The sequence below is a fragment of the Gouania willdenowi genome, chromosome 9, assembly GCF_900634775.1.
Source record: "Gouania willdenowi chromosome 9, fGouWil2.1, whole genome shotgun sequence".
In the NCBI taxonomy this organism is placed as follows: Eukaryota; Metazoa; Chordata; class Actinopteri; order Blenniiformes; family Gobiesocidae; genus Gouania; species Gouania willdenowi.
This window is the reverse complement of record NC_041052.1, coordinates 15,669,160-15,924,023: the sequence shown is the minus strand read 5'-3', so window position 1 is coordinate 15,924,023 and position 254,864 is coordinate 15,669,160. Positions and strand designations below refer to the sequence as shown.

Here is a 254,864-nt window from a genome sequence, read left to right as displayed (position 1 = left end):
GAGAAACACCTAAAAATCCTGAAGAATGAAGTTATGTATTGTTTCCTGAAATGATTTTTACACAGATGTGAATATAATGAGAATCCCATTGCTTCAGGGTAGGTAATGCACACTGATTTCTTAATATATATTTAATTTATATGCAGGAGACTAAATCTTGTTGTAATTCAGTGGCCATATTTGATCCAATATGATCTCAATTGGGTCACACAGGGAAATATTGGTTATTGGGGGAATAGATCTATTTCAACATTTCAGTCAGGATTGCTTTAGTGAAATGCTTTATTAGCATGCCAGTTTAGATTTGGTGGTAAGCTTCTGTTCAGGAACCTCTCTTGTTGTTGTTGCGTCTCCGGCGCATGCCGATGATGACATCATCATTTGTTACCGTGTGATTGGCTAAAACTAATCACGCTTCACCCAATCAGTTTCAAGCATTCTGTTCATGTCCCTCCCTGGTTCCAAAAGGATTCACCAGACAGACCCAGATTGATGTGGAGAACCTGAGTTCAAGGGAGGGCTACGCATCAATCTAGCTCTTGCCAGGTTAGTGACTAACTCGAACCAATGGGAAGCATGAAACATGATCAACTGGATGATTAACTGAATTATGGGATGAATGCAGTCAGTTGTTAAAGGGATCCTCCACTGTTTTTACAAATGTGGCCTAAAACCTTTGAAATGTCCTTATTAGAAGATCTATGGGGGCGACAGTTCCATCACTGCTGTTTCATAGACGGCATGAAGAAGAGAAGAAGAGTTCCAGTTGCGTGTAAATACAGGCAACCAGTTTCAGACTGATGCTCTGAGCTCTTGACGTGACACCATCACTTATACTGCTGCTCTGAGCTGCAGTTTGATCCTCATTGCCTGTATTTACACGCTCTTCTTCTCTTCTTCATGCCTTCTTCATCTATGAAACAACAAAAGTAACAATTTAATGTCCATCCATATTCTATACCCACTTCTCCCTACACTGCAGTGGTCTGTTGGTGCCTACACCTCTAGCTCACATCAGGTGTAAGGCAGTTACACTCTGTACTAGACAAGTTCGCAACTCATGGGTCAGGACCTAAAAGTCTGTTGCAAACTTGTTTGTTAGTCTACTTTTTTCTTTTTTGAGTCGCATGTATTGTTTTTATTTTTTTTAGTTTTTAGTTTAAAGCTTCAGAGGATTTTTTTGTCGCCTGGCTGCAAATTTTTTTAATATGAAATGTATCTTATCTTAATATATGTTCTTATCTTTCGAACAATAGTTTCTTCTGCTTTTGCATTCACAGCTCCTTCAATTGACATTATTGGGACTTTATGTAGAAATGAGGCGCACGGACGCCATCGGGGAGCGTATTTACTGCACAGGAAGGCGTGAGTTCCATGTTAGCACACGGTCACTGTGTGGAAACTTGGTACAGTATGATAATGGTCCGTGGCACATATAGGGCCTGTACTACAAAGCTGGATTTCCTCTTATCTCACTAACTTCCAGGATTTATTCGGTGTGTGCTGTACTACGACGCTGGCTAACTTTTTACCGGGCTAAATCACCATGGTAACTTAGGCTGAACACCTGACCTGGTAGGGGGTAGGTTTTGTTCTGATGTAGAAATTATAATAATAATAATAATAATAATAATAATAATAATAATAATAATAATAATAATAATAATAATAATAATAATAGACCAAATGAAAAAAAATCTGTCCGCAAAGTCCTGATGAAATATTTGACACCATACGAACAAAACGATCACACGATAATAACAATAATTAAATCAAATTTAACAACGTGAACAAAAAGGTTGTTTAGAAATAACAATAAATACTCTAAAAATGAATAAATAAATAATCAAATAAATGCATAACTAAACAGATGGATCAAACCAATAAACAAACCTAAAAACAGATAATAGCAGCAGACAGACAGACAGACACCAAAATATAAAGAGAACTCATATGTGACTGGTGTATTTTGGTCAGATATGAATAAGCCTTCCTCCCTCTGTTATAATTATAAATGAGGTAATATATAGTGTGTGTGTGTGTGTGTGTGTGTGTGTGTGTGTCCTTGTTCAGATGTCTGCGGTGTTGTTTATGGTTTACAAGTTCATTCCTGCATGGAACACAGAGAGCTGGAAGAGGAAGCTGCTGCACATGTGATGTTTTCTGTGAATTCTTATCAGATCTGAGCCTGAGGAGACACAGTTGACAGCGCGCACACACACACACACACACACACACACACACACACACACACACACACACACACACACACACACACACACACACACACACACACACACACACACGTCACACCACATAAGGTTGATAACACGTGCTGTTGAGCAGACTGCAGCCTTGGGGATTGATGCCCCTCACCCCCACCCTGCTGTCAGAAGCACAGATACTCTTCTTCATCCTGATGTTACTCTCTGACTGTTGACCTAATTCAGTGTTTTCCTCTGTTCATGGGCCTGCCTCCATGCTCCTCCCCTTTTTGTTTCTCTCACTTATTTCACGATGCACGTGAGGTCAGAAGAGCAGATTTCACGTAGTTTTTCCTCTGTTCCTCTTCCTCTCTCTCTCTGTCTGTCATCCCTCTCTGCAGTCACACGAGTCGAGCTGCAGACTTATTTCTCTCATGTGCAAACCGGTTCGAACCAGCCCCAGCGGCAGTTCCACATTCTCATCATCACGCTAAGCACTTTAAAACCTTGCTGAGCTCAAAGAGCTTCAAAGCAGCTGATCGAGTTCCTCTTTATCCATCATATTCCTTACAACCCCCATCTTTTATTATCCACACACACACACTGATCTGCAATCTGCTGCAGATTTAGTTCTACACCACAGGCTCTTACACTATGGTTCTAATGATCTCCTAATGACAGGGGCTTTATTTCACATTTGGGGTGTTGTCCTGTCTGACTATGTGGCTCAAAGTGTCTGGTTTCAGCAGGGGTTGAATAATTTCTGTGGTTTCGAGCTGCTCTCGAATATGCTTGCTTAATCCGTCCCTAGACTTTGTTTGCGTGTCCACACCGTCCAAACGAGACAGACTATTGGAGAAAACGTATCCTGGAGTATTTGAACCATTCTACGTCTCTTTGATGTAAACTTAGTCCAGTCCTGAAGAGCTTTAAATGTCTCCCTGAATCTGATGGTAATGTCATCATGCAGCTCTACAGAAAACCTCATTCAGAACAACATCATTAAGGGGGGATGAGGTACATCTGTAGCCACAGCTGCTACCGCTTATCTGACTTTGGTTTGAAGGAAAGTAAAGAGAGATAATGCACATACAGTAGCCCTTCACATATTTCTGACTCCTCCCACAGACGACTTCATTGTTGCCTCACAGTAGATATCTGGGATGAGACTTTTATCTTTTCCCACGTTGAACAATAGGCTGTAAATTAGTGCTTTGCTTTTTGTTAAAGGTCAAATCAGTCTGTGAGTGTGTGGAGGCGGCTGCTCTTCTCAGTGTGTCTCCTTATGCACTGGAACACTCCCAGTTAAAGGTGAGTCAACTGGAGTCCACCGGATGTGTCACTGTGATCACAGTCACAGCGTATATATACAAACTACTGTGTGTGTGTGTGTGTCCCATTGTGTTGCTATGGTGATGTTCACAAACTGTGGAGATATCCTCCTGGTGTTGTCTTCTGATGTGTTTCCATGGAAACGGGAGGAGGCGTCTCAGCTCAGCTGTGACGTGCAGTAAGTGACTGATGGGTGGGGATGGCTTCACTGCAGATGATCAACAGACAGTTACAGTAATGTAAACACAAACAGCCATATCATTATGACCACCTGGGTAATACTTTGTTTCTGCATACCTGCATGGACTGAAGAAGAAAACAAACCTGCATGATGCATGTCATTTTATATTTAAATCAGTAAGGGAAAAATATTTAATACACCTGAGGTCCAGGGTGATATTTGGCTGTTTTTGATTCTATTTTTTTCAACCCAAGGCACCTAAAAACTGCAAATATGTTCAAAATGGAGATACAGAGTTTTAATTTCAATGTATTACACACCAATAAAGTTAAATACAATAATTTACTTAGAATGCAGCCAATGCCCAGGTTTCTCACTTATATTCCTATCTAAACAATCTTGTGTTTTCCTCTTTTTTGCCACTTTTTAATTCCAAAGGTTATCGTACACTGTATTAACACAATAGACCTGAAATCAAGCAAAAAAAAAAAAACAAATAGAGAAAATCTTCTCTTATTTTGTTTTACTATGGAAATCATTTTTTTTTTTTTTTTTTTATAACTTTAGGGACATTTTCTTGGATCCTATTATTAAAAATAGTGTTTGTCAAACTCTGGGTCCCGACCCTCAATAGGCCATGTCTTCATTTGCTTTGGGTCTCTTGAGTAAATCAAGTTGAAAACAATTCTGTAAATCAATTTCACAAATTAAATTATACATTTTAATGCTGTCAGTGGGGCTGGTTTTGATTATTAACTTAAATCTATCAGTAATTTGTTTATTTAGTAATGTATTATGCCTCCAATGTTATGCATACCTTGTTTGGGAACCAATGACGTAGAAAACGAGAGACTTTTTGACTGACTGGTGCAGACTTATTTACCTTATTCACCTTTTGTGAGTACTGTAAGTACATATTTAAGCAATTTAGTGTGATAACGAACATGGGATGATACTTGCTCATTTTATAAAGCTATTGGCTGAAGAAGGTGCCAATCAGAAGCCTTAGCCAATCAGAGCAGCCTGGGATGGGCTCTGATAAGCTAATGTAATATAATTATGACAGAGGCCCAAACAGGGATAGAGTCAGTGCATTTATTTATTTTATTTACTTTAATACTCCACAATGTGCCCTCTTTAGTGCAATTCTCATCCAAATGTTAAAAGAGACGACTGCAGCTCATCAAACCTTGTTGCAATTGTTAGCATGTGTTTATTTTCTGCAGCTGCATCATTAAGATAACCCACACGTTAAAGGGGAAACCAACCCCACTCACAGCGGCAATCCCATTAAATGAGGCAATCCATTAACCTTTCAGTTGGATGCTAATTTATGGCTGCATCAAAACAAAGAGGAAGCCAATGCTAAACGTCTGCAGCAGGTTAGAAGCTGGGGGAAGCTTAAAACCCATCCAGCAATGGTCACAGAATCACCAGCATCTTCTGTACCAGCATATAACTTTGCAAATGTACATTTTTCTTGATTCTTTCCTTTTGTCCTGAAGCCAAACCAGTTGAGAACAGGTACCAGTTCATCACATGGCAATATCTCAGCAGCAGAAAGTGTCTACAATGTGACTTTTTTTTTGTATATTAACCATTATTTTCATGTCTGAGCAGCAGTGGTGTAAAAAGGTGTAAACTTGATTCAAAATGTACTCAAGTACAAGTACGTCATACATAAAATACTACTAAAGTGGGTCTAATATCCTAAAAAAAACTGGTGTCCTCAGTGAGCAACGTTTGTAACTAATGTGAGTAATAATAATAATTTAAAAAAATTGTGTGTGTGTAATTCAGAATAAATTTGCATTAGGAATTGAGTGTTTACAAGATTTTTGAATTAAAGAGGAATTAAAGCTCCTATGTAAACCATCCATGTAAAAAGCTACTTAACCTCCCACTTTTCGATAGTAAGACATACTTCCTAGTGCTGTAAATGTGGTGTAATGTAGTATAAAAGTGCTCCTTCATCATGTAGGGTTTTTGTTACTTCTACCTTCCCTGTTCTTTGATGGTCAGCTTCAAGGAAAGATGACATGGGTATTTCTAATTATCTTTTATTCTAAGTTAATCATAAGTAAAGTCTTGAAACCAGTCCCTACACCAGTTCGCAGGCTCTAGGAAGACCCAATACCAACTTCAAGTAATACAGATAACTTCTTGGGTTTTTCACCCCCGAACCCCAGCATGTTGCTGGCGATTGGTTGGCTGATGCTTTGGGTGTTGATACAGCAACCCCCAGAGCAACACAAAGGAATAATGGAATATCACACTTCTCATGTGATACTTATGAGGCAGAACTGGGACCTAATGTCCCTAACAATCCTTCAATCACCCAGTCATGTGGCTGTACTGACCGTACACAGTGCCTCATCATTCACCTGCCACCCCGTGGACCAGTGACCTTAATATGATCCACCTGATCCAAAGGGGCCCACAGAAGCCAGCACTAGTTCAGGACTGTCATTGCTGAGGATCACATGGACAGATGAACAGCAGGCTGGGCCTCAGGGCCCTCTTGGTGCAACCGGTCGCGAATCCAGCGGCAGCCGGATTGAGCCGGTTCAGCACAACGCTGCCTCGCATTGCTCGAGCTCGTCGGGGTTGAGAGTCATTTAATCTACGCTCTCTGCTCAGTCCGTGTGTGAACATGTGAGAGTGGGAGGGGCACGGGTTACTGTAGCAGCTCACTCGTCAAACAAAAGACCGGTGATTCCAGTGATTCCGACAAACCCTTTGTGATGATTACAGTGAAATTATACTCATTTACACTGCCTAAAACTATTATTTCACCTAAACCAAGGATTCTTTTAATTTGATGTTTAACAACCTCAGTAAAGGAACACCTTTTTGAACATTTTAACTTTTTTTTGTAGATTGAACATATTAATATTGGGTGACCACATTTTTAAAACTCAAAACTGGGACAGTAAGTGACCAAAGAAGATGACAGATTGTCAAAAGAAGCTATTTACATGTTCTTTTATTTGTCTTGGAAAAAAAAAAACCATAAACACATAAATTACATTTATTATTTCTTCCTTTTGGATGAAATGTATTATTGCAATGGCTGAATCAAATATAAAGTGACCATCAGTATAAAAAAAGCAACATTTTAAGTTAACATAAAATTGTTTTGAATAATAATAATACAAACTAGTTTTGGCGTGTTGAAAGAGAAAGCATGAGAGGAAGCGAACGAGTAATACTGTCAATGCCATCGACCAATCAGCATTGAGTTGCAAACGCGTGGAAGACCTTTGAGCTTTGTAATTGGTTTATATTGCCATTGCTACTATGGCAACCATTGTGATTGACAACTCATAGTCCACAGAGATCATGTTTTTAAGCAAAATGCACTGCTTTCAGGGTTTTTTCTGTCAGCAGCACCACAACAGACGTCCATTTCTTATTAAATGGGAAAAACGGTACTCAACTTGTGAAAAACCGGGACAAATCAATGGTTTAAGGGAAATCAACTGGGACACAGGACCTAACTCTGAAAACAGGGACTGTCCTGGGTAAATCAGGACGTCTAGTCTCCCTATATTAATATATAGAGGGTTTTCACGGCGTGTCATCAACCCGGAAGTCGCCATATTGGAGATACTCAGCAGGTAAACAAAGGGAACACACACAAACAAATTCCGAATTTCGAGAAGAAATGGTGAAATATTGCCATGTTTTTGGGTGCATCAATCGGTCAGACCCTGAAAAACATTTGGAGTTTTCTCGACTTCGAGAACGTATAGCAAATCAGGGAGAACAATTCAGTCAGTAGTTCTACATCAGGAGAGAAGTGACATGAAACTAGCTCACTGCTTCTGTTCGACTGAAACAGTGTTAGCACCTCAATGCTAACCGCCTCATCTGGAACGGATGATTTCAGCTACGTTTCCGTGAGAAATATAGCGCTGCAGTCCCTTATCTGCCGTCTTGCATTTAAATCCAGCTTTAGGTTGTCCAGTTTGATCTTCAGGGAGTGGACATTAAAATGCAGGATGGAAGGAAGCTGCGTTCTGTGAGGATTAGCTTTTAGCTAACGTCTCCTCCGCTGGCGGACACCGCTGGTACGAGGCTCCGCTGCTTCACAGACAACTGGATGTAGCCGGCGTAGCATTCCGAGGCTCCGTAGTAGGTCCAGAATAGTCGCATCTAACAGACTATAACTGTTTGATTTGCCTAAATCTAAGATTGCCTGGTGGTCGTATACTACTTTAGAGAAACTACGCTGCAGGTTCACTGTGAAAAACTGACCGAGTTATCTGCCGATATATATCTTTAAAATCTAAATGATCAAAATAACAATGGCAACATATAATATTGTTTTGTTTGTTTGTCTTTTTTAAAAAAAGTGCTGTTGATTGTATCTGGTCAGTGTATGTTTTGGTCATTCAATTTTCCGTTCAGAAAAGAAAAAAATTGTAATAGTTTTCCTGTTTCTGGTTTTAAATGAACTAGTACAGTGCCTGTCGGAAGTATGTATTCATATAGTGGGGGCTTAAGTAGAGTTAGCAATTATGGTCAAATGAGTATGTGTTTGAAGGATGGATGTACAAAGAGGTGTACATATTCTGTACTCTGTAGTGTTATAAAGGGGTTTATTTGTGGGTGCAAAGTGAAATAGCGTGTGCAATTTCTCTGGTTTAATTTTATGGGACCTGCGCCTGATAAATTGGTAAATAAAGTTTGCACCAATGTTCGCTAGACTTAAGCAAATAGATAATAAATGTCATCCCCTGTCCTAAGACCCTCCTTTGGCAAGGAAAAACTAAAAAAAGAAGCCCAGTGGGAAAATTAATTACACACAAACATGTCATGTACATCCAACAAACTAGAGACACAGAAAACTGGTGGGTTTTACATCAAAAGTGCCCCTCAGCAGTATCTTCTAATATTCTGCCTGTGGCACCAATGGAGCACAGAATGTAACAGCCTCATGCGCCTCCCCACATGCTTTTGTTTTGCTTTTCCTGATTTACGTAGGGTGCGCATTAGGTTATAAACACGTGTTGAAAAATATCATAGTTATAATCTTTCCCTGTAAGTTATAGTTGTAGTAGTAGTAGTAGTAGTAATAGTAGTACAGGGCTCTCAAGTTTTGAACTCAGTTCAGAGTGAGACTTTGGCTGCAGTGGCGGTTTAGGTAGAATCTGATAAAAGACACATACATAAATAAATAAAACATAAAACTATTTAGTTAGCATTTAATAAGTGTGTGTGTCTCTCCTCAGGCTCGGATCTGATAATAATTCACAGAAAACGTCACATGATGCAGCACCTTCTTCTACCAGCTCTCTGTGTTCCATGCAGGAATGAACTTGTAAACTATACACTGCAGACATCTGAACAAGGACACACACACACACACACACACACACACACACACACACACACACACACACACACACACACACACACACACACACACACACACATACACGCACACACACACACACACACACGCAGCAATTTTCTAAGGAAGATCTACACAAATGCCGCGGCCTAACATAGACTGCACTCTATTGGCTGATGACAACTCGGCCATCAGAACGGACAGGTAGGAGGGCTGCTGTACTCAAGTTAGGTTGCACAGAAATGTCTGTGTTTCAACTGATAAGTTTCCTTTACTACATGCAGGCAGCTCCTCACTGCCCCACATCTAGATATCAGTCCACTTACAGCTTTTTATGGTCACTTTTTACTGGAACCAGACTGATACACCGCTTTGTCAATTCTTCTTAACTATACTTACTTACTATAAAGTCTGACCAGAAAGACAATTCTGGGTTAAATTTGCTGATGCTAAATGCTACACATGGACATTTATTAACAAACAGCTGATCAATATGTGACACTCATTAATCATCTGAGCTTTACATGTTGTTCTGAGAAGTAAAAGCAGCGACTCCTAAAACTAGTATTTTGTTTCATATGATATATGAAATATCATAGTTTTCTGTATCACCAAAATAGAAAACTCGATACATCTTCAATCTCGATTTATCGCCCAGCCCTATAACAACATCTTAAAATGTATTTTAAAAACATTAAAATCAGTTTTTTTTATGATTTACAGCATTGAATGTGATGAACAGATATGAATTATATATGAAAAATATTGATATATGATGATGTAAATGTGTATTATCAAAATGAATAATAAATACTAACACTGCCCCCTGTTAGGCGGTATAGGTGTGTGAGGGAGCTGTAGTGACCCCTCCCTCACTGTACAGGATTATGCACTCCATCTCACCTACATTTATATCATTTGGTATATTAATAATTTGATCTTACTGATTCATTCTTTCAGTTTTATTTGTGACCTTGACTTCTCTTTCTTTGAGGCCAGTGGCACTTACATGAAGCCAGGTGCAAACAACCAGCGCAATCAGACAGAACCATGTGTGGCCCAGAGGGAGGGGAGTGTTAGGAGGAGAAAGCTTAAATTAAAAGGGTAAAGTATCAATAATACGTATTTGGTAAAACTTATGATAAAAAAAGAAAGATGTATTTTGTTAAATGTTTTTGTTGAATTTGTAAATATCTATTGTGGGTGTTTTAAATGGGCTAAATGTGGAACTCACCCACTCATGGACTAATGGGTTAGTCCATTATTTATTTAGAGGCTGTAAATGTGAGTTTGTGTTGATTTTTTGCTGTTGCTTGTGAAGGGAACACTGTTTGTTCTGTGTGGTGTGAAAAATAATGTCCAGTGTTTGACATTAGCTGTGTTAACCAGTAAGAGAACCATTTAAATATTACAAGGGGGAAGACTAACCATAAAATACCTCATTGTTTCTGCAAAATATATAATAGCTATATATATATACACACACACATGGTATATGGTAAAACTTTATATTAATATTGTTTATTTCAGTAAAAATCAAGATCAAAATAACCTAAATATTTGTAATAATGTGATTAAATAATTCGTGAATAAAGGAAATGAACATGAAATGTTGGAATAATCCTGATTTTAAACCTCACTGTAAAGTGTCATTGAGTTCTTTAACACAATTTCTGACACATGGTGTTTTATTGAAATAATTGTAAGCAACTATTTGAGATTACTTTGAAGCTGTGCTGAATGAGCACCAGGATAAGATAAGCCTGTTAGAAGCGGGGTGGTGGCACAGAATAAATCTCCATGGCAATTTAGGTGTTTTTCCAGAATATCAGTGGCTGTGTTTCCATAACCCATGGAAATGTGCAAAATCTAAATAGTGCATTGAAAACTGGAATGCACTGCAATGGAAACCCTTGAATTTTGGGATAAAACCCTCAAATATCGCTAAAAAGTTTTTACACTTTCACAAGGAGGAATTTCAGACACAATATTAAAATGTGTCGCAAAAGCGCAGTGGAAACACATTTTTTGCAATTGCACGTCACATTTCTTACCATTATGCTTCAAAATGATATATTAGGTGTGAAACAACAAAGGAATATGGAGTGTCTCCCGCAAAGTCTTGCGAGAGGAGGAGGTGCCATGGGAGTTGCGAGGCTCCTGCTGAAAACAAGTTTCAATGAAAACACGTTCAAAGCTTTGTCGGCATTTAGAAATATCGCTTTTATTTTTGCAAAAATCTGTAATGGAAACACAGCTAGTGTTAGCTTGTCTTAAACCCTTATCTAGGTTTGGTGGAATACCCCTTGGCTCTGTTGGTTTATGGTCCAACCAGGCTGTGATATCTATGATGGTACAGTATCTCCTTACCTTTTTCTGTTTTCACTTTCTTTTCACTAAATCTAACTGTTCCTGACAGATCATCTCCAGCCCTAACGTTGGATCTGCTGGTAGTTTCCAACAGTTTTTTCATTGTTCCCTTGAGATGTCTGTGTTGTAGCAGTCTTGATATAATTAAGATGAAATCGATTTTGAAAGGATAGCCATATTTCATTGTCCAGATGTGAATGGTTCTTAAAACGCAGAGAATGAACAGTGAACTTCCCAACCTGACCACAGCTTTGTATTTAAGCTGTTTTTACATTGAACACGAGGAGTCTTTCTTGGCAATGCAGTCAAATTAGATCGTCCATGATTAAAGGGTGAGACATCTGAAACGATGTGTTCCTTTTATAGGCACCGTAAACATAAGTAAAAGGTTAAAAACCAGAGTGTTTTACCATTTTGCCCTTTTCTGAAAACCCTGACACGAATCAGGCTTTTGGCTTTCCCAAACGCAGCCCTTATTAACTATAATAGCCCTTTTTTTTTTTTTTTTTACAGCTCTGACTGAACCCTTCGCCCACGCGATTGGCCAACATTCTCAGAAGTGAATATTAATGTGAGTGAAACGGAGTTCATCAGCACCTCTGCAGTGATGGTCCTGAGTCAGACCCTTGACCTTTTCCAGCAGATGTGTCCACTGTCCCCCACAAATTACAATGCAACACAAACACACTTCATGCCCTGAAAGCAGAGCTGGCAAAAGTACACACATCTTTTACTTTAGTAAAAGATCACATATTGGCGTTAAAAACTACTCTGGTTCAAGTTAAAGTACTGATTCACCTTCTTAACTTAAAAAAAAAAAATTTCATGTATAAAAATGTTCACTTGAACTTTTATACATAAAGGCTGACAATACGCAGTCATTATTATGACATTACACATGTCATTAGCATGAATAAGGTGTTATGAAGGCTGTCATTAAGTGTTGTTCGTTACCCTAACCTTAACCCTATCCCTATCTAACGCCACTAGATCCCTCCACCTAACCCAAAGAAATGCCAACATAGCTCCAAAGGTGTCATAAATTTGCGAACGACTCTCAATAACAGCTTAATGACAGCCTTCATGACACCTATATTCATGCTAATGAATGCATGTATAAAACTTTAAAAAAAAAAAAACATTTTTTTTAAAAATTTTTTATCTTAAACGCGTGTTGCCCTTTTGATGAGTCAGCATTAAAAAACCAAGAAAAACAAAAACAAAAAACAAACCCCATCATATTAAAGATTGTTTTTTAAATAACATAATAAATGTGCAGACAAATAAAAAAAACTGAATTATCTTGGCAGAACATATATTACATATATCACAAAAATGTGTCATATAATATATGTTAAGCGACTATTTAGAAGTTGTCGGTCAACGTACCCTCCGGAACAAATTTTAAAAAGACAGAAATGAGTGTGTTGTGTGTTCTGTGCGTCTGATATACCACATACCATTTTATCTAGAACCAATTTATTGAAATACCAGTTTCAGGTATTGCCACTCACTCCTTCCCTCCATTATACAGTACTTAAGCTCCACACTGGTCAGCAGACTGGCTGAACAGATTACACAACACAATAAGCACAATATGCACAACAATAACATCACATCTCACTCTCGCTTTAAAACAGTCAACACTTTCCCACCCTTTCTATTTCCTACCTTGTCTCCCTCCTCCCTGTTCCCTTCCCCCACCGAGATGTAACACTGCCCATTTTCCTACCCTGACTCCGTCTTCCCTGTTCCCCTCCCCCTCACCTAAGTGTGACACTGCCCTCTCTTCTTATATTCTCCCTTTGATAAAGTGTTTCTTAAACTTCCTAAAGGAGGGCTGCTGATGGTCACAATTATGCAATAAAATAATTTCATTTATTTAATTGCAATAACAAAACATGCATAGCTGTCTTTAAAAGATTACACTTCTTGTAGTGTTGACCTTTGACAACATGTGCAGACAAAGTTAAAAAAAAAAGTACGAGTAATAATACACGCCACAGTATCGGACCCGCTAACAATACCAATATCGAACGACCCTTATACAAAGTACATATTTTTAAAGTTAGTTATTTGGGGACACATTTCAAACTTGGATGTGTAGAAAAGAAATAGTTTACATGAAGTATGAACTATTTACACAAAAACAAATTGTAACAAAAGACAAAAAGAAAGATTTGACCTATTACAGTTGAATTACCGTACAATAGCCAAATATTTTATACACATTTGCAGGTTTTTGATCAGGAGATTGAAAACTTAAAGAATTTAATTACATATGTGCTTTTAGTCTTTATAGTCAATTTGAGATTTTCTTTGATAATTAAGACCATTCTGATTAAATTTGTAACTTTAATTTGTTTTTACACTTTCTTAATAGGTAGCAGTTCTGCTTCCAGATACAGTTTTTTTATAAATAATTGAAATAGTAGCTACAGTCTGAACTCAGTCAAGTCCAAAAACAAAACAAAGCAGTTTACCATGTGTAATAACTAGAAAGTACAGATATTTGTCAAAAAATGCACAAAAGTAAAAAGTAAAGTACAGATAATTGAAAACCCTATACTTGAGTACCATAATAAAGTATTTGTACTGCGTTACCTCGACCCAAATGTCCTCTCCTCCCTGTGTTACGTTATATAAGTGGCCATTTGCTGAACAGGCTTGTTTGGGTGTTTGCTGTCAGCTACAGATTCCAGTAAGGTCCCTGCAGCCGGATATAAACACAGACCTGAATAAAGGCTCACATTCTCACACCCTGACCACAAACCCCTAGGGCTTCATTATGAACCTGGGTCTGTTAGTATTTTACTGCCACGCAGATGCAGTGAGTCATTTAGTTCAGTTTACATCAATGCAACAGCTGCTTTCATTAATACACTTCACCAGAATTCATTCTCCCTTTACAGTACACACACACACACACACGCGCTACATATCAATGGACAAACTCAAAAACATCCACATCATCTCCTGTTCTCCACTTGGTAAACACTGTCTTTTACACTAATGTGGTTGCTTTTAATATTAACAAACAAATGTTGCCTGTATAACAATTACGAGACAAAACTGAAGAAATTAATTAGTTTTTCAACAACACATTTCATTTTTACTTGTTTTTGTTACAGTTTGGCTTCTATGCAGATTTCTGTTCAAATCAAAAGTAATTCTTTAAAATCGACTTGATAATATAATTAATTCCCATTGTGGCACACAAAGAATGATCTTGACCTAATAATAGCACTGCCCATTTTACTCTGTGTGCTGCTACGTGCTAAGCTAACCATTACACAGGAGACTGTTTGTTGGTTGGGAACTGCTGATTTTTCTTTGTTTTTTTTTATCATATTTTATGTGAACATTTGTTGACATTTTTGAAGCTAAGATATCGTAGAAATAAGAAGACTACACAAAAATATAAACTTTACGAATGAATGGCAAAGGGAAACTCTTGTTGTCTGATTGGAGTGGCCTTTAAACATTCATTGTTTTGTTATCGTACCTAATAATGGTACGATAACACTATTAAGATATTGTTTGTCAATGTGAAAGCTTTTTAACTGCACTGAATGGGGATTTGTTTATTGGCAAAGTTAACCATTGTTATCAGATGGTTTCAGATGACAAACATACACATACCTACTTGAGGAGTCTCTGTTTTCTGGAATAGAACTACTGTATCTGTCCCTACCTGTTTCTTTCTGCCAAGATCTTTTGAGATGGAACATCAAAATGAACTTAAAAGGCAACCACGCTCTTCAAGAAAAGTCCTTCATGAAAGGTTGATTTAACCACATCTACCAAACAGTTGATTGTAGATCTGTGCAATTGCAGGGGCTGCTAACCGTCCCTGTCAGTTCATCAGTGGTTGATGAGGAGCTTCAGTATTGGCAGGTGATCTTGATCAAATGACACGTTCTACAAAATAAATGGCATCACATTCGACAATCGTCCAGCCCAATCACTGACAATAAAATAAAATCCCAGCACAGATTATTTTATGGACAATAAGGATGTTTTGCTTGAGGTACAGGTGACCACTGTCTGGGAATTACATTTATACTGTACATTATGAAACTTTCCTGTTCGGAGAATTTCTAAGTTCCTAAGCTTTAAATACTTGTACAATCTGTACCTTATGTGAACATACATCCTCCCGTCGTTTGTCCCGCAGCTCCATTTCTGGCTTGTCGACACGTCCAGACACGAGGCTTGACAAATCTACTATCGGCATAGATAACCCTGAACACTGACCCTGTTAGCTAACCCTAACCCATAACTGAAACTAGTCTAATGTAATATAATAAAGGTATAACTGTGACCATGTGAGAGTTTCGATCAACCAATATTTATTTTTGTTGACTAAATTCATAATAAAAAGCGTAGTTTAGTAAGGATTACTAGTAAGGAATACGTCCACTGACATCTGTATGAATGCACACAAGGAGAGTTCATTACTTAGTTTTACTGGTATTTATTACTGATAAATTAGACTTGTTCTATGTAGATTAATTCTTTTTTTAATTTACACATTAAAGTAATTGCTTTCATTTGAGTCACTTGAGTCATTTTCGCCTGCATGCTTGATCTGTTGAGTCGTCCTTCACCTAAATCTTTCTGACTGTTTCCAGGGTGGCAGCTAACCGGATCATAGAACCGAATCATTTGAGTCACGACTCTTCCAGGGAGTTTACAATCCGGATCCCACAACCGGATAGTTTAAGCCCTGACTTTTACCCGTAAGTTTGATGCCAAGATCAATCAACTCCTGAGTCCTGTAACTTGATCGAGTCCTCATTAGGGTTCCTTATTTCTACTGAGTGCACTACCCAAGTTATACATACTGTATACAGTATATGGTATATTTGTAGTCCTTAGTGTTTCTGGTGGTTAATGGTGTTTCTGAGATTCTGCCGTTTTCAGGGCGATTTTTCTGACTTTCGTCCTTTGTGTTCTAGGGGTGTGTCATATAAGAAACCTCACGATTCGATCGGATTACAATTCATGGTCCTACGATTCGATTAATCAACAATTATTACAATATTAATGATTACCACGATTTTCAATACATCTTCCCCTATTCAGGGTTTCTTTTTCCCTAACTTTGTGGCTATTTCGTACTTTTAAACAAGGTATATGTGTCAGTATCCATTAATTAAAGTAACCAAACAGATGTATCACCATTATCTTTATTTATGTAAAATCACCAAATCCAACAGTAATTATATTACAAAATAAATAAATATAACAATATAGAAATATTAGTGTATTCAGCTAATTCAACCTGAACCCACACAAAAAGTTATCTTATTCAATAAAAATAAATACTTCTTCAAGAGTTCCATAAATCTCACAAGAAAATAAACCTCACTTTAACTTTCATTCCGTGAGCAGTGGTCGTGTTCCTGTCATTTAGGTATTATGAAAAACTATCAATTTTTAACATTTAGGAATCGTTATCGAATCGTGAATAATCTAATAATCGATGTATTGGCACACTTTTTTTGTATACTTAGAAGTAGCCTCTCAGAGGACTCAGGTAATAGACACACAGGATCCAACAGTCAGTAGAAAGATTGAACTCTTTAACCCAGATTGTTTAACAGGCCAGCTCTCTTTTACCCATATTCATTGAAATATGTCTAAATATTGTAAAGGTCGACACATATGACTTTCTTCTTGCTACTTGAGCCAAGCCTGTCAGAGATAGATACACAAGGGAGTAAAGCCATTGTCTGCTGAGCATAGCGCTCTGTAGGGAGCAGGCTGACAGGACCTCTGAGCTCTTGTTAAATGTATTGTCTTTGTGTTGTAGTAACACTTCAATCTCTGGTTAAGACAGGAGAGCCGGGTCAGGAGCTCAAGGTTCCAGTTTCCGTCCACCCGCTCCAAACTCATTGTGTACCTTAGAGACGACTTTGAGGCTCATAAATATGCCGTCTCGACTCCTTTCTTTGAGGAAGTGCAGCCACACTGTCTGACTGCAGTCATAACTGTCATAGAAGCTCGAGACGAGGCAGGAATCCTGCGGCGGCGCATTGTTAGGACGGAGTGGGAAAAACAACGCTGTCAGCAAAGATCTGGGCATTGTTTCTGTAAAAAAAATTTCTCGCTTATTGTTCGATTCAGCAAACAATGTCAGCACCACATGCCGCACATAGCAGGCCAAGGCTTCACTGTGGAGGAAGTAAGGACAAACGCCTCCACTTCCTGTGCCACCAATGCTGCTGTTGTTCTTTGGCCAAATAAGGCATTAGTTGGTGTTTTGCAGCTGAATAAGTGACATTTTTCTGCTTTCTACTCTTGCACAAGGCAGATACTTTGTTATTTATCAAGAGTCCGGAACTTGGCGTGTGTGCGTGTGTGTGGCCCCACTACCTTATCAGCCCGGGTCAGCCTCAGCTGCATGGGTCACCCCGAGCTGTAAACACAGCTCAATAGGCCTCCTGTTTGAAGTCCAAAATGTAAGCCAAGTATATATTTAGCTCACTGCTGTCTGGATGGAGAAGATGTAAGCAGCTGGACTCATTTTGGGAACTGTAAAAAACACTGTTGGATGATTAGACAGCAAATAAAATAAGCTGCCTAAAAATAACTCTACAGAATGTGTGTGTGAAGGGTTATCATGAGGTTTGCAAAACAAAGATTACATCGTAAACATCGGGCTATTTTAGAGCATTTTAAGGTCTTATTTTCAAGTGCATATTTCAAGGGTTGCTTGGGGTAAATTGTCAATGGTGCCCTCTGCCCTGTGCCCTCAGATAACTGGGAAAGGCTACAGGCCTCCATGACCCTGGTGGATAAATAAAAAGGCTGATGGATCAACTTCTGCAACATTGTAAAATGTTTTTTATGCCTAAAGCACGATGTAAACTCAACCTGAATCTAAATAATACTCTTTAGTTATCATTAGTTGTGCAATAGTAAGGATCGTTTTTGGGGTTAGGCTCATGGTGGCACTGGCCAAGTGTTTATGGCGTCACCCGCTCTGTGTCCAGTGCCCACAGATAACTGGGAAAGACTCCAGCACTCCATGACCCAGATGGATACCTAAGTAAACAAGCTGATGGTTTATAAATGAAGAGTGTAAGAAAAAAACCACCAGGCCACAGGATAGTTTCATTGGCAGGGTAACATGTGTACGTAACCTAAAACCCAGTAATGCGCATTGATGAACTTGAATCATGCAATAAAAGAGTACAATGTGGTTTCATTTTTATCTCATTTAATAATATGTATTGTTCCTTCATGTGAAAATTGTTAAAAAATGCATTCCAATGCATTAAGAAACCTGGGAAATGAGACAGAAATATATTGACAGTAAACAGGAATTTAAAAAGAAACTTAAATACAATTTTTAGAATGGTTGTCTGTTGAGTGGTTCTGTTTTGTTTTCACAACCTGGCACTTTACTGACACACAAAAGCCTTTTTTTGTTGTCCAGTCGTGTAGTGAATAATTTTTTTTTCTCTTAAGTTATAAGTTTCAGCTTTTTCAATTTATAGTTTCTGAAGATTTTTAGGGAAAAGTTTTTGTTGTGCTTTAAATGCCATTTTACTTGTTTGAAAAGCTACAAATTCTGCTAATGTGAGTCATTTTGATTTATTGAATAGTGGCTCAGTATGGTCCAAGTATCCTGTATCAACATAACGTATTGTTTGTTTTTGAAGTGAAACTAGTGGTTGTAATCTTGTTTCGTGGTTATTTCCCCAAATTTCTGCACAGTATATGAGAGATGGTAATACTATTGAACAATAAAGTGTGTTGATCATTCCTATTGTTACATAAGACTCCTGATAAAGTGATGATACTGATGTGTGTGTGGTGATGCTTCTGCTGAGGATCTATCGATTGGACAGGTGTTGTTTCAGCCTCCCTCCAGGCCTAACTCCATGTTTGTCCTGAATTAACTAACCTCATATCATTGTGGACTTGGACACTGTATTCATGCAGAAAAGGATCGATGCAGCACAGAAAGAATTGAAATATTCATTCACAAATAAATACTATTGACTATTCAAGCTGAGCTTAACTTGCTGACTGCTATCAAATGTGCAAAGGTTGCACTTATAAAGTATTCACATTGTCAGCATTGAAAAGGTGCAATAGAGTTCAAACTGAACAACACATTTACAGGTAATTCTAATGTTGCAACCGTAAACACGAGTTTAAATCACCTATGGGTGTATGATGCGTAGCCCCTATCCAGGGCTGTTGTTGTGGTGAAACACTCAGTCCTGTGTGTAACTACATACGGGCAGAACAACAAGTCGCACCCAAACTCAGGAATGCTTCAAGCAGACACAAGTAAATAAATACAAACACTTTGTTAATATGTCTCAAGTCTCTTTTTGCTAAACACATGCAAGTAAATTGTTGTAAACACAGGAAAGCAGTTTCAACTTTTAGGCTTTTCACAACACAAGCTATGGAATTACTTGATAAAGGACAACTTCAACTGCTGGTTAATATTAGAACATGTTTTTTTTTAATTTTTTTTAAATGGACCACTAAATAAATGATTTTAGAAAAAAAAAAATAAAAATTAATAAATAAAAATAATAAAAAAATTGTATTAAAGGATAATACTGATATATATATATTCAGGAAATGAAAAGAAAACAAGTATTCCCGCATAAGGACTATTGTATTACATGTGTATGACTTTTCTCTGAATTTTCTTTTGTATCTTTTAATTATGACTCATTACATAACCAGGACTGTTTAAGCACATACTTATAGCTTTTCGTCTCATAATTGACATTTTATTATGTGACTTGTATATTATGATTTTTTACCTTCACATTCTGATTTTTTTATTCATTCATTTCCAGACCCACTTATTCCTGTTCATGGTCGTTATAAGTGTAATGCATAGACTTTGAAATCCCATAGTCGTGTCTTTTGTTTAATCTTGTTTCCTTTTATCAAACTTTTATTTTTCAATTATGTACTTTCTTGTTATGACTTATTACTTGAGTAGTATTTTCAGGTATCTGTACTTTACTAATTATTTTTGTACTCAGTACTTTTTCTCTCCTGTCCACGTTCTAGGTTTTTGAAAAAGCAGTGATTTAATGCTGATAATGTAAAGTCATGGTTAGTGGAACAAAAGTTACACTAAACATTTCATTTTGTTACTTCTTTAGTGTGTATTAAATATACCTTAATGCTAAAATGTTACTATAAGTCAAATGAATAAATAAGTGTTGTGTTGGTGAATGCAGCTTAGACTTCTTACCTGTATTTGTTTAATTTGTTTGTGAATAATGGTGATTTTGTTGGTTTGATGTGGTTTTAGTTAACACAAATCTAAATGTTATGTTGTTCATAAACATTTGCGCGTATGATGATTAAAATTACGTTGGATATTTCCAATTACTTTTGACACTCAAGTAATTTTTATGCAAATAATTCAATATTTTCAATTAAGTAGTATTATGACTAAGCTACTTTTACTTGTATTGAAGTGGTTTTTGACAATAAGTATCTGTTAAGGGTGTAATGATTCATCCATTTGATCGATGAATCGATTTATATTCCTACAATCCAACTACATGGATCTGTGTTTGGCAAGTTGCCCCTCTGGATGATGTTAATCGATCTAAAATCGTTTTAAAAGGTAATCAATCAATTGTATAGATACAGGGAAATAATTCATTGGATTTAAGCACGGCAGACTTTATATGGATATGTTTTAAAAGTGCTTTTAATATTAAATTCATTACTGCTGACGCTGTCTGTGATGTCTGTGGTTGCACTTTTTTTATCTTAATATTGTATTATTTCGATGTTGAAAAACAAGCAGAAGAGCGAGGTAATGAAACCTGATATGTATTTTTTCTATTATTATTGAAAACGTTGAGCATTGAAAATTAGAGTAGAAAAAGATAACATTCTGTTCATTTAAACTGAAGGTTTGGTTGGACTTTATTCTAATAAAATGTGAATACATTTGACATTAAATTATGTTTAATTGTTTGTTTATGTCCATAATAAATGTATAGATGATTCCCTTACAAGAAACATCAGGAATCTATAGGAAGGCTTACCTGCAATATCCAGTATCCAGGTATTTATTTCTGTCACGTTGGTTGAATTAACGTTTCAGATCGAATCGTTCTAAATGAACCATTATCGTCCTTGAATCGAATCAGCAAAAACAAATTGTGATTCAAATCTAATTATTCCTAAAACAAATCGTCACACTCCTAGTATCTGTACTTTTACTTAAGTTATTGTATTTTGTCAACCTCTGCTTAATAGCATAATTATGACTTTTTCACATCTAATCATTGTGTGATTATGTGTAATTTTATGACTTGCTTTTGGCATTTATTAATATTAATCATCATTACATGGCGGATGGGCTGTGTGTGATTCCTGACAGAGATGAGGTGATGTTTTGCAGACTGGTTTCGTCAGTCTGAGCCACAACAACAGGGGGCGGGCCTTGGAGTGACGTCACCATGCAGAGGGACGTCTCACCGCGGCTCTATAAATACCCTCAGCCCAGGAGCTCAGAGTGCAGACTAACGCTACTCTGTCATCATCGATACCACTACCATCCACACACACACACACCGAGGGCTGCAGAGCGGAGACATGTCGTCCTATGTGTCCTCTGAGTCCCGCAGGGTCAGCCCCGCCGCGCACGGCAACAAGTTCGCCACGGCGCACCGCAAAAAGGCCGCGGCAAACATCTTCGAGAACGTCAACCAGGACGCTCTGATGAGGCTGTTCCAGAAAACTGGCGACATGAAGGCGGAGGAGAGGGTGAGGAGCATCTTCTCCTACAGCCAGGACCCGGACGAGACGTCCCGGGCTCTGATGGCTCTGAAGCAGCGCAAAAAGGACAAGTTCCTGCAGATCGCTGGGATGTTGCGGCAGCTGCTGAAACTGCGCTGATTGGTGGTTCAAGCTCTGTTTGTGAGCCGAGCTGAACTTTAACACTGTCTGTGTGACCGGAGCATCGGTCACCGAGAGATGCCTTCACCTGCCCGGAGAGGCAGCGGGAAGCCCAGCCTGGTGGAGGGCTGTGGCCCCGCGGTCTGGAGGGGATGACAACCGGAGGAGAACCCCCCCCCCCCCTTCCCCCCTAGAGGAGGAGGCTGGATCCAGACCTGGAATATGACGGGAACGATGTTCCCACTTTGTGACTTGAATTGTGCGTCCGTGTGGATGCGTGACTGAGCAGCAGCATCAGCATCAGTGTGTTAAAATGCTGCACCAGGAGCCGATGCTGAATGATGGACTCCCACTGTGCCCAACATCAATGCCTGTCCTCAACACATGCCTTTTCTCCCAAAGCTTGTCTTCTGTTGTATGAACACTCATTGGTGGCCACTACAATGTTTTTTTTTTTTTTGTCACCAACATGTTGTAGCACAATGCATTTAGCATTCAATGCTGTTTCTTTTTGTTTGTCTTTTTTAAAATAAATTATTGCGTTTTATACAAAAGTGAAAAAGCCTTGTCTGTCCTAATTACACACCTTGTTCACATGCATTACATTAAACTCGTAACATAAATTAATTATGGAAGATTATGTTGTGTATTTGAGTTTCAACAAAGGCCTGTTAATTGTATTAAAGAACACTGATATCTATTAGGGATTATTGAGGGCCTCATTCATGATACATTATTGGGTCAGGTAACCTAAAACAAGACAATAGTTGAAAAAAAAACAAAATCATATTTGGGGTAAAAATAAAATTGATGATACACTGTCTTTAATTTGGGACATATAATTATTTTAGGGAATAATTAAGCAACTACAGCAACTATTGAACTCATCACGAAAGTTTAAACATAAAATAATAATTATAGAATAATAGGCTATAAAATAATAACACCCCACAACCCTGAAAACAAACAAGCAGCTCAGAAAATGAATAATAATAACAATCCACACCTCAGAGTCAAATTTAACAATTACAGTAAACGATGCACAATCACACAGAGATGAAAAGATAGATCCCATGTAGATGTCAGAATCTAAACCATTTTTTTTTTTGTTTAATATTAATAATAATAAATCCTATTTTTTAGCTTTTCACAATAAAAGTCTTGGATATAGACCTGTAATCTACCATAGGTTTATTTAACATTTATTCAGGTATAGATTTAAATGCAGGTAGATCAACATCTACATCATTTGCTAATAGCTCCTTCAGTGTGTGTGAATGTGTACGTGCGTGTGCGTGTGTGTGAGCAGGGGGATTCCAAAATAGGTATGACTGAAGTTTCTGGCTCACACTTGTACACAGGTGTGTGTATTGTTGTTAGCAATTCAGCCTCGGAGCAAGACGGCCTTCATTCCTTGGACCTTAATGTGTGGAGTTTCCATGTTCTCCAATTGCCGCTCCCCAACGGCTCTGGGTTCCTCAATTCCTCTCACAAACAAACAAAAAAAAAAAAAACATTCGATTAAATGGCATCTCTAAATTGCCCATAGACTGCTACTGGCTTTAAATGCAAATAGGGGGCATTTAATATATGTTTTTAAATGTAAATTATTGAGATTATGTGGAAGGAATTATATAAGGCAGTGTTTACCATCATCAGCAGGCTTAATCAACTTCCTCATCATATGAATGTAGTTTGTTTACCCCTAAAGAGGTAAAACAAGCCACCATCCATCCATCCACACTCTACGCACTCCTGAACCCAGCCCAGGCCTCCATGGACAGGTCACTGTAACCCAAACACAACAGATACAGTAAACACACTCACATTCCACTCCTACACTCAGTTTATCCACTCCAGGAAACTCTAATTATTACCAGAATAAAGCCCACACACACTTGAGAGGGAATCTTAGTTTGAAACACAACCTCTTTGATGCGTCACTTTTAATTATAGGGTTATTCATAATCAACCATCAGCAGCATGATCTAAGGCACTGGTTCTCATGGGGTTTTTCTTTAGTACCCCCTTTCTCTAACTTTTGAGTCTAAGTATACCCCTTTGTCAGACTACCACATTTTGCTCAGAATTGGGTGAAAAAACAACTACAGAGCACAATGATGGAATGAATCAGTGATAAAACAGTATTTAGTGCCTACTAAACATGTTTATATCGATCATCTTTGTATTTTTAGTTCATGTTCTAATCAAGATCATTTTTATCATCATTTTGTGTGGGTTTTTTGTGTATTTTGTTGTTGTTGTTGGTCCATTCTTTTTATTAGTCATTATATTTTCCTCTTATTTTGTGTTTTTGTTGTCGTTTTGTGAGTTGCTGGTTATATTTAGTATGATTCTAATTTTTTATTGAACAATAAACATTATAAAACTCCATATTTTTAATGCTTTTATTTGTTATTCCCCCCCCCCCCCCCCCCCTTTCTGTACCCCCTTTAGTGCCATTGTGTACCCCCATTTGAGAACAACTGATCTAAAGGACACCCAACAGGATGTCAGGATGGACACTTCACACTTGTGCTGAGTCATCTAATCTGGGATTGAGTGTGTTTTATGAGTGAAAGGAAACAAAGATGGAGCATCTCTCCTCATGGTGTTCCTTTGTTCTGACACAGCAGAGGACGTTTAAAGTTACTCACGTTGAGGGAGGAGGAGTGGTTCACCTTCATCGGGTTTCCCTCTCCCAGCAGCACTGTATGCATCACATCAGACCGGCGTGAACCAGTTTGGCTCTGGTTGGGTTGGGAGGATGATGAGAGAGGCGCTCTCTCTGTGTGCGTGTGTGTGTGTCTTTCTCAACAAAACGTGTTTGCATTGGATTCTTTTTAATCGTCCTCGCCCGTCTAAGTGGCATTACAAGGTTTAGACGTGTGCAGGCTTTGCCTCTTCATCCCCTGCTCCACCATAATGACCCCCTCATTACTGTAAGCAGGCCTAGCATTAACATTTACACCCACCACCCCTACAGCAGCCTTTATCATTACACACACACACACACACACACACACACTGCAGGGGATGCTAATCTATGATACTCTCTCTGCCGGCTCAAACCAGTTCCCTGGGTTTGTTGTGCATGACGACATCAGACATGCAGCCACTCCTTACAGGCTCTGACAAACGGCTGTTACTGTTGTTCCTACAGACGCCCTCAGGTGAAAAGTCACCTGGTTCATCTTGAATCTGCTGACACTGCAACACTGTTGCTCATGTGTCCATCTCTGGTGCGACTGTTATTACAAAACACATGAGATTTACCAAATCAAAGGCATTGTTTTTGATGTCTAAAGTATGAATGCTGCCTTCAAACTTGCAACCCTAGGCAGAATACTAATGTATTGCTTAGGTTGTGGTCATGTTTTTTTCACTAACGCTGTTGGTAAAACCAACAATGATCTGTTTACTGACTGTGTGACCTTCAGGGATTAACTGCCTTGTCTGCAGAAGCAGATCCAATGAATAAATACACATCACGTGCTAACAAATGTTTCACCATCATTCAAAACAGCAGAGGTTGACAGTTGTGAACAACTAAATTCGTGACAATGTCATGAAATTTAGCGAGATACGATTGTTTATTTAATTTTATAGTGAAGTTAATATTTTTCAGAAAAACAGCTCAGACTTTGCTCAACCGTCTGAAGGTGTGCTGAATGGGGCGCCGCCTGTAAAGTTGCGCATGCTGAACTAACAGCAACTTTTCTCAACATTGAGCAACAAACCACATTTAAAAAACGTATGTGAATTTTTTCATGTTACTTTTGAGCAGATTTACTGCATTTTTTTCTTCTCGTAGAAATATAATGTAAATATTAAATCTAAATGTTAATCTTAAATGTTAGATGTTAAATCTACCGGTATATCTATTTTGTCTATTGTTCCGTCAATGAGCTTTCATTTTGGTACTTCAGGCGAATTTGCATATTAGCTAAATATTTAGTTTTACCTGTGACCTTTAGATTTAACATTTACATTATATTTTTATGATAAAAGTAAATTTCACAAATATTGCTGTAAATATGGTCAAAAGTAACATAAAAAAAAATTACATACTTTTTTTTTTTAAAGGTGGTTTGTTGCTAAATGTTTGCGAAAAGCTGCTGTTTATTCTAGCATGCGCAACTTTCCAATCAGCGCCCCATAGTGCTGCACTGTCACTGTTATTATTTTCTGTTTTTGCCTTAGACACAATCCTGCAACTGACTGAAAACACGTCGACGACCACCTTTGAGTCCCAACCTTAATAATAGAAACTTTTGATCTGATCGGATAGGTGAACTTAGCTTCTCACACAATGCATAATTCTTTTTTTGGTGCTTTCTCCCCCTTGATCTATCTGTGCAGGCAGGGAGAAGAGAAGAGGAGACAGATAATGCTGGCAGTAGGCCCACCTACTTTTGTCTGCTGTGCTGGCAGCAGAGAGCGCAACTCTGGATCTCATTCTGTCCTCTCACACCCTCTTCCTGCCTTTCATTAGGTTTAGGGAGATCTTTGATGTGAGCAGACACCGCGGCAGACAGCCAACAAGCCAAGGGGACGGAAACCAACGAAAGGAAGATGAGGGCGAAGGGCAAGGCTTCCATTTAATCATGTAAATGTGAGATTATTCAACAAAAGGTCTGTCAAGGACAGTTATATAATTGCTAAGGAAACAGAGTCAAACACAGAAACAACTTGTCACACCTTTAATTATGTGTATTTAAAGCGGTTTGAGCATAAATTTGACATCGTGACATCAACTATAGTTATAGGGACTTAGGGCAGGATTTTTGAAAAAATAAACATTAATTTTAAGTCTTTTAATGCTAACGGGTGACAAAGCGTTGAAAACAAAAAAGAATGAGCCCACACACGCACACATCTCCATTGCCTTGAAAAAAACTGCCTTGTACAATGTTCTGCAATTATTGGTCTAAATTTGTGACCTGATCTTAAAGGACACTGAATGCGCGTCCTCAACGGCTTGTACACTGACAAACTGGGTGGAATGGGACAAAAATTCAGCCTTGGCATTTTGTGTCCAGACCAGCCCACTACGTTATCAGATGATGCCAATATATATATATATATATATATATATATATATATATATATATATGTTATTAAGTCAGTGATGCTCAACATTCTGGTTCTTTATGTTCTTATTTTAATTATTATTCAACCAGAAAACCTTAAAAGGGGGAACATTTTTAACCCCTTTTCACCCATTTTGCAACTTTCTTTGTGCGATTTTTGCCCCTTTTCAATGTTTTTTTTTTTTTTTTTTTTTTTTCTACCTTTTGCCAATAACTAACCCTTTCTATTTTGCCTTTTTTTGTTCCACATTTTTGCCCTTTTTCACTGCTGTTTGCCAAATTTTACCCATTTAAGCTACCCTTTGTCATTACATAACACCTGGTTCCTCTTTATATGCCCATTTTTTGGCTCCTCTTGACTGCTTTTGGCTCATTTTAGTCACTTTTCACTCTTTTCCTGCCACGTATTTCCCACTTTTGTCCACCTGTTTCCATGTCTGCCTCCATTCGACAAAAAAAACAAAAACGAATGGACCAGTCAACTTTGCTTTGACGGCCCACCAGGATGATGCCCGGTATGCCAGTCCACCCCTGTCCCCTACAGAAATCGAGGAGTTTTATTAGGTTTTGTGATTTTGGAGGGCCAAAAATATATTAAAATAAACTTGATGCTGCTTCACATTATTTTTCATATTTTCATTATTATTTTCTCTTTGAAGAAATCCTTCCACAGGCTGAACTGGATGATCTGGTCGTACAGATAAGCCCCACATGTTTCAGTTTGACATGCTATTCTAGATTATGGAAAGTCCGGGCGTGTAATAAACATGTTTTAGAAAACACTGTGTTGGCAAAATACAGAGAGTCAGCAATTTTTGTTTCATTATGGCAAGTTAGTTGAGTTTGATAGATTGTTTAGTCACTAAGCTAACAATATTTTTTTTCAAAACACAACCAATCAGATGGTCAATAAGCTAAGCCTACTTTATTTATTTTTAAAGAGTTAGTGCTTCACCAACCGGATGTCGCTGTTAAAATAATTGTTATGATCTTGGCTATTCATTCATTATTATTTTTTATGGATTTATCGGAAGTGGTAAATGCCGTTAAACGTGGGCATCAAAAGGACAAAAGGATCCTGAGCTGTACATCACATTATGTGAAAAGAACAAAGAGAAGCAGACACCAGACTGTCTCATAAAAACAGGATCGATCCTGCTCGTTCTGGTTCAACGGGAGTTTTTTTGGCAAACACAGCCAGTGGGGGCGAGAGAAAGGAAGAGAGAAAGAGAGAGAAGGTGGTGAAATGGGAGAGGCCTTAGATTAGTGATTACAGAGCGGGGAGTGGCAGTGAGCGCCGTTCCAGTGCAGACCGGCTCAAACCGAGGTCTGCGATGAGGAACTGAGCGTGAGCTGTACAAAGGCTTAGGATTAGTCAGCGTTTGGCTGTTGCCGTCAAATCAGCAGCTTTCGATGGAAGTCTGTGACCTTTTTGATGAGAACATGTGACACTCGGCAAGCTTCATATTAACCAAAATACACAAAAGCCAGAGTTTAAACACATTGGATTCATCTGAAAAGCTGTGTCCCCTCGGATAATACCGAGTCAGTGACACAAAAGTTTTTTTTTTCTTCTTTGTTTCTCACAAACACACGCTCAGCGTCTGAGGACGAAGCCAGTTAAAACAAATACAGAAGACACACATGTGAACAACTGTACTTACCCTCCTTAAAAAGTTTACTGCATGTACTAAACGCTAGTACCAATGAGGTCAATCTTTGGTTAAAACCTACATTATATTCCTGCTAACAGACAGACAAACAAATAAACGCAGAGGAAAATATTACCTTCTTGTTGCGGGTAATTAGTAAACATATGAATTGGAACGCTGCTCTGTGCGAGTGTAACTCGTTATCTTTGCCAAAGAGGTAATGTTTTCACTGTTTGTCTGTCCGTCTGTTGGTTCATTTGTTAATATAGATGTTTGTTAGCAGGATATTTCAAACATTTTCAAATGGATTTAAATGCCAAAAAGGGGAACAAGCTTCATTCTGGAGTTGATCTGCAAGGTACTGTAGATACAGTAACTTAACTTGGTGGAGGTTGACGGACTTAGGCTGCTTTTGTTCAAAAAGTTATCAATGGATTTAAATAAAATGTGGTGAGCTGATAGACAACGTGAAAAGGAAAAAAAAGCTCGATTTTGGAAATGATCGGGCAGGTATTGTGGATATAGTGTGACTTTGCGTTTCTAAACTCTTCTTTGGGTTTGAGTTTATTTGAATTCCTGGAGTAAAAAAAGCTGCTTGTCTTTGAAAGGTCCCTTGAGTTTCTAATCTCTGTGAATATTGAACACAATAAAGTGGGCCATCTCGCAACCTGAACATCTCTTCTCTTTGGAAGACCTTGTACATACGTCGCAAGGTTTTTGTAAAACTGAATAATCTCTTCCTTCTGTTTCGAAAAAAACTTGACACCTAACCATTTAAGTACATTGTTAAACACATTTCTAGCCATACCAAACCTTGAGGCAGCAGTAGTTTACCAAATCCTATCCAATCAGAATACTATTCCAAAGTGAGGATCTTGACATTTCCTCCGGCATGAAGATTTCCAGCTTGAAGTTCTCCCACCAGCAAAAGTGCGTCCAGGTCTGATCCAAAACCGGCGTCTGCGTCTTTGACAAAGGGACATGCCTTGGACGTGGAATTGTTACTTAGTAGAAAATCACCAACCCTAAAGTGCTCCTTCGCCTGTACTCTTTGATTTGAAGAAGTAGTTGGTCTTGTGAAAACAAGCGCACAAAAAGCGCCTGCAAAATTGTTCCCACCAACACAGTGTTTTGGACATCCATGCTGTAAACATGGATCTCATGTATGTGAAGCCAGAACAGTTTTAGTCAGAAAAGTTATTTATATTTAGTATTTTTTCGTAAATATCCTGTATTTTGATGTAGTAATAATTAAAAGATGCCTTACTAAACTGAACGCCGTCACTAGCCTCACGAGAACTGCCACCTGAAATGGTCTGGGTGGCAATTCCCCCGAGATTAGTGCTGACAGTGGCAACAAACCCGGAAACGACTCAGAAAAGAGACGATGAATGAAGACGTTCTGGTGAAAAAACAAAGATCTCGTGTAAATATGTTGTAAAATGTGACAGAGTTTATCTTCCTAAAGAGCAGCAGGACGGGACACAGTTACACGTTCTGTTAGATTAATAACTGAGATTTTAACGTCTCCCACAGCGGAAGGAATGACGTAAGTCACCGTGAAAAATCAGCCAATCACAAGCGTCACAAATATACACTGCTTTATAAAAGTGTTAAAGAATGTAAAGTCTGTAACAAATGTGTCTAATAAGTCATCAGTGAATACCAGAGAACCACAATTAAAAGAAAATATATAATGAAAATAAAATGTTAATGTCTGACTTAAAGACAAGCAATGTGAAATTAATAATAAATATGCAACGTGTTGACTTGTATATAAACTGTAAGTATATTAAATAATCACATGTGCTTCATATACACATTTATGTTTTCATTTTGGCTGTTTTATAATTTAGGAATTAGGGCTGGGCGATATATCGAGATTCAAGATGTATCAAGTTTTCTATTTTGGTGATAAAGAAAACTATAATATATATATATATATATATATATATATATATATATATATATATATATATATATATACATATATATAATAGCTTATTATGTATCAAAATACTAGTTTTAGGAGTCGCTGCTTTTACTTCTCAGAACAACATGTAAAGCTCAGTTAGATGATTAATGAGTGTCACATATTGATCAGCTGTTTGTTAAGAAATGTGCCTGTGTGGCATTTTGCATCAGCAAATTTAACAAAGAATTGTCTTTCTGGTTTCTGGTTTATCACCATTTTGAGAAAATATATTGAGATATGAGTTTTGGTTCATATTATCCAGCCCTAGTATGAATGTTCACAGCATTTCAATGTTAATCAAGGTTGACCTACCATATTCTAATCACATAATTGTATTCAGTAAGTGGTTGACAAGTGGGTATTTTAGATTTATCGTACATCTATCTTAAAATATAAGGGATACTGGAGCTTGGTTGGGCAGGTGGAATGGATCGTAGTGGGCGTCAGAAAATTTCCCTTATTTTCAAATCCAAAACTGGACAGGTATGCACATGGGACAAAACGTCGCAGGTCTTGAGGAGGATAACTACAATGATCCAACAAACTTTCTATGTCCAAACATTCTAAACGCTAAAGAGTGAGGGAGGCTTGATCAGAAACGACCCACACATGAGCGCCAAACGTGAGGCAGCTAACAGCACCTGCACAGTCACGAGACTGGGAGGTGGAGACACGAACAGGATTCCTGGAGGCACAAAGAGACAAGTGCAAACAAAATATGAAACAAGAATTAGAAACTTAACTACGACTTACAGAAAAACGAAAAGAAGACCATAAGGGCTAAACACAAACAGACCCTGACACATACTGTATGCTACAGAAGTCTGTATACATTGGAAATATATTTGGAGCACTTTGTTTATTTTCTTTTTTTCTGTTTGTGCGTTAGACATTTATTGCTGGTTTTCTACTGGTGATTGGTTTGTATGGAGAATCAAATACTTAATTTAATTTGTTTCATATTTGCACTTTTGTCTTGAAGTGTAATGTTGTATATTTTTTTACTAAATGAAGAAATAAAACTACATTTTGAACAGAGACATTTTTTGTCTCTATTATTTGATTTTGCTAAATTGAGGAACTGATTAGTCGACTTATCAGTTGACTATCGAAATAGTCGTTGCAGCCCTTGTTTGAACCAGTTTATGCTTTTCACACGACCCAGAAAACAGAAAAAAACATGTGTTTGTGTCACAATCCGATCCTCCTCAAGTCTGACAAAGCTCCTTTCCTTGGCGCGGAGCGTTTTCGATAGTTGGATCAGAAGAGCTGCCCTATTTTCTTTGCCACGTGTCAAAAGCAACTGTCTGTCTGACCTGTGAGGTCGTAGCAAAGGTCAGGGAGGAGGTGATATGTAAGGCTCATCCAGGAAGAGGTTGAAATGTGTGTGAAGAGGAAAGAATGCAGGAAGAGTCTGGGCACCGATGGTCTGAGGGTTACTCTTAGAGCGCCATCCAGTCTGACTTACTGCTTTTTCTACAAGGGGCCCCGCGTGCGTTTGTGTGTGTGTGTTTGTGTGCGCAGTGGTATCATCGGGATCAGTTTGGCAGGACAAACGCAACAGTCGGGAAAATGAAACATGTACCTCATCACTGAGGAGAGCTTTGTGGAATTCGACACATTGTCTCGATGGCTTGGGGCCCCAGCTGCAGTTTCATTGTTGTTGTTGGATGAGTCAGGATCTATCGGCTCATTCTGGCCTTGTATTGACTTTGTCGTGTGCCCTGCGTCAGTGTCCTGCGTCGATGGTGACCTACTGTCACCTGAATGGTGCCCACAGAGGGATCGTAGCATGCTTGGAGGCTTCGCTCACATCCAAATCAAAACATGGAACCACTGCGGTGGCGGGGACACCAAGCTGTTTGCGACAGCAATCTTTCCTGTTGTTACATGTGAAAAGCACGGGACGGATGTCATAGATGAGGCAGTGAGGCAATGCTTTTACTGTAAGCGTTGGAATAGTTTCCATCTTTTCCTGCAGTCTTTTAACATTCTTTCACACAACTGTTGTTGCCAGGGCCGTCCAGGATGTTGTTTACACATGTTCACAAAACTCCCTCATTAGTTTTCAACAGTCTCAGTTCTTCTAAAGCACGTGTCAAACTCAAGGCCACGGGGGCCAAATCCAGCTCTTTAGAATAGTCAAATTCTTTTTTATTTTTTTTTAATTTTTTTTTAATTTTTTTTTTAACTTGTCTGCACATGCTGTCAAAGGTCAACACCACAGGAAGTGCAATCATTATGAGACAGCAATGCATATTTTGTTATTGCAATAAAATACATTGATTTATTTTATTGCTTAATTGTGACCATCACCAGCCCTCCCTAAGGAAGGGTAAGAAATCTTTTATTATAGGGAGGATATAAAAAGGGAGAGCAGTGTTACACCTAAGTGGAGGGGGAGGGGGAAGGGGAGGGGAAAGGGAGCAGGGAGGAGAGACTCAAGACAGGAAATAGAAAAGGTGGGGAAGAATAGAAGAATAGCATATGTGCAAAAAAAAAAAAAAAAAAAAATAGAACAGTCAAATTCATGAATAAATTAAAACTCAAGAACACCTGCAGAGGCTTGCTATTTTCCTGTGCGTATATCACATGACTGTAGTCACAAGTGATCAAAAGAACTAACAATTTTTTTCAAGTCCTGCAATTTCACACAAACAATCCCACAAAATTTCTCAAAAAAAAAAAAAAACCAGAAAAATTTTCACAAAATTAGAACATTTTGAAGTAGAGATCCTGTAGTGACTGATATCTGTCATTTATAGCTTGGATATTGTCAGTGATATATCCTACTCAAGTAGAAGTACAAGTATGTCATACATAAAATACTCAAGTACAAGTAAAAAGTAGCTCAATTAAATAGTACTAAAAGTAAAAGTTACGGTACTTTCACCCCTCATGTTTATTTTTGGTAATAAATCTTGCCACGGTTCCCTTGCATACAGTAAACATCTCATGTCATAAACTTAAAAAGGCAGAGACCAAATGTTGCACAACTGGATCTAAATGTATTTTCTATAAAGGCATCTGTATAAAATAAAAGGTACAATTATTATTTAGAAAAAACACCAATGAATTCAATTCAAAATAAAAACTGAATATCATTATAGCTACCTTTATGAGCTCTAAAACTGAGAAAATCGGTCATTTACGTTTAATCTGATTGGTCGGCTATGATGTGATGTGTTTGATTGTTGTCTGGTCATTTCATTTTTTGTAGTTTCACAATGTCTGATCATTTTAACAAAAAATAAAAAATTACTCAGTAACGGTTGGGTGTTTAGAAATGTTGCAAATAACTTGACTTCTTTTAAAACTTAAGTAGAAGTAAAATGACTGATTTAGAGTATCCATAAAAGCAACTCATTTACAACAACATGAGTACTTGTCTTGTTTCATGTTTTTGTTTCCAGTTATTCCTGCTCATGTCTCCACCTCCCAGTGACGTCAGTGTGTTTGGGTTGTGAGTGATTAGCTCCCTCCTGTTTTGCACCCAGGTGTAGCCCGTTCCCAACCAAGCCTCCCACACTATTTAGCCGAGTGTTTGGACAGTGAATGAGGGGGTTTTGTCTCCTGCTACCTGTTTTCCTTGTGCCTCTTTGGGATGTGGGTTCTTTTGGTTTGATCATGAAACATGGACTGGTTTAATGAACACTACTGCCTGCTGACAGAGCTTCATAAATGATGCGTGGGTCGTCCAAAAGTTCTCCTTCCACTCAGAATCCTGTAGAGTGGAGGTTGTTTCTGAGCCGTTTGGACCTGTTTCCAACAGAAAAGAAAGCCTGAGGAGCCTCAAACCCCTTTGACATTTAAAATGAAGATAAAACTGCATATAACACTATGATTTACCTTTATGCTGTGTATAAACAAACTATAGTGTTGAATTTATGAAATCAGTTCATTGCTACAGAGAAAACAAAGTTACATATCTGTATGTTTGAACTCTGGAAGGTTATCTTTAAATAAAATACTAAATGTCCATTTCAGTCCTTCTTGTATTCTTGTACTTCACTTTTGTGGTTACTTGGCAAAACATGTTTTCCATAATTCGGAATTACTATTTCCATTTAAACACGAAGCAGAATACTTTAATTCCAAATTATTAATTCCAGATAAAAAAAACAAAACATCATGTAACCACTGTGACCTGAATACTCTGCCCTCAGGAGACACTGGTTGGTGTCTGAAGACAAGGCCATACTGGGCAAAACTGGGCCATCTTATCTGCAATGACCCAAGCCTTCAGCCAAGAGTAAAAAAAAAAAAAAAAAAAAAAACTCCTGCTTATCTCATTGGCTTCTCTTCAGCATCTCCAGAATACACATAAAGGCCTTTTCCCATGCTTGTTCCCCTAATGAAATTCAACAACAAACTCAAAGGCCATTTAAGTGAAGCGTGCAACAGCTATTCCTGAACTGGATTTGAACACTTTTGATGATGTTTTATATGCATTTATGTTTTATTCTGTCTGAACTTTTGTGCTAGGGTGCTTCCCTTCTTAATAGAACTTTATCTCAAATAACCTATGACAATAAAGGTTGAAAAAAATACACATTGTATATTGTTTTTTGTATACAACTTTGTGCAAACACTGTGTCCAAACAGGAAATGAGAATTTATGTCTTCAGCTGCCATTAGGTCATCATTGTTTTCTTTAAATGTACTTTTAGCAGTTAAATTACAGTAAAAGGTATTGTAGATGTGTATTAATATTCATGTTTCTTTTATAACACACTGTAATTGAATAGCTCATATCTACCCATGATAAAATTTATCCAGGTCAACTTTCTTTAAAACATCTGATTTCAACTTAATCTAAATCTAACAATAACACAAGCAAGTACGTAATCAAAAAGACAAATCAGATATTAATAACTAGGACACTCCGATTAACACTAAAAAAGACAGTTTGAACAAAATGCACAAAATCTAAATCATTAACAATTAAGAATAATTCTATTTTAAATATTAAACTTAAAGGTCCCATGTCATGCTGTTTTTCACCCATCTCCATTTGTTCTACGAACACTAAAAACACCTGTTTTCCAGAGTTTTAGCCTCTGAAACGTCACTTTCTGAGCAACTCTACACAAACAGGCTGATTTGTGGTCTACTTATCCACATTCATGAGTGGGCGTGTCTATAGACGGGACACTGACTTCCTCCTCCCCTCATGGTGACGTAGGACCAGAGGACGGCCCACCCTCCTCCCACCCACCCTATAGCCGAGCTCATGCTGCTTTATAAACACGAGACAGAGCGTGGGGGCGGGGCGTTCACCGGTACATGCATAGACTGTAGAAAATACATGCATAGCACTGTGCGAAGAACGCTGAAATGCTCACCTTTGTGGGCGTGTCTGTTTACATGTCAATCACGGCAGAGAGCTTCCTGGAGGCGCGGCTTCTCCAGCTCAGTGCTGCATCAAATTTGTCATCAAAGTGGGAACGCGTCATCAAATTGGAGCGAGGTGTTTGGGCTCACCCTGCTTGATATTGTTGTTGATTCATTTCTGTAATACATTGATCGATTCACCAACACAAAACTTCTGACTATGTCTCTCTGTATGCGATCTCAGGTACTGAATACAAAAGTATCTCAAAACTGTAGCAGTATATGAAATGTTCCTGCTTATCATTTGACTTTCCTTTTCAGCGTGCGTCAGTGGTTTTCACTTTGAAAATGAAGTAGTCCGGCCAAATATCAAAGGTTATTATTTGTTCCTGGATGGAATCTGTTTTCAGGCAGTGCTCGTAACACAAGAGACAACATTGGCTTTAGTCTGACTGAGATGTAAATGTTATAGTATAATGGGTGTTTGACTTTTTCATGCAAATATTGCTTTAACTTGAATTTCAGACACATGATTCCTCAGAGAGAGACAGAGTGCTGTGTAAGCAGACAAAGAACACAAGTCAGGGCTGATTCTTCCCTGAATTGCTCTGACTTTTAGTAACCTCCACCCCAGCATGATAGGACGGTTTGTTCTTTCAGTTTGTATAGATGACTCCCATGAGTTACAGCAAAGTCATGTTGAGGGCTTGGTCAGGATGGAGGGGCCTCTATTGTTAGTATTTGCCTGTGTCAGTGTGTGTCTTTGTGTAGTGTGTGTGTGTGTTTTAGGTCACTCTGGAAAAGCCCTTTCCTGTGTGGCGCTGCAGGTTCCTTCTGAGGCTGGACCGCAGACAAGCTGTCTCGCTGCAGTTCCACCGCGAGGCCTTCTCCATTGTTCTACCCCTCACTCCCTTTGTCCTGTCCAGTCTGTGACCCCCCCCCCCGTCACTCCCCTCCACACACACCCTCAGCTCCCCTTGTCTCTTACCCTGCAGGTGCAGCTGATCTGAGGTCCACAGAAGAAGGAAATAGAGCCTGTGAAACAATAGCAGACCTCAGATACTATTAATACAGCAGTTACAGTATCTATGCATTAAACAGATTAGTTTTCAGCTTTTTTGGGAGATTTTGTAACCACGCTGGAGTGTAACAGTGGGTTACATCAGCAGGAAAATACAGTATGTTCTAAGTAAGGATGATGGCCATCAGGGATGTGGGAATCCTACAAGTGTTATAATTATTCAGCATGTCTATCATGAACAGCTGATAGGAAACATGTGTTACAGTTGGCTTTGAAGCAACACTCAACCCTTAACATGCAGAAGTGCTCGCATTACTGTAATTGAGTTGCTTTTGTGGGTACTTGTACATTTGTGAGTGTATTTCTAAATCAGTAATTTTATTTGTACCAATTTCTTACATTCCTACACCCAATCGTTACTGAGTAAATGATTATTATTATGATTTTTTTTAAAAAAAAAAAAAGATCAACGGACATTGTGAGACTACAAAAAAATGAAATGACCAGACAACTATCAAATGCATCACATCATAGCCGACCAACCAGATTAAATGTAATGCTCCGCGCCAAAACAGAAGTCATTTTCTCAATTTTAGAGTTCACAAATCTAGCTATACTTTTATATATACAGTATATATTTATTTTTAATTTAATTAATTGGTGTTATTTTTTTTTTTGATTTATTTACATTTTGAGAAAGATTTTATTTCAGCCTTTGTGGAAAATAAATTAAGTTCCAATTGTGCAAGATTTGGTCTCTTCCTTTTTAAGTTTATACATGAGATTATTTATTTCCAAAAATAAACACGGGGGGTGAAAGTCACTAGTAACTTTTACTCTGAGTACTATTTAATTTAGCTATTTTCTACTTGTACTTGAGTATTTTATGTATGACTTACTTGTCCTTGTATGTGAGTACAAATTCAATCAAGTGACAGCACTTCTACTTGAGTAGAATATACTGTATCAGTACACCTCTGCTAACAAGAATGCACTACTTTAGATATTAGGTTTAAAGCTAAATGATAAAACTATGTTAAATACAAAAATATTACACTACTTATAGTGTTAACCTTAGACAACATGTGCAGATATGGGGGAACAAGACAATGGATGTGCAAGATTCCGCTGAGCAGCAAACATTTAAATACATTTGTAAGATATTACAGGATATTGAAGCTGGTTCTCCTCTGCTTGCACACTCCACTGCTGATGTGGTAAAATGTAAAGGAGGAGCACTGACCTTTGTACAAAAGGCTGTTATAGAACATCTCCAGAAAAACACCTCTTATCTTATCTTTACATAAAATATTTTATTTTACATGTAGCTATACCTGGTATTTATATATATATTTTTTTATTTTGTGTAAGCTTTAATGCTGTTGCTTGAAGCATCTGAATTGATCCCCAAAAAAAACGCATTTCAGCCACAATAGCTCCTTATAAACACAGATCTTGCTCAAGCAAGCACGTTTCAGAAACGACTATTACACGTTCCTATTTTCAGTGAGAGTTTAGTACAGTATGTGCAACTGGGGGGCCCATATGTGGCCTTTGATCTATTTTTCTGTCTAAAACGTTTATCCTTAACCTTTATAAACGTACATAATGAAAAGAAATATACAAAACAACAGCAAAAATGCACAAAATTACTCCGAAAACACACAAAAAACCAGAATAATAGATAAAACGATTACTGAATTCACATTGACTCCAACAATGTCTATACAAAATGACATACGATTGCACAAAATGACTCCAAATATTTACAAAATGACATAAAAGTACACAAAATGAGTTGAAAATATATACAAAACACAACAAAACCTCGAAAAACGAGAGAAAATTATACAAAATGATGACAAAAAGACAATAAAAATTCAGATAAAAACCTTTGTTTTGGTCATTATTCTAAATGCTGAGATGAATGTTGATAATGTGGCCCATCACATTTTTGTGGTGCCCATGCTGTGATAGAAGGTCTAATAGATAGAGTGGTAAGTAGTGAGCTACATACACAGAAACCAGAGCTGCAGCTCTAACTTTGTTTTGATTTGATCATTAAAAATAGTGGAAAAAAACCTCTTTTACCTTAAAACAAAAATAATATTTTCAATCGTAAACATTTATTATGTCATAATAAATAGTCTTAATTGTAGTAATTACATTATTTAGTAACTTTTCAAGATAAACCAGACAGATTTCTTTACAAAAAAAGTGTAAGTTACTGTTTATGTCATTGGAAAAAGTAAGCAAGAATAATCAAAGTGCCGTTTACAGAAGGTCCAATAAACAGAGTGATGTAACAGATAGAAGAGGAGACACTTTGAGTGTGTGTGTGTGTGTGTGTGTGCGTTATCTCTCCCGGTCAAGTGCAATAGGGCAAAGATAAGCTACTGGAGAGTTTCCTCACAGAGCCTTCACAGCAGCACAGATCAAAGTGTTCAGCTGGTAAGATGTGAGAGGTTTACTGTGGACATTGCCATGGTTACATGATGTTTTTTTTAATTCGGAATTAGTTATTCCAAATTAAATCATTCGGAATTAAAGTGTTCCGCTTCGTGTTTACATGGAAATAGTAATTCCCGAACTGAGGTTCACGTGGAAAAATGGGTTTATTCGGCTTTAGATCATTCCACTTTAGGTCTGGGGTCGAACGTGACGCACCACGTCTATCGGGAGAAACACACAACAAACCTTTCATTGTCGGCTGTAACACAGAAGACCACATGACAACTGTTTTCACTTTCATTTTGATTGTAGTTTTGAAGCAGCAGCTCGACAATAACATGAGGTTTCAGTTTGGACGACGGGGCGTTAGAGAGATAGGAACTAATCACCTGTAAATGAAGTCCAGTGAAACTCCGTAAAACAATCACCAGGAATAAACAGTTAGGTAAAGATAGTAGCTCTAACAACTGGTAAAATGATAAACTGGTGATATTACAGTCTATGCATGCAGTACGCGGACGCGTTTACTCCGCCTCCGAGTCCTAGTGCCAGCCGTCTTTTCATTATTTATTTATTCAGTTATTCAGTTTATTTCCGACATGGTTACATTCACTTTTTTTTTACATTTTTTTTTTTTGTTTTTTGTTTTTTGTACATGCCGAAAAAGGAGACGAGAGAAGCAGTTTGCTCATCTAGGTCCCGTCCCCCTATTACATTATATCCATGTCTTTTAAGGCTCTTATTAAATAGTCTAGGCTGGAGTCCGGGCTGCCACCATCTTGGATTATGTCGCCACCAGCGTGTCATCGCCGCAAGCGCAAAACGATCCGAATTAACTTAAAGCGGCTTTAACCAAGTTAAGTGTTTACAAGAAAGAGGAATGATCTAATTCGGCATTAAAATCGGAATAAACCAGCCTCTTAATTCAGATTTAAGTTTAATTAGGAATTAAATTAGCATTAGGAATTAAGTGTTAACAAGGTCAGGTTAAAGAAGAATTAACTTTTATTCCTCTTTATAGAGGAAATAAATGTAAATGTGGCCATGACACTTTAAACACCAACAGTGCCTCGAGGAGCCAATAGAAACCTTTCTTTTTTGTTTTTAATTCGTTTCCTCCAGTCCTACCATTAGGCAATCGCTGATTTGTGTATTTTTAGCTCACAACCATCACTGTTTATCCAGATGTAAATGGTCTGTGCAATATTTCAACTCTTTGCAACAGAACAGAAAAACACACAGTAAAACCCTCACCTTACATAAACAAAGCTTAAATAACTGAAACAAAGGGTCAGAAGTGTGCAGTTTGTGTACAGTGAGATCTCATCAGGAACTGCTGATAATTATATGATACATACAGTTATATAAGCAGGTGGTAAAACTTTGGAACCTGGTTAAACATAAATGCTAAGAAACTTTGACCTGAAAGTATGTGAAACACAAATTAAAATCTGCACTAAAGTGAGAATTGTGTAAAGGTGACTTTTTTATTCCCAGCTGATTATAAACGTAAAACCTATGTGCATTTAGGCTGAAGAGCATTTGAGTTCAGACTGCAAATGAATCGCTCTAAGTTCAGATGTATGTTCACACCTGAACAAACGAGCCGAACTCTCCAGGTAAATAAACTCTGGCATATTTAAAGCAAAATATGCCTGGTGTTAAAGTACAGTAAAAGTATGGAAAAGAGATATTGCACTGATTTCTTGCTTTAGGTCCTGGAGAGCCACTATTCTGCATGTTTCAGATGCTCCCCTGATCCACCACGGCTTATTGTAAAGCAGTGGTTCTCAAATGCGTGCACAACAGGGGGTACTTGAGAAAGAGAGAAAGTGGGAAATGAACAAATATAGTGTCAGACTTGGTCCCACCCCAGGCATGAGACGACCAGAAATAATAAAAACTATAGAAATAAATCTATTGAGCAGCCACTAAATCAGTGTTTTTCAACTTTGGGGTCGGGACCCCATGTAGGGTCACCTGAAAATTCTGAAAAATGTAAGTACATTTTTTTTTTTTTATTCTTCTTCTTTATTACTTAAAAATAAATATATTAATTAATTAATATACACACACACACACACACATATATATATATATATATATATTGAACATGATCAAAAACTAATTCTTAAAAAAAAAGGATGGGAACAACTGCACTAAATACTGTTTCTTTTACAAAATGAGATTCTTTATAATGTATGTTGTCACTCATGCCATCATTATGCTCTATAGTTGTTTTTAAATAGTTTTCTGAGCAAAACGTCGTTGGACAGAAGAGGGTACTTGAGCCAAAAAAGTTGGAGCACCACAGTTGTAAAGGAGAGCTTGTTATCAGGATTTCCTTAGAGCTGCATGATGTCATCATCATTAGATTCAGACCCTGTACTGTACCCCACAGATACCATCAAAATCTTTCGAGGCAGTTTGGATGTTCTTCTCGTGTGTGTGTGTGGGATATATTACATTTCTCCTTACAGTCCACAAACCTAAACATCAGCTTCATAGGACTTTAGTATTCCCACAAAAGGAAACGTGAGTGATGATCCCAACAAAGAGAAGCCTGTGTTTGTTTACAGTCTGTGAATATATTGCTCAGTGTCCACATTTCTACAGAACCCAATTAAAACACTGGCAACAATGGCTGCTTCCACGCACGGGGAGTTTCTCAACATCCATCAACGGAGGCAGGAACTTGATAAATAGAAAGGAAACAGATAAGGCTCGATTGCCCTGTCACTGATCCATATCTGAGCGTGCAAACGTCAGGCGTTATGCCACACAGGGGTGGATTCACCGCTCTGCGGCTTTGGGATTACGTCCCGTAACAACATTAACAGCTAACGTGTTAGACAGATGTGGAGGTCAGTTAATTAGGGCGTGAGATTTACTCGACATCCAGGTGATTGTGAGGGGGACAATGCACTTTGTTAACAACTTGCGCACATTAACATTTCCTATGCAGTATAATCAGTCTGCAACACTTTTTAAAGCAAGAATTAATCCAAAAGCTTTCAATCGCTTATTTCAACTTCCTGTCATCTTCATAGTACAATATTAGGTCAAATTACAAATAACAGTCAAATTGCTAATAAAGACTATTTTCTCCATTTTTTTTAAAATATCTATATCACAGGAAGTTGCACCAATAATCAGGAAGTAGCAGCTTAAGGAATAAGGTGTAGCAAATCCAAATAAATATTTATACTATACGTATGAATATATATATATATATATATATATATATATATATATATATATATATATATATATATTTTTTAAATGCATAGAATCCCACATTAAATGAGATAATTTGAATTTTGATCACTGACTCTGCAATGCCACCAGGGCATGGGTTAAAATGTAATTGTAAGATTTCTTTTACAAGTTAAAGTTCTAAAATTTCAAAATTCTAAAAATTCTTAAATATACAGTTCCAAAGTTTAAAAGTTCTAAAGTTAAACGGTAAAAGGAAAAGTTTTGAAATTCTGAAGTAAAAGTTCCTAGCTAATGTAATGTAATGTAAGCTAATGTATTACCGTCCTTTAGAACATGTTCAAGGATAGCAGTTGATCTCGTCATTTTGTAGTTCTGTGTGCAAAAACAAATCTAATGATTCTCATTTGTTTCTAAAAAAAGACATCTACCATTATTCCCATTCCAAAGAAATCCTGTCCTACAGAAAACAATGATAAAAGATTGGTGACTTTAACTTCTGTTGTCAACAAATGTTCTATAAAGTACATTTTATCTATATTGAAATCAGAAGTGAATTCTGAACGAGTCACTCTACTTTGCTTCCAGGCCAGGGAGGAGCATGGATGGTTCAGATTACACCATAACCCACTTTACTCTCAAACACCTGATCCCAAGGTGTATCCACATCTTTTGTTTTCACTTCTGCTTTAATACATTGTAGCATGATCAACTCTTTTGGGAAGACACCCAAATGACTTGTATAAGTACTTTATTTTTAAAGTCAACCCAAACTGTCTGGATTAACAACTGACTTTCTGAATCCAAAGGTATCAGCACAGATTCCCCTCATGACTGTTAAAGCTCACCAATCCTGTTCACCCACAAACGACTGCACCAAGTCTCCTGGGCAACCAGTTTTTCAAATTTTCCAATCTCTCTTTCAAGAGAGACAATGTCTTTAAAGCTGAGGATGTTTATTAAAGTGCAAGCCTTCAAGACCTGACCCTACCTACAAAAGCCCTGTTCATATCACCATGACAACAGAACTTATCAGTGCAGAACTGAAGAAGTCTGAAGAAGAGGGAACGCTCTGAGCCACGTCAAGTCCAAAGTGCTACATAAATAAACCAGTATCTACTACAGCGGGGCTTTGAGGGTTGGTCACGCAACTTCCTACTGGGCAAAGTACATCATGTCCAACGTCTCTTTTTCATTGTCTGGATGGTGTTCACATAACTGTTCACTTCCCATTCCTTCTGCTTTAAAAAAGACCCTACGTATATGGAGCCATTAGCTTCAAATATAGGGCCCCTGATTTTCCCTTTGCAAATTTCCCTATGTTCTGTTTGAGGGTTTACCCATTTCAGCAGTAGAACATTTCTTTGTTTCATCATCTTTCCCTGTTTAGATGACTTACTGGCTATTAAACTTCCTAAAAACTGTACCAAACATGTTAAATAGGGTTAATAGAGTGAACCACTGTTATTAATTTGGCCTTTTATACGCTTCAGATGATTTACAATATCAGGATGGTTAGGCTGAAACCATGTAAGATTATGTCGCTACGTTAGCCACACTGCTAGACCCTAGAAAAACACCATAGAAAGGTGTGATATGGTCCCATAACATCATGCATGATTACTATTGAATCTGAGTGATTTTTAACTGGATTATGGGTGGAATTGGACATATCTGTCTGTTTCTCACACTTTTTAGCCATTCATGCATCTGTTTTCTGGCGAAAAAATAGCGTGTAAATGCGTAATATTGTCTCAAAACATTATGTGAGATATTTCCATGTCATGTTGGGGCCAGAAATCAAATAAAGAGAAGGAGAAACAAAAGACAAAAAAACAGGTCAGATAGATTTTTCTCTTTCAAAATGTGAATTCCAGTTTTTCCGTCCATTTTCAGCGATGACGGAAAACAAGATGCTATAAAACTTCTACAGTCTGAGTGCAACCAAACCACTAGTGTTGAATGAAAATAGATCAGTTAGACTTTATAAAATCATAAAACATTTGTTGAATAATAAAGGCCAGAGTAAATGGAAAGCTATAATGACTAAAGTATTTTTGCAAAACGCTGCTTCTAGCTGACTGAGGTCACCCCTGTTCACGGTACGGTGCCTTTTTTCATTTGAGCACTGAAAGTTTGTGTCCTTTGTCTCACCTCCTGTACTTTTTCCTGCTAAGAAGTGAAGGGAAGTATTTATCTGGGCCTGTAATCTGCATTACTTTGGTCATCAGAGTGGGGGGGCTGTGGGCGAGGAAGCCCCTTAATCTCCTGCCGGCACTGTGAAGTAGTGAAATCTTTGAACACGTGATGAAAGTATGGCTGGTACTGAGAGGAGATCACTGTGAAATGTTCTGTTATTCAGCCTTTGTGGTTATTGGAGAACAATGACACCAATATCAATAGATTGTGTTATTATTACATCTTTACACAAACCATGCATCTGAGCCAGAGTATTTTCCACTGGGTTTTGTAAATTGAGATGGTTAAAAAAAAAAATAAAAAAAATAAAAAAAAAAGCATTGTGTTTGGATTCGGAAAAAGCCAACATAAACAGACCTGGATTGCTTGATACTTTAGCAAAACCATCTGATATTAACACTGTCATAAATAAATAAGCAGAGCAGCAAACAGACGAGAGCGTGGCTCTAAACATAAAATGTTTCCCTTTCCTGATTTCCCTGGAATTACCAGTAACAATAAAGCCTAAATATGGCTTTAAACACTGAGCAGTAAACATCAAAGAGTTTCCTGGCAACAACCAAACCGTAGTTCCTTAGAATAGGTAGAACTATTAAAAACAGTTCCATTGCATCACAGTATTTCTTACACTTATTCTTGTAATATTTTTTTTCCAATTGTTTAGATAGATGATGAAACTACCGTGGAATAAAACACCATCTGTTTCCATGGTGACGTGATGAAAACTGCAACAGCAGCAAAAGCCATGCACACACGAACACAACACAAACACACACACAGGCACATGCAGCTTTATCCAGCCTTGCACCCTCAGTAAAGCCGATGAGCAGATCAGCTGTCAGTCGACCTCACAGGTTGTACACACACACACACACACGCACACGCACACGTACACGCACACACACACACACACGCACACGCACACGCACACGCACACGCACACGCACACGCACACGCACACGCACACACACACACACACACACACACACACACACACACAGAGCCATTACACCAGGGATTGACACACAATTGCCACTACAGAGGAAAATGACTGCAATTGCTCGACTATACCAATATGTTTCAACCTGTGCACAAGATAAAGTTAGGATTCTTTAATATATTTCAGAGACCAAAATTAGTAAAAGTGCTGAAATAAATTAGTTTTATAAATACGCAATATTTGTGCACACATTTGCAATAATGCACCAAAATAAACCCAATGTTTTACCTAATTCTTTAGGTAACCATCATGTTTAGCCTTATATTACCACACCACTCTATCTTTCTCTGTCCCAGTGACCTTTGCATGGATGCCTGTATAATCTGCTGTTTTTGGGTTTACATTGGAAGAAAAGGTGACAGCTGAGGCGTTGGATGGCATGGTGACGGCTGGGCTGAGTGTGCAGGCGAACGCTGAGACGAGGTGGATGAGATTACCGCCAACATCCTCGTAAACTGGTTCCAGCCAGCTCTCACTGCTCCTTTGTCAGGAGCCTCTTCAGATGTTTGTGAGTGCATTTAAAGGCAGGATGGAGCAGACAGCCTCCTGACTCCTGACACTCACAGCCTCAGGCCTGTTACTGTGAGACTGCAACGTGCACGTTGATTACACGTCTAAACAGAAGTCAGGGACATATACTGTGTGCATGTTTTTTCTTCTTTCTTTGTCTTGCATTTGCATCCTGGTGACACAGTGAGTTGACGTTAAAGGCAGGAAAGAGGGTTGGACTTACTGGGATTTGGTTCCAGGTAGCACATGTGTCAAACTGAAGGCCAGGGGGCCAAATCCGGCCCTTTTAAGGCAATGGTTCTCAAACTTGTTTGGCTCAAGTACCCCTGTTCACCTATTTCTGAATCAAAGTACCCCTTTGTCTAGCTACATTTTGCCCAGAATACTATATAAAAAAACAACAACTAAAGAGCATATAGATGGAGTGAATGAGTGATAACACACATTTTAAAGAATCTAACTTAATAATAAATAAATAAATAAATAATTGTATTTCAGGAGACACTAACTACTGTTTCATTCCACTTATTTGCAATTTATTTTTATCGTTTCCGGTCATCTCCTGTCAGTTCATGCACATTTTAAAATCCCCATATTTTTAAGGATTTTATTTGTTAGTTTTCCACTCTCTCGCTCCCTCTCTCAAGTACCCCCCGTAGAGACGTCGCTTACCCCCAGTGGTACACGTACCCCCATTTGAGAAACACTGCTTTGGAGCACGCAATTCAGCCCACAGGAGAAAGAAGAAATGACCGAGACATCGTAAATCATTGTCAACTAATTTAGGCATCTCATCTCCTCCAGATACCCAAATTCAGTGAAACTCCACAATATTTGCATGAACTCACAGTTTTTCCCCATGATGACGGCAGTCATTTTTAATCTCAAATTGTTGAAAAAAGCTATGTTTCCAAAATCTTGCAATTTTCCTAAAATGATTCCACAAATTTTACCTGAATAAAAATAAAGTTAGTTTTAAAAAAATGAAGGAATTCCTACTTAATTAAATCATTGAAAATATTTGTATGTGGAAGTGATAACTAGGGACCTTTATTTTATGTTTTCTCCATAATCTACAGCCAACTTTTGTATTTGATCCCTGAACTAAAATGACAGCAAGAGGCTCTGTAAGGTAGACAGAGCGCTCCCTCTGCTGTTTGAAATGTGTATTACAGAAGGAGTGTCATAAAACCGAACTGTTTATAGTAAATATTGAAGTATGTTATCGTAGTTAGTTTTAATATTATTAGGAAAAAAATAATACATTAGAGAAAGAGGAGATTGCAGGAATATAGTCTTTCTAAAATAAGATGATTTAAATATTTGATAACATATATAAAAGATGTAAATGGCAATATAAACTAAAAATGTATAGAAAAACAACCTGTGAGACTACAAAGCAAAGTGTGACAAGTGAAGATAATATTCAGTAAAACTCAATTCCTGTTTGGCTCTGATTTCATGTTTTAATGCTACATTACTAAATGATGATAATAATGGAAACATTGCAATATTGTAATATTTCAAAGTGGCAGAAAATGGATGGATGGATGGATGTAAGAATTACAATAATAATAATAATAATAATAATAATAATAATAATAATAATAAACTTTGGAGTTTTTTTGCCACAAATCTTTTGAAATTGTAGTTTTTCTTTAATTTTTTCTTTTATGATATAATAATATATTTAACTATTTCAATCTAAGATGAGGATTTAACTTAACATTTAAAACTGTTTTTTAATCATGCACATCCATTAATCTAAAGGGGCAAAAACTTTGCACTCAATTCATTAAGATTTAAGCTTTTGCTTGCCTTGTTGTTGTTGTTGTTGCTGTTGTTGTTGTTGTTGTTGTTGTTGTTGTTAGGGTTTAAGAACAAATCAGGAATCTGGAAGGTACCATTCCACCAGGATCCTATCTAATCTGTGCTTGTGCTGCCATCTAGTGGTTTAAAACAGAATCGTCAACATTTCTGCCTGAGTTTGGCTGAAGAAATCTGAAATAACACAGAGAAGAGATTCAGGCAGTGAACCCCTCTGAGTCAATTTATCCCACGTTAATGCTTTACATCAGTTATAAGTGTGCAAAATAGCTTTTATAACACCTGTCATCACTCATATTATGTACAATATCTGTAAATGTGCATAATTATTTACTAATGCCAAATAAAATGTGACAAAGACAACTATATTACTCATGAAATATTTATTTATGAAATATTTAAAAAGAAAAAAGGTATACAGTTTGTATTATGAAATGAGTGCATACAAATAAGTAAATTATAAAATAATTATTTTTGTGTAGTTGTATATTGCAAATTCCCACGGCACACACGGACTTGCCTCATGGCACACCAGTGTGCCACGGCACACCGTTTGAGAACCAGTGCTTTACATGGTGCTATTCAGACCCCGACAGGGAATGAGGAAGAACAAGAAGGATGACACAAAAATGAAGCTTTAGGAGTCACAATGTTTGATGCTCTCAGTGGGAAAAGGATACAAACGAAGCTCTGATCCAGTGGAAAATCATGTTTTCTATAAAGATCAAGTCATAAGCTAAGATCGAGCATATATATGTACATATATTTCCACCAGATACTTTAAAAAATCAAATAAAACCTAATTTTGTTCTGGTTTAGTGATTTAACGTGCACAGGAACAGACATATACGTCATCCACTCCTGTTTGAGGTAGACAGTGTTACATTCACAGAGCCGTGATGTCTAACTGAGCTGAGCTTCATGCTCAGTGATGAGGTTACAGAGGTTCGTCTGAACCCTGAGGCCTGTTGCTACCATAACACCCAGCTGTTCCCAGTAATGGCTGCCTGCATCACCTCACCTCACACAGCGCAGCATAGGACACTATGGTGCCCAACTCATTGAGGTGCTTTACAATTAAACTAAAATGATTTTTTTATCCTCAGAAAGTCAATTACAATTACATTCTCAATTACAGAGCCTGAAAATAAATAATAATGAAATAAATTACTATCTCTTATGATAACGGGTCCTAAATCAGCTGTAAAATACACTAAAACAATTATCTATCATTTAATTTCTTTCTTATCTCTTGGTTACCTTGTTTGGCTTCCTAATCAATGAAAATATGGCTTTTAATATTTTAGGTGTTGGCGTCTGAGCCTTTTTTGTGTCAGTATACCCCTCGATTTACATATTTTTTAATGGTAAAATGTGGGAAAGCTTGATATCAAACATATTTTAATAATTGTTAACTACATATAAGTAGAACTGTACATAGAACTGTAACATGGTTCCCCAGTTTAGTGTTAAATTACAATTGTAATTGTCATGAAAATTCTGTAGAAAATGTCAGTCAATCATCTAAACCTAATGACAGATGATTTAAATCACAATTATAATTACGCCATAATTGTAATTAATGATGAATTACGCCATTACAATTATAACTGACCCCAACCCTGATGAAAAGGTGACTGTGTGCTAACCACTAATAGACGCACATGGGTACGTGAGGGCCAGCGACGCTGGGGACCAACAGAGATTAGAGTTGCTGCTGTTGGCGTTATTCCAGCACACCACTGGTTTCCCCCTTGTCATATCTGCATCCTCTGTCCACAGCCACCAGGATAATTACAATTATCTGTGCGACATCAAATGTGCTTATTGATTGTGACATGCTCATTTAGTCCGTCATTGCTGTTTTGTTCCCAGCCGTCACGCTGTGCTGTCTGTCATGCACTGCAGTGCGGATGGAATTATTTTCCATTGGAATCCAGTCGCCTCGGGATGATGGAGACCAATCAGGAGACTGACAGCTTCTCTATGATGTGGAACATAAAGGTTTGGATTTACCATTTATATTTATAACCTATCGTTCATTTATTCATATATTTTGATTCATAAATAAGTATGACTGATATATATGTTAAATATTTCCCACACTCTGAACTAAAGAATGTTGTGTCTCTATCAACTGTAGATCACATTTAATTTCAGAAATACAATGAAAACCATTTCATTTATTCTCCTGGACTGCGTGCTTTAGCGACTATACAGTGGGTGTTTCATAATGGTGTCTCTATTATCAAAACACAGAACTTTTTCCAGGTGCCGTAAGTATCGATCACAAAGTCTGCGATTTCTTAAAGTCTCTAAACAGTTACCTTGTGCCACTCACATCTGTTGTCTCGTCCACCATGACAGCTATGAGGGAAGCCAAGGGCAGATATTTGTTACCCGAGCAACGGACAAACGCTGGTAGCAGTTGAGGGTTAGTGAAAAGATTCATGTCCAGGTATTGGCTCAGGGGGATTGATAGGGCGTAATTTGTAGGGGGCGTGGTTTGTACAGTTCCGTGGCTGCAGCTAGACCCTTCTCACCGAGGCCGCGCCTCCAAAGTGAACATACACTGTAGTGTGTGCACTATTTGTTCATGCAGAGGTGTACTGCGCTCTTGTGGTCTCCAGCGCATCTTGTGGTTCGGTTCATTGATATGTGTTCAGGCACTTCTGGGTAACCTGCCATTTTAGTAAAAAGTAGTATGTATTATACTTTATTGTCATATATGTAAAGCTACATACACAAAATGTGTTCTCTGCATTTAACCCCTCCCTGAGGAGCAGTGGGCAGCCACGCTGTAACGCCCAGGGAGCAGACACATTTAGTACCTGTTCTATCGCCTCGAATCACCTTTGACTTGGCGACGCAGCGGTTGGACAAGAAAAATGAGTATCACCTTAAATGCACTATTCCTGTAGTTAGAAGAAGAGAGGACGAGAAGAAAGTGACTTAGCAGCTTAACACTGGATGACTGTTGCTGTTGCTGTTGCTGTTGCTGTTGCTGTCGCCTCAGCCTCTGCTCCCACTGAACTCTCTCCTGACTAAACCTCTCCAGCAGCTCCAGCTTCTCTCGGCTCCCGTTCGTCTCAGTGAGACCCTGAAGCGCTGCGACGGACTCACAATCACAATAGCCACTTAAATAGCCATGTGTTTTACTGTACTGTGCAGTTTTCTTTGATGAAAATAATAACAACAGTGTGTGGATAGCAAAAAGAAAATCGCTTTGGCGATCACTGGTGACTGATCGCCCTCAGTGAGGCATGAAATCAGCGTCTATGGACACGCTTACTCATGAATATGTATAAGCAGGCACCAAACAGCCCATTGCTCAGAAACTCTGGAAAACAGGCGAGTTTGGGAAAATAAACTAGTTCTTAGAACAAACGGAGATGGGTAAAAAATTCATAATATGGGACCTGCTTGTTGTTGTTCAGACACATTTTGATATAAACTTTTGAGGAGACAGTTTGGAGGTTCTCCTCAAGTTCCACAGCTCCTAAAAATTTAAACAAGTACTGTACATTGGATTTTAGAAGCTCATAGCAGAGTCAGTGTGTTTGTGCTTTTCTGTCTCCGTCCACTCTGACAGTTCATGAACCATTTAAACTAACGCAGCCCTAAATTGTACAGATTCACTAGAATTGCCACTTATTGGTCAGCGCAAGCCCTTAGCGTTTAGCACTAATGCAGCTCTGTATCACAGCCACTAACACTGTGTTCAATACTGTTGCTACAAATGACGCTAAATGTGCCTTTAGCCGTAACTCTTTTCTTCTTCTTCTTCTTCTTCTGTTTTTATAAACCTCGTCAGATTTTATCAGACATCCAAACAAAAGTGACCTTTTCTTTATATTTATTATAACATGGCTATTCATGGTTTCTTGGTTTCAGAGCTTGTCCGGTATCGTGTATGAATATGGATAAATGTCTTTCACTGATGATTTATTCATTCCCAGTAAAGGTCTGCATGGATCACACTGAAGCCATCTTCCCATCATGCATTTGAAATGTGAGAGCTGACGGACTGACATTTTCTAATGTCAGGGATCGCTGAGAAAAGCTTCTGAAATATTGAGCGGGTATCTCCTGACATACAGCCGGTCATCGCCTGCTCAGTCTCCCCCATTGTTGCTCCATTAGCCACCAGTGTTTGTGGAAGTACATATAACACACTTGTGTATTAATTATCCAGCTTTAGAACAAAACAGTGAATGAGGAGCTAGCGTCATGCAAGAATTTAAATACAATGATTAACTCTCTGGGATCTAATTACAGAGAAGCAATAGTGCTTCATAACACACCTGCCACTCAGGTTTAACAAGACAATAGAGAATTTCCCCAAAGTGACAACCAAAGCTTTCCAGGATATCGCAAGGGATTAGTCCTAATCCAGATATTTTCCACCCCATTGTGTAAGGAAATAAGGAGGTGATCCATTGTTCAGCCTGAATAAAAGCAGCAACCAGAGCAGGGTCGCAGCGCTTCTGGGACTGAAGCCTTTCTTAAGCATCTATTTTCTGTGAAATCACTGGAAAGCTTGAGGGCTGAAAAGTAATTCAGAAAAAGCAGTTTTAGGAAAACAAAAGCAATCCTGGTGCTTTAAGTGTGCAGTAAAAAAGTATAACAGAAGACCAAATACAGTCGTTAAAGCTGAGCACTCACTAATACCAGGTACCAAGATGATTACATAATAATGCCAATAGAAGGGCCGCCTGAAATAAAAACAGTTATCATCAATAACATGCATTTCATTTGACAACCCTTATTAGTATTAAATAAAGGCAGGCATACACTGTACGATTTTTGCACTAGCTCAAATTCTGCGACTCATTTGCAAATTCTGAATGTTTGCAGCTCAAAATTCTTGTTCTAACACTGTACGGACCGACACTCTGACACGACCTGACTGCTCACACGGTACATCCGTACACGGCGCGTCGGGGTCTGGTTTCTGAAAATGCAACGTACAAATGAGATAATAAGACAATAAGAAGAACTCCGAAACGTCACCATTAAAACAGAAGAAAAACCCGGAAATGGAGAGACACTCGCAAATCTCAGCAAAAAGAGCTTTAAAAAAGAAAAGAGGGTGATGTGATGGAGCAGGAACTGACTGGACAGACGTGGGTAATACAGTCTGTTAGTTATACAGCAGTTCTACGATGTTCACGCAGCAAAAGAATTTGACACTTTTTTTTAGCTTCCTTTTGCCAATAAACATCCCTTTTTCCTAATTTTTGTCCATTTTTACAAGTTCTTTTTGATACTTTTATCCATTTTTTGTCAATTCTTTAACAATTTTATGCCACTTTTAATTGAAATAAGCTACCGTTTGCCCAATAAATAACACTTGTTTCATTTTTACCTTACATTTTTCCACTTTTTGATCCACATTTTATTCCACTCTCGACTGCATTTTAGTCACTTCACTCTTTTCTTGCCATGTTTTTGCCACTTTTGAACCAATTTTTTTGGCAACTGTTAAATTTTTTTTTTTTGTCATCTTACTTTAATTTTACTCATCGCTGTTGAATCTATGTTTGCCTTTTCGGCACATCTGCTTCATCAATGAGCTGGCTGTGATTGGCTTGATCACCTTTCAATAAATCTAACTGAACCAATACTGTTTCAACAATGAATTCCTCTGTAAAAAAGTGATGGGGATGAATTTTTGTTTTTATTAAAGTGCAGGTGTTGCATCCTCCACGGGTGAGACACACCTGGGGAGGAGTAACCTCTTAGGTTAGTGCTTTTTTAACTATTTTTCCTACATTTATCTTTCTAAAATGATAAAGCAAAGCTAAGATTAATAAATATTTCACAGCAAGTGCTTCACTTTATCCTGTTTTAGAAGAACTGTCACCATATCATGCTAACATCTCTCTCCTGTTTCTCCTTCGCTCTGACTAATATGTCTTGGATTGAACCTTAAACCAGACAGATTGACTGCTTTTTAGCTGAGAGCATTCCTCTTATTATTGCTCCCGCCATCCTTTAAAACAGAGTTCACATTGCTTGCTGTGGAAGATGAAGCACCTGAGACGGATTCATAAATCCACTTTTTTTTTTTTTTTTAAACCGTGTCGCTTCCATTAATCAGAAGCACTTCGAACCTTGCACGAGTTGTATCTTTTTGAGTACAATTCTCCAAGCTGCCAAAGTCAATTCTCTCCACAGCCTGTTAGTCAGAGTCAACAAAGAGATATTTGTCCAAAGAAGCCTGCCTTAGATATCTCAACAGGAAACAACTCCTGGAACAGATATTAGTCTGTCCACGTTCCTAGCAACAGATCACAGACCAAAGCTCTGATTGAGGAACCAGTTCTGACTGTTTTTGAATCATGTTTGGAGGGTAAATCCTCTATGTATGCAAATGATTTGTGTATTGACTTGATAAGCCATTTGTTGACTGTTATTACACGACTAGTCCATTACAGATACAGATACAGATAGATTCAAAAAAAAAAAAAAAAAAAAAAAAAAAACAGCGGAAAGGGTGTAAAAATACACAAAAGCTGGCACATTATTTTAGACATAACCAATCAATCACTCAATCAATCACGTCAGCTCAGGGTTTAGATACAAAGACGTGCTGCCACACACTTGCAGAGAAAAAAAAAAGCAATTTCTCCTCCATCTGGGCTGACGTTGCAGTCCTAACCTTTACTCTGACAACGGAATCAGTAGAATAAACAAGGCGTAATAGAGAGCAAAATGTCAAAACTTTCTCATCTCATTTCCTCTACCTATGCTGGGAATGGATTGCCAAACGTGACCAACCCCTTTCACACTCTGGCTTTACTTTTTTTGACCTCCACTGTACCACCAATCTTGCACTGATTTTAAATAATTAAATTCAATGTTTTCTTTTCAGCAAGCCTCCACAGAGCAAATCTGAAGAAGTGATAAAGCCTTCTAGCCTTTACACACTTCAGTGCCATTCAGTGTAAATTCTGCATGAGAGGTAGACGAGATGCCTCGTTCAAGGACAAACTAAAAATACCTTTTTAATACCAAATCTAGCAAAAGCAGCGCTAACAAACTTCAGTTTCTGTGTTGCTTCAACTTCTCTACAACGAAACTGTCATGGCTTTCATTCTTCATCAACCCATCGCTGTGTTTTACTTGTTTCAACTTTCCCACGTGTCTCGCGTCAGCGCTTTGATCTTTTCCTATTTTTAGTTTTTTTTTTTTTCCTTTGATGCTAGAAAACTGCTAATTATAGTTGAACAACACAAGGGTAAAAAAAAAAGCTGGGTCAGTTTGATTACAGCATCGTCCATGGAGGGAGACAGTGTCTTTTTGTCTCGCTCTTTCAATCCTTTAATCTTATAAAGCACCAGCATGTGCAGCACAGGCCTCTGAAAGCCTGTGAAGGCGCTCTCCTGAAATAAAGACTTTCTTTTCTTCTTTTAGTTGTCAAGTTGAAACATTGAATCTTCTTGTAATTTCATCCCTCCAGAGAAGAAGATAGCAGGGACTGAACACAACAACCCATTTACTGATTGAACTTTAATGGGATTTGTATCATCCACCATCACTACAGGGGCTGGATCAAAGATGTATCTGATATGATTAGGAGAAGGTGCTGCATACAACAAGGCTACACATGTAGGTAGGGAGACCCACAAGGGTTGGAAAAATCAACATAACAGAAAGAAGGTTTGGTGTTTGTAGCTACGGTCAGCAGCTGAAGATATACAGTACTGTAGGAGCAAACCTGTGAATGTCTACCTCACATTCTATTACAAGAGTATCAAACTCATTTTAGTTCAGGGGCCAAATACGGAGCAGTTTGATCTCAAGTGGGCCACAGACTTTGTGCAGGAAAACAAGTAATTTCTACAATATTGTGCCCTGGTTTGCACTTGTATGCATACATGAAAATACAAAATATGTAAGAAAGCGACAACATCTATGCAATATGGGACAGATATCAGTCCCAACAGGGACTTTACTTTAAATTTCCTAGATTTTGCGACAAATTTCAATGTAATAAAATGAAATATTATATCATAACAATTTTTTTAGTTTTCATATGATAAAAGCACCAGAAAAACTGTGAGCAAATATTTCTTTGTCATTTTAATTTTCTCCTGTTGGCTAAATTGGATGCTCCAAAGGGCCGAATTTGGGCCCGGGGCCATGAGTTTGGCACATGTTCTATTAGATTCTTGAAGATCTGCAGGGTTTAGATGCCTTGAACCTTTCATAAGTTAAGTGGACTTTAAGTGTTTTTTTTTTTTTGCAACTTTTAATCCAAAGCAATACAACTATGAACACTTTCTTTTAGATCTACAACCAACAGCTATACCATTATGGCACTCTAATATTGTGCAGGGCAGCGTATTTTAAGCATGTTTATTTTTAGTTTGTAATGGTTATTATTTCATTAGGTCAGAGCGAGACCACGAAGCAAATAGCTGGAAGAAAACGACTAAATGGTTAAATGTTACATATTAAACAATATATGTTGCTAGTCAAAAAAAAGGACAGTATTAATAATAGTAGATATAGTGCAAGTGGATCAATTCCAAATTAGGCCATTCTTTCTTTTATTGAGTCTGAATTAAGTTGATTGTTTTTGCTTTTAGTTTTTTCCTGGATCCCATTTGTTTGTACATATGCACTTGCATATGTGATATATCTGTTGTCCAACACTGATGTATGATGTTTGAATTATTATTATTATTATTATTATTATTATTATTATTATTATTATTATTATTATGGTGGACTTGGGTCCTTTCTGTGTGGAGTTTGCATGTTCTCCCCGTGCTGCGTGGGTTTCCTCCGGGTACTCCGGCTTCCTCCCACCATCCAAAAACATGACTGTAAGGTTGATTGGAGTCTCTAAATTGCCCATATGAGTGAATGAGGGAGTGAATGGTTGTCTGTGTCCGTGTTGCCCTGTGATGGACTGGCGCCCTGTCCAGGGTGTACCCCCGCCCAGCGCCCTATGAGAGCCGGAGATTGGCACCGGCAGACCCCCGCGACCCTGTTAAACGGGAATAAGTGGGTATGAAAATGGATGGATGGATTATTATTATTATTATTATTATTATTATTATTATTATTATTATTATTATTATTATTATTATTGTCTAACACATGGCAATCAAAAACAGACAACAACTCATAGGGGGAACATGCAAACTCCACACAGAAGGAACCTAAGTATCCACCCAGAGGCTTGAATCCAGGACCTTCCTGTTTTGAGATATAAGAACAACTACACTAACACACCAAAAATGAAAAAAAAAAAAAATCAATGAACACTTCTTTGCAGACAAACTCATGGAATCTCAGGCAATTATTGTCAAATCAACACATTTTTTTTTTTTTCTTTCAAAAAAAGATATAACTTAAGTTGGTTAAATTTGACTGGAGCTCAACACTGGCAGAAAAAAAACATCACCAAGTCCATGTGTAATGATTAATCTGTGAAATAATGTGTGGAAAGAATGAACCATCGGAGGAGGAAATGGCGTTAGTATATTTTTTCAAATATGTTTCATGAGTTTACATCCCAGTCAATCTATTCTTATGCACTTACAGATTTCCATCTTCTAGCGACTGCTCCTTGAACATCAAATGATCATCATATTCAAAGAAACAACTGAAGTCGCAGAAGCTTCTGAGTTTGAAAAAAAGCGACAGCAGGAACAATGGTGGCTCCAATCCTTTTAGTGGATCGTTATATGGTTTTGCAGAGACCTTGTTGCTCTCCCAGGGTCATCTCTGACTGGAAAAAAAAACATCTCTGAAATGGAATACTGATGAAATATCTGTTCCAATCTCAGGCGTATAATGAGTTAGTTTTCTCATGAATTATTTTCATTGAAGCCAGAGAAACATTTTCCACTATAACTCCAAATGTTCTTTGATGTATCAAAAGTTTATATCGTATAAACTTGTCCAAGAATGCAACCATTCTAACAGAAAAAAAGGTGCTTTACAAATGGAAAAACCAAATAACCTAGCAAAAAAAATATTTAGAGAAAACAAAAGTACAGTTTTTCACAAGTGCCTGCTCAGAGAAGCAGATATTTGTCATTATGTCACAAAGGAACAGAGAAAACCCTGCAAAGTTATAAATTATACACAGAAGGTGTTAGGGTGAGTTTAAAGGACATTTACACTGAGCTGTCTTCTGATGATTCATCTGTCATGGGAATGATGGGAGGAGCAGTTTTACCTCTGAGAGTGATGGAGGGCTGTCAAGTTACTGTCCTTGACCGTCTGGATAGAAAGACAGACTCATCCTTCATAATCGTATTTTTCCCACAGCAGCACCCTACAATAATCTTTGTTAGGAAAGTAGCAAATACGGTCAATTGTTTCAGCAATAAACCTAAAAATGATTTCCCCCAGCTGCTCGCACTCTGCATGGAGAAAGGTGGAGCTGTACATGTAGGACGTATTGGATCTCTCCACGCCTCCAGTAAGGAGAGAGATTAACTATTGATAGGATGATGGATTGCTGAGGTTGTAGCCTGTAGTTAAAAAAAATGATGAATCATTACCTCCAATCTCTGGACCATCCATGTGTCCTTTGTAGATCACTGGCCTCAGGATGCTAATATCTTAACATTTGCTACAGAGCTTTAAAGAGCTTTTCTCAGTTAAGCAAAGGCTTTACTCAATGTGTAACTTTAAATCTCATATCGAGCTGCCTCGTAGGAGGCCATGCAATAAGGTTACAGCCTCCGAACATTAGGAGGAAGGGCTCAGAAACAAAGGCTAACTTCTTTAATTTAACAAAGTATAAGGACTTAAAGTTTAGGGAACATCTCTTTTTCTTTTATATTTCATTGTCAAATGATCTCCTTAGTGTCTTGTAGCCAGGCCCTTTATCTCCAGTCCCACTTGGAAAAGACCAGCCACTGATGGAGGTCTGTACAGATGACAGGTGTTGATGATGTTTTCAGCGGACTGCTCGCCACACTTGCATGCTCCACGGTCTGCCAGGCCCCCCTTCTTCATGGTTGACTTGAAGCAGCCAACACCAGTTTGTAGCTTGTTCAGACGGGTCTATTGGCAACGTGGTAGGTCTTCTTCTTCTTCAGCACCATCGACTGGGTTCTTCGATGTAGGGGCCGATATGGATCCAGGATCCCATCCACCATGTGCTTGTGGACATGTTGTGGCAGGAATTGAGCCTGAGGTGCTGGTGTCTGTGCTTTATTGTGTAGGATAAGACAGTTATATGTTTGGGCCTTCTTTACTAGATTGATGGTAGCAGCATCATAAACGATACTTTTTTCCGAGTCAATTCCTGCAAGGACTGGCAGGTAGGGCAGGGGAGTGGACTTCAGGCAGTCAGTTATGGTGCGGGAAGAGTTGTTGATCAGTGTCGATCTTTTTGACATGTTTTGTCATTTAGTAAACCTCCCGCTCCTGGATCATTCACCATGATATCAGTGGGGGCTGATAGGGGCTTCCAATCTGACTCTGAGTCAGATAGAGAAGTTGATATTGTGGGCCTGGAGCTCTCAGACAGTTATGTCTTCCCCTTGGAAGGTGAGACAGTCATAGAAGAACGTGAGGAGCTCTCCTTCAGGAGATTGTGAGCAGGGCAGCGGCTGCATTGAATATAGAGCTGCCATCCAATCAAGGGCCTGCCTGCTCCCGTTTTGATCATGAGGCAGGGGTCCAGTCCGCCTCACCTCTCGGACTTTGAGGATATGCTCCATAAACAGTTCCAGTCATCATCAGGTTGCTGGTCTGGGCTCTGTAGACGCCTAGCAGCAGTTTACAACTGAGAGAAGTTAGGCTGTGGGCCTTAACCTCCGGTGGACCAGGCTTTAGCGGCTTTGGCTGCCCCAGTAAAAACTGCAGAATGATGGCAATGATGGCAGATCGTCTCTGAGGAGACAGAGCAATGCACCCCCTCATGTTCACCCCGGGATCCCTGACCCTGGTAATCGAATGAGACGTCGCCGCCACCAGAGTGCTCTAAACAGTGCATGTGAATACGCAACACCAAAAACATGCTATATACACAATACACAGGCCCTGGACACCCTGCCCCCTCGTTGAACCCAATGTGTTGTCATCAAGCTCTGCAGAAGTATGATAATGAGCCATTCAGTTGATTCAGGTGTGTTAAAGCAGAGAGACATCTAAAAATCTCAGGAATCCGGTCCTCGAGGACTGAAGTCCGACACCCCTGCCTTACACCATAGAACATTTCATTACATTTTGGAGGGGATCTGTTTCTGTATCTATTATACTGATTCTGAATCAGTTTTTAAAAAATCCCTATCTCTCATCATTAATGACATTTCAGAAATTCATATTATGGTTAATACTTGACCAATCTTTATGAATTTTGATGTTACAGTATATGTCAGGTTGATTCTACAATCACTGCACTGAGTCTCATCTGGATCAGAACCGGATTAAAGTGTGAATGATTATGTTCTATGATTAGGATCATTGATCTAGATAACTGTGAATATCTGGCAAGGAGGATACATAGCGTTTGGCAGAGGTTTCCACTCTCTTATAAAATCCTCTGCTTTTCATCAATAAATACCTCTTTTCTGGAACAACCCATATGCTTGGATGTGGATGTTTGGTGCTTTAGTAGTGCTGAGTGATGTAATCTAAATAATCTGATAACTTATCCAGGATAATCAACTGTTCCATTATTGACAAACACTACTCCTACTGTTTCAACAATGGAAGGAAATCCACCAAACAAACACAATCTGTGTTCAGATTAGGAACAATAAATAACTGTATAGGGCATAAGAAAAACAAGATGTAACGTTATAGTTGATCCGAGCGTTGACACAAGAACTCATTCAAACAAATAAAGACTCATAAATAAATAATTTTTTTATTATGTTGCTTGGATGTAAATCGAAAGTGTGAAAAAGGAGATGTTTATCAATGAATGAGCCTGGCTGTGTGTGAACTCACAAATCATCAACATTATTACAGTCAGCTTTAACGACACATATTTGACCTAAGTGTAATAAAATGACAAACTATGTCAGAAAACTGGGAGTCAGACGTAGGGTTTGTGGTGCCTTTCTGTTATCCCATCACTTCTCCTATTCTGTCACATAAAGACGGCCTTTTCTTTCAGATCCTAATTAGATGAACTCACTTCATCCTCCTACCTCCATCTTCTCAGCTCCAGGTTTTTGAAGAACGATTGTGATCGTGATCGTGACTGGCCTTGATTAAAAGCGCCGCTGGTCATGATTGAGGGCTACTGTACTCAGAGGCATGAACACGGTGCGTGACTGTATGCTGGCTAATCTGAAACTGCTGGATCAATTTGATTAGGGAGGGTATTTTGCTGCAGTCCCCAAAAATAATTTGTTTTATCGGCCACAAGATCAGCGTTGGAATAGCTTTGCATATAAAATGTGTTTACTCTGTGCTTTCATGTGAACCAACAGACACTGCAGATCTTTTCCAATGTTGAACTGAAAACAACTTCCACAGAGTTTAAATGAGAATTACTAAAGTTATTCCTCTACACTCAGAAGGAGCAATGAGTGTATTCATCATTATCGGCCTGCTCATCATGGACGTTAAAGTAAATGATATAACTGTGCCAGGTCAAGTACTCAAACCTTAATGGAAAGGAGATTTACAGTAAAAGTTTATGTGTGCCATGTGTTTTAACTGTTCAATGGGGAAAATGGGGTAAAAAGTGTGATATTCTACCAAAACATGCAGGTGAAGGTATTCATCCATTTCAGGAAGTTAATTTCAAGACTTCTGTAAGTTTTCCTTAATCATAGAAAAAAGGAGACCCTGCATATTTATGAAGAACTTACTTTTAAATATACATGTTAAATCTAAATATAAATGTTAAATATAACATTTAAATTTAACATTTAGATTTAATATTTAACATTTAGATTTAATATTTAACATTTAGATTTAATATTTAACATTTAGATTTAACATTTAGATTAAATATTTAACATTTAGATTTAGCATTTAGATTTGATATTTAGACTTAATATTTAACATTTAGATTTAATATTTAATATTTAACATTTAGATTTAATATTTAATATTTAACATTTAGATTTAATATTTAATATTTAACATTTAGATTTAATATTTAATATTTAACATTTAGATTTAATATTTAATATTTAACATTTAGATTTAATATTTAACATTTAGATTATATTTTTATTTTTTGCTGTAAATCTGGTCAAAAGTAACATAGTTAAACATGGTTTGTTGCTAAATATTGCAAAAAGTTGGTGTTTATTTTAGCATGCACAATTTTACATTCAGCGCCCCTAAAAATGTAACTTTTAGATTTAATATTTAACATTTAGATTTAACATTTAGATTATATTTTTATTTTTTGCTGTAAATCTGGTCAAAAGTAACATAGTTAAACATGGTTTGTTGCTAAATGTTGCAAAAAGTTGGTGTTTATTTTAGCGCGCACAACCATACATTCGGCTCCCCATATTGAGAAGCCTCAGTTTGTCCTCATCCACAGAATCACTCTGTTAACTTTAGTCTTTAAGAGGAAAGCAAAGCCCGAGGCCTCACATCACCTCTGTGACACTGTAGAGAAATCCGCTCCCAAATATCCTCCAGACTCTGCTCCTTATAAATGAATGATGTGATCAACCTTGGACCAAGAGGCACAATGAATGGATTCAAGTGTAAATGCCAACTGAGATTGTTAAAAAGTGATGCATGCGGCTAAAGTTTCAGCACAAGGACGGAGCTGAGAGAGTAAACGCTGAGTCATAGACAGAGAAACATTTAAATGATCCCTTGTTAACCTTTTGGATAAAAATGCACAAATTAATTAAACAGTGCACACTTTGTAACCACGTCAACCAGACAATGATATATTTGAATGGCTTTTATTTTGATTTTAATGTGTGTTTTTTTCAGTAGATAAAATAAAATCTGTATAACTCGGTATGTTGTGTCATTTCACTTGGAATATGTTGCACAGAGAAATTCAACTCAATTTCATGTATTGTATGCACTTTTTATATTTCACTGTCAGCTTTTACATGTTATAAACAATGATTGTGTCTTTTTTTTTTTTAACAATTGTGTGTTTGTCATTTTGTATTTGTTGTATTGTGACTAACTAACAATAAGGAAGGGTTTTTTTTTTGTCCGATAACTAACAGGGTGGATTCACTAAGATCTGAAATAAAGGGGGGTAAACCAGGCGTGTCCCTAAATCCTTAGGTGGTACTGTTTCTTCACCTGTTGTGGGGAATTCACTTATAGGTGCATGTATAGACATGGTTGAGACCGCCCTATTTAAATGAACATTTTGCTTGTTAAATGTGGAGAAGTGAGGGGACAGAAGCACAAACTGACATTTGAAGAAGTTAAATTGGAGGCTGGTGGACTTCTCTGTGTGCTGTACAAACATTTAATAATGTAGAAAACAAAATAAACAAATAAAAATGTTTAAAAAAACACAACAACTTTAAAATCTAAACTAAAACCTCTATTTCTTTCCCCTAATTTAATGTGGGTGTTCCACTAGGTCCTGTAACGTTGCTCTTAAAACAGGCGGATTTGGACAGAAACCGTCTTATTGATCTGTTGAGGACATTGATCTGAGTGAATCCAGCAACAGAGTCTGTCAATCAGTCGATCAGCACCATTTGAAGATGATCTACTGAGCATCATCCAGCAGGTCTGAGCTCCAGAGTAGTCACATTGTGCCATCGCTGCGTAAATTACGCATGCTGCTCCGCTGATTCTGGCTTGACTCTCCTGCCATCGAGAGTTTTACGGTCAAAACATGGAGAGAAAGACACAGAAGCTTATTGGAGCACACACACACACACACACACGCACACACACACACACACGCACACGCACACGCACACGCACACGCACACACACACACACTTTACTTGGCGTCTTCTTATTCCGTGGCTGTTAATATTGACAATTGTTTTATTAAAAACATTTTCTTATACTAGAAAGGTTAACCGGAGTCTTTTTTTTCCATCTCCGCTGTGTTTTGCGCCAACATTTACTGCAGCGGATCTCTGCGTGTGTGTTTGCACCTGCTTGTCACTCATACTATTTTCCGGTGCTAAAACAATCACCAGATTTGATAAATTGCATTGCGCCCACTGCATTCATTTATTTGCATTTCTTCCTCCCATTCTTTTGCTTCCCTTGTGAGATCCGCCAACGTTAGATATTCATTAGAGGGAAACGCGCTGAATGGATTGAGGGTGTATTTTGATGTGCCATTCCTGATTCCCTGGGGTTTTTACCCTTTATTAGCGTGTGAAGTGACGTTTGCACACATTTTAATACTCCTAAATATTTAGTGAATCCGCCCCCCAGTCTGATTTTACTGACGAGGGTATCCCAACAGAATACTAAGGACACCTGCTATCTATACAACCTGTATATGTATATATAGTTTACTGCAATTGTTAAAGAGTAAGAATTTCTAGGGACGGGTGTTGCAAACCAGCATTCGCTACACAAACTATGACACTTGCATGGGATGCCTGTTTTAAACTGTCTGTTTACTGTATCTGTCCCTAACAAATAAACCTTAAATACATTTTTTCACCATTTTAACATTTTCATTTTGTTACCATCCTATTCTGTGAATAGAGTAATGCAAATACTCTGTTAGAAAAGAGCCAACCAACGCATGGTTTGCCAGTAATTGTTAAAAATTCATATTTTCACTTCCAGCAAAATTACATTTTTGGATAGGCCTAATGAGACCAGACATTTATGAGGTGCTAAAATGACACTATAAGACACATGATTTTGTTGTGCACCATCGAAAAAGTTATTTCACAGAAAAGAAAAACTAAAGTATTACGTAATAGCTGAGAGCTATAAATGTTTGGAACTTTGGAAAGATTAAGAAGGTCCTTCAACAAAGGCTTTTAATAAAAGGGTTTCTTTAAATATTAATAAAGGGGATTTGAGTAAAAAGTCTGCAAGACATTAATCCAAATATTAAGGATAAAAAATGCTCAGTTTAGATATGATTTTCTTCTCATTATCAGAAGAAAACAGCTTCACAGATATGAATTTCTAATCTCACTCTGGCTGATGTCTTTGCAGATAAGCAGCTGTGTGTAATTTCTTTGATCAAATATTATTTCCATTCCGATAGTGTACGATCCACAAACAGGGCCTTGCCCTGAACACACACGTAAAATCACAAACACAGCTCAGCCTGTTTTACAACTCTATGTGTGTGTGTGTGTGTTTGCATGTGTGTTTCCATATGTGTGTTTTGGTAGAAGTTTATATAAACAAGCTGAGCTAATGATTAAAGGCCAGTGTGGTCGTGTTTTATTCATTCAGAGCAAAACAAAGCTGTTGCCATTTCATTCATCCTGATGTGTGTTAGATAGATAGATAGATAGATAGATAGATAGATAGATAGATAGATAGATAGATAGATAGATAGATAGATATAGAGACCACAGAGCTTTTACAGCTTGTGGAATCACTGTTTTTATTGGTCTGACAGACTCATAATATGATTACTGGTTTAAACTGGTCCAGTGAGAACACTAAAGGCTTTACTGTACCATCATTGGTAGACAATGTGATGTAAAACACTACAAGGAACATCTAGATAACATCTGAGGAGAATGAACCTTACCTGACTTTATCACAGTCATACTTGAAAATGAATATAAGAGTAAAACACATTTTACATGAACATTTTAACAAAATAACTGTTTTTTTTTAATTGACATACTGTATATAGAGAGTTTTTGTTGTGTCTCATTTCTATTCTCATCTTTTGTAATCCCTTTTTTTGCTAGAGTAGCTCAACTTAAGATGTATGATTTTGAGGAGAGGTTTCATGACAGTAGCCTGTTTATCTGGTAACGTGTAATGTATTGCAGCAGTTTGTGGACCGTTTAATCTGTCCATGTAGTTTGGAAAAACTGGGTCCCTCCCAAACAGCTTTTTGCAACAGCTCTGAGAGCAGCCATTAGACCACATCCTCCCCTCCATTACTATAATTAGAAACCTGAGATGGTACCACATGATCACCAGATTAAACAGACAATAGAAAAGCATGGAGAACAACATGAAGGAATAGACACCACTGGCCAGGACCTTGAGTAAGGTGGAGGACAGAGGCACATGGAGGAAGGTTGGAAAGAAGTCACTAGATGTGTTTCCATTATCCTTGGAAATGTGCGATAAAAACTGGTAATGGAAACACCAGAATTTCCAAAAAACACTCAAATATCACTGAAAAGTTTTTACGTTTTCATGAGGAGAAATTTCAGACGTTTTGATATTGAAATGTGTCGCAAAAGCGCTATGGAAGCACTTTTTCTTCAAGCACATGTCACAGAATATGACGTACCTGGTCACATGACGGGACATACCTGGTCACATGACCACTTCTGTACCTGGTCACATGACGGGACATACCTGGTCACATGACCACTTCTCTCTGAGAAAACGTGGCGTGGTACGTGGAGACAGAAGAAGAGACATTTCTTAGCATTATACTTTAAAATGTAAAACAACAAAGGAATACAGAGTGTTATAAGAAGGTTTGGAGCGTGTGTCTTCCTGCAGCAAAGTCTTGCTGGATGAGACGACCTTCAATAGGAACACGTTCAAAGCGCAATTACACTTTATCAACATTCAGAAATATCGCACGGGCATCAATAAAAGGTGATCTGGGGCGCTCTAAGGGGCTCGGTTGGTGCTGCTGGGGGCCGGCAGGGCAACTTCCAGCATCCCCTTGGTGCCCTAGGCGGCTGGGGATGTGGTTGTCGTCCCTGGGCGGGCTACTCCCGGTGCTGCCTCTATTCCGGGTTTTTCTGGCTCTGGTCCGGTTCCTGCTGGCTCCGGGCCCGCCGGCTGCTCGTTCAGTGCGGCTCTGGTCGTCTGCTGGGCTTGGACCCTGGCTCCTCTGCTGGGTTCTCGGTCGGGGGGCTCTCTGGGCCCTCCCCTGGGGGGGTTGGGTAATGACAAGTTCAGACACATCCAAAGTAGCTCCAACACACATCCTTGGTCTTGTCCTTTGAAATAGATAAAACTACACTAAAGAAAAGGTAGAGAAAAGCACAACACACACATAAAGACAAAAAATTAAAATCAGAGAAATCCAGTATGAGCCCATGTAAACACTGCACTGGAATCAACAACGAGACGTAGCATTCCAAAGTGCACAGGTATTTTGTTTACTGGTAATACATTATACATTATATACTCTTTAATATAGCCCTGTCATGACTGGTGATACTCTGCAAATGCTTTGAAAATAATGTTTACCACAATCCAATTCTTTACTATGATTACAATAATTGTGCAGCAGGCTCCTGCAGGGAAAACATCTGATGGCTCAAATGTGACAGAATTTCAATAATCTAAGGCGGACTGAGCAAAATTCCTGCTGCATTATTGAAGAGGACAATTGCTAAAGCCTGCTGTCTCTGCAGCGTGTTCACAGGGGCAGATTGATGGGCAGGTATTGCTGGAGGAAAAATATTGTCATAGATTTTTCCATTTTTGCTTTGAAGGCAATTTGTCAGCTGCTATAGGTGACATTTTAGGTGACACGGCATCAAACACAGCCCGGCTAAAATGGGTTTTTGCTGCTAACTGTGATCCCCACTGTAAGGGGGGGTACTTCTAATGAAACACGTCTAAACTGTACCGGAGATTGCAGATGAAATTTAATCCAAACGCACACACAAATATGTTTCCTCAGGCTCCTAACTTTTGACAACAAACTTTTCCATTACCGAAATCGACCTCCACAGGGGCCCGGCATCATTCGAGTGAGCTGAGGAAAGGCTTCAGTATAAGTATGAGGCAGCTGCCTCTGTGTGGATGCACCATCCGACAAACTGTAAGACAGTGTTTTCACGCTGACACAAAACTGCTGATTTCCCAGAAGCCACAAGTTACAGTCCTCTAGTATTAGTTCTAAAACTAGTGAGGAAGAACAAAGATGAATTTTCACAGCAGTAACAAACTGCTGGTTGGTCAGAATGAATAGGTTTTAACAAACACGGAAATTATTTGTGTTGTGTAAAAAAAAAAAAAAACATACAATTGAGTGACCCCAAACCCATTCTTCATCGTATTTATTACTCGCACCAAGCCAGGCTGATTTTTTGCAGGAACCAAACACATGAGGCAGTGTTGGAAAGGATGCAATGTAACCTAAAGTCTTAACTCACTCACTGCTATTGACATAAAATTATGTCATATGTCAATTGTGTTTTTCAACGCTGGTTGCTAGGAAACACTCTTGCGGAGGTCCCTCATGAATATCGGAGCTGTAGTGGGATGTAGTAACCAACTGGAGGCATGTAAGTGGCAACAGCGCACCTTTGGGTGAGAGATCAGCTATGATTAACACCATCGACGGTGAAGCTCCCAGCAGTCCACTGCAGCGCACAATTGACCAAAGCATGTGTCGACCAAGACTAGACTATTGAGAGTGTTGGGATCATAAGAGAAAACGATCAACACTCCGGGCAAAGCGGTGACACTGCATGTCCGGAAGTAGGAGGAAGTTGCGTCTGTGAAGACTGGCCTTCATCCAAGTCTCTCCCCCATCAAAACACAGTAAGAAAACCATACAACTCTGACCTAGAGAGCAAAATAATAATACTTTTGCCATCAAAAGCCTGGTCTCAGTGTTGTTTTTGTTGTTTTATAGAAAGAAACCAATGTTAAGGTGTCACTAAAACAAAAAAAATTACTTTCAAAGTCACTTTGTCACAGTTTTCTCAGCTTTTTGTCACAAACTGGCGATTTGTGTGATCCTTGCCTCTATTTAAATGCTGATTACGGAAGAACAAAACAAGCTAAAAACATTTTTTTTTCTGATGAAAGTAGAGACTCTAATCTTTCAGAATCTGGTTTCAGATTTCAGATTGTCATAGTACAACATATGCTGTGGGTCTTTAAATATCAGTCAAAATGCTCTAAAATGGCTGGCAGTGAGGGGGTAGCATTTGACAAACACAACTTAACAGAGGAAGAAACTGTGGAAGGCAGACCAGAGGTGCCAGGGTTGACGGTCCAAGATAAACACACCAGCAAACACTTGATGCACAAAAACCTCTTAAGAAGTGACGGTAATCTCCCTCTCTCTTCCTCTGTCCTCTCACCTGTGAGAGGACAGAGGAAGAGAAAGGACAGCAAATGCAGGAGGCGCAATACATAAGAACAGTCTTTGATCCACACACAGAGACAGTGGAACAACCAAATAGACCCAGATCACATTTACATACTTACAAGACAAAATCAAATTAAATGAAAAGGGTGCTGTTTAGGGCTGTTTAGGGCTTAGTGGTTAGCACGTCCGCCTCACAGCAAGAAGGTCCTGGGTTCAAGCCCTGGGGTGGACTTGGGTCCTTTCTGTGTGGAGTTTGCATGTTCTCCCCGTGCTGCGTGGGTTTCCTCTGGGTACTCCGGCTTCCTCCCACAATCCAAAAACATGACCGTAAGGTTGATTGGAGTCTCTAAATTGCCCATAGGAGTGAATGAGAGAGTGAATGGTTGTCTGTGTCTGTGTTACCCTGTGATGGACTGGCGCCCTGTCCAGGGTGTACCCCCGCCCAGCGCCCTATGAGAGCCGGAGATTGGCACCGGCAGACCTCCGCGACCCTGTTAAACGGGAATAAGTGGGTATGAAAATGGATGGATGGATGGAGGGTGCTGTTTAGATTCAGTATCTAAATACCAAAGTGTGCATACGGTAAGTTGGGACAAAGAGTAAGATGAGCCACCCCTCAACTTGCTCAGAATTGGTAAAAAAACATTGATCATTCTGATCCCGTATTTATAAGAAGCATTATTTCATGTTTGTGAAGGTAAGAACCACATGGGTAAAGTGGTTAGACATTTTGGATTAAAATAGATCATTTAAAATTTGTTTTATACATCAGTTGTGGTATATGAGCTACAACATGAGGTAATAAACCTAGCATAAATGTGCACCTCATACACACTGCTGTAAACTCAGCTTCAGAAAAATCAAGCATTTCCTTTTGAAAGAGCAACAGCGAGATGTGCTTTGTGCATTTTTGGACAGTAAAGACATATGTTTTCACCAGCGGAGCCTTGTTGTTGTTGTAGCCATATCAGCGTCTCTGCCATGTGATTGTCTGAAACTGTTACTGTCCCTTCTGTTACAGGACTTTTACATATCGATTCGACACAAGAGAGGCTAAGAAAATGTGCTGGCAGATACGTTGTCCTGATCCTCTTTGAATTAAAACCCTGTCCCATGGCTTTAATTCTTGGGAAAGGGGGTCTTACGACAGAGGTCGTATATGTGAGTGTGTCTGTCTATGCTGTGTGTGTGTGCTTTGGTGGGTGTGTCTTGTCAGCCTATCATCCGGGATTCATTCCACCTGCGGAGGAGGGGATGGAGTGACGGGTCCCTTCCTGATTGGTCAAACCTCCACAGGCCGACCAGTCAAAGGGGAGGAGACAACGCTGCCTGACGGCGCTGCAGGGCAGAGAGAGGCGCATCGTGTCACTCTTCACTGGTCTCAACCATTGGAGCAGACAACAGTCAGGAGTGTGGGACGAGTGTGAGAGACTTTTGAGCGGCCGTATTTTGTTTGTGTTTATTTTGGCCCACAGCTCCCTCCTTTAGTTAATTCTCTTTTGTATTATAGAAAATTGTGAATAAATAATTGTAAACTTAGTTTTGTCGATGTGTCTGCTTGAGACCAGGGAAAGGTGGCACACCTTCATCTTACGGTCCAGTTCTCCTAGGCTGGGCCGTAACAAAAACAAATCATGGTGGACAGGCGCTTCACCCAATCAGCTTCAAGCATCCTGTTCATGTCCCTCCATGGTTCCGAAAGGATTCGCCTGACATGGAGGGCAAGTTAGAGGACGTTAGAGGGAGGGCAACACATCAATCTGGCTCTTGCCAGGTTAATATTTACCAAACAGTTGTTTATGCTCATTCTGTTTGTTTAAAGGGATGCACAACATTCTGAAATATACACAGATATATTCGTTGGTGACAAAACTATGATTGCCTTGATGTAGTGATCCTAAATATGAAAAATGGCTCATCTTACCCCACTGTCCTGTGTTAGACAGGCGACAACTCTTGCAAATATAATTGACTAAATGTGGACATTTGACTGATGTTTGGCCTTAAAGTGAAAATAATAATAATAATAATAATAATAATCAATATGGCCTTAGAGTACAGAATGAAATATAAATCAGACAACAAGGTCGAACATCTTGACCTCATTAATGCTTAAGAACCACACTGTAGTCAATAATTAGTCGTGAAAATCATTAGAGGGCATTAAATGAGAGGGGGATGATCTAAAGCTAACGTCCTAAGATGAATAGCAAGACTCTAAATATGATCGTGCAAATCATTCTGAAGCACTTAAACATCATTACAAGTACTGGACTGGCTAAAATGATGGTACAGAATAGAGATGACGCAAAACTCTAGTGTATTTCGTGCACAGGGTGACTCAATGTACTTTACATGATTGAACCAGAAACATTCAGAAAGAGATGATAAAATAATAAAATCACACCAAGCAAAATTAAAAACATGAAGAGAGTTTGTGAAATTCGTCAGTATACTCCACCAGTAACAGAGTTTAAAAATGTTGCATTAAACAACAGTGTTTTTAGGTCTGTTTTCAATGAGCTGACAGTTTGTGCAGAGATCAGGAAGTTTGGAGCACAATAACTAAACACTACTTCTGGGAACACACAGTCAACCTGCCCCTGATGACCCAAGGGTTGTGGATGCAATAGGGATTTAACATGTCAAAGATGTATTTGACACATTGTTACCAAAGTCTTTATGCACTTACTAAGAGACAGTAAGGTACTGTAGTCCTGTGATGACACTGAAGTTTAAAGTTGTGTGTCATCTGCATACGTATAGTAAGAGATGTTGTGATATTCTACAGTCTGAGCTAGGGGCATCATGTATATGTCCAACAGAAATGGTCCCGGAATGGACCCTTGAGGAAAGCCATAGATAATTTTTAGTTCTCTCAGACTCCTTATTACCAACAATGTAGTCTTTGTCCCATAAGCAAGATCTGAACCAGCCAAGCACAGTTGCTGAAGGTCCAAACTATTTTGTTCAATCTATCAAGGACTTTAATAGGTGCTGTTTCAGTGCTTTGGTGTGCTTGGAAATCAGGATGGAATTAATTAAAAAGATTGTTTTGCCTCATAATACTGTTAGTTTGTTGAAAAAAAACCCGTCTAACTTACGTATCTCTGGTACCAAATGTCCAAGACACTGTGGCTGTACTTGCAAAATGGCTTAATGAGCTCTGGCTGAGGATGTTTTTGCCTCTGCTATCAGAGGCTGTATTTACTGTATATTATTGAACAATGGGCCTGAATGATTAAGGATTTTGATACAGCTGAATGAAGTGGGCGACTGGGTGCAATCCTGGGGACAAATGTACCCCACCGCTCACACCCTGGGTACTGAGCGGCTCAAAAACGGGTCTGATTCTCCAATCGAGTTGAACCACTTGGTTTGTTGTGTTTTCTTTAATCTTGACTTGGATCCAACTAACATATGATCTTGGTTATGGACTTCCTGTCTAATGCAATGTGGCAGCTAAACCAACAGGCTTGTAATAATTTAATTGACCTCTGCAGTGTTTTATCTAATAAGCCAGGCTTAATATGTCATTTCTCTCTAATATTTACATGCAATCGTGTATGCAACATAACACTGACAGAATCCCATTATCCCTATGGCATTCTCCCATTTCCAGCCTGCTCTGTGTCTATTTGACTGACGGACCAATCAAAACTTGTAGGATTGATCCTGACGTCTCATTCGCCTGATGAAATCCAAACTCAAATGAACGATAGATTGATCATCCATCACTGTGGTGCTAATGCAATCTTCTCCTGAGCTCTTGAAACTAAAATATTTGCATACGTCAAGTCAAATTGAGAGCATGCAATGTGTGTTGTGCATACATGTGGGAAGCCTGCCAGAGCCTCTTTACGTTCCCGTCAGAGACACGCACATGGTTGAATATTCCTTGTGTATAATGTCACTTTCATCTCACTCACCTTTGCTTGTCCTGAAACTTAAATAAAGCCTCATTATGCAGGATGTGTGGAGATTGATATGTCTTTCTTGATTAGAGCAGCAGGTGGTGAGACTCTCTTTGCATGTGTATTCAATCGGTTTCAATGTCTGATTTCGCTGTAAAACTGATGTCCACGTCACCTCTTGTTTTACCGTGGCATCTCCAGGTGTTAGGAAGTTGGGGTAGAGGAACCAGCAGGTAGGAGTGATGCTTCCAAAGTAAATCAATTTTAATGAAACTCAAAATCCACAAAGAAACAAAGTGTTTGAATTAGAAACATGAGAAGAAACTAAGACAAAGAGGAAGGATGATAAGAAAATCTGTCGGCAAACAGCAAACTCATTAAAAAGTGAGGAAAGGCATTCAGGGAGATGAGCTTTACCAGTGTGGAGACAAAAGGGAAATCTACATAATTTCTCTCCACTGATACACAGACGGGACGGGGGTTCCCACACAATAAAAGGACTGTAACCGATGATCAAATGCAGAGAATGGAAGAAAAAGAAAACAGGTTAAATAAGAACTTTTTAAAATTTTGAGACATTTTCATCAACGCTTCAGTGGTTCCTTGTCTTATAAGACTGACATCATTCACTCTTTTATATTTAGTTAATTAGATGATGAGAGTGCAACAAAATAATTTGACTGTAATAAACACAAAGACTGAGCGTGTACTTTTTTTTTCCTTTTTGTTCTCTAATTTATGCAGAGAAAAGTATGATTAAGGATCAAAACCAAGGAGAAACTGTTTTAACAGATACATGTATTGCATAACTGTTGCAAACACAAGGACTTGTGCTAAAGTAATATAGGTTTTACGAATGTGTCTTGGAACAAATGACTTTAGACAGTTACCCTATTTTTATCCTCCAATGATCCTTCAAACATAAACAGCACAACTGTTCTCATGCAACAACTCTATTTACCCCATGGAGAGCGTCACAAGCTGGAATCAGGCCATCTTTAACCACTTCCATCTGTTAGGATGAGTCGAAGGCAGCAACGTGCGTCTATTTACTCCAACGTAATCATTTTAGAAGATACTTAATTAAATTAGCTCAAACACATCATGTTTGATGCCAAATGAACTGCCAGAGAGAAAGTAGAAGATATTTATTTAGTCCTGCATCACGCTGAGGCAGCGATTGCACATCATCAGTATTTTGCAGTAAATTACAGGAGATGCTTTTGACTGCTTGAATATGCTCTTTGACTTCTTACCTTATTTATTTCTAATTTGCAATCACCATGTTTTGGCTTTGTATTGAAACGTTAATGATATAGTACACAGTCAGAGGACCTTTCATTTCAGCATGTTATTACAGTGAATTATTGATGCGGCGACAGCTTGTCAGATATTGGCCAAACCTCAACAGAGCAGCAGTAGATTCAAGTCGAGTGTCGAGTGAGGAGCTCAAAGGAGAGCTGCGGCTTCTCCGCGAGATCAGGATCCAGTTGAGGGAAATCAGACATTTGAACCACCAATGAATTTATTTATTTCAAGCACAAAATGTTATATTATCACAACAAAAGGTTGGGTTTTCTGCTTATATTTCTTTCATGGTTTCAGTTTTTAAAGTCTTGTATTCAGGTTGGTTTTGGTATTTTTTTTAATGAAGATTGTGGTTTGAAACCACAATGGGATCCTTTATCTGTTGGATTTAAGTTGTGTCTTTTTGGGTTGCTGATGTATTCTGACCAGTTCATTCTGGTATCATAGTTGAAGCAAGTGGCTGAAGGACATTTTACTTATAATCCAACAGGTTTCTTCAGTTCTGAGACTGACTATTGTATTGTGTGGATTGCATACATGCAGGGGATCGTTTCTCCTTTGTAAAGCTGATTGCACTGTTTCCTATTGTTAAAGTAGATGAAGATACTTTTGATTTTGTGAAATCAATCAATCAATTTATTAACAGATGAACATAAATGAATCAACAAGTCATATCAAATCAATAGGAAAACAGGCACTCAACTTAGTTTACAGATGTGTGCCTTAGGGTCCCTGACTCCAGCCACTCCGAACATAGTTTTCCTTACATTTTTATTCAGTGTTGTTTTCTGGTTCCTCTTCCCTTTGGTCTGACACATGGTTTGGCCATGCGCCTTCTTTTGTTATGATACGTAAGACATTTGTGATTGTCAGGGTCAAAGACATGAGCTCATCAAGAGATAAAGACATACACACAGGACGAAATTTCAAAATGTGTTCCACAACTACCGATTGTCCGTCTTCACTATTAAAGGATTGCTTGAACACCAGCATGCACCAACAAACATGCATAGTGCAAGCTTTTCTATCCAGAATGTCTAGCCAAGTTTTTTGGCTCCCAGTCATTTAGGTTTCTTAATGGCCCGTGTTAAGCTAAATAGACCTTTCTGTGCTTTAAACATCATAAAAGTGCTATGTGGGCTTCATACACATGCCCAAAGTCTTTTTTCATTGATTCCCCTAATCTTTAGTTAGGGGGTGATTTGCTCCTTTCTTACTGGAGGGTGAGCCCAAACACCTTGTTCCAATTTGAGTTCCCACATTAATAACAAATTTGACGCGGTACTGACCTGGAGAAGCCACGCCTCCAGGAAGCTCTTTGCCGTGACTGACATGTAAACAGACACGCCCACGAAGGTGAGCATGTCAGCAGCCTTTGCTCAGTTCTTCCACAGTCTATCACCACTGCACATTGAATGTTATTGTTGTTTTTGCTTATTGTCAGAGTATCGCTATGTACCGGCAAACGCCCAACCTCCACGCTCTCTCGTGTTTATAAAGCAGCTTAAATAGGCATGTGTTTTACTGTAATGTGCAGTTTTTTGGCAGAAAACAATCACAACTGTGTGTGGATAGCAAAAATAATTTTGCTTTGGTGAATACTGATCCCCCTTGTAACAGAGCGAGACATGCAGGGAGGTCAGTGCCTCGTCTATAGACACGCTCACTCATGAATATGCTTATTGTAGAGTTGCTCAGAAAGTTACTTTTCAGAGGCTAAAACTCTGGAAAACAGGCGAGTTTGGGAAAATAAACCTCAAATACTATGTTTTTGGTGTTCTTAGAACAAATGGAGATGGGTGAAAAATAGCATGATATGAGACCTTTAAATTCCCTGTTGTAGGCTAATTTGTAGTAGCCTTTGCTATGGTTATGGAGTTGAGTACTTTATTTAGATTTATTTTAATGTTATTGCAATGGACCCAGCGACCCTGAAAAGCAGGAGCGAGCAGGTCAGAAAATTGATCGATGATATTACGATAGATTTAGTGGGAGAGCGCTGCTCTGCTGGCTGCCTCCCTCTCTGCATTTGGATCCCTTCTCAACTCTTACAGAAACATGCTCCAAAAGAACAATTGGGACAATGTACATAGTCAATTAATCAATGACATCTGAAATGTAAAATATACAATATTATGAGCAGTGACGTGCCTTTGAGCACTAGGGTTGGCTAAGCAGTGCGTTGCAAATCGAGACCACCAATGTCAACACCAATGACCATTCCATATGTTTCTGCTGGCAAGTGTTAATTCAACGTTATTTGTATAGCGCAGTTTACAACAAAGTCATCTCAATGCGCTTATCAAAATAATGAGAAAGAAAAAACCCAACAAGATCCACATGAACAAGCATTTAGCCATCTAACAAAATCAACATCGTAAAACACAATTAAAGGAACGATTATTTAATATAGCCTCCATACTCTCCCAACAAGATATACTGTATCTCATGGTAAGACAGCGAATCCGTTGTTTGTGTTGGAAACACAGACACACGGAGAAAATGACAACAACAAAAAGAGAGCGTAGAGAGCTGCCTTTGGACTTAAATGGTTTTCATCTTGGGGAACTGACTGCACATGTGCAAACACATAAAAACACGCTATGGGAACAGAGGCAGAGCAGCAATGTGCTTTTGGGAGTGGGTGTGGCCTCCTCCTGCCTTACTGCAGAGTGAGACTGTGCAGCGTCTCTGCCGTACCAGGAAATAGAGATGTTTAGTTATTTGGGCTATGAAAAGCACAAAATGCTGACACTTTCAAACTTATAGGTACTGTCGGAAATGGAAAAATAAATAATTTATAATTTTATTATAATTAAAACAAATAATCAAAATATCAATTCACCCTTGGGTAGGCACTGCCTACCTTGCCTACCCTGACTGCACATCACTAATTATTTCTGTTGTAGAGGTATTTTATGTACTTGTATCAAGGTTAAACTCAATAAACGTGACCTCTGACTACGTTCTGACAGATGCAGGAGTAAAAGTCTTAAACATCCTTGGAAAAATAGTGGGATAGCTTGTTATGGATACACACACACACACACACACACACACACACACACACACACACACACACACACACACACACACACACACACACACACACACACACACACACACACACACACACACACACACACACACACACACACACACACACACACACACACTGTCACTGAAGTTGTCCATATCGCTGACCATCCGGCCTACCTCCAGATCAATACCCTGGCAGCCTTTGACCCTGAAGCACTTAATATTGTCATCACCATCATCCTCATCACAGGCTGCTATCAATGCTGAATGAAGGAGGGTGATTATAGGAGCTCAGTGTGACAGTTACACTGGAACACTCCCGCGGTTTGCTCCAAAGTCTGTCACTTGCGTTTGTTTCAATAAAACTGTCAATGTGAGGGACATTATACTTTGTTAATAAGACACTCAGTAGGTTTGGACCCAGTTTCAGAGATGGAGAAGAAGCAGGCAGGTGAAGATTAAAAAAAAAAAAAAAAAATGATATCCATTTTATGAAAACTTGAAATCACACTAAAAATAAACCACGAAAAGTACAAAATAAGGAACCAATTAACTCAAAACACTCTTTTAAATAGTGAAGGGAGGCAAATCAGGAGATTGGTTCCACCTTCGTGGAGACAAGAGAGATGAAGGAATACTACTATTTCACTTTGCACTTCCACATTAATGAAAACTGAGCACATTACTAATTAAAATACAACTGATTAAAATACAATTAGCAGAGGTGTAAATAGTGCTGATATATCTTACTCAAGTAGAAGTACTGTTACTTGACTGAAACTGTACTAAAGTATCATGCACAAAAGACTGAAGTGCAAGTAAAAAGTAGCTCTATTAAATAGTACCAGTAGGCAAAGTAAAAGTTACTAGTTACTTATTCCCCCATGTTTATTGTTGGTCATAAATCACGCTACAGTTCCCTTGCATACAGTAAACATTTAATGTATAAACTTAAAAAGGAAGAGACCAAATATTGCACAATTGTAACTTAACTTGTTTTCCACAAAGGCATCTGTATAAAATAAAAGGTTTGTCAAAATGTACAATTTTTGCAAAAAAATAACACCAATTAATTCAATCTAAAAAATAATCAATTCTCAGGCTCTAAGTGTAAATACATTTATGAACTCTAAAACTGAGAAAATAACCTCCATTCAATGCTGTTTTGGCACAGCGCATTGCATTTAATCTGCTTGTTCGGCTATGATGTGATGCATTTAATTGCTGTCTGGTTATTATAGTTTCACAATGTTCATTGATCATTTAAAAAAAACAATTTACTCAGTAATGGTTGGGTGTAGAAATGTAAAGAATTTCTGAACTTCTTTTAAAACATACTTAAGTACAAGTAAAATTACTGATTTAGAAATATACTCAAAAAAGTACAAGTACCCATGAAAGAAACTCAATTAAAGTAACATAAGTACTTGTAATCAGTTACTTTCACCACTGATCATTAGTATATTACTAAAAGAAATAAAGACCCCATTCAGATCTCACAAGCTTACTAATTGTCAGAATAGTTTGTTTCTGTTTAGCCTTTGTGGTCCTTGTTTTCTTTGGGTTAATTCTTGGGTCTTTGCGTTTCCATGGCTCCTCCTCCCAGTGACATCAGGTGTTTGGGTTGTGAGTGATTAGCGCCCCTCATGTTTGGCACACGGGTGTGACCCGTTCCTAATCACTCACTCACTATTTAGCTGAGTGTTTGGACACAGAATGGCTGCTGGTTCATTGTCATACAGTGCCTTAGTTTTCTGCTTCCCTTCCCATGGTGTTTCTCCCTTTCCAGTGTTCCCAGTGCCTGCCTACTTTTCATGTTTATGGGTCTTGCTCAACACTTCTCATGCCTTCTGACTCCTTTCCCTGCACCACCATTACATCTACACTAATATTCTCTAACTGCACAGGTTTAGCATTGACTTTAATGGTAATGCAGATACACTTGTATGATTGTCCCTCAGTGGAGGCTACAAGCTGTATGAGTTCATCAGACATATGGTTAGTGGCAAAAATGCTTCCCCTGCAGCTAAAGTCAGATTCGCACATGGCTCTGAAAGATGCTTTTAGTCTTTGCTTTCTCAGTATTATCTTGCTGTCTGGGTTTACCTTTGAATGTGTCTCTGAGGGACTCCATCCTGCTGCCCTTTAGGCTCATCAATTATGAATGGGTAACCTTTGTTGCTGTGTTAATGAGAGTCTGTTAGTAACTGGTGACCAGTGTGAGTTATACTCGCTTCTGAGGAGCCGTTCTGAAATATCACTTAGAATGGACAACACAACTCTGCTCCAATCAAACATTTGTTTTTGTGAAAACAAACTCAAATCAAATACCCACTTCACTACTGACTTCCTGATTATACTAGCAACTTGTTGTGAGATAACTTGATAAAATACAAGTAAAATAGGCCACTATAGTTGTAACGCGTTACTGCCCCAATGTTACTTTTGACAGTAATTGGTACTCAACGCATTATTTTTTAAATAAATAAACTCAGTTACCATTACAATATGGTGCAATTTGTCCGTTACTTTGCTAGCTGCAGTATACTTCCTGTTTATATGCGTGTCTCTGTTTACTATAGCGTGCGCTAAGCAATGCAAGAGCAAGACGAGTTTCTCAGACAGGAAATACCCGCATTATTTTACCAATCTGCCCACAAAAGATACATGCATCAGCGAAAGCTCTAAGCTAACCCTGCGTTGGTGGACGCACTGGACGTGAAGGGAAGCTTCTGCATCGAAACTACAGCGGCTTGATTTTAATCGGACTGTTAGCCAGGGACAGACCAACAAAGCTATTGCACGATATGTTGTTGAAAACATGCAGCCTGTTGCTGCTGTGGAGTGACTGGTTTCCCACAGCTCGTTAGCCTGATACCCTGTCTGATGTATTGTATTGTGTAGCTCGGGAAAATGATGATTTTTTTTTTCTCCCATATTTATTTTTACAAGCATATACAGCAGCATAATCTGCACTTAGAATATGTGCAGCTTACTTCACATATGATAAGGTGCTACTCTGAAGTTGTGCTAAAAACCCAGTCTGGACATTTCAGACTTGGCAAACTCAGGCCGATCTCAAAGCTAACATTTCTCTCAAAATTTTTTTTTAAAAGATTGTTTGTAAACAGTTGTTTGCCTTCCTTATAAATAATAATTTCATTGAAACTCTCAAATCTGGTTTTAAACCCCCGCACAGCACTGAAGCTGCACTTTTTAAAGTAAAAAAAAATCTACAATCTGTATAATGTGACGAAGCAATAAAACTGTGGAGGCAAATTTCAGCATCCAGTCTTTACAGTGAAGAAAAATGACTTTGTTCGGTCAGATCACTGGCTGCTGCGCTAAAAAGACACAGCGCTCTGTCTCCAAATCCCTGCTTCTGATTGGTCAATCCTACACATGGGGAGTGGGGAGGGGAGGGGCCATTTCTACGAGCATGAATCAGTTGTGCCACAGACATCTCGCAAAATGTGTTGCAAAACTCAAGCAGTGCAGAATCACATGAGAAAAGTAGTTTGTGCATCTGTAGCGGCAGATTGGAGACGTTGTAACCGGAGAGTTGTGGTTGTAAACGATCATTTACACAAGTAATTAAAAAACATGTGAATAAATGTTGGATTACAAGTTTGCAGCTGTAATTTTGTGTAAAAATCAGTCTTTAAATTTTTTCCATCATTTGTGACATTGCATTTATTTCATGTGTGGATTTTTTTATGCACAAGCTCACATCACATTTTACAAGCACTCACATTTTGCAACATATCTACCTTCATACAATGTTATCTTCTTTAATCAGACCATTGGACATCAATGAGCCTCTGCTGGCCAGTTCCCCTTTGGGAAGAGGTGAAGTAGTAATAAGCTCAGATGAACCTTATGCGTCAGCTTAATCTAATACTGTCTGTTAAATCTGTGAAAAGCCACTATAATAAAGAGGTTATCCCCTAGTTTCTCGGGCCATCGTCATTAAAGAAAGGAAGTGATTTATTGCTGCTAAGTTGTTTTTTCTGTCTCTGTGTATTTATGTATTGAATCTTCATACATGTGCTGGTTTGTCCTGTAGCTGCAGCATGTTGTTTTCCCCTCCCCTCAGATATCAAATGTAAGAGAGCAGATCTAACAGACGCTGAGAGCAAATTTTAAGAAACACTCTTTGGCCTCTGGAAATGATGAGGCACAAAATATTTTATTAATGCACTATTAAAAATGGATTCACATTCATCTTCCTCTGATAACTTTCATCCACTTAGTATGCAGTGAGAGAGGCTTTAATTTCCTCAAAGAAGAGTTTTTTGTGCTTTAATGCAATGAGCGCTTATTATTCTTTATCCGGAGATAGTTGAAATAAGGCTGGTGTGAAGGTTCAGCCAAGGACTCAGATACATTGAGGACTAACTATTGTCAGGGAGGTGTGGAAGAATGGAGGCATGACCCAGTAGCAGGAAGTAAGGTAGCAAGTAACATTGTAAAAGTCCATTACAAAGAAAACTCATAGTCCAAAAACATTTCAAACAAGGAACGAACCAGAGGTCACTCAGTGGGAAAACCCAAACCCGTCTTAAGCCTGGTATATGGTTCTACGTCAGGACCTATGTGTGAAGCAGAGGTTGGCCAACTGTACTTCTGCATCGAGGGAACGCCCTGCTATGCGACTGGCCACCCTGCCCCAAGGGGTTGTAGATGTGTTTCCAGAGAGCTATAAATACATCATCGTTTATATAATGAGCGAATACAGCATCAGCTGTATCAATTTACCTTATGAATTATCTGTACTCGGAGTGGGAGGGACCTAACCCGGAAGTGGGTGGGATTCAACCCGGAAGTGGGCAGGATTTCACTCGGAAGTGGGGTGGGTTGTCTTGAAATGGGCGGGGCTTTAGCCGGTATGTTATTTTCTGCATGCAATTGATATGGGTTGATCAGAAATTGTTACATTTATTGCTGATTACAAAAGTATTTACAGGACAGCTTCAGCTTTTTGCACGATAGCAAACAATTTACAGAACAAGTTTTGCAACAATGAATACAACACATGCGGTTTGCAATTATGAAGTAAAATGCAATGAACAAGAGTTTTCATACTCATAACTTTTTTTTAAACTTAATTTTTTCATGATCAGTGTGATTTTTTTTAATTTTATTTTATGGTTCTTTTTAATTTCTTTTAATTTCCACAACAGATGTGTGTGTGTGTTTAAAAAAAAAACAAACAAACAAACTTAGACAACCGCCAGAAAGAGGGAGAGGAAGGGACAGTGTGTGTGTGTGTGTCTCTTAAATAATTTGTAATATTTATACCACTACTACCTTTATTATTTTTTTATGAAGTGCAGCAAAAAAGTGTCAGACACTCAGTGAAGTGAAAAAAACTGGTTAGAGTCATCTGATGGTTAAAAAAAGTCACATTCTACCAAGCCCCACGTCTCAACGAACCCACAATTACCAGAACTCTACAGGTTAATAAGCAAGTACAATAAGTAATAACAAACCTTAAGCTGAAGGAACACTAAACGTTTGCGGAAAAGACCCACAAACCTGAGTGACTGAGAGAGAGAGCGAGCCGTCAGTGAGTGAGATGAGCAGAGCGGAGCTGCTGCGGGACACAATCAGAAAAAAACACATCTGTATGTGAAGGGGAGGGGTGCACAATTACTGGTATAATACTCACACTCGGCAAAAGTGCTATATCCGTACCGGATACTCGTTTCAGCCGAGTATCTGGCTCAACTCTAATCGTTTATCTTACGGTCACATTTTTGACAACTGTAGATCATGTAGACATAGTAGATCTTTTCCTGTAAATCTAGCCGGCGCTCCTCCAGGTCCGCGGTCTTTAAATCCACTTCTGTGTTCTGCCTCTTTCTCTTTTCCCCTGAGCTACGGGCGTGTCATTTGGCTCTGGAGACGCTGAAACGCACTAAAGAGGTTGGGATGTTGCCGGTAGAACATCGGGAGGGCTCGGAGGATGTCGATGTGGAGGCACTAGATAAACTACAAGTTTACTACAAGATACAACGGCGGCACTTTCTGGCCGTCTGCATCGCCACTTTTTGTGGAAAGCTTCTTTTTGAGGCGGACAAATTTGTCGCGGAGGTTCTTCCACCTTTTCATACACTCCGTGACATTTTGCCCTGTGTTCAGAGAGATTTCTTACCAGGAGTTGTGGGCCATCTTTGTATCTTTGTAATGGGTCGAGGAAGATGCTCATACTTTCTAACCTCCTCCATCAAACGCTTGTCTGAATCAGTCTGCTCCACTGCTACACGTCCTACCTCGGTACAAACACTTTAAAAATGGTGGTGTCCTGCATGAAAGACCAGAACAACAAATAGCAAAGAGATTAGGAAATTAGGTAATTAGGCTTTGAGCTGACCAATTACGGCCCTTACGCTTGGTGTCGCCTCGACGTGTAGTCAAGATTTTTTGGAGGTGCACGTCAGGTTACGGGGAGGGGGTCTACGTCAATGTAGAGTACTACGTGCGTATATGGCTTCGACTTGACGCAAAACTATATATAGTATCAGGCTTTAGAAACAAGACACACAAGGAGTCACTGGGAATACAAGGGAGAAGATCCAGGATCCAACACTCCTCGAATAGTGCAGGGATGTTAGTGAGTGTATGAGTAAGACCTGTGTGAAGACGAGAGAAAGCTACATAATCTCTGCACTTTTACACAGAAACCACATGGGATGCCACACCAAAAGGACTGTAACCCATAAACAGACAGAGACAAAACGATCACGTACAGAAAGTGAGGAACAAAGGCAAAAAATGAACTGAATCAAAACAAAGTCCACACCGGGACTTAAACCTACAACCGTTATATTACCATGTTCCTGGCTGCTTTAGTTGTTGCACCTTCCGGGGATGGTCTTCTAAATGTTTTGTTATTCCTCTTGTTTTATTGTATCTTTTTATATTACAACCCACCGCATACGCTGGATAATAAATATGTTTGAGAGGGACGGTGGTTTTAGGTTTGGGGTTCTGAGGATGTGGTTGTTGAAGAATGAATACTTTTTATTTCTCTCTCCTTAAATTAATGCCAACAAATAAACCAAGTAAAAACCTGAAAACAGCTTTACCTCTTATTGTATTAATCCTACTGAAACCTCAGGCCACCCCTCTGTGAGTAAGACGTGAAAGATGTTGGCAGATTACATAAGCAGCCATGATCTGATGTGACGTCTTAAAATGCTCATTGTCTTTAATGCAGTTCTTTATTATTCTTCCAGAGTTACAAAGCTTTTATTATGTTCCATAAGAAGCTTCTCTTTTACTGAACTTTATACCATAATATTCTAAACCTATGTTACAAAATAACTTAACTGACGACAGTAGCTCATGAGTGAACAAGTTTATGACAAAACCCTGATCATAACAGGGGAAAAATCGAACATCTTCCAGCAAGGCTTTTTCTGAATTGATTGCTGACTTATTGTAAAAATTCAGGCATTGATTAGCCATCAGTCAATTAAATGTTATTTTTGTCACCAATTATACCAAAAGCATCACATGGTACTTATGTAAAGAATCAACACATTTTAATGAAAACCCCAACATTTCCAAATGAGCAAACATGGCAAAAGACTTGGACTGGGAGAAGATACTCCAATGCTTCAGTTCAAGACATTTTGGACAATGTGATACTTCCAACTTTACGGGAACAGTTTGAAAAAAGGCTCTTCGTTCACACGTAACTAAGCACTAAAACATCAGATTGAGATGCTCTCTCACAACTTTCTATGAGAGCAAAAATACAAAGAGAAATCCAGACGTGACAACGACATGATATGTAACCGCTGATTGGCTAAAATCTCCAGAATGCCGACACCCACATGATTGAGGCCAATAACTTGATGTAAATGACATTTATCTTGTGAATTAACAACATTTTTATTATTCTGCTTTAGACCTATCATCTAAAATGCATTCATGTGATTGGTTGCAAATCGGTTGGGTACTTTTATCGGTATAGATGGATAAAGACAGACTGGTTAATTGTCATTCAAGACAAATGTTAAAAGAAATATGCCTTTAAAATGTATGACATCACAAATTTGCTAACTCCATGTGCACATTTAAAATTATTTCTCTATCCTTCCATACTGAGGCATATTCTGCCGCATCTGTGGAAAAAACATGTTTAAATACGTGTCTTTTTGCTTTAATGCTATGTGACTTTCACCCAGTTATCTAAACCTAATATTTACATGTAATTTCTATGCTCTCGAGGCAAAAGTGCTTGATGGAGTGCTTGTCATGCTTGGTTTTTTCATGTTCTTGCTTTGTAAGTACTGTATCTCCAATGTATTGGGACCGAATGTGTGCCTGTGATTGTCTTTCCTTTCTCAGCCAACACAGAAGGTGGACAAATGATACCACCAACCCTACGATACCTCCGAGAATTTGCAGGCGTGAATACTGGAGCAGATATACGTGGCTGGAATCCAAAGAGCCGGATTGTAAACTTGCTTTGCCACAGGTGTACAGTGCTTAAGTAAAGATCCTTAAATAACTCACAAATTCCCTCAGTTGTGGCACATATTTCATATGCAGAGAGAGAATACAATAGGGAGACGCACTGTATTGATCTCTACATCCTTGGGCTTTCCTTTCTCAAGCTCCTTCTTATGTTTTCCTACACGTATTGTATGTGTGAGAGAAGAGGGAATAAGGATCTCGTAATCACCTTGGCACTGTGCAGGCCGCCTTCTTCTTTTTAAGGCACCAACCCCTCACAAACATCTCCAGCTCATGTGGTGCCTAGCCTGCAGAACTCGGCTTTTTTCTCAGGTTCAAGTGGAACATCAGAAAGAATCAAGTACAAACACTGGAAACCACATTCTAGTCTAGAGATTTTGAACTGAAGTTTCAAACAATGACAAAAAATCATTGCTTGAGTCAAAAGTACTGCACTATTTTTAAACTGTTGTCCTTTTTCAATGTACATGCATTTAATCAGTCAGTGGTGTGTCCAAGTCCTTTTGACCAAGATGGGCCATAGTGCAAGTGTGGACTGGATTAACTAATGTTTGAATTGAATATTATTGCTTACTTGAAGCCGATATTTTGGCATTTTTGTACTTTAGCAATGGTGATCTGCTAGTTTTGTTAACTAATGTTAGGGTGAAATTGAAAACTTTCTGGTGCTCGACTATCATTTATTTATATTTTAAACCTCATACTAACACTAGAAACCTCACATATTTTTGTTTTACATAAATCAAATGTACGCATCTTGTAGTTTTGACTCATGCATTTTTTATTGAACCCCTTAAAATAGAAAACATCCATAGATATCATTCTTATCACTGTAATTATCATTTTTGACCTTAAATAAATCCCACTGACATCAGTAGCTGCGTTTCCATTACTCTTGGAAATGCGCAAAATCTAAATAGCGCAATAAAAACTGGTAATGGAAACACCTGAATTTCGAATAAGCACTCAAATATTATATTATTATTATTATATTAAAAGTTTTTATGCTTTAATGAGGAGGAATTTCAGATGTTTCGATGTTAAAATGTGTCGCAAAAGCGACATGGAAACACTTTTTCCACAAATGCACGTCACAGAACGTGATGTACCTGGTCACATGACAAACATGGTGCGGTATGTGTAAACAGAAGAGAAGACTGGGACATTTCTTAGCATTATACTTTAAAATTATTACTGCCAAACAAAGGAATAGAGTGTTATAAGGAGGTTCTGAGCATCCATACTGTATTTCTGCAGCAAAGATTTCACGGAAGTTATGAGACGCATTCAATGCAGAATTATATTATTATAATTATTTTGTCGGCATTTAGAAATATCGCTTTTATTTTGTGGTAATCTGTAATGGAAACCCAGCTAGTAGGACCATCTGCCACTGTGAGAGGTTAGGGAAAAGGAACAACCCTTTGTGATGTCTAAGGCTTCATAATAGGGGTATTATTTGAAATCATTCTGGGTGAAATCTTGGAATATTTTTTGATACTCTACTATACTTGATATTATTGAGTTATTGTAGATGAGGGATGAGAAAAGCTGATCCTGTCAACCATTTCAGTTGGATTTAGGCCTTCACAGCATCTCTGTCACACTTTTGTCCTTCAAAAATGCCTGAAGGTGTGAGAGTTTCATCTTATTGCTCTTCTGACAAATATCTGTTGCTCCATCCCAAGGTCACACGACATCTCTCTGCAGGGTGTCGTAGTTTAGTGTTGGCATTTAAACCTTACTCAGTAGAGCTCGTCCTCCGACATGTATTCTTCAAGGATAGAATGGTAAAGGATTGCTGTCTCTCAGCCAGAGAAATCAGCATTGTCAAATGATGTTTAGCAGCTTGCTTGTGGTAAACGTGAAAAAGAAAAGTTTTCCTTGTTTTTCATCTTTCCATCCACCCATTAAGACATACTGCGCTGATGAGCACAGATGCTGTAATGATTGTAAACATGATGCAAACAGCTCCACACCTCTGTAGTTGCAAGTGTCTTTTATTCTTTACCGAGACACAATGGAGCACATAACCCAAAGCACAGAAGGACTGTAAGGGTGTATGAGAGGTGGACCACCTGTGATGATGAAGTACTCAAATTTCGCTTGCGGTAATAAATTATACGTGCATCATTTTTTTTTTGCAATATCAAAAACACATTTCTAGAAATCTTCAGCGACCTCGTTTTGAGTCCCTCCTGTTGATGGTTTTCTTTCAGGTTTTATGTCCAACGTGTGTGACTGATTACGTTTTCCTGCTTTGTCTGGAATATAGATGTCCAACTCCACGTTTTCCTTTTCAGCAAACTACCAAAATAAAAGCCCTCCAACGGCGCGAGACCAAGCACCGTTTGGAGTAAAAAGTGGGAGTGTGTCTGACACGGCACTGAAAATGACAGGATTCAACAAACAGCAAAATACAACTTCATTTGACCCACGACAGGCATATATACAGTAAATGAATGAAATGTCATCTCCTAACTTTTATTTATATATTACTGGCTTTACAGTCAACATCTTTAATCTGCTAACATGGTAAGAAAGGAGGATGCTACATAGGCTCTGAATATAAACCGATCAGCTGTAACATTATCACAGCCCTGTAATCTCTGTATCAGCCTCCTGATAGTGAGAGGGAGATTTTACACAGCAAGTGCAAAAGAAATGTCAAAAATAATGTGATTAGCGCTGACATCGATAAACTCCTTCCATCTCACAGACGTTAATGCTGGTTCTGATTAAAAAAAAAAAAATCCATTAGCATTACCCATACTGGTTGGCAGAACAGCTTCTATAGTAGGTCGGCGGTCATAATGTTTTGGCTGATCGAAGTATATTTACAGTACATCTTAAGCTTACCCATTAAAAACTCAACGATATCAAAAATGTCTAATTCAACCATTGCATTAACGGTTTAGTCCTTTGCACTGTGCCTACAAACACATTCTACAAAGCTTAATATTGGAATGGATTCAGTACATGTGAAACTTAAATGCTTTTAACAGCCGTGTTTACAGCCTGTAACACCAACAAAAAACAGTGAATGTGCTGCTTTGCACAGCAGATAGTCCCCAACTCACACACATACCTTCAGTTTTTAGTAATCCTGACAGTTGGAAGGCAGGGACTTATTATTATTATTATTAGGCATTATTTGGGGGGAATTTGGACCGCACTGATCAAATATAACAGCTGATAAGCTGTTCCCCGATTGCTCATATTATGCATTGATTATTCACTTATTTTTAATATCGTGATCTGGAATGAATCAACTTTAGGTGGTAATTTTGACTAGTACAGTGGAGGTTGTTCATTGATTGTGAACACATCTGTTTTTTTGGGAAAGAAAGATGGTGACATTCAATGTTCACTCTGGATAAAGCACCACATTCTGTTTTTGTTTTATTTTGTTTTTTAATTCCACCAGTGGTTCTTAGCTGATCTGTCATGGGGACCCACCATCGACCCCTAAAACAAGTCTCAAAATGTGAAATCTCATTGCAATTTAAGCTTAAGATTATCGTTAGAACATCAGTGAAGTCCAAAACATTTTGATTACCAAAAAGTCAGGTAATTGATTTTTTTGCACAAAATGACCTTCCTTTTATTAAAAAATAAAAAAGTGCATTGAAAACTTTTTTACTACTTGTTAACTGAAAGCTTTACTTGATTAAACAAATTATCGCGGCACATTGTTGGATCAATTAATAAATATCTTTCAGAATAAAAGTGCAAGGTTATCGCATGACGTACTGTGAATGTGTCCAATACCCACATTTGGATCACAACAGAAGTTGAGAACCATTGCTTGACTAGCAAAAATACAGTGCAATTGCTTTTTTTTTTTTTACCGGTTGAGCCGATGAAAACCAGGATTACCCCAAGAAAAGTAGATTACCAACAACATGAGCAGGAAGTAGTAGCCTCAAAAGTTCAAGTCTAAATAAACAAGTCAGGTCTGATTAATGTAAAAAAACCATTTGGATGAAAACAAGCACTAGGCACTGATTATGGAGAAGTTGAATATTTGTGAGTAGGGGGCTATCTGTTTTATCTGACACAGATAATTATAACAATGTGCATCAGTTTGAATGACGTTGGGTAAACCACCACTTGGACAATCAGACATTTTAGAGGCTTTTCACACAATGTTTCTCCTGCTTTTCAGTTCAAATCTATCACAGACTTTTGTTTTGAAAATCTTGAAAAGAAGTAGAAACCTTTTTAATCCTCATAAGCCAAGTAGAACCAACACGATCTGGATCCTGCAACTATATTAGATCCCTAATTAGCATTTACAGTGGCAAGCTGTCAAGTTCAGTTGAGCCTTTTATGTTTTTATGCTGCGTTAACACCGAATGCGTCCCCATTCGCTTCATATGCACGTCTGAAGAAAAGCACAGACCACCAGGGACACATCTAACTCGGTGAGTTTCACTGCCTGCTGAAGCGAGGAGCTGCGCTTCTTTTTCTCCTCTCATAAACATAAACCACCAGTGAAAAAAGCTGGTGTGATTAGTGGCTAATGCTATACTAGCTCAGTGCCGACTTTCAAAGTTGAAAACTACAGAGAGATCTTTTACCTGCTACTACCACCTCCTCGCTAATTCTCCTCCACGCCAAATCCTTCCTAGTCCGGTCCTGGTTATTAAGGCCGTGTCATACAACTCCAGGTGGTCACACACAGCTTCTACCCTATGGTTGAATAGGTGAACAGACCGGTGTTCGTGTTGACGGTCTGATGTCATCGTCAACACGAACACCGATGATTGCCTTTCGTCATGCGAAACAGTCGCAGGAGTTCAATATTTTGAACTCTTACGATTGTGCGGATATGCGTAAAATCGGGAGCGTGCTTGCACGGCAAACGCTTTTGACATGCGGATCGGACCGTACCGCTGCACAGGAAACATTTCACATCTTGGACGCATCTATCCATTGACTTCTTATGTAATCTGGATGTACGGACATTTTGTGACGCATCCGGTGTGAACACAGCATCAGGACTGTTGAAGTCAACATTGAATTCAACTTGATACGGCATTGAATTTGTCAATAACTTCAGTGACAGTTTTTAACCAATCAGAATTTGACATTAAAGACAGAATTACCCTCAACGCCAACAGAGACCTGTAGCCAAGTTGCAGCTTATTGTTTCAAAAACTATAAATACGAGCGTTTTGAGTGGCTAGCTTGACCTTGCGCTCGTCTACTTAGTGATGCAAACCAATCAATTGTCATAATACCTTTTCATAAAGTAATCTTTCTTTTGTCCATAATAAATAAACTGCACATTCAAAAACACTGGTAGCGGGAAATCACCAGCTGAAGCTGATCACTAGCATATACGTAGGCCTACAACCACTCCTTTTGAGCTGAGTTTAAAAGTTAGATTTATCAACAGATCCAAAAGAATCTTATTTCAGGATTTCAACTTAATTGTTGTTTGGGCATACGTGCTTGAGTGACAACATTTAGTAGCTATCCACACTGTGTGACAACCTCTACAGAGGTAAATGATAACTTCTTGTCACCAAAATAGTTGGAAAAGCAGCCAAACTTTCCCAAAAACTCATCTTAGGCATCAACAATGCACTAGATGCAGTTAACCTTGCAAAAGATTACTCCTAAAACTGTCACAAATTATTTATTATAAAGTATAGATTCTGTTTTTGTGTGAATTATTTGACTATTTCAGCTCTAACAAGTTGAAGTTGTCACAGCCCCGACTAAAACCTGACAGTAGGCCACTAGTATCAGTAGTAGTTACATATGACTTGGCTGGTCCCGTGATAATGTTTTGCGTAATTTATTTTACTGTGAATACTTATAGCTGTCACGTTCACATGAGATAGAAATATACAACATGAGTCAAGTGAACAAAACTGCTTCTCATATCGATGTGAAGGAGGTCTCGCAGCACAACCAGAGCTCTATTTAATGTATTTACTCATTATTTGAGCCATCAGTGTCCAACCGGTGTTGTTATTGCCATCCACCCCTTTTCTTTCCTCCAGTAAGGGGATTTATGTCAACAGCAAGCACATATGGAACAGGACCGTACAACAGATCCAACGATTGAAACGCACAAACCAAATCATTAGAAGTAATAAATAATGCATGTTTCTCCAGTCTCAAATAAATATGCACTGTTTCATCCAAGTTTAATCTAAACAAATCCAGTTTAAAAATCTACTAACAGTACTAAAAAATAACAATCAAGTCCATGCTTTTTTTCAAATTCTTATAGAAAGGCTGCCATGTATAGCGCTCTCACACTATCAAAAGGAAAAACACCAAATCAGGCTGTAGTGGAATGTTAAAGGTCAGCTTTTTAAACTGTGTTTCGTACTGACAGCTGAAAGAGTAAATGCGGTGCTAAAGTTTTAACCACACCCCCAAAGAAAGAAGATTTCCTCCCTGGAATGGGGAGTGAGCAGCCAGAGGAGGGAGTGAAAGAAACCAAGCTGAGAGAGCGAGAGCAGGACGGAGGCAGAAGAAAGCAGGGCAAGCTGACCACAGCTTGTCTGACATCAATCCAGAAGTAGGTTTTTCATCAGCGCCGCAGGTTCACTGGACACAGATCTGGTTCTTTAGACTGTTGGAAAAACAAAAAAAGGGGGAATAAGATCATAAGTGAGATGTCACGAGAGGAAAAGGAACACTTTTTTAATCAAATTAAAGCCAGGTTTGATGTGGCTAATACACTACGTCTATTAAAATGCTTTAACTTTATCTATCTATTTATGAATTTATTATTAGTTGCCAACCTAGCAAGGAAGCACCAAGGTGAGGCAGAATAAACAGAACAATACCAGTAAACACATAAAAAAAACTATTCATATCTATACAGTCAGAGCAGTTTCAAGCTATTCGTGGACAGTACAATTGCAAGGTCCCTTAAGTCCTAGGCCTCATCAGAAGTAGTGGCAGCTATGTTTAAGTATTGTTCTTGTGCTAGAAATAAAAAACAAAGGATTGGCAAATACAGGATTGTTGTATTTGTTTAATTCCCATTTTTTATTTATTTATTTTTTTTTTTTATTACTTTTCTGATAAAGCGGCTCAACTTGAGAGGTTTATTTTTAGAGAAAGAGAGAAATTCTTTGTTAACCCAGCAGTGGGGATTTTACTGGGGTCTGTTTAGCTGGAATAGTGTAATAGATTGTAGCAGCCAGTTGACTATTTAATGGATTTGGAATTTCTCCATGGAGTTTGACAAAATGGGGACCCCCCCCCCCCCCCATAAGTATTCATTGAGCCCACACAGATCGAGAAACAAGCTAGAAGATGGTGTAATTATCAGTTTTTAAAATCAGATGCTAAGCCTTTAAGTAATTTGAGGCACCAAACGTTAATGAGGAATGGCAAAAATCGATGCAGATTTTGGGAATAACTGTGATTAAATTATTAAACCTTGTTTTATGATCAGCGCTACAGAGTGACAGTTGATGTCCAATGCATAGATTTGTATATTATGTCCACATCATGTGAGATGGGACGGAGATACGTGCAAAGGATGAAAATGACATGAATGTGTTGTTTAACTGTCTTCTCTTGTTCAATGTTTACATGGATAAACAATCACAACACTTGACTGAATGTTAAAGGGTCACATAGTTTTCTTTCTTTGAGTGACATTCTCATGTATGCAGATGACATGCTTATATCTCAGTACAGCACAACAGCTTCTGAATATTAGCCAGAATTATTCAACCAAATACAACAAGAGGAACTTTATGAATGAATGAAGGAAAAATAAGGCTCTTACACTGTGTGACGACGTGAAAATAAGTAAATGCTTTACTTTGGTTGTTACAGCAGCATACAGGGATACAAACACAATAAAACAGTTCAAAACAAATGGACACATCTAGACACATTTATTTATCTATCTATCTATCTATCTATCTATCTATCTATCTATCTATCTATCTATCTATCTATCTATCTATCTATCTATCTATCTATCTATAAAAGACAGAAAGGTCTGTGTGCGTGCGTGTGTGTGGAGCGAATATCTCCTCGACGCGGTGTGAGTTCGACCTGAAACTTAGTCAACGGCTTCCAAATACCCCAAGTGTGTGTATCTGTGTGTAGCAAAACGGTCAAAACGTGAATTTTATGATTACGGCTCCCTCGGTAAGAGCGCGATATTGAGCGCGCTACTTCCGGTTCCGGGTTCATGACGTCACCGTGTCGCAGTTTGTTTGGGTTAAAAAAAAAAGAAAAAGGTCAATATTAAAAACGTTTTTGTACCGCTAAATGTCATTCAAGTTAATATTTCATGGTTATTTAATATCAATCCCGTGATTCCAAACTTCCTTTAAATCTTGGGTCACGGACTTCATTTCCTCCTTCGTCTCCATGACTGTGGGCGGTGGCTGTGCTGACGGTCGTTAGCCGACGATATCACAAACGTTCTGATTCTTCAGACAGAGGAATGTAACATTTTTTTGAGCGGATAGGTCCACAACACGGCTCTACGATGATTATTGTTTGTTCTGCGCAACGGTGAGCGTTTCATTTTATATTATTCTATATGTGCTAAGAAAGATGCTAGCAGCTACAATGTAAACACACACACAGCTGATGCGCGTGCACGGAGTAGATCGATGTAGACACACACACACACACACACACACACACACACACACACACACACACACACACACACACACACACACACACACACACAGTATTTATAATAAAAATATACTAAATGAGTAAAATAAAACAAAAAACTATACAATATTTATACAAAAAATACACAAAATGACTCAAGAATCACACTAAAATGGCAACAAAAAACAATCATTACACAAAAAATGCACAAAAAGACAACTGAAAGATAAAAAATACACATAATGACTTCAAAAAACATACATTACAGAAAAATACACAACAAAAATATGGAAATGGCTCAAAATACATAAAACTAAATATTTTTACAAAAAATACACCAAACTAAATATTTACACAAAAAATACACAAAATGACTGCCGAATCACACTACAATGGCAACAAAAACAATAATTATACAAAAAATGTACAAAAACACAACAGAAAGATACAAAAATACACATGACTCCAAAAAACATACATTACAGAAAAATACACCAAACAAAAAAATATAAAACTGAGTAAAAAAAACAAAACAACAAACACATTTATCATGCACATGTCCCATAGAATTAAACCAGGAAAATTGCACCCACATTTTGCACCCGCAAATATACCCCTTATGCTCCCACATAAATGCATACTTCCAACGGGCACTGTACTAGTATACTTAACAGACAAATACAATAACCATTTTGAAAGACACGTTTTTAAAAACTAGAAATTGTTGAAGATGTTAAGTTAAAATGTTAAGTGTTTTAATGTGAATGGGTGATGAAGAATTCAAAACCAAAGAGAATGAGCCCACTCACATACGTCCCTTTTGCTTTGACCAGGCTGTGCGATGCATGATGTACTGCAATTTCTGGCCTGAATTTGAACTAGATTATAATACTTTGTTATCAAACAATTCAGACTCAGATGACTGAAAACACTACTGAGCACAGCATCAGTGCACACTACAAGCAGCCATGTGACAGTAATACAGAGAATATCATTTGTGAGAAAGCAAGGACCTGATCAGAAAGGATGCACTCAGAATAAACTCAGGTTCATGTTGGTAAAGGTTTTATACATCAGCAAGAGTTTGTGAGAAAAGAAAAACCTGATTGTATTCCAGGAGAAAAAAAGGCTTTGACTTCTGTGTTGGTCAGGATGAATGAAATGGCAACAGCTTTGTTTTGCTTTGGATGAATAAACCACAACCGCACTGGCCTTTTATCATTAGCTCAGTTTTGTTTGTATAAACTCCTGCCAAAACACACACACACACACACACACACACACACACACACACACACACACACACACACACACTACTGTGCTCTGCTCACTCTTGGTTTAAAGCTGCAGTATGTAGAATCTGTGGGACTGGAATGGAAACAACCACGCTCCCCCGTCCCCTCCCTGTTTAAAATCCACGGGCATCCTCATGAACGCGCATGACTGTGGAGCTATTTGCAGTGACTTTGACGCTAAATCTGGTGACTTTCCAACTTCTCTTACTGACTTTTTTCTCAAACGCGACTAGCGAAAAATCTAGCAATTTTTCCTTGTGTTATTGGAGAGTTTTCTGTTATTTTAGAGACTCTGAAATGAAAGTACGTATCATAGTAGTTACTGTCCCCAATGAGCAGTGGGTGCTGCTCCAAGACCATCCCTCGTCCTAAAGCTCCCAGGTGGTCAGGTTGACCCTCCGTAGCCCCCCGGCTACAGCACTCCTAGCAGGTCAGAGCAGTGGAGACCCACTCCACTCCGCATCCAGACTGACAATGAATTGCGCATTTTCTCTCCATCTTAGATATGCTTGTCCAAGGTTTACTTTGAGTCCGTGGAGTACGTTCCGCTTAGGTTTCGTCCTAGTATGTTTGAGCCTTTTTTAAGCTTGCATTGCTGTGTAAGCTGACTTTTTCTGCCAAAAAGGCCTACCATTGTACCTTCAATACTGATAGTACAGGAACACCAAAGACTTTTGTTGAGCTGCCAATAATAATGCTCAAAACAGCTCATGGTGCACTTTGTTTGTAAAAAGATCTCTGATTGGCTGAAAAAAAACTGTCCCGCTTGAGGGATTATATCTGTATTTGTCTGGTGGGCCCTGACACTCTGTTGCTTTGTTTGAACACTCACATATGACTTCAAGGTCACTGACAGAGCTGAGGAGAGCTAGACTGCCCTGTGATATATAGCTAGATCACGTTCGTACCAGACTCCGCTTGGTGCAAGGAGGAGATACAGAGATACACCGACAACAGAGACACACATACATAGACAGACATAGGTTTCTTCCTGGGCGTTGCTTTAGTTTACTAAACTCGAGAATAAACCACATTAAAATGGTACTACTCTTGTCGTCTCTCCTCGGAGCTGTTCATTTAAAAGATCCGAGAAAAACCTTACATGCTGCTTGATTTCTAAACCTTGAATGTAGAACCAAGAGAAAAAGCAGAGTTCCAGTGTCCTCTCCGAACACTATGAATTACAATACGGTTGTTTAATGATTTTGGACGCCCCCAAAAAAAACACTTACACATGGCAGCTTTAAGCTGCAAAACTTTTCTTCAGACAGGCATCTTAAAATAAAAGCCATGCAAATTGCAATAGAGCAGCAAGGATTCCTGCCTTTCATATTTGGTAGAATTTGGTTGACAAGGTTTCTTGCGCTGCCTCTAATGCTCCCTGTGCTACTCATATAGTAATGTTGATAGACAGATACTGAACATGGATTAAAACACTCCTTAAACTTCCAAGTTTGTGTAGCACAACTCAAAATGCTGTTAGTGCTGGAAGAGGGATTCTTTTGTTATTCTCTTACATTGGTCCATGTTGGTATACTTAAAGCTTTAATGTTCTTTTATTTTAAGTGTCAAATTATGAGAACAAATGCAGACAGAAAAGGTAAACTCTAAAGCTTTATTCCCCTCTGTGAGGTGAAGTAGCTTCTGCCACAAAGACTGGCATCTACCGGGCTTCAGCACAGTCAGAGCGGACAGAGACACTAGAGCCTGCGGGAAGCGCAAAGGAGGAGGACTCGCACTGTATGTAAACAAACGGTGGTGTAATCCTGGGCATGTGAGCGTTAAAATCTCCCACTGTTGCAGGGACATTGAACTTTTGGCTGTAAGTTTACGTCCCTACTACGTGCCGCGGGAGTTCAGCCACGCCATTGTTGTCACTGTTTACATTCCTCCGCGTGCCGACGCGGAGGCGGCGTGTGACGTCATCCATAGCGCTGTAGCTAAACTACAAACACAGCATCCTGAGGCTTTAATGCTTATCTCTGGGGACTTCAACCATGCTACACTGGACAAAACACTGACTGCTTTCCACCAGTATGTGGACTGTAACACCAGGGGAAATAGGACTCTAGATCTAATGTATGCAAACGTTAAGGATGCATACAGTGCCATCCCCCTGCCTGCACTGGGGAAAGCAGACCACAATCTCGTCCTGATCAAACCTCACTACACACCAAAAGTGAGGAGGTCACAAATAACCACACGCTCATTCAGGAAGTGGTCTCCTGAAGCTGAGCAGGCTCTGAAAGACTGCTTTGAGACCACTGACTGGGATGTATTGCAGGAGTCTCACAATGACAACATGGAGGAGATGGTTGACTGCACTACGGACTATATAAACTTCTGTATGGATGTTGTTGTTCCAGTAAGATCTGTGCGCTGCTTCGCTAACAACAAGCCCTGGATAACCAGTGACATCAAAGGCCTCCTGAACCAGAAGAAGGAGGCCTTCAGAGATGGTGACACACAGGAGCTCAAGCGGATACAGAAGGAACTAAGAGTCCAGCTCAGAGAGGGGAAGGAGCAATACAGAAGGAAAATAGAACAGAGGATGCAGAACAACAGCATGAGGGAGGTATGGGAGGGGATGAAGACCATCACTGGCTGCAGCTCAAAGAAAGGAGCCCCCATTGAGGCTGATGTGGAAAGGGCAAACCAGTTAAACCAGTTTTTTAATAGGTTTGATCTCCCTGCACCTACGAGCACAGCAACCCCCACCCACCTAACCCCACAAGCCATCTCCAGCACAGAAGAGGACACCTCCCCCCCCCCGCTCACATCACCCACCATCACAGCAGCTCAGGTATGTGGAGAGCTGAGGAGGCTACGCCCTGGCAAAGCTACAGGTCCAGATGGAGTCTCCCCCAGACTACTGAAGACCTGTGCGCAGGAACTGGGACACCCCCTGCAGCGTATCTTCAACCTGAGCCTGGGACAGGGGAGGGTGCCCCAGCTGTGGAAGACATCCTGCATCATTCCAGTCCCCAAGAAACCACATCCTGGGGAGCCGAACGACTTCAGGCCGGTCGCCCTGACGTCCCACGTGATGAAGACCATGGAACGGCTGCTGCTCCATCACCTGAGGCCACAGACCCACCACGCTCTCGACCCTCTGCAGTTTGCTTACAGGGAGAAGGTTGGAGTAGAGGATGCCATCATCTTCTTGCTTCACCGTTCTCTTTCTCACCTGGACAGAGGCAGTGGTGCTGTGAGGATTACATTTTTGGACTTCTCCAGCGCCTTTAACACCATCCAGCCTCTGCTCCTCAGGCACAAACTGTCAGAGATGGGAGTAGGATCAGACCTGGTGGCATGGATTACAGACTATCTGACTGGCAGACCTCAGTACGTCCGACTGGGGGACTGCAGGTCCGACACTGTTACCAGCAACACTGGAGCACCGCAGGGAACTGTGCTCTCTCCGGTCCTGTTCACCCTGTACACGTCCGACTTCCAGTACAACTCGGAGCTCTGCCACGTGCAGAAGTTCGCGGACGACACAGCCATCGTTGGCTGTATCAAGAGTGGACAGGAGGAGGAATACAGGGAACTGATCCAGGATTTCGTCACGTGGTGCGACTCTAACCACCTGCTCCTCAACGCCACCAAGACCAAGGAGATGGTGGTGGACTTTAGGAGAACCAGGCCGCACCTTGAGCCTGTCAACATCAAAGGCGACTGTGTGGAGGTGGTTCACACTTACAAATACCTGGGAGTGCAGCTGGATGACAAACTGGACTGGACTGCCAACACAGAGGCCCTGTGCAGGAAAGGACAGAGCCGTCTGTACTTCCTCAGAAGGCTGGCGTCCTTCAACATCTGCAAGAAGCTGCTACAGATCTTCTACCAGTCTGTAGTAGCGAGCGCCCTCATGTATGCAGTGGTGTGTTGGGGGGGCAGCCTCAAGAAGAAGGACGCTGGACGCCTGGACAAACTGGTGAGGAAGGCAAGTTCTGTTGTTGGCACAGAGCTGGACAGCCTTACATCTGTGGCAGAGAAACGGACTCTGAACAGGCTACTGTCCATCATAGACAATCCACACCATCCACTGCACAGCGCCATCTCCAGGCAGAGGAGCAGCTTCAGTGACAGACTGCTGTCATTGTCCTGCTCCACTGACAGACTGAGGAAATCGTTCCTCCCCCACGCCATGCGGCTCTTTAACAACTCTGGGGGGGGGCGATAAAATCAACCATAGAACACTGGACTTAATGCTAATCACACCATGCACACTCTGTCACACACGCACTTTATCACACACACACATCTACTGTATCTTGCACACTGTCATCTGCACAACTGCACTTCAACTGGACTGGCACACACTATACTGTATTTCGATATTATACCATTATATTTTACCTTAGTACTTTCTTTGCACTGTTTTAAATTTTTTTCTTAATTTTTAAATTTTTAAATTTCTACATTGTACTTTCCCTGCATGCCCCTGTGTTCCCATACCTGTAAGCTGCTGGAACTGTGAATTTCTCTTGGAGATGAATAAAGTATCTATCTATCTATCTATCTATCTATCTAATCGGTAACGTCAAGGCTTTTCATGTAATGGTTCGGCTGCCTGAACAAACACAACTTCTCAACTCAACATTTCATCACAGCGGCTTCCTTATCTCTCCCAAAAAAGAAAAAAACATGCAATACTGCTGCTTGTCGCTCAGGCCATAAACAGCCTCCCTGTCAGTGGAACGCTGGTTTAATTACACATATGGAAATACATCCAGAACCATCTGCAGTTTGTCCCAGAAGGTTAACAACATGACTGGAACGACTGACAGTTTGTTTTGCTCTGCTTGCGTTGCACACAATCAATGTGGTTTTCTCTGTCACTGAGATGGAATCGCACGGTGTCTTCTGGTTAAACACGCAGAATGTTGTCAGGCTGTTCCGTAAAGGCAGACTTCCCGCATTGTCAGTCCTGTGAGAATAAACAGCCAGGTGTCAGTCTGTCATGCCAATGTGGCACAACGCACTGGCGCATTCACATTTCTGAGGCGGAACGTAAAAGACTTCGGATATGTGTGAAATTCCTGAGCCGCAGCAGCATGTTGACACAGACCTCAAAAGGCCAAGAAGATAAGCATCAGACAAGTCACTGTTTTTTTTGTCTCTGATCAGCTTTTGTAACTTTTGTGACTTGTCTTTTGGTGCTGTAGTGGTTAGCACGGTTGCCTCCCAGCAAGAAAGTTAGTGGTTCAAGCCCCAAGGTGGAAACCTGGGTCCTTTCTGTGTAGAGATTTCCCCCCAATGTCCAAAAACATGTAAGTGGGGTACACACATATGGACTTTCTAAATCTGAAGAGTTGTTTTTTTCTGTTACACACCCCACACATGAAGATACAAAATAGGGCAAAGACAGTTTTCATGGTACTGTGTGATTTGCCCCAATAATCTCAGCACAGCACACCACACGCATAACGATTGTCCTATACCACCATTTACCCTCCAAGCCAGAAATATATTGTGATAAAACTGAGATTAGACAGATTAATACATTTGTAACTCACAACAAATGTGTAAATGATTCAGGTCAACAATAGCTCACAACCCATCACAGATAAGGTAATGTGTGAATGTATTGTATTTTTGTAGTAGGCCTAATAAATCCATTAATAGAAAGGACTTGAGGTGCAGCACCGCACATTTCCACTCTCAGTTTTGATACATCCAGATTTTGCAGTTAATTTTACTGTACGTACTTACCTTTTTAACCTGAGGTCTTTTCTATTTTCCGTCCTTGATTGGGAAAAAGGAAAATCGGAACAAAACAGCTCGATTAACTTTAAGTGCACCCAGCTTTATTTGGAGTTACTACATCAGAGGTCTCAAACTCAAATTACCTGGGGGCCACAGTAGGCAGAGTCTGGGTGATCAGGTATTCCACAAAAAAACTTTGGTAAAAAAAAATTCATTACTAACAGTTCTTTAAAGGTAGGGTAGGCAATTTTTGAAAGCTAGCATGATTTTGAATGTAGCCTCCCCGACGGCTCCACCTTTACCCCCTCCCCTCTGTGCTCCGTCTCACTCACATGCATGCGTACAGCTGCTGCAGAAGAGGAGCTCAGCTCATCGCTTGTATTGTGTAGAAACGTCGTTGTCTCATTCAGCAGTAAGTAACCACTAAACTTTACCATCATATATGTTAAAAACGTGCACTTTCAGTGTGAGCTTGTGTATGCGAGGGGTCGAGAACGAGCAGGGAGACGTGATTGGTTAAAAAACGAAACGATTTGTTTTTTCCATTGGTTGAAGTTATTACAGGTTTACAGCTGCTACAGTTGACAGATTTTCTTCGTTCCTTTTTCAGTGCACATAAGATTTTAATTTCTGTCAGGACATTTCAACTCAAAAGTTGAAAAGTGGATCTGGAGAAAATCGCCAACCCTCGCTTTTATTTTTTTTTTAGGTATTCCACAAACAACTTTGGTTAAAAAAAAAATGAAATCTTCATAAATGTCATTACTAACAATTCTTTAATTTCAATGGGTTTTTCTGAACATGAACTGCCCTGAACATGAAAGCAACATTGACAAACATAAACATTTCTTCTGAACATGGCTTCTCTTGCCTACTTCCTGCTGCCAGAGACCTGGCAGCGCTTCCTCTCACATAGCTAAGCTACGTTTGGCTTGAGGGAAGAAATAGTCTGTGCTCATCATAACCATCTTCACTGCAGGCTTTGACAGCAATTAGCCAACATCATGTCATGTTCACTCTCCTAATAAAGTTTTTTTTTTTTTTTTTTCAAGCAATAAAGTTCAAGTCACGTGTTTAGACAACCAGACGCACGGAGAACGTAATTTACGCTTTTTCTTCCGGCAACAACAAGGCGGATAATGAACCACTCGGCAGCAATCGCCTTTCTTTTTGTGCTCAATGTTCATGGATTTTGTGATGACATGAACATCGTGACATTTGTAGATGGTAGAAAGTAGTGAGATAGAGAGCAGAAAAAAGGCGATCACCAGTGGGGCGTATACTATCCGTCGGGACAGTGGGACATTAGCCGATTATAGCCAATATAAACCATGGGACGCAGCCACAAACGCGTTATTTGCTGGCTTTTATTTTCTATAATAACTCCATGGAATCAGCTGTACGTTCCAGCCAACACCGATGTTTCGTTAACTATAACCGAGGCGGGTAGGTCCCCCATGAGCCCCCAGCCTCGGAAGCGGGACGGCAGGTGCGAGCAGGCTGGGTGGGTGGCTCCATCGGAGGTGTGCTTCCCTTGGTGACATCGTCAACGCACAATGTTGTAAAGTGCCATTCATACTGTAACAGACTGGGTCCTATTTAACTGAGTTAAGTTCCACGTCTAGTTTAATGTTTAACAGGTGTTGTGGTTTCCCACGGCATTTGAAGCATTGTTACGTACAGCTTTCTCTGCCAATGTTTGTCTTTGTTTACATGTGTTCTGCGTGTTGATTGGCTGGGAGGCTGGGGAAGGGCGGGCATAAGCGGAGAATGAGGGGTAAATGACGTTTTAAAGACTTCCATTAAAGGCTGATAAACCTTTGATAATGGCTCGAGTCATATCATTACTATACAGTATAAAACACCCGGGCCGCACTGACATTACATTTTCACATTGTTCTGCGGGCCACAAATTATCGCCCAGCCCTCAGGCCGCGAGAATGAGACCTCTGCCCTACATTGACTATAGTAGTGAAGGGAAATGATGTCTGTTTCCTTGTGTTTGCTCTGCGATGTACTGGAGCCCGGCCCAGGGTGTGCGCTACACCTAGTATCCAATGAGAACTCAAGATAGACATCAGCAGACCCAGCTCTGGTGACCCTGAACTAGAACAATCGAGTTAGAAGATGAATGAATTTCAAAATCCTTTCATTATAAAGTCAACTGTAGAATATTTCCCTCGAAGTCCTTGCAAGTCTGTTTTCCATTTTCACTGTCAGTAGCCAGTAAATAAAAAGGATATTTAAAAGAACCATCTTGAATAAATTCAACATAAATGGATGAGAAAGAGATGAGAAGAACAGAGGGACCAGCCCATCTCTGTGAAAGAGCTTTAAAAGAGGAGAAATAGAAATATTCATTGTGAGAAGATGTGTAATGAGGCGCCTTTATTATGTGCTCGAGTGCTTTTCATTTCTGCGCTCATTCATATGTATGAATGTCCTCTGCTACACACTGTGGAACAAACCTGCTGTAATTATGGTGCGTTCAGGATTAGGTTGAATCCCTGCTTCCAACAAATCCCCCGATGAAACAAACAGCAAAACGATCTCAGCCAAAGAAGTCTGTTTTAGCCTTCGGGGCATGAGATGCCACCACTTTATTTGATATGAAGCTACTTGCTAAACCTTGTTACGTCCATGTCCTCCAGTGTGAAGGTCCCCAGAGCAGAAATCTATTTATTTAATCTGACATCTCATCACAGCGGTGAGCAATTCGATGACACACAATTCCCTCAGAGAGCCAAGCTTTTATTATTCTTGTTTGTCAGGAGTTGGTGCATGAATCCATGTTCACCTCCAGGGGGCAATAATCCTGAATACATTTCACTGTCTCTTCCACTAAATAGGACGCAGGTTTCGCCCAATCTCTTCGGGTTCTTAATATCACTGCTTTGCCGATCTTGGGGTTTTAGGATGACATAAAATTATTACATTTTGGGGACCCATTGTGGCAAGAGACCTTACACCAAGAAGTGACAAATAGTAACACATAAATTGTGGATTCTTATCCTAAATAGCTCATTTTTCAGTTAATCTACGTTCAAATAGACGAGCACTAGGCTTTTCTCTTTTTTTCCTTTCTTCCATGTATGTATTTGTCATTGGAGGTTAACACCACATGTAGTGCAATCTTTTTGTGACAACTATGTTTTATTTTTGCAAACAACAAAAAAAAAAAATACATCTTCCAGTGCCACAAGGGTTAGAAGCATGTGTGTGGTACGTAGAATAACATAGGCAAGACACGAGCGAGGCGTGAAGGTGATGTGTCCAGCTAGCCGTAGATGCCGCAGATACGCATGCAAGCTCGCAGGCCTCAGGGCAGCATTGGGTAGCACAACCAAAAACCCATAAAACCACACCACGCCGGTTCCCACAAGCACGACCAAGCACCAAACTCATTCTCCAATTATCCAGAGAACAACCATTGCAGGAAAATCGGCTCAGAACGACTCAATCCACCACCACAAGGAGTACAGCGAAACAACATCATTACCAACACCAGAACCAATACAGGTTCCCACATGTGGGTGGCAACCATCACCTCAGTGAGAGAAAACGTCACCAACTGCTCAAGCCAAGCCAGCCCACCAACTACAGACAGACCAACAAATGCATCCAACACCCACAGTCAGAAACCACCGCCCACACTGCCAACAGCTTGTCCTCTTTTCTAAAGATGGCCTGATAGAAAACAATGAAAACACATATGAAGTTGAAATTTATGAAGCTTTCCGCATGAGAAAACGAAACAATGACACATTTTACGCAAAGCTGCCAAGGTAGGTAGCTTCAAACCAAGTCACCAAGGCAACAGATCAGATTGTTGTATTGTCCCTGGTGAAAGTGCTTAATGAGATAAAATGAGATAGTTAATAATTATTATTATTGATCCCAAACAAAATGTTACCAATCAGTGGTCCACATTAACACCAGTGTCAATCAACAATAAAAAAATAACAGTACATTCTACCCTACATAATAATTAGTACAATTGGTCTGATTAGGTGACGATGCTAGTAGTTATTAGTTGTTTTAAATGTAGAAGTCAGCGATGATATTAGAGAGCTATTCAGTTGCATTTGCCATGTTTTGTCTGCAGTTCCATTTCCACCAAGGAAAGAAAAACATACCAGAAACAAACCATGATTTTCATGTATTTGGATTAATTTTTCCCAAAAATATGAATATATATAATATTAATACATTCCTTTGTGAATATTAATTTACCAGTACACCATTACTTGCTTGGAATTTGCTCACATATTTCCTAAGTATGGGTAAAACATATAACACACACACACACACACACACACACACACACACACACACACACGAGTTTACATACATTAGCTGTATGTCAGGTGGAAATGGCTCTCATAAGAAATTCAATGAGCAGTTGGTGTTGGTTACACGGCTGTGCATCCTCCAAATGCCCGAAGCAACCACACAATCTGACCACATCCAAAGTGGCTGCGCTGCAACTTGTGCATTCCCGTGGCGTGTGACAAATTGTGTCAGCACATTACTCGAACAAAGCAATTTTCATGCATAATTCATCCCATTGCCCACATTCCACATGGACATTTTCAAATCCCTTTGAAGTTAATTCCCTCTGCGTGATAAACATGCCACGCTCGCAGCTCCTGTGTTGTATCCGACGATAGTGCGTGTCTGTAGAAGTCACCTGTCCGAAACGATTTGAGTGTGCAACTGTGGAAAGTGGGTGAGATTTACCTCTTGTAATCCAACGTGAAAGAAAAAAGGCTTCTTTAGTGAAATGCCAGCAGAAGAGCATTACATTATGGCCCATAGTAAATGACTGGGGAGGTTCTCCAGGAAGCTTCAGCCTTTGCTTTCACTGAGGTGTTCATTACCTCCTCACTACATTCCATCACTATTTAAAGAGTGTTTGGACACAGTGTAGCTGCTGGATCAATATCTCTATGATGTCTTCCCTCTCCCAGTCCGTCACCATGTTTGTTTTGGGTTTCAATCTTTGATCATCATTATTTTGTATCTGTTGATTTTGATATTTTGCAAATTCAACAAACTTTATTCCACTCCTGCCTACTCTTCTCTCTGTATCTGCATCCTAGCCAAATCAGGGAAAATTGTTTTTATAAAGAGTCCAAACTTCCTGTTAATAAAGTTTTTTGGAGTATTAGTCACACCATTTTTGCAGTGAAAACTTCTATTCAACATTTTTTTTTATTGTTAATTGCACATTGTGTACTGTTAAAAGTAATTTTTAATCAGTCCTACTTCGGAAAAAATTGAGCCATATGTGACCCTATGAGGGTTTTTTAATCATGTTGTTGATGATGTAATGTGTTAGTTGATGATTTTAAATGTTTTTATAGATGATTTTAAATGTTCTTATTGATTTTAAGCTGTTGAATGTTTTCTGTTGCACTTTTTGATCTTGTAAAGCACATTGAGTTGCCTTGCGTATGAAATACGCTATACAAATACATTTGCCTTGCCTATGACTACAATAAATCTGCCAACCCTGGCCTATTGCATTGATTGTAAGGGGGTCGACCAGGGATGGGCAACTCTATCACAGCGGGGGCCACAAAAATGTGATTTTATCTGATCCAAGGGCCACATTATCAACATTTATGTCAGCATTTAGAAAAATGACTGATCTGAGCATTAATACAGGGGGTGGTGTCTTTTTTGTCATTGTGATTTTGTTGTTTTGTTAGTTTGTAGTAATTTTGTGTGTTTTTGGAATTATTTTTGTGTGTTTTTGGAGTCATGCGTGTTTTTGTAATTTGTTGTGTTCTCGTTGTAATTTTGTGTCATTTTCTGCATTTATGTTGTCCATTTGTACATTTTTGGGGTTACTTTCTGTATTTTTGTTGTTATTTTCCTGTCATTTTGTGTAATTTTGTTGATAGTTTGTGTGTCTTTGGAGCTATTCTGTAGTGTGTTATTGTTTCTAGTGTTTTCCTAGTCATTTTGTTTGTTTAAGTGGTTGTTGTGTCTATCTTTTTTTGTCATTTTGTGTTGTATGGGTCATTTGGTATTTTTTGGAAATTTTTTTGTGTACGTTGTGCATTTTGCTGTTGATTTGTGTGTTTTGGCAATTATTTTGTGTATTATGTTGGGCTTTATATTCCTTCCAACTTCTTGAAATACAATTTTTGGGGATTTATTTTGGGGGCCGCACAAATTTAGACAAATGGCCATATGTGGCCACTGGGCCGCCAGTTGCTTATGTCTGGTGTAGACTGTAATAAACTTTTTTTGTACAAATAATGAAGGAATCTCTGCTGACTTGACTCTAGCTTATCTTGCGTGGCATGCAGAGCATCCAGCCTATACTTAACTATTGTCACAATCTTTGGAAACCAATTGAGTAGTGCAGCGATTGACAGCAAATAAATAAATCGTAGCTTGGATCTCATCTTACTTCCCCATCTTCAGGTCTAGAGGAGACTGTCAACACATAAAAACGAATCAAAGTGAGAAAGGAAGCAGTAGAACAGCCACTTGCCCCACTTGGATGTTGACGATGGCCTTTTCATTCACAAACCGTGACTCTGAGTTATCTACGTGAGCACAAGGGAATTAATTATGCGCCAGATGAACAGGGGAAATGAGGCTGAAGAATAAACCCCATGACAATCTCTCCCTCCCTCCTTCTCTCTTTAGTGTTCCCTTTATTGTCCGTCCCAGCTTCTTCTGACGGTTGCTCTCGTCATCGATACCCACATAAAGGAAAAACTCCCTCCGCTGAGCAGCTAATGGGCGCAAGGTATAAAAATGGCTCGGTGCTTTGCCAAGCACTAGCTGTGCACCGTTGTAAATTGTGGAGCCATTACACAGGAGCTGTACACTGGGAAAAAATATGAGCGCTGAAAATCCCTCTTTGCTAAGCCGGAGCATTTTTCTGCTTCATCGCACGATGTCCTGGCGATGTAGAACCAGAAGTCTGTTGAACTCGATCAATCTAATAAACAAGTCTAGAATATTAGTATCGTATAGTGCTGACGCTAAAAATAAAAAAATCAGTTCCAAAAAGGAAAAAAAAAAATATAAAATTAAAGGTATTGTCTCAACATTAAATCCACATTCAAGGATTAGGTGGAGAATGGAGCGGAGGACAATTATAAAGGAATACACCATTGAAACATTCCTTTTACTGCACAATAACATGGATTATCTTTATCTTTGATACATGGATTAGGTAAATAAATCTGATGGGTCTCTTGCATGTCTCTTGTTTGTGTTTCACTTTCGCTTGTTACCCGTGCGCTGATTTGATGTTGTTTGTTAATAAAATTGGTGCTTACCACTAAAACAAAGGTACATACAGTATTACATTTCTTTGAGAACAAGAATTAGGTTTTCACTGTTGGGTCGGACTCGGACGAGAAAATGCGTCCCGATCCACACTCTAACTGTGACGCAGTTATTTATTTACACGCCGTTTACTGCAAGACCTGTGCACACGCCTCTGCGTACATCTGTGGAACCAAACAGTAGTTTAGTCCACTGTGCTTGTCTTCGTTCAGATTTTTATTTTTGTAATCATTGGGTGTAATAATTGAAATCGTAATCGAATTTCGATTAACTGAGCAGCCCTGCGTTGTATACTTGTAAATTATTATAATTATACACTTATTATTATTATTTGTTTAAGTTTCTAACTATTATTAATACATTGCATTTTTTCATTTATTTTAACACACTGGCTGGAATCTTCAAAACATTTCTAGAATATTATTTTTAAACAATTTTGACAAAACTTTACAGAATATTGGTTTTGATGCACATAAATAAAAACGCAGAATCTGAACCTTAACTGCCCATATTACGATCCATATGTTATGATTACTAGACTCCGTATGTCTATCTATTTCAACGACCAGTTGATGCTACAGCAGCACCTGGACTTGGGCTGCAGCAGAAAAAAGTAAAAACGCTGCAGGAAGAACATCTGATGGAATATTTTGTGTGAAAAAGCAATGAGAGCAAGTGTCAAGGCTCATTACAGAGCGCTGCTCTGTGTTCAGAAGATGTGATCATTTGTATGCACATGTTTTACATCTGGAGCGAGGGAGAGATGGTGCCTTAAGGCAGGAAAACGGAGCAGAATAAAGCTTTCACTCACACCCACAGGAAGAATCCACACGCTCACTAAAGAGAATCAGTGAAAACTGATTCCGACTGTATGATGCTATGTGAAAGGTTTGAGCAGGACAGCAGAAGTAGACCCTCAGCTTTGAAATACAATGTATGATATCGGAGGGTATAACTTCAGAACTTTCAGTAAAAAAATCTTTCCTGACGTTATCTGTAAAAACTTCTGAAAACTCTTTATTGTGCTCCGTATAAGTGCAGCACTTTGAGAGCCACTCTGCATCAGAGGGCCATAAAACCCTGAGAACACTTGTGTTTAATGATCTGTTGATCATTTAAAAAAAAAAAAAGCATACAGCAGTTTACAGCAACTTTAATGGGGACGACAATGTATTTATTTTATGTGCAGAGACATTGAGTTAATCTACTTGATGACATAACATTATCACCAGTGGCAGGAGAGTTCAAAAGTGATGATATCTGCATTATGGCTCCTAAGTGAGGGGCAGATCTGATTTCTTGTGATGTGTTTCTCCAAAACTGCAGCTCTTGTTGGGTTTTTTTGTGAATAGTGGTCCAAAAATGAAAAACTATCAATTCAAACCTGAATATATGGAAAGTTATTCTGCAGCTTTGGTCCTACCATTCTTGATAATGTTTATAATCATTTTCCCCTTAAGGTCCACCCAGATTTCAGAAACACGCCTGTCCAAGACATTCCCAAATTGGAATGATAACTGTGTTTGAACCCTTTGGTGCACATGCATGGGGATGGTGTCTTTTGAAAGATAACATTCTGAAGTTTCTCTAGAACAATTTTGAACAGGTACCAGTACAATTGAGTTAGTGTAGTATGAACATGAGAGTACAGCTATTTACATCCTCGCCTGGCTAAATTCATCATAAGGAGCCCCAACAGACATATTTTAAATGGTCTTATTGTGTTAAAATTATTTCATTTAAGATGCCAAAATACATCTTTGACCACTTCATAGTTGTCACCTAATAGTTGAGACTGAGTTTTCACTGATCGAAGTTTTATTCTTTCAGCAGGATAACTGCCACAAAGCAGGAATAGTTTACTAAGTTTGAGGTGTCTGAATCTGAGGGATCCTTATCAACCACAGAACTGTAATTCTTGTAAGCTTTCCTTGAAGCTGTAAATATTTTTTTTTCCTGCTGAAATGGGATGTTCTCCCCAAGCACAATCTTGTAAAAAAGAATGTAAAGAAGTGACATTTTCTGATGTAATGTCAGCTGCGATAATGATAAGAGCATTAGTGCAATGTCCAGTGTAGAGGTTCAAAACCTAAAGTCTAGTGATACATATAGCTGAAATATGTATATAGTAGAGCAATAACAAAAATACATTCTGTTGTAGGGATGGTTGTTATAAACTCTCACCAGATGTGAAACTCAACACCTTCTCTTGTAGTTTTAAATGAAACTATCTACATAATGATTCCTGAATTTAATACAGATGAAGTCATGATGATTTTCAACTTGAACTACCCATTTATACTCTTGGCTCGGCTCATTTTCGGAAGTTTTCCCATTTGGGTATCATATTGCTGCCTTTTTGTTGAGGTGTGGAACAAAAAGCCTTTGATTGACTTGTTACTAGAGGAGTCACTTAATACACGTTGCCTTCTCAACCTGCTTTAACTGCAAAAACGTTACAATAGCTAAGACAAACGCGTATATTTTCCATTTAATCATAAGCTTCCAGCTTTAATGTCCTGCCCACTTTGTCTTGGTGTATGATATGTGTGTGTATTGGGGACAAAACTGCAGTCATGGCAACACTGCGGGTTGGTTGGAGTGTTTCACAGTGAAATGTCTCTACAGCCGTTGGATGGATCGTTCTAATATACAACACACTTTTGAGCCAATGAGCAGAGACACTCCTAGTGATTCTTTGACCTTTTTCTTATTGCCAACATTGGTTTGGTGGAGAAAACCACCTTTAAAACATTTCATCATTTGACATGGCTTTTGAACATGCCCATGAATCAAAGTCACAGCGATGAACAAAAGCTTGTACGGATCTTCTTTGTTCAAATTATTTAAAACCCTAAACATGTTCATCAGGTGAATTATTTCATCTTCAAGGTGTCTTGATATGTTGTATTCATTCATTGTTTGTTGAGTCAAAACAAACAATGGAACAATTTTCAATCCTGTCAGTTTCCTTCCATTTTAGTCACTATTTGATTGAGCTCGTCAATGTTTTGACAAATTAGCATTTGGGATTTATGTCATAAACCACATACACCTGACAACATTCTCATATTCTACCTCAATGCCATTCTTTGAGCAGTAGAGGGGTTGTCTTCTGTGTGAAAGGTTGGGGGTTTGATTCCAAGGCTAAACCTGTCGCTTTATCAGAGTGTTTTGGGCCAAGGTTGCAACTATATAGTGCAATGTTTCAGCGGTAACTATGCCTGTTTTTTCATCCGATAAATAAATAAATTCATTAAATTGGATGTTTGTGACCATCAACTCCCTAAGGAGGGAAATACGTGAAAGGAGAGGTCATTGTTACACTTGAGAGATGGAGGAACGCATGCGCGTAGACTACGTCACTTTCTTCACTTTCGATCTTTACGACAGAGCTCCTGGGACGTGGTGTTTGAATGTAAACCGACAATACAACATTATTTAAATATTTTAATAGTACATATGTAAATATATTCAGTTTTTTTGGTGTTTTTAATTGTTAATTTAAAAAAAAAGACAAAAAGGAAAAACCACCGCAAGATGATATATACAAAAACGGATCAAAGCACAATACACAACATTGACAATCAAGGCAAGGCAAGACAAATGTATTTGTATAGCGCATTTCATACACGAGGCTACGTAATGTGCTTTACATGATCAAAAAGTGCAACAGAAAACATTCAACAGCTTCAAATCAATAAGAACATTAAAATCGGCAGCAAAAAAACATTTAAGATCATCAGTAAAAACTTTTTAAATCATCAACAAACACATTACATCAACAAAAACATGACCAAAAAATCTCCCTCTCTATCATACGCAGTAGAGAAAAAAAGTGCCTTTAACTTTGATTTCAAAATGTTCACAATAGATGCTGACTTCAGCTCTGCTGGCAGTTTGTTCCACTTCTTTGCAGCATAACAATTAAACGCAGCTTCATCATGTTTACTGTGAGCTCTGGGCTCCACTATCTGACCTGTGTCCATAGATCTGAGACCTGCTGGGACTCTGAGCAGTCCTCTTTTCCTTGCTACCAAAGACAATCACCTTCATCTTGTCATGATTTAGTTGAAGAAAGTTTTCACTCATCCAGCAGTTTACTTTTTCTAAGCAGTCACACAACACCTCAGTGGGACCGTAGTCATCTGGGTTCAGTGATAGATATAGTTGTGTATCATCTGCGTAGCTCTGATAATCAACCTTACAGTTCTGTAAAATTTGTCCTAAAGGAAGCATATAAAGGCTAAACAGAAGAGGTCCAAGAACAGCGCCCTGAGGAACCCCACAGGACATTGGTAATCTGTCAGATTCAAAGTTTCCAATGCTTACAAAATAACTTTGCTCCTCCAAGTAGGACTTAAATCATTGCATTACTTTTCCATTTAGTCCAACCCATGTTTGCAATCTGTGCAACAAAATGTTATGTCCACAGTGTCAAATGCAGCACTTAGATCCAATAGAATGAGAACAGATACTTTTCCTGAATCAGAGTTCAACCTTATGTCATTGATCACTTTGATAAGAGCAGTTTCAGTGCTGTGATGAGAACGAAAACCTGACTGAAATTTATCAAATATTTTGTTGAATGTTAAGAATTGACTCATTTGGTTGAAGACCAACTTCTCAATGATCTTGGCCATGAATGGAAGGTTGCTGATTGGTCTGTAGTTAGCCAGTATAGAGGCATCCAGTGTTCTCTTTTTTAACAGAGGACAAAAACCAAAAAGAAAATTAAATAAAAACCAAAATGAATCAGAATTTGCTCAAACATACATTTCCAATAATTTGGGTAAACAGCAGTTTAGAATGCACAAACTGCTGCTTTTTAAATAGCAAGGTTTCAACCTTTTAAATACTACACAAACTGCCGTAAAATAGACCGACCGGATTGAGACGTGTTTCGTGCTTTTGGTATAATGTGTTGCTACCAGGGTTCGGATCGATTACATTTTTCAGTTACAATTACATTTTAATTACCCATGTTCAATTACAATTCCATTACAATTACAGTGATCATCATTTTTCAAATTACAATTAAATTAGGATTATTTTTATCCTCAAAAAAGTCAATTACAAATACATTTTCAATTACTAAAGTTCAATTACAATGAATCACAATTACTCAGCCTGAAATAAATAACCAACTTTTCTTATGGAATTTTCAAAACAATTACAATTTAATAACGATTATGACATCAACAGATTTTTTTTAAATTACAATTATAATTACGACATAACTGTAAATAATTATCAATTATATTGACCCCAATCCTGGTTGCTACTATTGTACAAGAGTAAAATCAGTGCAATGACATACAGTATACAAGGGGAAATATTCCAATACTCAAATAATTTGAAAACTTGCTCTGTGTAAGTTATAAACATTAGCATGTATGAGCACCTATATGATGATAATTCAAGGCTTTCCTTTATGTTCACTATAATCTCAACCCTGACACACGAGTCTTTAAACCTCAAAGCTTCTGCTGCTCCGTCAGTAGATGTTTGACTGAATCACTCAGCTTCTCTGTAGCCGATCAGCGACTGACACCCATTACCATGCATGCATGTTCACACTCGTGCATGTGGGCTGAATCTGCACACACGCATGTCGTGACCAATGATGGATGGGCGTGCAGTGACGAGCTGACGGTGCAGTTACTGCACCGTCAGCTTGAGTTGACCTAATGATGGCAGCCTTGACTAGCAGTTAACTCACACACAAAAAAGACATTCTATTCGTTAATAGCTTCATTATTGTTTATTTTCCCTTTAAGAGGTACCTAACATTTCTAACCTTTAGTTGTATACTTCTCTAGTAAGCCTGATGAAGCTCAATAAATCACCAGAAGTTCTTGAGAGAGTCTCTGAAGTCCCACCTGACATTTACCAGTGACTGTATTCATTTACACTGTCTTATTATAGGACGTACAATAAACTATTTTTTTTTCCAATTACGCAGTCTAAAGGTCAAAACGGTTATTAAAACCATTAAATATACATTTCTGTGCCCTATTTAAAGCAGTACGTATAGTGTAGAGTTCATATATCTTGTATAATGAACCATTTGTATTTAAAAATGTGAGGTTCCAACTGCAAAAATATAGGAGAACAAAAGAGACACAGTAAGATGCCATTTATCTATTGTTGGCTTTTTAACTTAAAACAACCCAAATAAGTAGAAAAAACGGTATGAAGGTATTTCTTTAAATTAAGAAGAACGTTTATATTTCATAATGGGATAATCTATAAGCATCAAACAAACCTTACTGAGTGAAATGGGTTGGAAATGGACTTATTATCAGTGACGAATGATAATTATCGGCCCAATAATGGAAAATGTTCTTTTATCAACAAGATAAAACCATTTGAACCAATATAGTAACCCCTTTTAGCGCAGTTCAACCACTTTAGCTTAGCTCAGCTAGCACTACTAGGTGCAAAGCAAACCAAAACATTTGGAACGCATCACTGTTTTGGAGTTTCTTTGCAGTTTCAGAGAAAAGCAGCACATTTAATGTCTACAATACGTGGAACAAAAGCAGTTTACAGTCAGACTCCAATATTTCCTGTAGCTTCACCAGCTGTGAAATAATCCTTAAAGCCTGAACCTTTGTTCTCAGACAATAACCTGTGGCGTTTCTCAATCAATCAAGGAAGACAACACATTTTTTCTTTCTTTATTATCTTGTCTGTGAGCGATGCACTTTATTTAAACATATCAAGGAAGTTCTAAAGGATTTGTTATCATATTTTTTTTTTAAATAATATATAACGGTGCATCACTATCATATCTTCTCACTTTAAGGTAACTGAGCAGTCACTCCTGCTCCTGCTTTTGCTCCTCTACATCAGCGGTGGAACATTCAATCACAACGAGGGCCACAAAAATGTGACTGTATCTGATCCAAGGGCCACATGATGAATATTCCTGTCAGCATTTCGAATAATGACCAATCACAGCGTTAACAGGAGAAAAAAAAGTTTTGTCTTTGTCTGTGGTTTTGATGTTTTCTCAGTCTTTGTGTGTGTTTCAGGGGTCACTATGTATGTTTTTGTTGGTTTTTTTTGTGTTCTTGTTTTAATTTCTTGTATTTCTCTGTCATTTTTTATATTTTTGTCGATTTGTGCATTTTTGGGGTCACTGTCTGTATTTTTGTTGTTTTCTGTTTTTCTTTCTCCTGTCAGTTTGTGTGTCTTTGGAGCCATTCTGTAACGTTGTGTTGTTTTGTCTGTTTTTTTTATTGAAATTTTTGTCATTTAGTTTTAAGTGTTTGTTGAGTCTCTCTTTGTTATTTTATGTTTTATGAGTCATTTTGCGTGTACTTTTGCTGCCGATTTGTGTGTTTTGGGAAGTTTTTTGTGTATTATGTTGAGCTTCAAATTGTTTCTTCACTTTTATTATTATAATTACTATTATTATTATTATTATTATTATTATTATTACTATTTTTACTATTATTATTATTATTATTATTATTATTATTATTATTATTATTATTATTATTATTATTATTATTATTATTATTATTATTATTATATTCCTTTCAACTTTTTGACTTACAATTTTTGGGGATTTGCTTTGGGGGCCCGCAAAAAATTTAACTGAGGGCCACACCCCCAAGCTGCCAGTTGCCTATGTCTGCTCTACATTGAAGCTGCCCAGCTTTTTTTTTTGTCTCATAGGCTTTGTTGGGGTGCTCAGCATTGTGTATAAACTCATGATCAGTTGAGCACAAACGAAAAGTTAAAACACAAGAAACCACCGTTAAATCAGACCCAACTGGTTCATCTCCTGCTCTGGTTTAAGCTCATATTTGTGAACGCAGGAAGCAAATGAGGATGTGAAGCAACACGGCCGTGTACTCGTGTTAAGATGGTATTGATCACGGCGCTCATTAGTACACCTGCCAGGGGTGAATGATTAGTGGCCTTCCCTGAGTTGTAATTGAAGTACCTCGTGTCTGCTGTGACCTCTGTTTATTTAAACCGAGACGGGACGAGCGACCATGCAGCCTGATATCTGTGTTTGCTGTTGGGTAGTACATCACAGGGGCTGTGCTCGTATCGACGTGACATTATCAATCTAACACCCACACATGCACACACAACGACTGGGCTGAGCCAGTGAACCGTGTATATCAAAGCTAGTAATGGAAAATGATCAATAACTGCAAACACAGAGCAACTGACACACATAGAAACCAGTTGCGAGTTGTTCACACACGCAAACACAAACACACACACAGGTTTAAAGTGTCTTTCTCAAGGACACTTTGACACACATGGATAAATAAGGCCTGGGATTGAGATATTGTTGAAGGACAACCCGCTCTAGTCTACGACCTCCACCTAAACAAAGCATCTCCATCTGAAAACCAAATGGGGCCCCAGGGCCACATAATAGTTTTGAAAAATGACCAACAGCAATTTCAGATAGAAATACCAAAGCATTCTTGACTGAAAACATGCAAACTGCTCTGTAAAACTGTTGACCCACTACTGACTGAGTTGATCGTTTAATCCTGTTTCTTTATTAAAAAAAACACAAAAATGACAACCGCTTTTGCCAATACTCACTTTAATGGAAGTGTATTTTCAATAGTAACGTCAACAACGTTTCTCCTGACAATTACCTGAAAAAAATACATGTTGGCTGTCTTTTTTGCCCTTACATATTTTGTCTGTATGTACCCGTACCCGTATGTACCTGTACAAGTCATGTTTTCGTGCTGAAAACATGACATGTCAAAAAAATTATATAATTAGTAACTCACAGTGATTTGGATAAGTAACTTTAATCTGATTACTAGTTTGGAAATAGTAACACGTGAGATTATTTGTTACTAAAAAAAAGTGGTCATATTAGAGTAACACATTACTAAGTAACTAAGTATCCAGAATCAGACACTTAAATAATTTTCAGAGTAAAATGATATTTACATTTAAAATGTGCTTTGCTACAATAAGACGGGGACACATTGTGTGGTTGAGGCTTTTCCTGGTTCTGATTAATTAAATTACTATAATAAAAATGTATACCATTATTCACCAAAGAGATACACTTTAATCAGTTTAGAGCAGTGTTTCTCAAACGGGGGTACACATACCTCTAGGGGTACGCAAAGGCACTACAGGGGGCACTTGAAAGAGAGGAAAATTAACAAATAAATTGTCAGTCTTGGTCCCACCCCAGGCACAAGATGACCAGAAATTATAAAAACTATAGAAATAAATCTATTCAGGAGCCACTAAATAAGTGTTTTTCAACCTTGGGATTGGGACCCCATGTGGGGTCGCCTGAAATTTCTGAAAAATTAAAAAAGATTTTAGAACAACACAAAATCATATTTCTATACTTTCACTTTGTGCAATATAAATGTAGTTCAACTAAAACGCAGTAAAAAATAAAAATAAAAAAAGAGTGCAAACCTGAAAAAAACTAATTTTAGAAAAAAAAATGTCTTTAGGGTTGCCAGAATTTCTTAATATCAAAATGGGGTCACGATCCAAAAAAGGTTGGGAACCACTGCACTAAATACTGTTTCTTTCCACTTATTTACAAAATGAGGTTATTAAAAAGGTGTCATCATCACTCGTTAATTTCATCATTATGCTCTATAGTTGATTTCAAGTAGTTTTCTGAGCAAAATGCTGTAGTCGGATAAAGGGGGTACTGGGATTCAGAAATAAGAGAAAGGGGGTTCTTGAGCCATAAAAGTTTGAGAACCACTAGATTAGATAAAATAAAAATCTCCAACTGGGTTTAGTTTAGAAGGACCTCAGTGGCTGTTGTTTCCAGCCTGTGGTTTAAAACACACATGCACGCACATAAACACTCACAATTCTTTCACTCCCTCCGTGTGAACTGCTGTTAACTAAATGACCTGAATAGCAGCGAGTCTGCGTGGATGAAATGAGGTTTGTTGGGGTGGAGGTGGAAGCTTGAGGGGTCGCGTGCAGTGGTTTCTTGCCGTGAGAGCTCTGCCCTGCTGATGGTGGTGATGGCAGTGTGTGTGTGTGTGTGTGACAGTACGTGTGGCTGGGGATGGAAGCCCAGTGGCTCTGACTGGGCAGGCATCCGTGACTAAAGCACGAGCGTCATTAAACTGCACGTCACGTCTCCTGCTGCCAGCACGGCTGTGGACGCGTGTGGACGACGGAGGGAATTAATTCATCCACACGAGCGGCGTTCGCCTCCTCCATTCACACCTACGGCCCACAACACACCACACAGATCACTCCCATCCGTTTTTCTTTTTGACTGCTGTGGGTCAAGTAAGCAGTGCAGAGGAGAAGATGGATGAATAAAGGGATGCTGAGGTGTGGGAGGCGAACACTGTTTAGCTTCTTATTCAACAATACTGCTGTGCTGACACTCAGTTTACTCTCTCTCTCTCTCTCTCTCTCTCTCTCTCTCTCTCTCTCTCTCTCACTAAATAGTGTTTTGTTCAGCAAAATAAACATAAAGACGGACTATTATCTTTTTAAGTGCCTCTAAAGACTTTCATGGTCACTTTACAAACAGGCTGAAAGCAAAGTCAATGAGTAGTAAAAGGAACAATAAACACAGTTCATATGAATATTGAGTGATAGAAATGAAGCAGTAAAGCCGAGGGCTGCAGCAATCAAATAATTTAGTATTGAGTACTTAATTTAATCAGATTTTGAAAATTGTTGCATAATTCAATTTGAATATTTAACCATGATGGAGGGAAACGGGCTTGTGATCAGAGGTGGGTTAAATGCAGAGAACTAATTCATAGCTCTACATATGTGACAACAATAAAGGCTATCTATCACCTCTGCTTATTTATTTATTTGAATGAACATACAGTATCTGTATCGGCCAATGTCCAAGGTTGTAGTATCGTCATCGTATCAGAAATAATCAAGTTGTATCGAGACACCCCTAATATGTATATTTCTTGTAAAGCTGGAAATGCAAGTACATTTTAATGTTGCTTTATTATAATATAACAATATTTTCTTCTTTTTCTGTCTTTATTTTACCTCATTTTGTCTTTGATCCTCCACTGTTTTTACAAATGTGGCCTTATGTACTTGATCTATGCCTAACAAAACGCATCATTTTGCACTACAGTATATTCATTTTGTTGCTTTTTAAAATGGGACCGACTACTTGGAGCCTGTGTTCTTCAAATCATGTGATTGATGAATTGACACAGCCCCACTGCCTGTAAACATCCCAGTGCTTTCTATTGGAGTGAAACATTCAGCCTGATTTTAAGATCATTTTTTGGTCAAAATGTCAAGTTGTGCTGCTTTTGGTTGCTCTAAACCAGTAATTCCCAATTCAGGGGTCCCGACCCCCTGCGAGGTCGCGAACCGCCAAGTGGGGGTCACAAAGATCATTTCAAGAATGCTCCTCAGGACGCGATAATGACAGATTTATGGCTCTCACATTTGCACGTCACTTCACTGCACCACAGACACACAGGTGTGCGAGGCAGTAGTAGCTCACATTAACACACTGCTCTAAGCTTGGGACAACATTTTAAAAATAAAGCGTTGGTTAATAGTAACAAAACAGAAAGGCAGTGGTCAGGGCAACAGAGGAGAGCGGGGCAATACCACTGACGTCGCGGGCGCGCTCGTGAGCGATGCACCGACGTCCATGGAGGTGCGCTGACACAGCAACCGGCCCGGTTTGCCGTCCAAAATCCCAGTTTGCACCAGCGGGCTAGGGCGAGACCGCTGCGCTGTCCGACGTGGTACCCAGGTGCCGTGCGCTCGTTTCCGAGGGCAAAGAGAAACCAGCCTGTGCCCGGTTTGTGGCTATTAAATAAAGGCAAAAGCCCCAATTGAATCTATTAAACCTGATTTGACTAATTGTTCTGATTGATAACATGTAAAGGTTGGGATACACTGTGCGATTTTTTACTGTGCGACTAAATTCACAATTCACGTTCTCACACTATACAGGCCGACACTCAATCTCACACAATCTGACTTCTCACACTGTACGTCCGTACACAACACGTCGGGATCTTGTTTCCAGAAATGCAACATACAAACTAGAAATAGAAGAAGAACTCTGAAGCGTTGCCATTGAAACGGAAGAAGTAGAAGAACCTGGAAGTGGAGAGACACTCGCAAAACACAGCAAAAAGAGCTTTAAAAAAGAAAAGACTGCGATGTGATGGAGTAGGAATTGGCTGGATAGACGTGGACAGTACGGTCTGTCAATTTCACAGCGGTCCTACAGTGTTTACGCGTGCGCAGTGTGAGAGTTTAAGGTCCGTGGCACTGCTTCAACAGTGCGATACGCTCACGAGGAGCGACCAGGATTTCAAACATGTTTGATTCCCTTACGACCATACGATTACTGATCAGGAGCTGATCGTAAGGTGTTAACCACTTCTCGTGACCTCGTGTATACTACACAATGAACAACACACGATTTCACAGAAACTCGGCCCGATCGCAAAAATAGACGCACGAGTCAAAAATTGCCACAAAATGGGCCAAAAGTCGCAGTGTATGCCTGCCTTAAATTATTTCATGGATGTCATGCTGTTCTTCTCTGTGGTTTTTACATTTTCAATTACCACCTGGGATTGCCGGGGTCGTCAGTCTCTGTCCCCGTTATTTTGGGGGTCGCAGGCTGAAAAGTTTGGGAACCCCTGCTCTAAACAACCAGGAAAATGTAAAGATGCTAATGTAACCCTTTTTTGTTTACCATAAGAGGATATAAACAAAAAAAAAACATCTGTGACCGCAGTCGGCGACAGTTCCACATGCGGTTTGGTGGTAGACAATGAAGCAGAGAAGAAGACCTCTCCTAAGGGGCCTTTACTCTCCCTTAAACAGAGCACGGCCGACACTCTGGTGGATGAAGTTAGCAAGTAAAAGTAAACTTTTGGGAGTCTTTCTATCCTCAGGGTTTGTGTGTCTTCTTCTGTCTGTGATTTACTCAGAGTAAAGCAGAGTATACTTTTCAAAGTCAAAGTCAGCTTTATTGTCAATTCCTTTGCATGCACAAACATACAAGGGAATCGAGAAGACGTTTCTCACTTCCCACGGTGAACAGATAAAGTGCTCAGGCACAACAGAAAAGACATTCCTATACTAAAGGTAGACATACAATTTTTACAACAGATAAAACATTTACTAATACCAAATACTAAAACTAATACTAATATATAAATACTAAATACTTTTCCAATGTTTGTTAAAATATTTAACATTTTTTTAGAGTAATAAACAGAAAGAAAACATCCTCAGGAAGCAGGGAACTTCAAGGACCACGATGAAAGCACGGAAATGTACACATATCTCTGCCAGAAGGCGAGGTGTAGCATTTAACGTCTGCTACTGCAGCACTAACACTTAAAAGTGGAGATCAGACTCAGCGGGGAGCCGCAACCTGATCCACTTACTTGTTTTGGTGCTTTGAGCCCTGCAGATGTGCGTGATACTGTGCCACCGAGTTGAGCGTGACGCTGCAGACATCACAGGTGTAGCTCCGCTTCAGACCTGGGATCAAACAAATAAATGTATAAATCAAAGGAAATGAAAAGTGACTTAATTTCATACAGTATGAAGAGCGTTGTGGCATTTTAATGCTAATAGGAGCTTCTCTCTCCCACACGGTCGATGTGGAAATCAATCCACTGAACACAGACGACTAAAAAGCGCATTTCCTTCTTCACACACCAGGTGGGCATTTCTACATTTGCCTCTCAAGAATGATGCTGATGAAACGAAACAAACAGAATAAAAAAACAAAAAAAAACAAAAACAAATCGATTGCAGCCTCGCAGTGAAATGTCACACGTCTCAAACTGAGGAAGGTGAATTTCACGCGCCGACTTTTACAGACTCCATCTTTCAAACACGAGCCCACAGTTTGAAGTCAACAGGACGAGCACAAAGAAGACAGATACTTCATCCAACTTTCATATGTGTGGAAACCATTAGGTACACCTGAGCCATCTAACAGCCAAAACATTACGACCACGTTGTGGTTTGGGGTTTTGAATGCACCCCGGAGCAGTCATGTATTACTTTCTGTGAGTTTAGCAAATGATTGTATCAGCAACCTTTTGGATTTGAAATGACAGAAACTTATTATTTCAATCTTCTGTCCAACAAAAGTGAGAGTAGATGTGTTTACTGAAACCATGACAAAATCCCAATTTACTAAATCCTAAACCCTGATTAAATAATCTCACAAAACCCTGTAACAATAACTAAAACCATAATGTTTGTCGTAAAATACGTCTGATTGTTTTATAATTATACCAAAGATTGGGATTTTGCCAAATTTTCATATAATGGTTTGGGATTTTGTTTGTTGAGATTTTGTCCATTGCGATATGGTCCAGTCACCATTTTGACAACTTCTTTCATTCCAAGGTTTCTTCTAAAATGCTGTTATTATAATTATTATTATTATTATTATTATTATTATTATTTTTTTATTATTATTATTATTTTTTTTTTTATTATTATTATTATTTTTTTTCTTTATTCTAGTTGATTATTATTTAATGTTACACTATCTGAGAGAGCACAGGTCACCAAGACAAATTCCTCGTGTGTATTCATACACTCTGATTCTGATTCACGTAACACCAACTGGTTGGATGTGGTTCCGATTTTAGGGTGTTTTCCTTGTTCAGCTGAAAAGCATGCGTGGATCTGTAACAAGATAGATGATAGGGCATCCAAATGCTATTTTGTAAAGTCCAGGGAACTGGTTTACGTCATGATATGCAAACGCTGATTGGCTGAAACCTCCAGCATGGAGATGTGGCTGCCCGCTAATAAAGGGATATTACATGCATGTCTAAGGCTCAAAGTTTATAAAAATGACTTCAAAAACATCTCTTACATGAAGTAGTAACAACGATAAGCTTTAGACTTACCATTTTACAGTGCATTCATGGGATGGTTTAGTGAAGTTCATGCTTTGACAAGTCAGTGATGTAAATAATACATATTATGGCAAGTGGTTTTATTGTTCATAATAACTCTTGGGCTATGCAAGTACCTGTAAGTGGCAATGCTGTGAATATGACTGTGATTACACTACCAACACCTTTCATAGTTTACAATATAAAGAGATTCACCAATCAGAAAGAGTGATTTCTATTTATAGTTGTATTTGTCTTACGGAATTTAATGATTTTTCTTATTCTCTTTAAAAAAAATCTCCTCACTGTGATCTTACTAATATTAAATCTGCTCCCCGTCACATCAGATTATGTGTGCTGTGTGTTATTGCCGTCACGCTGCACTAATCTTATTGTGGCAAGAAAAATGGCCGTCCTGATTGCCTTGCTCTCACAATTGAGTTAACTGGCACATAAATATGCAGAGGAGCAAAAGGCCAAGAGAAAATGGATGTCATTCCACACTCACAGAATCATATTACTCTATCCTCCTCCATGCAACCTCCCCTGAATCTCAGTCCAGGTTGTGTGGAAGGTGTTGCTGGGAATCTGCAGGTCATTTTTTGAGATGATAATGCCAGAGGTTTTCTAAAAGTGCGGTGGAGATGAATCTTCCCCACGGACAAAGCACCAAATCTCAACCTTTCACTTGACGGCTGATAAATTTCACAATAACCGCTCCGTCAGTCTTCCCTCGCCAAACTGAGACTTTAATTCTTCTGGCTGTTTCCGGATGCAGACGTGAGAGGAGATTAAAGCTCCACGGGAAGCACGGCGGGGTCGGCCTATACCAACAGCCTGAGTCGGAAACACTTTTTGATTGGTGAAGGGTTTGCGTGTCAGCTCGGGGACTTTTCTCTACTCGCCACCTGTGGCTCTTCACTCACATCGCTGTCCTGCATGAATGATGAGGCACCTCCACAGTTTCCACCACTCCATCAATTTTCTGTTCCACTTTGAAGGGCATTAGCGGGGAGTCGCTGGAGAATCATTTGTTTTAGTTAACTCGTCCCTTCTCTGGGAAATAAAAGACACCTATGGAGAGCAAGTTCTTATCAGTGATAAAGACAGTGACAGGTTTTCCATCCTTTTGTTCTTTTTTCTCTGTCCATTCTTTTTGGGTCACAATTCTCTGGTTTAGAAAAATACTTTTAAGATATTTGTCTGAGTGGATGTTCCATCTTTGGTTTATTGGAAATACATAAAACACAAATGATGCTGTAAGCATGAATATGCATTTTCATTAAATACCAAACATATTTTGCCTCTTTTTCTAATATGTTACTTAACTCTTATTGTTAAAGTTGTACATTAATTTCTCAAAAACTGAAATGCACACATTGTTCCACTTGTATTTAAATACACGTTCATACATTAGATATTGCTATTTTTATACAGACAATTTGCATACATCTTCTTATACTTTTTTACTATTGGTGAATGTGATATTAGCATTTTGCCGTTAAAGTTCTAATTCTCATATCAACACATATTACTGTATTTTGCAGCATATAGGTCGCTATTTTTTCCTTTAAAGTTGAGGGTACGGAGGCAGAATATTGCTGATAGTCCCCCCTACAGCGGAATGAATGTCGGGAAAGTGAAAGCTGTCACAGTTTTAATAACTCAGGATGGAGACGTCATGGTCCGCAGGACGGCGTCCGATCGTGGAACATTTGTTTTTATTTATATATTTATATTTATATAAAATAGGATTGGTGATTGTTCAAATAAAATAAAATAAAACGAAAATGATATGAATGGAAGTTTGTGGAGCGGTGCTGGCTCGTATGTAGTCACTGTGGGACGAGCGTATTTTTAATAAACGGCACACAGTTGTCAAATCACTGTGTTAGGTTTGTTCAGGAGCGATTACACACAGGACTCTGAGTCTGACAGATGACATGACACACACACACGGAGAGCGAGAGAGAGAGAGAGAGAGCGCTGGAACACTCCGGATGAAGTAAAAATCAGTTGGTTTGTGATAGAAATAAACAATAAACAGCATATAGTTGCCAAATAACCATGTTACGTTTGTTCAGAAGCGATTGTGTCAATGTGATCACTGTTGAGTGCACGGTAGCGGAGGGAGCGGTATATCAGTCTGATTCCTGTAAAAAGTCACCATAAAAAGCTGTAAATGGACTGATATGTAGACGCGTGGCAGTTAGGATGAGACTTTATGTGGAGATGGAAACTCGTTCGTTGAAACTGATCAGAATACACGGAAACCTTCGTTAACAGGAGTGCAGTTCCGATTGACCAAGTCTTTTGAAGGGCACCCTCATCAGCCATTAGGGTGCGGTCTATGTCACGGAGTGGCCTTTACTTGAATTTTTCTTGGAAAATTGCAAAATTATTGGAATGCGGCCAATACAGCGGTGCGTTCAATGGCCCGGAAAATATGGTAATATGCAGGAATTCCCCACCCCCAAAATCTTTTTTTTTTGCTGACATAGACCTTCAATCCAGGCATTATTCCATTGTCTTTCTTCGTAATTGGCAGAAAACCAACATCACTTTATTATGCTAATACCAGGTTGATAATGTCAGCAGGTCGATTATGTCCGACATTCTTAGAATTTGGCATTTACAATATGTGGCTCATAATTACAGTATCCCTCAAATATGGGTCAAGATGCAGGTTATCAGAGGGCGACACTGGTGCTACTGTAGAAAGAGAGAAAAGGACGGAGAGGGTAGAAGAAGAGGAAGAGGAGGAGGAAAAATTGAAGCGATGCTGAATGATGGCATAATGAATAGCCAAGGTAGAGGTGGCTGATATGATGGAAAGAAAGACGATAGATGTATTGCATGTACGGGATAGCAGCTGGGTGGGTAGTAAGGCTAGGAACATTGGATTTAGGTAGAAGTTGTTCTACTATGAAGTACACACCAAAAGTGGAGAGAGACAGTGCTGTAGTGAATGTATGCTGTGCATTTGCCCTCCAGGTTGGGTTTGGGATGGTAGAAAATGGAAGTTCTTCAGTGAGCTGGATGGGAGGAGACTTCAATGGACACAAAAAGGAGGTTGATTTTAAGCAGAGGGATGTGGAGATCATCTTTGGCAGTGTGAAAGGACCTGACTGTAACGCTATGAATGGTTGTTGTTGCTTTTGATTAATGCTGTAAACTAATGTTAACCCCTCAGTATTGCTAATAGAAGATGTAGCCTGACTTTAATCTAAACCAGCGATGTCAAACACATCTTAGTTTAGGGCCACATATTACCAAGTTTGAGCTCAAGTGGGCTGGACCGGGAAAAAAAAGCACAAATTCAAAATTGTGTTGCCCCAGTTTCACACTTACAATATCCTGGACGTTAAACAATTAGTCAAAATTCCTTGAGTTTTCAACAAATGTTCTCAAAATTAATGGGGATATTCGCAAACATTTTCCAGGTTTTAGAAAAAATATTCGATTGTATATTACTGCAATTCGGGAACTTATGAGTCATGTTTTTGCTCTAGTTTTTACATGAAAATCTTGACAAGATGGTCAAGGCACATGCCTTGAGTTTGTCACACGTGATCTCAACCGATGAGCTACTGATTTCCTTATTTCATTGAAGATTTTTAGATCACTTCGCAGTAAGTCCCCCACTGTTTCTCTGCTAGTTGAAACTTCTTGCCTACAGTGCTGAGACGTATCGCTCTGTGGCAGAATGACTGATCATGGGCACGCTGCTCTCCGTGGACTGTTTATAAACCAGGGAGAAGGTGGTGCTGGTCCAGAGATCATGCTAAATTAACCAGCTGCCATCTGCCTCCACTCTGATGTCGTACCATTCCTTCTCCGAGTGCAGCTGGGCCGACAGCGCTCACAGAGATGAGCGAGGATTCGAACGTTAAGTCCTTTCATGATGCTAGCAATGACTCATGGTTTTATCCCCATGTGGTAATAATACAAAAGAGCTCTCAATCAGTGTCCAGAGACTATTTATGAAATATGATACAAGAATAAATCCTATCATATAGAATACAGGGCTTCGCTGGGAACAGATGAGACTCGGCTGGTTCAATCTCCTGCTTTAAATTGAACCAGAGAAGGCGTTACCCTTTCCTTTCCTCCTGAAGACAATCTTAATGAGCTGTTTTGAATGTGTTCATCCTTGAACCTACAATTAGAGCTGTATTAGATCTATTTTAGAGTGAGGGGGAGCTCTGACTGTGGCACAGCTGAAAGCAACAGCTTGAAGACTGCAACCTTAAATGTGTCGGGTAGGAAGAGTTTAAAGGGAGACGATGCCATAAATGAGATTTCATGGGAATTATGAGGCTCCAGCCCAAAACAACCTTCAATGGAAACACGTTCAAAGCGCAAATATTGCTTTTATTTTGCAAAAATCTGTAATGGAGACCCAGCAATTTTAGTGGTGAAGAATCAAAACAAACAAAATCAAAGCACATTTTTTTTTTCTCATACTAAAATACAATGAAGTTGCAGATTAGTTCATGATCCACGAGCCATCAGCAATTGCAACTCAGAGCAGACTTTTGCACTGCATTTTTTTTGTATCTTATGTAATAACAATAATTTAGCGGACTCCTGGCAACACAAAGTATGTGTGACTTATCACTTCAAACTGTGCCTGAACGCCCACTGTGTGGACACATATTATGGGCTAGAGCTGTTAGCTGCTACGCATTCATTTCTGGATGAGTTTAAGAAACGATATGTGGGAAGAGTGGCTCTGCAGACCTTCATTAACATAAAAACACATCAATCTCTGACGAAAGTATCTTTTTCACCAAACCTCGGGAAGAGATCATGTGATCAATGACAAACTCATATTACATTTACTGTGAATTTTGACACTAAAGCTGTAATTTTTCTCACATCTCCCACAAGAACTTTAAAATCAATTTCTTAGTGCAAAGATGCCTTTTGCTAAAAAGATGAGTCATGTTTGCTTGGTAACACAGAGCTTGGCGTAACTTAGTGCTGCACAAACAGCCTTTTTTTTAATCTTAAATTTAGCAAGAAATGCCATATAATGTGTTATGTTTATTTATTTAGAAATACTAAATACTAGTCATGTTTTATATGTTTTTTTACAAAGTGTTTAATTTTATGTGGCACCAAAAACAAATTCACAAAATGACTCCAAGAACGCACAAAATTAAACCACACAATTGCATAAATACACACTCTGCTGCAGAAATAAATCCCCTTTAAAATATAAACCCATTTCCCACCACTTTTCTTTAAAAGAAAAATTACCACAAAACATTTGGTCTTGACTCAGGAGTTAAAAAGTCACTAGTGTCAAATTTATTCTGTGTGAATTCTACACAAATCAAAATCGTCAAAATGAAGAGGTCAACCCATCTCCCACATCTGAGGACCCACCTGCTTCACCCCAAAATTCACCTGCTTCCACCTTTTCCAACATTTCTCCTACCCCTGCCTTCTTGGATTTAACTGCCCGGATTAACAAGCTGGTTCTTGCTGGTACAAGACTGACACCCCACCCTTTACTCCACCATGGTCCAATCTTCTCTCCCCTAAAGAACCAATCAGCACCACCCATCCCTCCTCGACGATACCAGGCCCAGGATCCGTCTTCTCCTCAGGCTGATAAGAGCATGATCCAAACAGCCAGCTGTGTTCAACTTAGAGCACATCTGTCTTATGTGTGCTGGGTCCGTACTACAATACCTCTATTTGTAGGAACAAGGAGATAATAATTTGACTACTATAACATGGCATCCAAAGAGTCCACCAGTGTCTCCTGTGGGGTTCCTCAGGGCTCTGTTCTTGGACCCCTTCCGTTTAGCCTTTATATGCTTCCTTTAGAACACATTTTACAGAACTGTAAGGTTGATTATCAGAGCTATGCAGATGATACACAACTATTTATTTTATTTTTATTTATTCAGTTCATTTCCGACATGGTTGCAATCACAGAAATTCACTTTGACATTCAGAGCAAAATCACATCATTGTTTTTTTTTTTTTTTTTTGTCCTTTTGCATGCCGGAAAGGGCGACGGAAAAAAGCATTTTGCTTACCCAGATCAGTCCCCTGATTTGAACACAGATATTTTACATCAAACCTCGTTTCTTCCCTAGTCAAACATTCTCATCTTCTTCATACCATAAATTCATCTTTTCATTAACGTCTCTCTTTTTTTTTTTGTCCTTTTTTATGTGATGTGTTCTCGTCTGCAGTCATTGTTCCTGTTGTTACTCCTCCTCACTGTCCTTTTTCTCCGTATCTCCTCGAGCTTTCTTTTCCAGTCGTTGTTTACGTTCCTCCAACTCTCCAAACGAAAAGTACTTCTTCTTTCGGAGTACCTTCATATCCACGGAAAGTCGCCTCAGCATACAATGCATCAGAAAGGCACATGCACATACACATACCCCCATCAATAGCAGGCCAAAGATCATGACCCCTAGCAGATAGATGTCCTCCACATCTTCCACTGTCAGCAGGGAGAGACAGAGCATCTGGCTTCTCCCTCGTGCATCCATGACATATCCACTTGGGTATGTGTCCTTTGGACACGCTGGTTCGTGCTGTAGTAATTGCCTCGTCGTGAAGATTTTGTCGATGGCGCTCAATGACCAGTTGATGAGTTCCATGTCGTCGCTGTAGAGTTCAATGAAGAGTTGACTTGAGACCTGTATGCGTGTAGAAATATCCTCCGTGTTTTCTCCTTAAATCCTTTCAGATCTACGGATTGTTGTGTCTCTGCGTCAAGGCTATTCCAGAGGTTCATGGCTCTATACACAGTACTATGTTTCCCAACGTTCGATTTGACCCTGTCTGGTCTGAACATATATATATATATATATATATATATATATATCACTGAACCCAGATGACTATGGTCCAAAAGAGGTGTTATGTGACTTAGAAAAAGTAAACTGCTGGATGAGTGAAAACTTCCTTCAACTAAATCATGATAAGATGGAAGTGATTGTCTTCGGTAACAAAGAAAAGAGGTCTGCTGTCAGCGAGTATCTTAAGTCTCGATCTTTAAAAGCGAAAGACCAAGTCAAAAACCTTGGTGTTCTGATTAACTCTGATCTGACGTTCAGCAGTCAGATCAAATCTATCACAAAACAGCCTTCTACCACCTAAAGAACATCTCCAGAGTGAAAGTTTTAATGACTCAGAAAGATCAGGAGAAACTGGTCCATGCTTTTATCTTCATCAGACTGGACTATTGTAATGGTCTTCTGACAGGAATCCCCCAAAAGAGCATCAAACAGCTACAGCTGGTTCAGAATGGTGCAGCTCGGGTCTAAACAAGAACAAAGAGGTCAGAACACATTACTCCAGTTTTAAAGTCTTTACACTGGCTCCCAGTCATCCTCAGAATAGACTTTGTAGTTCTGCAGCTGGTGTCTAAATCGTAGACGTACATTGGCGTAGACCCCCTCCCCGTAACCTTACGTGCGCCTCCCAAAAACCCTGTATACCCCGTCAAGGCGACGTGGAACATAAGGGCTGTGATTAGTCTGCTCCAATCTTCAGCCCCGGTCACTGCCTTTTTCAGACACACTGTCACATTTCAACTTTTTGTGGAGTGATACGAGAGTTGTTTCTACAGTGGATTGAGTCAAAGAGAGAACGGAGACGGGCTAAAAGTACTATTATTTTCTTTCATGGCTGCAGCACACGTGAAGCACCACCAAATGAAGTCAATCACAGATAAAAGGTGTGTTTTCTTTTATTATCGCTACTCTGCCTTGTCCCTGTACCTACAGTGTGTTTGTGTGTGTGTGTGTCAGTCACAGTAAACAATGACTGACATGCTGTGGAGGCTGCCAGAGGAGCACACATGACGTTATGTTGTTTTAATGTTTGTGTCCAACAAAACACATGGTTAGGTACAGTAGGTATGTAATAATAACATTTTAAGATGCGTAAAAAACATACAGCCACAATCCCCCTAGGGGCAGGGCGACCAATCACAAAACGAAGCGTTCCCTCCACGCAGAAGTAAATGGGCCAACCTCCACGGCAGGTATGAACCCAGCAGGTCTCTCAGATCGATGGACACATGTCAGATAGTGGAGCCCAGAATTCACAGTAAACATGGTGATGCTGCGTTTAGTTGCTATGCTGCACAGAAGTGGAACAAACTGCCAGTAGAGCTGAAGTCAGCATCCAATGTGAACATTTTTAAATCAAAGTTAAAGGCACTCTTTTTCTCTATTGCGTATGATGTCATGTTGTTGTTGATGTAATGTGTTTGTTGATGATTTTAAATATGTTTTGCTGCCAATTTTATCATTCTTATTAATTTTAAGCTGTTGAATGTTTTCCGTTGCACTTTGCGTTGCCTTGTGTATGAAATGTGCTATACAAATAAATTTGCCTTGCCTTACACACAGATGTTTAACCTAAAAGAGAGTTTCCTCAACTGTTTACTTATGGTTTCCTTTTACATTGTTGTGGCAGTGGTTTGTAAACTAAAGCTCGATTATCTTATTCCAGTGACAGTTGATCCTCTCCAAGGTTCATTTCTCTTCTGCACACGTCTGTCAGAAGCCTACTTTCACATTTAAATTCATCTTTTGCAACAACAAAGGTGCAGAAACAGCAGTGAGAATGGCTGGTCCCAATGGGAATATCAGGTAAGCACTTTAACTCATTTTCCTACGCACACATCCACCGTACATTATTCAATTGATAACATAATCCTTGCTGTCGTGGAATAAAGATGATTAGTGGCAGTATCTCTCAGGTAAAGTACAGAAGAATAAATAAAACAATGACAGCATGGAGGAATATTTGGTAACACTTTAAAATAAGAGTCCCTTAATTAATGTTAGTTAATGCATTATTAAGCATGAATTAAGAGTTTGATAATGTTATAAATCATTCTATGTATTACCTAACATTAAGTAACATATCAGTTTCTGTATTAATACGCAGTTAATTAATGACTACTGCAGAGAGCTAATTAAAACATTATTAAGCATTAATAAAAGGTAAACTAAATCTAATAATTATCCTCATGTATGTATTACTTATTATTAATGTATATATTAGTAAAATGTAATAACTTCTCTAGTAATCATTTACTTAGGGTTTTTATTAAGTAAGGTGTTACATACTGTAACACTAGCAACTTGACAAAAACCATAATAAATGTATAGGAGTGCCTTATAAGCATTACTTAACCAAAGTTAACCATGATTATTTACTTATTACGTTATTAGTTATTGCGTTTGATTTGATTTGATTCAATTTTATTTTATTTCGAACACGAACACAATAGCAGAGTATCTCACGATAAGAAAAAATATAATGATAATAATAATAGTAATTAAAAAAATTAAATAAATGATGTTTTACTAATATAATAATCAATGCATACATAAGGATAACTAATTACATTATATAACTTTTAGTCATGCTTAATAATATGTAGTAAACATTAATGAACTACTTATTAATGCATTAACTGGTATGCTAATTAATGTTAGGTAATACATTATAATGATTGATAACATATTATTACACTTTTAATTCATTAAGCATGAATTAAAAGTTTAATCATACATCGTCTGACATTAATTAAGGGATCATTATTGTAAAGTGTTACCGAATATTTAAAGGAGGGTTCGAAATTAGCATTTAGCAGAGACCAAGGCAGAGGAATGAACTTCTGGCTGGCGGGTCAGCTGAAGTGGCTCCCCACTGTCTGCCCCGACATTGTCTGGCTGTCACTCAGTAACCTGTGGGGGGGGGGGGGGGGGGGGGATGTACTGTAGAAGCAGGACAGACACAGAGGCTGTGGCTCGTGTTTCATTTAGCTGATGAACGCAGGAAGATAAAAGACGCTGATATCTAAGCCACATACAGGAGGTCCACTGTATTCCTGTGCAGGAACCCTCCTGTGCTGTAACATTCAAGCCTGAGGGGAAATATAACAAGCCTGAAGAAGGCTTGGGTTTTATGTTCAGAAAAGACTCGTTCTCTGCTGTTTAATCCATAACGTCTAAAGGTACGCATCTATTGTGGAGCTTTCAGGAAACCCCTGGAGAAACATTAAAGCAACAATTCATCAAAGAGCTAGCTGATAAAAACACACACATGATGGACCATGCACACACCTCTGCAGAGGTATTAAACAGGCAGCAAAAACAGCTGGTACTAAAGAGAATTCTCATGTCACTTATTCACCTGCACACTGGTAACAGAGCCCATGAGCTTTACAGAGACATTTCAAACTAAAGAACCCGTGAAGGACCCAAGTCAGGTTTGAACAAATCACGAAGCCTGTGAACGACCGTTGGGAGTAAAGCCCAGGGAAAGACAGATTCAATCTAACAAAAGGTTATTATTTTAATAGCTGTATATGGGTTGTAGTTGACAAGTTTTTGTTGAATAAAAATAATAATTGAAATAAATTAATTGCTGAATCTTGAGCCAAATCAGGCCAGTCTCAGAATAAAGCGTACTGTAAATTTTTACCCGAGAAAAAGAGTAGTGCGTGGTAGCTGCTCGTTATGGACAACTACACCGGGTTTATGCCGACAAACAACTCATAGGCAATGATAGCTTATGTTAGCTTACTTGTTCCAACATCAATATCCAGGCTGTTCACTAAACTTGATGCGCTCCTCTGGGGCTCCTCTTTGGCTACTTCCTGACAGCTATCCAGCAGATCTAACGGCTGACAGCTGGGTTTATCACCCAAAACATGAATAAGCTCACTGTAAAATAGGCAGGTGATGTGACCACGAGTCTTTCGCTTCTTTAAACTTAGCTTTAAGGTTCTTAACTTTCTCAAAAAAACGGAAATAGTTGTGCTCAGTAGATCTCAAATAACAACCAATAATAGCCTCGGAGGTACCAGGATAAAACAAGTAGCTACGTTTAGGTATGTCGGCTGCTTGCTCTCTGAAAATGGACTGATTGACTTAGAGATCAACGAAAGAATGAAGAAGTTTTCACAAAATCTGGGATTCCTCTATTAGCTCCTCAAAGACAAACAAAAAAATATTACACACTGGAATTTTACGCCCGATCCTGCTTTATGGAAGTTAAACATGGAACATCAATAAGAACAACATGAAGAAAACAAGAGCAACAGGCATGAAGGTAATCCGGATGATAAACAGAGTAACGAGGATGGACAAAATCAGTAATGTTGATTTATGGAAGAGGCTGCAGGTAATACCAATTGCAGATAAAATTAGGAACAGTCAAATCGACTGCTCCCAAGGGATGGGTTAAATTGCAGAGGATAAATGTCAATATATGTGTAACAACAAATACATGACCAATAAAGGCTTAAAGCCCAATTTAATCAGATGGTTCGGGCATGTAAGACGGAGACCACTAAAACATCCCATCGCCGCTGTTTATAACTATGCAGTGAAAGGTACAAGACCAACCGGGAGACCTAGGAAAAGATGGTTCCAGTATGGTAATGAATACCTGATGGAAAAAGGGAACAAGCCTCGCCGAAGCAGAAAGTGAGATATTGTATGAAGACAAAGCCGAATGGTCCAGACTGACGATCTTCCCTGGCTGACAGGCAACCACCTAATTTGGTAAGAAGGTAAGACCTTTCCACTGACACTGGAGCCACGTTCTTCTGTGTCCCCGTTCTGCCAGTCCTACGGTATGATCCTTCGAGCTTTGCTTGTATTGAAATGTCACACCATATACTTATTAGATTTAAGACCTTGCCGTCGTCCATTTTTCGAAGGCGGAGGCTCCCGCTGGGCAGAATGATGACGTTTAAAGTGACGTCACGTATCAAATGCGCCTTAAATCTGCATTGATCGTTCACACTGAGGTTGCATTGAAAAAGATCAGATCTGATTCAGGACCACATATGAAAGTGGCCCTAATCTGTTTTGGGAAAATCGGATTTGGGCCAGATTTGCCTGCAGTGTGAACGCAGCCTAATTAGTGATCTCAAACTCTTATAAAAGTAACTTTTTGTCATATTTGCTAAATCTGTCACTATGTAAGGACAGCTTTACATGAGCCAGGATTGTGTTTGATGGACTGTCTGACAGCTGTTGCTCACAGGCCCCACCCCTTTCTCGGGCTGGAGTGCCGTCTTTTTTACAGTGTATGGTCTGGAGGAGTAGAAGATGGAATTAGCAACTTTACTGCTAGAAAGGCAATTACTGCTGCTTGATTTACAATATTTTTGAATTGTAAATGTTACACTAGAACTCTGCAGTGCATGTGTTGTTTGTGTTTGTGCAGCAGCTTCCGTTTGGGCTGCTGTAAGTGACACTGTGTTGTTGCTGCTGCTGCTGAGGTGTGTGCACATTGAGAGAGAAAAGCGTTGCAGTAATATGCTTTTAACAGAGCATGTTATATTACTGTGATGTTGCTGTCGGACTAACGTTAGCTTGTTATCTCCTCTGAGGGTGGGGCTTTGGAAAGTTTGGAGGCAGGGCAAGAGAGCAGCAGGGAGGGAGGGGAAGAGAGGGATCTGAGAGTTGCGGACTGCACCGTTAAAGAGTAACTAAACCCCTGCGTTCTCCTGACCTGCCACTAGGAAGGAAATTCAAAAAATGCCTTGATTATGGGCGGGGCTCCTGAAGCAGTTAAGACATGCCCAGTCTATACTATAAAATCTCTGAAGAACAATCTATGTTATGTTAACTAGCTACTCATTACTAAATATACCTCGCTATTCACTCTTCTCTCAATCCACCCTACTCACTGAAGATTTGAGAGCCCACAGGTGCTATTTTTTATAAAAGGGGCGGGGCTAACAGTGCTTGGTAATGATGCAAGATGGTCCCAAAATGTCACATGATCTTGTTCTCAGCCAATAGCAAAAAAATAATTGTAAATGCCGGGTTTCTACCCATAGTAGAAAGTCACTTTACAGCAAATTATGCCAAATTGAAATACTTTGACTAAAATGTTGAGAGTTGGACCAGGATCAATCAACAGCACTACTTCATGACCAAGTACATTTGTATTCAGTAGAAAAGGCTTTGGGGTTTAGTTACAATAAAAACCAATGCAGGATATTTAAGAAACTAAGACAAAATGCTATAAATCAGGTGGTGCATGGAGTTGGGGGGTGTTCCAGTTCCGGTTCTGTGTACCTCTGTGTTAGAAAATGTGTTGAGATGACACAGAAAGCAGTTGGAAAGCTGATGGTGCACCGAACAGGAATTGGGAACAATTTTTGTTGCCTACAGCAGGACGAGCTTCCCCAAGCCTCCGCTGTCTGCCTCAACGGACCGCCCGCCTGCCACAACCCGCTGCGGGCGAATCCACCCCTCCACGGGGAATCCAGGGCTGGTTCTGCCTGATAGGATGATTTGCCACTTCATTACTAATTGATAATCGCTGGAGAGTGAGGCTCATTAGGCCAAGTGCTGAAGACTGCAGCTTGCAAGCCGACATTTTCAGCTTCTTCTTAATGACTGTGTTGATGTTGGCAATTCTGTCCTGTGTTAACGCACTGCGGCATCGATGGAAATAAAAGCAGATTTTAGTTTAAAGCAACACCCCCAGGATCTCTAATCTACAGTAACAGGTTAACTATAATAAGTAGAGATTACAAACCCTTCACCCTCAGAGTATCTATAATTATTGGTGTCTCTGAGCTTCCGATGAAAATTTTCCAGGTGGTCATTATCGCATCACACAGATCAGTAAGACTTCCTTCACAATCCCATTTTGCTCTAATGCAGAGTTTGTCAACTGAGAAATCAGGATTTTAAAAAGCTCCACGGCTCCATTTTTTGTGGGTTGCAAAAAAAGAATATTTACAACAACATGGGCAACAAATCCCTAATTATGCTTTTAAAAACCAGTATTTATTTACTGAAGCTGAAATCAGAAAATTGTTTTCTCAACTTACTTTTTTAAAAACATATACATATACATTTTGTTTAAATTATTTAACCTCTTTGAGATAAATGTAATATGTTTTGGCTTTAAATAAAAAAGGCAACTCATTGAAAAGGGAAACCTTATTATCTCAAGTAGTAGTATGAAGCAGCTTTTAATTGAAAATGCTTGAGAATTTGAATATTTATCTTGATATGGGTCGTGGCTTACATTTATGGAGTGATGTGAAATGCAAGGATCGACCTGCTGAGAACCACTGCTTTATTGGTTCTAGATCATGTGATTGTTGAACCCACTGGAGTACCACACGGTAGTGCTTTGGTCCATTAATATTTAATATTCAGTACTGCTGTATTTTTGATAGAGGTCCACCGGTATATTGGCCGGCCGATATATGGACTATATTTGACCATCACCAGCCCTCCCTAAGGAAGGGTAAGAAGCACTTTATTATAGGGAGGATATAAAAAGGGAGAGCAGTGTTACACCTAAGAGAGGGGGAAGGGAACAGGGAGGAGAGACTCAAGGTAGGAAATGGAACGGGTGGGGAAGAGCTGATTATTTTAAAGTGAGAGTGAGATGTGATGTTGTAGTTGTGCATATAGTGACAAGTGTGAAGCTTAGGTACAATGGTAGTGACTGTGAACAGAGGGAAGGAGTGAGTGGTTATACCTAAAACAGGTGTTTAGTTTAAACCGACTATTTGCACATTGTATATTGTTGCTGTGCTTTACTGCTACTTACCCGTCCTGTACTTTTTGTTTTACTTGGTTGTGTACAGGTATATTTAAAGTTCAATAAATGTCAAGAGTTCTATTGTTGTATTTAATCTAATTTCTAATATATATATTTATATCATATGAGTGTTTCAATTGACTTTCATAATCAATGTGCTTTAAAAAAAAGTATATAGGCCTCAAATATCGGCTTCCAAAATCAACTTTACATATCAGTCATCGGCTGAATTTTTCTTTCAAATATCGGTTTTGGCATCGGCCTTTGAAAATCCCATATCGGTCGACCTGTAATTTTTGAGTGAATTCAGAAAGCATACGATACATAAGCAGTGCTACTGGTGTCTATGGGGGCAGTGCTGGACGCACTGGGTGATTCATTGCTTTCCAGTGGTAAAAAGAAAAAAATAATTTTTTTTAGGGCTGACTTTTCAAGCTAATGAGGGCTTTTAGCTATGTGCAGGCTTATGCTCTCCACCTTATCTAAATATAGATATATAATTTGGTATATATTCATATTTTGATCTCACAAATTCATTGTGTGAAATAAGTTTATTGATGGGTTTTATTTGTGATCCTTGACGTTCTCTCACTGGCACTTGCGTGGAAGTGCAAGTCAGGTGCAAACAATCAGCCCAATCAGACAGAACCATGTGTGGCCTAGAGGGAGGGGAGTTTTAGGAGTCAAAAGCTTAAAACAAAAGGGTAAAATAAAGTATCAATAATATGTATTTGGGAAAACTAATAAGTAAAAAAGATGTATTTGTGTTAAATGTTTTTGTTGATTTTGTAAATATTTATTGTGGGTGTTGAAATGGACTAAATGTGGAACTCACCCACTCATGGACTAATGGGTTAGTCCATTATCTATTTAGAGGCTGTTTCCTGTTGCTTATGAAGGGGATACACTGTGTATTCTGTGTGGAAAAGTAAATATAAGCTAATTGCCATCTGTTTTTCTGTTATCTGATACAAAATCAAAATATGTTAAAGGGGGGATATATTCAGCTGCTTTCTGTATTTTTGAGTGAATTCAGAAAGCTTACAGATACAGGAGCAGTACTACTGGTATCCATGGGGGCAGTGCTTTCCTGATGATGAAAAAAAAAACCTAATTGTTTAAGGGCTGGCTTTTCAAGCTAATGAGGAGTTTTAGCTAATTTCCATCCATTTTTTTTTTCTCTATCTGATGTCAAAATGAAGCTGGATGACATAAAAGGGGAGATAAAATCTGGAGCTTTGGTTGAATGTTCAGCTTTGTTAAACTAAGATTTTTTTCCTTTCTGAATGATAATTTACACTTTAAATTGTAACACGTTCTGATCTTTAAATCCCCAGTACACAATTGTACAATGACCAAACATCAGATGTCCTCAGCTTTAAGAAGAAATCATGTACTTAAACATCAACTGCCAGCATGACAAAGTTAAACTGACGGCATCTACTTACGGTAGTCTGTCCTCAACCGGCTACGCTGCACCTAAAAGACAGGAACAACCAATCGGGCCAAAGGGTCGAAGGCCATGTCCAATCAGCAGGAAGGCCGTGTTCTTCCCATTCGAAGTGGTCATGCTCCGATGCCCTTCAGAGCACCTCTGGGCTCCTTATTCTCTTCTACCAGCCACTCGTCCAACAGCTGGAATAATACTGTGTAATTGCTATTGACGTATTGTGACGACAGACAGGAACTCTCTTCTCCGCTTTGGTCAAATTAACAGCTTGTGACACGCTGGTGGTTCCACAAGGAATCAAGCTGACAGCTGCAGTCAAAAGGGCTGCCTGTCAGTGCACCAGCTAAACACTTAGGGGTGGATTCACTAAAGATTTAGGGGTATTAACACGTGTGCAAATGTCACTCCATGCGCTAATCAACAGTACAAACCCCAGGGAGTCAGGGGTGCGCGGTTGCTGCATGTCGCAAGACGCCCTCAATCCATTTAGTGCATTTAGTGCATTTCCCTGTAATGAAGGGGATAAAATAATGGAAGGCCATTAAAATAAATGAATGCAGTGGGTGCAATGCAAGACATCAAATCTGGAACTTCATGTTCTGCGGGCATGAAGTCAAATGATGCTGATGGTGACGTCAAATGACGCTAGTGCGCGTTCTCGACAGCTTGGAGAGACGGCCCGCTACCGGAAATAAGAAGAATGAGAAGAAGATGGCTTGGAGACTGAAAGAAGACAAGAACAGTGGACTAAACTACTTTTTGGTTCCACAAATAAATGCAAAGGCATGCGCACAGGTCTTGCAGAAAACAGTCACATGAACGGCGAGTAAATAAATAACCGTGTCACAGAATCAGTGCTCTGTATTACTCACAAGAATGCAAATTCTATTAAATTCAATTCAACTTTATTTAAATACAGCCAATTACAACAATAAGTCATCTCATATACATTGAAAGGAAAAACATTAATCTTATTACCTTAGAATTTTCTCATTAAAAGGATGTCAGATTAAAAAAGTGTGATGACATTTACAGCCTGTGGTAAAAAGATGTGTTCCTCAGAGACATTTCAGTTTAATTTATCTTTAGCGTGCTTTAAGACAAAGGGAACCCAACCATGAACACTCTTCAGCTGGTTCTCCTTCTCTCAAGGTCACCCTCTTCTCCATTGTACCGTAGAGCAGAAGCCCTGCGGTCAACAGGACTTAACATCTGTATCATTGCTGCCACAATACACCCCTCAGCCACTGTATATACGGGTGAATGTAGCCCAAAGATTTCCTCAGTGCAACAAACATGAGCTTCTCTGACAGTGAGGCCACACAGCCAAGGCAGAAGGCAGTTCAGATGATAAAAGTCCCACTACAGCCAAACCAGTGTTGTATTAGTACATAAATGTACGGCATACCTTTCATCTCCCCCATGTCCAAGGTCTTGCCCAGTTGCTCCAGCAGATCAGCCCTGGCAGCGTTCTTCTTGTGCTTTTTCCCATCGTAATGTTGCTGAGCCATGCCAGGGTTGTTGAACCAAGCATTGCATAGCTGGCAGTAGCGGTCTGAATCCCGACGCTGCCTTGGGGAGGTCATTGGAGACGTTTCTGGGGAGCTCTTTATGGGACTGGGGGAAGCCTCTGAGGAAAAAAAGCCAAAGGAAACACATTAGGCCACACTCAATGACTCAATGAGTGACCTCACAATGTTATTGCCATGAGGGCACACTGTTTGCATGTGACATAAGAGTAAGGAAATGTTGTTTTGTTTATTTGGTTAAAGCATTCATGGTCAGAAGAAATTACAATAGCTTGCAGGTAATAATGAATTTTTAGCTCCATGATCACAATTTATGATCCCAGAATTAGAAGTAAAGATCCTTTAAAATATTGAAGATAAGGTTCATTTCAAACAACTTAAACATGAGCCTATTTTCCAATTTAAATCATTTTAAAAACGTAAGGTACATGTAGAAAACAAGCATGCGCAAGCTAACCAGAGTAAAGCTAATTTGGAAAGAATTCTCATTTCGCAGACCTGACAAATGCTAAAGTAGACCAAATATTCCACCAAGTTCACAATATTCTTTCATTTCCTGATTTTCTACTTACAAAAACCTTATGCAGATGTTTTACAACTCATTGATTACTATTCAGAGGAAATATCACAGTGCCACATAGAGGCTCAAACAAAGTATCATATCCAAAACAAGAAGTCACAGGAATTTCTTTAAGGTAACAAATATTAGAAACAAGACTGGGAAAAATGTACTTGTGGATGCAGTTTTAGATATTTAGGTATACAAGCACTTTGTTCACAACAAAGACACCTATTTATGCTCTGACTAAGCTAGAGGTGGGAAACTGCTCAAGAAGACTGACTAGTAAGCATAGCAAAAAGACGGAAATGTCAAATCTTGCGCAAAAATGTTTTCAAACATACTAACATTTACAGAATATCTTTCCCGTAAAACAAGTGGCTAAATAAACTATAGCAAAAAAAACGGACGTGTCAATCTCGCCAAAATATCGAATTTCGTAATTTCATGTGACATTCCCTACTGCTGACCTAAAGCATATAAAGAAAAAAATTATAACAGAAACTCTGTTATCTCCATTAAGCATGTTTGGCATACTTTTGGGACATTTAAGAGCGAGTATTGACACAGGCCAATGAAACAAAACAGTTTTGGGTAAACTACAGTATGAAACGGAATTTCAGGAACATTTTAAACAGAAAATCTGAGGCTCTATAAAGGATAATAAATGTTATTCTTCTTCAAAACTAGTCAGTTTAGAGTCAAGGAAGCCTCTTTGAATAGAAGATGATGGAACTTCTGCAAGGATTACTTCAGTCTTTCTACTGAGTTTGTCAGAAAAACCGAACAAGAATGATTTCATCATGAAACTAGAAATAATACTTTACGTTTCTGAAAGAGACTGACCTTGAATAATATAGTAATATGACCTATTATGCCACACTGATTATGGCCATTTTCTTTTACGACACACAACTGACAGAAGTGTTAGCTCAAGTTATTGTACTATGTTTTGTACATGGTGGTAATGTGTGAAGTGTTTTAGGTGGTACAACAGAGATGAATCAGGCTTAACCTGATAGGCCATGACACAATAAGTACAAACAAATGTCCCGGGGTCAACAATACCACAGTACGCGAGTGGAAACAATGCAAGGGCGTTAATGAGCGGTGCTGAGAAGCAGCAGCGATGTTGGCCCTCTGAATAACAAGCTATTGTCTCCACTAAATGCCTGAAGAGCGGAGCCTAAATTCAACTTGGCAAAAGGGAATAAAGAGCTTGCTCTTCTCGCGGCTGCCCACTTGTGTCTTCATGCATGGGTAACAGCATTAACCCCCGAACGAGCGCTGCGTTGCACCGAGCGCGCCCTGACACAAAACGGCACTATCGACTTAATCAGTTTTAACACTCGAGTGCTTGGCTCTCCCTAAGTCAACATTTAGCGACGTACCATTACATCCCATTAGACCAGTCAACATTTCAAAATGACAAAGCAGCGAAAAACAAAGGGCGAGAGAATGTGTGGACCCTTCACTGTCAGCATTTTGATTTTTGTTCCATGAGCACATTGTGAAGAGCTGACACACAAACAATCAGACACACTTTACACAATGTTTACTTTGTTTTGCTACTTCCATATATCCAAGTCTCTCCCCCTTTTCTTTTCCAACTGTTATTTTCTGGTGCCCTTTCTGGATTTAAATCCAGGTCTTCTTTGTTATGCCTCAAATCCACAAAGGACCCAACGTGTTTGACCAGTGCAAGGGATTTTATTCTGTGACCTCCGCAGCTATTGGGGGCAATGTAATCTGTCAGTACTCATGTATTCCCTGCAGTTGCTTTAGGCAAGCAGGTCAGAGGTCAGCAGGGATTTCATGCCTTGTGCAAAGAGATGGATGTGCAGCTTGGAAGCCAAAATCAAATTGTTAAAGGGATACCCACAATTACATAAATAGCTTGACTGAAAGACTATGACATGTCAGGTGAAGCTGCATATGAAACAAAAGCACTTTAACCGCATGCTTGTGAAGATCGATCCATTTGACAAACTTTAACGTAGTGATTATTCAAGGAAGTGCTCGAGTCACACACATCCAACTACTTTTGGTTAAAATTGGGTGACCAGACGTCCCGATTTCCCCCAAACTATGGATTTGTCCCAGTTTTTCACAAGCTCAGTCCTGTTTGTTCAGTGTATTAAGAAATGGACATCTGTTGCCGCTGACTGAAAATAACCTAAAAGCAGCAGCACAGTTAGTTTAAAAATGTGATCTCTCTGGACTGTGAGCTGTCAATCACAACAGTTGCCATAGTAGCACTTGGACTATACTGTAAACCAATTAAAAAGCTCAAGTCCTGTACGCGTTTGCAACTCGATGCTGATTGGTTGATGGCATTGACAATATTACTTGCCAAAACTAAAAAAAAAAATATATTTTTTTATTATTCAAAACAATTTTATGTTAACTTAAAATATAATTTTTTTTTTTTTGATTGATGGCCACTTTAAATTTGGTTCAGCTGTTGCAATAATACATTTCATCCCAAAGAAAGAAAACAATACATTTAATTAACTTTTTTTATTACAAATAAAATCTGTCATTTTCTTTAGTAAAATTAGTGTCCCAGTTTTGAGTTTTAAGAATCTGGTCACCCTAGGTTACTCCGATGGTTCCGATGGCAGAGTAGACTTACTTATTTTAAGGTAATTAAAACAAATATAAATTCAAAATCTTGAGTATCGACAACAAAATATATAAACATTGTAGTTAAAAGCAACTTACAAAAACAAGAAGACAATAAAATGGCTATAACCTAGCTGTTGGAATATTTCATATTTTTAATACTTAACATGAAAAGAAACTAATAAAGAATGGATAGTAAATATATATTTTATTTAAATTTGTTCTACTATTAATCCAATAATTTTTTTATTTTATAGGAAAATAAATAAAAAATTGAATTGTGCTGCTTCAGGGATATAAAACCGTTAGGTTTGCATCTAATGTAGAGAGATTAGGCAAAAACTCGACGTAAGGCAAAAATCATTCATCATCATCAGTGCACCGTCTCACAGCTCCATCTGAATCAGCCTTTTTTATTTAAAATTCTGACTGCTCCACCTTACCACCAGGAATCCTCCTTTCAAACAGCTGGTGTTATGGCTGGGTGGCTCTCTGGTGTTATAGATAACCCAGGCACATAAAGAAAAACTTTTCCTACCATTTAGTGCATCATTAAAGCCCCCCCCTCCCCCTTTCTGTGCTTTGACTGAGTATTAGGCTTTGTGCGTGGAAGGCGGTGCTCCTTACCATCACCAAGAAGCAGATGGCGGCGTCATGCCGTGGCACCTACTGCGTTAAGGACACTTTGAACTCCAGAAAAAGAGGTTTTTTCCCCTCTATTACAGGTTTTTAGAATGAGCTTGGGATAGCAGTGGCGTTCTGTACGGCCCACTGATGATGTGTCTTTTTGTTCTCCTCTGTGCTGAATATTGCGCTGTGTAGATCTAGGACAGAGATCATACCTAAGCTTTCTTTGAACTCGCAATCCATTCCGACGGGAAGTGACTTGTGACCAATAGCACAAACTCATCTTGCGTCATTGTCTTCATTTTAACCAACCTTGGAAAGCGTTGTTTTCAATTACCTGGTGTTCAGTGTTGAATTGATGTTGGAATCCATGTTCTCTGAAGAAGGTTGTGGGCATTCATACACAGGATAATGGAAGTCTGGGTTTGCTGGGTAGAACAGTCTATCTGGTATGGGCTGGTAGTGGTAGACCATACCAGTATTGGGGTCTGGGTTTACTGGGTAGGACACTCCATCTGGATTGGGCTGCTGGTGGTAGACCACACCGGTATTAGGTTCTGGGTTTACTGGGTAGAACAGTCCATCTGGATTGGGCTGCTGGTGGTAGACCACACCAGTATTAGGTTCTGGGTAAACTGCTTCTAACGGCTGACCAAAATGGACCAAATCCGTAGGGTCTCGGTATGCTGGTATTAACCGCTGAGGGGGCTGGGAGTAGTCAACTATACCACTATTAGTATGTGGGTATAATGGTATCAACCACTGTTGTTGGGGAAAATTGTTGTCTACCTGTTCTGTGCAGAACTGTTCATCTGGTGTGGAATGGTAGTGGTAGATTATACCAGTAGATAACACCAGGGTCTGGGTAAACTGGTGTCCAGAGGTGATTGGGATCTTGTGAAACACAGACCTTGTTTTTTGATGTTTCGACCCTCAGTTGTGCTTTTAGCTCCTCTATCATTTTGTCTGCAGTCGGCAATTTTTCTTCATAGTTTTGATGCATTTCCTGCATCTTCTCTTTATGTCGACACAGTTGGACTTCTTGCTCTTTGATCTTCTCCTTTAACGCACATTCGTTAGCCTCCGATTTCTGAAGTATTTCAGATTGTTTCATAAATGCATTTTGGCTCAGATTGTCTAATTCCTCTATCAGGTAATTAAAGTAATGGACGTCATCCACCTTTGTCTGAGTGGTATCGGCTTTTTTGTTTGTTGTCTTTGCCATGTTGATTGTGTTAAGTTAAAACTCTAAAGAAGTTTATTTATCAGGTGAAGCTTTGAAATTCTTTCCCTTACTGTTGCTGCTTCTGCTCCGAAAGTCTACCAAAGTATGATGCGTATGACACACATCATCTCAGAACTCAGTGATATCATCTCAGGTTTTAGGACCCTATCCTTAGAGAACACATGGTAAATGGACTTGATTTTATATAGCGCTTTATCACCACACTGAAGCAGTCTCAAAGCGCTTTACATATCAGCTCATTCACCCAATCACTCTCACATTCACACACCAGTGGGACAGGACTGCCATGCAAGGCGCTAGTCAACCACTGGGAGCAACTTAGGGTTCAGTGTCTTGCCCAAGGAGACTTCGACACATAGTCAGGTACTGGGATCGAACCCCCAACCTCTCGATCAGAAGACGACCCACTAGCACCTGAGCCATGGTCACATGACTCTCTCTCCACCAATCAGCAGCCTTTGCTGTAGCAGTATTATTGGTTCTCAGCTGCACTCAAAAAATAACTTTTTAAGTGAATATAATCATGCAAAACATTTGCATCTTTCAAAATTAAGAAGATTGAGTCTCTCTTAATTATGTTATCTGAAAAACATACTATAGCATCCCACAGGACGTTGGGAAGAAAAATGACCTTCTTGACTGCAAAGTGGCTTTTTTGCTGAACAGAACTGTGGTTACTGTAGGCCGTAACCACGTCAACACAATAAATGGGCATAAACAGATCGGGCTGCTCCCTCATTCATTCACTTCCAACTTTCCTCTCACACACATGCCGTCTCCTCACCCTTCCACACCTGACCCGCCGCCTTCTCCTCTCACAGCCACTCACATTCCAGCTCTGTCCAACGGTGCATTCAAACAACACAAAATAAACTTTGACAACTTTAACACAACTGCAGAGATGTTAAACTAAATGAAGTTGATGATTGCCCTACCCTCAGAAGGTCCTGGGTTCAAGCTGTGAGGGTGTTCTGAGGCGGACATGCTAACCACTACACCACTTTAAGCCCAGTTGTGAATTATTTGAATAATAAGAGAATAGTAATTCAGGCTGTTGTTGTGTTTATTTTCACTACTGAAGATGTTTGTATCAATAATAACAACTAAAACTACTTTATGCCACCTTTCAATATCTAAACCTGCATATAGGCCTGAGTAGAGTTGTTAGTATAAAACATATCCTGAACTACTCTCAGTATTTAAACACAGCAGATTTCTGCAGTAAAGTTGTCTAGAAATGCAGCTTGCTTACAAATAAAAAAACTACAGAAACAAGTATCTCCTACAAAAGATGTGCTGGTGAGCTTTGTATTCTGTGCCAGTTCATGGCTTTAATAGTTAATGTGCAGAACTATTGAAACAAATAGTACAGAGCTTAATATACAAGGCTTCGGTACATTTCAAAGCCCAGGTCAGCAGAGCAGCTGCAATTGAGAAGCCAGAATAACTGAAACAGTGACAAAAAAAAGCAGCCAGACATTGAAACATTGAGAAAAATGTGTGTATAAAACAACGAGTGAATTCTCCGAGAGGCTCCTGTGATTTATCAGAGGACTTGTTGCGATATCTTACAACAGTAGTGTAGCAACAGCTCCTGGGTGTGTGCATTTCTTTATCCACAGTGTGAGAAACAACGTCAGAGAGATGGTTACAAATCAATAGCAATGGTCCTGAAGGCTACACATTAATCTGCCATAACATTATGTCCACTGATGGGTGAGATAAATAACACTATTTCCCTCAATCTCACATTGCGGAAGACGTTTTATTGTTTCAATTTTATTACCTCCACCAAGAGCAAAGCACAGAGCGGAAGGTTATGTTTTACCCTGCGTTTATCTGTCTGTTGTCTGTCGGTTATGAACAGATTTGGATGACATTTTCAGCAAATGTTGATAATGGGAAAAGGGAACATGTGATTAAATTTTAGTGATGTTCTGGTTTACCAAAAATCAGAAGATACCAAAAAATAGGAGCTGTGCCTTAACCTGCACATTTAGGCGCGAAGGCTTATGGGTAATGTAGTAGTGGTAGGGAAGTGCATTGTGTGTATGTCCTGCCCTGTACTCATGCTGCACTTGGGGGAGGTCTGCGCTCTCCGAATGCTCTAATTGTATATGCTGACCCACGTTCACCATCAACAAATAACCAAGACAAAGAAAAGAAGCATCAAACATGTATTCAGTAATGTGGGTGTGGCCGTCTTTTATCTTGGGGACATATTGCATTGAAAAAACACAAGCCAATAATATAGGACCAATTGAATTTTGCACAATGTTCTGCAGAGAAACCTTAAAGTTCTCCAATCCATGCATTTTTTTCTGTTAACATGTAGCTCCTGCCATTTAGAGTAGGGGTGTCCCGATCCGATATTGATATCGGATATTGGTCTGATATCAGCCAGAAAACGAATATCGGATTTTATCGGACTGCATCTAAAATCTCCGATATAAGCTCTCTGATAAAATGTTCTGCTCCAGCACTTCTATCTATAGGTGACTGTGGTTCACACTCCAACAATGTAACGTACTGTTATTGACTATTGTTCTCTGTTTGACTAACATCACTTGATCAAACCTTTTTTAACATTTCATACTACAAAATAAGTAATAAAAGTATGTGCTGATATCGTATCGGATCAATATTGGTATTGGCCGATACGCAAGGCTGCAATATCGGTATCATATCGGAAATGAAAAAGTTGTATCTGGACATCCCTAATTTAGAGCAATGCTTCTCAACCAGGGTTACGTAGCCCTGTGAATACATGAGCATTGGACATTTATCACTCCCTTTTCAGAATAGCTTGGGGCCAACTTTCTGTGGAATCCTTCAAATAAGAAACTTTGATTCTTTAAAGAAGTGATTAAAGTCAAAGCCAGAATGCTGAAACGACCAACATGTAAATAATACATAAAACAAATGGTACTCCAGACTTCAATCTAATAGCATTCAATCAACCCTCGGCTTTGGAAAACAAGAATCAATGATACCTAATTGAAAAGCATTTTATTCTATTCCAGTACTGTTACTGTATGCTTTGTCATTTAAAAATGTGAAGATTCAGACCCACTTATTCTTAATCAGGGTCGAGGGTCTCTGCTGGTGCCTTTCTCCAGCTTTCAGTGGGTGCTAGATGGGGAGCAAGAACTAGAGCCTTGGTCAGAGCGCCAGTCCATCACAGTGCAAAAAACCATTCACACCTAATCAGTCCTATAGTCATTGTATGGCCTCCAATTAACCAAACATTTAGGGAAAAATGTGACTTTTACCAAAGTCCTTTACTCCTAAAATATCTTTACTTTTACTCAATTATAGCTATACACAAATTTCTATAAGTCTGTTTGATTTATATACAGTCATTTGCATGTTATGGTGTTAAAACTATCACTAAAATGGAGGAGTTTTTGATGCAACCTCTGCATTGCAGTCAACACTTTGCTGCCATCTGTCAGTTTGACTCAAAATTATTTATGCGGATGTTTGCGTGAGGGTTCTGCTTGTCACTGGAGAGCTTAGTTAGTCACAGAAAATTCATTTTAAATTAGAAGTACAGTACCACAGAGCTTTCATACAGTTACAGGCTGAGCGAGAAGAGAAGGCTCTCACAAACCTCCTGCCATCTCTCATGTTTGAAAGCGCCAAAGCCTCCTTGGATGGCACTTGTATGCATTCACAGAAGGACAAAAGAGACCTATTTACCGTGAGTAGCGTGACAAAATTAAGGCGCTTTAACATCTGCGAGAAAGAAAGGAGGTCGATAAACCTCTGGATACATGGAGTTACTCTTTCATCTGTAAAATACCTTTCTCTGAACAGGTTTTCTAAAGAATTTGAGTAATTATAAGTACATCATTTTTAAATTAGATTTGTTCTAAAAATGCCAATCCAGTCTCCTAATACAGACAAACACAACACATTGAGGTTGAAGTTATGACTGTTTTTTTCTTTAGAGAAGAAAAAGAAAACATTATTCCCATGTGCACAGCTGAGGCAATCGTTTCTCACTCCTTACTACTTCATTTTAAACCCACGTGCTATTTTAGTGGGCGAATAACTTAAAAATCACAGTTCAGTCTTAAAGGATTTTATGTAAACTCCAACGTTGCTATGGAGTTTTTCCATAATCACGGAAAATGCAAAGAAATCATAAAATGAAGTTCTTGAAATGAAAATGGCAATACCATAGACCCTCACGTGCATGTTTATAGACAATGTGTCACATTTCCACAATATTTTTACTCTTGGCTGAATGACTAGCTAGAGGAGCAACCCAACAGACATGTCAAATCCAGCGCAAAATCTTATGCTGTATAATCTTGTGTAATCGCAGTGCATGTTTGAAGCATATTAATATAAAATTAATAACAATTGACCATATCAATGCATTTTTGTATTGATACAATACCTGTATTGAACTTTAATTGTACGCTCGTTCCAAATATCGTATAGTCAGGTAACGTTTTTCATAATTACTAGTACAGTGCCTGTCAGAAGTATGTATTCATGTGGGAGCTTAAGTAGAGTTGTCAGTTATGATCAAATGAGTATAGAGTCTATTCTCCCGTCTGGACTTAAGCACTTTTTTGCGCGCCTGCAGTTACGCGCTTCTCTCCTACGCGTATTCTCAGGTCCAGGTTCCTGACACGCCCACTGCGCGTAAGGAGCCAAAAAGCGCCTATGTGTGAATGAAGGCGGGCTGAAGGAAAGGGGGCGGTGATGTCATTTTTTTGGGGGCTGTCTAGAAATCACGGAACATGGAGTTTTCCCAACGCTTGTAAATGTAATTGAAATCCGTGAAAATGATAACGCTTTCATTGATAAACAATGTAACAGGTTGATTTGATCAGATAATTGATCAGATTATTGCAGTGTGAGGATCGGCCGCATTCTGTCCGAGTCTCACTTAAAATCTCTCTCCTTGATCACCATCATCCGTGCACATTACATCACATCGTCATCATCATCTGTCACTAATGTTTCACTTGTTATTTACTCTTGTTAACACATTTTGTCCTCTCTAGAACTGGTAAATGTGAACATATTAGTAACGCTGATGGTCAAACCTTTGGCGTGTTTGTGTGACTCCCCTCCACCCCTGTGGAATGTATTTACTTTTGTCATGTCTGATTGTTAACAGAAGATATATAGAAATAGTATATGATAATAGTCTACTAAACATTAACGTCAGTCTGTTTGCAAAGTTTCATAGTTGTTCATAACTGAAAAGCTTCTGAGACACTCACAGTAGTTTTAAGAATATCACATTAACTGTACAAAGCTGTTGTTGCATTTTTGTGAAACTGCAGCACAATGTCAGCAAAAATCCCTGAAATGAATCTGCTGTTAAGCATAAAACCACTTCAAATTTCCGAAGCTTTTCAATGCTATGAATCAGACACAGAGCAACATTTATTGTCTGGATTTCTCCAATTCACTCGTGGGTGAATCAAAACAGACAAATTATTGAGCTATAAATGTAAAAAGGAAGTGACATTCATGGTGGCTAATGCGCTCACAGCCTAGACAACTGGAAACGGTCCAGTGAGGGGAAGTAGGGAAAACGTGAGGCTATGAAAATACATAAGGCTGTGATTATATAAATGTGACATCATTTATTTGGCTTTTCTGAGCTCCCAAAACGAACAAGAGTTGCAACATATTGCAACACCAGCAGTTGATTCTGCTCAAAGAGCATGCATATAGGTATGTACTATACTAAGTGGATCATTGAAAATCAGCTTTCAGAATTTAGTTTTTAAAAAAGAAATACAGTTTCTGAATTCTTCATCAGTTTTAAGTGGTTAGTTGTCTCCATCATCTTTAGCATCATCATCTCTGAAAGGATCACAGTTTTGTCACAGTGTGACTTACTGTACATGGATCTATGTGTATGAAGGGACGGACTATAGTGTTTCCCCTTCCAGTTGCATGCTTCAAATCCTGAGAGAAACGAGAGGCTCCACTGACGAGCTGAGCCAGTTTTCTGCCTTTACTTATGTAAAAATCAATACCTGGGAGTACTGGGTGCCGGGGATTTATCACTCCGATGATTTGTTTTCGTGACAGACCTGGGCGCTGATAGAAAAAACATGCTTTGAGTTCCCGGCTGAAATCAGCTCAGTAGTGGTAAAGGTGGTAATTTCTTTGTTTTGCTTTGATTTAAACCTGTCAGGACAACAACTACACAAACTACTCTTAAAGGAGCATAGGGCAGGATTTAGAAATTAAACTCCATAGTGACTCCAGGTGGTTAGTGTAACTGCAGCCATCAGCCCAGCCACCGTGGGGGCACGAATCAACTGTTTATCACGGAGCACAGCTCATATTGTAGATAGAGGATGGACATCTGACCGAACCCGTCAGGGTTCAGACAGATATTTAGAACTGGTGGTCGAGTTTGAGTGTCGTTTGCGCTGTAGCATTCTGCTTTTCCTGCAGCAGCAGCAACAGCTGATTTGCGGTGGATGTAGAATGGAGCAGAGGACAATTATAAAGGAATGCACTGTTGGAACATTTCTTTTACTGTACAATAACAAGGATTATCTTTATCTCTGATACATGGATTATGTAAATAGATCCGATGGGTCTCTTGTGTGAACTGCGCCTCTGTTTGTGTCTTACTTTCGCTTTATAGCGGTGCACTGATCTGATGTTGATATTAATAGTTGTTTGTTTAAAAAAAAGCAATGCTTTCTATTAAAACAAACGTAAATGTAATTTCTTTGAAAAAAAAAAAGTTTTTCACTGTTGGGTCAGACTCGGACGAGAAAATGCGGCCCGATCCACACTCCAACTATGACATGATTATTTCTTCATTCTCTGTTTACTTACTTACTAAGACCTGTGCACCTGCCTCTGCATGCATCTGTGGAACCAAACAGTAGTTTACTCCACCGTGCTTGTCTCGTGAACGTGCACCAGCATCATTTGACGCCACTTCGGCAGAACTGGGCGGGAAAATCGGACTCAGAACAGCAATAGAAAATGTATCACAATCTTTTCAAGGCAATAGGTAGAAATATGTGTGAACTCATTCTCTTTGGTTTAGAGCGCTTCATCACCCGATAGCGTTACAGACACTTAACATGAATGTTTATTTTTTCTCTAATCCTGCCCTATGTTCCTTTAAGACTGTAACAAACAGGACGTTCGCACCAGCATTTTTACGCTGTGAAAAATTCCTGGTGGGAACTCTGTACGAGTTTTAAAAGTCACTACTTTTTTAATGTTTGCCTTTCACACAAACTCTTCTCTGTATGGACACAGACAGTTAAATGTGTGTCAGTTTGTGCCTAATGTGCTTTACAATAGGCAATCTGCAGAGAATATGTTCTTCCTAAAGGCTGGAGCAACACTAATCTCTTCTAGCATCTCCATAGATAGGCTGTTAATAAAAGTGCCTGTGTGTAATTTGCAGCAGTGACTTGACTGAGAATCTTTATTTTTGTGAGACTACCCTTGTAATTTGGGTTACAAAATATCAATTAGTGGAGATGGTGGAAAAAAAGAGATTTCAGACAGAAATGAGAATTGTCATTTCCTACCACAGCAATTAGAGATCCAGAAAAAACCAAGAAGAATTGTGCAACAGCATTAACTCAAGCACTTCTTCGTGTGGTGCAGAATTGTAGAAGTAACTACAGACCATCACACACACATAAAAAAGTCATACAGAGCAGACTGTCTAAGAAGATATGAGCAGTGCAAATTAATAAAAAGTAAATACATTGCAGAGCAAGAGTGACACGCAGGGGTGGACTGGGACCAAATTGTAGCCCTGGCATTTTCTATCCAGACCAGTCCACTACATTATCAGCGACACCACGTAGAAGCTGTTATTAAGTCAGTGATGCTCAACATGTGGCTCTTTATGTCTTCATTTTAATTATTATTCCCCCAGAAAACCTTAAAAGGGGTGAACATTTGAGTCTTTTTTTTACCTATTTCCTTTGGGCATTTTTTGCTCCTTTTCAAAAAATTTGACACTTTTTTCAGACTTCAGCTGCCTTTTGCCAATAAATATCAATCTTTTCCTACTTTTTGTCCATTTTGCAGCTTTCTTAGTCCAATTTTTGCCCTTTTTCAAAAAATTTGACACTTTTTTTAGACTTTAACTATCTTTTGCCAATAAAGATCACTTTTTTTCTTTTGTACATTCTTTTGATACTTGTCAAATCCTTTCTTTGGGCCACTTTTCATCCAAATCAGCTCACTTTTGCCCAGTGAATACCACGTGTTTCCTTTTTCCCGATATTTTGCCCTTTTTAAGTTCCACATTTTTGCCCTTTTTCACTATTGTTTGCCACATTTTGGTCATTGAAACTACCCTTTGCCATTACATACCTAAGACCTGGTTCCTCTTTATTTACCTATTTTTTGGCCACTCTTATTTTTGGTCCATTTTAGTCACTTTTTGCTCTTTTCTTGCAACGTTTTTGCCACTTTTGGACCATTTTTTTTGGTCACCACCTGCTACCATGTCTGCCTCTACTCTCTCCGTAAAAAAATAATAAAAAAAACATAAGTAGCGGACCGGACGGCACACTTCAGATCGACAGCCCACCGGGACGATGCCCGGTATGCCAGATGGCCAGTTCACCCCTGGTAACAAGAGGTGGACATTTGCATTATTGGGAGCCACAGACTTGGTATTACTGATTCAATAGAAAGTGCAATCAATAGCCAAAGTGAATAAGGAGCAAATCACCTCTAACGTGAATGGTTCAGGGAAAATATCAATCAGCCCTAAATGTAGAAGAGCTTGTTAAAGCGCATGCATGCCAAAAAAAAGACTAATGGGTGACATAAGTGAACTTCCTGGAGACAGGGATCAATTGTTCCCATGTGGACATTCGTCCCTCCTACCCTGTGCTTGTTAAGCAGGGAGCACGCTCCCACATGTCGCCGCATTTGGCGAGATCCAAGTGTGACGGATGGCAGTGCCATCTTGTTTGTTCTGTGTGACACCCCCATCGTGTCTGCACTGAACCGCTGACCACAGATGGTGTCCCTAATGGTAGTGTCTGTCAGTGTAAGGCATTGGCTGGCAGTCAGAAGCACTTTAAACACACCGGAGTCGAGTAGACATCCTTTGAACCAGCAAGTGCTTTTTTAACTCATTCAGTGCCAGCCATTTTCAGAATCTCTACCCCTTCAGTGCCAGCCGTTTTTTGAGCATTTTGACTGATTTTTAAAGACCCACAGAATATTTTGTACTATGACAATCTGAAATGAGATTCTGAAAGATTAAAGTCTTTAATTTAATCAGAAAAACTAATTTTGTTTCTAGCTTGTTTCATTCTTCAGTAATCTGCAGTTGAATAGAGGCAAGTTTCACACAAATCGCCAGTTTGTGACAAAAAGCTGAGAAAAACGGCTTTTTCTTTTTTGTTTGCTTTAGGGACACCAAAACATTGGTTTTCTTCTATAAAACTACAAAAACAACACTGAAACTGGGCTTTTGATGGCAAAATTATTATTATTTTGTTATCTGGGTCAGAGTTGAATGGTTTGCTTACTGTGTTTTGGCCATCCTCCAAGTCTCTCCCCCGTCATTCTCCACACATGCTACTGACTCCTCCTCCCGGACATGCCAAGTTTCACTGCTTGCCCTGTTTTTTTTGATAGTTTTCTCTCACTATCGCGACACTCAATAGTCCACTTAGTTCTACATGTGCTCTGGTCGAGTGTGAGCTGCTAGGAACTTCAGCATCAACTCTCGTAGCGCCATTTCCTGTCTTGTAAACTATTTTCCTCTCCCTCTGAGCTCTGCCCATCATGGGTCATCTCTCATCCAAAGGTGCGCTGCTGCCACCTACATGTCACCTATTATTTTGCTGTTTGGCTCACAGTTGAATGTTTTGCTTACTGTATTTTATATTTTGTCTCATGATCGCAACATTATCAATAATCCACACATGTTTTGTGTTAGTATGTGGTGCTGTGAGCTGCTGGATACTTCACAATATCAATCACTTCATAGCGCCATAATCTCACTCGTCCTGCTTCTACTAAAACAAAAAAAAGTGCAACAGAATTAGAATGGACTCTGAAACTGAAACTCTACAGTAGAAAGCCAGACATTGCTTTATTATTAACACCATCCCTAGAATTCTGATGACAAAAACAGACAAAAAGAGCTATCAGAGACGGCAAACCTCCGCCACGCACCAAATATCCCCATTGCCAGATATTGTATATTTCTAAATCAGGAATTTAACTTGTACTTAAGTATGTTTTAAAAGAAGTAATTTATAACATTTCTACACCCATCCATTACTGAGTAAATATTTTTTTTGTTTTAAAATGTATTTTATACAGATGCCTTTCAATTGTGCAATATTTGGTCTCTTCCATTTAAAGTTTATGTTATAAATTTCCTATGTTTTGTTTGGGATTACGGTGTTTTTTATGTTCAGGCACCTAAGCGGGCAGCTATTGTTTTCACCGTTGTGTTCAGGCCGCGAAGGGGTCCTGACCACTGAATGTGTGGTTTACAGTATTTCCCACTACACCCCGCGAGGGTTCGGCCGGCCGATGTGTCGTCTGCTTTAAATGTGATGCGTTCATGAAAGAAGTAAGTTTGGTTCACTGTAAGCATGTTTAAGCAGTTGTTTAGTGTTGTGAATCTCACGGATAGCGCACCGTTTAGTTGTTTAATGTATGTTTCTGTTACCAGCGCTAATGCTAAGCTAATCGGCCGTGTCACTTCCGGTCGGCCCGTTTTTCATTTATATCTGTTTTTCTGTCTTATTATTTACAGAATACCATCACGAATCATCATTAATCTTGTACATCAGTGTACTGCTGGATAATTCAGTACTGTTTCCATACTGTGGCATATAAAAGGCTAAGACTGAACTCTGTATCCTCGTTTCTCTCTCTAACCGGAGCAACTGGGTGGATGAGGTGTTCCAGCAATCTTTGTCACACACACAGGAGAAGCAACAATCTCCAATAGTTTATATGTGAGATGTTTACTGTGTGCATAGCGGTTTATTCGGCTTTATTTCATTCCGCTTTAGGTCTTGGGGTTGGGAAAGGTTCTGATTTGACAGGTGGCGAACGTGACGTCTATCGTGAAAAACACACAATAAACCTTTTATTGTCGGCTATAACACAGAACACCGCACAACTGTTTTCACATTTTTTTGATTGTAGTTTCGAAGCAGCAGCTCGACAATAACACACGCTTTCAGTTTGGACTGCGGCGTGGAAGGGAGATAGAAGCAAATCACGGGTAAAAAGCCCAGTAAAACTCTGGAAAACAATCAGGAATAAATAGTTGCTCCCTGGTAAAGACAGTAGCTCTAACAACTGGTATAATGATAAACTTGGTGATATTACAGCCTGTGCAATCAGTACGAGGCTGCATTTACTCCGCCTCTGGGTCCTAGTGCCAGCTTCCGGTGAAGCCTATCCCGTCTACCGCCGTGTATGTCAGTGTGAAAGTCTGCATGTTTAAGTCCATCCACTCTTTTCTTTATGTCCATGTATTCTAAGGCTCTTATAAATAAATAGTCTCAGCTCTAGTCCGGACGACCATCTTAGATTATGTCGTCATCGCGGTAAATCGTGCGTTCTTCTTCTATGTGGGAGTTTTTTGGAGATTGGCAAACAACTACATGGTGCATTACCACCACCAACTGATGTGAAGTGTGGATCTCAATACCTGACTTCTCTTTCGCAAAAAAAAACAAACAAACAAAGATAGAAACATCCTATATTCTATCCAACAAACCTATTTCCCTCAAATATTGAAATAACAAATCATATTCTTTACCTTCAGACCTATGCCTCAATATCTCCAAACTAAACTGGCTTTTCATTTGCTCAAGATTTTTTTTTTTTACCAAACTACTTCTTTCTATTTCATATTTCCCACATTCAAAAACAACATGCTCCACTGTCTCAGTCTTCTCACACCTACATCTACCCATATCATGCATTTTAAATTATGTGCCGTTCAGCCCTGTGTGACCAAATCTTAGTCTTGAAATGATTCTTTCTGCTCTCCTGTTTCTTTCTGCTCTCCTCCTTTCCCCAACACTCCTCTGTATCATCATCCTCTTCTGTCTTCCTCCCATTGTTTTTTTCCACCTTTCCTTTATTCTTTGTTTGATAAGAGCCCTCAATTCTGTTTTGCTGAGCTAAATGACTACGTCAATATGTCCATGCTTTGTGGCCTCCTTTGCTTTCTTGTCTGCGACTTCATTTCCACTGTGTGCTGGAACCCATAGAAAAACCACTGACAGGCCCATCATCCAACATCTAAAAAGCCCACTAGATTGTAGTTTCTACCCTGGGAACAATCATTTTTTAAAGTTAAAAGCAATGTGCTTGAGTCTGAACAAATAATTGTTTTCTGAGGCCTAACGTCCTCTACCCAATGTAATGCCAGCAATATTGCTGTGATCTCTCATGTATACACCGAAACCCCCTCACTAACCCTTTTTGCAATTCAAATGTTAAATTCTGGCATGACAAATGCTACTCCCACTCTACCTTCTGAACTCTTAGATGCATCCGTATAAACATGTACATACCCATAACAACGATCTATATCATTCTACTTCTAGAGGAGAATGCAGCATCCCAACATGTGAAACGGCTTTTGCTAAATCAGCCTTCTCTGTAATGGCTATGGGTCAGTGGAACACACTGCCAACAGAGATTATTGCATTTAAAGCATTTGCTCATTCAACTAAAAAAGGGCTTCTCAAAAATCAAACTTGCAATCATGATCAGTGACGACGTCATGAGGGAGGGGCCGTTCACCTGGAGAAAGGATTGCTGGAAAAGTTCATAATGTTTCAAACTTACTTAAATTAAATGTGTGTTAATGATGGTGTTAAATTGCATAAATCCATGGTCACATGCTGTAACATCAACCTGCCCAGGGACAACAGGTGGAAATTAGCTATAACCTGGTCAATGTAAAAATTGTGCACTGTCCCTGTCTAAATAAAAACCATACCATACCATATTGTTGTGAATTTCTCCTGTTATCTCGGCCTAATGATTTAAAATCAACATTTGCATCTGGAAGTATCCAAGATGGGATTGCTGACAATGGCATTATAGGACTCACTTTTAGTTGGTCAATTTCAAAGTCTTTTGCCTGCTCTGTTATTGTCCACCCAAAGCTTTAGTAAATCACACAGAAATCGCTCAGAATGACACGCATTAACTTAAAGCAAGTTAAGTGTTTACAAGAAAGATGAATTATCTAATCAGAATTAAAATCGGAATGAACCAGCCACTTAATTCGGATTTAAGTTTAATTCTGAATTCAGTTTAATTCTGAATTAAACTGAATGCAACATAACAAGCTGTTTGCTCTCTTAGTGCTCAACTCAACGCACACAGAAATGTAAATTATTAGTGTTTGAAATCTGGGAACACAAAAAATATACCACTCTGAGCCAAGGTAGACAAACAAAGCTGCTCACAGTGGGCTCCAACATATCTGAAAAGAAATATCCTCTGTGCTGTGGCTCCGGTTTACCATTTTTCTCCCATGACCTATGCTCATTATTCTCACTGCTGCCAATTTACAGGCAAATTCAGGTGAGCAGCTGTCATAGGATTATAACAGCAGAGGACTTTAATCAGCCCCAGGCAAAGAGCAGTTGGTGATTAAATCTAAATAACACAAGTGCAGACGCTGGAAGAGGCAGACAGAGATATCAGTGTCAGCCTCCTGTTAAGAAGTTAGAAACAGGGCCAGAATGATTTTAGCAAGAGTTTTCTAAACTTATCACACAGGAGTAGAGCTTATCACCATGACAGACTGTACAGATGGGAAGATTGATGGATGGGTTTTGAGTTCAGGAGAACAACATTTAGAAAGAATAAAAGTAGCTCTGGAAATGGAGAAAACAGCTCCAGACAAACACAAATGACTCCAAATATACACAAAACCATCCATTCCATCCCCGTAACTACATCAATAACAAAAAGTAAATACCTCGGTCCCCGTTTTAAGAAAATACCTCTTTAAGAAAAACTTCAAGTTTCTTCATCTCGGCTACCAAATTCAACAAGACCTGAATAAGTGAGAACCATCACATATTAGAGATGTGGAACCTTTTCTGTGTACACTAATACACATTATGAGAATACTTCAAGGATGCCTATTCAAGACAGCCTCTTGTAACAACAGCAGTTGTAGAAATGTAGTTTTAAGTCATTTGGTTTGCTCTCTCCACACATCTGGGTTTCTAATGCATCTCTCACACACACACACACACACACACACACACGCACACACACACACACACACACACACACACACACACACACACACACACACTTTCCGAATCTACACAAAATGAAAGAGAAGTACATGAAATTACTCCAAAACAAACCAAATGACACCAACATTACTCAAAACACCTAAAGAAATTGACTCAAAACAACAACAAAAATATACAAAAGCCATTATTATTTTCGAAATGATTGCTCAGATTTGGTCATTATTGTAAATGCTGTTTTCATTTTTCATAATCTGAGACTCGGATCAGATAAAAGTTTCCCATCTCTGATCTAAACCGTGAGAAAAATCAGCGAAGCAGCCTTGTTTACTGTCGCTCTCTGCCTTTCATGTGTGATTCATTCGTTCACGAGACAAAAGAGACCTGCTGATTTACGTTTTTTAATTTTTCTAGAATAGATTCATCGAGGATCAATACTACAGGGCAATCCCTATGGTGCACCGAAGCTGGATCTAGCGGTGTGCACGTGGTTAAAAGATTCGCTTCTTATGCATTACTTATCACGGCGATAAATCCACTGGTTCCACGCCATAAACATTCCCATCAGATCGAACAAGCAAAGCCTCCTTACTGGGTGAATTCCATGTATTTGCTTTGGTTGTGGAACAGACGGAGGAATGTGTAAAACACACTAATAAATCTTTAGACCCTCCCTGACAAACACAGGCAATGCATGACTAGAAACCAAAACAGAAAATCTTAAAGAACAAAATATACAAGTTTGTAAAAGTTTTCTAGAGATAGGTTTAAAGCAGAAAAAGTAGGAACCAGGGGCCATTTATCAAGCCCTGGTGATAACATCTTTCATTACAGCAATGTTTCCCTTTGAACTCGTTCTTACCTCGAGCTAAAGACAAATTGTTACTGCAAAAAAATTCAGTTTGAACTTCAGAACTCGAGCACATCAATTCACCTTTGTGAAAATTGAAGACAGGACCAGCAGGCAGGGGGAGCAGGATCGCAACACAACAATGGCACTATCATCAACATAAATCAAGCACATGTCTCAACTTCTCTACTTCTGATTCACTCAAACAACAGGAGGGTATTTTCCAATTACAAAATACAGAAACACTCTTTGAGTTCCAGTATAACCATCATTGTTGTGAGCTGCAAGCCCCAATGCATTAAACCAATCCCTCGTATTCATCCCTCAACAGCCTTCAGCATTATCTTAAGAGTGCTGTTTTCTTGCATTATTTCCTTATTTCCCAATTTGCTATTCTTCAAACCCTCCATCTCTGTATTCATTCATCATGGGAAATGAAGTGACTTTACTACATCTTGAATTTTGCAGAAAGAAAGAAAGCATCTGAATAATAAAAAGACAACAACAACAACAAAGACACATTAAATAAGAGAAAAATATACAAGATCACTACAAAATACACAAAAATAACAGAGAGACATACAAAACGACATAAGAAACAACCAAAAGTGTGGGCGTGGTTCCGGAGCCTCTAACTGACACACCCCCAGTGTTTTTCCATGATATTGAGACCTTATTTTATATACGTAACAATTTTTTCATCTTTCAAATTTGGCTCAGTGGTCAATGACACATGGTTCTGTGGTGTGACAAACTCATAACACAAATGTATTTCTGCTTTACACGGACTTTAATCACTGTCCTCCATAAAAAACGTGTGAATACAAAAATGTTTATCTTTGAGCAGCTTTAGAAACTACAATTTTTTCATGTGGGATGTTTTCAAACTATGAATGTATCAACAGATGCAATCTTATAAATAGGTCATCGCCCACGTATGTAAGGGGCATACAGTATTTACTTGTTTAATAATGTGTAAAACTAGCAATTGTTACTTGCAGTGATTTTTGCACTACCCTACTTGGGCCTAATGGGTAAGGAAGTGGGATGTTGAGCAAGTCCCTTTAACCTAACTGCTGAAAATACTTAAAGTGAGTGAAGTAATAATTTAACAACCCACTCTACAGCCAAACCACTGCATGATCCTGTTAGGTTTCAGTAAATTATTAAACATAACTCAAACAAATGAGATTTAAATAAAAAAAAAAAAAAAAATATGATTTCTTCAGCTCATGGAACAGCTGCTCTATAGATGTGGTCTTTCCACGTAACTACACTGAAAATCAAAACGTAATACCTCGGTCCCAGCTTCAAGCAAATGCCGTACGTCTTTAACCCGCGTGGCACCTTTTAAAAAAGGCAGTGGCTATTTGTAAGTATCAATATACCAACATTCTATCCGTACACAGCGCCCCTATTTGGCCAGTTTAGGTCACGTGATTGTCTGTACGGCAACCGTACAAATAGACACTTTCTTAAAAAAATTACACTCTTTGATCTTAGGTACCAAAACGGTACCCTTCATAAAAATGTCATAAAAATGTTGTATGTAATTCCCCCAACCCCACCCCCATTCATTATATTTTTGTATTTTTAAATGTTTTTATGCCCTTTCTGCCAAAAAAACACAATTTTCTTCCAATGAAAAAACACAAAAAAAAAGGATATTAATATGAATTCATGACAGACTTGAGAAGGTCAATAATAGATAGGAACACTGATTTTGAGCCATATTTACTAAATATTTACCAAAACGGTACATTTCATAAAAGTGTCTTCCAAATGTCAAACAAAACTATTTGTTCCCACTTTATTTTGATATATATCCAAAATATGTGGTCATAATGGGAGTCAATGGGACTAAATCGGCCCAAAATCAAAGAGTGTTGGTACATTTTATATTTCCTGTTCTACACATCTTGCAACAAAGGTGATCATGGATTTATCAATATGACAATAAAAGAAAACTCCTGGCCAAGGTTCAAACAATTATTCTTTAAACTGAATGATATATTGATCATTTAAAACACTGAATAAGCAGAAGGTACACGTTTGATCCCCAAGGTTGCCCCAAGTGCAGTTTCCTCATCTAGGCTACCAGAGTCAACATGACCTCAATGACTGTGAACCTCCATACATTAGAGATGTGGAACCTATTATACACTATGAGAATACTTCAAGGATGCCTTTCAAGGTGGCTTCTAGTAACAACAGCAGTTATAGAAATGTGTGGACACACACGCGCGCACACACACACACCTACATTGAAACGCTGCCAGCACATATGGCATCCTCATCCTTAATTATTTCCCATCACATGGAGCCTCTTCATCATTTATACCCACAATGCATTTTTAACAGGAGTCATACCTTTGGTCGTGATGGTGGGCTGCTCTCCCAGTAGCAGTTTTAGCCTCTTGGCATGGATTTTACCCTGGTAGTGCGACTGGGCCACTACAGCCGAGGTGAAGGACATGTTGCACAACGTGCAGCACTTATTCTTGTCCACGTCGCCCTCATCGCTGCCCTATAAAGAAACATAGTAACATTCCATCAATGTTGCAACACTTCTGTCGAGGCTTTTAGATGTGAATCAATCATGCTACATGTGAGATGAAGCACACAGAAAAAAAGGGATACACACATGACGGATTAAAGCTGCTTCCACTCTGGGATAGTCCAGGACTTGGGCCAAGAATACTGATAATTTTATCACCTTGAGTTGGCCTGTGAGTTACAGAGCTGCTTGTTTTTCATGTACTATAACTCAGATTGTAGTAAGGTGGATATGAATTTTAGCAGTAATAAGCATAGAACAGGGAAGTAGAACAGGGTGAAAGTAAGGCTATGGTGTAAATTTGATTGGAAATGGGCCAAAACAATGCTCTTGAATTTGCTATATGGAGTTGTTATATCAGCCATATTATTTACACACCTGCTGTTGATCAAGTCAACAGAAGTGAGACTAGACATGCTGGTGGAGGAGATGGAGGAGGTATTATAGTGATTCTGAGAAAGAACTTTTCACCAGAAAAGTGGGGCCAATATGACAATATCAGATGATGTCAACCATTACTTATTGAGGAACCAGTATGACTTATGGCAGACTAAACCTTTACTATCATACATGATATTTTGACAGCGCTTACAATTAAAGTCAGCAGGGTAAAATTTTGGTGATAGGCCCTGGTGCAAATTGTTTTTGTGCCCCTACCCCCAGCCTAAAGCGCATGCTCGTGCACTTACACACACATGCACAGTCATTCGAGAGAACTGCTACTGTCACTATGTAGGCTAACATTAGAGGTGACTGACAACACACATCTATACAGTTATACAGCTAAGTCTGCCGACTCCAACCTCTAAGGCTGCGGTGGTGGAGAGTCACCTTCTGGCCGACCGGAGAAGTGTGAGACGGCATTAGTGTCGATGTTTCTTCGTTTATGGAGCTCGTTGGCATGCTTCTGATAATCAGCTTTTGCACACGTTTGCTTTTTGTTTAGGATTGTTAAACATGATGACGCTCCTCTTCAACTTTACCCACACGTCACGTCATCGCGACTTCTGTTCACAAAAACAGGAGCCTGTGGAGCTTCTGCACAGCTGGCTATTTTTTCTCCCTTCATGGGCCCCGGTGCAGCTGCACTGTTTGCACGGTCGATATTTACGCCACTGTTTAAAGTTCACGACAAGTACCCTTTAAAAGGACATCACGCACTGACAAACTTTTGATTGAAAACAGCAAAATGGGTGCAACAGACTTCACAATGGCTGGTTAGTGTTTATAACAATAAAGAACCTTTCACACTGCACAATTTTATTTTAGCACGTTTACATGTTTGGTAAGGCTCTTCAAGTTCTGTGCAAAAGAAACTCATTTAACGCATCATTGTTGTTAGCTTTCTGGTGCATGTTTTGTTTTACCAGACCTGTAATTGGTCTCTGTATCTCTAATCTTGTACACTATACTTTAGTCGACAGCAATAAAGCAGGTGTTCAGGATGTTGATGACTCCTTTTTTATAGTGGGTGATTTTAGAAATAGTATGAACGGTTGTGGACCCACTTTCTGAATCTCCATCTGTTCAGGTAGCGCCAAATCTCATTATCCACCAAGGATAGAATAAAAGGATGCTATAGTCATAACAGACGCTAAAGCACAGAGAGAAGGCAATCCAGGTCAAAGAAGGTCTCAGTTCAGCCGTGATGATGACGGAAAAGCATTTGAACTACGTGACCTCATCCGGACCTTTGCGCCGACAGATGCAGTGAGTGATCCGCCATGCAAGAGCATGAGCAGATTCCATTCTCTGCATGTCTTTTACAGCTAAAATCCCCAAGCTGGTGAAGAAGATAATGATACTTTTCACATAAATGAGGGATACACGTCTGATGCTGAGAGGAGCGATAAACCATACTTATAGCACATTGCAAGATGAAGACATTAAAAAGCTGCTGCTCTGGTATCTGAGCTGTGCGTGGACATATCATAACACACTAAACTAACAATGCAATTAAGAAGAAAAGGCCGTTAAACGTAACCATCAACTAACGTTAGGACAATGAGACTGAAAACTACAATCCAAACAGAGCATTTGATGTGCCTCGTGGCAATAAACCAGAGCATATTGACTCCAGCCTTTGAACATTTTAGTGTCGGAGAAGATTGTGTTTGTATTTCATAGACAAAACAACAACCATCAACATCTCTGCGCCATTAAATTCACCAACTTTGACCAGAAGTCTGATAAACTCTATGTATCCAACAGCTGTAACAACAGGGGAATGAGAGTGTGACATCACCTCATGGCCTGCGTTTAAATGCCCAGAATTAAATGTGACTAAAGCTTCCTGTGAGCAGAAACCATTGAGATGATGTGGAAAATCATTCATGGCACAAAGCAAACATCCAGCTTTGTAAATGGGCAGATGGCAAAAGCGGTTATACACTTTGAAAAGATATGACAGATCTGTTTATTGTGTCAAAAATGGTAGCAGCATATTTAAAGACTTAGGAATAAAGCAAGACATCAGGCGTTTGTAATTAGTGTCTTTGATTGCTGGGAGTTTTTTCTCTAAGGAACTGTAGACATGACATCAATTTAGCCGTTCTGCATGTGTTGACTCCACTGCATCGGGGTGACAGAAAAAGGATCAATTATCACCACTCATTCTGTGTTTGGCTCTGTTTCCATTTTGTATTGGCACTCACTGCCAGAACATCTGAGGGATAAGAAGTTGGCACTCATTGTGTAAAACAGAACAACTCAAGCTGTTTGAAAAGTAACAATGCAACTCAACCACGTCTTTAATGCATAGATATAGCTTTTTTTTGTAACTGCAGACATAAGTAAGCAGATGAAAATGTGTTGCATTCATCTTTGCTCAGATATACAGTTATAAAGGTATCAAAGATAAAATTTCAACAAAAGACCAATAGCATCAATACACACAATAATTTGTCAGTCTTGTTGTTCATGATCTGATGGATCTTTATGATCTTTTTGATGGAAGGAGTACTAAAAGTTTGTGATGGCCGATGCCTTCCGGAGGCATCTAGAGGTGGAAATGTCGTCCAGATTGGGTAGGTTTTATGCCTAGGATGTGTTCCAAAGTCTTTACAACTCACTGGAGAGACTTTTTTGTTTGCTGTTGAGTTGCTAGGTGCTGTTGTGGCAGTCCAGCATCCCTACAAGTGCTTACAAAATACAGTCGTCACCAGGGATGGACTGGGACCAAAATTCTATCCAGACCAGCTCATTACACTATCAGAGGACAGTACCACGTAGAAGCTGGTTATTAAGTCAGCGATGCTCGACATGTGGCTCTTTATGTCTTATTATTATTCCCCCAAAAATCCTAAAAAGGGGAACTTTTACCCCTTTTTACCTATTTCCTTTGGCCATTTTGCACCTTCCTTTGTCGGATTTTTGCCCCTTTTCAAAACTTTTGTCAGTCTTTAGCTACCTTCTGCCAATAAATGTCCTTTTTCCCCCTATTTTTTGTCCATTTTTGAAAGTTCTCTTTGACACTTTTTTATCCATTTTTTTTTCTTTCTTGAAATTTTTTTTTCATCCAAATAAGCTACCTTTTGCCTTGTTTTCCTTACATTTTGGCTCTTTTTCTTCCACATTTTTGTCCTTTTTCACTATTGTTTACCACATTTTGCCCATTTTACCCATTTTTTGGCCACTATGCTTTTGGCCCATTTTAGTCACTTTACACTCTTTTCTTGCCATGTTTTTGCCACTTTTGGACCCTTTTTGGCCACCTGTTACCATGTCTGCCTCCACTTGCTTGTCAAATAAACCAACGGCCCACCGGAACTATGCCCGATGACCAGTCCACCCCTGGTCATCATGCTTTTTTAGCCAGTGAACCAGTGTTTAGACTGTATGTTAGATCCAAAGAGATTTGTGTTCCCAGGAACTTGAAGCTGAAAATGTGGCCCACTAAGTCACCACTACTGGGATGAAAAGTAGTTAAGGTTCTGCTTCACCACAACGTGTAAGCATCACAAGGACAATTACCGTATTCTCCACACTTCCAAAAGTGTTGACAGGACCTTAGGCCTTCGATGGAAAACTTGGTTGCTCACACCTTTAGTTGTGCGAGTTGTACCTCAATTTTTAACCAAGCTCTCCAGTAATCACAAACTTTCCAAGGAACATTTTTTTTTTTTACCAATGAAGCAATCAAATAGTATTAAATGAAAATGTTGCACTCAGATGACCTTCAGTGACAAATGAGATGTGAGATCATTTTAGGTTAGGTTTATTAACAGAAGCATTTCTCCTCTACTTACTCTTCCATAAGTTTAAGCAGCGTATACCCTGCTTTAGGCTGCTAGACCTTACATATGATCTAATTATATACATTAGATGCTGTCACGTAGGTCATTTCCCTTCTGTTGTCTGTGCTTTCTTGTCCTTCTATTCTATCCTGCAGGTATCTCAGCTATGGAGCCAGTTGTTCCGGGACTGTGGCTCCCGATGCAAACCAGCTTGTGATAATACATTCTCTTCTTACAGACTGGTCGATTAAGGTTTTTGTTGGAAACAATGGTCATCTTCCAAACAATAAGGTTAAGGTTTGCTAGTTGGCAAGGCATCTATTTGTCTCAAAGTGTCCTTGGGTAAGCCATGGCACTCAAAGTGTCAATCAATTGTTAGGACCTATCATGAAGGTCATAGGTTCAAGCAGAACTTGGGTCTTTTCTATGTCCATAAATGTGTGTGAGGGTATTTGAAGTCTTTAAATGTCCCAAAGGTGTGAATGGTAAATGTGAGTGGTTGTCTGTGGTGTTTTCCCTGTGATGCACTGGCGCATTGTCCACGGTGTACCCTACCTTAGGGATCAGCACTGCCCTGTGACCCAGAACTAAAATAGGCAGAACCTGAATAAAGGAACACCTTGAATTAAACTCTATTATCTGTGTTTACCATATTGGTGCAAATCAATTGGGGCTATAAAAAAGTGTTGTATCTACACTATGTATATATGAAATTGAATTAAATTATTCACATTATACCACTGTAATCATCATCAATTTCTCTTCAGGGTTTGGGTTTGGGATTCGCTCCACCAGAGGCAGGAACCATGACTTATCTTGCATTTCTCGTTGGAGTTGAATAAGTAAGAACACTAAACATATTTTATTTACTATCTTTTATAGAAAAGTTATGATTTCCAAGTCTCTTCACACAAAATGAGTCTTTATCTGTTGATAATTTGTCTCTCTGAAGTGCAGCAGAGTCTTCAATTACACCTGCTCACTCAGGTTGAAAGTAAGACTAACTTGATTTCTTACTGCACAATTTTTGGTGTAATTACTGCCTGCATCAAGCTTTATAATTACATTCCAAGAACGGAAATGTCTTGTCTTGACAAAATCACATAGTAAACAAAGCTAGGACGAGCCTGGTCTTTACCAGCAGGAGGTCCGCTCCTGCAATCTCAAATTGGACTGTTTGCCGAAATGTTGTTAGCAAGTGAGCTGTAATCGAGTACAAATCACTACTGCAGCGAAGACAAAAATACATCGTTCTTGCAGAGTGTGTGATAAGAGAGAAACACTGCTCCACTTTGAGTCATAGACACACACACACACACACACACAGCTCCTCCCTCTGTCCTTGATCTTGTCCTTCATATACTCAAGCAAACATTCAGATGGCAGGGCAGATCCAGCAATGTAAACACAATATTACAACTACATTATTATATTAAATGCATCATCAGAAGAGGCAACATCTCCAAGCAGAAATGCCCAGTAATTTCATGGTCAGTTAAAACAGGATAAACTGGGAGTTAATTGCCTGGAAATACAATAAATGAGGCGTTAATTGAATGTTGCCACATTGACCAGCAACCTCTAACCAGAAGAAAAGCATTATAAATAGCGGACTGCGTTCAGGTTCAGGATTGTTTGGCGTGGCAGAAAATCTGAAGTGGACAGATTATCTAACATTAGGAATGCGGATGGATTACGATCAGGCTCTGCAGCACAATGGTAAAACGCAAATGCAAGCTGGGCTTCAGCACTCATTTGTGTGTGTAATTTTTTTTTCTGAAGGACAGAAAATTATTTTGTTTCTTGACGGAATATACTGCTGTGCTGCAATTCTCTGAACATGATGGAGGAGGGAACAGAGCGAAGAAGCATGGGGTGGGGCGGGGCTCATTCCCATTCATGTGAGGCATAATAAAATAATCTTTTTGATTTGCAAGCAGTAAATTCTCCTGGCTGACAGCACTGTGGTGCACATTTTCATCTGGGTTTAAATGAAGCAGCGTGTCCTTGCCTGCCTGTGTTTGTGATATCTTACTGCTTCGGACTGCTGCCGTTTCCTTTTGATGTCGAGTAACAGAAATGGCACGGATTCAGCTTTATTCATTGCACAAAGACCCCTAAGATTTGATATTCTCATTCCTGCACCAAAACAAAGTCGACACACGCTTCCTGGTTTGGCTGCCGCGATCTAGGACTTGACAGATTATATCCAGGCCCTGGTTTAACACCATAATAACTGAATCTGTAGGTCAGGAAACACTGGCTACTCGTGTGTAATCTCCCCAAGGCATAGAGTAGAGGTAATGGGACAACAAAGTGCAAGGGTATCCCTGACCTCAAACATAAAAAAAAAAAGAGTGACTTGCTTTTGGAGCAGAGCACTGAGGGACTCTAAGCACGACATGATCATCTGTTCTGCTGCCTTTAAATAAAGTGACCTTCACATTCAGCAGCATGCAGCACTACCAGCAATGACACTGAGTGGCATGTGCAAGTGTCACAGAACAACTAGGACACTCAGTGAAGGCACAATCTCAACATTGTCCTCTTACTGAACAGTGTTCACTGAATTATGCAAGCTAAGGATCTATTGGCTGGTGTTAGAGGGATGCTTTCCAAAGGTGGAGCGTAAATTAGAGCAATTAAGTGTTTGTATAAAGGTCAGCAAAGTGATTACATAAGGAAACAAGGCAAGGCAAATTTATTTGTTTCATACACAAGGCAACTCATTGTGCTTTACATGATCAAAAAGTGCAGAAAAATTCAACAGCTTAAAATCTATAAGAAGATTAAAGTCGGCAAAAAACAACAACATTTAAAATCATCAACAAGAGTGCTCAGAGAGTGCAAACCTCTGCGAAGCATCAAATATCCTCTTTGCCAGATATTGGCAGCTATCTGGATCAGTGATCCCCGTTATGGTACTATGATCATCCACACTCTGATCTGATCACATTATCAACATTCATGTTAGCATTTAGAATCTTGACCAATCAGAGTATTAATATGGGGGGCTCTTTTCACTGCCTTTGGGGTTTTTGATGCGTTTTTGGAGTCATTATGTGTGTTTTTGTTAGTTTTAGTGTAATTGGTATCATTTTGTGTATTGCTCTTACATTTTGGGTATCCATTTGTGCATTTTGTTGGATCACTTTCAGTATTTTTATTGTTGTTTTCTGTATATTCCTGTCATTTTGTGTTATTTTGTTAACATTTAGTGTGTCTTTGGAGCTATTCTGTAATGTGGTGTCATTTTGTTTGTTTAAGTGGCTGTTGTGCCTGTGTTTGTTGTCTTTTTATGTTTTATAAGTCATTTTGTGTGTTTTTGTGTACTTTGTGCATTACGTTGGGCTTCATATTGCTTCCAACTTCTTGAATTACAATTTTTGGGAATTTGCTTTGGGTTACACAAAAAATTAGAATGAGGGCCGAATGTGGCCCCCTGGGATGCCAGTTGCACATGTCTGCTTTCTATCCCCATTAATAACCATACAGTAGATCCAAATGTAGGGGCAACCTCAGTTTTTCAGAAAATTGCGATAAATGCACAATTCCGGTCTGATCCAGATAAAACTTGGTGGAGTAATTGAGGAACTAACCCAACGTAACTGAGTCTCCCTGTTGTGTCATGTTTCCCTAGTCATGTTTCACGCAAAATCCTGAGATAAAAATTGCAGACTTCCTCTCCTCAAACAGAAATAGCTATATGACACTCACTAAACCCTCCCCAATATATTTTGGGCCAATATCACAAATTTCCACAATTTTATTCGCCATAAAAGGCGTGGCTAACTGTCTTGCACAAAATGTCTCATTATGTAAGTCACTGTCACTCTGCAAATCTGATGCACAGATTTATAAAATGAATAACAAGTTAACTAAATTCATCCTGTTTGGCACGATTTCAGTATGTATCTTAGGCAATGATGACATCTAATTAAAGAAAGTTAATGGAACAAAAAAGGGTAAAACTGAATTGAGAAAACTGAAGGCTCAAATGTATATTTGTTTACATCCCCACTATGATACAAATCACAGCTGCCCAGTTTGGTTTATCTTTTGGAATTATTATTATTAATAATAATAATAATAATAATAATAATAATAATAACAATAATAATAATAAAGACAGCATATGTTTTGGTGCTTTGCCATTTTTAAGTGAATTACCCTCAGTTTGTGTTGAGTGAAGTTCTCTGATTGTCTCTTTGCTAAAGAAATCTGAAAATGCTTTATCTTTTTTTTTTCACTAGGTAAATGGCTTCCTGGCTCTTCCTTACCCAGAGCGTTCATGCAGTATAATTGTGAACAGCAGGTTCACACTGTGGAAAACACAGCATGGGGACTTGCGAGATATTCCGATCACTAACTCAGCAGAAACATAGCTGTGATGACTGCTCACTCAGCACTTTAAATGAACCGTATAAGGTGAACATGCCCATTGTTTTGAATAACTCAAAGTTGATGATGAAGACATGACATCATTGGAAAAGGATTTGGGATCATGAGCAATAATTTACAGCTTTAAACACCCTGCACGAAACCATTTTAAAACAAATCTCTTATTCTTTGATGTCCACAGAAGCCTTTTACAGTCCAGTGAGCACAACAGCAGTTAAGCCAATAGTGGCAAATCTGATGCTGTACTTGTTTTTGTTAGTTTCTTTGTTGAATCATATCATAGAACACCCACACTTCAATGAATGCTCAGTGCAGTCCATGCACTCTTTTTGTGCTTGGTGTAGGACAAATATTTAAGCATTATTTAAAAAAAAAAACAAAAAAAAAAACATGGTGTATTTATGACCCTAATTCTAAGTTTGCGAGGTTTATTGTGATGATCCAACACTTTTCACTTCCCTGCAAAAGTGTGGAAAAAGTCCATGCTTTATGTAGAGTGATTATTTAAGGATTACTTATAGAGCAGACAACTAGCAGCCCTTCGTCTAATTTTTTGTGGCACCCAATACCATCGTATACCGGTATGTACAGTATAAATAGCATAATAGACAAAACAACAAAAGAAATATACAAAAGAAACACAAGAACACACAGAACCACTTCTAAAATGGACAGAACGACAAAATAAACAAAATAAAACAAATCACTCTAAAAAACACACAATTATACAAAAAAAAATACACTATTTTTTTAAGCACACAATAGGACAATAAAAAATGCACAAAATGACAAAAGAAATACAAAATGATGACAAAGTGTGCATCTCTTCTCAAAATGACAATGCATACTCCAATAATGCTTTGGTGGGTAACATTTTAGTGTTACCAGCCATTTTGGCTGGTGAAGAATGAAACACCACTGCTGCGTCTGTTTGAATCGGCAGGCTGCAGAAATTTGAGGGTTTTTTGTTTGTGTTTAAAACGTAATGTGTATCTGGCAACACTGCTTGTTGTAGTACTCCTACATTTCCCATGAACACGATGTCGTGACGTGTCATTCAACAGTTGGCTACGTGCTTACGTTAGTGTGATTGTTGTTGTCGGACAAACAAACGGCACAAAACAAACAATAGGATCTGAAATTAGTTTTGAATTTAGCTGGAAAAACAAACAAACATGTAGAGTTATTTATGCAGATGGTTGTTCACTTCTCCGACACACCCCGACAAGTTCCATATTGCACCTATTAGGGATTGTTTCAACATTGTTTTTAAATTATATATATACAGCATATTTTTACCACTTTAATGTAATTTTGCAATCCACTGAAATAAAAACTATTAAAAAAAAACATGAACACTTAAATCTATTCTGTGGCTCATAATGTAGTTTATTTTAGCTGGTGGAAAATCTGGTTGGCTGGTAACTTTAGGAATCTACTAGCCATGCTGGCTGCTGATCTAAAATGTTCATTTAAAGCCCTGAGTGGCACACTAGTAAATACAAAAACGTGTAGAGCATAGAGCATTTTCCCTCCAAACACAATCTTATATTTACATTATGTGCCTTCATCATATCAATAATCCTATTTGTCAGTAGTTGGCGGCATGTGGCACTATAGGGTTGTTGTGCCCTGGTTGATAATATATATATATATATGATATACTGTAAATGACTCTGCTTTGAGATTTAAAAGGGACTAACTGATTGGTTTACACGGCAAACCTAATCAAACTTTATGTCACAGTGGTTGAGTCACTTAAGTAATGATTACTATTGTTGTTTTGGAAGAGCAATAAAGTATCTTTGTGCACGGATTGAAGAGATGACAAGTACAGTAACAAAGTATTTGTTCTTCGTTACCTAAGTAGTTTTTTCTGGTATCTGTACTTTGCTTGAGTATTTATTTTTTTGGCGACTTCTTACTTTTACTCTTTACCTTTTTAAACAAATATCTGTACTTTCTACTCCGTACGTTTAAAAAATATGCTAGTTTAAGATCTTCAAAGATGACGCCACAACTTTTTTCTGGTAGGCAGGTCCCTTAGTTTTATGGTTAACATTTTCAAGTTTTTAAAAATGTTAAACTCAAAGCTGCTCTGGGTTTAATTGAGATATTGCATATATTTTTTTCATTTACAAATGTTACAGTATCTGTAATGAGTGCTAAATTATCCATGGTGTTCATGTTATTTTCATGTGCCAGTTTTCTACAAGTTCTTTAAAAAATAAAAGATGTGGACTTTTTTCAATACTTTTACTTTTACCAGTCATTTTTTCAAGTCGTGTACTTTCACTTGAGTACTGAAGACTAGTACTTTTGCCGCCTCTGGTTGGGACCAATCTGGTAAGAACTTAAGTTGCTTACAATGGTTACACATGGAGCATCCATCTGCTGCCTGAGTAAGATGAACAAGCAGGAATGGAAATATGCAAATGAGACCAATCTGTAAATTACGGCCACGTCAGTAGAAGACTGACAGCTTGTTGCCAGACACTCTGCATGGTGCAGTTGGCTCTAGGTTATTACTCCCACATTTCTGTCGTAATACACACTCTGGATTAGTGTGACGTGTGCAGACTGTGTTAATCGGATTATTGCTATGTTTATCTAATGTATGCACATTAATTTACTGTGCTACTCCTTGAGGGCACATGTTTTGCAAACCATATGTTGCATGAAACTGATGATTGATGTTTCACTTGCACAACATTCAGATTTAAGCTATTCGTTCTTCAGCAGCCCATGTGTTACAATCCCTTAGATTTACAACCACCTTTGCTACTTTTGGGGAGACATTTAACATTTCAAGCCGCATCATCAACCCTCTGAGACACTTATTTTTCAAGCGTTCCCAGCGCTCCTTCATCAGGCCACTGATTGAATGTGTGTACCAACGAAACAGAATTTGTGCTCCTCATTTGTGTGTAACTCGCTATAAGTGTGTGGGCGCCGAGATTCCAATCTGACAGATGTTGCTCAAGGAGAGGTTGACGCAACGAAGCATAAGGCTTGCGTCAGTTCTTGTTGAGTCAAGGCGGCGCGGGACACCTGTGCCATCTCCAGTACCGCTGCTTCATCTCTCTGCCCAGATCTCACAGCACAGCTGCAGGCCTGATTTAACACCAAGTGGCAGATGAAGAAACTGACGAGCGAACACCAGAACCAGCCACTGACAGAGCGACTGCACATGGACGTTATTTCTGCCAGATGACTTTCTACAGCTTAGCATTGAAAGGTGCTTTCACTTATACCTTTTTGATCCGCACCACGCTCTGCTTCCCGTGATAGTCCGGTCTTTTAGCAGTGGTGCGAAAACTTACTCAAAGTCTGGTGCGGACCAAACAAGCAAAGTTTGGTCCCCTGTAGTGTGTGGGTCTCGGTCCGCCTCAAGTGAAGCCTGGGGCGTTTTTTCTGATGTGAGAAAGCAAACCAGGACCAAATATAGGAAGTGGGACCAAGTGCAGGACATGAAGTTGAAACGCAATTGTGACAAAGCAACTCTTGTCAGTGACTGGGCAGCGGCACACAGCAATCACACACACACACACACACACAGCTCACAAACATACACGTCACAAACACTTCCTCTTCCATATTACTCCCACATCATTAATTTTTTTCACTTCTCTCTCTCTTTTTATGTTTCACCTGCAGATACATTCTCGCGTCTTCACTCGTACATCCTTACCGGTGGCATGATGCCTTTGATCGCTGATGGGCACGACGAAGCGGCGTCATCTTCTCTGTGTTTATGTAGCGCATAAGCGTGGGTTGTGGGATCATGTGATTATGAGTTATTGAGTTATGAATTAACATTAAATACGTTTCTGGGGGGTTTGTTTTAGGATATCCTATGGAAAAATGCCTTTTTTTGACTAAAGTGTTGTTTTCATCTTCTTCGCCTGAGTGTTGAGAGTATTTCACTCAGACAAGAAGGAAGCGGTCCAGTATTCTGTCCAGTAGGCGACCGGCCATTTTGCCTGCGTGACGTTTAAAAAGTTTGGTGCGCTTGGCAAAGAGTAGCGTGAAAGCTAATCAGACCAAATTAAAATGCTTCCATTACAAATGCGCAAAATCTAAATAGCGCAGTAAAAACAGGTTTTTACGCTTTCACGAGGAGGAATTTCAGACCTTTCGATCTTGAAATATGGAAACACTTTTTCTGCCAATACACGTCACACATGACCACTTCTCTCTGAGAAAACATGGCGCGATACGTGTAAACAGAAGAGGAGATCGAGACATCTCTTAGTATCATACTTAGAAACTACTACTGCCACATTAGAAGTGAAACAACAAAGGAATGTGGAGTGTTATAAGGAGGTTTGGAGCGTCTGTGTTCCTGCGCCGAAGTCTCGCGGGATGAGATTTCACAAGAGTTACGAGATTCCTGGCCAAAAAAAACCTTAAATGAAAAAAACGTTCAAAGCACAATTATACGTTGTCTACATTTAAAAACATTGCTATAAATCGGTATATATGTGAAAGCACCCCAGAACTAAGATTTGTTTTATTGAAAAAGCCTAGCATTTCTAAAGAAACATGGTTCTTAGCCTCTGCTACTAAAAACCTAGGAGTCTATTACTCACAACATGAATCATTTTGAAAATATTAGAAAAATTGCTAAACTCAGACCTGTTGCTTTTATTTCATCTAGGCCGGACAAATTGAGAACATTTATTCAATAGTCTTCAATAGACTTGTGTGGATTTGAACAATTGTTACAACGTGGCTGCATTGGTTTTGGCCTTGGTTTAAACTGAGAAAGCAACCATTTTATTCGACCAACCACAGACTTCTTGCCACACTCATTGTCCAATATGACGAGCAATCCCACAAAATGGGACGTTTCACAAACGACCCCCAACACAAAAGCAAGTTATCACTGCGACTCACATGACCAGCAGCATGTACAGCTGTCAGATGCCATCAGCTCAACCGGGTCCAGACGTCGGGCCATGCCAAGCTGCACAGTTTCTGGAGGCGCTGCTCCTGAATGTATTTTTAGCCAGTGCCACCTTACAGCCTGGTCACATCACATCTGTGCAGCGTTGGCCCCTCCCCTCCCCTCCCCTCCACCCAACAGTGCAGCGTGCCCTTTTACCAAGTGCCCCGGGTCAGACTGATTTACTGTGATGTTTCAGAAGACAGAGACACATGTGATGCTCAACCGAAATACTGTTTTTTGTTATTCACCAAGACTCAGTGCAAACTAATAAAAACTACACAAAAAAGCTCTCAAAGAAATACTGACGTCCCCGATTTAACCCTTTGTCAGAAGCATCTATAAATTAATCTAAATGCTTCTTTTAATTTCACAAATTTTGTTGACTTGACTAAAAAAAAAAAAAAAAACAGGATTTTGATGAGACTAACTTAAGATTTAAGCCAATTTATTGAAATTATCAGAATTATTATCAATCTAATAATATAATGTTAACATAAAACAAATATTTAATGTACTGATAATGTTCTGCCTCAAGCTCTGAATAGCTGAGTTCCCTTTGTAGTATTTTGTGTGCAATGTAACCAAATTAGGAACTTTCTTCCTATATTTGGGGACATTATTTAAAATTCTGTGGTGTTACAATTTCACAAACATGAAGAAGAACACCTTGATTGTTATGTTGTTTTATAGCTAGCAGATGCTACAAATAACCTTTTAAAGGGGACATATTATGAAAAATCCACTTTTGATCACATTTTTTTGATCACATATGTAGTAACTTGAGTGTCCACTCGCACACAAAGTGTGAAATATGTTTTTTGAGGTCTTTGTAAGTCTTACATCACAGATAAAATTGCTCCGTTTCAAATTTTCCAGATTTATGACGTCACAAGTCAAATCGGGAAAAAAAAATACCCTCCCCTCCGCTGGTAACTCCTCCCATTGACTCCACCCCCAACCTGATAAAAACTTTGGAGAAGGTCTGTTTTTGTTTTTCACGCTCGCAAAGGAGTGATGGCTACCGGTAAAACTAAATACAGAACTTTCCCGCTGCCTGTACCGTGCCTTTACAGTGAACGTACACTGTAGTGTAAGCACTATGTTCATGCGGAAGTGTACTCCGCTCTTGAGGTTTGGCGCATTGGCGAACATTGCCTCATATCGCTGATCTGACGTGTTTGTGACACAATCTGACACAGCGGATGGAGAAAACAAATGTTTATCACCTTAAATGCACTATTCCTGTAGTTAGAAGAGCAATGGAAGAGGAGAAAGTGACTTAGCAGCTTAACACTCCGGTGAGAGTTTGAATGACTGCTGAGATGCACGGACCCTGAAGCGCTAAGACGGACTCAAAATAATAATAGCAGCAGACAAAAAAAATTATAATAATAACAACAGCCGCTTCAATAACCATGTGTTTTACTGTAATGTGCAGTTTTTTGGGTGAAAAAATAACAGTGTGTAGATAGCAAAAATACAATTGCTTTGGTGATCACTGATCACCCTGTAAACGAGCGAGACATGAAGTGAGTGAGCGTCTATAGACACGCCCAAAAAAAACGGCCCAATTTCAGAACTACTCTGAAAGTCACTTTTCAGAGGCTAAAACTCTGGAAAACAGGCGAGTTTGGGAAAATAAACCTCAATTACTATGTTTTTGGGGTTCTTAGAACAAATGGAGATCTGTGAAAAATTGCATAATATGTTCCTTTTAAATTAAACATGAATGAAGATATGAACTTTAGAACTTTCGCTAATAATGAGATTATTTTATTTTTTATAACTGAAGCAGGATCAGTATATTGATCCAGATCCCCTCCAAAAACTAATGGAATCTCCCATGCTGTAAGGTCTATCTTTGATTAAAATGTTGTAAAAATCTACCAAGTACTTTGCACGTTATCCTGTTAACACTCAAACAAACATGTAAATAAATAAAAATCGACACTGCTATCAACAGTCTTAATAAAAAAGGCTTACACACAGAGAACAAAACACTGCTAACAATGAGACACTCAACAGAAGAACAAACACAAGCAGTAAAAGGAGCAAAAATAGAAACTGCTCAGCATCTCTACAGCCTTCAGCTCTGCAGGGGAAACAGGACTTCTCAGGCGCTGCGGCAGACATTAACCCTGAGGTTGATTTCATTTGAATAGTGTCAGGGCTCGGAGGATTCCTCCTATCAGCTCCGAATTCGCATCCCTCGGCTCTGCCTCTCGCCTGGTGTCATGGACCAGCATCCAGCCACGGGACCCGGAGGCGACTTCATGCACCGTACGCCTGGTAATCGATTTACCAAAAGCAGGAGGTTGTGTCTCCGTGGGCAGCTTCGACAGTTGTTTTCTTGCTAGATGGTATCTCATTACAAGCAATCACTGTCAACACTTGGCACCACACGGGACATCAAAGGTAGTGGATTTAGATCTTCTTGGTTTTTTAATCATTTGTGATTTATAGATAAAAATAAAAAAACAACTAAAAGCACAACACAACCTGTAGATAGATAAATAAAAACTGCATTAAAAAAAAAAAAAAAAAATCAGGGGGTTTTATTAAAAAATAAAAAAAATCTTACTTTATGACCAGTTTTTCAGCTGAAGCCATTTTATTTTAACGCACGCTATCTGCCAGCATGTGAACACAGTGGATCAATCATGTGTATTAGTAACCTCCCCTCCACAATAAGAGACCTCCGCAGGCAAATGCAACATAATTCAATAAGGCTTTATTGAACTGGGACACAGGCTTTACAGTCATTGATTTAACCATATTATGCTAGGTCTTCTTTTTTTTTTTTTTGCACTTTTGATTAACCCTTTCAGCACCAGGAATGTTTCAGGAAACTATTAAATGCTTATATGAAGGATTTCAAAGACTGTAGCTTGAAAGCAGAGGTGAAAGTAACTAATTACAAGTACTCACGTTACTGTAATTGAGTTGCTTTTATGGACACTTGTACTTTTTTGAGTATATTTATGAATCAGTAATTGTGCTTGTACTTAAGTACATTTTAAAAGAAGTAAAGTACTTAGTTACATTTCTAAACTCAACCTTAATGGAGTAAATTATTTGAAAAATTGGCACTTTAAACCAGGGGTTCTCAACTGGTTTCACCCTGAGACCCACATTTTGCCACAATAATTAAATGCGACCCAATTTTTTTTAATTCAACCAACCAAAATGAGTTTTTTTTAAAATACACACATACATAATCTTTTTGAAAACATAAATCTATACACTTTCCTGTGCAACATGCATTTCACACCAGGCCTGTCAAAAGACACGTTTCTTTCAAAATAAAAAACAAGTCTATCATGAGAGTAAGTAATTTATTAATTAAAATGTAATATATTTTAAGTATTTATTTATTTTTGACCAGCTGTCCACAACCCATCCAGTACAGGTCTGGGACCCACTTTGGGCTCCCGACCCACCAGTTGAGAATCGCTGCTTTAAACCACAGTACTGACCTCAGGTCAACAGTTTATGAGCATAATCCATATGTTGTTGGTTGTGTCATTTCTGATCAAAGCCACTTTCTATGGTTCATGTTGGGTTTTCTACCTATTATGTAGTTACCCACATGGGACATTTGATGTGTTTTTGAGATCATAAATGTAGCTTTATTTATTTATTTTTTACACTGTTTTTACATCATTTTGTGTCTTTTTTTTTAGATGTTTTGTGTGTTTTTTGTTGTTTTGTGTGGTTTTAGAATCTTTTTGTAAATTTTGAGAAGCATTGGTTTATATTTTGTGAGGTTTAAAAGACTACTTTTTTTTTTGCTATTTTGTGTTTTTGGTTTTTGTTGTTTTATAATTGCAATATGTTTCTTTGGTGCGTTTTGTGTGGTTTTTGTTGTTTTGTGTGGTTTTAGAATAGTTTTTTTATGTTTTTGAGACGTAATGTGATACATGAGATGTTTACTGTATGCAAGGGAACCATGGCAACAATAAACGTGGGGGGTGAAAGTAACTTTTACGTTGATTACTATTTAATTGAGCTACTTTTTACTAATACCTGAGTATTTTATGCATGACATACTTGTATTGGAGTACAATTTCAATCAAGTGACTACTTGTACTTGAGTACGACATATATCAGTACTCTTTACACCTCCTACAATAAGAATAGGAACAATTATCATTCAGACAAGGAGTTACCATAATATTCTTGCGTCTTTTGATTTATTATAAATATTTTGTGCTTAAAAAGCGTATTGTACCAACCCATTAACACATTGTAATGCTGCTATGTTTAGCAGAAGTAGGAAACCATTGAGCAATAGTCTGATAATCTGTTCCTCCACTCTCATATAATACAAGCAATCATTATCACCATCATAATAATCCTTCGCAATAATCACCATTGTTGACGATTTAAAGGCCGGCTCCATTAGTGGCTGTGGACCGGACAACCTAAAGACTGTGGTGGAGAGGAAAACTCTGTATAAGTGAATAAACAAACTGTTATCCATCATGGATGACCCCCGGCATCCACTCCGCCACCTTCTGCTGGGACAGCGGAGCCTCTTCTCCAGAAGGCTGCTGCAGCTCTGCTGTCATTGGTCACATTATAGGGACTCTTTTCTCCCCTCAGCCATCAGGCTGTTTAATAGAGCACTGAAAGACAAGTCCTGGTGGGGATGAACTGCAGAGTTATCTCTCTCTCTCTCTCTCTGTAAATACTGTTCATTTGCACAGTCTCTCTGTGTGTCTTTGTTTTAGATGTGGGCTTAACTTGTATATGTTTTTTGAAGTTATTCGTGTTTGTACTTCTTTCCTTTTCTTTGTTGTGCTGCTGAAATGAATCTATGTATCCATCCGTCGTTACAATAATTATCACATGGTAATTTGCCAAGTCCCTCTTGAAAAAGAGACTTCTAATCTCAGTGAGGCTTTTATCTGGTTAAATAAAGGATATAATAAAATTGCCATCATCACAATCACTATCTTTACCATCGTCATCGTCGTCATCATTTGGGGTGTGCATTACCTGATGATTCCAACGATAGGGTACGATTCACGATTTGCATGTCACAACACAATATATCCAGATACTAAACAATACGCTATACATCGCAATACCAATAATTACAAATTTCACCTTTACAAGTACAAAATGGTATGAAACACAATTTCTTTATTTTTTTTTTAATTTATGAGAACAAGTTAATGGTAATTCACGTACCAATATCAAAAACAAGTGGTAATTATATTTTTCCAAAATGTTTAACTTTTGCTTCTACAACAGATTCAGATTTTTTTTTTTTTTTTAAAGTAACCACATACATCTATAAAAGTGCCCAGTATGTTTTACGAAAATAAAGTGCAATAAACTTCCAAGCTAAAATGCAGTGAGGAGTGAGGTAGTTTAACACGGTCTGATGTGGTTCACTGACACCTAGTGACCGGGCGTTACGTGCTATGCATATGTTAGCGCAATTTTTTCGATAAAAAACATGATTAAAAAAATCGATCTGGACATTTTTTGGATCGATACAATAATCGCGCGGTGAAATATCGCAATATATTGCTGAATCAATTTTTGGTTACACCCGTAAACATCATCATTATCAAAATAAACATCATTGTCATGATAATTCCAATTATTATTATCGTTGCAATACTCATCAACACCATCACCGTCATCACAATCATAGCCACAGTAAAGTACATTTCTAGTCCTAGAGAACCACTGTCCTGCACGTTTTAACGCACCAGAATCTAATGAATGCATCATCATTTAGCTTTGTGAAAAATCTGGCAAGAAATCTAAAACAAGCAGGACAGCAGCACTCTGGGATCATCAAACAACAATGAGGCACAAATGCTTGACACGTCCACCTTTATGAAAGGACAGAGCAGAAATAAGTACAAAAGCCACCAGAGAATCAGACATATCAGCTGCAGCAGTGAAACAATGCATATCGACCAGTAAATGTCAGGACGTGTGATTCTGTCAGACACGTTATGTTGTTCTGATGTACATGACAGGGAGGACTGCGATCTACACGCACAGCACTGTTCTATTGTTCACTGGTCTAGAAGCGTGCCTGTTTATCTCTAAGCTATTCAGACACACCCCAGGGAGGAGAGGAGGTCACACCGGTGTTGGACACACAGGAAAATCTATTGGCACAAAAGCTTTTCTGTGAGAGAGTTTGGGGCGGATGGCAGTGAGCAGGTCATGCACAGATTACAGAAGAATGAAAGGTTCACCAACGACTCACATTGTCTGTGCGGAGCTTCTTGGCAGGACAGCCTCCATCCACGGGATGTAGCATGTAATACAGCCGCACTTTGTTAGCGTGTTTCCGACTCTGCAGGGAGAAAAATGTCAAATAAATTAGATCTCAGACAATTACATCTGGGGATGTACAGTATAATGTCTGTCCCTAATCTGCTCTCTTTGTTGTGCCTTTCAAAAGTACAAAAGGTTTTTCTCCCAAAAGTAAGTATGAACTGCAGGAAAACCTTTATGTTTTAGCAACAAACATTTTAAAGCAATATATGAGGGGCCAATAGGGACATTATTCAGAAAAAAACACTCACCCACATATATGAAAACGCTCTCACACACACATCAAATTTATCCTCTCACGCATACGTATAAAAGTGATTATCCACATATGTACAATCACGCACGCACATATGTACAATCCTGCAACGCACGTATGTAAAATTGTGCACGCACATACTGTATATATAATCACGAATGCATACATATGAAAAGCTTTCACACACCCAACTGAGATTTCAGTGTAACCGGAAGGTACGCACACAATTTTACATATGTGCGTGAAGGATTCTACATATGTGCGTATGCGATTCTAATTATGTGCATACGTGATTATTCTACATATGCGGGTAAGCAGTTTGATATCGGTCCACGAGAGAATATATTTGGTGTGTGTTTGACAGCGTTTTCATATGTGTGTGTGTGTGTGTAGGAGTGTTTTTTTCTGATTAATGTCCCAACATTAACCTTGTCTGCAAGATGGATTCTGGTGTTCACAAACACTAAAAAGCTAAAACAAATCATGGTGGACAGGCGCTTCGCCCAATCAGCTTCAAGCATTCTGTTCATGTCCCTCCCTGTTTCCGAAAGGATTCGCCAGACACATAACCAGATCAATGTGGAGAACTCGAATTAGGGCTCTTGCCAGGTTACCCCAACATAGCAATATGTGCAAAATGTGAACATTTGAAACAAAAAAAAAAAAAAAACACTCTTTAAATATTTCAAGAAACAATAAAAAGCCAATAATAATTCAATCTATTTACATATTTTTGAAATGAAAATGTAACATTTACATATGAGTTGAAATGACAGACCCACACAGACATCTCAGGGTAATTTAGGCTCAAGTAATGTTAGGAAGTGACATTCAGGGGTCACAAGCGGATGACTGTAAACAAACTGTGTAATCTGACATCTGTCTATCAGTGCAGGAAGTTTCCTGACTTTGAGCTACAGCAGCTCGTCTGTTGAGGTATAACTTACTTCTAACGTGAGCCAAGGTCGCACGTGTTAAAATGGCTGACGTCAGGGCAGCACATAACCCAACATACAGACCTTGGGTTCGACTTCTGAGGTGGCAGTGAGACCCTGCTAAGAGTTTGCATGTTCTCCTAATGCTTGCTTGGCTTTTGTACAGTCATAAACCGACATGCTGCAAACCGACATGACAAATGTTGACTTATGTCAATATACCAGGCATATTAAGGTGCTTAGAGATAACTTACAGTGAGCTTTGATGGCAAAATTTCATGCATGCAGGCGTAGTTTCAATATCAGTTATGTCTATTAAAATCTCTGAAATAACTATAGTATTGAATAAGTGTCTGTGTCTTTGCCCTGTTATGTAACTAAAGTAAACTGGGATAGGCACCATCAGCACATATTGTGCAGCTCTTTGTTAATAAATGTGGCATTTGGCATCAGCAAATTTAACCCAGAATTTTATTTGTCGTATATCGCCATTTTGAGAAGAAATATCGAGATATGAGTTTTGCTCCATATTAACTCCAGCAGATACCTTTGGCTAAATTTAGTCCAGTTTGACCTCAAGTGAGCTGGACAACAACAACGCCAACAAGAATTATCTAAAGAAATCGATATAGAATTACAATTCTGTTGCCAATGGTTGTAATTTGTTTGTTTTTAGCCCTCGTGGCCCTCTTTTAGTGAAACCCTTTTTCACTAAGTCCCCAATTCCTGTTTTGATTCTTGTGTTAACTCATTCTGTCTTTGTGTTCCCATGTATTCCACCTCCCAGGCGTTTGGGTTGTGAGGAATTAGCGCCCTCATATTTGGCACCCAGCTGTAGCCCATTCCTAATCCAGCCTCCCTCACTATTTAGCTGAGCGTTTGAACAAAGAGCACTTGGTGTCTCATTGTTGTTTCATGTGATTGCTCCTGCTCTAGTCCCTGTGGTGGTTTCAGTCTATCTTAACTTATGATTAGCTGTGTTACCATTACTGCAACACTACATCATCTCCTAATTATCCTGCGTTAAAAAAGCAGCAGTGGTAAAAGCCTTGTTTTCATAGCACAGGTAAAAAGGTCAAGAGCGATTAACCAGCGTGAAACTGTTTGATGTTACAATTATGCAATCTGAAAGGATTTATATTATTTTGTGAACACACGCTCCCTTTTCAGGGGTTAGACTGAACTAAAAACCACAATAAAATAGGAAAACAAGCCCTTAAATGAAGTGCCCACTACTGATCCCTAATGCTGAACAGTTGATAATTAGTGGCGGTTCACTTGACGTGAAGCAGCCCATCGATCCCTGTGGATCTGATAGCCCAGTCAGTTCAGGGGAAGGATTTGGGTGAAGAGAGTTGTTTTATCTGGAAGTGACTCCACTTCAGGATGAGAGGCATCAGATGTCAAGGAAAAACCATACGAGGGAAGGATGAGGCATGAAGGAAGGGAAGGGTGACTGTCGAGGGCCGCTGTCATCAGAGGATGCCCGAAATGAGTTTTCATGAGATAAGCCAAGTGAGGCGTGATGCAGCATGGACGAGTGCCCGGTGCTGTACTCCGTCAGGCAGAAGGACAGCCGTGGGCTTTACTTTACAAGGGCACGACCCACAAGTTCCCCTCTGTGCTCAGGGGAGCCCAGTGAGAGCACGGTTTGTTGGTTTCTTTGAAAAAGGTGTAGCAACCTGAGCTCTGCAGCATCTTTAGGGCCAGAAACCAGAAAAAGGAGCTTCAGAAGCAAGAACTGCTGAAAGTGAACCCAACAGACACTGAAACCGTGCTGGTATTACGTTTGTCTCTAAAATCTGTATCGAAGATAAACTATAGCAGGGCTCACCAACCTTTCTGAAACTGTGAGCTATTTCATAGGTACTGAATAGTCCAGTTTGACAAGCACTTGTTTTTTTATTTCATTTGAAAAATAAAAAAAATTTATTAAGTTTTTTCAACAGACCATGTTCAGTCAGATATGTTGCAAAAATTTACATAGTCAGTCAATTACAATCATGTATTTTTTTTTTACTACTGCACTTTTACATTTGTTTTTATGCAGGTTATTTGCTCAATCTAGTTTTTTATTTTATTTATTTATGAAATATGTTACTTGCAATATGAAACATGTTACCTTTTCACTGTTAGTTCCTTTTATACGTGAACTAAATTTCCTTTTTTTGTTTTCTTAAGCTTTTTAGCACACAATGTCATTGTTGTTGTTGTTTTTTACCTGCATATTTAATCAAATTTGATGATTGTTTTTTATGCAGGTGATTAGCTAATCTAGTTTTTTTTTTTGAGGGGGGGGGGGCTAATGGGCACAGGTGGGGCTTGAAAGTTCTGGACACTGAGACAGAATATAATAGACACTGTTTAATCACTAACTGTATAACATTTATGGTTTAGATTTCATTAGATTTTGCATCTCCTCATCCTAATACTTTGCATGTTCTGGCAGAGATTTCACATGAGATGTTCATCAGAGGCAAATGCGCTAAATAGATAGCTGGCTTTATTTCGCTCATTTGAAAGACTCAATACTCAGTGCAGAGCATTAGCAGATCAACTGCATTTTATGTTCGAATGAGGCTCTTTATTAGTTTTTTATGCACACATTCAGAAAGCGTACAGATAGTAAGTAGCAGCAGTAGTGCATCTCGTACTGCGTATAAATCATCTGTATCTGTATTTAACACTAATCATGAAGGAAGGCATATGTGATAATATAAGTATGATGTTTTTTTTTTTTTTCTCTGTGACTGCACAGGACTGAGGCAATATCGAGTTTAACATTAATTTCCAGGGATGTCACTGGCAATATGCAGCGCACAGACATCATTTTATGCTTTTCATTCATCCCCCTAAAATCCAATCAAGTCGCTGTTGTGTATTTTTAGCTACAATTAATTGCACTTGGGTGCTCAGGTGTGGAATCTCGTACAATACCCTGAAGTGCCTCGCTTTTTTTTTTTTTTTTAAACCCGCTGAGGTATCACCTGCTCTTCGCAGCAGAGAGCCACTTGGCTTTCTGCTGCGCAAACATATTCTAGCTCCAAGTTGGAAAGAAATGTTCCACTTCGGTGCTCCAGCGTGGGAGAGCTCACAGAACAAGTTACAGTGGCTAGACTGGTGGAGGGATATTTGCACATGTGCACATTAGAAATTTGACCAGTGTGGGCAATCTCTACTTCTTTTTTTTTTTTTTTTTTTTTTTTTGCAATTATCACTAATGTTAGTACTGTGTTTGGCAATATTAGAAACAGACGTGAATTTTTCAATAAGGAGACTCCAGGGTGCTGTGCAGATTATTGCATTTTAGTGCCGTTAGCTTCCAGTTTACGATGGGAAATGAAGCTTCACTAAAAGATTGCAAATCAGTCTGAATCTTACAGATCACTCACATGTTAATGCACACATTTCCCCGTGTGTGTTCATTTATGCAACCATTATTCAATGTTACAGCATGCTTTATTAAAGTGGTAGTGAGAGAGATCAGCTGTCAACTAAATGGCTTTTCATAATTATTTTATAGTTTTTTTCCTTGAATGAGATGTGTTTTATTCATCCTGAGCCGGGAATCAATTACAAGGTCTCGGAGCCCCTTTTTTTTCCCCCCATCTACTGTACAACCGTGGGCTGAGCAGTCCAACACCCTACTGTATAATTACACAAACTTATTAATTAAAAGGAGAGTTTAGACCAGAACAAATGAAGACGCTGACAAAGTGAAAAACAAACATAACACATTTTAACGTCTGAGAAATATCGATTTAGAATATGCTTGGAGTCAAATGTAATACAGCTTCTGAAGTGTCTATTGAGCTCTTTAAAATATAGTTTATCATGTTATTGGACGTAACTTGACTAGTGAGAGTCAGACTAGGCAGAGAAACGTGACAAATATGACAGATTTTATTGAAATTTAATATGCTGACCAAGCACTTCCAGACTGAGAACACACAGCACAACACTGTTTTAGTAGCTGCATTTCCATTGCCCTTGGAAAAAGAAAATCTAAATAGCACAATAAAAACTGGTAATGAAAACAGCTGAATTTCGAAAAAGGACTCAAATATCTCTAAAATGTTTTTACGCTTTCATGAGGAGGAATTTCAGACGTTTCAATATTGAAATGTGTCACAAAAGCGCCATGGAAACACATTTTCCGAAAAATACACGTCACAGAGCGTGATGTGCATGCCTACATGGTCACATGATGTGAGGTACATGGTCACACAAATACTGCTCTCCGAAAAAACATGGCACTGTACGTGTAAACAGAAGAGGGACATTTCCTAGCATTATAGTCAAAAATCATTACTGCCACATTAAACGTGAATAATAAAGGAATACAGAGTGTTATAAGGAGGTTCTGAACATCTGTCTTTCTGCAGCAAATCTCGCGGGGTGAGATTTCACAAGAGTTACGAGGCTCCTGCCCAAAGCAACGTTCAATGGAAACACGTTCAAAGAGCAATTATACTTTGTCGACACTTAAATATTGCTTTTTTTATGCTAAAATCTGAAATTGAAACCCAGCTAATGATGCCCAGCCACCAAATTTGTCTGTTTCCCAACTTAAAGCAATATATATAACTTTATTTCAGACACACAATTGGTCCATAGATTAAAATAAAAAGTATAAAGGAAATACAATACAATGTATCCTACCCATCACATGAATGCACTTTAGATGAATTGAATAATAAAATGTTGCTAACTTGTGTAAGAAATATTTCTGGAGGAATTTATATCAACTTTTAGCTTCAAACATGCATAATGTTGCCTTATAAGTGGGCATCGCCATTTTGGAGAATTTAGCCAATCAGCTTTAGCTTATCATGTTTTAATTACAAGAAGCCCACTATTCGTATTTCTGCTTCAATAACAGTGAAATGTGTCATCCAGTTCCTTGGACGTTATGATGTTATTCCTAAACAGATTAGGAATATTACAGTGTATGGATTTTGACATTGCGCTTACAAGGAAAGGAGGAATGGGAATTTGAAAATGCCTGTGGGCGCAGCATGTGGATGACACTATCATCTATCTTAACAAGGAAGACGCCTTAAAACGGGCAAGTCTACGCTACCATCAGAACAATCAGATGCATTTAACAAACCTAACATATTTTTTAGGTTCTTGTGTACGTAGTTCTTGTGTACGTCATCCAACAAACACATCCCTCTAAACTAGAACGCTTCAATCTGATGATCCGTACGGTATGGTAAAAAATGTGTAATGTGGAAGGTATCAGACTGCAATCTCAGTGAGGTGATGATATGGTCGTGGGATGGATTGGTTATGCTTTGGTAGTGAGACAGTCTGGAGCTTACCCAGTAAAGTGATGACCTGGAACAGAAATGGTGTAGTTTGTTGGACTGGGGGCAGCTATTTTAGTGTTTTAATCTGGAGACCATGAGGTTAGGTTAGGTGGTCTGATGGGCTGGCCTGCTACATTGTGAAGGTCAGAACTTGGCAGGTCTTCATTGTTATGTTGATCTGTTTACGGGTGTGACATTTACAGCCTATGACTTTTCGTGACTGCATAAAAACAGACAGAAACTACGATATTCACTACCGGAAATGTAAATGCCAATATTGTTATCAATTTATTAGTTGTTTTGTTTTTAACAAAATCAAGCAGAATTTGCAAAATGACAATGTATACCCTCACATGCATATTTCAGGCCAATATCACCCATTTGTGTGCAATTTCACCCCTGTGAATTATAGGGATGTGAATCTTTGGGTGTCTTACGATTCGATTCCGATTCTTAGGGTCACGATTCGATTCAAAATCGATTCTCGATTCAATTGATTCAAAAATTGATACAATGCATAGTGTGTTAAGGCAAATTATGGCATCAAAACATTGCAGTTTGTATAAGATAATTTTAAATAAGCTGATTCCAATGATGTAATCATACATAGGCTAACTTAAGACACAAGGTAACATTTATTTATACTAAACAAATAAAAACTTACTTACTGTACAAGAAATTATTTGTATAAATAAAATTGCCTAAATAAAAGCTTCGGTCAGCTGCTCCTTTCTTCCAGAAGTAAGTCTCAACTTTGTGACTACAAGAATAAGATATACAAAAAAAAAAGGTGGCATAAGAAAAGGAGTGGAGGGGGCCTAGGGGGGAGGTGGGTACCGTGGCCCCCTCGTGTCTGCTGGGTTGGGCCCCTCAGCCTCTTAGGGCGCTGGGGCTGCCGGCTGAGCTAAACCCTCACCTACATGTTTTGGGAGAGTATCAAGCATTTCCACAATATTTTTCACTTAAAGATGATGACCTATATTGTCAGGCAAGAGAAGAAAAATTGTGATCTACATACCACCCTCATATGTACATTATTTGTTACATTTCCGAATAATAATGAACAGTGTTTTATTTCTTAGCTATTTTGATAGGCCATGAGCCGAACAAGTCCTGGTTTTTTGTTAAACATTGTTTAAACCGGATATAACCCTTGTCGAGTCATTCTGCATTTAAACTCTTAGAAAAATTCCAATGATTTCTCTTATGAGAGTAAACCACTGAAGATGAACCTAAACTACTGTACATTTCTACAGCTATTCTGTGTGACATGCTTAAATGAACTTGAATGAAAACCTGCATGCTTTCACATGATCGAGGCTGAAGAATAATCCATACTGCATTACTCCCACATCAGTGAGTTGATCAGAGGTGGTCAAGCCTCAGGCAACTCACTAGTTACCTCAGCCTTTGGCTTCAGGAGACAAATACTTCTAAATTTGTCATCAAATTTACCTATAGAAAATAAATAATCAGGACAATTAATTTTACTATATATATATATAAGAGATAAAGATAGCTAGCATCTTATCAGTCACATACACCAACAATAGGTTGATAGAACAAATGTTTTTTGGAGAGCAGGAAAATATGGCTGCATATCAGTAAATATGTTAAATATTTGCTTCATTCAAATGGTCGCACCAGTGTAGAACCAGTTATCTCATTACTATTCCTCGAGGATCAATGATGTATCTATTTTATGATATAAATGGAGTCTGGGAAGTTTGAGCAGGTACCTTCTTTAATTTCAAAATCAATGCGCGTGAAAAATTCCCTGTGTTAAAAACCAACACCGTCATTTCATAACCCCAAATGTGTTGTTTAGGCTTTTGGGCAGTAGTAAAACTTCACAAATGGCTCACAAATGCACGAAAGTGAATCATAAATAATGTAAGATATAAAAGTCTGAACCAACCCTCAGTGATGAGAACTTTGATTCTTTTCAGAGAAACAGCTCAATTGGCTCGGCTCCCAATAGGCTCCTCAACATTTCTATAATAATTGATTACTAGTGTCAATAAAAAACCTTATTGTTTTAATTATACATCATAACAAATATTTATTACTTAGAATGTTTTATTTATTCGACATCCAACAGAATGCTACAATAATAAATGTTAAAATAATAAAGTTACAGTCACAGATGGATGAACTCCTCTCATGCGTCTGTACGGTTTGTTTGTGGAGCCTGTGTGATATGAAATGTTTACATGGATAAGTCTACTCTGAACAATCACATCCTGCTTTCACAATAAAATTAAAACAAATCAGCTCTGGGTCCTGTCGTTCTTAATGCTGATTCGAACCCTAACACCTTTAAGGAACCAGGCACCACATTTCCCTACTCTTTACATCACTCTAACTGCCTCCTCTTGACAAGTGCTTCACACATCAGAGGCACTTTGTTAGCTCCTTGATCCTTTTTGAAACCTCAGTACCCAAACATGGCCCTGAGTGTTTGGTGACTGAACCAATGTCCAAATACTGGCAGCTTCAGTGAGCCATGCAATCATGGAAAGTCGTACAAAAAGCAATGAGAGAAGTCAGCTATAGGCTTAGAGACACTGTGGACCCAAGCGAAGAAGTCTTACTAAAACAGTCTGTTTTAGTTAGCAGGTTTCCACGCTTTGTGACCGAGTGCTGCTGTACCCCCTAAAGTCTTACAGAATAAAGCAAAGCTCTGTTCCACATTCAGCACAATGGTACACACTAAAAACGGGTATTATCACATGAATCATCACTTGCTTGCATCAGTACAGGAAGCTGATGTGGGCTTTGGTTGAGGGATTACAGTTTGTTTATACTGGAAATCCTCAAAAGGATTGGAGCCTCTAGGAAAGTCAAATAATTGAATTTACAGTAAGTCTTAAATGCTTAACAAATGCACCATTTGAATGGCTAAAAGGTGATGGTCGCTTACGCAATTGTTATTGCACATTTAAAAATGACAGATCTAAGCGGATGTTTGTCCCTAACCGCTGCATCGGAGTGCAACGACACAACTGGTAGCTTAGCTTTTCTAAAATTGAGAAAGAAAAAAACAAACTGAAAAACTTGACCCTACTAAAACTGGTCTGTAATATCAATGGATTCAACTCAAAATCTCCAGTTTGGATTCACATCGCCTCCTTCAAAGTCCTGAAGAAGTTGAAAAGGAGAAGACAATAGTGTGTAGAGAAACTGCTTAAGCTCTTCTTCGTGTCTGCATTTAGTGAACTGTTAAGGTGAGGATTTTTTTGCGTCTGTGGGTATCAGTGATTTATGGGTAGAGTTGACCCTAGCCTGAAAACGGTAGTTAAAATATGTTATATGCACTACTTAATTTGTAAATCAACAGGTCCCACAACACAGCCCGGGTGTTGTTACGGCAGTAAAACAGAAAAAAATGCCACGGAATAAAAACATTTAAAGCGCCTTTTGCTAACTAAATGGGCCAATAACAACACGTGAACACAGCCAATTAACATAAATATTTAACAAAAGAATGATGAATCAGCCAGGAGAAGCACGGACAATCGCCCGTGACGGAGTGCATCCATCTCTCTCTCTGAGTGACAGCTGTAAAATCTGCCATGTTTCAGCACCACGGACAGCGCAAAACCACCGCTAAATTAGCCACAAAGGTCACCAAACTTTCAGAACACAGAGACGCACGAAAACAAAATATTTACAAACTTTTACTACACCCATACCATAATTCCTATAATGAATCAGCAGCACGGCAGAAAATGAAAATGTAACGTGTGCTGACCTTTATTTGTCCAAAACAGCAAAACAGCATAAAAAAAAAAAAAAAACAGCCATGGAGTCATTTGTATCCTCACAAGTTTTTCACTTGCAATTTTTACTGCAATGGACTTTTTACTGGGATCACCTCCAAAAACATACCTTCAGAACAGTGCCGCAAGAATCCTAATGCAAGTACGCAAGTATGAGCATATCACTCTCATTCTATGCTCCCTCCACTGGCTCCCAGTGGAGGGAGTATAGAGTCATCCCTCTCCAAAGCTCCACCCGCACCCTTAGATCGTCCAGCGGTCGGCTCCTCCAGGTCCAGTCCACAAAGCTCCAGGTTCTCCTGCATTAGCAACATTGCTACAGGTGCTGCTACTCACTACGCTAACTGCTGCTGTGCTGCTCTTTTCTGCAATTCCCACAGAAACAACCTTGGACTTCTTTACCTCAGGCCTAGCTTCAATTATTGGCCTAAAAAAGCTCTTTAAATCCAACTGCCTTTTTAGCCATTTTCTACCATCTTCCAAGCTGACAGAGAAACTATTTTTGAGCATAATCACACTTTAGACTGTAGGAGACCATGTCTGTGACTTGTCAGATACCACAGCACCCCTGTTGACTACAGGAACAGCGAATTGAACCATTTGTCTTTCCCCGTCCTTGCTCTCCTAGGTTGCCAGCAAGGAATTTACGACCTAAAATATCTCTGCTCTCATCTTGCTTTGAAAGTTACAATCTGTTTTCTGAGTTAAATTCACATTTATTTTTTTTTTCAAATTAAGTTTTTCATCCAAACCCACAGAACACACCCACAAACCCATGAACCACCAAAAAACAAGCTGATTGAAGCTGAAAGAATTTCACTCAAAGTCAGTTTTCAACCAGTGGTGACGATCATAAGCCTAGAAGAAGTGTTGAAACCTGCTGCGAAACCAGCCGTGAAACCCGATGAGAAACCAGCGAAAGGCTGACCAAGTCCAGAACCAGACACTTCAGACGCACTCTGTGGTCTACAACCAAGTTGAGTAACATTCAGAGCTCATCAATATCTTTAGCTAATCTTGGTGTGAAGTGTTCCAAAAGGTAAGAGATGCATGTGCAACTATCCATATAGTCCCCTTGATTCTATCAAAAGTGTCTTGTCCTTCCTTGAACCACTTTTGATACTGTCACAGAAGAGCTGCTAGTTGGACGCTCTGACCTTTACAAAGTCACTGAAATTCAAACTTTCTCATTGTTCCTTCTAATAGTCACTTGTCTCCTGATATATCACGCTGTACATACCCTTTCTTTATTACTTGTTTTAAATAAAACTGTTATTATTATTATTTGCAGTAGATGCTGCATTCAGGTTCAGTAAATGTTCTTTGCCCATGATTTATAAAAAAGGACACTGTACTGCAAGACTTTTCACTCAAAAACTAGGATATAAGAGTGAAAAATGGAAGCAGACTGATGAAAATTGCTTGATTTAACAGCGTCTTTGCTTCTGCTGAGCTCCAATTGGAACAGACCTAGCCATCAGCAAGGTGTTGATTGGGAACATGGCAGTAGGTTGGATGTGTGAGCCCGACTCTCTATGTTTCCATCATCCCCCTGTCCTCCTACATTTGTCTCACTCAAACCTGACAGACTATCCAATGTTACATATGAACCACAACCACAGGACTTTACTCTCAGATTGAGAGCCGACATCTTCCATTAATGTTTGGTCCAAATCCACAGACATGCTTTGACCCACTGGATGATAAGTAGATTATTATGGTGAGCAGGATGAGTTTTGATGCATTAAACCTTCCCTGACAAGGTTTGAGAGCAGTTAAAACACAGTTTAAAGTGAGCCCATTCACTTGCTTCATGCACACAGCACGTTTAAAAAGAATCTCTTTTACACCAGTGTTTATGTCAACTCGGCTGTAGTTGGACACCCAATAGTGACACCTGAAGAGCTGCAGAAACAGCACAGTCTAGTTAATGCACAGCTATGCTTGTTCCTGTTTAATGTGGCATGAAGGCAGCGGTTAAACTGAAGAAAACGCCATGCTGAAAACCTGTCTTTCTGTCACAACCAAACCTGAATTGTAAATATATTATGATTCTGTGGGAATATTCAAGTGCTGCGTCTTCTCGCTCAGCCCTGAGGACTTTTCACTCTGACAGCTCCTAATGTTGGAGCTCATTCCCGGTCCACAGAGCTCAAATGGCTTTTGTTCTTCTTTCCATCAGTGGATGGAAATCAAGATGATTTCTCGTGAAAATTGGACAGCTGAAAATGGAGAGAGGGTGATGGTGAGAAAGCAGGCGGTGCCTCTCTCCCTCAGAAAGACGCTGTCAGAGCAACTTGATCAAACCCCTCAAACTCAACACATTATTGGCTCTCTTTGATTTTGAAATGACAGTGTTTGTTTAGTTTAAACTGTGACACTCATCAGGCTGCTTTAACATTATTTGCACACATCAATATGCTACTATTCGAAATAAAAAACATTTATATTTTGATATAAATGTTTAAAAGTGTTGAAGCGTGAATGTGATTAGTGATGTATGAGGAAAACTTTGATTGAGACCCAAAGGTCATCTGAACTGCATATTTTTTAAGTTTAATAAAACAGAATTTACACACACAATATGTTTATTGTGGCATCGTGACACACTGTCACCATTTCTACTGTATTTAGTTTTTTAAAAGTCAATTTGAAAAACGTTAAAAAGTGTTTTGACAGTAATCTGCCATCTGCTGTGTCTCTAATGTTCTCCATTAGATTAAATGTAGAAAAGACTCCCACTTGACTGATTCACTCTAACCAACTCATCATGTTTTTTTTTCCATAATAGATCTTTTGTTTTGTTTAACAATGTGCCAATCAATATTGTAATTCTGGAATTTAAGGAATATTTTGACTACATTATAGCTACAGGTCTCCAGTCAACTCCCCAAAGTCTACTTGCATTTGACAATAGTACCTGGTACCAGCCACCAGACATGGACATGGTTCTTTGCAATGGTTAAGCAGACACCTCAATGAGAATGGCTAGGTTGGTGTTGTTAAAATAGCCTGTTATATATACACAGTATATTTCTGCATTTTATATATATATATATATATATATATATATATATATATATATATATACATATATATATATATATATATAAATGTACAATTTCTACAACACATGATCAGCAAATCTTTCTCATTGTGCTCTAAATCCAGCTCCCATTCCTATTAGTGTTTGAACAATCCAATGTTGGTGAATTCTGCTTCACAATAATAGACTGTGTGGCCACAGAAAAACAGATACTTTTTAGCCTAAAATGCAAAAAGTCAAAATGATTATGAGCCCTGTCTTTAATGGTCAGGAATTATACTAAAAGTCAAGATCACTCTTGCTTTTTGCCATCATCCATAGTCTTTGAGCAGCCATGATTGTCTAGTTGTCGGAGCTCAGGAATTGGATTAGCATGAACAGATGCCCATTTTGGGTAGAGATTGGTGGCACGGCCTCATACATGGTAACAACAGTTTTACGTTGTTTCACATTTTGGCCCCATCGGGTAAGATCCAAAATCATATTTACCTGTTTGCTGTTGTGGTGCGCGGCCTTGTTTCCTTGCACAGTTCCGCATTCACTTTGATTGACAGTCTCAAACACCGGAAGATGAAGCTAATTGGCTGGGCACACTCGGCGATAGTTTCCATTTGTATAGGGGTCTATAGGATGAAGGAGGGACTTATATACATTAATGTATATGAATGACCACCGGCAGTAGACCATAGTAAAAGACTGGTTAGGTATTTTTTTTCGTATTTCAAAAGAATCATACATACATACATCATCATCAGCTTTAAGCTATATGAATACATACATTGTACTTGTAATAATAATAATAATGCATTGGATGTTATACAGCGCTTTATCATAAACACTCAAAGTCACTTTACAGAAATAATACTTTCACTTCTTTCACTCCACACTTTGGTGGCAAGCTACTATTGTAGCCACAGATGCCCTGGGGCTGACTGATGGAAGCGAGGCTGCCATAGTGCGCCATCGGCCCCTCCGACCACCACCAACACTCACTCACACACTACATTCACACTAGGCAATGTGGTGAAGTGTCTTGCCCAAGGGCACAATGACAGATACCACTGGGGTGACTGCCACCCCACTGTGGCCCCTGAAAGTCTCAGTGGTCTCCCATCCAACTACAAACCAGGCCCAGACCTGCTTAGCTTCAGAGATCTAACTAGATCGTGCAATGACCAGCCTAAGGCTTTTCTTTAATGAAATGCTAGTTTACTCTGACAGAATCAAAATGTCCATTGCTTATTCAGAAAGTGTTAAACTCTCTGGAAGTGTTTTTCTCGACAATTTGCACTTCACTTGAGTTGCGACACTTGAGATGCACAAAGTCACTGCAGTCAACAACAACAACAACAACAACAAAGCAAGTTTAGCACCAAACTGAGCAGAAAACACCCAACAATTCCGTTCTGTCTGATGGCGCTGGAAGCACATGTGAAGACGAAGCACAGAAGCGATGGGTGTAATTCTGAAACTAAAATACTGTTTGGGATTATGAGCTGAGTCATGCATCGAGTGTGAAGGATTTCAATCTGCATCTCATGCTCTTATAATTCGACGCGCTTGGCGGGCTAATCGTGCCGCTGAAACCCGACTCGAGGTCATTTCAAACCCGTTTAATCATCTTTCAACTGCCAAAAAAAGCCTGTTTCACCTATCTCTTCTTCTTCTTTCCTTCTCTTCTAGAAAAGAGGCAGACTAACAACAGATCTGTGCACTATTTCTATTAATAACCCCTACTTTGCTGCACTGTTTCCCAGCGAGACACACTCATAATTAAACTGTGTAAATGCTGCTGCATTACAGCAGGCTAATTAAAAAGGGCTACACATCTCAGCGGTGCTGTGTTTTGCTTACATAGGAAGCTTTGGGCCACTTTTCATTGTGCCAACACGTTATGAGGCATTTTTATTACCATCTTCTTGAAACCACATGGTGCGGCTTTTCATTTTTTTTTTCTTTTTCTTTTTCATTTCATTCTAATTTCAAAGCCTAATAATGTGGCACATTTTACATTTGATTATTCATTCACCTGATTACATTCTTCTGCCTCTTTGATTGTCAGCGGGTGGCGTGATGGTTCGCTCTCATTGGGCTGCAGTAAAATATTTATGTCAGGCAAATATTTCCACTGTGGTAAAGATGCTCTGAGAGTAATTAAGTGGCAACGATGAGAGGTGTGTTCTTTTGCAGAACTGGCTGCCAAAAGCTGCTCCTTGATTAAGTAAAGTTGATCCTTCGTGAGGCAAAAAGAGGACTCATGGGTTTTTCATAAGAATCTGATTAAGTTTGTTTATTTAATGTGTTAATATCCAAGATCGAAGCGAACAAACTACTGCTGCACACCCTGAGCCACCGCGTACCGCTAAAGCGCTCCTGGGACAATTTATAACCCTAAAGGTTGAACCAAGCAGCCACGGAAAATGCAGATTAGCTCGTCAATAGTGGACAAACTCTCCAACGTGTGGTCTTCATCTTACACACACACACACACAGAGTGCTCACTGTTTCTATGGTGTGCACCTGAAGGTTTGAAAAGGTCAAACCATTGCGGAGAAAAGTCTACAAATGTGTGTCACAATGGTTGTTCAGTGGTTAGCATTAGGATGACAGCTTGAGACCTTTCTGTGTAGGATTCACATGTTCTGAAGTAGCAACCCCTACAAATGATACTGTTGCAGCAGTAAATAATTATCCCCTCAATCTGACATTACATTTTGTACTTAAACTGTGTGAACAATCAACACAAAAGCTGTTTGTTTCCTAAAGTGAATTATATAATAAAGAGAGGGAGAGAAGAGGAGCATCACTAGCTCACAGCTAAAAGGGTTTTTATGTTTATTGCAAGTGGTTCAATTAAAAAAAAAAAAGAAAAGTGTTTTAAAAGATACAAGCACAACATACTGTAAAACTAGATGTCAGACGTTTAAAGCAACACCAGATATTTAAAACAATATTTTCTATAACGAGATAATTTTACGTTATTGAAGATAGTTCCTAAAAGCAGATGTACTTGTCAGGTTGGATGGGGTGAGATGTAGGTTAGGATCTAAGTGCCAGAGAGGACGAAATGCCACTTCAATAACAAGTCGACCACCGTGCCCCAGACACAGTACGGGACTGTTGTTCATTTAGTACTGGGCTGAGTTACAGTATTAGAAAGATATTCACATATTTCATTTTCTTGGGATGAATTGCAAAGCACCAACATCAAATTGTGATGTTTAGTCCATCAGTCAACCATGTGAAGAAGAACAGTCAATACCAGGCTACAACGTATAGAGCACCTTTCTCTATTATTTAATATTGTTATTATTATTATTATATGATTACATATTGTAACAAGCCTCACTGAGTCAATGATTCTATAACAGCATGGTAGAATTTTAACAGCTGAGGTTTAAAAATACATCTGCTGAGGAGAGCCACTTTGTGTCCTCACCTGAGTGAATGTGGGTGTGAATTTCAAAGGTCAGAGTGGCGATAAAACACCAATATGTGCTCTAATGAACTAAGAGAAAAGGCTATGGTCACTGAGAATGCAGCTGATAATGATTGGGGGAAAAAAGATGTAATGTGTGAAAACTACAGCTCCAAATATTATCATATTAACATTTTGCTTTTTAGTGAAAATCGTCATCTTTCCCCGTTCTTATGAAATTTACAATAAAAGGTAGTGAAATTTAGTACAAAGCGCCACTATACAGAAGCCTGTATTGAGAGACTGCTGTGCCTCAGCAACTGATTGTAACAGAGCAATGGTTTTGGTCTGAACAGATTAATTCTGTCATTATGACACTAGAGTCTTTATTAATCTAGTTTGATTTATTTATTTATTTCAAATAAGATACTGTGATGCCGGTGAATCTAACGGCCATCTTTATTCTGTGTGGGTTGCCATGTTGGATGTTTCTGTGTGTGTTTACCACCTTGAATTAGTGGATGTGACTGCAGTGTTTGTTCCGTGTTATAAGCTGTGTCCTCACTCTCGCGTTAGTTCATGGTCGGCGGGAGTTGAACCAGAGTTAGTTTAGGTTCTGGCGGAGTGGATGCTTGTGACAGCACTGTGTGTGATTGTCCTGCTGCTCTGCAATCCTACTGTTAAAAGTGACAAAGATTCTGAAATCCATACTTCGCGTCTCATCCTCACTACAATACATTTTTTTGTAATAAGCAACTTGTAATATATTTATATTACTAGTTACTGGAATAAAAATATAATTAATTTGTATTACAATATTACCATTTTTTTTTTGAAATGTAACTGAGTTAAACTACTTTGAACTTGGTCTAAAGTTTTATTTCAAATACTTCTGCTGTTTCAGGGGCAAAAAGATGTTTTTTGTTCCCCATAAATTATATTTAACTATAACGATCATCTTGTTTTTCCTCAAATAATTGCAAACAGTGAGAAAACAAAGCAAATATGCACCTAAATTAAATATGCATGTAACTTGAGTTACTTTCATTGTAACAAGTACTATATTACCACTATTCACTTTTGTAATGAGTTACATTACTGAGTTACTTCAAAAATGAATATATTACTGCATTATATTACAAAAATAACTAGTTACTCTCAACACTGATAATAAGGGATTGGCTTTAACAAGCTCTTCATGTGTTCATGTAAGCTATGAATAAATATGACTGCGTCTCTCTTAGAGTCAAAGATTCTAAATCGTTTACATGCTACTTTAGTTCAGCCGAGACAAAAACAAGTATTCAGATTTTCTACCACAATCCAAAAACTGTAAGTGAGCAAGGTCAGCAAGAGCTAGAGTCTCTGTGCGTGCGATAAATACACTGTTTCTGTGAACGCTGTGTTTTGTTCAAATCTGCAGGAAAAGACAGTACAGTAGTAGGACTTTATCACACTGTATAGCTGAGCAGAATGACATTTTAGCGGCAAAAATAAAGCACAAACTTGTCCATAAATAAATTGCAGGTGGATCGATAGCTGACTACTGCTCTCATTGAGGATCGCAGTGACTTTTAAAGTTTAACTGAACTGTTCCATTTTGCTTTAAAGTCTGCTGGTCTCGGGGATAAATGCCAAATCTCCAAAGATTAAGGCATAACAAATGGACAGCTTTGTGCAGATCCACCCTGTCTGACACCCAAAGTCTTGCAGTATGATTAACAAATTATGAAAAAAAATAGAAAAATCATATGCAACCCGAGACAAACGGGAAGAGTGGAGAGTTACGCGGCTTCCTTAAAGGCAGATGATATCAGAGGGTGCTGTTATTAGGCCCCGTGGTCTGTTTTGCACATCTAAGGCTACATGAATATTTAGCATGCTAATTAAAAAGCCAAACACGAGAGCCGAACAGACAAAACAGTCAGGAGTGGGGTGAGATGGAGGTTCACAGAGGTGGAATCGCAAACATCCACAGCCTAAAAAAAACCAGCTTTCAAAGTCCTGACAAAAAAAAAAATGAAAACACTTTCCTCAAAACCAGACAATTTTGCTTGGTTTTTTGAGGCCATTGAACAATAATCACAAGCATGAACATTACTTGTCATATTAGCTTGAATTCAATTCAGTTATGAAAAGAAACTTATCAGTAATTAAACCACAGCAGTATATTATTGTTAAAGATGAGAAACCGTTTTCAGACCCAGTTTCTTTTCCTCTTGCAAGCTAACAATTGCTCTATGGTTTGCAGAACAAACAAAATGGGCACATACAATTGTGATCAGCAAACTCATTTTTCACTGAATGTAAGATAAAGAAACCAATTAGAGAGAAAGCAGTGGACAAAGAGCGTAGCGGTCAGAATGGCATAAATCAGCCCCCTGTGCCAACGCAGTGCTCCCAATCACGACTGATGCTGTTTCCTCAAAGTCCTCGAAAAAAACACAAAAAACAAAACTGATTGTGCTGCATATTATGACGAACTTCACATTTTGGTTCAGTGTAAATTGAAAAATGTGTGCTCAGAAAGTCCAGCATGCAGCAGCTTTTGTATTAGTGAGGACACAATTTGGGAAAAAAGCTTTCCCAGCACTGAAAAACACCAGTTGACAGGATTTGTCACAGTGTGTAAGGAATGAGATTAATCAGGTAAAAGAAAAAAAAGATCGAATGAAGCTGAAATCGTAAGACTTACAGGCTTTCAAGTGATTAATACCCCTCAGACTTTGAAGAAGCTGTGATTGGGCAGATATGGATAAAGCAAAGTGTTGAAAAACAAGTATAAAATATTTCAATGGAGTGAGTAATTCGGTGAAAAAGCCTGATAAAATACAAACATGCCCTAATAGTTTTACCAACAATTTTAGAAAGAAATTGCTATAATTTGGCCTTAAACAGGTACTAAATGTCATGACTTTGCTAGCTACTTCCAGGACATAAGAAAAACAGAAACTGGCATAAAGGTCAATATGACAGTAAGTCTGTGACAATGGTATACAGTGTCACCAAGATAGCACAGATAGCCGGATAGCCGAGAAGCAGCCTGATTACATTAGAAAAATTACAATTTAAGGTGTAAATCAACTGATATATAGACATTTGTAGAAACTCAGCAGAAACCAGTGAATTGGGGGGGTTACATTTAGGGATTAAAGCCTGCCCCCAGGTTCACTCTGATTAGTACCTTATTTAGCCAATAGCCTGGCTTGTAAGAATTGAAGCAAGCTTGAGACAATTCAAAGAAGCCTGACTAGGTATAAAACTTAGAACCCAGGGTGACTTAATTGTGGATTTTTCAACCAAAATTGCAAATTTTGTGAAAAGTGATCGACATACCGGTGTGACATATAGTTTAATATGAAAAATACAGTCATTAGCATGTTAAGGACGTCACTGTGTAGTAGCAAAGGTGTCTAATTTGTTTGAAGGTTGCGTTAGGACGCATGAAGATGTATGTTTACGGCGACGTTCTTTAAGACATGGTCAGAGTTATGAACATGCAGCGCTGCATGATAGAGTAAGGATCGGCCATATTTTTCCTTCTGAGCCCGACCAGAACCCAACAGAGCAATTACTGAACATGACAGTCATTAAGATATTTATATCCAAACCTGACAGTTCAAATCTCATTTTCCTCATACAAATGACATAATATTTACGTTTGTTTAAGTGGTAAGCCCACGTTTATTAACAAACAACTGTTATGTCAACAGAACAGATCAACGCACGAGTCGGGTCCAGTCGGGCTTTGGGCGGGTATTCGTCCTCTACTGCATAAGGCCTGATATTGTGAGCTGTGTTTTACAATGAGGTGTGGTACAGTAGCCTGGCGATAAGGTATGGTAATGCTGCTGTTTCTGCTCACTTACTCGGTTCGAAAGAAACTGAGCCAATCAGAGCCGTACAGAAAGAACATCATGTCTCCTGCGCCAAGCAGTGTTAAAACAAACATGGCGCACACTACCGAGTAGACGTTTGGAGCTGCGCTCTGCTCTGTTTTAAAAGACCTGGATATATCGTTGGAACCACAACAATGAGAGGTTTTAAAACTATAAGTCTGTACCATACAATACAGCATTTTCCTCTGCCTGCTCTGTTTAGGGAAAAAGATCTTTCCTGCACATGCCCCGCTCACCCCCCCAGAACCCAAACACCGTGTGAACGCTTCTAGACCACCTGTATTAAACCATGAATGATACAAAGAGATTAGGATGGATTCCAGGCTAGTGGCGGAGCAAGGAAGCACCTCGAATATGTGGGAATAGGGTTCTGCTGGGTCAGATTTGGGAAACCATATCTAAATCATAAAAGGGCAGCAGCCCTCTAAGACCATGTCAGGTCAAGTTTAATAACATTTAACTTTGTCCCAAAGTCATGGAATTCTGAAAGAGTGTTGAGCAAGTTGAGCAAGCATTGGTGTACCATCCCACACTCTGAAGTAGTGGAGAATAATCTGTATGCAAAGAAGATTAACATAGAAAGTCCTTGTATAAGGATCCTCTGTATCACGACAACCTGTCAGGGAGACTTTCTGACGTCCATTCAGAGCCGAAGCTCAAAGACCACGCCAGTCTTTGAACTGAGGTACAGAGGTCGTGCTGATCTGTGATTGCTCTGCACTGCCAGCTTTGATGCAATTCAAAAGGCAGTTTAATTATCAATGGTGTTTGCGGTTACCCTGAGAACGCTTCATGTTTAGAGTTTGACATTGGATTTAAAGCAAAGCAGGCACCAAACAGATCAACACTTGCCTCATTAATGGAGCAAAAAAACATCATTGAGAAGGCCAGATGATAAAACTGGATAATTATGGAATCGGATTTGTGTCAAAAAGACACAAGCAAAAACATACTACTTAAGATCAGATCGGATGTAAGAGCACGGAGCAGTTTTAAAAGCCACAATACTGTTTATTACTTGCTATGTGCTCTGAGCACTCATGTAATTAAGGAGGCCAAGTCACGCCATAGTTCTTCTTCTTCTGTTTATTTAATGCAGTGTTTGGTTTCATACTCATGCCCCTGCCATAAAGATAGACAGCATAGACACAGATCAACATCTCGGTCACTGAGCTGACCATCAAAAACTAACAAGCCAATGAGGACGGACTCCTAATAACTCCACCCACAAGGGTCGTTTGTGTCAGAATCGCGAGCAAAAAGTAAGGAAGCACAAGCAAAAAAGTAGGATGTGGAAACATTATAAATAATATGTTTTATTTCTGAAATTACAATTTTTTGCTTGTGGCTTTTTAACACAAATCTGATTCCATTGATAATTATCTTTATACCAAAAACCCTTTATCTGCTTAGAGTAAAGGTTGATTTTTTTTTTTTTTTTCTCTTCTGCTACTCGGTGGAGGTAATCACATTCCTCTTCACTCCCCACTTTTCCTTCCTTTCTCTCCCTGCTGTTATGTCTGCTGTCTCTGTCTCGTGGAGCTAACAGGAGCCTCTCTCTGCAATTATTCAAACACCAAAATTATGGAATTGGATCAGCATCTTTCTACTCTATAGGAATTTCTTAACAAGGACGCGGGAAATGGGATAGCTTGTTAGTCCTGAGGATGTGGAAGACGTCCACCAGACCAGATTGAATTATGATAACAGGACTTCTGCTGATTGAAACTGGTATTTTCCTGATTTATCGCAAATTCGGATTACGATGGAAGCATCATCGGAATCCGCTAGTCATTGATGGAGGGGGCCGAGCTCTCAGAACTTTCAGATGGAATCCGCCATGGAACTTTAAGAGGAGTGGGGAGATCGGGTCAAGAAAGGGCCACATTATTTGGATTATTGGAATAACCAGGGACACATAAGGCTGCAATCAAATGTTGTGACTAGCCCGTCTGAAAACATTTTCATGTTTTTCTCGGACGGGATGAAACTGAAATTAAATTCTGTTGCTCTGTAACGTGTGCAATGACAAATAAAGCTGATTTTCCAAACAGTTTATAAAAAAAAACTATGGGGGCATAAAAAAATAGCAGATCAAACAACCTGGTTGACAGCACAGTAGTAGTAGTAGTAGTAGTAGTAGTAGTAGTAGTGAGAGTGGGTTTACATGTTCTCCCTGTGCTTGATTGGGTTTTAATAAGGCTTCCTATTTTGGACTAAAAAGACTTATGCTCCAGTGAATTAATGTCTCCAACGTTGCCAGTAAATGTGATGTCATGATAATATTTAACAGATAATGGTTGAAACTCCACCTTATTATAGTTAAACCATTGTTGTCCCTCTTTACTGCTTACAATAATAATAATAATAATAATAATAATAATAATAATAATAATAATAATAATAATGCATTGTATTTTATATAGCGCTTTATCATAGACAATCAAAGCGCTTTATAGAATTAAGGCATTATTCTTTCACTCCACACTTAGTGGTGGTAAGCTACTATTGTAGCCACTGCCCTGGGGCAGACTTAAGGAGGCTGCCATAGTGCGCCATCAGCCCCTCCCAATACCACCAACACTCACCCACAACAACACATCATCACAGCCCATGCACCAATAAGATGCCTGACTGAGATGTAGAAAACTGGCCTGACCTCTGCTCTCACTGTCAGCTCACAAAACTTTGAAAGCTCACGCTGTGAAGCCGACTCAAACGTTACACAGTCGATCTGACATCTACCAAGCCATAAAAACCCTTTGGAAGACTTTATCTCCCCCGCTCTATGAACATTACTTTTGATTTATGTCACACTACAATGAATACATCTGTTATTTAAAGCTGTTTTGGGGCCTTTGATAGGAACAAAATGTGAGAATCAGATAATGTATCCTCGTATCCTCGCGCCGACTGATCGCTGATAAAAGTTTGATGGGAAGGTGTTATTTAGGTGTGAGCATTATTCATCTCAGACGAAGGCTTCAAAGAGAAGAACTGAGATTTTAAACTTCCTTGATGTCACCATGTTACTGTGGCTGAAATGAGTCAAAGATGTCTCACTTAAAAAGGTTTCTTTGACAAACCAACGCTAATTATGTGAGAAATTGCTTGTAAATGTGGGGTCTGCCTTCGTGTGTGCATGGGGTATATCTCAATTCAAATTACATCATTTGTCCTCAAAGGAAGAAGTATGAGAGTTTTGGACAAGACGCACACGCGCAATATTGGAAGAGACTTTCCAAATCAATAGTTTGTGCTTTAAAACATGTGACTAAATACGAAGTCTGATCCTATCCAGCATGCTTTAGATGTCTCACCACTACATCATATCTGAGTAGTGAAAATATCTTATCACTCCTTCAGTGTTTGTGTGTGTGTGTTTGAATCTGAAACACCCACTGGATAAGGTCTCTTGATGACTGAGCAGTGGCAATCAGGACTTCAGGTCGTGCTACGAACTTTGACGTACAGCTTTATATGTAGACTAAACATGTCTGAAAATGACACAAATATAAAATGGAGTGCGACACGTTATCAGTCTGACTTGTGGAGACTTGGCATGATTGTCTTTTTAAAATGCCATCTTAACTGTTTGTCTAGTCCTTTTATTTTATTTTCAATGGACTACGAGTTGGAATAAAGTTGAATTAAATTCAATTGGATCTGTGTGGCCACGTGTACATAAGAGCATTAATTCCACCTTAATTCAGACCTTGTAAACACTTAATTCCGAATGAGAATTGTAATTCCAAATTAAACTTAAATCTGAATTAGGTGGCTGGTTTAATTCATTTATATTCCCAAATTGAATAATTCCTTGATCTTGCCAACACTAACTTTAGCTTCTCTGCTACTCTAGCTCCTTCTCCTGCTCAGCTGACGAAAGTGAAACCGTATGTTATTGTCGAGCTGCTGCTTCAAAACTACAATCAAAATAAAAGTGAAAGCAGTTTTAATTATGTGGCCTTCAATGTTGTAGCCGAAAAGAAAAGGCTCGTTGTGTGCTTTATCCCGATAGATTTGATACGTCACATTCGCCCCCTGTCCAATCAGAACCCTTCCCAACCCCCAGACCTAAAGCGGAATTGAATAAAGCCAAATAATCCTGTTTTCCATGCAAACACGAAGCAGAACCGAAGCATAACACTTTAATTCGGAATCATTAATTCACAATTTAAAAAAACATCATGTAATCGTGGCCTGTGTTTAACTCAAGATTTAACTTTAAACAAAAGGTGAAACACTGGTCGTGGTTTAAAGAAACCAGAAGTATTTCCTTTCTCAGGGAAAGACATTTCAGCTTTTTACAGGAACTATTTTTGCAGAGATTGACGCCAATTAGCCTCAAAGATGAAGATAGACAGGAATGTAACGTTCTTCTTCAATGTGCATGGGTTTTTACTTTGAAAATCCAGCTCCAAAAAAAACATTTATTAGAACAAATAACAGTGGGTGTCAATAGAGTTTGGTTAAAAAGCCTCCTGCAGGCTCCTTGTATCCTTGGCCCGTTTATGGAATTCTGCATATTTGATTCTAAGCTACTAATCCACAAAGGGTCAAGAAAATGTGCGATTGGTAAATGACTGCTTGGGGTAATAGTGAAGTACTTCTTGAAAATATTATGTTCTAACATAAGGTTGTGCCCCTACAACAAAATAGCCAAATGTTTGAATACTGATTGAAAGCAGGTTTTCTTTGTTGTTGACTCATTGTTTGGGGTTATTTTGTAGATTTCATTATTGAAGCTTGGACAAAAAGACCTTTTGGCAATTTCATAAAGACTGCTTTTATCAAACATAACAGCAACAACAGTTTGGTACTTTGGTACCAAGTCTTCAACCAGAAGGTGGATTTTGCATAAAGTCTTTGAAGAAAGCCATTTCTATCATCCTATACCCTAAGGTACCAAAAATCAAGACACTTTTTTTTAGATGCTGGACCTTCAAGACTATTGCTCCACTTTTAAGATGCCTGCATGTTTTTTTCCAAAAGATTAAATATGCCATGCTGTCACCAACCCCGTGTGCTTTTCTGCTCCTGCTGCCGTCACAATGACCCAAACATGTCACGATGAATTAGACCCCAAAAGCTCTAAAAGTAAATCCAAACGCGGCCCATCTCCAGGAGGCAACAGGCCAAGAGCTGCGTTCCAAAACACCATAACAAAATTAATATTTGATTGTGGTTAGTGCAGCCCTTTCCTGTCTCCTGTGAGGTCCTGAGGAACAAAGCAGATCCTTTGTTTCCTACAGACATTTAAAGCTGCTTTAAATAGTGGAACAAAAATTCTAGCGCCCAACAGGGAAGAGTTTGACATTTTAAAGACTTGCAAAAGAAAAGTTGGCTCAAAGACAAAAGTGATGCAAAGTTTGACTATAAAGTGACACCGTCGAGGAACATTAACAAATATTCTACTCTCACCGATGAGTTTTCACCTTAGAAGCACTCAGCGTGACAACAGAGGATTGATAAAAAAAAAAAAAACAGTCTTAAAGGAGAACAAAAGCCTGCCACGCTTTCAGCTCCCACACTAGAACGCTCGCCCTCAAGCACACACACACCTCTCACTGAAATCAAAGTAACAGCAAGTGAACAGCAGCATCGGAGAAGACAGAAAGTATCTGACGAAGTCCACAAAGGAGGACATAAAGTAATGGGCTCTTTTACTCTGTGTGGCTTTGTTGAGCCGCGGTGTGCAGCATGGACCAAAAAGTTAAATACAACCGACTCACCTGACCATTGATAATCAATCCCAGCATTGGCTTTGCAAAGAGAAGCTGTAAAAGTCTCACACTTTCTAACCCAACCTTAGCCAGTGTACACTCAGATCTGAATAACTTTGAGGAGACAAAGCAGAAAAACCCGCAATAACTTAGTAAAAGCCGGGATTTGTGTCCTTGGGCTCAAGCAGAATCAATTTATTATAGAGGGCGAGCTATCAATTTAAGGCACAAATGCTACAGAAACCATTAAGATGTAGTATTTAGCTCCTCGTGGCAGTAATGCATTAATAAGTAATCTGACAACAATCTCTTAATAATTTATATTTCCGGTTATGACTTGAATATTGTACAGAAAGCCATGGGGTACAGAGCACCCACAGGCTTCCACAACATCCATTATTTCCAGACAACAGTTATTTGTATCCCAAGATAACCACTAAAAATCCACTTTGGACAGAAAACTAGTTTATCCAAACTCATTCCACCACAAACAGACCTCGGATAATCATTGGGAACAAAGTGAGGAACACTTTTCCTCTATTTGGGCTTAAATCCTAACATAAGGCCTCTGATTTTCCGTGATTATGGAAAATGGATGGAAATGATAAAATTCACTTCCTGAAGTAAAAATGAAAATATTGATATCATTTTTTTATAAATTTTTATGATTTCTTTTCTTCTTTTTTTTTTTTTTTACAAAATCATACATAAATCGCTACCTGGCATGGACCAAACCCTCACATGTATGTTTTAGGAGAAAATGCCCCATTTATTCCCATTGTCTCCAATAAACAGGTTGGCAAAAAGAAGGTAATCTTGATACAAAATATAGCAATACAATGAACTTAACCTCCTGAAATGAAAAGAGCTACAGTATATCACACTAAACACTCCCTTACATTGGTGGGGAAAATATCACGCAATTCCACAATAATTTTCATATTAAAATAAAACGGGTGGCCTTAATGTGTAGCAAGAATACCAAACTGACAATCATCTTACGTCTTGTGTGATTTCTGTGCGTGCTTTCATCACACTTCCATTAATCTTAATTAACTCTATTAAGCGAGCTTGGCATAATTTCAAGAAGTTTAATAGCCAGTAATGACTAATGTCTAATTTGGGAAAGTAGATGAAACGTAAACAAAATGAAACTGGATAAGCTTAAAATGAAAATTGGGAAATTTTAAAAGGGAAAATATAAAAAAATGTAAAATCTACGAGGAGAGCAACTCTTGCCATGTGTCACCATAAACTCCTGAATGAATTCAAGTGCTTAGGTTAAATAGGCATGGAGTGCTCCATACTGTATATGTGGCGCAGGTGAAACACATAAAAATGAGTTTGGAACAAATGGAATAACTAAGATTGGGAAACTTTTAGGCTTCAGTAAGATGCATGAGGACACTTATCAATGTTATGCTGCTTGTAAATAATTACTGAACGCTACATTGTAACCCGTCACATGGTTTGCTTCTAAACTAAAGTGAAGTGGTCACGTTACACGTTTCAGAGAAACACAAAACACATCACTTTCCAACGCTGCACTCAGGTTTCTGTGTGAAACTGGCTCAATCTAAAACAAAAATATGACTTTATGTTAGGGCTGGGCGATTTTGCCGAAAAAAATCTCCGATTCTTTAAAGAAAAATTTGAGTTTCGATTCGATTTTCAAATTTCTTTTTTTTTTTTTTTTTAATGCACTGTGACTGCAGACGTCAGATATATTGTCAAAAGTGCAACTTTATTGCTGCGATTGTTCTCAAGAGTTAAAATACATAGAACAATTCCAAAATAAAAATAAATGAGGTTCTGTCATTCAACAATTTCAAGCTTTAACCCAGGTTTAAGCAAAAGTGCAACAGCAACTTCACAGTAGCTTAAATTTTCTGATTAAGAAATCAGATAACTACATATTTTATAACATATAACATTACAATTAAAAAAATTATAAACTCTTCCCTTAGCATCTCAGCATAGTGTGAATAAAACATTGAACATGCCTGTGACACACATATAGCCTACTCAAAGGGTAAACACATGTAACCAAAGAGGGGGCTGGCTCACATCGGAACGCAAAAAAGTCCGAAAAAACTGTGGTGGGAAAAAAAAAAATATAAACTAGAATTTGCAAAACATATACATTCAATTAATCAATTTTGCCCAGCCCTACTTTATGCGCAAACTTGGTGTTGTTAAGAGACAGCATGTTAAATAGGTTGTGTATTTTCAGGATACGCCACCTGACGTGCTCACAGCTTTGTCAGTGATACAAAGGGAGATGATACTCAGGTTCATAACCCTGTGTTTTGGCACATCAATAATTCATCAGGGTGAAAATGTCACTGCACACAGCACCTTTTAAAAGTCCAGAACATTTCTACGTGCATCGTTACGAGCACAACCGTGCCCAAAGTTCAACTGTATCCTGCAATTATTACCACATTAGCAGGGTTGCTTTGAGCCGAGGCCAAATGAGAAAATGAGTGGGTGAACTCAGGTGTGTTTGACAGTGTGAGTGAGCTGCCGGGCTCAGGTGGATGGATCCCTACGAGTCTCTCTGGAGGCTCGAGTAAAAACCCGACTCGAGGCCTTTTTTCGTCAGCCTTGTGTAATGCAACACGAGTCATGTGATGCCACGTGCACGGGCGTCTTCACCTCATAGTGGGCGACCCTCTGGGACTCGGAGATGAGCTGAGCGCTGCACACTTTGCAGTAGCTGTCTGTGAAAAGCCCTTGGTCCACCTCTGTTGACTTCATCTGTGGAAAGAAACAGAACGAGACGTGTTTACTGACCTGGATGCACTTTCTGCCAGGTGTGCACACCATGCTAACCAACTCCCAGCAGGAATGGAGGAAAAAACATCGTGAAAAACAATGAAAAACAAACAAACCAAAAAAACACATTTTTGTACAGTCCAACATATAGAGTAAAAAAGTGACCTTTAAAAGTAAATTTACCTTTTTTAGTTTAAACCTTAAAAAGTCAAGAGCAGGCTTGGGGTCAATTATAATTGTAATTGAAAAAATATGTTGCAGTTGTAATCGTTATTGAATTGTAACTGAGTTCAGATAATTGACTTTGTAATTGTAAATGACATGGAAATTTTATAAAAACGTACAATTTAATGAAACGCAAACCTGTGGAACCATGTTACAGTTCTATGTCTTACACATACAGTACGTAGTTAACAATTATTAAAACGTGTTTCATATAAACTTTTCCCACTACCTATCAGTTCTCTTCAGGATCATTTTATCATATTACATAACAAGTTCTGATGAACTACGGGCGGGCCCGCGGAACGTCTCCGCGCTGAATAGCAAGTACCATGTTCCTGAAAATTCAGTCAAATGACTCGATTCCAGCGAGTAAAACAAATGAAATTGTGCGATGTAAATTCTTAATCTACATTGAATTGCTTTTGAAACAATATATCTCATGACTATGTTCAGATAAATTTCAAAATTACAAGAAAAGGGGGTGGGCCCCCGGACCCCCATCCCACCTCCCCTTTCAAAAAGATCTCCAAGAGGCTCTTGACATCTGCTCATAGAATATCCATGTCAAATTACAGCCCGATTCAATGAGCATTAACAGACGAGTAGTCATTTGAAAAATGGGGCACATTCGGGGTAATTTATATATTGGTATGTGTCAATGATTTGGTACCACCCACCGTCGTAATGTTTGACTCGCAATAAATGAGAAATCGCCTTTTGTTTTTTTTTTTTCTTTTAAGGCCCCAAATTTCAGCGTGATCCGTTCATGAATAACAGAGGAATAGCGATTTTAACTAGCGTACACAACAACAACAACAACAACAACAACAACAACAAACTGAGGGGCGTTTTGAGTCTGGTACCCCAGCCTAAAAATATAACTCTCGGGGTATAAAAAAAGGCCACACCAAAAATATTAATGCCAATATTTGTCTGAATATGAAGCCTGACAAGGTCACCAAGAGACGAAAAACAATATGATTATTCATGTTTTTTAGTGTATTTTACAGCTGATTGTGATTAAAGCTGATATCTGGAGTTTCTGAAAAATCTATGTTTATGTATCATTCTTTTGAATCAGTCTTTTACTATGGTCTACTGCCGGTGGTCATTCATATACGTCAAAGTAAATAAGTCCCACCTCTGTCCCATAAGCCCCTATACAAATTGAAAATCGTGCCGCGATTGCCCGGCCAATAGGTTTCGACTTCCTGTAGCAGAGACTGTCAATCAAAGTGAATGCGTGTGCATAAGGCCACACGTCACAACAGAAAACAGGCATCACTCTGAGCAGCATAGCATCATGGAGGAGCGCTCCGAAACTTTAACGTTACATCAATGCGACCCGATGTGACCTTGTTGTGTTACGCTATGCACTTGCACAAAAGTAGAGGCGTGGCTTCTGGTAGATTGGTGGAGCCAGTGGGAGGAGGTGGAGCTGTTTAGGGAGGAACATCGCTTTGAATCTTTTCATCCTCCAGATAATCACTTTCATTGTAATTCAACTTTAGTAATTGAGAACGTAATTGTAATTGACTCTCAGGGGAAAAAATAATAATTGCAGTTTTTATTACAATTGAAAAAAACGCTGGTCACTGTAATCATAATTAAGTTGCAATTAAACATGGATAATTGAAGACATGATTGTAATTAAAAAATGTAATTGATCCAAACCCTGGCCAAGCGTGTCATAGATGACAAGCAGGTGGACCATTAATAAATTCTGTGTTGAATCAGTTAAAAAGTAGCAAAATTAAACCTTCAATTGGTAAAACCCTCTTTGGGATTCATATTGTGACAAAAATATGTCATATTCAGACTTCGTAATTGAAACAAATTTTAGCAGGTGGATCCCATTGGGAGCCAAACCCACACTTCATCTATAATTGAAGGCAATAACCAAACAAGCATTACAATTATGGCTGCATGATATAACAAATACACACAGATTTGTACTTTCAGAGTCGCGCTATCGTACATTATGCCATGTCTGCAAAGAGACGAGACAAACCGACCGCGATGTAATGGGCCAAGTAAACAATAGTTTCATTTCAAACGTTCGTCCTCACGATCAATATTTCATTAGCTCCAGCTTTGGAGTTAGTGACAGACGCTAAGCAGCTTTTGAGAGCAGCGAGTCAGAAAAAACTTCAGACAACCAGTTGAAATGATGACAAACAACAAGAGGACGGGCTGACCCCGTCATTCTGGAGATGTTTTTTAAAAATATGAGCAGTGCAAAAAGCTCCTTGTTGTCGATCCGTCTCTACTGTCTATTACTTATTCAGGCTGCGTTCAGGGGTTGACGTTTCATATTTGGAGGCAGTCGGGCTCGACTCATCCTCGTTTACTCTTGCACGACCTTGTGGGACACCCACACGCTCTGCTTCAATATTCTGGAGCTTAGAATAAATGTATGTTTGTGCTTTCTTTTACTGCTTTCTACTGATTCTGTCCTCAGCAAACTATTCTTTAAACACCATGTTACAGTTTATTTGGACACGGGTAGAAAATACATGATTAGCAGGTTGGCAAGTACATTTTAGAAAATTATTAGCTCACTAAATACAATAAATTACATTCTGATTACATGACAAAAATGCCTGAATTGAAATTAAGCCATACCGCGCTACTGCATTATTTGAAAAACCAAACAAATTGGTTAAAAGTTGCAAATTAGAGTGACCAAAAAACGGACAGAAAAAGTGGTAAAAAGTGTAAAAAGAGGTTTAAAGTGACAATAATGCGTCAACATGTGCGACATTAGGCGGGAAAAGCCAAGGAAAGGGTTTATAAGTGCTGAAAATGTCATGGAAGTGGAAAAATGTCCAGAAAAGGCATTGGAATTTGATAGAGAAGTGGCAAAAATAGCATTAATGTAGCACAAAGGCATTAAAAGGATTAAAAAATATAGCAAGAAAAAGTGATAAAAAAAAAAAAAAGGTTCAAATCTTGCAATGTTGGTGTAATTGCAGAAAAAGTGTAAAAAAATATGGGCTCAAATTGTTAAAAAAAAAAAAAAAAAATACCTCGTTTCTTGAAGACATTGCTTCTGAACTAAAGTGAAGTAGTCACGTTACACGTTTCAGAGAAACACAAAACACATCACTTTCCAACGCTGCACTCATCATCAGGTTTCTGTGTGAAACTGGCTTAATGTAAAACAAAAATATGACTTTATGTTAAGGCTGGGCGATTTTGCCTAAAAAACAACAGTTTTTTCAAGAAAAAGTTTTGATTCAATTTTCAATTTTTTTTTTTATTTAATGCTCTTAAAAATGACTGCAGATGTCAGATATATTGTCAAAAGTGCAACTTTATTGCTGTGATTGTCGTCGAGTTAAAATGCAATCCTAAAATAAAAATAAATGAGTCTCTGTCATTCAACAATTTCAAGCTTTAACCCAGGTTTAAGCAAAAGTGCATCAGCAACTTCACAGTAGCTTAAATTTTCTGATTAAGAAATCAGATAACTACATATTCTATAACATATAACATTACAATTAAAAAAATTATAAACTCTTCCCTTAGCATCTCAGCATAGTGTGAATAAAACATTGAACATGCCTGTGACACATAACCTACTCAAAGGGTAAACACATGTAAACAAAGAGAGGGCGGGCTCACATCGGAACGCGAAAAAGTCCGAAAAAACTGTGGTGGGAAAAAAAAAATTTAAACTCGAATTTGCAAAACAAAAATTGTTTTTATCTACAAATTCGATGAATTGATTAAATCGATTTGTTTTGCCCAGCCCTACTTAACGTGCAAACTTGGTGTTGTCAGAAGAGACCACATGTTAAATACAAAGTGTATCTTCAGAATAAGCCACCTGACGTGCTCACAGCTTTGTCAGTGATACAAAGGGAGATGATACTCAGGTTCATAACCCTGTGTTTTGGCACATCAATAATTCATCAGGGTTAAAATGTCACTGCACACAGCACCTTTTAAAAGTCCAGAACATTTCTACGTGCATCGTTTCGAGTGCAACCACACCCAAAGTTCAACTGTATCCTGCAATGTCTTCGTTTCTTGAAGACATCTGGCGACCCCCTTCTAGTGTCTCCCGACCCCAAGGTTGAGAACCCCTGTGACACTAAAGCCCTCACTGTCGGAGAGAGATTGCAGCGAATTAAATCTGTGCTGCTGTGTGAAGTTGATAAAAACCTACAGAAAGTAGTTCACACCGTAACACTCGGCTCACTTAGTGGAATATTATGGGGGGACCCAAGGGAGGAAAACTTAAAATGAGTGCCTTAGGCAGTGTGTAAATTCAACTGGTGCCTCATGATAACTGGTGTCTAGGTATGTTAGCGGCAGAGCTCTGTGCAGGACAAAGTTGCTGAACCCAATTTGTTACCATCCACTGTGTTCAGTATACTCTGCTGCTGTTTTAACTGTATTTTATTATTATTATTAATGTGTATTTAACACTGCTAAATTAAGAACAGCTGCTAAACTGTGTTTTTCTTTGTTTTTAAAGACAATGAATATCTATTCTATTCCATTTAACACCACAAACTGTAGAGCCAGTGGGTGTGTTTGTGACAACTGAATGGACAATACAGTTCACAGTATCAGCTTTGTGTTTAAACAAGCCCAAGTTGTTCATGTAATATTGGTAGAAAAGACTGATCCCAAAAACGAGTCCAGAAAAAGTTAAACAAAGCTTTTTTTTTTTTTTTTTTTACAGCTAATGTACTGCAAATAATATGGTTCCCTATTATTTCAGACACAATGCCTTTTTGTTACCAATGCCTTCTTTCTTCTTTATAATTAAAAGTTCCACGTTTATACTTTTTATGCTGATATAAACTGGATGAAAGGAATCAACCTGTAAATCAGTACATTTTTATACAGTTTTTATTAAGTTTATACATGAGATGTTTACTATATGCAAAGGAAACAGTGGCAAGATTTATTACCAAAAATAAACGTGGGGGGTGAACATCACTAGTAACTTTTACTTTGAGTACTATTTAATTGAGCTACTTTTTACTTGTACTTGAGTATTTTATGTATGACTTACTTTAATAAGTCAAAAAGTTTGAAAGGTCAAGCATAAATCTTGAGAACTTTCTGAATTTTTTGATAGCTTATTTGTCAAAATTGGACAAACGGTGTAAGGGGAGCTTGCAACGTCGGAAGAAAAATGATTGTACTGTACACGAGGATCTCAGATTTAGTAAAATAGTCGGTTCAATATTTGTGTAGATATTATTACGCACAATACTGTTTCTGCAGGTGTTCCAAGCTCTGCCTTTCAAAGCTGGACCTCATCCAACCACGAGCGATCATCCATTCAAAGCAGAACAATGTGATAACTGAACGCGTAGTCCTGCTCTAATTTCATATAAATGCTGCTGTATTTATTTGAGGAGAATCTGCACCTCTCACAATCCTGCAGTGAGCAGCTCTAGTAGCGAGATCCAACAATATATCTGTCAAGATGTGGCACAAAGGAAGACTGAGAGGCATTTCCAACGCCAGCAGTGAACAATTGGACATTTCATTTTTGCTGTTTATTTCACACTCAATCTGCAGCTGCAAGCTCGCAACGCAAACATATTTTGGGTGTTATGTGGTCGAGGAATAATACTAGATACTGTATTATTCAAAGCTAAAAACAGGACAACACGAGGAACACAAACTTGGGCTAGATTTTAACTATCGCTAGAAAAATAATTACAGCCCTAAACGATGCTGTCACGTATTGGAATCCTCTAAATCAGAGGTTCTCATCTGGTCTCACCCTGAGACCCACAGTTTGCCACGGTCATTAAATCGCGAACCATTTTTTTTTAGATTTCAACCAACCGAATATAGTTTTTTTCAAAAATAGCTGTTGAACACACACACACACACACACACAAAATCTTTTTTTAAATGTAAATCTATATATTTTCCTGTGCAAGATGTATTTCACAGCATGCCTGTCAAAAGAAAAGTTTCTTTCAAAATAAAAGAGAGAGACCCACCCAGTACTGCTCTAAATGACTTTTAATGGACCAAATACTACTTCTATTATCAGCTCATCTATCACTTTTAGCTAGTTTATATGTACTCACATATATGTATAGCAAATAATAATAGAAGAATACATTAACAAAAGACATTGATATCAAAGTGTCAAGTAGGGTTGTCCCGATCCGATATTGATATCGAAAATCGGTCCGATATCAACCTGAAAACGAATATCGAATTCAAATTTCCAATTTATTATTATTATTTTTTTGCAATTCATTTTTTATTTATATTTTTCAATTGTAGAAAACTGTAGATATTATGTTGAAGGTTAAAATGTATGTAACCAATTGGTTAATAATAAATGGGTCAGTTTTTTCTCATATCTACTGTTGCTGACTATTGTTCTCTGTTTAAGTGACATCACTTGATCAAGTCTTTTCTAACATTCCACACTACAAAATAGGTCATTATTATTTTTTTCTTAAAAAAAAAAAAAAAAGAAAAGAAAAAATTAATAAAAGTATGTATGATTCATGCTGATATTGTATCGGATCAATATCGGTATTGGCCGATACGCAAGGCTTCAATATCGGTATCTTATCGGGAATGAAAAAGTTGTATCTGGACATCCCTAGTGTCATGTTTGGTTAAATCAAGAAAAAAAATGAACCAAACACAGAGAAAAAAAACAAAGTGATAGCACTCGCATGTGAACAAAGTCCCTATGGGTCAAAGTTCTTATATTTCTAATTACATATGAATCCATAAACAGCGAGTAAGATGCTAAGAAGACAGCGCTATAAAAAAAACCAAAGTGAATAGACACATGACAAACACAATCAACAGTCAGATATGTTTTTATCAGGCCTATTGCAGAGCTGGTTGATAATACATTCATCAGATTTATGTGTCCAAGCAGGGAAAGCACAGAAACGTACAGGGCTGAGGAGCTTTTTCTGCTGCTTTTTCACTGATAAAAGTCACAAGCCCACTGTAATCATTATCCTTACCCCAATATCTATAAATACTCAGGCTCTCATATAATAATACAGGCCTACCGCTCCCTAGGCAGCAGTAACATCCTGTGTGGTGACTGTACACAAATCTACTTCAATGCTTTGCCTTTACAACGGCAGCACTGTTGATCCTCTCATGCATTATAGATACCTGGACTACTACTACTACTCTTTCTGAGATTCATAGTGAGCTTCAGTGTTGATCATATAATGTGAATGTAGACGACTTAAATGGATCAGCACTTTTTTTTTAATATATACTCATGAATATTATTTAATGACATGTTTAGTGGAATTTTACACAAAGAGTGATGTGCTTTCATGACAAACAAATACTACTTCATGTCTGATCAATGCATTATTTGGTACCTGAATTCTATTACCTAAAAAAAATGGTAACACTTTATAATAACCACCATCATCTATAAAGGGTAAATAATGGTAAATAGATAGTTAATTAACCTTTAGTTAAAAGTTGTTTACTGTTAACAAACAATGAAATGATAGTTTTTTTAATGACTTTAAAAAAGAGTTTGTTAATGATTAACAAAGGATTAGTAAACCTTGATTATGATTTGTAAAACATCTATAAACATTACAGAGACATATGGACCAGATATTTGTTAATGGTTTATAAATGTTTTATGACGCATCTATTATCATTATTTGGATGGTTATTATAGAGTTGGAACTGAAGATTATAATCCCTTACCACTAGGGATGTAACGATTAATCTTAAGGCAGTTAAAAATCGATTCATAGGTATCACGATTGACATAGATACTTTGAAAATTGAATCGCAGTACTTTTTTTATATATTCATCCCTTCTCTTGTCCAGCAGTGTACGCAGCGGGCGGAATCTGCTACTACTTTCTTTCTGGCCGCATTCTACTCTTAAACATGTTAAGAAATGATTCCTTACCCCTTTAGCACCAAAAGAATTTCTGTAATATTACGTGAATATCTGTAAAAGTCAAGTTTTTCTATTAGCTCTGTCTGATAGCATAGCATCTCTTCTTCATTGCAAAAATTTCTGCATGCCAACCGACCACTGGGTTACCAGCGCCCTCTGCTGGTCCAAACAAACATATGACTAAATCAGTGAAATTACTGTTTTTTTGTTTTTTGTTTTTAAGTCCAATTGTTAAGGCACAAAATATGTTTTCAGTTGCACTTTTAAAAAGAAAAATAACTATTATGCAGTTTTGCATTGTTTACTATAAAACCAGAATTTAAATTAATAGGCTTCTTCTTCATTTGTATTATTCCTTTATTTATTTCATTCAAGATTTATTTTTAGTTAAATTGCATTGTTTTGAATAGTGTATCAAGGGATTTTTTTGACAATGAAAAATAAAAATAAAATATTACAGTATTTTCTAAAAGAATATTTTTCAGTCATCATTTGCCTACAGTCCCATTTTGTAAACTAAATCGTGAGAGAATCGTATCGTGAACCCAGTATCGTGAATCGAATCGTATCGGGAGTTGAGTGAATCGTTACATCCCTACTTACCACCAATAAACCTTTCCTGCGGACCAAATCCTTCCCTGTATGCCTTTGCATCTGCAATGCATTTTGAGGAGCTTTTCTGTGGTTTCGGACATTTATCCATCGCAGTGTTTACCTACGAGTGCCTCCAATGTGGCCATCAATCCTAGTTACTACCCAGAACGTGACGTAGGTGGAAACCAAGGGTGTAATGTTTGTTTAAATGTTGGGGGGGGGGGTCCCCCAACAACTTAGATGGAAGCTACCAAGTGTGCAGCTGGAAAAGGATGCAGCATATACGTAAATGTGTTACGTATTTTGTCATTAAATGTTTGTTAAATGCATCACACATCAACATAGGAAATTTTAAATCAAATGTTTTGGAATTTTTGTTTGGACAAAAATATTGGGGGTGTTAAATTAGTACGGTTTGAATACTTTTACTACTTTTACACCAATGGTGAAAACCCTCTATGAAACACTTTACATACAACAGAGTATACTTCTTTAATCTCTGATGCTCGTGCATTAATATTATTCTATCACTGAATGGTGACTGCAATGATTACTGTTTTCCTCCCCGCTATGCTGTCATGTTATTCCTCTCCAAACTGAGGCATCACAGAAACCACATATAGCATTTACCGTCCTGCATATTTCAATAAACACCCTTTTCACACGATTCAACAGCCAACATGGTCATTAGCATATGTTGATGTGTGTTGTATTATTCATGACAGAGAATGTATTTTAAGCAGTATTAAACATGTCTGTAAATTATACATCAACTCAGATTGTTTTTGCCTTTGAATTAAAAGTAATGTGTTTTTGAAACCGTCAGGTTGACATAATGTGATAATATGAACCATAAAAAGAATGGGATTGGTTATGGTCCATGTATAACAATAAACAAATGTGCTATGCATTAACGCTGTAGTTTTATTCCAATATTCTGAAGCCATATTGAGGTGGTAGCGATGATATTTTCATGAAGAGGAGAAGAATTATGATTAAACCTTTAATGTAACCTGAATGACTTGTAAAAGCTATTACATTTTAATTTTTACCCAACGGTTACCAGCATTTAGAAATGTCACTCCTGATGTGGCATATCTTCATTTAAGCAATCTGTGAATACAAAAGAATAAACTAGTTTTAATACGAAATAATCAACTGTGGCAATCATTAGCAGGTCAGTGAATTCGTCTTCAGAAAATCCACTTTCGCCATGGAAACAATCAGTTGTTTGGATGCAATTGCAACTAATAAAAGAAAACATTTGAAGCCTTCAGACTGTGCCTTCGAATATCAAAGCTGAGGTTTCTTTCCATCTACCGTATATTAATAGCTCAGTTGTCACCGCGTCTATGGAAACATGACAACATGCAGACATATTCTTCAGCTTTTCCTCCTATTTAGCCCTCCTTTAATCAGAGGAATAAAAACTAGACAGGCATCAAGGAAAATAAGGAGTAATATTTAGTTTTAAGGCTTTGAGTGTCAATAACTGACAGAAAAGAGTACATTTATATCTTGTTTTCAGGCTTTTTAAAGCAGCAGCTTTTGGTTGATGTTTGTTTTGTAGATTTATGTTTTGGTTTTAAGCTCAGAAACATTTAAATTCATTGATATGTGGCTTTGTTCACAGTCTGTGGGGTGATTGTTTTGGACAGCCCCCAAAATGACCCCAAAAACATAAAAATTACAGAAAAAGGACAACAAATACACACAAAAAAACAACTAAAAATGTTGCTTTCTGTATTATTGCTCAGTTCATTATTGTTTAGTTATTATTCTAAATGGCCATCCAATCAGATAATCACATTATTGAGACTAACAGACTCATTGCAACATGGTTCAGCCCAAGTGTAAAAAAAAAAAAGCATTTTATTAAATAAACCCAATGGACTCTTAATTATAATCCAATTCACATAACAAACATACCAGACCTAATGTCTCTCTTCTATAAAGTAATGAACTTTACTGATGAGCTGAGACTGAGTTTTACGATGCTCTTTCTCTTTAACTCCAGCACATACTCAGTAAACAGTAGAGAAACACATTTCTTACTCTATATTGGCCGCAATATAAAATAATATATACACTTAATAATCCCTATGCACAAAGCGTGAGTATATCTGGCTTCTGAACTGCTGTTACTGTGCAGTGTACCATAGTAACAGCCAAAGCTAATCTTAAAGGCTTTCAACAAAGACGACGTGTGGAAACTCAAAATGATTATCTTTTTCTTTGTCATTAATAACTAATTAATATGCTAATTACATGTGATGTTTTTTCTCGTGCCCTTTTAAGCTTAATCTAGTATTTTCCAAAGGAAACAGTTGCTCACACAGAGGGTTCCTGATTGTAGAAGTTTATCAAACGTCCGAGCCTTGAGCTGGTATTTAACAGTGCCTCATTATGACTTTTACTGTCTCGGACGCTTCAGCTGCTCAAAGCCACATTTTCTTGGCACGCTTCCTCGGTGGCTGATTTTAATGTTATCTGGCAGGATGATGATTAATTGCCACTTTAATGATTTGTAATGCTGCATATGGAAGGAGAGTTATGAATGCCCCTTTTGCGCAGTCCGTCCAATTTCAGTATTTTAAAGTGTATTTGGGATAAAGATGATATTATCTAATAGTTATTCAACATTGGTTGTAAAATAGGAGATTATTTCACTATGCAGTTTCCATGGTAACACAACGCAAATTCAGGAATACATTTGTGTTCTTCTTGCAAGGAGACATGTTACCAATTTAGGAATTGTTTGTGTTAGATCAGACCTTTATGCAGCATGACTTAAAAACAGTTTGATTACATTCACAAATTATTTCAATTTTTGATATTATGCAGAAACACAGTGGGATTCGTGTCGTGGTCATCACTGAGTTATGCACATTGTAAAAAAAAAACAACAACCAACTAGTAGAATCTTGAAATGGCTACGTGCACAATATGGCGTCCAATAACTTCCGGTCACAGTGTGTGTGTGTGTGGGAGAAGATTTCCGGTTCCAAAAATGCCAATCAACCTAGATTGTTATTGTTGTTAGTGAAGCCAGCGAGCGGAGTATGTTCGGCGTCCAAAAGAGGAGATTGGCCTATCAATGGGTTGGAGGTTCAGCAATACATTGTAGTGTACCTAGATGTACCTGCTCTTCCTGTATTAGCTTCCACTGCTTCCCTGCTGATAATGCCGTGCGTCACCAATGGCTAGCCAAAATCCGGAGCGCTTGGCTAACTCAGATAACCAAATTTGCCATTATACCAGGTAAGTTTACATTTTATATTCTAGATTTAGTTATAGTAACCGGTGCATGTAGTACTCAAAGTTAAGTCAGCATTTCAACTAATACAATACAGAAAAAAATGCATTATATTTAGATAGTTTTTGGAAGTGTGACACGCTTACAATCCGCGTATTATTCGTTCATTCGTTTTTCATTATGTAACAAAAACATGAAAAACGAAAAAAACACTCATTATTTGATATTTGTTTCCAAAACCAAAATGAAAAAAACGGAAAACGCCTTGTTTTTCAAATTCAAGCTCTTTTGCTTCGGTACAGAAAAACACCTTTATTTGTTTTCTCCATTACCGATTTGCCAAAGTACGTAACCCGGAAGTGAAGCTTTACACATTCAGAGATATCTTTAGCTCTGCAACACTTAGGAGTCTCTAAATCCTCCTAAATGTCCGTGAGGAGGTTCTGTGCCCAACACCAGCTAAAGCAAAAAGGACACGTTTTGAATGCACAGCTGGAAGCAGCGATCTTGTCATGCCAAACTGCCGTTAGCATAGCCGTTAGCGTCGGATGAGAGTACACTTCCGGGTCACGTACTTTGTCAAATTGGTAATGGAGAAAATTAATAAAGATGTTTGTTTTCCGTTTTTCGTTTTCTGTACCGAAGTAAAAGAGCTTGGATTTGAAAAACAAGGCGTTTTTTGTTTTTTCATTTTGGTTTTGGAAACAAATATCAAATAATGAGTGTTTTTTTTGTTTTTCATGATTTTGTTACATAATGAAAAACAAATGAACGAATGATACACGGATTGCTTACAGCTAAGTTGCTAGACAGCTACATAAACATTCAGTGCTGCTGGCGTAGTAGAGCCGTCACAAACTGTACTGTAAAAATTCAAAACACTTCGTCATATGGGGCACAGAGCAGCGAGAGCTGTCAGGGACTCGCCCGACCAACACTCTGACACGATCTGACTCCTCAAACTGTACGTCCATACACAACACGCCGCGGTCTTGGTTCCGGAAATGCAACGTCCAAATTAGAAGAAAAAGAACTCTGAAAGTCCGGTATTTTACCCCTCTTTCCCGCCATCGTCCCGTATTAGTATTTTCCCATAAACTCCCGTATTTTAATGTAATAATAATTAAAAGATAAATAATAGCATAGCAATTGCTCATTGGCTTAACTGCTCCAGGAGCCCCGCCCCAAAATCAAGGCATTTTTTTAATTTCCCTCCTAGTGGCAGGTTAGGAAAAAGCAAGAGTTTTGTTACTCTTTAGTTATTTAAATTAGTTAAATAATTGTGTAGCTTATTAACAGTAATGAATGCAATCTTTTATCACTAAGGGAAGTTTATACAGAGGGCTATGGATATTCCTCAAACTTTTTTGCCCTTAGACGTGCAAATTAAAATGCTTGTCACGGTCTTAACACTGAACAGACACCTTGTGGCTTGATTATGTCTATGGAAAGAGCCAACATTCCCCATGTGTAATCACCTGTATGGAGTCACTGCAAGGTTTCTGTTGCACATCTTCAAAATGTATGACAAATAAAGCCTATTATCTGCCTTTCTTCTTATATCAGCTATGGTCTACCCTCTACATGGACAAAGGTTTACTAAATTGCTGCACAATTATCAATTTTGCAACAACCCAACAGAGCATGGTCATTGTGTGCGTCTCTAATTTTGATGTCGCGGGTTGATTTATGTTGGTTTTGAACCTATCTCTGAAAAAGACAAATGGACCCTCAATCTGAGCTCTTACTTGAGTGCAATTCTTGCCAAACCATTTACTCCCATCTTCTGTCCACTGAGCTGCACATGAAACATCACTGACAGCTTAACCTTGCTGTCTGAATGAAGGTCAGTGATACAGAAAAACCAAATATGGGTCTCTCACAAAGCACAGCTCCGATATATCCCAACAAATGTGATACATCTAGCGTGTAGCATAAACATATTCAATAATCAAATACTCTCACAGAAAGGCTAACGTATTATCCAACAAGTTATTGAATAAAGATTCAATGCCAGATTTTATTTAGCAAATTATACCAGTGAACCAAAGCATGGCCAATCTACACAACTTCGTAACTTTGGAGATTGTCCAACAAATGATTATTTAACAGCCAAGTTTCTCCCCAATTTCTTCTGCCATTACTGGCCATAATGTTTAGTCATCGTCAGATGTCATCAGAAGGGCTTTTATCTTTGCAAAATCGTGTATGAATTGGAAATCGATGGGCCACTCCGTCTCTCTGACTGATGTTTCAAATCACAGTATTCAAAAGGCCAGCTGTGATTACAGGGTTTGGATGACAGATAGTGAAGAAAGTGGAGCACTCTGCACAGTCTGGCTCAGTTAAAAGCCACCTTTGTATCAATTTGGTCAAGCAATAAAAACTGTTGTATCATCCATTACCACATTAACAATCCGTAAATAACCCAAACAGCCTACTATTGTGAGAAACTAAAGATTTATTTTGAAGTTTCACAGTGACCTTTAAAGGTAAATGGATGCAAATGTTTTTTTTTTTTTTTACTTTAATAAGGTTAGATTCCAGTTTTTATTGTTGTTGATCTAAAAGATGAAGTTCAGCCGCCTTGAATCATATGGAAATTTGAAGCATCTTCCACAGGCAGCTGAACAGAGAAGTTGGCAATGTTGCCTTAGCATAATAAACCATGAGTTCAATTTTCAGGCAATAACTTCTTCTGCAAGAGTGACTCATCAATGTTCAACCAAGACTATCAAGCAATGAAAGAGTTTGGAAATGAATGAGATAAAACTCATCTCTCTATTTGTAATTACGTGGTTGTGCCTCTCGTGTACTTGGTATTTCAGTAAAGCACTAATGCAAGGGTGTCAAACTTATTCAAGGGCCACATAACATCTTACTTTGAAACCTCAAGTGGGTTGAACTGTCAGGTTTTGTTTGGTTTTTATGATTAGCCCTTGTGGTCCTGTTTATTCTAGTTTAATGCATTAACTCTTGTTTTTCTGTTTTCGGGTATTCCTGTTCTTGTCTCCACCTCCCAGTGATGTCACTGTGTTTGGGTTGTGAGTGATTAGCTGCCACATGTTTTGCACACAGGTGTAGCCCGTTCCCAATCAAGCCTCCCACACTATTTAGCTGAGTGTTTGGACACATAATGGTGGGTGGATCATTGTGAATGTCAGCCTCCTCGTGTGCTACTGTGGTTTTGTCTTCTGTTATCAGTGTGCCTCCTTGTGCCCTTTTGGGTTTTTGTTTATTTTGTTGGTTTTGAACACGAAACATGAACTCTTATTTTGAACTCTGCACCTGCCTGCTCCCTGATTATCTGTCATTTTGGTGCCTTTTGCACATACAGAGATGGCTGTAGATATGAAATATTTCAGTTAGGCACCAGGGTGCCCAAGTCTGATGAGGTCCTAGAGAGCCCCTAACCTGCATGACCTCTGCAGAAATCAAGCCTCAAGTGCTTTTGTAAGATGACAAAAAGTTGACTCTGTGTTTCCCTTGCTGACCTGCCACTAGGAGGAAAATTTAAAAAAAAAATGCCTTAATTATGGGCGGGGCTCCTGGAGCAGTTAAAACACACCCAGTCTATACTATAAAATCTCCAATGAACAATCTATGCTATGTTAGCTAGATACTTAATACTCAATATACCTCTATATTCACTCCTCTCCCAACCTAACCTACTCACCACATACTGTAGAGCCCTCAGGTGCTAGTTTTTATAAAACGGGCGGGGCTAACGGTGCTTGTTTGTGATGCAAGATAGTTTCAAAATGTTACATGCTCTTATTCTCAGCCAATGCAAAAATCAATTGTAGTAGCTGGGTTTCAACACATAGAAGACCGTCACTATGACATTTTTACAACAAAATATGCCAAATTGAAATACTTTGACTAAAATGTTGAGAGTTGGACCAGGATCAATCAACAGCACTACTTCACACCCAAATACATTTGTATTCAGTAGAAAAAAAAGTGGTTTTGGGGTTTAGTTACTCTTTAAAGAACAGCTCTGCAGAGACAATGTACAGAAGATACTCGATGTTGATGTTTGTGGAAGCCGTAAAATGTTTCAAAGCTGTTCTAGAGTAGGAGAGAGCAGAAATGTACTCGTCTGTTGCAGATATTTTTATGTCTGCTGCAAGCTAATTTGAAGGGTTTGAAACTGCCAGGAAGTGTGAATGTGTTGTTTGAATCTTTAATCGGAGCATCTGTGACTTCTGGTTGTTCCTGTGAGAGGTGCTTTATTTAGAGCCAGGAAGAGTGAGTGAATAATTGTTGCTGTGACAGCATTTTTACAATGGTTAGACTTCTGACTTAGTCTAGTCTCAGAAGTTCCCCCCATTCGAATAGCTCTAGCCCTACAGTATTCCACCTGGGTGTACTCTCAGACATAATGAATGGAAAAAGATAATGCACATTTACTCAAATTTTAATAGCAGCAGCCATCAACTACATCACATTTAAATGGCTGAAACCTGAACTCTCCCTCATATAACATCTGGAATCTTAAAGTTTGCGTGCTGTATGAAATGGAACTAATTACTTATGCATTATGGCTTCAGAAGCAAAAAAAAAAACAAAAAAAACAATAATAAAGTCTTAATCCTCCCCTTTTTAAATTTATGGAATTCATTTTATATTTTTAATTATTGTTATTTGTCTTTTAATGAATACATTGTATTGTCAGTTGATTTGGGCAATTTTTATGACATGCGTATTTGAAATACAAGGTACTGGAGAGGGAAAAACTGAAGAATAATGGATATGGAAAGATTTGGCAAGGAAAAAGTGTATCATTGCTAGGGATGTCCCGATACAACTTCTTCACTTCCAATACGATACAGATATTGCAGCCTTGCGTACTGGCTGATACCCACTGTTGATCGATACAATATCAACACGAATCATACAGACTTTTAATACTTATTTTGTAGCGTGGAACGATAGAAAAGGCTTGATCAAGTGATGTTACTCAAACAGGAAACAATAGTCAGCAACAGTAGGTATGAGAAAAAACTGACCCATTTATTATTAACCAATTGGTTACATACATTTAAACCTTCAACATAAAATTTACAGTATTCTACAATTGAATAATTATAATATATATCGGAGATTTTAGATTCAGTCCGATAAAATCCAGATCCGATATTGATATTGGATCGGGACACCTCTAATCATTGCAGCAAAATTTGGTTGGATTTTAGGATACATTACATTTATTTTGTAAATGGGGGTACAAAACACCCCCAGCCTGTGAGCCAGATAGCAAAATAATAGGTGACACGTAGGAGGTAGCAGCGCACCTTTGGATGAGAGATCATCCATGCTCAGCAGAGCTAAGAGGGAGAGGAGGAAAGGCGTTTACGAGACAGAAAATGGCGCTACGTACGAGAGTTGACGTTCCCAGCAGTGCACATTCGACCAGAGCATGTGTAGAACTCATGGATAGTGTGGCGATGGTGAGATACGATGATAAAAAAAAACGGGGAACGCAGTGACACTCTGCATGTCCGGGAGGAAGAGTACAGTAAGAAATCCATTCAACTCTGACCCAGATAGTAAAATAATAATAATTTTGCCATCAAAAGCCTGGTCTGTGTTTTTTTATTTCTTTTATATAAGGAAACAATGTTCACATGTTAGAGTTGTCACTAAAGCAAAAAAAAAATAGCTTTAAAGTCACTGACAGGGTTTTTTTTTGAGTAAAAGGCTGTTTTCTCAGCTTTTTGCTCTGAAACTGAAGATTTGTGTAAAACTTGCTCTATTCAACAGCTGATTACAAAAGAACGAAATGAGCCAGAAACAATTTTTTTTTTTTTTTTTGATGAAAGTAGAGGCTCAGATTTCAGATAGTCAGAGTAGAAAATATTCTGTGGGTGTTTAAAATCAGTCAAAATGCTAAAAAAAACGGCTGGTACTGAGGGGGGTAGAAAATCTGAAAATGGCTGGCACTGAATGAGTTAATTTAGAAGCCGTTTTAGCTCATTCCTGTGTCTGATGAGTGCAAAATCATGCTCTGAGTCAGCTCGGACAGCATAAGCAGGTGTTACATGTGATGATGGACGGTCCCGTCAGGACTGGAGCTAATGCCAAGTTATGTCAAGACAACTTCAATGTCACGACAGGTGGCCTTTGTAAATAGATGCCATCCATTTAGAGTGAAAGCTCACTATACCCTGAAGAGCTCACCAGTTGGAGTTCTTGTGCTGCATCTCATTTAACAGACAACCACCCTGGGTAACAGACTTTTAATTGGTCTTAATGCAAGTTGTCAATGGAGGCTTAGAATGAGGCAGGATGCAATCCGATGATGTCTATTCAACATCCAGACGGTGACTGGGACACTAATTACCACCAACACTGGGCTGAAGGAAATCAACAGACAACAGTAATACTGAGTGGATGAAGACTTTGTCATTGTCTGAATAAATTAAGACGTTATAGTAAATCACGACAGTTACTGATGATTTAATAGCACAGAGACACTTTATGGATTGCTGAGGGGGCAGATTAGGTGTCAAAGGGATGTACTAATATTTCTACAACAAGATTTGCATTCCCTCCAATAGTGAGTACCAAAAATAATGTCTTCATGTAAATGTAGCTGCTATGATGCTCTCCTTGAAATACTTCCATACATCTGACTTTGCTGCATGTTCTCCAAATGTATTTTCAAATCTTCATCACCAAACTGCCTATATTAGATAAAATGGTAACACTTTACTTGACGTTTTATACATAAGGCTGTCGTTATCTGTCATTAGAGTGAATAAGGTGTCAAGAAGGCTGTCATTGCCTCATTCAGTGGCAGCCATTTTCAAAATGGATAAATTATAATGATAAATTAAAAAAAAGCTTAATGTAACTGTAAATGATGCACTAGTGCACCTTTCCCTTTGTTGTCATTTTGTAATTATTACAAAAGTGGCATTGATGCCATATATGGGTTTTCAAAAGAAGAAATCCACCACTTTTTTTATAATCTTGTTTCTTTTCTACATAGAGGCACTAGGACTGCACAGTAATCATACCAGCATCATATGTTGTGTTTAAGTCACATGTTTCCTTTACGCCTTCATGTCTCCTCTATACTCGAAACATGTGACTCAACTGATTGGGTCAGTTACAGGCTATCAGGGCCCGGGGGGATCGGGGACACTAGTCGTCTTTAAGTTCCAGCTGACTTTTACCTCGGTAAATGTCACATAATGTCGTTGAGCACATGCAGCTGAAAGAAAAACAATCTCTAATGTATGGTGGTTGAAAAAAGGCAATAATCTTTTTGGTGATTGAGTATCTATAAGAGATGTATGATCTTGCTGAGATCAGTGGAGTCCAGAGAAACTGTATCATTAGCAGCATTTTGTTACTCTTGTGAGCGAATGCAACGTTATTCCCAAAAGGACACATCAGCAAAAAGCACTGGACTTCCCATCCTCCTGTCTCAATTTTATCTTGACTTTCGGGAGGCAAAGCGAGCCCAAATGTAAAATGCAAAGCAATTAGCAGTTATTTAGTATTTGCAACTAAAAGGCCTATTCCGCGTGACCTACGCACCATCCACAGATTTGTCGTGTGAAAACATCAGCACGCACACTGGGCAGGCTGCCTGCTCTCTAGTAATATAATCAGCTTGGTGTTCAGCCAGAGCAGACATTTAGGGCAAAAGTTGAGTTGGTGCGACAATAACAATGTGACTCTGGATGGACTAATGAGATGAATCCCTTCCAGTTCCAGCACAGCATCAAGAAATATTCCTAAACTCAAATAATCATCTGTCAAAAAAAAAAACACAAAATAATCCAAAGTGGACTTGTTGCTTGAACCTGTAGACGCAGTAGGTTCCTCCCAAGCATCCGTTAATCATAAAACCAATTTGTCACACAACCATCCAAACTGACCCATGTTCCCTACTAGTGTATGAACAATCCAACATTTGGTGAGTTCTGCTTCACAATGACAGGAAAAGTCAACATCAAAGGATGGGAAAACAATGTTGCTGTGAATAGTTAGCCTCCAAATAATAAAGATGAAATGCAAACTAAGGAATGATGACTAAAACTAAGATTTTTAAGATAACAATAGCTTTAAAAACTAAAATGAATCCAAAATTTGGAAGCACTTACTTGTAATCTGTGCTATGTCATGCCACAGCACAAATGCAAGCCCTTCCCTTTTCCTCTCTGGCCTGTACTCACATTACCTTTAATTAACCCAGCACAGTTACCTCCAACACAATGGTTCAAAATAAAGGTGCCAGAGAACAGGAACCCCCACTGTACCTGAAGGCAGACATGAACATTTAAGAACAGTCATGATGTAAATACTTGTTAAAATCAGAAATAAAAATGGGTTTTCAATGGGATTTTAAAAACCACAGAAATTGGTTAAAAGTTGCGCAATATAGAGGAAAAAAGACAGAAAAAGTTCAAAATGTCAATATTGGAACAATCAGTAGGAACAATTAGTTTAAACTGGCAAATAACGGGCACAACATATCGTGAATGTGTTTGAATTGGGGAAAAAAAGCATGATATATGGTGAAAAGAGGTTAAAAATGACAAAAATGGGTAAACATATGCAACATTAGGTGAGAAAAGTGGTTGAAAGGGTTTAAAAGTGCCAAAAATGTCTTGAAAGTAGAAAAAATGTGCAGATAAGGCATTGCAGTGGTAGAAATGGGAATAATGTTGCAAAAATGCATTAAAAGGATAAAAAATATGGCAAGAAAAAGTGATAAAAATAGGTTCAAATATGGCAAGTTTGGTGTAGTTGGAAAAAAAAAGTGTAAAAACAAGCAAAACTGGGCTAAGAAAAAAAACTTAGTTTCTTGAAGGATGGGTGGTGCATTGTCATCAGTAAACTTCTGTTTGTCTGTGGTTGTAGCAGCTTGAACAAGCCTGAAAACATGGCTCACATTTTTTGTGGAAAGAGAGAGAGAGATATGATCGTACGGTGCAATGGTTTACCCATGTCAGTGTTATTTTTGCTGTATCAGCTTTCCTTTAATGTGTATACTAACACCCCAAGCATTTCAAAATCATAACACAAATGCTTGTAAGGGAAAAGTTCGATTAAAACGCTTTGATGCTTTGAAGTCAAAACAGTCCACTTAAATCACTTTTGCGGGATTTTACAGAGCGAGATTTTGCACAATATATGAAATATCAGTTTGCTTATGTCTTCCAAACACTTTTGCTACACATTTAACCAGCTTTTTAAGGTGGAACATCTGGTGAAAATGCTTGATATTCTTGCATAACATACATGTAGGTGAGTGTCATAAAACAAATTTTGTGATTTCTGTCTGTTGTATATGTAATCACCACGTTTCATGTGTTGTGTACTCCACTGACCAGGCCAGTCTATCTCCAATCTTCCACACTGTAAAAATTGTATTTCAGCAGTAGTTGAAGTAACTCAAAGTTCTGAGTGAGCTTTAGTGAAGGAAGTCTACAACCTGCTATTCTTTTTTGAGTGAACCTGAATCAATAATGTTTCTTGTGATTTTGCTGTGTGTCTGATAACATGACACCTCCACCTTCTCTAGAATTTTTCTAGGAAAATAAATTAGATTTTGTTTACTTTTATATTTTCTGCAAACTTAAAACGAAATTTCAATTTCGTAACTACAAAATGAATTTTCATTAAACAATAATTTACGCAAGCGGAGTGGTGACCTAATGGTTACGCAAGTGGATTTGTAACCAGAGGGTCGCTGGTTTGAATCCCACTGTGGGTCATAGCGATGGACCCTTGAGCAAGGCCCTTTACCCCAAACTTGTGCTGCTGTATTTTACTTTTGGGTTATACAAATTATTGAGTTGGAACAACTGAAGATTTTAAGTTTGCTTAAAGTTGACTTGCATTCATTATAAGTTGGACTAATGCAAAATATTAATTTGATAACAATTAAATAATTAAGTCAATATGACTTAAATCAATTGGGTTAATCTAATTTATTAACTTTATTTCACATAACTTGAATCATTTAGGTGATACCAATTGAAATTATTCAATTAAGTTGGTCAAACTATTTTCTTTTTTCAGTGCAGTGCGAGCGAAGAATGCACGTCACAGTACCTCTCACACTAACCAAACAATCTGGACTTTAGGGGCCTCCACTATTAAGCTAGATAATTTTATCCTGGCTTTATCTCCGTTAGCGGGCTTCACCTGACCATTCTCCTACTAATCTAGACTACAACTCGCTAGGTTAAGCGTGTTGTTTTCAGCCTGACGACGTGCGCGCTCTTCTGACAGGGGAGGAGATTACAGCGTCAAACTAATCAGAAACACGGAGAAACTGTGGAGAGCAACTTATGTCACAATTGAGGAACAATTCTTTAAAAATATGAAGAAATCAAATCCATAATTCTGACCAAAAGCAACTGTTTCTGCAGTAATAGCAGCAAGTAATTAATGCAGGAATTGATGAGTGTTAATGCTTAAATTAAGAAGAATAAACAGTGAACACTGATCAGTTTCGCTTTCACTTTTACCTTGTTTGTGGCTTTGATGCTGCGTTCATGCAGCCTAAATCACAAGGTGGAATATATAGTATATATAGTTAGTGTAAGGGGTGGGTCATTATTTTTAAATGAGCCAATTAGAAATAATCCCAGTCAAGTTAAGACCTAACAATACCAGTTTGTATTAAAGATAAAGCAAAGTTACCAAAGTTTGACTAGAACTATAGAGGAAAACAAATATCACAACAACAAAAAAACTTCAAACTAAGTTAAAGTTCACACTTTCTGACTTTAACTAACTTTGGCTTGTTTATTTGAGAACCAAAATAAAATAACAAAGTTGCGCTCAGCTAATCCCGGCACTTATTTTCTGTCTGTGTGCTATTTATAGAAAAAAAATTGAGACCCTTCAGTGTTGACTTTCTCAGTAAGAAACAACAGACAAGGGGTGCTCCATCAGGAGGACAACAAAGAGACAGGGCCATTTTTAGTCACGCTAAAGGAAACAATTATTGGTGGTATGAAAGCACGAAGCTTCAAAGTCTCTTTTTTTTTTATGGGCGTCATAAATTACAGATAGCAGACGGCAGGAGGAAAGGTTGTTCGGGAATAGAAAGGATGACTTGCGGGCTCGCTGGAATATTAAAAAAAGGTGATGAGCGAGAGGGCTTTATTATCCGAGTCGGCTTTGTAGTGAATGGATACTTTCAGAGCGTAACAGACAAATCAATTAGGAACATTTTCAGAAAGTTAGAGACTACTCTTGGTCGATGAAAGAAGAAAGTATAGGGTTTTTATTGAACTTGTAATCATGTTGAAGGAGTTTGTTTAATTTGTAGTGATGAAAGGTCTCAAATAAACCTCCAAAATAAAATCTAGAAATTGTTGCTGAAATGATTTGAACATCAAAGGAATCAATCAAGATTTGCATTGACTTACTTTAAAGGCCACTCCAAACAAAGTCCATCAATGCGTTGGCCTTTTCAAAAACCTCTCCAACCCTATGAAGTGCAATCAATGAGGCAGAAGGGGCGCAAAAAACCACGCACAGCGCAACCAACCACTAACCCTACTATTCTTCCATGAAAAAAGTGTTCGGTATGTGGTATGTGGTCACCCCACAGTCATAAAATGGCCCACGTTAGCCAACCCCGTAAAAGTGACCTGGACATGCCACATCAAAAGCACTATTCGCACGGGATTAGTTTTACCTAAGGACCACATGCAATAAATAAATGACCCCCTAACGTCTGCTTTTCATGTAGAGCATTCACACTGGATAACCGAAGCCTGAGAATTGCTGAAATTTACAAACATCTCCCGGATATGATGTCAACACGCTGTGTAAACCAAATTAAAAAACATAAAAAACGGATTGGTTTTTTCTGTTTTATTAATTTAAAACTAGAAACAGGAAAACAAAAAACAAACAAGCAGCGTGGGTCAACGAACGTCACCATTTGCTGATAAAAGTGACTGGCTGATAAATCTGTCAGTCAGGTGTGTATGCTTTCAGCCAATCATATGGCTTCTTACATTTTCTCCACACTTTTAAACCAATTGCAGAGCTACTGATATGTGCGCATTTGCAGGGTTCAAACAAGAGTGAAAAACCCTGCAAGAGTTCATTCATTATGATACTGTTCTGATTCCATAGCAGAGGTGTAATTTGTGTTAAAAATCGATTAATAGGTATCACGGTTCACATCAATATTCGGAAAATTGAATAGCAGTACTTTTTTTTATATATTTATCCTCCAGAAGTGGAGGCGGCGGGTGGGATCTGCTACTACTCTCTACCTGGCCGCCTTCTTCTCTTAAACATGTTCATAAATGATTCCTTACCCCTTTAGCAGTGAAAGAATATCTGCAATATTACGTGAATGTCTGTAAAACTCACATTTTCCTATGAGCTCTGTCTGCTAGCGCATAGCATCTCTTCTTCATTGCAAGAATATCTGCATGCCAACCGACCACTAGGTTACCAGCGCCCTCTGCTGGTCCAAACAAATATCTGACGTAAATACAGTGTAATGACTTTCTTTTTTTTTTTTTTTTAATGTCCAATTGTTAAGGCACAAAATACAATTTTAGTTGCACTTTTAAAAAGAAAAAAGAACTATTATGCAGTTTTGCATTGTTTACTATAGAACCAGAATTTAAATAAATTGGCTTCTTCTTCATTTGTATTATTCCTTTATCTATTTCTAACAAAACACAAACGTGAGCAGCTTTTTATGAGCAAACGCATCCACAGACTGAATGAAAACATGAGCAGGATCAGAAAACTCAAAGATTGAAGGGTATACGGATTCAGATCCTGCCCATTTTTGTCCAAATCACAGAAATGCCTATTCGCATTGGATTAGTATTACCACAAGACCTCGGAGTTCAGGCTAAAGGCCACAATGTTTAAACAGGGGTAAAATTCCTATGATAAGAGTCATTTCAAATGTTTGTTGATGATCTTTCCCACTGATAAAGGACCACAGATCACACCACCTGTGCATTTTTACTGACTGTGAACCCCTTTTATTGAAATGTTTTCCTGAAAACATTGGTTTCTTTTGACAGTATGTGGTCAATTGAAGACCTGTGTGGACTTCTATTGACCACATTCAGAAATTATACTAAATCATATGTTTTTTTTAAATAAATGTATTTGACTATTAAGTCAGTATGAGCTTTTCAAGTTTCAAACTGAATATAACAAAAATAAATAAACAATAAAATATGGAGCTAGAAATGTCTCAAAAAGAATAAATGAACACAGAAATTATATAATAAATTCCCCAAAAAAAAGATTCACAAATGTATTTTGGGATTTACACACAAACATATATATATGTTTGTGTGTAATATATATATATATATATATAGTGTGCGTGCATGTGTGTATGTGACACAAAACACAAAAAGATTTACAATGCACACAATGTACACATAAATAATTGACTGTAGAGGAGCGAAGACTTCTGATTGGCTGCAGATGGCCCCATCAGATGGATGGAATGGAAGATGATGTAACAGGTGCCATTCTTTCTGAGATGAACATCTGATTCAAATCAGAAATCAGGTACAGAGGGGGAGGCACACACACACACACAACCATGGCAGCAGAAGCGTAGGCAGAGGTCCTCCTTGTTCCCACTCCACACCATGTCTTTTATATGAATAAAATCCCATTAAAACTTTCATTCTTTTGTTATATAGCATCTTTCATGTGCTTTGGCTTACTCCGGGATTTACCTAAGGCTTGATGGAAGACCTAGAACACCATGCAAACAACTAAAAAGAAAGTTTAATGAGATTGTATTACTATCAAGGACACACAGTGTTGAGAGGGAACGACGAGCACCTCTCTCTACGTGTCCGGTTATGTGTGCCTTCCATCCTCTCATTTTCTCAGCCTTTAATCCACTCCCTCCTCTCTCTCTATCTCTCCATTTGGCTCAGGTGTGTAGCTGACACAGGAGGGCGGAGATGGCACAGGCATGTATAAGGATGTCTATCCAAAGGAAGTGTAATGCCAAGACTTAATCTGCAGCATTTAAAACGATGAAGTGACTGCCTTTGTGAAGCGATGCAGGGCACATTCATTAGTAACCTCTGTCACTTAGATAAAGTGATGTCGATGAAGAAAGACGAGCTGATCCCGGCTGAACCTGATCCACTCTTGAAGGACTTCCAGGTGCTTCTGTTCACACACTCCTGGACCAGATGTAGCGCGAAGGACATTTGACATTTGTCCCTGCAGTCATCTGACTTTTAAATGATCTGCTGTGATCCTGACCTGCTGTCAGGAGCCTTTTAAATGCTTTAGGCTCCACATTCACCAAATAATAGGATTTTCATTTCAAGATACATTGAAGGGTTTATTGAGCACACTGTGGAGGTAATATTTGATCGACATCAGTGGTTCCCAATCTTTTTGTCCTGTGTACCCCTTTTGCATTTTGTCAAATCATTTGTTCCTGGACGGCATTACTCTGTCACCCTGAAAAACTAATCCATGCATTTGTTACATCTAGATTAGAATATTGTAACTCCCTACTCTCAGGGTGTCCCAGTAACTCACTAAAAAGTCTCCAGTTAATTCAGAATGCTGCAGCTAGACCTGTTAGTGCCCTATCGTCCAGGCAGAACACTCCGTTCCTAAAGTGTCTAGAAGTAGAACAGGAGGCAGAGCATTCAACTACCAGGCTCCTCTTTTTTGGAACCAGCTCACAATCTTAGTAACGGGGGGCTGCTACTCTCTCCACCTTTAAAAATAAACTCGAAACCCACTTATTTGCTAAAGCATATCGTATAATAGCAATAACCTAAAATGGACATGGTCTCATTGTTTTAGTCACAATCACAGACATAAATGATCAACACCTCAGACCACTGCGAGGGACCGTTACATTCAGCACCTACTTATTTACTAAAGCGTACACCGTATAATTGCGATCATTAAAGCGGACAAGCATCCCTCTGTAGTGATCGCTGAGATCACTACGTGCGCCCAGTACAAAACAAAACCTCGTCTGTAGTGGTAGCATTTCAGAGCATGGAGGATGGCCGAAAGACGTTTATTATTAATATTAACCTAACCACTAGGAACAAGTGTATCATAATGTATCATGCTTTTCTGCAGTCAGTGCCTTCTCCTCGCCCTTCTCTCTCTGCTCTGTTTCAGGTGTCGTGAAGCTGATGATGGCAGTTCCTGATCTGTGGTTCACGGCTTAACTAGTCTGAGACACTCTGATGGACTATCCGTCTATCCTGTTCTGTTCGTCCTTCTGTCCACTAACTCCAACCAGTCGAGGAAGATGGCTGCCACCTCTGAACCTGGTTCTGCCAGAGATTTCTTCCTATTATAAAAGCAAAATACGGGAGTTTATTCTTCCCACTGTCGCTAAATGCTCGTTCATGTGGATCTGGTTGGGTTCTTTCTTTCTTACGATGAATTTTATATTGTTAAGCGCTTTCAGATGATTTTGTTGTATTCTGTGGTATATAAAGTTGAATTGAATGTGTACCCCTTCTTCGTATCATAAATACCCTCTCGATAATTTCAAATATACTTTTTCAGCAAGCTCTCCTAAACCCCTAATTGTGTCTCGAACATTGGTTCCCTAAGGCTTAATCTACAAATTTTAAACAATGACTGGAATTTAAAGTGGAGTTTATTTTAAATATATATGTACCATGCAACTTTCATATGATTACTTCAGTAGTAAGTAAATATGGTCTCCTTTGTAAAATGTAGCTAATTATTGTCTCCTATTGTTAGACTTGTGATAAAATTCCCTCTACAGCATAGAAAAACCATGTTTCAATAAAATACAATAAAATTTTGTATTTTATCAGGCAATAGTGCTGTTAGTTTGTGGTTAATTTGTCACAGAAAAAAAACCTAAAAAGGAACTAAGAAAATTTCCCAATTACTTTTCAATACATTTTTAAATTTTTCCGAGTACCCCCTGCAATATGCTCCTGTACCCCTAGGGCAGGGGTCTGCAACCTGCAACTCTGAAGCCTCATGTAGTTCTTTGACGCTTATGCAATGGATCCCTACAGCTACAGAAAATATAAAAATAATGAATTATTTCTTACAGAGGGTATTAATGATAAATGATATTGACACAAAATAAAATTATTAATAACAATTTGTCAACCTAAAAATCACATTGTGCAGTAACATCAACCATCAACTTTCCTTGCATTTAAGTTTTAAATCCCTGGTAAAATAACTAAAGCAACAAAAAGACTATTCTGGAAGAAAGCATGTGCCAGATTAATATGCATGCTTATTATGTTGGAAGAAATTAGCAATTGGCACATGTTGACCAATCATCATCATCGTGTTTATCATGTTTTATCAAATTCAAGTTGTTTTTTATAGCCCTACAAGTACATCAACTAAAAAAAAATTGCTTAGACAATATTATTTGATATAATTTGAACTATGTGCAGAATTTTATACACTGTATCGTCTTCATTGAGAAGGTATTTTTTTTGGCTCTGGAAGGACTTTAGTCCATGTGAGAGGAGGCAAATGGCTTTTTTGAGACTAAAGGTTGCGGACCGCTGCCCCAGGGGTACATGTACCCCTGTTTAGGAACCACCAATCTATATGTATTTATTTGTTTGTCTGTTCGTAGGATTACGTCAAAGGAACAGATAGAGATTTTGACCAAATTGAAACAAAAGATAGACCTTATACATAGGGCTGTCATTTGAACTCGTTAATTGCGATTAATTATTTACAGGAAAAAATAACAAACTAAAAAAATGAACGTCATTAATCGCTTCTTTTTTTTTGCACTCCAAACAGAGCGGAACCTTTTCATTGCGCGCATTACCGGTATACCCATAATACTGATGCACCGGCTACAACAGTAGAACCTGAGGAGAAGACTTTGTGCGCAAAATGTGCAAGAAAGTGTTTGTGGATCAGTGAAGCTTTTCTTGCCTCCAGTGCAGCTTTTCCACCTCAATGCTAACTATGTAGCAGCTAGCACAGACAGCGGTGCTTTGGACGTCAATGATACAATCCACACTGGACAAGATGACAGGGTTCAGAGCCAAAATGAATAAGTCAATGAGTGACAAGTGAACAAAGTTACTGTATAAATGGCGTGGGGATACTACTACAAGAAGTGATTACTTGATGTTATTACAGTACTTAATTTTGTGATGAAATTGAACAATGTTATTTTTGATGTTCTAATTTACAGCACTGTGATTGATGGCTCTGTTTTATCTATCATACTATATATTATCTGAAGGAGAGAAAAATCAAGTTTGGTGTTATTGGTCATAAAAGTGTACTTACTGTTTATGATGTGCTAACATATACAGTAGCACTACATATGGATCTGATGTTTTATTTCATTTCTATTTTCTATTATTTGTAGATTTGACTTAAGTACACATCAATATTTCCCCTGATGGTCTAAACTAAAGGGGACTAGTCTCACATACAGAGGAATGGAAATGGTTCAAGTCTGTTAAAAACAATAATTGACTTTATAAAGTCACTTTGTTATACATCACGTTTTGATCTGCCACAGTAATGTAAATTAAATGAAAATACCTCAAGTTGAGGGCGTTTTTCAGCAACTTTTTAGGTGCTTAAAAAAGAGATTAATTAGATGAATTCATTACATAGCACAAATAATTAATCGCACAATATTTTTCATCTATTGACAACAAAAGTCTTTGGCAAAATGTCAAAAAATAATATCTCGGTTTGTAATTGACCCATCTTCATGAAATTTGACTCAGTTATGTGGGGTTGGCTGCTCAATTACCTTACCGAGTTTTATCCTGATCAGATCTGGATTGCGCATCAAAAAATTGGGGCCCCATACATTTGGACCTACTGTTTTGTTATAAATGAGGATATAATTACCTACAAGCCTTTAAAGTGTAAATGATCATGTTACCATAATCATGATCAATTATCCAGATAACTGCAATATCTGGCAAAGAGGAGATTTGGTGCTGGAGGTTTGTGTAATCATGTTTTATTGCCCTATCCATCCAATGACCCAATGATCCATCTTGCCTTATTGCGGGTCATTCATTGAATTTGATCAGGTTATTGCACTAATAAATCCTCTATATCTGGTTAGCTTTGGGGTAGGTAAAGCCTTTTCCTGCTGCCTTTCAGACAAATCTCCATCAAGCTATCTATACACCAAGCTCTCCTGTTTTATTTCATAATCTACGTAATAAATTCTGCACAATACTACGCAGTTGCATGCAGTATATCTCCATACATCTGGCACACTAATGTATCAACTTCACTTTACTATTTTTTTTTTTTTTTTTACTTTTCCCTCATTTCTTGAATAATTCCCATGCTTGTGATAAAAGGAAAGTTTCCTTTCCATTAAATTCTGTATTTGCGCTCAGGCTGACACTGTGACCCATTTAAAGCTGTTAATCTGATTGAAATTCAGCCCCTGCAGCTTCTCCAGGGGAAGGTCCCTCTCCCAGAGGTGAGAAAGGTGCCTTCAGCACTTTCTATGTCTTTGAATTATATCTTAAATGTCACCTTGAGACAATCCAGCAAGAATTTTCTCCAGCATGCAGATCAACCTTGGGAAACTGGGGCTGCCTTAATATTCATTAGCCTCCAGTTCACACCTGATACAGAGAGGCTGGAGGTTGAACCTCATTTTGAAGGTCTGGATCACTCCGAGGAGAGCTTAGCTGGGATGCTGAGGTGAGGATGTGTGAGATCCCAGAGCAGCTTTTCCAAGTAAAAGCACAAACTTCTCCTTTAGCTTTGATTGTTGTTTTATTTATCAGAGGGGGGCGCCCTCAGGCAGCACCCGGGGGTGTCCCCAGAACGCACGGACTGCGCTGCATGCAACAAGAAGAATGTGAGCGAGTGCAGCTTCTCTGGCATCATCTACAGCAGCATCAGCACCGCGCACGTCCTCTGCAGCTCCTGCAACAAAGTCCGCGTCACGCGTTACGCACGGAGCGCCTACCTGTAACTCCACGCTGTAGCCCTGGTAGCAGTGCGTGGGGAACAGAGCCAGCTGGTGATGCACTTGCAGAGACACGGTGTAATCCATGAACCGGAGGAGGCTGAGACGCTTCTGCTACTGGCAGCGGACGAGCCGCCGCTGCTCTCCGCCCCGCTGCTTCCCATTGGCCGCACGTCAGAGCCAGGAGGCGGGAAGCGGACCTCCGGCCGGGGATGGAGAGGAGAGGAATGTGTCCGCACTCCGAATGGCACAAGTGTGGCATTCACACATTATACTTTAATAGGATTTTCACCCTAAAAGCACCCATCATATCATAGATCTCGACCCGCTTTTTAAAATAAATAAATAAATATCGGAAGATTGTATAACCACAACAATTGCATAATTGGTTCATGGCTGGTTCGTACTGACATTTTTATTTGATTTATTTATTTATCTAAAAAAAAAAAAAAAAAAACTATATAAAGCAATCATTGCTCACAAAGAGATCCCCAATAATGTTAAGAACTAGAAGTAGAAGTAGCGGCAGAACTGTTCTGCACATACTTCCAAGCTATTTCACAAAGAACAAAAGAAATCTGACATTTGAGCAAATGTATATATTTACATATACACAGCAAAATACACACAATTACAAAAACAAGAATGAATAGGCCTACCTATATATATAACATCAACATCCACCTATACTCATCAGATTAGCTTTTGTACTGATCTATTAAAAATAATAATAATTAAATATATTTATGTTGTTACAACTTTTATTTTCAGAATACATTTTACAAATATTTGAACATTTATTTAATTTTTCTTTTTTTTTTCCATTATCTTCAATGGTACCCAAATATTTGAGGATGGGGCGGACAAAAGACCCCATAGACCAGCTACTGCCAGCAATACCACCACCACATACACCTGTCCCACCTGCAACAGGATCTATGGATCAGCTATTAGAAAACACACCGTTATAGGACAGAAGTGGGTGTCAGCAATGGTTTCGATGGACAACTACAAGCGAACACTTAATCTGAGGCTGTGCACCATAGCAAGAATAATTTTGGGGCGCTGTAAGATTTACTGCCAGCCTCAATTGCCTGTAGATTTGGATCAATGAAACTAAACGCATTACACAAATAGATTATATAAATCATCTAGATCGGAGGTTATCAACCTGTTGGTCGGAACCCAAAAGTTTGGAGATAAAATTAATCAGACCACATGTCAGATAAAGGCAGAAAATATACACCAAATTGGTGTTGGAAGTTAATTTTGTTGAATAATACATTTCCTTATTATACTTATCAACAAAGATTAATGACTGAAATAATAAGAACCAATATCAAACAATATGTAACTGGAAGTACCCAATCCTGATGGGACAAACCACAAAAGGTGGTTGAGGACAACAGGGCTACCATCCTGTGGGACTTCAGCCTCCAGACTCACAAACAGCTTAGGCTGCAAAGGTGATGATAAACATTATGACCATTAATCTAACAGACTTATTTTGACAATCAAGTGAAAGGATATTATTAAAAAATAAAATAAAATAAAATTGAGCTACAGAGAACAACATTCTTTAACTAAACAGATCCACAAGCATAAAACATACACACAACTTTTATTACAAGAAAGTAATACAAAGTGATGTCTCCCATTATGATTAATTACCTAAACCATCTGCTCCAGGTTTTTGCCATCAAGGAGAAGAATCTGGCACAAGCGACCATCGATGTGAAAAACATGATGACGTCAGACATTTGAAGGTTTGAAAAAAGTCAAGCAATAAACACCAACTGCCTGATGTTTCCACTGTTTCAACAGTTACCACTAACCCAACCGGGCATATACAGTGTATGTGGTTGTTGACAAACACCAGCAGAGGGCAGTGGTCATGGAAGTAGGACTACCGGCTCACTGCAACATGAGGAAGAAGGAAGTAGAAAAGTATTAAGGGCTTAAAGAACAGCTTGAGTGGCTCCAAAATGAACCATCATTGTTATCTGAGGCAGAGAGGCCACTTTTATCACAGTGGGGGCCACAAAAATGTTATTGCCTGATCTGAGGTTCTCATTATCAAAATGAATGTTAGGATTTAGAATAAATGCCAGTCTGAGTATTAATACAAGAATAAATACCTCTGTATTTTTTTGTCTTTTTGCATTTTGTTGTTGTTGTCTTGTGTATTTTTGTTATTTAGCTCAGTGACATGGAGGATGTTCCACCATGACATAGTTGTGGTTTAATTATGTGTTTGACCTATTGGTTTATTGACAGCAGTAGAATTCCTATAATGAGCCAAAATGAGTTTTAAACATATTTACCACAGAGTCGTTTCTTGCTAATTAACTCAGTGAGATAGAACATCTCCTCAACCCTGAAAAAGAAACAAGCGGATCAGAAAATTGATAGATGGAGATACAGTTGATCATTGTCTCTTTTGCCAGAAATTGGAAGTTCAAGTCTCAAATAATGTCAAATTCAAATTAAATACAATCTTTTTTCCATCTTCTTACACAATACCACCTGACTGTCTTCTGACCGATCGGTTGTGGGTTTGATCAAAGGTTATACTGTACCTGTCGATGTGTCCTTGGGCAAGACACTGAACTCTAAGTTGCTCTAAATGGTCAACTAGCACCTTTTATTGTAGCCCTGCATCACTGATGTGTGACTAATTTGATAATGTAAAGCGCTTCGGAACTACTTCATATAAATCAAGTCCATTTTAACATTCACTCAGAATTGCCTAATTTTGCCCTAAAACCAAAAGTATATTTTTGTTTGTTTTTGTTGAGTTTTTATGTATTTTTCTGTCATTTTGTGTGTTATGTTCTCATACTATAAACAAATGCAATGTGCAATCAAACATAATGGTTTCTTTTTCTGAAGTATTGTCAGTCATTTTCTAAAAAACGATAATTGAATAACATAAAATGTCGATATTCAATGATCTTCATGTGCAATAAACACCACGGATTACAATTTTGGTGGGATTTGTTTTGTGGGGCCGTATGATGCCCATGCCTCATCTAAGGTGAAGAAGAAGGTGCCGATATCCGTAAGTCCCTCAGACTGAAAGGGAAGTTTATAATATAATTCAGAGAGCATCCATCATTCATAGAGAGAGGTGTTTGATCTAGAGGCAGCAGAGGTAAACATCCTGAGGTTTTTTTTGGAAGTGAGTACAATGGACAAGATGAGAGTATCAGACCAACAGCCATGATGGAGCGGTTGCAGGTGAAGCCAGAGAGGCTAAATCCAAGAAGGATGATTGAGATTTTGGACAATGGATGTTGCAGATGGAAATGCCAGGTACGAGAAGCAAAGAGAAAACCACGAAGAAGGTTGAAGCTGATCAATCTATAGATAAATCGATGTTTATGTATGATTCTTTTAAAATACAAAAAAATACCTAACTAGTCTTTTACTATGGTCTACTGCTGGTGGTCATTTATATACAATAATGTATATAAGTCCCTCCTTCGTCCTATAGACCCCTATACAAATGAAAACGATTGCCGAGTGTGCCCAGCCAATAGGCTACGAATTCCTGTTTTTGAGACTGTCAATCAAAGTGAATGGGGAGCTGTGCAAGGAAACAAGGCTGCGCGTCACAACATCAAACAGGTAAATGTGATTTTGGCTCTTACCTGACCCATAGATCTGTATCAATGCGACCCAATGCAACCTTGTTATGTTCCGCGATACACGTGAAGAAAAGTAGAGGCGTGGCTTCTGGTAAATTGGGAGAGGCAGTGGGAGGAATTGGAACTGTTTAGGGCGGGACATCGAGATGTTTCTCAGAAACTCTAGATATGAGCTTTAATAGAAGCGGTAAAGGAGGAGAGGAAATGACTTGTGTTTGCATTGATGCTAAAGATGGAATTAGAAAAAGACGGAAGCTGTGATGCACAAGCAGCACACATAAGGAAGGGTATTTTAGTATGTTCCCCAAGGGGACTGTGGTGACTTTATCTCAAAGATCTTAATCTGAATCCAGACTGTTTAACAAAGTTTTGTGGGAAAGCACAACTTTCTCAATTTGTATTTTTCAGACTTCTTACAAAACCAATCACGCCATAAGTAATTTGCTTCTGTAGATGGAACATTTTCACACTTATTTGCATTTCATTCCTCAAATATTCTGCATTAGAATTTGTCACACTGTGGAGCAGGAAACACCACCCACAGTGTTTCCTCTCATGACTCTGCAGTGATAGCTGGTTGTATTTTATCAAAGTGGAATTCAAAGATCCAGGATAACAGGATGATGCCTGGCTTAGCTAGGACCTCTCTGACTACGTGAGCTTTTCCTGTTTCACCAAACTCAGATTAGACTGAAGAGCAGCAGTTTAGTCCAGCCAGCTGTGACTGTCCAGGATAAGAGTGCGCTCACAACTTTATTTAGAAGACCCGTGAGGTAGATCACAGATTCACTGATCAGATGCATTAAAATATATGCGTTGCAGGAGTGAACAGCCAATAGAAATAAAAGCTGAGACGAAGAGGAACTGACATCATTTGTTACTGAGCAGCAAGTGAAACCAAGGAAAAAAAGAAAAGAAAAAGGTTTATGATGTTGCTTGTCGTTTTGACAATTTAAAAGTTGTAAATGGTTAAAGTTGGTGTTATTCAGTGAATGTAGAAAACAACTGGAGCATTTTCTAATCTGACTAGTTCCTGCCATGCATGTGTTTCTTACACCTCAGCGTTCAACGTCAGCATTCAAAGCAAAAGTACGATACTGTAAGCCTAAATCCCAATAAAATACATCATCTATTAGACAGGTGGACATTTTGATGAATACTTTTATGAAACTCAGCACTAAACATTCAATTTATGTACACAGAGGGAGTGCTATATGTTCTGCTTATAATCTCTTATAAAAATATGAGATTTGTGCTATAGATTCACTTTTTATACACACATCTGTGCAGCTTGCTCACTGAGCCTCTCTGATGAATCAGAAATGATTGCAATATAATTAATACCCTTGTGTATTGATGCAATTAACAATAAATACTCTTATTGTCCAACCTCCCCACCCCGCTGCAACTGGATGGTACCGGGAAAAAATGTTAGTTATGCAAGATATATTAGTGAATAATATAAATATGTTGGGGAAAAAAATGAAGAGCAAAATAAATGTTTGTAAAGTAATGTGGTTTAATTTAAAAAAAAAAAAAAAGAACAAAAACATGAAACGCTTGAACACTTCTTGTTCCTTTTTCAGACCAAGGACCACTAAACCAATAAAAGAAGAATCTCAGACCACCTACCTCGATTGGCAAATATCCAAAACCAATAGATCTGTTTACTACTCAAACAGGTTATTACGAATGAATATAATGTATTATTATTTATATAATTCATATGTTCCAAATATTATAAACTCAAATGGCTTTGTCTCAAAATGCCATTTGAATTTAGAAGGTTTCAAAAGTATTTGGAATTAGTTGTTGATGTGGTAGAATCCACTTTCAGAGTGGATTGAAAACTTTTTTTAAAAACATGTTTAAAAATCGGATATGAGCTTGAAACATTGATTTACCCAATAAACTGAGGAACCACTAGGGTCCTCTCTTTGACAAAGGAAGTTCTATAATATTATATCTGACATAACAATGTGCTTTTATTTAAGTAACTGTAAGAAACTCAGTGAGATCAGTTGGAAACTTTGGTAAACCAAGCCTGTCCTCGAGCCTGTTCAGGAGCAGGATAGCTGCACCGAATAATTCTCCATAGCAACTTACTGCATGTGTTTTCTTTGCGGAAAAAACAGCTGCTTGGTTACATCCCGGATCAACTTATCCAAGATATCAGGATTAGCCTGGAAAAATCCCTTGTCTATGTCTGTCAAATACACCCATTGCATCGCTCTGAGAATAAGAAGTACAGGCTGATATAAGCTCCATCTTCTCTTTGAAGGGTTTACTTCATGAGGTTGGATGTGGTTTAAAGGCGTCATATGGCTGCAGGGAAACGTCTCTGCTCAAACCAGGACACCAACGCAATTTGCAAAAAGATGTAGGTCAGAATATCAGGTCAGGAGGAGGGAGGGAAGGGAAGGGAAAGAAAGTGGATGAAGTTGTTTCATCTGCCCTTCAGGACAGCACCCATGGTCCAGATGGCCGCATCGTCACAACAAGCTGGCACATGTCACATCCCTCGAGCATCGGTGTGCACACATTCAACTTCTGACCCAGGTTGGCAATAAACTAGCTAACCGATGTGTGATCAGCTGTGGTGATCAAACCGGCGACCTCATGGAGCCATCCGTAGCGCCCACTCATCTGGCTCCTAACTTAAGGAGCATCCTTTGATCACAGCAGTGAGCCAGACGATCTATTTTAGTTCATTTGTAGATAGTATTTGCATCTCATTACTAAGTGCTGAAATGTATTCATGATATGCATGGCTGAGCGATGAATATTGATATTCTGTCTTTTACATTGTGTACAAAATTAAATTCCCACCCCTGTTATGAGCTCATGCAGCAGAGTATGTTCATTAACAGCTCTGCCAACTCTCCAGACAGAAAAGTCGCCAAGTTCCTATAAGTAGAAGTCGATAGTAGATCTCATCATTTCAATATAACACAGTAGACGATGGCTGTCACAGAGAGAGAAATTATGTTGTGGGAGAGACCAAAAAATAAAAAAAATATACATATACAAAAAGCATAAATACCTTGATTGATACATTTGTCTGGTCAATTATCAATAATAAATGGCATTTATTTTGACATCAGATACCTGAAATATCTGTAAGGCTTTGCAAGAATAATTTCCGGAATGTGTTTCTGTGAGCAAGATTGCGTTAATGTGTGGTCTGAGAGCCAAACTACAAAGAAAAACTTGTTTTCCAAGGGATCTAAATAGACGTGAACAAGGCCCAAGGGTGCTTGAACGAGGCTAAGTTACCATGAACACAGCAAGCAGCTGCATTGAAGCTCTTCCAACCTGGCCCAGTTTCTTGTGGGTGGCGTTGCCATACGCTGGTGGCACACATGCCTAGCTGAGGCTGTTTTGGCTCCACTTTGTCTCTCCTCCACTTTGAGCTGTTGCACACACACACATAGAGATTGAATGCCACCATTAGTGAGTTTCAGCCGAGTGGCCCAGAGCAAACAAACAACCTCCTGGGCAGCAGACTGAAGGCTGCAGGTCCTTTGACTGTACAGTGACAGACAGTGACATAATGAGTAGAAAAGCATAAAAAATGAGAGCCAAGCACTGCTTAAAGGGGTTGAATACTTCCAAAGGTGTTGACCTTCAAGAGCTTTGGACACAATAGGAAGCATTAAAAACAGAGAAATACAAAACCTCCATCCATCTGTTCTCTGTGTTCACGTTTCCGTTTCAATCAGGGCAAAAAGTGGGATACAGCCTGGAAAGGAACTCATTACACATCAGCAAGCATGGGTGGCGACAGAGTGAAAGAACTCATGCCTTTAGGGTTCTGGTTTGGGAATCAGTTTGGAAAACTGACAACCTAGTTTTTTTCTGTCAAATTAACATTAGTGACCCATAAGGTAGATTCGGTCATTGGTTTTCCTTAGTGGCTAATGACTGTAAAACCTGCAGAATTCATGAAAACCCATTATTAAAGCTACTACCCACAATCTTATTTTTAGCAGATAAAATCATTTTGTATGTCTTATAGATCAATGAATACAAGATAATTTTCTCCAAAAAGAAAGGAAAAAAATAGTGAAAGTTTGTTTTGGTCCTCACTGTAAACACTCTCTAATTGACATTTTCTGAAAGAAGTTTTTCCCATTCCATTGTGGGATATGGAGTCCTGTAGATGGATAGTGACTAATTAACCCCTTTTCTAGTGTTTTTACTCACTGAGAGTTGTGGCAAATCAATGGCATATGTTTATTTTTGTTCTCTCAGAATGAGATGGTAAATGGACTTGATTTTATATAGCGCTTTATCACCACACTGAAGCAGTCTCAAAGCGCTTTACATATCAGCTCATTCACCCAATCACTCTCACATTCACACACCAGTGGGACAGGACTGCCATGCAAGGCGCTAGTCGACCACTGGGAGCAACTTAGGGTTCAGTGTCTTGCCCAAGGACACTTCGACACATAGTCAGGTACTGGGATCGAATCCCCAACCTCTCGATCAGAAGACGACCCACTACCACCTGAGCCACGGTCGTCCCAGAGATTATATCACTGGGAATACCGGGAACAGACACAAACAAAAATGGTGTCAAGTGAATTACCGCCCTCCTTGTCTGGTGAAAAGCACATAAAATCACGGTAAGAATGTAGTAAAAACACTTCTCTTCTGCTTCTCGAGAAGGCGGTCACATTTCTCTGCTCCTGCTTTCCTCCCCTATCTGCCCTTGCTGCTTGTTTTCTCAGCTGTCTTGTGAAGCTAATAGGAGACTCTCTCTGTATTCATCCAAAAACCGAAACTATGGAATTGGTCAGCTGGTCACTTAATGCTATTGATCAAATTTTCTCAATGAGAAGACCAGGCCTAGGTGAGCCAGCGTGTCCTGATGGAACATTTGCAGCCGGATACACAATGGATTCCTCAGACCGGTTGAGGGTCGTGTGCTTGGCTTTACTCTCCGTTGAGGACGTCAAGGTTATTTATATGATTGGAATCATGCTATCAGGGATGCTGCTAATTGGAGCTGGCGGCTATCTGATCTATTGTAAAGTCTGTTTTAGATTGGCAACTGTTTTGGGAAGGTGCCAGTCATCTCTGAAGGATGGAGCAGGGCACTGAACTCTGAATATCATGATGAATGAGCTCAAAAGTAAGCAAGAGGCTAGTGTACTTTGGAGCGTGTGCATGGAATTGAATTGATCTTGAAAGGATGGAGAGGATGTCTCGGCCAACTGCTGTTTGATCCCACACTATTAGATTTACTGTGACCTGTGGCCTCATTTATAACCCCTTGCTCCTCCCATACCGTGCCTATAAAAGGTCCGGTGAGATGCCCTGAATTAATATTCACGAATACAAATTTGACGGTGGACCGAGGGGGAAAACAAGCAAATAACTGGTAAAAAAGTATTCCTCAGAGACTGATGGTGTCCTTCTACCGCTGCTACGCTGAGAGCATAGTCATGCTGTACTGTATAGGTGTGTGCTACAACAGTGGCCCAGTAGATGGACTTCCAGATGGTCATCAACTCAGCCCAATTGGTTGCCCCCCAACACTAGAGGACCATAAAAATGGCTGCCGACTGCTCCCCAGGGATGGGTTAAATTGCAGAGGACAAATTTCAATATATGTGTAACAACATATATACGTGACCAAAAAAGGCTTAAAGCCCAATTTAATAACGGCCTGAAACAATGACAGGGACATGTCCCACCCTGCACACATCCTCTTTGAAAAGCTGCCAACATGCAGACGATTTAAAAACATCAAAGCAAGGATGAATAGCCCAAACTGTGCTAACTGTCCTCAGTGCTACTGAGAGATTTCTCCGGAATGTGAATATGTTGTGTTTCTGTAGAATGAAAATGCTAATTTCAAAATGCAGCTAAAGATCCATCTTTCTAATATTGCCTTTGTGCAATTGTGCGTCTGTTTTGTTGTTGTATTATTTTTAAAACACGAACATTCACTTACTTACATTTCACCATGTTGTGGTTGACATAAGACGAGAAGAAATTAATGTACACACTTCTATAAATGTCTAACTCTTGGTATTTGTCACCAACACTGATACTGACAATGGTATAATATCACTCCCTGTGGTTACATAATGTAATAGGTCATTGTTCTTCAGGAAGGTGGATCATGTTCCTTCAGAAGTCTGATCTTCTCAAATATTCCATCATGCACCTTCTGTTGTTGAAAATATTACATGTTTCAACCATGTTGTAGTTAAAAAGAAAAAGCAGGTATATTTTATGATGAGTGTTAAAACAAGGATCCTAGAAATGCGGTATCAGCACATAAGTTTCCTATACCCTGAATGCACCACGCATCAATCATCCAAACAGATAGCTGACACGCTCTAATGCTATTAGATCATCATTATTGTGGGCTGTGGATAATACAAGGCTCATGGTTGGCTGTGACAGGAAAACTACTAAAAATCACATCCACACTTTACTGCGTCAAAATCAAGTAGCTCTGGAACTGACGGGAAAGTGAGCTGTGAACACAAAATGTGTGTCCTCTCCTCTACTTAATCGATTTTTAAATATTCAAACTGTGACCCAACATAACACTAAAGCAGTGCTTCTCA

General features: G+C 38.7%; 2 protein-coding genes across 4 annotated transcripts; one reads left to right on the top strand and one right to left on the bottom strand.

Annotated features, from left to right (window-relative positions):
• The first annotated feature begins 21,962 nt into the window (after positions 1-21,962).
• tcima (transcriptional and immune response regulator a) lies at positions 21,963-22,837 on the top strand. Its single transcript, XM_028457853.1, has one exon. It carries the CDS (start codon positions 22,055-22,057, stop codon positions 22,355-22,357), a length of 303 nt encoding a protein of 100 aa, XP_028313654.1. The 5' UTR covers positions 21,963-22,054; the 3' UTR covers positions 22,358-22,837.
• Positions 22,838-92,749: 69,912 nt separating this feature from the next.
• zmat4a (zinc finger, matrin-type 4a) lies at positions 92,750-244,757 on the bottom strand. Of its 3 annotated transcripts, XM_028458460.1 has the most exons (7): positions 244,625-244,757; positions 213,572-213,673; positions 184,466-184,555; positions 164,454-164,610; positions 141,798-142,019; positions 122,878-122,974; positions 92,750-93,120 (listed from the first exon to the last, which is right to left on the bottom strand). In XM_028458460.1, the coding sequence occupies exons 1-7, from the start codon at positions 244,709-244,711 to the stop codon at positions 93,093-93,095; spliced, it is 783 nt and encodes a 260-aa protein (XP_028314261.1). In that variant the 5' UTR covers positions 244,712-244,757; the 3' UTR covers positions 92,750-93,092. The 3 variants fall into 3 exon arrangements, with proteins under 3 accessions (XP_028314261.1, XP_028314262.1, XP_028314263.1); XM_028458461.1 differs by lacking the exon at positions 184,466-184,555; XM_028458462.1 differs by lacking the exon at positions 213,572-213,673 and having other exon boundaries at positions 244,625-244,733.
• Between the last annotated feature and the right edge of the window lie 10,107 nt (positions 244,758-254,864).

Bases quoted from the DNA above. Each gene is read 5' to 3' on its own strand.
- tcima (XM_028457853.1), top strand. From the start codon at position 22,055: ATGTCGTCCTATGTGTCCTCTGAGTCCCGCAGGGTCAGCCCCGCCGCG.
- zmat4a (XM_028458460.1), bottom strand. From the start codon at position 244,711: ATGGATTACACCGTGTCTCTGCAAGTGCATCACCAGCTGGCTCTGTTC. The intron at 142,020-164,453 runs GTATGACTCCTG...TTTTTTCCTCAG, and splicing joins GCCCACCATCACGACCAAAG to AGGCTTCCCCCAGTCCCATA. The intron at 122,975-141,797 runs GTATGCCGTACA...GTTTGATCCCAG, and splicing joins GGACATGGGGGAGATGAAAG to GTCTGAAGCGGAGCTACACC.